Here is a 288,358-nt window from a genome sequence, read left to right as displayed (position 1 = left end):
ACAGAGGGTCCCATTCAAGAGGAATCCAATGAGGCCCACTCCAAAACACATCATAATTAAAATGGCAAATATCAAAGACAAACAGAGAATCTTAAAGAAAACAAGGGAAAAAGAGGTAGTAACATATCAGGGAGCCCTTGTACGGCTAGCAGCTGACTTCTCAACGGAAACACTACAGGCCAGAAAGGAATGGCAAAAAATATTCCAAGTCATGAAAAGCTAAGGACTGCAACAAGACTGCTCTACCCAGCAAGGCTCTCAATGAAAATGGAAGGCAAAGTAAGGAGTTTCCCAGACAAAAGAAGGCTAAAAGAATACACCTCCACCAAAACAGCACTGCAAGATATGCTAAAGGGACTGCTTTAAGAAGATGAAGGAAGAGTCTATGACTACCCACTTCCTTTCACAGTCACCAATACTTGATATTGCCAATATTTTTAATACTTATTAATCTGATTGTGACAATGATGCGTTATTTTAATTATTTATTATTTCTTGAAACTAAACCTGTTTTTGTATATTTCTTGCCTATTTCTATTACTTTTAAAAGCTTTAAATGACTTTTTGGTATTCTTTATCCATTTTTTGATTAAAGGTTTATAGAATTTTTTCCCTAAAAAAAGAAAAACAACTATTAACCCTTTTTTAGATGTGTTGCAAATACTTTTTCTATTCTATTGCTTGTCCTTTAACTTTTTTATATGTATATCACTGTATAGTCTTAAATGTTTAATGTAGTCATATTGTCAATATTTTACTTTATAGCTTCTGGGTTTGGATATTTTACTTCAGGGTAAGAAAAATATTATTTTGTATTTTCTCCTAAAACTCCTTAGATTTTACATACTGATTTTTAACTCACCTGAATATTTTTTTGTATAATGTGTGAAATAGGGCTCTAGATTTATTTCCAGTAATAGTGGTCCATGCACCTTATTTGTTGAATAAGCCTTATTTTCCCCATTGATTTGAAATATCAATTTAACTATATATTACATTGTTAGACAGATATATTTGTTTCTAGAATGCTCATTTTATTTCATTGATCTTGATTTTTTTCTTTGCTAGTGTCATGTTGTTTTAATTGCTGAGACTTTATAATAGATTTAAATTTTTAATATTTAATAATGGATTTGACATTTAAAAAATAAATAAAATCAATCTGCATTTTTTAAAAAAGAAGGAACTCCTATCTTTTGCGACAGCATGGATGGAACTGGAGAATATTATGCTAAGTGAAAGAAGCCAGTCAGTGAAAGACAAATACGATGTGATATCACCAATAAGTGGACTCTATTCAACAAAATAAACTACCAATCAAAATAAACCACAAACATGGAAACATGGAGCAGACTGAAAGTGACCAGAGGGGATGGGGAAAGAGGACAATGGTGGAAAGAAGGGGAAGGGACTAAACAAAGAACATGTATGAATGACCCATGGACATGGACAACAGAGTGAAAGTTAACTGTGGAAAAGCGAGGCGGGGTGGGATGTGTGGATGAGGACAAAGGGGGAAAAACCGAGACAACTGTAATAGAATAAACATGATGTAAAAATTAAAAATAAATAAAAACCCTCCTGGATTCCCACATCTCTCTTGGTCACTCTGACTTGGTAAGTAGTCATCTGGGTATTCTCACAACCCAGGCACTAATCTTGCCAATATTTCCTTCCCAAGACCTCTTCTAGTTATTAATTCTGTTCATTTTCTTCTGCAGCCTCCTGAGCACTGGTTCTCTTTTGACAACTAGAGTTGTCAAAATTTTGCTCATGGTGGTGCCTCAATTTGCCCGCTATCTTTTCACTGTGTTCAAGTCTTTCAGCCTCACCAGAGAAAAGGAACATGACTCTCACATCTTGGCTGCACCTAGTAAGTGCAAACATAAAGGAGGCCCTCAAAAAATACCTTATCAGACGGCATCATTTTTCGGTCTCTGTGAGGTCAACCGTGCACGCAACCAGGGAGCTGCTCTTTCATGAACAGCATGGTGCTTTCCATTTGCACCACATTTCTTCCACAAGTTTGTTCATTAGACTACAATCACACCTTCCAAAAATGCATTCTTTTAAAAAAATAAGTGTGCCTTTTTTTAGTTGACAAGTAATTCATATAACCTTTTCTTAAGTATTACTTGGCATTTCCTTGACAAAAATCTGATTTAAACTAATAGTGTCTTACTCAGCCTCCTGCAAATGTAGTTTCAAATACATTTTCTCTCTCACAGTCGTATTACATCTCTTCACTGGTAATTTTTATTGCTCCTTTATAAAAACCAAGTGGTCAATATCTTGTTTCTCTCTAAGCAATCTAATAAGCCTATACAATAGCCTCTGTCTAAATGCTGAGGGTCTCTTTGACATTTTAAAATGCTTCTAACAGTCCTTATGTTGAGATTTCCCTTTTCTATAATCTGAAATGTGAAGATGAAATCATTGTTGAAAAAGTCAAGTTCTCCCAAATATATAGGCAAAGCTTCCATCGTTCATCTCCTTTTCCTTCTCAATATTAAGTCTGACCAACTTTGTTATCTACTTTATTCAATGTTTCAGAGAAAAACAAGATGTTTGGGGAAATTTGCTCTGTAAACAGCACACTTTGTGAACAACTTAAAAAAGAGCTTAATGTCTATCCATAAACACCTCCTCTGTGGTTGCAACAAGGGTCATGGTTGTAAACAGTTTACGGTCAATTACTTGATCAACAGTCGTTGAAATAAAAGGTATTCCAGGTTCTCTTTGTGCCTCTGCCCTCCAGGTACTCCTCCCTTCCCCAACAGAAAAATGCCTTTTAACCAACTGCAGAAGGACTTGTTCACAAATGTTTCTAATTCAGCTAAACATCTTGATAGGAAATATCATAAATTATATGTATGGGCCTGTCAGTACAATTTTCAACAGGAGTAACATGAGTTCAGTTTGAAATAAAATGAAAACTTCAGACCAATTTCTGAACTTGCTACCTCGAGTTTTAATCCAAAACCCATTTGTATAGAAAGTGAAGGCAAATTCTAGCCCTTGTGGATAAAAACCTACCACTGAGAAAGATGCTTAAAGTATGTGTATTAAACATATTTTTTATACTCTTCTGGGATCCAGAGGGAAAATATACAAAGGCATAAAAATGTTAAGATAGAAAACCAGATCTAGCAAGACCTTTGGTACACTGAAATATCCACTATAGTACTGAAGCTCATGCTTGACTTCCACTTAGGGTATCCTTTGGATGTTTCCCCATCCTAGGCAATAAGAAAAGGGTTACTAAATATATGTATGTGACACTAAATAAAGAAGAGAAGAAACAAGGGGGAAAAGGAGGCACTACATTAGTGTTGATGATCTTGAATATTAATTGCTTTCTAAAGTGTATCTGCACTCACTGACAGCATAGTCAGCATCCAGATATCTCGCCCTTTGTTGTTGGATTGTCTAGAGAGAAAACGAGCATATTAACAACTATTTCTGAAGAGCAAATTCAACTTGCTAGAAAATCTGTCTAGTATATTTTAGAAACACAATATACTCAGCTTCCTTTCGTTTATGCACATGGTGAACAAGACTTCTTCCAATTCCCCATTCCTAGAGAATAATCCTATCCTCCAAGTAATATTTTTTTGTTTTTTAAGATACAATATATAAAGCAAAGAGAGAGGTTTAGACTGGCAGATTAGGACTAAACAAAGTTTCTCTATTTTCACTCACAGAGAAACCTACTTAGAAATCATTTGGGGGCTATTTAAAGTCTAAGATTATATAACCAAAAAAAAAATCCATCCAGGAAGATTCAGTATAATTGATACCAAAATTTTCTTCCTTTCTTAAAGAGAGAAATTTATATTAACTTTGGAATTCTCATCCCACAAGTTTAACATATCAATATAGATGATTCCTCATCAAGATAACCAAGAAAAATAGATATAACCTTAATTATATAGTGTCTGTTGCATGCACAATAGAAGCTTATCAATTAAGAGATACTGGTGTCTAAACTGCAGTTGGGGGAAGTGAATTGTACTCTGAAATATCTATTACATCCTGTATAATTCTATTTCTGTGTCATTCTGGAAAAGTCAAAACTATAGGAATAGAAACACATCAGTGATGGTCAGGAGCCAGGGGGGAGAAAGTGGTTGACCACATAGAGGCACGGAGGAACTTCTGGGGGTGATAAAACTGTTCTATATCTGGATTGTGACGGTGACAAAGTAAATAAATACTGTTTGCAAAACTCATAAAGCTATGAAGTTACATAATGTATGAAAATTTTACCCCAATAAACCTTTTAAAGATATCTATTGAGAAAACAATTTGTTGAACAGTTTTAATACAAAAATTAGATTACAAAATAAAAAATTACCCAAGATTTTCAAACAGATTAGAAATAGTGTTTGCATACAAACTGTGACCCGCAGAAGGTTCAGTTATTACTGAGAAATGCTAATAACCACAGCTCCTTCGGGAAGGACCTCTGCAGACAACCAATGATTCATCTATTCTCCCTTGTGTATTTAATTAAAAGTAAGATAATTTCCATATAAAATACACTGCAATCAAGTCTAGCTTTTCTTCACTTCCATGAACTTTCTGTTGGCAAACAGAGGTTGGCAAACTTTCTGTTAAGGGCTCGGTGGTAAGTGTTGGAACTACCCACCAAAGCAGCCACAGAAAATGAGAAATGAATGAGTGTGGCTGTGTTCTAAGAAGTCTTTATTTATAGACACTGATATTTGAATTTCCACAACATTCATATGACACAAAATATTATTCTCCTTTTGGTACCTTTCAACCATTTAAAAATGTAAAAACCATTTTTAGTTCACAAGCGACACAAAAACAGGCAGCAGGCCATAGTTTACCCTCCCCTGTCTAGGCTATGAGCTATCTAATAAGGACTGCTTCAAGGTGTGGGTCTTTCATATGTTACAAACTCCTTTCTGTTAAAGCTGCCCATCCCAAAAGCCACTGTTTTAAAGTCACAGAACTGTGCCTCCTACATACAACCACTCAGAGAAGACATAAGGTAAGGAGTTTCTGGAAATACACAGGCCATAAAAAAGGAATCCTGCCTGCAGTAAAAGGAAGAAGAAAAACAATGCATCCACACCCTTCCAACTAAGGTTTTTCAGGTTTCCAGACCAAAAGTGCCTAAGGAAACCAGGTGTGAGTACCTCAGTTTGCCACCCCCGCCCCCTGTGTGTAAGGGGTTAAAGTTACCTGTTTTTGTAATGAATTACTGGTATTAATATTCTTTCAAACAGTTTAGCCTGACCATAACTTCTGAACATGTATTTTTAGATATAAAGGATGGTTTGATATTTTATTTTTATTTATTTTTTTGTCTTATTGAGAACAGGAACTGGGGGCATTTATCTGAAACAGATTTGTGATGGGCAAACATTTCCAGCTGCGCTAGTGCTGTAACATCTACACCCAAATTAGCTCATGAGTCAACATATCTCGTTTGGTTATTACATTTATTGCATCAATTATCTACAAATGAAATACAGCTGCGTTGTCAGTATCCCCACGTTCAAGCATCTGCTTAATGAGCTTGCAAGGTAGGAAAGAGCAGGAGCACTTGCTGACAACAAATAAAGAGGAAACCCAATCCTCTGGCCCCAGACAGACACTGCCCAGCTGAAATTCCTTTCCTTTATGGGCAATAGTAGTCATATTTTAAGAGACTTTAATCGGGTATTTACCCAAACATGCACAGCAGTACATTCTATTTATTTGCTAAATAGAAATTGGGTAAATCTGGCATCCAAATCACAGTCACGGCTTTGCCCGTACAGCCCAAGGTCACTTGGGTCATCCTGATGGGAGGGTGGGGAGGAAGGCAGGGGACAAGAGCTACTTTTCCAGCAACACAATGCCAAATCTGACATTTTGACAGAGGCTCTCTAATCTTTTTCACATTTCTTTCTACAGAACAGGATGGTGGAACCATATGCTCCCAGTTTCCCTGAAAGTTTTTTGGGATTTCTTTTTTTTTTTCCGAGAGATGGGGCTGAAGGCCTGGATCCAGGCAGAGTCAGAGTTGGGAATTATCTCCATATTTCTACCAGTTGAAAGAATCTCCAAGGATCTCCCCTATTGCCTGTATATATTTTATAGGCACTGGGTAGACACCTGTTTTCAATCGCACCTTCAGATCAGAGGAGCCCACTAGGAGTGGCCTGCGAGTGCAGACCTGGCCCAGAGAGAGAGGAAGAGTTGCCTGCCCAGGGCTGTCTTTTCTGTTTGCTTTGTAAATGATTTCTGAGCCACGTGTGGGAGAAAGGCCTGCCCAGGCTCTCACTTACATCATGTGTGTGGAACTTGAGTCTTGCCATAGGAATGCTATAGAGGAGGACATTTGTTTAAGCCACTGGTCAGCCGGGGTCTTCCTCATTGCAAATGGATTTGGGCTCATAAACTATGGGAGATTAGTTTTAAGCCCTCACAGTAGACCTTGCTGAGCAGATTCCAGGTGACATGAAAGGCAGAGGAGGGGCAGCAGCCCAGCCCCATGCCCCCTTCCAGATGTCTGGACTCAGAACTCAGGGTGGGGAGATGGATGTCCAGGGCAGCTGGATCGTGAAGATGTAGTCAGGGCAGGTTCCACCTAACGGCAGCCACGTGTAACACTGTGCCCTCCCCCAAGGATAAAATTTGCTGGAAACAATAACCTTTCATCTCTAGGTATAGATGGGATTATCATTAAGGAGCCAGACCAACTCCTCTAGTGGGATATGAACTCTTAAGCACACATTGAGCAACTTCTTAGTCACCAAGTCCCTCAGGACCAAGGAATAGGATTTAGGGAGCCAATTCCCGGAGTCAGAGTAACCTGGAGTCAAATCTCATCTTGACCACTTTCTAGGTTTATGACTAAAGACGAGCCAGCTTCAAGATCTCTAAACCAGTGTACAAATGCTAATTACTTATCGCAGATATTCCACAAACGTGGAATCCTAGGGTGCAATTGAACCTCTCAGAGTCTCTTACACCAACCAGATCCCAGCAAAAGTCAGACTTCTGTGTTCTCCCGTGACATGCCACTTTGTGGGGTTACCCTTTCCTTCTCACCTTTCGAGCTTCCCTACTGCCAAACCCTGTACTGGACATTCCCACTCCCCACAGCCAAGCTCAGCCTCTCACCCTCAGATTGGTGCCAGTTTGTAAAGACTCCAATGAACCAATTCTCTACATGTCCGAGAAGACCTGGGTAGCATGTTCGTAGCAGACCAAGAGAACACCTAAAACCCAAATGAACTCATAGTTTCAGTTTCCAACAAAAAGTGGAAGGGACACTGCAAGGAACACCATGGCCTTCCTGATGGCTTTCTTTGGGTTCTGCTGTGTCATTTTCTTTAGAGAAGTCAAGGAAAAAACAGCCAGGGACTACATTCAAGAGTGGTGAAGGCAGGGAGACACATTAATGCTAAAAGCCCTGAGGTAGACCATCTTCACCACCTCCAGGCCTCCCTCTTATGCCCCTTCGAGGATCCTGAGCAGGGCCGCACAGCCGCCCAGTGGCTGGTCAGGAAACGCAGCGGCTGAGGAGGCTGCTGCCCTGACATGCGAGCCCTGACGCTGCAGCAGCAACGACCGCGGCTGTCGCCTTTTCTCTGCCGCACTCTTCAACGCGCTTCTCAACACTCGGATTCTTTAATGCTTTACGAAATTTTTCCTTTCCTGGTCCCAGTCCCTCTCCTTCATTGCCCTTCCCACTCCCCACCAAGAAAGATGGGGATGAGAGCTGGGGATGAGCCATAGACTGAATGTCTATGGCCCCCTCCTCCAAATTTATATGTTGAAACCTAACCCCCAGTGTGTTGGCCTTTGGAGGTAGGGCCTTTGGGGCGTGCTTAGGTCATGAGGGTAGAGCCCTCATAATAGGATTAGTGCCCTTGAAAAAGAAGCCCCAGAGGATAACAGAAGAAAGACAAATGTCTATGAACCAGAAAGTAGAGCCTCACCAGACACTGAATCTGCCAACACCTTGACCTTGGACTTCCCCTTCAGAACTGTGAGAAATAAATTCCTGTTGTTTATAAGTTACCTAGTCTATTGCATTTCTGTTACAGCAACCCAAGTGGATGAAGACAGGACACAACTGGTAAACTCCATAGTTACTGGGCCACTATCTGCCTAAGCTTCCCTGTATTCTTCTTGGCAAGATTTCATTTTGTTTTTGCAAAAGAAAGAAAAAGTTCCATGCCAGAGGGCTCAGTCAAACTGAGAGCCATGGCTCAGAGTGAAGTATGTAATTTGGTTTTCATTGACACCCATGTTGAAGTGCTGGTTAACGATAGCAAAAACACCCACATGGTTTACATTCCTATTCACAAAGGGTTTCACACATAAGACCCCCAGTATTTTCCTTCCCATTATCATCATTTCATAGCATGTGATCCCACTCAATTTTTTTAAAGTTATTTTGCCTTCATTTGATCTGTCATCATGGGATTGTTTTCCTTCTCTCTCCCATACCAAAGCTTAGCATTTCTCTCTCCCTCCCCCCCATTCTTTTTCTCTCCCCCCGCCCCAAGCGCACACACATGCACACTCTCCAATGTGGGCCTGCCCTTCAAAAGCCAAAAACAACAAGATCAAAAAGTCGTAAGTGGAGCAGATGTCAAGTGGTCTCCCTGGACTCCTACTTAACCCCTTCCAGAGATCTGACTGGACCCTGACAAGGAATTGAGTTGGTGAAAACACTGAAGGCTTGGTAAACATGGCCCCACCTCTCCTTATAAATCTCCAAAATGAAGGACACTGCAATGATGGTACACAGGTGCCAACTGCTCCCAGGGAAACATACACACAACTGCTTTCCAAAAGGAAAATTTAAGTGTGCGCATGCTTTGCTAATTGGAGTTGTTTATGACCCAACATAATAAAATTGGATGTTGCAAAGTGGAAGCATTTTCCTTGTTTTCTTTCCTTAGACTTTCCTCTCTTCTAAGCCTAGAACTGTCACTGAAAACCAGGTGTGTGAAATGTCTGAGCTGAAGTTAAGTAACTGGAACCTTTTATCTACCTGACAGAGATATATGGGGAATTTTAAGACCTAGTGATTACAAATGGGCAGGAAATTAGCATGAAGGAACTTTTCCATATCTTACCTCTAAATGCAGCGTGCATCGCTAATTTATCATATTAGACTGGGGCCATATTGGGATGACCTGAAACTCTTTAACACAGGGAAAAAATTTCAAATCATTTTTAAAGGACTCAAAGCCATCTTCTCAAATTGCAGCTCTGTCCAAAACTGGGGGAATATTACCCAAGTTGTATATATACAAGATGAAAACATGGAAAGTTTCTGCAAGAGCTTGGTTGGAATAAGCTTACTAAATATTGACAGTAACCAGAATGATCAAGTTATTTTCCTGTAATCAGATAACTTTTGACTTCAGTTGAGTGGCCACTTGATGATGGAACAACTATGTTTATAAATCAAATATAGATTGTGACGTAGCGTTGGACAAACTCCTAACTCCTTGAACAAATGTTCTCTGGTCATTAAATAGCACTCAAAGATACAAGCAATTTCCTTGCCTTAAAAAAAAAAAAAAAAAAAAAAGACTAAAGAAAGTCACCTTCCATGTGGCTTTAGACTCATACTCCTTTAAATCAAAAGCATTTGATAGTCATTAATTACATGTTCATCAGAAACTCCAGGCTGTTTCAAACATCGTTTTTTGAACTGGAGTATCATATTCAAGGGCACTGCCAGTCGACAATGGGCTTTATTGCACTTTTACTTCACCTTTTCCCCAGTGTCAGGGGATTCAGGTTGCATATGAGCTGACAAGCATCAGCAATGGAGAATCTATAGGGGATGATAGACAGTGGGGTCTGTAACTTTCAAAGACGTGGGCTGCCATAATTCAGAAGGCAGGCCCCAGTGACGGGTCTGCTTTCATTTACTTGTGTGTGAATGCTTTGGTCCCAGGGCTCAGTTATGGAGTTTGACATCTCCTGAGGTGCTCCAGAGAGCCATATCCAAGCAAAAATGTGCCAAACGACAACTTAATCATAACCAGGAGATGCAGCATTGCACAGTTGGCCACTGCAGGTACCCCATTCCCGAAACCTAGGCTGCCCCCACTGTTGTTGGCAGGAGGCAGAAAGCCAGCCCACAGGAACAGGCCTAACAGAAGGTGGCCACAAAGATCCAGGTTCTAAGCACAATAGAAAGATAAGAGCCACCTATAATGAGGAGAGGTGCAAGGGACCTGGAGTCCTAAATTCTGTCCTAACCATCCCGTTTCAAGTTGGGTTGGTCTCTGCTTTTCCCTTAGCCTGATTTGTGAACACCATCGGCATGGCCACTGATTATGAGATGTTCCCAACATCTTCCATCATCTGTGCCTTTGCTCATGCTCCTTCCTCCTCTTGGAATAGCCTCCTTTTCTCCCCACAGCTTCCTGCTGAAGTCCAGCCCATATTTCAAAGTTCCAAGTCAACCCTCTCTCTCACACAAGCTTTCTTAGCATCACCTAAATGTTGTCTCAGACCTCATTCTTCTCAGAAATGTGCTTTACCCTGCCCCAGTTTCCAGTTCCATATTCTGGGCTGGCATGAAGTTTTCCTCCTGATATCCATGAGTTCCTATGACTCATATCCTCCCATTTCAATCTGCTGCCTATACCCTGAATCCAAAATACCTCCACTCGGCCTCACTAAGGCCAGAACACATGACTCAGTCTAGGAAAAAGTATTTATATTAACCATTTAATAATGTTTGTAGGCATTATTGAAGATTTAGTCATTCTTAGGGAGGAATTACAGTGAGAAGCGTGCAACCTTGCATTTCCTTCTGGCTCCATGTCCAGCTCTCTCTCCCTCCTTCCTTCCCTCTCTCCCTCCCTCCCACAACCAACAAATGTCTTGCGTTGTCCTTAGTAGGGCAATTCATTCAGAATACTTGGCATCTCAGTTTCCACCCACAATGATCTGTAAAGAAATTTCTTCTGAAAAAGTCACAGCACTTACCCCGAACAGAATTCCTCTGAAAACCATTTTTACCAGTGGCGTTGCCTTCCAGACTCCCATGTTATATGCTGTATGCCATCAATTCTTCTAAATTAGCATATACATAGTATATTCTTTATCTGAGATTTTTATATTTTTTATTCTTTCAATGTTTTGAGGGTTCTGGAATATGCAAACCATGCATATTTATTTTTGTACTCCCTTAAAATACCTCACACAGTACCACACAGGACTTTCAAGGGTTTTTGGAATTGTATCAGAAAAAGTATGAAATGTTGCCTGATTTTCCAAGTAACATTCAAGTCAGTTAAGTTTTCTTGAAGTGACATTCATGGAAAGTAAGCTCAAATACTGCCCCCACTACTCCAGTACTCCCATGTAATTAGAATCCAAGCAGACAGAATAGACACATATGTGCTTTGGGGAAACTAGCCAGATCTGCTATTAAACATAGTAATAGAGGGGGTTTTTTCCAAATAATTCATTTCCCGAATGCAATATAAATCTGATTACTTATTCTTTACGGCTTACTATTCCCTCCACAAATTTGTTTAAATATGATAAACACTTATGTTTTGTGCCTAAAAATGTCAGTATCTGAAGTCTTTATGGATCTATATCTATTACATGTTGTTTCTGTTGGTTCTCAGTTATGATGACTTTTTTCCCTAAAATTTTTAGTGAATCGTAACAGTAAGTTGCTTCTTTTCCTGAATGGAATGAAAGCAGTTTCCTCCAAAGAGCACTTGCATTTGCTTCTCAGAAGCCTGCTGGCTAGGACACCTACTTCTCTTCTACCACTTTAAATAAAATTGGTAGAAGAAAATGTAGGCAGTTAGCTCCTTGACATCAGTTTTGGCAATGATTTTTTTGGACCAGACACTAAAATCAAAGGTAACAAAAGCAAAAACAAATTTAAAAGCTTCTGCACAGAAACCCAAAACACTAATTCGAAAGAATACATGCACCCCTACATTCACTGCATTATTTACAAGAGCCAAGATTTGGTAGCAGCCTGTGTCCCTAAATAGATGAGTGGATAAAAAAAGCGGTGGTCCATTTACACAATGGAATACTACTTAGCGGTAAAAAAGAAGGAACTCTTACCCTTTGCAACTGCATGGATGGATCCAGAGTGTATTTTGCTAAGTGAAACAAGCCAATTAGAGAAAGACAGTACCATATGACTTCACTTGTATTTGGAATCCAATGAAAAAATAAACTAACAAAACAAAAACAGATTTATAGATACAGAGAACAGACTGGCAGCTGTCAGAGGAGAGGGAGGTTGGGGGCTGGATGAAAAAAGTAAAGGGATTAAGAAAAAAAAACCCTCACAGACACAGACAACAGTATGGGGATTCCAGAAAGAGAAAGGGGGTTGGGGGATATAGAAGATGGTAAAGGTGAGGGATAAATAGTGATGGAAAAAGACTTGGCTTTGAGTGGAAAACACACAATATAATATACTTGTACAGATGATATTTTATAGAATTGTACACCTGAAGCCTACGTAATTTTATTAACCAATGTCATCCCAATAAATTCAATAAATAAATAAATTTTAAAAATACATAAAAATTAAAAAGTTTCTCCACTTCAAAAGACACCATCAACATAATGAAAAAGCAACCTACAAGTGGGACCTCATCAAAATAAGAAGCTTCTGCACGGCTAAAGAAAACATCAGCAAAATGAAAAGGGAGCCAACCGTATGGGAAAATATATTTGCTAGTGATACATCAGTAGAGGTTTGAGATCCAAAATATATAAAGAACTCACACGACTCCACTCCAACAAGACAAGTGATCCAATCAAAAAATGGGCAAAGGACCTGGGCAGACATTTTTCCAAGGAAGAGATACAGAGGGCCCAGAGACATTTGAAAGGATGCTCAGCATCACTAGCCATCAGAAAAATGCAGATCAAAACCACAATGAGATACCACATCACACCAGTCAGAATGGCCATCATAAACAGATCAACAAACAACAGGTGCTGGCGAGGCTGTGGAGAAAAGGGAACACTAGTACACTGTTGATGGGAATGCAGACTGGTACAGCCATTGTGGAAAGCAGTGTGGAATTTCCTCAAAAAGCTGAAAATGGAACTGCCTTTTGATCCAGTGATTCCTCTGCTGGGACTACACCCTAAGAATCCCAAAATGCCAATACAAAAGAACCTATGCACCCCAATGTTCATAGCAGCACAAATTACAATAGCCAAGTGCTGGAAGCAACCTAAATGCCCATCAGTAGGTGATTGGATCAAAAAACTATAGTACATTTACACAGTGGAATACTACACAGCAGAAGGAAAAAAAGAACTACACTTCGCAACAGCATGGATGGCACCAGAGAGCATTATACTAAGCGAAATAAGCCAGGGGGCGAAAGACAAATACCATATGATCTCACCTGTAAGCGGAACCTAACCAACAAAACAAAGACGCAAGGAAAATAAGACCAGCAACACTGAAAGAAAAAGAAACCAACAGAGACAAGAGGGAAGAAGGGTGGGGTGGGCAGGGGAAAAGGAAGGGAAGGGGCAAGTCAAGGAACATACAGCAAGGACTCATGGACAAAGCCAAAGTGGGGAAGGATTGAGGGAGGGAGAGGGGAGGGGGCAGGGGAAAATGGTGGGGGGAAGGCAGAGACAAGTGTATTTGAAAAAATAAATTAATTAATTAAAAATTTAAAAAAATAAAACAACAACAAAAAAAACCCAAAAACCTCTTAGATCCAATAATTTTTGCTCCTCCATAGGTTGCAGATCAGTCACATATTCTTGAAAAGGAAAACAAAGATTTGTAGATGGTTGCTATTATATTTTGAAAATTAAGATGTGATGGGGCCACTACTTATGTTTCTAGGGTTTGCTATATTTTACACTTGTTTCACTCTCTATCTGTATTTCTCTACAGTATTATTCCAGCTATAGCACATAATAAATGCCATTAATTTTCCTTAACGACCCTCAGAAAGTAATTTCCAAATAGTGCCTTGTCTCCTCAGCTTATATGGATAAAATTTATGCAATTAACCTGTAAAATATGGCACTAAATTCAATCATTAAACAAATATTTTCTGAGTCCTTAAATGCTTTATTAGTAAATTAGAATCGCAATTTATTCTTGAGACACTTCTAATCAGTCTTTTGATGAAAACTTGACTGTTTTCTCAAGTGATAGGTAAGAGTGAAAAATATAGATGATGAATAGGTGGAGGGAAGGGAGTAGAATAAAATTCTAGGGCAAAGCAAGTATGCATATAAACATCAATAATGATAATGTAACGTGTTGTACTCTAAGTATTACAGGTTTGAAAAATTACATTTTGTGTTGCAGTGATAGAGATAGTACATATGAGGTCTGTACAGAAAGTATCCAACCATGTGCTATGGAAAATAGAGACATTTATTGAAGAAGATACAAGAAACATTGGAAAAAATAATAATATTAATTAATTAATTAATTTTAAAAAAATTTTTTAAATAAAACTAAAAACAAAGGCAACTTACTGAATGGGAGGAAATTTTTCAAATCATATATCTGATAAGGAGTTAATATCCATAATATAGGAAAAAATCATACAACTTAATAACATAAATAATCTGATTTTTAAAATGGGCAGAAGACCTGAACAGACATTTTTTCAGAAGAAAACATACAGATGGCCAACAGGTACATGAAAAGATGCTCAGCATCACTAATTATCAGGGCAATGTAAATCAAAACTGCAATGAGCTATCACCTTACACCTGTCAGAATGGTCATTATCAAAAGCAATAATAAGTGTTGGCAAGGATGTAGAGAAAGGGAACCCTTGTGCACTACTGATGGGACTGTAAATTGTTATAGCCACTATGGAGAACTGTGATGTAATTTCCTTAAAAAATTAAAATAGAACTACCATATAATCTAGCAATTTTACCTCTGGGTATTTATCCAAAAAAAAAAAAAAAAGCAAAAACATTAACTTGAAAGATATCTTCATTATTCATTGTAGCATTATTTCCAATAGCCAAGATAAGAAAACAACCTAAGTATCCATCAATGGATAAAGGGATAAGGAAGATGCAATACTATATACGCACAACGAAATACTAGTCAGCCATAAAATGAAGGAAATTTTGCCATTTGCAATAACATGAATGGACTTTGAGAGCATTATGCTAAGTGAAATAAGTCAGACAGAGAAAGACAAATACTTGATGATCCCACTTGCATGTGGGGGGAAAAGAAAAGCTCATAGATACAGAACAGATTGGTGGTTTCCCGAATGGAGACATGAATAAAGAGGTGAATAAAATGGGTGAAGGGGGGCCTAACAGTATAAACTACCAGTTATAAAATAAATAAGTCATGGAGACACAATGTACAACATAGTGACTATATAATATAATAATATCATATTGCATATTTGAAAGATTGCTGGCAAACAACTAGAAGATGGACATACTGTAACTATAACATTCAGGAGGAGTCCACCTTCATCTTATATTGAGACTTCATGATGGTGCTAAGAAAAGGGAGACCTCGTACACCTCTCCAAAAATGAATAGGAATAAGAGAAAGGAAGGTAAGCTGGCTGTCCTGAAATACAACAAGGTGGATGAGAATGTCACAATCTGTAGCCATTGCTAGATGTGCTCTTCAGATGAATGTGGTGCTAGAGTTTTTATGGTCAGCCACTTAGACAAACATTGTTGTGGCAAAGATTGTCTGACCTATTGCTTCAATAACCAGAAAACAGGTAATTGTGTAGGGGTTAATAAAAGCTATGAACCCTCCCCCCAAAAGATTGGCAATCTTCACACTTATCAATACCTTCCTCTGCCTAAATGATAAAATCCAGACTTGACTGATTAAGCTGACCACAATATGGCTCCAGCCCACCTCTCACACTACTCCCTTATATAAACCCCCTAATAACCCCATGTAACCTCACTATTGGGCCTCAGGTACACGCTCTTCTCACCTTCATTTAGTGGCTCACTTTCCTCCCATCTGATATGCAATTGTGTTTCCTCTTCACCCTGTCTAAATTCTTTCCATCTCCAAAAGTCAAGTTAGCATCCCACTTCCTGCATGAAACTTTTCCCAATTACACCAATACAGTTGTTGTCAGTAGTCAGACAGGGAAAGATGAGACAAAAATCAAGATGGAAGCTCTAGATATGAAAGGAACAATGCAACATAAAGAAAAAAATGCTGCCCAATTTAAATTTTCCAGTAAACCTATGTCTGGCTCCCCAACTAGGCTGTTCATTTTTGTTATCAGTTTTCTCCATGGACTGCTCTCTAAATTTTGTGTCTTGCAATTGCTTACTCTGGCTGTGAATATCTGTATTTGCTTTCTCAGTACTCAGCCTCTGCCTGCACTTGGAGTCCCTACTCTCTGGTCCACCCACTAGGCTAAAGTAGGATGTTCCCAGTCCAATATTAACAATTCATATAGAAGCAGAAATTTGGCCCCCATGGTGGCAAATATTATAGAAAAACCCATAAGCTCAAGTCCTATCTAACCAACTAGATTACAAATTCTTTGAAGACAGATCTTTATGTCCTCCACAGTTTTTAGACAGTCTAACGATAATGAGGACATTAATAATAGAATATAAAACATTTATTGAGTCCTTGTTATGCCCCTGACACTAGGCCAAGAGCTTTATAAGCATTACCCATTTAATTCCCATAGGAAGCCTTCGCAGTATTATTGTATCTGTTTTCTGCACGAGATAAGAAAACTGAAGCCCAAGGGAAAACAATGCTAGTAAGACATTTAAATATAGTCAATAAACATTTGCAATGAAATAAAATATATGTCTATTTTTCTTTCAAGTTCTCAAAGACAATATATGCAAAACTGTAACATTTTTAGCTCCTCTTCTCAATAATTTTATAAAATTATCAGAGTGCCAGAAGCAGAGATATTAATCTCGCTTAGAAGTTTCCAATTTTCTGAAACAGGAAACTTTGCAGAAATATCCTAAGCCCCAGAATATGAGAGAAATAAGCCTCTTTCCATGTAGGGCTTCTTATAAATCATATAACCATTGTTTAAGATTCCATTACTATAGCAAGAACTTCTTCTTGCCATTGAAAATGAAAAAAGCAAGGTTATGAGACAATACATTCTCTTTTCTAGCTAATAGTCTTCTGGTTATTGACCCCAAAAAAAGTTTCTAGACCTGTGCTTCACCTCACATAAATATTACAAAAGCTAAAATCATAACATTATGATGCCAAAGAAAAACATTGTATATAAAAGTATGTAACACTTCATTAGGTTGATTTTCTGGCAAAAATTGCCAAAATATCTGTTTGATAAGAAAGTGATAGCTTTCAGCAATGAAAATGCAATCTGGTCTGTGAAGATGTAACTCCTTCCCTAGAAAAAACTGGACTGCCTACCTTCCTACAATACTCACATATCCTTGGCAAATCACAGCTTTCTCAGGTTTAGGAAATACCACTCTCTTGGTCCAGCATGAATCTTGGGAGAATTGAGGGGTGGGGGACACCCCTCTAACTGAACAGTCCAACATCCAGTGAAATCAACAATAGTGACTATCACAGCCCCACAGTGACACTGGCTTTGCACTTGATGTTGACTATATAGTGTTCTTCACTGCTGCCAGAGGGGCTATTGTCCCCATATGTTTTTACTTAAGATGAAGAATTCTTCCAGGTATTTCTAGAGATAAAGCCAGTAAATTCTGGAAAATATCACTATCAGATTAATATGGCAGTTAGAAAGACCAACAAAAAAGTTCCAGATTCAAAGATGAATAGCAATTGCAGAGGACACAGGGTCCTGGCCCACCACATCGCCCAGTGCACTCCCTGCCAGAATGTGAGATACATGTGTTTAGTATTCAGGTGACTACTGGAGACACTGAGTCATATTTGGAGGAATGAGTTCAGACCTGGTCTAGGATATAATTGTAATTCTCTTCATACTCAGGAGGAAATGGGGAAGGGGGTACGGAGGAGTAAAATCTGAATTAAAAAACCATATCAAAAAATAAGATGGATTTTATCCTCTAAGTTCTCACTAAGTTAAAGCTCTCCAAGGCAATTTATTAGTAGGTAAATTCAAAACCTGATTTTAGATATAGCATAAGCAATGTGTAGTGGACCAGTGGGTTAAGTAATCTATGTATCTCTGCTCTTTCCTCCCTTGAACGAACTTACATGCATAATAAGTGCACCAAATATGCCCCAGCAAAGCAAATCAATATTTCAATCACCTTCCCAATGTGCAGAACCACCAATGTGATCACCGAGTAATCGATTAGATTTGGACGTAAAGTTACCCAAAGGATCCCAATGACTATATCACCCTTTACTTACAGCTACAGCCTACATTTCCTTACTACAAAAGAATGACAACATCTGCTTCTTCAGGGTGGCAATGAGCTAGTTAGTAATGGCAGAGGTATGTCACTGGCATTTCTTATCTGCAATGATGAGTCTCTCAAAGAAAAAGAAATTGTAGAGTTGGTATCTGTGGATTAAATAACCACAGGATCCCGAGAGAGAATTTGGGTGCATATTACTTCAAATCCAGAATTATCACTTATTTCAAAGAACTTCTCCAGCTGGTGTGTTGAGACTAGACCAACCAGTCTTCTCAGTCTTTCTGGAAAGTCCCACATACGCCAGGCCTCCACTTAAGAGTGGCCACCTTGATCCGGTCTGCCTGAACTGTATTAGCTTGAGAAGTTCTGCAAGTCTCACTTCCCTAAGACCCCTCAAGTCCTTGGAAAACTGGAATGGATGGTCATCCTAGTTGTGATGCAGAGAAAATCAAAACATGCTATAGATCTTCATTTCTTCTATCTTGAAAATCAGTACTTTCCTGGTAGACTTATATGCATGCATCAACAATAACAGCACTAGCCAAACAGGACACACGCAAACATGCTAATATTCATTTATTTGCGTAATCTTCACAATAAACCTGTAAAGAGGATAGGAAAACTGAGGAGCAGAGGAGTTAAGTTCCTCAAAGTCAATTTATTAATTAGAATATTAGCTAGACCAAATAATATAGTGACGCCAAAATAAGACAGTTCTACTTTCTCTCGGCTAACAGGACAGAGAGAAACAGGCGGATGGCTCTGCTGCTCTAGGTGATAATTCAGAGACCCAGACCTTTGCTCCACCATTCTCTACATTACAGTCCTCACCACCCTGGTGGGCGCCGGCTCTTCAGGGCCACGTCAGTGTTTCAACCCATGAAAACAACTACAGATAATGACGAAGGGTTGACGATTTCCTTTACAGAGGTGATGCAGGTGTTTCTCAAGGCACTTCGATTCACATTTCATTTAGGAGAACTTAGCCATTTGCCCACATCTAGATTCAAAGGATCTTAGAACTGTAATTTCAGCCTGAAGAGTGATGATGCCCACTGTTTTATTTTCAAATGAAGGAAGGGGAAATGAATACTTGGGAACAACTCATTGTCTCCAGCAATTAACTAGCTGGTGTTCAGGATTGCTTGGATCAGAACCCAGTTTTGCCTGATTTTAAAAACCAGATTTCTTCCTCCATGCCTTGCTACCCCTAGAATTTTTTAATTTGTTTTGCCAGGAAATATGTCAGCCAATGAAAGTGCCCCTCAGAGGTTATCTTAAGAAAAACAAGCCATTTTGAGCACTCAGAGTCCTCCTTTCCTTCCAACTTATCCTGAATAAAGTTAAAACAGGCTATAACCTTTCACTTAAAATCTGACAGACCTCTGCCTCTGAGTGTGAAGTGAAACCCAAGGCCTGTCAACTGTAAAGTGTGATGTTTATACAAAGATGTGAGCCGCAGGGAGCACAGGGTCTGCTGGAGAAACACAAAATACCGTAAGTGGTTTCTCCAGCCAAGTCAATTAGGAATGCGGCGGTGGGCCAGCCGATGGGTGCACCCACCAAACGCAGCCTTCCAGCACCGTGCAAAAGGAACAGTTAGGACTTTGCTCTCTCTGCTGACATGACCCGGAAAAAATATTCCTAATTAGAGAGAGGCTTGGGTTACTTTTTTGCTTTTTCAATTGCTTTTGACAGTAACATGAGCCTGAAGATGAAATTTCACTTTGAGTTTATCCTAGCTTCTGTTGCTCTGGACAAACCTAATTTTCGCAAGACAAAGCTATCTGTTGTCACTGTTACCCTCATTCCATTTGGTTTTCTCATTATTCACAGCCGCGTCCAGCTCCTTCCCCACACTTTGGGCTCATTGGTGAGCCCCTTAGGGCTCCAGCCTCTGTTAACGCCAGCCTTGTAGCTTTGCTATGAGGAAGTGAGGACTCAGTTAGAACAGGCCTGCAAAAGATTCACTCCTTGAAAAAGGACAATGTAAATCAGAGCTTTGTTGCTGGAAAAGATATCAGAAAAGAATGTTATTGGATGCCTTTTTTTCCATTTAAAATTAACATAGTTTCATCGAGTCCCATGGAATAAATCATATTCTTATAATGTTGTATACACACTCGGCTCACACCAAACAGGTGAGGATTATGCCATGGGATGCTGAAGCTGGAGCAAGTGCATAGAGGAAACAAGTGACCAAATAGAGCAGAAGTCCCCACCTGTCCAACATCCTAATGTGGGACTGTTATGGGAGACATACTATTTTTGTTTGTTTCAATCACAAGAAAAAAATAGAAGTTTCTGAACCATTTATTACTATAAATAGTGAAGAACATTTCCATGTGGCATTCATGCCAATAACATATGCAATTCCCTTTATCTGTGCTCATGCCTGCCTGGACGTGTTGCCGCTCCTGTAGACCGCATCACATACACGCACAGTAACTCCCTCCTCCGTCAGAGCCACACTCAGGCTTTCACACTTGCTCCCAGGACCAATGAGATGTATCTTTTCACTGGTGTATTAATCAGACTAAATTGCTCAGCTCATATTATACTTTAAGTTGTAGATGTTTGAAATCACAAAAAAAAAAAAAGAGAGAAAGAAATGTTTTCACATCCCCTAAACAAATCTCTGGGGCCACTGTGCCTATATGTTGGGGTTTGAGCAATTTGCTTTGCCGTAGTGGAGGCATTTAAGAATATAAAACTGTCAGCCACAGCTTTTGAGAGAGATACTACTTTTTAATCACTTAAGTGTTACTATCTGGACAAATGTGAAACACAGGAGCAAAAAGGCAGTTTTCTAATCTCTCTTGCTAAAATTAGATCATGGATTGTAAATAAAAGCTGAGCGAGCTGATTGTGACCCTCTAGTCAGGCACTGTTATTTCCAACTTTAAAAGGAAAAAGCTTGCCAGCCATCTAAGAAAAACAATTTCTGAGTGAAATTGGACAAATCAACACAAAACCATCCAATCATTCAACACCGGCAGCCAGCTCCCTTTCTGGGTAGGTCCCAGGGTGAGGAGGGCCTCCTGGATCTTAGCCCAGAAGACAGCAGAGCTTCTCACAGCCACCCGTGTGCACCCTGGGGTCACAGTGCTGTCGCATCCCGCGCTTCCCTTCCTGCAAGTTCTATTGTCTCCCAGATCAACCCTCCTAGAAGGCTCCCCTTCTCTCTACCGTCCAGAGCAACTGATTCTAAGCTAAGCCCTCCTCCCTAGGACCAAGACAAAGGCAATTGTGAGCACTGTGTCAGAGTAACTAAAGGATATTTCCTAAGCCAAATGGCTTTGTGAAAAATCATCACTTATTCCAAGAGGCAGTTTAGCAAAGTCCAGGTATATATAGTTAAAGGCCTTTCCTTTCCTACCTCCCAGTTCTCTCCATTGCAAGTTTCGTATTGACAGTTGACTCATGCCAGCACCTTTCCATTAGGACTACTGGGTAGCCAGAAAAACCATATGAAGACTGTTACTGTAATCTAGAAAACTGGATTTCCCCAAACTATAGAAAGGCTGTTGAATCTTCTGAGGCATTTGAGTTCCACCTGAAAATCAAATCCCACTTATAACCACTTACACATCATTGGTTTCAAAATAATATTCATCTTTAGAGACTAACTCTATTCTAACACATTAATAAGGATTGTAATTTTAACCATGAGATTCCCAAGGCTTAAAGACACAAGGAAGCAAACTATTGTTCATGGTCCAAAGTTAGCCCACTGTACCTGTTTTATGAATAAAGATTTATTGGAACAATAAATGGAATGAATGGAATGAAATATCCATTCATTTACATACGGTCTGTGGCACCACTTTTGCTATGGTGCCAGAGGTGAGTACTTGTAACAGGGCCCAGGAAGCCGAAAATATTTATCATCTGGTCCTTTACAGAAAAAGTTTGCCAACCCCTGCTCAGAAAGATTATCTAACTTGCACAAAGTTACATTTCAACAATTTTCCTGAAAGCCTTAAGTTTTATGAATTTCTAGGGGAAGTCAAATAATATCTCTAGTCCAGAGTATCTGACTCTTTCCACTCTGCCTCCCCATGAGCTGGTCAGTCTCTACAGGGCTTCCTGGCTAGGCCAGTAAGAGGACAGGTTCAACTGCGATTACAGAGCACCACACAGAGGAGGCGCCCAGGGCTGCGCAGAGTATACAATGAGAGAATGGCTGCCCCAACTGATGGCAAAGCTCTTCCTTGCCACCTTGTAGAAAAGATGCGCGCACACACAAGACTCTTCAAATGGCACCCGTGACCTTGGGCTGCAGGCCTCAGGGACCTTTGCTTGTGGTTAAACCCTTGCAGGAGAGACTGCTGCAGGTGACCTCAGATATGTTACTTATTCTGAGAACTTTGAGGGTATGGTGTTTTCTGTTTTTCCTGTTGCTGCCTCTAATGTTGTGGTTAGGTTTGATTGCTTTTTGTGGTTATTAACTCTATTTAGTAAGTTGGGTCCTATTAATGGGAGCTTATTTATTATCTGGATGACTTAGAAGTGTAGAAGAGCCCACTGGAATCGAAAACTACATTTGTAAAAGTCAGAAAATGCCTATCATGCATGTAGGAGTTCTAGAGTCTAGAGATGGATTGTTTGGGAGTTGTTTTGATTCAGTTTGTGTTTAATGGGATCAGGAAGAAGCAAGAAGTGGCAATAGAGAGTACTATACTAACCAGTTTGGAATATATGTGTTCTCCTAAATAGCAAAACTGGTCCATTAGACAAAGAAGGAATTCCCCCTAACTTAAACACATACCCAGTTCTTCAAACTGCGCTGCGCCAGACACTGGAAACATGACTAGAAAAAAAAAATGTGTACTCAAGGATGTACTGTTCTTGAAGGGTTTCTTTAATGTACCAGACACAAAGTTATACTCATTCAGCTAATGGTAAAAGATTTCTCATGTTACAACTGGTTTGGAATATTCCAGGAATGTGTGTATTGAAATTTTTGTTTGGTTTTAAAAGTTTTGAGTGGTTTGTTGCCTTTTCACTTGTTTTCACTTGATTTTGATATAGCTATTTGGTAAATATTGTGACCTCAGAGGAAAGAAAAACACAGCCTTTCCAATCTCCCAAGGCTATGGAGTACAAGCTGAGGAGGCCTTTTCCTCTAAGAATGGTTTCTCTCCCGAGGGTTTAAAAGGGAAACCTGCAAGCAGGGAGTTACCTAGTGAGAGGATCCCCAACAAGAATGTTACACAGTGGTGCTACTGAGCCAAGGCTGAGTGCCCTGGGGTTCGTCCTCTTCTTTTGACTCTCCCAACACATTATCTGACACATTATCAGTCAGGGTATCTTCTACCTCCTGGGAAGTAGGAGCTCTTAGGTGCTGCTGCAGAACAAATTTTTAACATATAAGTTGAGCAACTCTCTCAGGAGACAGGAGGAAGAGAAAATGAAACAGCATTTCAGACAGGAAGAAGAAGAAGAAGAAACTGCCTCTATCAGGGTAATGGGAATTTGAGGAAGACAAAAATAAAGAGAAAATACTTGAAACTATAATGAAGATAAATTTTCTAGAAATAAATCTAGATAAAAGGCATAAATTAAAAAGGCTCATAGAATGTCAAACGGGAGATAAGGAAAAGTATATCTCTGTTTAGAGATGAAATTTAAGATTGTCAAAACAAAGCAAAAATTCTAAAAGATTCCAGATAAAAGGAGCAGGTTACCTATAAAAGAACAAGAATTATATTGTATTGAGTTGGCCAAAAAGTCCATATTTTTTTCTGTAAATTAAAAGAAATTTTTCATTTTCACTAATAACTATATTGATTTGGGTATTTTGAGCACGTCACCTGTCTCCTACTATTGGTTTCTAGTGGGTAGAGGCCAGGAGTGCTGCTAAACAGCTTCCAATGCTATAGACAGCCCCACAGCAAAGAATTATTTGGCCAAATGTCAACAGTGCCAAGAAACTTTGCAAACCGCTTTTGACCTGTTCCATCATCCACAGCACCTTCTCCATACATTGCGCAAATCTTGTACGTGCGTGTGTTTCAGCTGAGTTTTTACATTTCTTGAAACAATAAAGCATAATACACAGAAAATGTGTATTTTCTTCCATCTTCAATATTAAAATAGCTGCACTAAAATTCACCAATTTTGATAAGTTCTTTTTAAATACATACTGATATGACAGCTGTCACAATACAATCTAACAAAATAGTTTTTAAAAAAATTAAAAACAACTAACTAGAGCCATGGTATGGAAAAAAAGTACCAGACTTTTTGGCCAACCCAATAATTACACCTATCAGCCCTAATACTGGGTACTAGAAATCAATGAAGCAGTATTTTTAAAGTATTAAAGAAATTAAAACTAGATTTTCCTATGAAACCTAATTGTCATTAAAATGTGAGGGTATAATAATATATTCTTGGTCACACAGGCTTCAAAAGTTTTACTACATAGCCCTGGCTGGTGTGGCTCAGTGGGTTGAGCACTACCTGTGAATCAAAAGACAACTGGTTTGATTCCTGGTCAGGGCACATGTCTGGGTTGTGGGGCGGGTCCCCAGCTGGGGGTGTGTAAGAGGAAACCAACCAATGTTTCTCTCCTCCTCTTTCTCCCTCCCCTTCCCTCTCTCTAAAAAGTTAATAAAATCTTTAAAAAAAAAGTTTTACTAGACAAAAACCCACATAAGGAAAAACATTCAGAAGTAAAAGAAATATGGGAAGTAATAGGGTATCAAGTTCCCTGGTAAAATACATCATTGTCCAAACAATTTTAAAGGACTAAAAAGAAAAACTACAAATAAAATTCTGGACAATATTAATATGATGGAGTTGATGGGGGAGACAAAAAGTATAGGAATAAATGTGAGTCTACTTCTCTTGCTAAGGGTAATATATAAATATCGATACTTTAAAGAATCATTTCAACTAAATGTTGGTACTTTTGTATTTCTAGAAATTTGTCCATTTCATCTGAATTATTTAATGTAGTGCCATCAACATGTAATAATGTTTACAAACATTATGTTTATAACATTATTTAATGTATGTAGGACATATAGTGAAGTCTCATTTTTATCCCTCCCTTTCTTCTCTCAATTTTGCCAATGTATTTATTACCAATTACTTTTTTTCAAGAAACCAATTGGGGCTTCAATTATCTTCTCTATTGTATATAAGGAAATGTTTTTATTAATATTTGTTCCAATCTTTATTTTTCCCTCTTTCTTTGTGTATAATTCGCTGCTCTTTTCTCCTAATTTCTTGAGGTAGATACTTAGGTCATTTACTTTTATCTTTTTGTTTTATAATATGCACTTAAGTCTATAAACTTCCATTTATGCACAGTTTTAGCTGTATCCCATGTCATAAAAATATGTTGTATCCCATAATATGTCATAAAAATATGTTATGCATGTATTTTCATTTTCATTCAGTTGAAAATATTTTCTAATTTATATTTTCTTTGACTAAAAGATCTTTAGAAGTGTACTGCTTAACTTTCACACATTTGGGGGTTTTCTATTTATCTTTTGTTTATTGATCTCTTTCCACTGGGTTAAATAATAAAATTCAGATAATTTTAATCCTTTGAAATTTCTTGAGATGTTTATTTGATGACACAGCAATGTTCAACTTTGGTGAATTTCAAGTGCACTTAGGAAAAATTGATTTTTGCAGACATTAGGTACAGTGTAGTAGTATATACATGTATGCCTTATTAGATCAAGTTTTTAGTGTGTTGCTCCAATCTTATATATTTCTATTAATTTTTTTTAGTTGTCATACTATGAAAAAGTATATTTAAAAATCTCCCACTATGATGGTGTATTTGACTGTTTTTAATTGTCAATTTTTGCTATGTATTTCTTGAAACTAAATTATTTGGTACATAAAGATTTAGCATTGTATTCTCCTAGTGAATTAACCTTTTATCATTATTAATACTCTTCTTTACCTGTCATATGTTTTTTGCTTTAAAATAAAGATTTTCCATTTGTATTTTATTAGTTCCCTGTTCTATGTTCTAGTTTCTACTCTTTATTGTGTTCTATTAGATTAAGCAGTTTATATTATTCCATTTTTCCTCTCTTATTATCTCGTTATACATTCTTTTGCTATTGTTTTAGTGATAACCTTAGAGATTACAATACATCTTTGACTTCTTAAAATCTTTACCACTTCCCAGTGATAGAACCCTAAAACACTTCAACTCTATTTACTACCCACTTGACATGTATTTTAATTCAATATATATCTTTATTTCTCTTTCAATTTTGAAAGACATTTTTAATGAATATAAAATTCTAAGTTGGCAATTTTCCTTTAGTGCTTTAAAGATATTATTCCATTCTACTCTGATTTTTAGCATTTTTGTAAGAAATCAACTGTCAGTTTTATTACTACTCCTTTGATGGTAATATAGATTTTTTTTTCCTTTGCCTGCCTGTCAGAGTTTTTTCTTTTTCTTGGTCTTCAGCAGTTTTTTCCCTAATGTGCCAAGATGTGGTTTTCCTTTTTATTTATTTTCCTTTGTGTTTATAGTATTTCTTGAATTTGTGGTTTCACAGCCTTTATCAGATTTGGAAAATTCATAGCCATTACCTCTTCAAATATTGCTCCTGCTGCATTCAGTCTCTGTGCTCTTCTTGAAATTCCAGTTCCAGGTATGTTTATTTCTTTTCACAATAATTCATATACTGGTAATTCTTAGTTTCCAATCTATTTTTCATCTTTTTGTCTCTCTCTGTTTTATCCTGATTATCTTCCTGACTTAACTTGCAGTTCATTAAAGTTTTTCTTCAGCTTGGTTTAAGCTGCCATTAAACTCAATCCACTGTACTCTTAATTTCAATTACTATGTTTTTATCTGTAGAATTTCTGGGGGGTTTTTTTAATTTCCAATTTTCTGCAGAAATTTTCGATCATAATTTTACTTCCTTAAGCATGGTTATTTTCAAGTCTGTGTCTGATAATTCCATTGTCTGACATCCTGGGAGGCTGTTTCTATTGTTTCCCTTGATTTATAGTCAAGTCTTGTCTACTTTTATGCCTGGTAAACATTTAAAAATAGGCAGATGATTTGAATCTTGGGAGGATTTAACTTTCTTCTGGCAGGCAAGGAGATTGGGGCATTAACCATCCCAGATCACCATAATCCAATCAAGAATTGAAATTATTCAAAGCTAAACTTCAGTCTTTATGAGGGCTCGTCTATTTCCGGTTCACCCTTACTCATATAGTGATGCTAAGCTCTTTGTAGTTTTGACCCAAAGACTGTAGTTTACTTGGACCCTTTCTCTTTGAAGGACACTAAAATCCAATTTCTGGCATTAGAAACCCAAGAGTCCATTGAAAGTTCTGTGCAGCTCTTTATCAGCAAGTGAAATAAGCAAATGACTCCAGGGTAAAGTTAGCCCCATAAGCTGAACTCATCTTTCCCAGATCCTGCTCCTGGAATATTTCAGTGCCTTTCTTATAGATTTAAGAGGCCTTTTAAAAAGCTTTTTTTAAAGTATTTGGCTAGCTTTTCCACTTGTCCTAAATGGAAAAGAGGTCTTCAGCAGATTGCATGCAATAATCAGAAGTAGAAATCTCCCCACTAAATATTTTAAAGATCAAATCTTTTAATAACATTATTTTAGATACCACTTATCTTTTTAAAGATTTTATATTTATGATGTCTATTTCTTTACCTCATGCTTACAACCCAACCCACTCTATTATTTTTGCCTCAGTGATCCACCAAAAATGCAAGGCTAAAATCATCAATGACTTCTGTTTTGCTAAGCAACATTATGTTTTTCAGTCCTTGTCTCCTTTGACTTCTCAGCAACGTATCACTAGATATCTCCTTCTTTTCCCTTTCTGAAATATTCTCTTTCCTTTTGTTTCCATGTTAAAGCTTTATCCTTATGTTGGCTCATCTTTCTCTGCCTAGAAAATAAATGTTTTGTTGCTCAAGTGTTGAAATACAGCCCTTTCTCTTTCACACTTGACACTCTCAGATGATCCCATTCACCCAAGCTGAATAACTTATCTATTCACAAATAATTCATATATTTTATGTACAATTCGGACCTTTTCTATGTGCTCCAGATCCATAAATCCAGATCCATAAAGCTATCTGAATCTTTCTCTTGAGAATCGTAATGTCATTTCAAAATCAAACTCACAATTAAAAGTGGAGGAGAAGGTTCTCCTCCCTAGTCTAGGAAATGGCACAGTCTTCTATACTGAAACATAAAATCTAGTATTTATCTTGGATACCATTCTCTCCCTTATCCCACATAACAAATCCATTGAGAGGAACTACAAATATTATTTCTTAAATATCACTCAACTCCACCCATCTCTCTTCATCCCCACCACCAACAACCTAGATTGTTGCAGCAGACTCTCAACCACTCTTCATTTCCCCTCTTCCTTCTGCCATTGCAACTGGTTATCCATATTGCAGCCAGAGAGCTCTCTCCTGCTGATAGGTTAATCTGACCATGGCTCATGTACTCCCTGCTTAAAATCTTTTATGGCTTCCCATTTCTCTTAGGAAAAAAAATAAAAACATACCCATTGACCTACTTTAATGAGACTATATGGTCTGAAACTTGCCCACCTCTCCAGCCTCTTCTTCTACCTTGTACCCACTCCTATAATGTCTGCCTTCTAGCCACACTAACCTCTATTCAATCCCTCATACCCCCTTTCTCACCAGCAGAAGTTTTTTTTATATTTTGGCCATTTGCAAGGAATGTTTTTTCTTCCCCTCTACAATTAGTTAACTACTATTCATCCTTCAGATCTCTATTCTATTTCATTTTCCTCAGGAAGTTATCCACGATCTCAGTGGCTAAATCAGGTCATCTTAATCTAGGCTCTCAGAGTACCTAGTATTTCTTCTTCATAGAATTTGTCACAACTGCAATGTGACACATGTTATGATTTTATAATTCTGTCCCTTGAGTAGATTGTAAGCCCTATAAAGATAGGAGATATGTTTGTTTTTACTCATCATTTTATCTTAGCACCTATCTCAGTGCCTGGCACACCACAGATTCTCAACAACATTTGTTGGATGGATGGATGGATGGATGGATGGATGGATGGATGGATGGATGGATTTGATGAGGTCTAAAAGGGGTAGAAGACAAAATCTTCTGAAACAAAGATGCTTAGATACACATATGTATAAAATACCTCTGACAAAATACTTAACAAGTATGAAATAATGGTTATACTGGTAAGGAGAACTGAGTGGCTATAAGAACAAAAAAGAGACTTTTTACTGTATACTTTTTATACATTTTGAATTTTCAATCAAGTGACTGTATTTCCTGTTCAAAAATAAGTAAATACATTTTTAAAGAAGTAGTTAGAAGATAATTCTTCTGACTCAAGATTTTGAGCAGTGTACAATACGAACACCCCAGGGGGGAATGGCAGATATATGTGCACTCTTGCTTATACTATTTCAATGTATGTGCTAAAGTCCAAGTCCATCTACAGCCCCTTTCACTCAGGAGATGTCCTGGACTGGGAGTACAATGTGAGATGGGAACCTCCTCTTGTCTCCTCTCCCTCAGTTCCCAAGTATCTCTCCCTGTGTCAGCATACCAACCCAAGTGCAATCCTCATGTTTAAAAATGCAACACCTGTACCCTGCACAAATATCCCTAAACTATACGCAAAGTAATTCATTTTGTCCAAAGAACTGTTTTAACCCAAGTAGGGAAAAAGGGTATCTATGCTGGATTTTTTGAGAGACAGTGTGTCTGTTTGTCTTCTTTATGATGTTAGTAGTGATTTAAGGGATTTTTGCTCACTTTAGGACCATCTTCCACAATATATTGTACAAATCCACTGTAATGCTCAGTCATTACCAATAACTCATACATTCATTTCAACTTCACAAATATCTATTGAGTGAGAGCTATTTGTTCGGAACTCTTTGGTGCCGAGGGCCCAGAAACACACTGATTTAGTATAAAGCTTGAGTATAAAATACAAGTTATAAACCAATGTGACTAACACTACAAGGGAAGTCTATGGAAGACTTCGGGAAGCCACTACACCCTTGCTGCTGACAGCTCTTTGTTTCCCATCATACTGACACTGCCCACTGCCTTCAAACAACAAGAAACCAGTCACAGTTGCCTTCTAAATGTGGAGAAACCAATGCTGTATTCCAATATCATGGGAGCCATGGAAATGGGAGACTCAGAATAGTACCTGCATTCTGGATGGTGTTCTCAAACCACACATCAAAGAGCTCCATTAGATACTCTTCTTGCGCTCTCCTGCCCTGTGAGTCTGCAGTGCCCAATTTCCTGTTAGAGCCCTCCAAGCAAGAGACAAGCCCAGTGGGCAGTCTAACCTAGCATAGAAGTCTCATTGATTTCATATTTAATTGCCTTCTTGTTCTACATCTTGTAACCCCCAAAAGTCTCTCATGAACATACTCTTTACTGCCCCCTACCTATCCACTGTGAAAGAGGGAATACTAGATGCTCCTGAGAACAGAGGCATGAAGGCAGCAGGTACTTACAAGTCTAATTTCTGCCCTCATACCTTCAATGAGTGGGTCCCGAATGCTGGGCAGATTTAAACAGACCCAAGGAAACAGGCTCATATTCCCAATGACAATATATATCTTAATGTTTGTGCCCTGAAAGGAGATACAAAGAAAAAAGAAGTAACTACTGTAAATTTCTGGGAAGAGGAGGGAACATTGAAGACTGGGAGAGAAGAGCTTGTCTCAGATTGATGTTAAAGATAATAGTTCTCAAAGTAGATAAAAGGTTGAGAGAGAATGTTTTGGGCAAAGGCGTGGAAGAGTGGTATAAATGAGGAATACACACAGATTTTTATTTTTTATTTTTAAATTTATATTGTTATTATATGTTAGCTTATTTTTATTGGGATCTGAGAGAGGGTACAGGGTAGGCAAGTGGGTGTATTCTTTAGAGAAAAAGATACTAGACAGGGTACCAGTGTTCATTTTACCCATTTTTCTATTTTCCCAAAGATCTGTCAGCTTTCCACCCAGTAAGCTCAGCAATGTTCCCAGTCTTCCCAGGAATGAGGGGTTTCCTGGACATGAGACTATAAGTGCTAAAACTGGGACAGTCCTGGGAATCTAGGACTTTGGTCACCCAACCATCCAGCCAAAGTCCAACAGTCATGACTTCTCAATTCTATTACAAGCTCAGGATACACTTCTAGTTAGAAAGTAAATAAGCCATGGGGAATACAGAACAGGGAATATAGTCAATAATACCACAATAACTTTGAATGGGAACAGATGGTTACTAGACTTATCATGTGATCACATCATAAAGTATATAAGTGTCAAATCACTATGTCATACACCAGAAACTAACATAATACTGTATGTCAACTGTACTTCACTTTTTTAAGTTAAATTCAGAACAACAAAAGAGATGGTCAAAATTGTGCTAGCAGACAAGAGAGAATCAAGATGGTGGAGGAGTGAGTGGAAGTCACACTGACCTCCTCCCAGGACCAATCTGGAATTACAACTAAATTGTGGAGAAATCACCTGGAACAAACAACTGAACAATAATGAGAGAGGAGCCTTATAACCTCATACAGACAGAAAATCAGCTTTAGCACAACCTAACTCATAAGGAGTGCGGTAGAGACCCAAGAAGGTGGGCAGGGCGCCCACGGGCAGCAGCACCAGAAGGATATTGAAACATAGAGTTGGATAGCCCTGAGAGGAGCAGGGTATAAACCATAAGCAGGGATCTCCAGCCTACAGCACAAGAGCCCAAAAAGCACACAGATAAAAGCCAGCTGCAAAAAGCAGCAGCATTGCTTTCTGCCAGAGACAGGTGGCTGGAGATGCAAACAGCTGTTTAAAGGACCAAAGCATAAATTTTTATTTGCAGCCACTTACCCTGGCTTCCAGCAAAGGCGGGGGCAGAGCAGGCTAGAGACATCTAAGGAGAGATTGGGGAAGGAGGCTTTGAGAAGAGAAATGAGAGAGTAGCTGGCGGGATCCCGGTGCTGATTCCTCCCCCATATGGCAGCAGCCATATGCTCAGGGAGATCATTCCCCTGAGCAGCAGCAGCTTGAGAGGACCCAATAACCCCGCCAACAAGAAGGACTCTGCCCACCCTGAACTGCCTAAGCCTGACTGTTGAGTGCATGGTGACTAGAATAAAAGGGGAAGGAGACAACCACAGAGAGCAGATTCCTGGAAGTCTCGAACAGACTGCTTAAGGTCAGACAGGGACAACATCTGACATCAGCAGAGGTAGATACAGAAAAAAAAAAACAGTGGTCTACCACAGAAGTTCACACCACAAAATCAGGAAATCAAGACAGATCAACTTAAGAAGCAGAAGCAAAAAAGAAGTCTCACAAATAATGGGAAGAAAAAGAAATACCCCCCACTCGAAGGGAAAGGAGGAATCCCCACAAAGAGAACTAAATTAAATAGAGGCAAGTCAACTATCGGAAATTGAGTTCCAAACAACAGTTCTAAGGAAGCTCAATGAGCTTAGTGAGCTCAGAGAGAATTACCAGAAACTACAGGGAAACTACGAGGAACTTACTGCAAATTATATCAGCATGAAAAAGGACATAGAAACTATCAATAAGAAAAAGAGGAAATGAAGAATACAATTTCTGAACTGAAGAACACAGCAGAAGGAATCAAAAGCAGGCTAGATGAAGCAGAGGAATGAATCAGTGAGCTGGAGGACAAGGTAGAGAAAAAGCTCCCAGAAAGAGCAAGAACATGAAAAAAAGGCTCAAAAAGAATGAAGAGGCATTAAGGGAAATGCAGGACAACCTGATACATAATAGTATTTGTATAATAGGAATACCAAAAGGAGAAGGGAATGAGGAAGGGATAGAGAACCTGTTTGAAAAAGTAATGATGGAAAACTTCCCTAATTGGAGGAGAGAAAAAGTCACACAAGTCCAGGAAGCACAGAGGATCCCATTCAAGAGGAACCCAATGAGTCCCACTCCTAGACACATCATCATTAAAACGGCAAATATCAAAGACAAACAGAGAATCCTAAAGGTAGCAAGGAAGGAAGGAAGAGGTAGTAACATATAAGGGAGCCCTGTTTCGGCTAGCAGCTGACTTCTCAACAGAAACACAAGCCAGAATGGAATGGCAAGAAATATTCCAAGTCATGAAAAGCAAATGCCTGCAACCAAGACTGCTCTACCCACCAAAGCTCTCACTTAAAATGGAAGGTGAAATATGGAGCTTCCAAGACAAAAGAAGGGGAAAAGAATACACCTCCACCAAACCAGCACTGCAAGATATGCTAAAGGGACTGCTTTAAGATGAAGAAAAAGAGTCTATGAATACCCAGTTCCTTTCACCGTTGCCAGTACTGGATATTACCTATATTTTTAATATGTATTAATCCGATTGTGACAATGATGTGTTATTTTAATTGTTCTTTTATTATTTGTTGAAACTAAACCTGTTTTATATATTTCTTGCCTATTTCTATCATTTTTAAGAAGCTTTAAATGGTTTTTTGGTATTCTTTATCCATTTTTTGATTAAAGATTTGTAGGATTTTGCCCTAAAAAAAACTATTAACCCTTTTTTAGATGTGTTGCAAATACTTTCCTATTCTACTACTTGTCCTTTAACTTTGTTTTATATGTATGTTACTATATAATCTTAAGTGTTTAATATAGTCATATTGTCAATATTTTACTTTATAGCTTCTGGGTTTGAATATTTTACTTCATGGTAAGAAAAATATTATTTTGTATTTTCTCCTAAAACTCCTTAGATTTTACATATTGATTTTTAACTCACCTGAATATTTCTTGTATAATGTGACATAGGGCTCTATATTTGTTTTATTTCAAGTAATAGTGGTCTGTGTACCTTATATGTTTAATAAGCCTTATTTTCCCCATTGATCTGAAATATCAATTTAATAATATATTACATTGTTAGACAGGAATATTCATTTGTTTCTAGAATGCTCATTTCATTTCATAGATCTACTTATTTCTGTGCTGGGGTCATGCTGTTTTAATTGCTGAGACTTTATAATGAATTTAATTTTTTTAATATTTTATAATGATTTTGAGATTTTAAATAAATAAATAAATGAAATGAAATCTGCATTTTAAAAAAAGAAAAGAAAGAAGGAACTCCTACCTTTTGCAACAACATGGATGGAACTAGAGAATATTACGCTAAGTGAAAGAAGCCAGTTGGTAAAAGATAAATACAATGTGATCTCACCTATAAGTGGAAATCTATTTCACAAAATAAACTAACAAAATTAACCACAGGCATGGAAACATGGAGCAGAGTGAAAGTGACCAGAGGAGATGGGGAAGGAGGACAATGTGGAAAGAAGGAGAAGGTACTAAACAAAGAACATGTATGAATAACCCATGGACATGGAAAATAGAATGGGAATTGACTGTGGGTTCAGGAGGTGAGGGTGGGATGGGTGGAGGAGGGCAAAGAGGGAAAAATTGAAACAACTGTAATAGAATGAACATGATTTAAAAATAAAATAAAATAAACAAAAAAAATTGTGCTAGCAGAAGTTGAATGAATTTCCCCATCATGATTGCCATCAATTTTTTCAAGTACCTTCACCATTCTTGTAGCAGCAGATTTAAGAAAAAAAGAAGTAGCCCTGGCTGCTGTGTCAGTGAATTGAGTGGCAGCCTGCAAACGAAAGGGTCACCAGTTCAATTCCCAGTCAGGCACAGGCCAGGGTTGCAGGCCAGGTCCCCAGTAGGAGGCGCTCAAGAAGCAACCACACATTGATGTTTCTCTCCCTCTCTTTCTCCTTCCCTCCCCCTATCTAAAAATAAGTAAATAAAATCTTCAAAAACAAAAAAAAAAAGTAAACCAAAACAAAGATAGCAGTATGTCTACCATACTAGTAGAGTGAGGCATCAGGTATTTTCTAAGCTAAGTTTCCCCTTTGTTATTTTTATTAACAGCAGGTCCCATGAATTTTTTCAAGTACTTCCATGTTTTTCCTGATCTCTCATGGGGAAGTGGAAATAATTATTTCATCTCCTAGGGAAAAAAACAGTCAAAAACCAACAGATTAGTAATGTGCCACTCCTGTTTTCTCTATCCATAATGGCCCCACAATTTGCTACTTGGACTATCCATTCTGACACATGTCCCTCCACTTCTCATTGACTGGGGTCTCTTGAGTCAAATATCTTTCAAGGGGATAAAAATGTACTAGCATATCACTGGCAATGTTCCAGAAAAACAAATTATACAGTACAGCTCCTATTCTGAACTTCATGGTCTCACTAAGACAGCATGATAAAAATCCCTGCAACATTTTAACATGGCAGCACAAACACAAACACATTGTTTTTGCCTTGCTATTTAATAGTTAGCTTTATATAGTCCTATCCAAACCAGTTTGCACTGTGCCACAGATAACACTTGTGATAAGTCTTTCTTTAAAATTATTTACTAAGAAACTTTTTAAAATGAACTTATGACCTACTCTATCTGATTACCTGAAGAGGAGAGTGACAATTACATATAACCGTGGATATATGAAGATGAATTTCTAATCTATCCAGAAAGTAAAGGAATCTAATCTGTTATTTCTATGACTCAGTTGGTCTTGAAGAGTTAAATGCAGTAGCCCAGAACAAGGAAAAAAATATTTTAAAGAAAAATATCTATGTAATGGGAGCAGACCTAGTTTGGGAAAGTTCAGCATGGTAAGTGAAATATAGTAACATCGGACAGATGAGCAATGACAGGTGAGCAGGTTAAACGTAAAACAGGAACTACTCTCCTCACCCTGCAAGATCTAGGTAAGTAGGCAGGCAAGCAGGTAGGTTCTGGAAGCAGATGAAGGATGTAGGCACCAAAGTTTGACTAAGCGACAGAACTCCAAATTTTGGATAGGGTAGAGTAAAAATCAGCAGATCCCATATCATTCATTCATTCATTCAAAAATATTTATGGAGCCAGTTCTGTACCAGGACCTGATACACTGCAGTGAACAAAATAAGCATGGCTCCTGCCCTAAGAAGTTTACTCCAATTAAAGAAAACAAAAAGACAAAATAATGATAAATTGCCATTGGTGTTATGATAAACAACAAGTAAGTTGTTGAGGTAGAGAATATGGTGGGAAAGAAATCTGCCTTAGAAATGGTGGTCAGGGCATGTTCTCTAGGGTGTCATTTAAGCTGCAATGCAAAGGATGAGACAGAGTGAGCCAGGTGAAGGAAAGAATTCCAGGCAGCGCTGCAGCAAGTACAAAGGCCCCAAGGTAGGAAAGCACATGGTGTGTTTAAAGAGTTAAAACAAGATCAATATGGGTAGGGCACAGGGATAACTGGAAGAGAGACTTGAAGGATTCAGAGGGAGCCAGCTTGTGGGAGGTCTTATAGAACATGTTAGGAAGCTTGGATTTTATTCCAAACTTAATGAGTAGCCAATGAAAAATGTTACACAAAAGAGGGATACATATTAATCCACAGTGTGGCTGTTTTAGGGAGAGAATTGAATGGAGAAGCACAAGAAGGAAAGTGGGAAAACATTTAGGAGACAGATTGTGGGATACCAGACAGATGGACTGACAGCATCTTTTGGAGTTTGGATTGAGAACTTGATGTTGGATGATGGTGAGGATTTAGGGAAGCAGAGAATTAAGGGTGACTTTCAGATTTCAGGCCAGAACAACTGAATAATTGTTACTATCAATTTCCATGTTGGAGAACACTAGAAGGATGAGAGAGATTTGGAGAGCAAAATATATATGCTACTTTGAGATATCTGTAAGACCTCCAAGTAGGGATACCAAATACACAGATTGGGAACCTGAGCTCAGAAAGAGGTCTGGCTAGTGATGCAAATTTGAGGGTAAGTAGTCTAAAATGGTATGAACAAGATCACCATGGTGAGAGAATTAAGAGAGAAAGGATGAAACCCTGAGGAATCCCGTAAGGTGAAGTTCTTAGGCAGGCTTTACATCAGAATCCTGCAGGCATGCCTGTGAGGTGGTCCTGCAGCAGACAATCAGTGCCCTCTTTTGGTAACACCCAGTCCTTGCTGGATAACTTTGGATTCCTATATCCATTCAAGTCCCAATGAATTGGTCTCAAAAAAAAAAAAAAGAAAGAAAGAAATGAGACTGGAGAAATGGCTATTGAATTTGGAAAACATGAATGTTTATGGTAATTGGCAAGAAGAATTTTAGTCCTTAGCTTTAGAGAATCTGGGGTGTTGGACAGGTTATGGAGATGTTCAAGTGAACTTGTGATCTACTCTGTCCGATTACCTGAAAAGGAGAGTGACAATTACATACAACCATGGATATATGGTTGCATACAACCATGGAAAACCTACTTGGGCTGCAAGGCCAACTTGGTGCCAAGATTTCTATGTAGTCCTGAGAGCTCATTAAACCCCACTGTCCTAACTGGGCTCAGGAACTGGGTCTGGGAGCTGGGAGTAGCCTCAAGTACAGGAGGAGGAACACTACGAGAACTAGGAAGTACAGGAGTGAACAGGCTTACAAAAAAAGAACACATATGCAAATTGGTATTAATAGTCAATTTTCCACAAGAATGGAATTCAGGCACAGATGAAACAAAATTATTCAGTCCAAAGTAGGATTTATGGATTCATTATTTCAACAAATATTTCAAGCTCTGAATAGGTAGTAGAATAGAGTAAGGCTATCAGATGTAGTAATTAAATATACAGAATATCTATTAGTTAAATTTGAATTTCAGATAAATAAAAATAATTTTTTAGTATTTCTAACATATTTACACTAAAATTTTTCATTGGTTATCTGAAATTCAAATTTAACTGGGCCTCCCTACATTTTATCAGGCAGTTCTAAACCAAAGGGATGGAAAGACTCCCCCTTCCCCCATGGACATTAATAAAGTAGCATTATCTGTTTCAGGTGAATTTGAATTGGCCCATGGCATGTAGGTCTCTAACAGTGAAGAATCCAACGAGTGGATCCTGAGATGCTGTTGAGCAGCTATGAGTCACCTAGCCAGTAAGGGACACTAATAATCAGCCTCATCTCAAAGCAACTCTGCCACTCCCTCTTTATATTAACTATATTTTCTTATTTTCTGTATTCTTGATGCTCTGGCATCTGGGGCCTTGATGGCTAGGGAAGGACTACCCCCTCCCAGGGCTAGCTAATCCCTAGAGATAGCAAACAGCTTACCAGGGAGCACACCTTTCATATTCAATCTAACCAATCCAAAGCCCAAACCCAGTCACCTCCTTCAAGGGTTCTCACAGCTGAGCCACTATCCATCCGCCTGTCCCAATCATCCTCGCATCTGGTATCAGAAAACTAGGGATGGCCCCTCGGCCTCAGAGCCCCACTGAAATTATTCAATGAGCTGGTCCTAAGCATGCTTGCCTTGCCTTGCCTTGCCTTCCCTTGCCTTTCCCAGGGAAAGCATAGTAAAAACGGTCACCCTTGGTTTCCCCTTGCTCCGCCTGCCTCCTGACCAAACCCGGGGCTTCCCCATGTGGCCCTGCATGAAGCACTGTGCCCCCTCCTCCGAGGAACTGTGAGGAACTGCCTTTTCAATCACCTCCTATTCTCACAATACCTCAATAATGATAAAAACCTACATTTTAGAACACTCTTCCTTTAGGGGTATTCAGAAACCTCCCTGTAGTTATAAATAGGAATAATAAAAATGTTTTTTCTTGTACAAAACAGCCAAGTTAGAAAATTTTAAATGTCAGTTAAACTTGGAAAAGCAGTTCCTTGGACTCTCAGGAGATTCACAGAAGCAAAAGATTCTCAACAGAAAGACTCAGAAAAGTGCAGAACCAATACAAACCTTCCCCTGAGTGTGCATTTAGGGGTTTGGAAAGATCTGCTGGTATGGCCACAACAATGTATTGGGGATAAAAGGGTTTCAAGGGAGTAGATTTCTCAATCACATTGAAATATATGGCTAGATCACAATCAATTTGAGGGAGTACCTGAAGCTTTGCCTACACAAGTATAATAAGAATTCAATTAAAATTTAAGACAGAAAACCCCCTGGATTATTACTGCATGGCAAAACCATTCTCTGTGTGAGAATAATAACATTTAATTCCAGCCAAGTGATTATCATGTGGTAGCCGTCTTACTAGCTGCTTTTCATACATTGACTCATCTAATCTTCACAAGTACTTTTGACATACAAACTATTATAGATCACATTTTACAAATGGAGAAACAGACACAGAGGGGTCAGGTTACATCCCCAAGTTCACACAGCTACTGAGGGTCAGAGTCAAGATTCAACTCCAGGCTGCCTGAACCTGAATATCTAACCATGAACATTCCTGCCTCTCTTTCTGGAGTAAGGAAGATGCTGAGTTCACCACCTGTGATCCTCACAGCACATCATTTAAAGCTGACTCTGATGAACCTCAGACTATTGGCTTTCTATTTAAAATGAATTGTCTTTCTCCTGGAGACACTTGCCCTGAGGCTGTGGTTTTCCAAGTGTGGTCCCCGCATGAGCAACAGCAGTATCTCTCCAGAAATTGTTAGAGATGCAAATCCTTTGCCCCACCCTAGCCAGCCGAATCAGAAACTGGGCCATGGGACCCAACAATCAGAATCCATTCTCCAGGTGGTTCTGATTCACACAAGAGTTGGAGAACAATTGCCTTAATTGTGCTCCGTTCATATGTTAAGGATGTCTACATTTGCACTCCATCCAACTGTTCCTGGAAACCTTTTTTTAAGTGACTCCTCATACTCAGTTTAAGAGGGAATTTGTAGGGAAAATCTAGAGATGCTGGTAGGGAGCTACAGTACATTTTCCTGAAATGCTTATAACTGAAGCTCTGTTCCTCTCAGTGCTCAAAGACACTGTATGATGGCTAGAGTCCAAATAAAATCTTACAGAAAAAGAACAAAACATCAACAGCGCCAATGTCATTCTAGCATTTTGATTAGAGAAGGCCATGAAATGTTCAAAAATTTTAAATCAAATTCTTATACTCTTAAAACAGCTAGATTTCTCCCAGTAAGCCCACTCATTGCCACCCCTCTGATTTGACCCAAATATGGCTTCTTCCTCTCAAGACTTGCCTGAGGACAAGCAACCAAGACTTGTTTTTCTGTGTACCTTCACACAAAAACAGTGCCTGGCCCAGGCTCGGTACTCAGTGAGTGACTCTCAAACATAACTGCACCCTCCAGTCACAAGTTCGCACAGGTGTTCTACAGCCTGTTGTAAATCAAGCCACAAAATTAGCATTTTTAAAACCCACATTTACCTTTGGTTACTTTCTGTCCCGAGGGAAGGGAGTTACTGTAGAACTCAGTATATAACTTGGGGAGGAGACTGTTTCTTCACAGGACACAAGTAAAGTTCTGGCCAAAGATCTTGATTTATTGGGCACTGGGAGAATCTGATCACTACATATTTATAGCGGTAGCTAGAGATAAGTGCATTCAGCAAAGTGCTACTGAAATGCGTTTCCTTCATTTCCTTGACGGCAAAAGGAAGCAATGAATGCTTTAAATCACAGAAAATATTTAGAATATGAAAGACAAATGGAAGTCACAACTTTCTCAACCTGCAGAATAACCAGTATTTTACAAGGGTCACCAAGAGTTTGTGGGAAACTTTCATCCCTCTTCTTTCTGCTTCTAGAAGAATCCATGAAGTTTCTGTTTGTTTACCAGGCTCTGGCAAGAAGTTGTTACCAAAGAGACAAAGTCGATATCAAATGGATGGTCACTGCTTAAAAACAGGTTTATTTCTTCATACCTCTGTCACTGTTCAAGGACATAAAAACCATTTAAAGGAAACTAGCCACAGGTTTATTCTTGAAGTAAGGGGAAATTTCCACTCCAATCCTTGAAACCACAAATGTGAAAATAAAACAGGACTTGATTCTGATTTCCATTCTTTTAAATATTTTTATGACAGAAAATTCAAAGAATATAGAAGTATCTAAGAAAAAAGGTTGGTCGCATCATTCTAGGCTCCAAAACTTAGAATAGCCACTACATATGGTTTAAAATATAATCTTCAAAATTGTTCTACATGCCAACTCGTACACATTTTTATTCACAGTACACATATATGCACACTTATTTTTCAAATGCTTTTATACTTGTCATCAAGTATACTTATTATACTTGCCAATCAAGTTGGATTCCAAAAAGGTATGGACCAATTTACATGTGATTCCTCATTTCTATGCCCCCACCAGCTCTGTCACCATCTGATATATGATAGGCACTTCATTGTTGCTTTTAATTTACATATCTCCTGAGTTGGTTTATTTGTCTTTTTGGCTTGAACAAGTTTATGATGTTAGCTCATAGTGTTACATAAAGAACCCTCTTGGGATTGTGGGGGAGTGGTTTAAATCTTACTTTGAACTGAGTGAACATCTACATAGTATTCTCATCTGGAAATGTATGTTTCTTCTTTTATTCAGAGTTTTTTTTTTGTCCTAAAAAAATTGTATCATTTTCTGCACATATGCCTTACAGTCCCTCTCCAGTATTCCAAGATATTTGAGGAATTTTTTCTATTTTAAATGGGTTTTTCCTGTTCACTTTTCTAGATACTGTTAAAATGTAAGGTGCTATCAGTTTATACATATTAATCATATTTCTGGATACTTTCCTGAACTCCCTTTAATTAATCCTAATAATTTCCGATTGATTGTCCAGGGTTTTCTTGCTATACAATTAGACGATGTCTAAATGTAGTTTTTTCTCTTACCTGATTACTTTTCCCCTCACTCACTATATTGACGTGTATCTCCAGAAAAATGTTAAATCCCTGCATTACTCTTGACTTTAATGGGAATGTTTAATATTTCAATATTAAGTATGTTGCTGACTATAGGTTTCTTATAGATTCTTTTTTCCCTTCTACTTTTAGATTACAGTTCCTTTTAATGGGAATTGAATGTTAACAAATGCATATTTTATGTCTATTGAGATGACCCCGTGGGGGTGAGGGGACAAGGTGAGTTACATTTAACATTTTCTAGTGATGAAACCTCCCTGTATTCCTGAGGCACGTTTGCATTGGCTTTTGAGTCAGTGTAGATGTCAGTACAGGGTGGACTTGAAAAGAGAGGAGACAAGGAGAAAATCCTTCTCCTCCTGATATTTGGGGAAATACATTCCTCAGGACACGAAGGCTCAGAGTCTTCAATTACTTCCCCTAACCTAAAGATTTCTGTTATACTGCTACTACCCCCAGCTCCAAGTCCCGGAGTAAAACCAAATAACATAATAGGTCATGGCCCTAGTTTATGTTAAAGAGAAGTTGTCTTAGGGGGAACAAGGAGGACAAATAAATCCAATGGAAAACCAGAAATCATATCATCATATCGAGGAAAAGAAAGCACCCAACTTACAACAGAAAACTGCTTGCACAGCAGCTCTCGGTACTGAGCCCAGCACCTGTGAAATTCTATCCCTGGAAGCATTCTACCCACTTTTACTTCCAATCAGATCTCTTAGCACAAACTCCCAATGGGCTTAAATCAAATTCCAACTATAAGAAATCAAAACGTCAGAAACAAAGGACAATTTTAATTTCAAGATATGATGGGGGTCAAAGAAATGGCAACAAAAAAAATGAGCCTAGTGTACTTCTGAAGGAGATGATGCACGGGATAGGATAGCTTGTACTAAAGTTGCCACATTTAGTAAATAAAAACACAAGATGCTTGGTTAAATTTCAGGTACTCCATGCGATATTTGGGACATACTATGTGTACCTTAAAAAAATAAAAAACAAAAAACTATGTTTTTGCTCATCTGAAATTTAAATTTAACTGCGTGTCCTATATACCCTAGCTTAGGCTCCAAATTAACTTGCCTGAATTTCTATCCTGGTCCCACCACTTAATAACCACGTTAGGAACCACTCGAAGCCCAGTTTCTCAATGGTTAAATGAAGTTATTTTGAGGATTAAATGACCTGAAGCATGTAAAATGCTCACCATATCCCTCAGCATATAAGAAACAATAAATGGCAGACACACCTTGGGATTTAAGTAATGGTTACACCCAGAATTCAGGGATGTGGAGGAAAGAATCCTGGGCCAGGAGTTTGGAGAATTGTGTTTTGGTCCCCACTATGTTTCAAACTAGCTGTGTGCCCTTAAGCAAGTCGCTTAACCTCCCTGGGTCTCTATCTTCTTGTCTATAAAATAAAAAAGCTGAATTAAATCGTCTCCTCCCACTCTTAAGAGTCTCTGATTCCTGGACCCCTATTGCTTGGACTTTGGAGAAATACAGAAAAGTGTTGTCAATTCCCCTTAAATGAATTCTTTCCATGAAGCAGTATATGATTGATATCTTTTGAATGCTACTGAGAGTAAAAGTATGCTGAGTTGAGATTTGAGTAGCCTTTGCTTTGAGGAATACAGGTGTAATTGGTCATACTTATTCTCAGACAACAGTCCATGTGGTTTCATGCTTTCACCTCAAGTTATAAATCAGTTCCTAGAGCCTGAGCCCAATCCAACACCCTGAATGCAAATTATAGTATCTTCAGCTTTAATACAATAAGCAATATGCTATCTTGGTTGTCATGGTACAGTGGTTTATGGCAGATATAAGAGTAAATTGTGGGGTTTCCAAATAGACATAATGTCCCTTTTAAACTAAACAAATACCATCCTCAAATCTCATTTTAATTTAGTTGACAATTAATTTCTTTTTTTCTCTATAGCTGTTAAAAAACTTTCAGTTTCATGGTGGTATTGTTACTGTTGTTCATTAGGCCAAGAAAAAAATGATTAGCCTATATAATTGTAAAGTCATTTAAACCCATATGCTTTTGATTTTCAGAACTAAAAAACCACTTTCCCATATATTATGTCTACAGAACAAGCCAAAGGCATACATATGCACATATAATGTCTCAATCAAAATTCCTATTATTTAAAAGTCTATAGTTCAGGATTTGGGTTTTTGGGGGCATGGGGTGGGTTATGTAATGTTAGCACAGAAAGAAATTTAGTTTCTAATCTGACTCTTATAGGTAAGGAAGCTCGAGTTCAAAAAAGTTAAATGAATTTTCCAAGATCAAAAAGCAGCAAGGCCATATTTTCTCAGATGTTCTCTTTCCTCTGATACATATTATCAATAGCATGTCTTCTGATCAACAGCATTTAAGTAGTGAAATGTGATAAATGAGAGTTTCTGCTGATCTTGCCTAGAAATCTCTGAACCCTTTGAGTGGCTGCTTTTTGTTAGGCTCTGGGATGTTAATAATAGCACAATGCTTTGCCCTTGAGAAGGTATTGCTGCTTCCTATTATCTGAAGAATCAATAAGTCAAGTCACAGGTCCATTTCACATCCACAGTAATCCTGTGACACGGATCCAAAGGATATTGGGGCTATCAGGTACCAGAGCTCATGGGAAACCATTGGAAATAACCTTTTAAAACATTATTTTAAATCCTATTTCTGAAAGTCAAGTTTGCTATTTCAAGAGTTTCTCCTGACATTATAATAATTTATATAATAGGTATATGTCCAGCTACCATGGCATAGAAGAAAGAAACATGGGTTCTCTTCCCAAATCTATTATTAACAAACTGGGTCACTTGGAATAAGTGACTGAACATCTCTAGTTTCCCGTTTCTCCATCTTTAAAATGAGGAACTGATTCAACAGGACCCAAGTCTCCGTATTACAGCATTCTAAAGATCTATCTAGAGTGCAATACATACAGTCAGCAGGCACTAAATGATGGAGGGGGATCAGGGGAGCACTGAGTGGGGCTCAGAACGGAACCAACTAACCCTAAAACCCTAGGTCAGTACACTGGAGGTATGACACAATTCCTTCCAAGTCTCATCCCAGAGATGACTCCAACAATGAGAGAGTATTCTTTTGTCTAAGCAAGTGTCTCCATCTCATTCAGAATCCCAGGAGTAGCTAGGGACTTATTAACTGACACAGTTGGCAACGAGACCACTTTTTGGGAAAAATAATCCACCCCACTTTATGTCTCACTTTAACACCTAGCCAAGTGTTCTGAGCTACCATATCATCTATCATCTATCCACGCTCTCCCATTCGGATTTCTCAGGCTCTTCTCATAGTTCCAAAGATTTATTTTGACCTAATGGGGGAAAGGATTGGCCCTACACAGCAAGCACAACTACCCTAGATTATAATAAATATACCATATTGAAAGGGAACAATTTGACAGAACATTGTCTTTTTTTTTTTTTTTTTTTTTTTTTTTGTATTACTATTGCAGGAAGGCATGTGGTTTCCTCAGCTCTCACCTGGCCCATTCCAGCAAGTCCTTCACATCCTAGTCCAAGCAACCAGCACAGTGTATTGTGTCAATGTCCTGCTGCTTCTGCAAGACTGGAACAGTCGCTGTTCAAGATGAGGAGGCTGTATTTCTCACTGGTTGTGTTCAGAGCCAAACTAGGAAACTCTGCTGATGGGGGCCAATTTCATATGCTCCATAAATTTCATCCTCAAAAAAACATCGGTCTGCATGAATATTAGGCCACTTAAGTTTCTTGTCCAGAAGGAAAAAGAAAAAAAAAAACACCACTCTAAAGTTACAAATATACAGTGTTTTACAAATGTCAAGTGAATTCTTTGCCACAAGATTTATGGTCACCTTTATTAGTTATTGGATTCAGAGACAGGAGAGTTAGAAAAGCATTGGCCCTAGAGTCAGAAAACCTGGATCAAGTCCATCTGGAAGCAAGTAGCTGAGTGACTTTGGGTGAGTCACTTCACTTCTTGAGTCAGTTTCATTGTCTGTTAAGAGTGGGGCCATATCCTCCCAGGCTCCCCCTACCACCACTCACTCCTGCACTTATGTCTCCTGATTCCATTTCCTTCTCTCTCAATTGCTGGCCAGTAAATTGCCTGCTTTGGAACATGTATTAACTCTCTTAGGCCACTAGGGTACAGTTTAACGCATTCCTGATGCAGCAAAATCAATAGCCCTCCTTTCCCTTTGTATCAACCTTGTGTTTTGTCTATTGCCCTGGCAATGGAGGGTTACAGAGGAGTAAGTGTCTTCCAGGGTTGACAGCAGGGTGAACCCTGGGGCTGGGACCTCTGACATAGGCTTTGTCTTCTGTTTTCCAGGTAAACTGGAATGACTTTTGTAAATGTTCTCGTTTATAAAGTGAGAACTGACTTAGGGTTCCTGTAAAGTCAAGTCACTCCACACCCAAACAGGGAACAGAAAGATGCGGTGGCTTGGGATCTGCCCTCAGAGCTGTCCCTTCGTATTCGTTCAGTCATCCATCCCTTCCGTCAAGCTGAGCGCTTGCTACGTAACTTTTGAAACTGAGTGCAAAGTGAAAATTCTAAGTCCCCTGTTTAGAAAGAAAAGTGGGGAGTGGTGGTTCTGAAATAAAAAACATTTTGTATTCCAGTCTCTCTCTCAACCTGCCATGGTCAAGAGTGATGTACTGTGCTACCAAGAGCTGAAGGAGGGTCAAGGCAGCAAGGGCCTGTCAGGCCCGCTGGACCTGAGAGACAGGATCCCAAGGTCACTGGCCACAGACTTCATTAGCAGGTGCCCACAGGATGGGTAGGGACCAAGTCAACACACCAAAAAAGCCCAGAAACGACTCAGAGCTGAGTACCTACTATGCTTCGGGATATAACAATGGCTAAACTATGGGCTTTGCTTTCAAATTTCTTAGGCTCATAGGAAAGACAGACTGACATAAATAAATGTAAATAAAGTTTGATAGGATGGTATCAGAGGTGTGCCGGAGGTAACACGGAGGGATACAAGGGAGGGCAGAGCAGGCAGGAAAGACTTCACAGGAGAGCCGATGCATGCCCTCATGAGTTTTGAAGGATGATTGGGAATTTGTTGGGCTCACTAGGTGGGAAGAGTCTTGATGCAAGGTGGACGGCCCAGCATATGCAAAGGCTCGGGTATGTAAGAGAATCTGAGCTCCCCAGGCAGGAATAACATCCATTTCCTGGGCTTACAAACAGTACAGAAGTACTAGGGTTTGATGCTCTGTAGTCATCTTCTGGGTATTCTTAATAAGCTTATCTTTGAATTTGTGTTTTGTAAGTGAAGTTGGTGGGACAATAGGGCATGTGCTAGAGACTTGGAGCCATGGCTCGCCCTGGGTCCCACCTCCCTATGAGGGAATATTGGCAACAGGGCCCCGCCCGGCTTCTGTTCCCCACTTCATTCCCCTAGACAGTGACTACTGATGCCCTCTGCCCCAGTGGGGATCCGGGTGTGGGTGCAGGGAGGACGGAGGTAGAGCAGGCCATGCTGGTGGCCACCACTACCTGGGCCGGCGGCACCACCGTGCATTTTGCAGGTCATTTGGTGGGGTCAACCTCCTGCCCATACTTGCTCCTGATAATTAGCTCATCCTAGCCTGAGAGTTGCCCATATCCAGTGGATTGGGGTAGCGGGTTGGTCCCATTAAGGTGGGAGGGAAAACTGGCAGCCAGGGCTGTGCATGCTCCATGTTGCCCTGGCACCTGGGAGGGTTTGAACTCTCCCTGCAAGTACTCCTATGCTCAAGAGATCATGACATTGTATAGAAAATAACAAACTCCCACCTGATTTCTATTCCAGGGGCTTATGCTGCCTCCCTTGGTGTCTGCTTCATCAAGCTTGGAATACCCATTTTGAGAATGCTGCCGGCTAGGCACAGCAGCCCCTACCCATACCTCCACAAGGCACAGGGGGGTTTCTGGACCTTTTCTTACCACACATAGAAGCCAAAACAGACTCCCAAAAGCCAGTTTGGTCCAGGACCACTACAAAACATTCCCACCAAAGGCTAAGTGTGTGGCGACCTGTGGAGGTGTGCAGTGCACAGCCCACACACGTGTATGCAGTGACACTGATTTGGGTCTTTCTCAGCCTAATCCCACTACAGTGACAATGTTCTCTGATACAGAGCACATCTTCTAAGTCTGTTTCCTACAAACGCCTTCTTTCAACTTTCCTTTCAATGTATTTAATATGTCCCTTCTTCAGGATCTTGACCTTGGTTGGTGGTGGGGGAGTAAGTGTAGAGCCATAATCCAAGTAGCCAATAGCTTTTCTGCTTTTGCCCACCTCTGTCTCCTTTCTTCTTCAGACAGACCACCATGGAAAAGGAGACAAATCTGACTGCACTCCCCCTACATTGCATCCTATTCCTTCATGCCATGCCTTAAAAGTGAAGGGGTAGTCTCTGCGTTAGAGGAAATTCTCTAGTCACCAAGCTTCGATCTTAATATGTGAGCAAGGAAATTGAGGAATTCCTTCTCTAACACTGCTTTGTTTAAGCGTACTTTTTTGCTCTGGCCTAATAAAATCTTATACTTTGCATATCAAAAACTGACTGTTGTCAGTTTTTGTACCCAATATGTACCCAAATGTACCCGAAAGCATAAGGGTAAAGCATGGCCAGACTACCTGGGTGCATATTATATAATTGCGCCTACCTGGTGGGGCTATTATGAAGATTGCATTCATGAATGCAAAGCAGAGAGAACAGTACCCGTAAATAGTATGCTGTAACAGGATGGCTGCAATTATCAGCTCTTTCCTTCTCAGCATCTGTGCTATAATTTCTCTATGCCTTCTGAGGCAAACCAATGCCTCTGAGAATAGGAAGAAGTCATGTCCAAAAGAATGCAAAAGAGAAAAATATGATATTTCAAATAACATTTTTGTTACACACATTATCTCATATAACATTCAGAAGTTAAAAAGCAGTAGAGCGGCTTTGTAGAGTGGTCAAGAGCAAACATCTAATCCGACACAATAGAGCTACTATGAGAATTAAATGAGATTATATATACTCTTGATCTTCATTCACAGCTTCCACATTTGCTAATTCCTCTACTTGCTAGAATTTATTTGTAACCTCAAAGGTCATACTTGTGGCTCTTCTTCAGTCATTCACGGGCATGTGCAGAGTGGTGAAAGATGTGACCCACACAAAGCACACCATCCCCCCTCAGGTCAAACAAGGCCATACTCTCTGCTTTCTTGTTCCAGCTCTCATAGTAAAAACAAGTGTTTTTTCACGGTATATTTAATGACATGTCTTTCTGATTTTTGTTGGTGATTTTGCTGTTTAAAATGGTCCCAAACATAGTACTGCAGTGCTGTCTGCTGTTGCTAAGCACAAAAGACTGTGATACACCTTGCAGAGAAAATACATGTGTTATTAGATAAGCTACATCCAGACATGATAATGGTGTTGTTGGCTGGCTATGAGTTTAATGCTAATGAATATATTAAAGTTTTTTAAACAGAAACACACTTAAAAACCAGGTTACATATTGACTGACTGATGAAAATATTATGGTTAGAGGCTCTCAGGAACCTGACCCTCTCTTTCCCCTAGAAACAATTCTTCAATATTGGAGATTCAGTGTTTGCGATGACTTTATAGAACATAACTACCATGAATAAGGAAAATTGATTACACAATATATCCATGTATATATGATATATAATTATGTGTATGTACAAATGTCCAGCAAGTAAAAGGCAGTTAATAGATTATCAATATTACTATCATTAACCCCATTTAAAGATAAAGAAACTTAGCTTTAATGTTAAATAGCTTATTCAAGGTTGTCCAGGTACCAATCATAACACTTGTTCTACTTATCCATTACGGCATAACATATCTCCCCATACTTAGGGCATGAAACAACCACCATTTTATTATGCTCATGAATTCTGCAGGTCAGACCCTGACAGGGAACATACGGCATGACTTGTTTCTACTCCATAATGTCTGGTTCCTTCCATTTCCACCAAGAAACAAGGAGACTATTTAAAGAGACCATTATTATGGCAAGGACCACTTTGTGAAGATTTTTATCCTGGCCGAGATTTTTTCATGTGATGGAGATCAAGTTGTGAGGCATTAAAACAAAGGAAAGATTTCAAAGACAACAAGGGTAACTGTGGTTCTGAATAAAAGTGCAGACACCTCTATACAAACATGCTGCTGTTTCTTTAATTTCGAGATTGTCTGCTGTGATCCCTCTTTATAAAGAGATGGTGGCAAGTTGGAACATTCATGCAACTAGAAAAACTCACTTTGAAATACAGATGCAAATGGATTCTCTCCCTACAAAGCCCAAGTTAAAATGCCTCATGTGCCAGGTGATGGATTAGAATATTCCAGCATGGGTTTATGTTGTCAGCCCATATCAACACAGCCCCAATCAGAAGAGATTAGTCTGGCATTGTCAAGATTCTTGTCCAACAATCATAGCTTAGAACTTAAAAGTGTCCTGCCTCGCTTTCTATCATCATCACTGCACAGTAACATCGAACAGAGAATAAATTGTATGCAGAGAATAATTTTTGACATGCAAGTTTAAATATAACAAAGGAAGCCTTTTACGATGTCAATGCATTCCAATAAGAAAACATGTCTTTTATCACTCTGACCATGCATATATGGATGCTTTAGTATTTAAAAACATCTCCAAGGTCTTTGGGGCTTTCTCACTCTTGTTATAAAGTTTCTAATTTTTTAAAAGGCATTATTTCATGAAGGAGAGTAATTTCACCTTTCACCAACTTAATCCACACATGCTTTAGAATATTTGATACTTTCGTTCATGTTCTTCCTAGTCTTACCTTCAGAGAGAGCCAGTAAAATACACACTTGTACTGACAAAAATTGGGTATCTTGTTCCATGAAGTGCCTAATTCCTTGGCGTTTCAGAAGTTAAACTCTGGCTTGTAAAGAGGTAGTTTTGCATCATTTTACAAACCTCTGTCCAGACACAACCCAAAAAATGGCTCCTTATTCTGGCTACAGGAGAGAAGACATTTTCCTTATCTGTCAGTCTCTTGACCAAAAGTCAGCCCTGGGGTTTTGATCTCATCAAATAACATTTGATGTTTGAAAGTATCTATGGCTCCTACTTGCCCCCAGGAATAACTTCCTTAGCTTGTTCTAGAAGGCCCCTCATGATCCAGCCCTGCCTTATTTCCCACGGCCTCCAGCCCCCATCTCACCAGGAAGCCTGCATTCCAGCCATGGTGAGTTGAAGTTTGCTCTGCAAACATCTCCATGGTCTTTGGTGCTTTCTCTCTCTTGTTCCCTCTGCCTGGAGTTCCCTTCATCTACTTCTCCAACATGAAGTTACCTCCTCTATGAAAGCTTCCCTTAACTTGCCCCCTAGCATATATGCACTCACACATATACACACACAAACACAACCACAACCACACACCCCTTTCAGGCAGTTCACTGTGTGTCCCCCTTCTGTGTGTTGCCAATGCCCTTGGCTCAAGTCTGTAATATAAATGTTTCTCACACTGCGTTGTATGTGTCTGTGCCTCTCTGATATCATAGTTTATTTATATCTAACCCCAGCACCCAGGGGAGTACCACTCAGCTGTTCATTCAAAATAATTTACTGAGCATCTGTAATATGCCCTGCCCAGTTCCCCAGGGTCATCCTGAGGGTTGTGGGGTCCAGAGCAGATCACATTGATCTCTTCTTTTGACAATGTCTGGAGGAAACATCTGCTTAAAATTAACAATAGGGGCAAACTTGGAAAACCTAAGAGCTGAAAGGAATATTAGGAATTATCTCATATTGTCTAATTCTCACCTGTACAGATGAGGAAACAGCACAGAGGGAGGAAGCAACATGCTGAACATCAACAAAGTGAATTAGTGGCAGTTCTGGGGCTACAACACTCAACTCCTCACTCCTGCCAGGCTCAGTTTTTGGCTTCTTCCCCCCACTCCACCATTGGGCCTCCTCTTGTTATGAGGGACTTCTAAACATCAAATTTGCCCTTACGGGGTGAAAATGCTCAAGAGATTTAATAGATTGTGCCTCCAATTCTACAGTCACTCCCAAACAGGACAAAGAATAATAATATGGTTGCTTATCAATTGGGGTTTCTAGTTGTACACAACAGAAACTGACCCTGACTGATGTGAGCAGAAGAATTGATTGAGAGGATATAAAGCAGCTCATGGAACTCCCAGAAGTCTGAAAACTCTGGCTCAGATAATAGGTAGGAACAAGCAAGAGCAGAAAGCCGGAACAGAGCCAAAAATCATACCACGAGAACCATCAGGGAAGGCACCACTGCCAGCACCAGCCACTGCCCAGTGCAGCTGACTCCATCGCTACTGTCGCCCTGGACAATGGATTTGGCTACAGCCATCACTGCTTCCCTAAGTCCTCTGCTGTCCCTTCATCTTTATGTCATTTGTTCTAGATTTAAAGCCTGGGCCCATTGGGTGAGTCACATGCCCAGGCCTTATAGCCACAAGGAGAAGCACTCATTATCAATTGCTACCTACAAATATCCCTCCAAGCTTAGTGGCTTAAAAAAGACTTTATCATTACCTCTCTCTGCTCTAGGGGTTGCCTGGGGTCAGCAGGGCACTCCCCATCAGGGCCTCTCATGCACTGCCAACAGAGGTCAGCTACAGCTGCTGTCACCCGGAGGGTGGGTCTGGGTGAGTCGAAGGTGGCTCACTCGCACGCTGGCAGTTACCCTGGCCACTGACCAGAACCACTACGTGTGGCTGTCTCATGCCGCTTGGGTTTCTTTCAGCATGGTGGCTAGGTTCTGAGGGGAAGCATCCCAAAAGCGAGCTTTCCAAGAGATGGAAGCACTTCCATACTGCGAGGTGAGGTGTATTGGGGCTCAGCTTCTGAGACTAGAGAAAAGCAAGGTTTGGCTCTTACAGCTTTGGGGATGGGGATTGCTTGGGAATGTTCAGTACTAGACAACCAAAAATACTAAAAAGCAATTTTATGATATAGTAAGTATATAATTTCTCATGAGCATAAGGGTTCCAATGTACAGGGGTGGGCAAAAGTAGGTTTGCAGTTGTGAGTATGTGAAATGCAGGGTTTCTTCTTATATTATTTATCAACTATTGTATTACAATACTAAGTCTACTTTTGCCCACCCCTGTATTTGTTAGAACAGCCACACAAAGCTACAGCACCATCACAGATAAGCACTTTAGATCATTTTAAACAGGAATTGGAAAATTCATGCGCACCCCACACACACCACCCTACTTCCTGCCTGAAGGTCGTCTATCCCCCCGTATGAAAGACCCTCCCCCGCACGGGTCAGGACTCTGAACTGCCCAAGCTGCCCCCAAGTAAATCCAGCCCCCTCTCAAGTCCTATTGCATTTTCATCTTTTTGTCCTTGGGAGTTTGATCCTCAGGGATTTGAAAGCACAGTCAGAGAAGACTGTGCCATCTGTACATGGAAGAAAAAGAAGAAAACAAGGAATAAGGAAGAAAAAAGAGCAAGAAAAATAGGGGGAAAAATAAAAATTTCAAGTGCTTAAATAGGAAAGAAAATGGGCCTAGAAAAATCGTCCCTTTATTGTCCAAACCAGTCTTTGCTTTTCTTGAACTTTCATTTTCAGTGAGTCCAAAAAGGCTCTCTTGATAAAATGATAAAACATTACTAATATTTCTTTCTTAAAAAAGCGTATAAATTTCATAAAACTCTTCAGGGTGGTATCTAGAAGAAGAGGTATGAAAAAGAAGCAGGGTATCCGAGTTACTGGGCACTCTTTCCACACTTTGCTACCACGGTGGAGGTCCCTGGCCAGAGTGAAGACACGCACCCACTTCTCTGGTGATGATAGGTCTACAGACACTCATTGAAGAGCATTTATTTGATGGTCCCATTCTGGGTTCCCAGCACTATTCTGGGTACTGTGGGCAAAGACTGCCAGGTCAAATGTCCTTGACAGGGTAGCTAGAGAAAGGACATCTGTTCCCGTGACACTCTTGATAAAGATTCCTACTGTGCTTACATGAATGAACAAAAGAAAACATACCAAAATGCCAACAACAGTTATTTAAGATGGTAGAATTGTTCATGATAGTGCCTTTATCTATGTTCAAAGTTCCCGAAATAGGTTCTATCTAAAAAGATATTTTTGTTATAAGTTGAATTATGTTCTCTAGAAAAATGAAGTCCTAGCCCCCAGTAGGCATAAACATGACTTTATTTGGAAATAGGGTCTTTGTAGGTCATCAAGATAAGATGAAGTTGCCCTGGCTGGTGTGGCTCAGTGGACTGAGGACCAGCCTGCAAACCGAAAGGTTGTAGGTTGCATTCCCAGCCAGGGCACATGCCTGGGTTGTGGGCCAGGTCCCCAGCTGGAGGCATGTGAGTGGCAACTGATAGATGTATCTCTTGCACATCTATGTTTCTCTCCATTTCTTTCTCCCTCCCTTCCCCTCTGTCTAAAAATAAATAAAATCTTTTTTAAAAAGATAAGATGAGGTTATTAGGATTAGTGCGGCCTCTAATCCAATATGACTCACGGTGTCTTTATAAAAAGGGGAAATTTGAACAGAGACACACATAGAGGGTAGGCGATGTGAAGACACAGAGAGAACACTACAAATAAGCCAAAGAATGAGAGTACTAGAAGCTAGGAGTGAGGCATGGGACAGATTCTCCCTCACAACCCTCAGAAAGAAGCAACCCTGCCCATATCTTGATTTTAGACTTCTAGCCTCAAAAACTGTGAATAATAAGTTTCTGTTGCCCTAAGCCACCCAGTTTGTAGTACTGTTATGAAAGCCCTAGGAAACTGTTAAAACTTTCATGATTAAATTTTTAAATCTTGGTAGGATAAAGTTTTGTGTACTTATTCAACAAATAGCTATTTAAGAAGCATTTTAAGAGAACAGAATTTTTGCCCTGACTGGTGTAGCTCAGTTGTTTGAAGCATCATCCTGTAAACTGAAAGGTCATGGATTCAATCCCCAGTTGGGTTGAATATGGAGGTGATCAATTGATGTTTTTCTCTCACATCAATGTCTGTCTGTTTGTATCTCTCTCTCCCCCTCTCTCCTTCTCTTCTTCCCTCCCTTCCTCCCTCCCTCCCCCTCTCTGTAAAATCAATGAGCATGTCCCCAGGTGAGGATAAAGGAAAAAAAAAGAAAACAATTTTTATGGCAGGAGATTAGGACAAGAAAAGGAAAATAGAACAAAGAAGAATAGAAAGCCTTGTGATGTTTATTAGGAGTGTTCTGAAGCAGAAGAAAATGATTTAAAGATTATAAGAAGAGGTAAGACCTTACTAGGTTTTTATTTAGAAAACCCATTCAGTCAGTGTGCAGAATAAATGGATTCAAGAGAAACAAAACTAGAACCAGGAAGGTCAGTTTAGGAGACTCTGAAAATAAGCTAGGTAAGCCATGATGATGGTCTGGATTGCATGGAGCCGAAGAAAAGAAGAAACAAATAAATATGAAATATATTTAGGAGAATGAATCAATAAACCTCAGTGACTGATGGGTCATGAGGCTGAGAGAGTGCCAAAAATGATACCCAGACTTTTGGGATTTGCAGCTGGTTGGATAATAAGCCGACCTTATTCTAATAATACTTCTGTACAACCAATATGCTCTCTGGTTCAATGCACATGAAGGGATCATCACTGCTGCCTGATTTGGCCTCTCACACAATCAAGGTCTAAGTTCCTCTCTCTGGGACACACCTGGGAACCTCATTTTTTCACTGTCCCAAACAAAACCAATGTCTGAGTGAAGGTGACTTCTGTTCACCATCACAGTCAAGGGCTACATCCTGCCAACCCGCCATAGCTTATTACAGCAGTCTTGGGTACAGATGCTGGAGCCAGAACTCTGATGTTTGAGTCCTGGCTCAGCCACTATAGGATCTTGAGCAAGTTCCCCAGCCTCTCTGTGCCTCAGTTTTCTCCACTACAAAATGATAACTATATTATCCCCTCCATAGATTATGCTAGTAAATGAGTCAATATACATAGAGTGCTTAAGAACAGTGTGACTCATACATAATACAGATTAAAATTCAGGGGTGTCCAACCTGAGGCCAGCAGGCCACATGCAGCCCAGGATGGCTGTGAATGTGGCCCAACATGAAGCTGTAAATTTACTTATAATATTATGAGATTTTTTTTGTGATTACGTGTCGCAATATATTTCATGTATGGCTCAAGATAACTCTCCTTCCTCCAGTGTGGCACAGAGATACCAAAAGGTTGGTCACCCCTGGAAATAAAATTAGTCATTGTTGTTAATGATGATGATGACATTGTTGTTATTACTTACATAAACCCAAGGTTCCCAAATGCCCATCTGTGATGAAGTTTATTGGTCTACTGCAAAATTTTTAGTTTAACGTTTCCAGCTGTCTTTCCTTCAGAAAGGATTGTTCTGTCTTTGGGAATACAGCCTTCATCTTTGAAAGCGGTAGGAAAAGAAGGGATGGTAAAAATATGCTTTCCTTTTAAAACAACGATGATAGTAAAGGATAGTTGAATTTTTTTTTTTGATATACAAACTTATAAGGTAAAAGTTGGTCTATCACAAAATATATTTGAAATCTTATTCTATGAAATACAAGTCTGAGAATCCCTGGTGATGATAAGAGCATGAGGAAGTGGGTATCACCAAAAGCTGCAGTGTAGCAAGCAAATGACACCAGACAGCAACTCAGATTCAGAGAGACCAATGAGGAAAATTAGAAGTAGTAAAAAAAAAAAAAAAAAAAAGTCAATATTAAAAACTCAAATATGTTTTTGTTCTTTCAACTTCTTTTAAAAGATGTAAGATTACATAAAATAATTTTAATAGTGTATCACTGACTTTGAAACATTCATAAACACAATATGTGTAACAACACTATAAAAGGTGGAGGGGAGAAAAACTATATAGGAATAAACATTTTTTTAATATATTTTATTGATTATGCTATGACAGTTGTTCCATTTTTTTCTTCCCTTTTTTCCCTCCACCCTGCACTGCCCCTCCCCTCATCATCTCCCGCCTTCCTTAGTTCATGTCCATGGGTCGTACATATAAGTTCCTTGGCTTCTCTGTTTCCTATACTATTCTTAACCTCCCCCTGTCTATTTTGTACCTACTATTTATGCTGCTTATTCCCTACAGATTCTCCCCTATTCTTCCCCCTCACCCTCCCCTCTGATCTCCATTTCTATGATGCCGTTCCTATTCTAGTTGTTTGCTTAGTTTGTTTTTGTTTTTGTTATTTCTTTTTACATTCAGTTGTTGATAGTTGTGAGTTTGTTGTCATTTTACTGTTCATAGTTTTTGATCTTCTTTTTCTTAGATAAGTCCCCTTAACATTTCATGTAATAAGGGCTTGGTGATGATGAACTCCTTTACCTTGACCTTATCTGAGAAGCACTTTATCTACCCTTCCATTCTAAATGATAGCTTTGCTGGATAGAGTAATCTTGGATGTAGGTTCTTGTCTTTCATGACTTTGAATACTTCTTTCTAGCCCTTTCTTGCCTGCAAGGTTTCTTTGGAGAAATCAGCTGATTATCTTATGGGAACTCCTTTGTAGGTAGCTGTCTCCTTTTCTCTTGCTGCTTTTCAGATTCTCTCCTTATCTTTAATCTTGGGTAATGTAATAATGATGTGCCTTGGTGTGTGCTTCCTTGGGTCCAACTTCTTTGAGATTCTGAGCTTCCTGGATCTCCTGGAAGTCTATTTTCTTTGCCAGACTGGGGAAGTTCTCCTTCATTGTTTTTTCAAATAAGTTTTCAATTTCTTGCTCTTCCTCTTCTCCTTCTGACACCCATATGATTCAGATGTTGGAACATTTAAAGTTCTCCCAGAGGTTCCTAAGCCCCTCCTCACTTTTTAAATTCTTGTTTCTTTATTGTGTTCTGGTTGAATGGTTATCTCTTCCTTCTAGTCCCAATCATTGATTTGAGTCATGCTTCCCTTTACTGTTGGTTCCCTGTATATTTTTCTTTATTTCACTTTGCATAGTCTTCATTTTTTCCTCCATTTTGCAACCATACTCAACCAATTCAGTGAGCATCCAGATTACCACTGTTTTGAACTGTGCATCTGATAGGTTGTCTATTTCTTCATCACTTAGTTCTATTTTTGGAGCTTTGACTTGTTCTTTCATTTGAGCCGTATTTCTTTGTCTCAGCATGCCTGCTATGTTGGGAGGGGCAGAGCCTTAGGTATTTGCCAGGGCAGGGCAACCCAGGTTGCTGCATTTTGACACTGTCTGAGAGGGACAAATACCACTTGCTCAGCTCTTGGCTGGCTTTCAGTCACTTCCCCCACTACTGACAAGCAAATCGGGTGGGTGGGTTTGTGTACATTCCAGGACCCTGTGGGTCTCTCCAGTGGACTCTCCTGTGAGGCTGGGAGTTTCTCCTGCTGCCACAGCCCCCACAGGCTTTTATCTCCAGTGGCTTTGAGGTTTTCTTTTCCTGCACTGGAATCCTGGACTGTGTGGTCTGTCTCCTTCCCCAGCTGCTCCTCATGGTTTATCCGCATGCAAACATGGGAACACACAGTCTGCCAGTCGCCGCCTCACCTGCCCCATCCTCCAGCTGCCACCTTGCCTCGTGTCCTCTCTGCCCTGGCTGCCTGTCCCACCCCTCCCACTGGTCTGGATGAATGTTTCTTCTTTAGCTCCTTGGTTGTCTGACTTCCATACAGTTTGATTTTCTGGCAGTTCTGGTTATTTTTTGTTTTTAAATTTCTTGTTGTCCTTTTGATAGTGTGAGGAGGCAAAGTGTATCTACCTATGCCTCTGTCTTGGCCAGAAGTCTCAGGAATAAACTTTCTATATGGTACTGATATTAATTTAGTATAATGTAGATTTAGATGACTTATGATGCATATGGTAAGCCATAGAGCCACTAAAGGGAAAACAGTTTAAAAACCGTATTCTTAAAAATTAGAGGGATTACAGCATTACACTAGGAAAAAATCTACCTAATACAAAGAAAAATGTAAAGGATGAACAGAAGAACAAAGATTATATAAAACACATAGAAAACAAAAGAATTATAGCAGGTATAAACCTAATGATATTAATAACATTAAATGGGATTAGATCAAACAATCTAATCAAAAGGCAAAGAATACCAGATTTATTTTTTTTAAATCAAGACCAACTTTCATATAGTCAGTAAATATCAAATAGGAGACACACTTTACTTTCAAAGATACAAATAGGGTGAAAGTAAAATGATAGAAAAATACATACCATGCAAACAAAGGACTGGAATAGAGATACTAATATCAGATGAAGTAGACTTTAAAATAAAATGTTACTAGAGATAAAGAACATTTCATAATGACAAGAGTTAATCCCTCAGGAAGATAAAACTATTATAAACACATTTGCACTTAACAGAGACTCAAAGATACATGAAGCAGGAAAGACAGAAATGAAGGGAGAAATAGGCAATTAAACATTGAGAGTTGGAGACTTCAATACCCCACTTTCGATACTGGACAGAACAATAATCAAAAGATCAATGTGGAAATAGACAACTTGAAAATCATTACGGGCCTGGCCAGGTATCTAAGTTGGCTAGAGTGTTGTCCCAATACACCAAGGTTGCTGATTCTATCCTCAGTCAAGATACATACAGGAATCAACCAATGAATGCATCAATTAGTGGAACAATAAAATTGATGTTTTTTTCCCTCTCTCTCTTTCTCTTAAAAAAAATAAAATCAATAAATAACATTTTTTTAAGTTTTTAAAAAAGAAAATCATTATAAAGCAACAAGACCAACAGACATGTAGAGATGTCTACAGCACTACATTCAACAACTGAAAAATACACCTTATTTTCAAATGTACCTGAAATATATGCTAATCCATAAAATAATCCTCAATAAATTTTAAAAGATTAAAATGATTCAAAGTAAACCCAACTATTGAGAAATCTACAAAAAGGTGTGTGAGAAATTAACAAATGTGGAAATTAAGCAACACACTCCTAAATTACTGTTAGTTCAAAGAAGAAATCACAAGGAAAATTAGAAAATATTTTCATATGAATGAAAACAAATCCAAAATACCAGAATTTATTGGGCACTAGCAAAACAATTCTTAGAGGGAAATAAATAATTGTAATACACAATATTGTAAAAAAAAAAATCTTTAATAAACAATCTAATCTTCTGCCTTAGGAAATTGGAAGTAGAGCAAACTAAACTAAAATCTAACAAATAAAATAGTAAATATTAGCATAGAAGTAATAAAACAATTTTTAAATATAGAAAAATCAGTGATACCAGAAGCTGGTTTTGGGAAGAACAAAATTTGTTTGAGAAGAACAAATTTACAAAACTTTAGCTAAACTGATGGAGAAATAAAGAGTAAGGACAAATTGCTAAAATTAGAAATGAAAGGAAAAAAAGAAATGAAAGAGACAAGACTATTACTAATAAAAAGAAATATAAAAAATACTATTGGACAATTGTATCCTAAAAAATGAGACAACTAAATAAAATGAGCAAATTCCTACAAACTACTAAAATTTATCAATAATTATAAAATATGAATAAGCCCATAACAAGTAAAGAGAGGGACTTATTGATTTTAAAATTATCCACAAAGAAAAGCCTAGGTCCAGATGCCTTCACTGATAAATTCTATAAAATAATTAAAGAAGTATCTATACCAATCCTTCATAAACCCGCCCAAAAAGGCCAAACACTTACCAAACTCATTCTATTAGTCTGATGTTACCCAAATACCAAAACCAGTACCAAAGAGATCACAAAGAAAAAAATCCAGACCAATATCCTTTATGAATATAGATGCAAAAATTTTTAACAAAATACTAGCAAAATGAACCTTGCAACATATAAAAAAGGATTATACACAATAAGTAAAGGAAATTTATCCCATAAATATAAGTTTATTTAACTAATACAATAAACCAAAATCAATAAAGAGTAAAAGCTGTATGATCAATAAAAGAAGAAAAAGCATTGGCAAACATCAACATGCCTTCATTATAAGAACACTCAACTAGTTAGAAATACAGTATAAGGGTACTTCCTCAACCCGATAAAGGGCATCTACAAAAAAGCAACAGCTAAAATTATACTTAATGGTAAAAGATTGAATGCTACCAGCCTAAGATTAAGAACAAGATAAAAATGGCAAACAACTTCTATTCACCACCTTCCTAAAGATTCTCAGCAGGGCAATTATGAAACACAATTAAATAAAAGGCATTGATCTTGGAAAAGAAGAAATAGAACTATTCACAGAGGATATGATCTTGTTTACAGAAAAATACTATGTAATCCACTGAAAAGCTATTAGAAAAAATGAGTTCAGCAAGATTGCAAGATACAAAATTAATATACAAAATTCAACTGTATTTCTACATAGCAGCAATGAGCAACACAAACATGAAGAAAACAATTCATTTACAATAGTATCAAAAAGGATAAAATACATAAGAATAAATTTAACCAAAGAAGTATAAAATATTCTGAAAACTTCAACATTGTTAAAGGAAATTTAAGAAGGTATAAACAGAAAGATGTTCCACATTTATACACAGAAGACATAATATTGTTAAAATGACAGTATTCCCCAAATTCATGTACAGACTAAACACAATCTCTACCAAAATCCCAACTGGATTTTTTTGCAGAAATTGACAACTGATTCTAAAATTCACGTGGAAATGCAAGGGACCCAGAATAGCCAAAATAATCCTGAAGAACAAAGTTGGGGGACTAATTCCTCCCAATTTCAAAACTTACTAGCAAGCTACAATAATCAAGACAGTGTTAGGATAGACATATATTTCAATGGCATAGAATTGAGAATTCAGAAATAAGTGCTCACATTTATGGTCAAGTGATCTTAGACCATGTTAATTCAATGGGGAAAGAATAATCAACAAATGGTGTTATCACGGAAAAGAACAAAATTGGACCTTTACCTTTACGTCCGATTTAAAAATGCTTTCATTAGACATCTTAACAGTGCCTAACGGAAATGTAAGACAAAACCACTTCGCCCTGACTTCCAGTCAAAATGGCAGCGTAAACGTGGCTCACCTCTTCACACAACCACATCAAAATTACAACTAAAATATAGAAAACCATCGCTCAAAACCATCAGAAATTTAGTCGAGTGGAAGTCTGAAAACTACGGAATTAAACAAACCATATCTATCCAGAACAGTAGGAGGGGTGCAAACGCGGAATGGGCTGGTCCCTTACCCATGTGTGGTGGGTAAAAATTCAAGAGGGATATCTCAGGAGTGAGGAATCCCAGCCCCACACCAGGCCCTCCAGTCCAGGGTGTCAGGGCCGAGAAGATAAGTCCTCACAACTTCTGGCTGTAAAAACCAGTGCAGATTGAGTCAGTGAAAGAAAACTGCTTGCTGAAGCCCCAAGCAGTTTCTTTACAAAAAAAAACAAGAACAAAAAAACAAAAAAAAAAACACCCACATATGGACTCACCTCCATTTGAGCTCCAGCACCAGGGCAGCAGCTTGAAAGGCACCACTGCCTAAAAGGGAGGAATTGAAGTGTCTGGCATCAAGTGGAGCAGAGGCCATTGTCCCTTTTCTAAACCCTCCCCACAGAGCCAGCAAACTGGTGCCACATCCAAGATTCCGTCAATCTGGCTAAGACTATTTGACCTGCCTTGGAGATCCCCAGAACCCTGTCCCACCCAACTTATAGGCCCACCCAAACTGCTATTCCATATGAATGGTGGCCTTAGCTCATGCTTCACAACTTCCTATATCCTCTCAAACAAGCAACAGCCAGCCTCAGTGAGCCTCCAGCCCCCTATACTCCTTGCTAAGGGACCCCAGGCCAGTCACTAGCAACAACCAGCCTATATTCACAGCTTGGCTTCGCCAGGGAAACTCCAAGCCCAGCACAAGAAGCAGCCATCTCAGACTGCTTTATACCTCAGGCAGGGTGTCCCCAGCAAAACACAGGTTGGGGCTGACCTTGGCCTGCACGACCCAGGAAACCCCAGGGCCAGTGTTATCCAGTGGGCAGCTGCAGACCACACTGGAGCACCACCACCCTGCCCCTGCACAGTTGGTCCTCCACAGAGGGCAGAGTTTGGTAGTCAATGGTCACAAACAATCCTTGCAGCTGACTGGCTTGGGCAAATCCCCCTGCTTGATATGCAAAGAACAACCAAGTCTCAACTACAAGAGGAGGTTGTACTCAGGCTACACGGAGGGTATACCACAAGTACCCAGCTTGGGTGATGGGGGAGGCTGTGCCACTGAACTCTGAGGATACCTACTACTACATTAGGCCACATTATCAAACACAGAGTCAAAGAAGCTCTACCTAATGCATAGAAACAAGCACAGGGAGGCTGCCAAAATAAGTAGACAAAGAAACATGGACCAAATGAAAGAATAATCAAAACTCCAGAAAAAGAACTAAATGAAAAGGAGATAAGCAGTCTATCAGGGGCAATGTTCAAAACACTGGTTATAAGGAAGCTCAAGGAACTTAGTGGGGACCTCAGCAGCACAAAAAAGATCTAGTCAGAAATGAAGGATACACTAATTGAAATAAAGAAGAATTCACAGGGAAACAATGGTAGAGTGGATGAAGCTAAGAATCAAATCAATGATTTGGAACATAAGGAAGCAAAAAATGACCAATAAGAACAAAAAAAAGAAAAAATAATACAAAAAAATGAGAATGGGGTAAGTAGCCTCTAAACAACTTCAAGAGATCCAACATTCACATCATAAGAGTGCCAGGACAAGAAGAGAAAGAACAAGAAATTGGAAATCTATTTGAAAAAATAGTAAAAGACAAATTCTCTAATTCGATGAAGGAAATAGACATGCAACTCCAGGAAGCATAGAGAGTCCTGAACAAGATGGATGTAAAGAGGCCCACTCCAAGACACATCATAATTAATATGCCAAAGGTTAAAGATAAAGAGAGAATCTTAAAAGCAAAAAGAGAAAAGCAGTTAGTTACCTACAGGGGAGTTCCCATAAGACTGTCAGCTGGTTTCTCACAAGGAACTTTGCAGGCTAGAAGGGATTGGCAAGAAATAGTCAAAGTCATGAAAAGAAGGGACCTACAGCCAAGATTGCTCTACCCAGCAAAGATATCATTTAGAATTGAAGGGCAGATAAAGAGCTTCCCAGACAAGAAAAAACTAAAGGAGTTCATCATCACCAAACCATTATTATATAAAATGTTAAAGGGACTTATTTAAAAAAAAAAAAGATCAAAAACTATGAACAATAAAATGGCAAAAAGTACATATCTATCAACAATTGAATCTAAAAAGCAAGCTAAGCAAACAAGAAGAGCAGAGACAGAATCATGGATACAGAGAATGTTTTGATGGTTACCAGATGGGAGGGGGGAGTGGGGAAATGGGTGAAGAGGTGAGAGGATTAAGAAGTACAAATAGGTAATCACGGGATAGCCATGGGAATGTAAAGTACAGTATAGGACATGGAGTAGCCAAAGAACTTATATGCATGACCCATGGACATGAACAATAGTGGGGTTATTGCCTGAGGGAGTGGGGGTTGCTAGGTGGAAAAGGGCAAAGAGGGAAGAAAAACAGAACAACTGTAATAGCATAATCAACAATATATAATTTTAATAAAATACACTTCACACCCATTAGAATAGTTAAAATTTTTAAAAGACACTGCAATAGTATTTGTTGGGTAGAATGCAGATAAACTGTAGCTCCTATTTATTGTTGGTGGGAAGATAAGATGGTACAATCATTTTGAAAGATAGTCTGGTATTTCTTTAAATTAATGAACAGAGTTACCGTGACCCAGCAATTTCACTCCTAGGTAAATGAGGTCTGTCCAAAAGGTATCCAGCCTTCCATGTAATATGAAAAATAGAGACATTTAGTAAAGAAGATACAAGATACAAGAACATTGTACATAGGACAATGATACATGAGTCCCCTTCGAAGTGGGCACTTTGGGACCTCATATAGGTTTCCCAATCACCATCACCTGCCCTCTTGTATTTTCCTGAATCTCATCACTAGTCTGAAATCTCTTCCCTTTCAAAGGTGATTTTAGTTTTGGAAAAATCCAGAAGGCTCAGGGCACCAAATATGGGCTATAGAGGGGCTGAGTCACCTAGGTGATTTGATGTTTTGCAAAAAAACTCTGCATGAGATGTGATGCATGTGGGTGCATTGTTGTGATGAAGCTGCCAGTCATCAGTTGCCCATAGGCTGTGGCCTTCTGAATCATCCAAATAGTTTCTGCGGAGAACTGTTGAAGCTTACCACAAAATTTGATGCAGAGCATCGCTCTACTGGCTCAGTCATTTTGAATGTGACAGCCACACAATACGCATGCCCACTCAACGGCATCTACGACCTCCACTGACTAGTACAGTGAAGTCATCATTGTTCATGCATGCATTCAGTCCACTCTCCTGGGCTGTCAGGTTACATCGATGTTGCACAAACCATTCTCATTATATTAACAATGGTTGGACTTTTTCTGGACAGATCTCATATATACAAGAGAAATGAAAACCTATATCCACACAAAAACTTGTACACAAATATTTATGGCAGAATTATTCATAATATCCAAAAGACAGAAACAACCTAAGTGTCCATCACCTTATGAATGAATAAATAAAATGTGTTATTCATACAATGAAATATTTGGCAATAAAAAGGAACAAAGTGTTGATACATTCTACAGCCTGGATGAGCCTAGAAAACAGTGTGCTTAGTGAAAGAAGCCAGTCACAAAAGATCACATATTATAGGATTCCATTTATATGAAATATCCTACATAGGCCAATATATAGAGAAATTATTTATCCAGATATACATATGTGTAGATTAGCCTGCTAATGGGTCCAGGGTTTCTTTCTGGAGCAGTGAAAATGTTCTGAATGTAAATTATGGTGATGATTATACACTAAATATAATAAAAACAATTGAATTATACTTAAATCTGTAAATTGTATAATATGTGAGTGTTATGGACTGAATCTTTATGTCCCCTGAAAATTCATATGTTGAAGCCATAACCCCCAATATGAAGGTATTTGGAGGCACAGACTTTAGGAGGGACTTAGGCTTAGATGAGGTCATGAGGGTGAGGCCTCCATAATGGAATTAGTGTTTTCCCAAGAAGAGATACCAGAGCGCTCACACACTCTCTCAGCTATCTGAGGACACAGCAAGAAAGCTGCCCTTCACCAGCCAGGAAACGAGCTCTTTGCCAACCATGAACAGATTCTGCCAGTACCTTCATCTTGGACTTGACAAGCTTCCAGAACTGTGAAAAATAAATGTCTATTGTTTAAGCCACCCTGTCTGTGGTGTTTTGTCACAAAAGCCTGAGCTAAGACACTGAGGTAACTTAATAAGGATTTTATGTAATTTATTGGGGTGACAGTTAATAAAATTATATAGGTTTCAAGTGTACTATCCTATGATACATCATCTGTATATCGCATTGTGTACCCACCACCCACAGTCAGATCTTACATCACCATATACAAGGACAGGCAAAAGTAGGTTTATTACTGTTTTTATTGAGAGACATACAGGTTATGATTATTACAGTAGCTTTATTACCTCTGTGTTTTGCATACTCACAACTGTAAACCTACTCTGCCCATCCCTGTATTTGATGCTAGCCCCTTCCCTCCGCTAACCACCATACTGTTGTCTGTGTCTATGAGTTTTTGTTTGCTTTCCTTCTTTGTTGCTTTCAGTTTTATATCCCACATATGAGTGAAATCATATGGCTCTGGACTTTTTTCTGCCTGACTTATTTCACTTAGCATAATATTCTCAAGATCTGTCCATGTTGTCACAAATAGCAGTATTTCATATTTCATCTTATGACTGAGTAGTGGGCCAAAGACCGGAACAGACACTTCTCCCAAGAAGATATGCAAATGGACGGGGGAAAAGGAAGGGAAGGGGAAAGTCAAGGAACATATAGCAAGGACTCATGGACAAAACCAAAGGTGAAGAGTTGAGGGAGGGAGGGAGGAGGCAAGGGAAAGTGGTAGAGGGGTAGGCAGAGACAAATGTATTTTTAAAAAATAATTAATTAATTTTTAAAAAAAGAAACCATCGATAAAATGAAAGACAACCTACTGAATGCAAAAAAAAAAAAAAAAAGATACGCAAATGGCCAACAGATATATGAAAAGCTGCTCAACTTCACTAACTATTAGGGAAATGCAAATCAAAACTACAATGAGATACCATCTTACACCTGTTACTATGGCTATGATCAAAAAGAAAAGTAATAACAAGTATTGGAGATGATGTGGAGGAAAAGGAACCCTCATTCACTGCTGGTGGGGATGTAAACTGGTATAGCCACTATGGAAAACAGTATGGAATTTCTCCAAAAAGTTAAGAATAGAGTTACTACATGACCCAGCTACCCCTCTTCTGGGCATCTATCCTAAAAATTTGAAGACATTTATTTGTAAATATATATGCACCTTCATGTTAATTGCAGCATTTTTCACAGTAGCCAAGATATGGAAACAACCAAAGTGTCCTTCAAAAGATGGTTAGATAAAGAAGATTTCGTACATATATACAATGGAATAAAGGGTTGTTTTGGGGTTTTTTTTTTTAATGAACAAGAATTACTTGAGCAGAAAGAAATGAGAAGAATGTACCATATGTAGTTTTTGAGCAAAGGCACAAGGACAGAAATACCCAAGGGGCCCAGGTGACTAGAATATGGTTAGGAAGAAAGACTAGAGGAAGGGAGCTTTGAAAATATAACCTAGTGTTGTCTTTAACGGCAGGCAGAGATGGTTTGTGTTTTCTTATCAATGAAAGACACTTGGATGTTAACACTCTCTCGGCAACATCCCCACACCACCCCCCACCAAATAAACAGAACACTTTGCTTTCAAAGGCAAATGACCAGAAGCTGTGATTAGGATCGAATTGTCTTACAGAAATAGAGGACTTAGTTACACAACCTCCCTATTAATAAGTACATTACCATAGTAGTTTCCTGTTTATTTTTCCCCTACACAGCTGCCCATTCTTCTAGCTCATACTTTGCCCATGTGGATCAACACTCCTGAACCCTGTGCTTTGAGCACCACAGGTTTTATTTGCACTGAAAATGGCATAAACAAACTATCTGGGTGAATGAAAGAAATGTGGTATCTTCACTTTCTTCCCTGCCCCCAAGTACTAAGCTAAACTATATTGGCTTCATTTTCTTTTACCTCCCCTAAGAAATACCACCGGTCGTAAATATTGTAGCTGTCCCCTTGACTCTGGCTGACATTTCATGCAAAATTCATTTTAGAGAACATCCACCTTTTAGTGATTTATAACTAAAGTGTTAGGGATTTCAGAAAGTACAAGATTTGAAATACAACCAAACAAAGACCTCACCTTGTCAGTCACTGTGTGCTCTTTTTCCGGTGGGTGGTGGTGCATTAAAAACTTATTGTTCTGAAATTAGAAACAGAACAGAACAAAACCTCTATGTTCTTGTGGAAGGGGTTTCATGGTCATTGTACGAAAGATACAGGGGAAAAATTCCTGCTGCCTTGCTATCAACTGAGGCCTGAATATTTCAGCGTGCGAGGGAAACACCAGACCCTAAGGGGACCTCAGTTATAACTGGGGATAAGACACAACTACAGAAAACTTATCTTCCCAAGAGGTGCTTTAATAGAGGGTGTTCAGGCAGAAAGGCAGGGCTGAAAAATGGAGTGGGGCCTGACAACTTAAGTGTAGGACTCCGTGTTTCCAGTTTGGATGCTAAACCAGGTAACTTTTAGCATATCATTTCGCTGTACTGGACCATTTGTGGAATGGAGGTCATCAAACTAACCTATCTTGTGCTGCACATAACCTTTAGTTTAGAAAATAATTAAAAAAGCAAAACAACCATAAATCTGTAGAAAAGAAGCTAAGTCGCATGAGGACATTTTGAGCAGCAATAACACACTTTAAGAGTAGCTTGAGATAAAATGGGAATAACTATTTTCATATAGACCTACGTACTCACTCTCACACTTTTTAAAGGAATAAAAGAGTTTTAATCAGGATGTCCAGAAACCACTGGCTTTGTACTTTCCTATAACCTTCTTAACCTTGACTTGCCTGTCACTTTAAATATTTAGTCATTTAAAACAGCACTTGAACACCTGCAGTACAGAGAGAACATTTCATTTCCCTACTAGAAAAACCATCAAGCAAATTTAAATAAATCACCTCAATGTATCTCCAGTAATGGCCCAGCTGCCTGGTTATTTGTCCCTGACTTACCATTAGATTTAACTTATCCCTGCCCGGTGGATTTATCTAACAAAAGCACAATGTGTTGTTGACATTCTTTGGAATAAGGAGAACATCTGAAAAGCTGTACAAGGAGACGGGGGAGTGATTTTGCCATAGCTAAGAAGGAATCTGTTTACACCGCTTCACAGTTCACTGTCCCCCTGCCCCTCCACAATGTCCCAGCTCCCAGCCTCCATCTCTCCCTCCCCTTCCAAATATATTTGCAACCGAATGCTGGCAGGCCATGGTCCTCTAAGGGTCCCCCCATAGCAGCGGCATCAGTATCACCTGAGAAGTGTTGGAAATGCAAATTCTTAGGCCTCACCCCAAACTTTGTAAATCAGGAACTATGCGTGGGTCCCAGAGGGCTGTGGTTTAACAATCCTTCCAGGTGATTCTGATGCACACACCAGTGTGGGAACCACCGCTACAGTACAAAAGAATCACACCTGACTCCAATCTTCTTTCCAGAAAGTTCACAATTAAGTTTATCATCCCAGGACCATCAGAAATCACCTTAGTTGGGGAAATTTTGTTTGCATTTTTAAAGCTGAACCTACCCAAAAAGTCTAAATCCATTTGGGCTATACAGGGGGGCGTTGTTCTTTTTTTCCTGCTTTCATAATTAGACCATCACATAGGCTAAGCAGAGATCTCAGTATCCCAGTCAAAAGAAGGGAGCTGAGATCTTCACATGCCCTCTCTCTCTCTCTGAGTATTAGGTACAGAATAATTTCGGTAAGGGTCTTGCCATTTCAGCGTCTTCTAGACAAAATGTAAGCCTGGCAAGGAAGGAGATGAGGAAGTCAGTTCTCTGGAATGCCTGTGCCATCCACAGGCGTCACCTAGTGGGCATTGCTGAGAGGGAAGTGGCCTTGGGGGCTCTCAAAACACGGCTCACACCGGACTTCTTATGACCCAGCTGCAACCACTGAGACCTCACTTTGCAGCAAAAACAACTCGAGGCAGGGAACATAGGCCAGGTTGGCTACAAAGTGGGGCTGGGGGGCTCTAATCAAACAGTGGTACATTGCTCTGATATGAGCAGCGGAGATGAAAAAGACATTTTTAAAGAACATCTGTAAAATACCATATTTAAAAGCGAAATTGAGAAGTTAGTCACATCCCAACTTTTGGGTTCCAGACGAAAGTGCTGTCAAAATAAACAAACACATCTCTGGTTTGCCTCTAGACACAGCCCTGGTTTTCTATCAGAATTTGTCCTGTAAGAACTGCCAGATCAGACTGTCTGCTTTGTTCTCAGTATTTTTAGGATGCTGTGATCCTCCAGGGCACCCTGATGTGAGTATTAATCCATGACTCCTAGGCCCTTGTGACCCCTAAACCCTGGTCTCCGCCTTCTGCCTCTCTCTTTGGTTCTGTTCCTGGCTCTAGCTGCTGCCCAAAACGCTCCTTCTCTGTGACTCAGTGTTATAAATTCAGTTTTACAGCACCACTCAGACCCTATTCAAGTCTTGTGAATGTGGTGGAACATTCTTGAGTAATACAGTACTGTTTTATAGAAAGCTCTGGTGTGACTCTCACTCACATAGGTAAAGAAGGAACTTGTACGTGGCCAGATGCGTGCCGATGAATCGGGAGATCTTCCATGAGCACTGCAGCTTGTTTTCATCAAGGATGGTCATGTGGAATATAAGGGTGACATATCATGCTCCAAATTTAATTTTCAGTGCCTCAAAAGTCCACTCTCCCTCCCCAAATTTTGCAGGTTAAGGTAGAAAAGAATTGGTATCTTTATGGTTTGAGAATTTTTTCATATTTAAAGGGAAATCAATAAAAGCTTTCTTAAAGAAGTGGCTAAATTTTAGCAGGCTAGAATATTAGTTGTAAGAACCCATTATTGGGAAACAGGATGACCCCCTGAATGGAGAAAGAACTCCAGAATGATTAGGAGGAAATCCGGGAAACCACCTGTGACCCAAATTGCCTCCCACTTTAATGAAAGGACTGCGACCTTCACAGAGGGAACTGAGTACAAATTGCTGCTCTCCCCTAACTTGGACAAATGACTTCAGCTTCCACTTCCTTATCTCTGAGAGTGGGAGTAAATTACATTGTCATACTAGTGAGAAGAATAGTAGATGCTTAATTAATGTCATCTGTTATCCTTCTTTAATTGTTAAATATTGGCTATTATATAATAGAAATTATTATAAGTATTAAAATAATAAAATAAAGTCTGAAGTCTGCCCCATCAGTCAAAATAACCAGGTTAGCACTTTAAGACTGGCACCTGTTTACTTATTGACCCAGCAGAAATCCTCAGAGGCTTCAAGGATAGGTCTCACTTCAGTTGTGAGCTCTCACGTTCCTAGACTCCTCAGATCCAGTGATTTCCCAACTTTTCACCTGGTTTCTCATCTGCTGCCTCATTTGGAGCACAAGGGTCAATGTGTTCCTTTGTTTCTTACCAAAGGGTCTAGGCACTTCCTGGTCCAACCCATGCCTAGATCTGGCCCCTGCCTTCCACTCCCAGTCTTGCCTCTGTTGTCCCCATGCTGAATCCAGTCGTCACTCTTGTCCAGCTCAATATGACATGTATCATAGGTGGGTGAGCTCTGCCCTCGTGCTGAATGGTCAGAGGACAATAGCGAACAAGATGGGAGAAAGGATCCTTGGAGAAAAGATTATGAAACCAGGGATATAGGCAATAAATCTCCCCTCTTTAGGGACTGCCAGTGTGATCACAGGACAAAGTTAACCTGAATCCAACACCAATAAGACAGCATGTTAGGTTGGAAGTCTAACATTTCAGACTGAAAAACTGTGCTTTCTAAGAAATTGCAAAGCTATGCACAGGCATGTTGAGTTTTCAAGACACTGTTCAGGGGAGAAGTGTCTTAAGCACAACAAAAACGGCTGTTTCTTTTCTTTCCACATTGATTTGCCCCATCTCTTCCCTCTCCTCATCAATCTCCCCGAGGCCAACAACTCACTCCTATGTCCTTGGTGCCAGGTCTTATATGGTGCCAAGTCCACACAGCCAAATTAAACCATCTGGTCCACAGTAATGAGAGAGGCCTGTTTCTAGCACCCAGGACACGTCAAAGGAAAGGGGAGACCTGGCCTGTGCCTATATACCAGAAAAAGACGATAAGCCTAATTAAATATGAGGCAGGGCAGAAATTATGGAGCTAATACTTTATATGAGACCAATTACAGCTGTGTAGCTATTCAGCCTTATGGCAATTGTTCTCCAAGTGCTGCAACATCAGCATCACTGAGAATGTGACAGAAATGCACATTCTCAGCCTCCTTTCAGACTCACTAAATCAGAAATTTGGTGGGGGTGGGAGGCAATCTTTGGTTTAACAAGCCTTCTAGGTGATTCTAATGACCACTAATATGTGGAATCCACTGCTATATGGCAGGGTTTCTCAACCTTGGCACTACTGACAATTTGGGGCAGATAATTATTTTTGTGGGCGCTCTAGTGTGCATTCTGGGATGTTTGGCAGCCTCCCTGGTGAATCCACACCAAAAGCCAGTAGCGCTCTACTCCTCAGTCATGACAAAAACATCTCCTCACACTGGGAAATGTCCCTGGATGGCAAAATTGCCCCAGTTGAGAACTACTGCTTTATGGCAAAGTGTTCCCTGGTGTGATTGGAATTATTGTGATCAATGTAGTTACAGAGTATCAATAATAGTGCCTAACACCAAAGGATCCTGTATTTTTCTATAATATTCAAGAGATAAAAATCCACAAAGACTCTTAAAGGGCATCAAATTTACCCAAACTCCTGGAAAATCTCTAGTTTCTGGTTATCTCTGAATTATGGCATTACAGGTGACATTTATTTTCTGTAAGCTTTTTGTTTGTTTTCCAAATGTTCTATTCCATATGTGTATTATAATCAGAGCAGAACAGGGAACTTACAGGAAATAAAAGAAAAATGACTCGAGTAAATGTTGGCTTTTTTTCCATCCAAATATTTCTTCCTTCACTTCAGTTTAGCAAGGAAAGCATGAGTCCAGAATGACACGTGTGCTCTCTTGCCAAATCTGCTCTCATCTGACATCTGAAGACTAGCGTTTGTACACTGTGCTTTATAAATTACCTACTGCTTCATATATATCGTCTTGTTTGATGATTGCAAAAATCTTTCAAATAAGCTTGGAGCCCTAAGTTGCCTCCAATAGTAAGTTTCAAATCTTTAAACTTTAAGTCAGGTGATCATTCCAATGATTTTCCATGCCTAAAAGCAGAACCACTTTCTCCATCATAACAACCTGAAAGGTCTGCTCTGCTTGGAGGCCCAGACTCTAGAACTGACTTACCTTCCCCCTTGGTCAATGAAGTGTGGTCCCCATACCAACAGCATCGGCATCACCTGGGCAAAGCGGGAGTCTGGGGAGAAGTGAGCCCCCATAGATCAGAATCTCACGGCCACTTCAGAGCTAGTCAATCAGAATCTGCATTTTAGCAAGCTCCCCTGGTGATTCCTATGCACACTGAAGTCTGATGATCCCTGTCTTGCGCCACTCTGCTGTTACCCATCTAAAGGCTACAATCAATATTTTATTCATCTTTATAGTCCCCAATCCATAGCACCATTTGGTACTTGTTCGATTTATCAGTTATCACTGCTGTGATAAATTACCACAAGCTTAGTGCCTTTAAGGAAAAAAAGTTACTGTCTTACAGTCCTGGAGGTCACGCAAACAGGGGTCACTGGACAGCATCAAGGTGTCATCAGGGCTGCATTCCTTCTGAAGGCTGTAGGGGAGAATCCATTCCCTTTCCTTCGTGGCTTCTAAAGGCCAGGTGCACTCCTTGGCTTTTGGCCCTTTCTCCAATGCCAAGGCAGCAGTGTATTCAAATCCTCTTCTCTCTCTCACTCCCTCCCCCCGCCCCCGATCTCTTACCCTTCTCTTGCCCTTCTCTCTCTCTCACTCCTTCCCCTTTTACTCATCAGAGCCCTGTGATTACATTGGGCCCACCTGGATAATCCTAAATAATTTCCCCAACTCAAGATCATTAATTTAACAACATCAGCAGAGTATAAAGTATCATATTAACGGGATCTAGGGAATAGGAAATGGACAAATGGGAGCGTGGTGTTCTACCTACTGCACTCATTAAATGTTTGCTGCATTGGATTCAAATAGGCAAAACTCATCTATAGTGGCTCACTTCTCCCCAGACTCCTATTTCGTCTGGAGCATCATCTCCCTTCCAGGCATTTGGCGCTTCCCTCGAGTCAGTCTACCCCCTTGTCTTCTTTTTCACTATCCTGCCTGCACCACAGCACCTCCAGCTGGCCCCTTCTCTTGCCTGCTATTCACACTTGTCAACTTGGTCTTCAGCAAATATCAGCGTCAGCACTCCCATCTCACCTGCCCAGGCTAGTTCACCATCTACTGCCTGTATTTCCTTCTTTTTCTCCCATCCTTCCTCTGTCTTCCCACGATGACTATGTTTGAGTCCACCTGCCTGCCACCAGCCTGTTGGCCCAGCTACCACCCTTCCTTTTTTCAAATCTCCTTTAATAGTCCCTTCTTCAAAAATACTTTTAATGTTACCTTCCTGGTAAGAGATGATTTCTTTCTCTACTTACTCCCTACACAAGCTCACAAGAAAAAAAAAATGAAGAGAAACTACAAATAAATATATTTCATGTTTACAAAGCACATTTGGAAGGAGGTTCTCAAGAACGTATAAACAGGACTTCACTAGTGCCTCTACAGCATGTGAGCGGCTTAGGAGACTAAGAAAATCACTAACCTCTGGTTGAGAACAAAACCGAAAAAAATTTTCGGTACAGTGACAGCCAAAGTTCACCTGCAGGTTTAATCTCTTAATGTGTTTTTTCCATGAACAAGTCCATCTGATTAGCTTCCTCGCCACATAGTTCCCAGGGGCAATGGGACATGAAAAGGCTAGGACTTTGGGAAATTTGAAAAGCATGCTATATTCTGGGAGAGACCTAAGCATGACAGGCTATAGAAACTTAGGGGAAAAATGGTAGGATTCAGAAGAGATACAAAAGGAAAAGGAGTCACTATTTCCAAACCTACAAGACAGAGCTGAAACAACCTCCCAAGGTGACTTGTAGAAACAACTGAGCGAATATAAGTGAAAATGCTCTCAGGCTTCAATCTGCCATACACATTAAAGTACTAATGATGACAATAGCCACAAAAGAAAGGACACTAAGTTATATAAGAAGAATAAAAGAACTCAGAATAACAGCTTTGCTTTGCCCATGGTGGCCTTACTGCCTTACTCTAAAATCACTAGCAGTAGAGAAAAATAAGAAGCTGGGGCAGATACATTCTTACTGACAATGTCCTAATTTAGTTTGGGGTATTAGTATGCCAAAATGAAATATTTCTCAGCCACACTTTGAAGCTACAAATGGCCAAAGGACAGCTCTGAACATTGAGACATAAATAGCCTCCTGGAAATTTCTGGGAAAGTTTTGCTTTCCTGACATAGACACTGACCTTTCTTTCTTGTCTTTTTCCACTTGTGTGGGAAGCAGACGTAATGGCTGGAACAGCAGCAGCCATATTGTGCACATGACAGAAGGGGTGAGAAAACTGCAGGCCTCAATGCTGAAATCCTTGAGCCACTGAATTAATACTAAAAACTTCCTCTCTAGGTTCCTTGTTATATGAGAAAAAAGTAAGCCCTTAATTACTTACATAGTAATCATTTGTTGAGTTTTCTCTCCCTTGCAGCCAAACAGGATTCTTTACTGATATAGAAGCTTCAGAGGGGAGCTAGTCTGGTTCTGGGCAAACTTTTGCCTTAAGTGAAAATAAGGCCAAGTTCATCTCCTTCTTCATGATATCCTCTCCTCATTGGCCCTCTTCTCAGAATGCTCAAGTCTCAAGAGATTTTAGTGCCATCCTGAAAAGTGCCACTCCAGTAGATTCCACTGCCTAGCTTAGGAGGCCTTTCTGGCCTCACATGATTAAGTTAATCTCTGGCATTTCACAGTGCTTAACAATTGCAGGAAATTATTTTACTCATATTATCCCACTCCTAAAACAATTCTTTAAAGCAGTGATTTTTTTCAAAGTGTTGTCCCTGGTCTAGCAATATCAGCATCACCTATAGAAATGCAAATTTTTAGGATACAACTAAGATCCACTGAAACTTTGACAGTATATGCAAAGATCTGAGCTCTAACAAGCCCTCATGGAGATTCAGATGTGTTCTCAAGTTCGAGAACCACCGCTATAGAGTATTATGTACATTTTTTCAGGTCAAGAAATTAACACTGTTGTAGATTATATTGACTTATCAAAGGCAACAGAGTAAGGTGATTGAGACATTACAGACAGTAATGTTCTGGCTCTCAACTCAGGGCATTTTTTTACTACACACAAGTATTTTCCATCCAGACATTCCTGTTAACTGTTTCATTCTAGAGGAAGCTATCATTGTGAGGGGGGGAAAAAAGAAAATCTTACAAACTAATGTAGAATATTAACATCTAACAGTATTTGTTTTTCCTCCTGAAGGGAGTTTACATTTAAGAGAACTACTACTCAAATCACAATGAGACACCATGTCATATACCCATTAGGATGACTGCCAGCGAAAAACAAAACAGAACAAAATAACAAGTGTTACATGTGATGTGGATAAACTGGAGCCCTGTGTAATGTTGGTGGGACTGTAAAATAGTGCAGCCACCTCAGAAACAGTACAACAGTTCCTCAAAATTTAAAAAGGGAATTACTGTATGATCCAGCAATCCCACTTCTGTGTATACACCCAAATGAATTGCACACAGGGACTTGAACAAATGTGTGTACACAATGTTCATACCAGCACTATTCACAGCAGCCAAAAGGTGGATGCAACCCAAATGCCCATTGATAGATGAATGAATAAACAACATATGGCACATAAATACAGTGGAAAACTGTTCAACTTTGAAAAGGAGAGAAATTTTGACACACGCTACAACATGGGTGAAATTTGAGGACCTTATGCTTAGTGAAATAAGACAGTTAAAAAAGAACAAATACAGTACAATTCCATTTATGCGTGGTACTTAGAGTAATCAAATTCATAGGAACAGAAAACAGAATGTTAGTTGCCAGGGTCTGAGGGAAGCGGGAGGTAGGGAGTTACGGTTTAATGGGCACAGGGTTTCAGTTTTACAAGATGAAAAGACGTCTGCGGATAGACAGTGATGACGGGGGCACAGCAGAGTGAATGTACTTAATGCCACCGAACTGTGCACTTAAAAGGGTTAAGGGGGTGTAAAGCTTATGTTATGTGAAGTTTACTGCAGTATTTAAATGTATTTTAAAGAAAAATGCCAGTCAACTTGTAAAATTTCTGTTCATTTCTGATAAGCAAAGTATTAGAGATAATACTTTGGGAGACTTCTTTGGTGCCACTCAAACCACATCCCATAAGTGACTCTGGGCTCCACACAGAATTTTGGAGCACAGTTGGAGATTAACCCAAAGAGCAAGTATGCAAGTCCCATCAGGCACAGGGTATCATTGAAAGGTGATTTCTTATGGATTATTGTTACAAGTATCAAGCTGGGAAATAGAGATGTGAGAGACTTGGCAAGGTCGAAACTGTTAGGCTTAGCATACACCATGTTGAGTAAAGGAAAAGATAAAACCTCTATTCACCAACAAATGGCTCCGGTCCTTATAATAATGTTACTAAACTTATCAGCAAGAGAAGGCAGTTAAACCAAGAGGGAGGTCTCTGCTTCTAATGGGTCCATCTTCAGGACACACATAGCCTGCAGCAGTGCTCTTACTACATTCTTGTAAAAAAACAGATGGCATGGGGCAAATGCCAATGGCAGAGTGTGTCAGTATTTTTGACTAGCAACCATAATTACTAATTTTTCCCCAATTTTTTTCAATTCTGAAATAATTTCATATTCAATGAAAAGATGTAAGAATTGTACAGAGAACTTCCATACTTCCTTTACACAGATTCACTAATTTTTACCATATTGCCACATTTGCTTTCTCATTCTTCTAACTACATTGTACTATATACATTGTACTATTTCTCTCTGAACCATTTGAGAATGTCCCCTTTCCCCTTGCTACTTCAGTATATATTTCTTAAGAATAAGGATGTTCTTTCACAATGCTACAATAGTTACCCAATTCAGGAAATCTATCACAGATACAATAGTTTTATCTACAGTCCATAATTCAGTTTTGTCAACTGTACCAATAATGCCTTTTTTAAAAAGAAGATTTTATTTATTTTTAGAGAGCGGGAAGGGAAGGAGAAAAAGAGGGAAAGAAACATCGACGTGCAAGAGAAACATCAATCAGTTGCCTATTGCACCCTCCCAACAGAGCTGCAACCCAGGCATGTGCCCTGACCAGGAATTGAACTGGCAACCTTTCAGTTTGCAGGATGATGCCAAACACACGGAGCTACAGCAGTCAGAGCCCAATAATACCTTTTATAACATTTCCTACATGATATAGTCAAGGACTCCATACTGAATTTTATATGTCATGTTCTTTTAATCTCTTTAAATCTGAAACAGTTCCTCAGTCTTTCAGAAAAGGTCAGCTATTATACAAAATATTCCTCACTTTGGGTTTGCCTAATGTTTCCTTAGGATCAGATTTGGTTACACATGCTCAGCCAGAATAATAACATAATGCTGTGTCCTGAAAGTATCATATCTAGAGGCACACAAGTCCATCACTGGTGATAATTTGTGATTACTACATCAAGGTGTTATCCAGTTTCTCCACTGTATATTTACTGCTTTCTTTCAGTGCACCTAATAAATAAACTATGGAAAAACATTATCAGACCTTGCAAATACCCTGCTTCCCATCAGAATTTACACTCTAGACTTAGCATCCATTGATGATTCAAGCCTAAACCAATATTTGTATGATGAGTACAAAACAGTAATTTTCCAACTATATCACCTCCTCTATGTTTATCAGTTGGCTTTCTATGTTATGGAAGAATCCTCTTTTCTCCCCTTTTAACTTATGTATTTAATGATTAGTATGGGTTTGTGGATTCTTATTTTATTACAATTAATTACTGTTAATATTTCTTTTGTTGCTCAAATTTTTCCAGATTTGGCCAATAGGAGCGCCTTCAAACTGATACCTGTATCACTTTGACAGGTCCCCATCATTTTCCTACGAAGACTTCTTTACTTTCTGGCAGAATAACATATACCAAGTTCATCTTGTACCTTTACTGTTTTAGTCCTGGAATCACTCATTTCCTACAGAAGCTCTAGCTCATTTTCTTTTTCCCAAATTTGTAACATATTGAGAGGAATTTCGTTTTGTTTTTGATGGCTGACTGGGTTTTACTTTCATATATATCTCTTTCATTTTGTCATTAGACATCTTTTAAGGAATATAATATAGAGTGTGGGAAAGACATTTTTTTGCTATCAATAAGAAGACATGAGACAACAGGTACTGGTGAGGATATAGTGAAAAGGGAACATAAATTGGCCCAATCACTACAGAAACAAGATGGAAATTCCACACACAAAAAATTAAAAAAAGATCTACCAAACAATCTAGCAATTCTACTACTGGGCATATTTCCAAAGAAAATGAAAACAATATTTCCAAGAGACATATGCACTACCATGTTTATTCAGCATTATTAACAATGGCCAAGATATAGAAACAACCTAAACACCCATGAACAGACAAAAAGGTTTAAAAGATGTGGTATATACACAGTGGAATGTTATTCAGCCATGAAAAAGGGTATCTTGTCATTAACAACATGAATGGACCTTGGACATACTATGCTCAAATAGTTTAAAACAGACAGAGAAAAACAAATTCCACATGATAAAATTTAAAATTCAAAGTGATGTGTGTGTGTGTGTGTGTGTGTGTGTGTAATATAAAATTTTAAGTTCAAAGTCATGAAAGGCAAGGACCTATATCCAAGATTATTCTATAGAACAAAGCTATCATTTAGGATGGAAGGGCAGATAAAGTGCTTCCCAGATAAGATCAAGTTAAAGAAGTTCATCATCAGCAAGCCCTTATTATATGAAATGTTAAAGGGACTTATCTAAGAAAAAGATCAAAACTATGAACAGTAAAATTACAACAAACTCATAACTATCAACAACTGGACCTAAAAAACAAAAACAAACTAAGCAAACAACTAGAACAGGAACAGAATCACAGAAATGCAGATCACTTGGAGGGTTATCAGTGGAGAGGGGTTGGGGGGAGAATGGGGAAAAAGGTACAGGGAATAAAAAGCATAATTGGTAGGTACAAAATAGGCAGGGGAGGTTAAGAATAGTATAGGAAACAGAGAAGCCAAAGAACTTATATGGACATGAACTAAGCGGGGCGGAGGGAGGAGGTGGTGAGTAATGCTGGAAGGAGGGCGGGTGCAGGGTGGAGGGGGATAAAGGTGAGAAAAAAAAATGGGACAACTGTAATAGCATAATCAATACAATACACTTAAAAAGAGAGTCAAATTAGTAAAAAACAGAGTGTAAAATGCTGGTTAGCAGGGAATGGTAAGTGGGGAGATAAGACTGATGTTGTTTAAGGGCACAAACTTGCAACAAACAGTATGTAAGTCACAGTGATCTAATGCACAGTATAGTGAATATAAACAATATTGTACTATAATTATGTAATGTGACAAATATATCTACAAAGGCAATCATATTACAATATATAAATGTATAAGAGAAACATATTGAACATCTTAAATTTATAATGTTACCTGTCGAATATGTTCAATTAAAAACAGAAAATGTAGAATATAAATTTTAAAATAAAATGAAATTTAAAAATAAAAAACAAAGACAATTTTAAAGAAAATGTACAACAGTACTTTTTTTATATAGGGGTGGGGAAAAGACTTTTGGAATATGGCCCTAAAAATACAAATGCTAAAATAAAAAATTAATTGACTCTGTCAAAATAAAGAACATCACAGACAAAATAAAGATGAGAGTTTGGGGAAAAATAGGAAAATATTGGTAATACACAAAACCAACAAAGGTTTAACACTGGTAATATGCAAATAACTTCTAAAAATTAATAAGGAAAAAAATTGGGAAATGCAATTTTAAAATGAGAGAACTATTGAATAAACAATTCTTAAAAGGGAAGCCCAAGATAATTAACAATAAGAATATAAGAAATGTTCAGACTTAAGTAAATAAAGAAATTGAAATGAAAATAAGATTATTAGAATGAAAAAATTAAAGTTAAATAATTTCAGAGATGGCAGAATGTAAAAAATAGAAACTCTGGTGTACTTCGGGGGAAATTGTAAATTGGTACAGTCATTCTAGAAAACAATGTATCCTCTATGACTCCAAAATTCCCTTCTGGTCCTATATATCAGAGAAATTCTTGTAGAGCTTCACAGGGGATCTGTCTGAGGTCATTGGTTGCGGTGTGGTTTGCGGTACTGGGGCCTGGAGGCAACCTAAGTGCCCATCATGCAGGAGAACAATAAAATACAGTGGATGCAGTGGTGGTTGCCAGGAACTGAGGGGAAGTGTGAATGGGGAGTTACTCTTTAATTGGTACAGAGTTCCAATTTGGGAAAACGAAAAAGTTCTGAAGGAGGATAATGGTGATGGTTGTAGAACAATGTGAATGTACCTGATGCCAAAAAACTGCACACTTAAAAATGGTTAAAGTCATAAATATTGTTATGTATATTTTACCACAACTTTTTAAAATATTTTTTAAAACACAGTAGGTGCACATTATGAAATACCTTGCAGAAGTGAAAAATATTGAGCTAACTGTAGTTATCGCCATATGATCTTAGAAACATCAATGAATGATAAATTAAAATCACAAACATGTTCCAAACAGCACTCCATGTTTTACTAGGACACATGCATCTTTAAAGACTCGTTATCAACATATTAGTTTGGAAAGTTATTGGGGACAGAGAACTAGGAACGGAGGTTGGGAATTAAGAGAAAAATAATAAAATAAGAAGGGCGTTACAGGGACCCATGATAAATGACAAAAAAGACATTATGAACTGAGAAGTTTACACCTTCAGTTAAAAAGAAATGACATCATACACATGAAAATCCTTTGAAAGGATGTAAAGCTTCACAGTTTATAGTTTATTATTTCCTTCATTTGAAGAGGGATAAAATGAACCAAAATAGATTTGCCTTCTAATTTTTTGGATCTTCAGTGAATTCTAAAAAATGGTGATTTACACATTGCCTAAGTATCCCACATTGGAAGTTTATCTGTATTTTATGAGCTTTTAAATGTCTCCAGTGATCTCTCATTACCACAAATTTCTTCTTTCCTCTTTTTATATTCCATTTCACACTGAGCCAGATTAAGGGGTGGGTCAGACAGGATTTGCCTGGGGTGCTAGTATTTAAGAGGTGTTAAAAATGTCGCTAGAATTATAGCAAGATGGAAAAAATTATTTTTCTTAGCACTCCTGTTACAGAGAACACTTTGCAAGGTCAGAAAGAACCCAGTTATAAATTGTGGGGGGTGGGGCTGTGTGTGGCCCCTCTCCCAGAGAAACACACAAATAATAATAGAAGTTATTTAAACTCAGGGCCACAAAGCCACAATGTAGAGTTCTGCACAATTTCAGTATCTGTCATTTACATATGACCTGCAAGACTGTCCATGGTGGACAGTCCTGTTTAAACTGCCTCCTTAAGAAGGTCACTCAATCGGAATGCAAGACTTTTACTTCATGTATTGGATAATCAGGGTTGGGGGTGGAGTTGAACTGTTTAGGGAAAAAGAGGGCAAGCTGAGCACTAAGAAGGCACCAAGTTATGAGACTGCCTGGGAAGCCACCTGCTCCTGGCTGGGTCTACTTCCAGGAAAGAATTACAGAAGGTCCTTCATTTAGAATGTTGAAGCCCAACCATTACTCCCATTGTGTGTCAGGTCTTCAGAGTCAAATTGTGCCCTTCAACTGGCCATCCTTTCTTAAGAGGCAGGAAGAGGAAGATGTAGTGGACAGCAGACAGCAGGTGACAGTCCAGGGGTCCTCTGTGGATTCCATCTGCTAAAGAAGCTAAACTAGCATGGCTGTGCATAGAACCAAGCCAACAATCTTGGCCTGACCTTACAAAATGATATTTTTGAGAAGATGGAAAAATGCCCTTCTTTTAGGCCTTATTTGACCCTAATTCTTAAGGAAAGGGGGGTGGACCACTACTAAGTACTAAAAGCATTTTGGGAATCAATAGGATTGTTCATTTGTTTGAGCATATTTCTGTGGAATGTTTGGCAACCACAATTCTTTAACGTCCATTCTCAACTCATTTAACACAACTTAATCCGTAAAGCGGGCATCTAAAAAAGTACTTTCTGACTGCCAAATGTAGGTTTGAACTATACTCTCATACATCAGTTAGCAGTTTCAAAATATCCTTAAAATATCCCAATTTATTTTTTGCTCGGTTCACATATTAAGCTGTTCACAATATTGTCATACATAAAGCAATTCACAATATCATGTTCATTGACTCTTCAGAAAGACCTAGAAACTAAAACACAAAGCCAAAAAAAAAAAAGAAAGAAAGAAAAAGGATCTCTTCTGGTGACACATCTAAGCATCCCTAAATTTCATTTGCCAACTGAACAAATCTCCCCCGAGAGCCAGACATCACAACAGGTGCTGAATACACCTTTGTGGGCCCTGCCCGGGTGGCACTTAGGAGTCTGGGAGTGCGACTTCACTGAAGGACTGGGATGTGGGCCTTTTCCAGCCAACTCTACAGGTCACCCCCAGGGATAGCCACAGGCCATCTCAAAACGATGAAGTCAGACCAGATGGCTTTAAAGGTCCTTTCCAGCTTTTGAATTTTAAATTTTGAATAAAGCTTTAGTTCTTTACCACCTTTTTGATATGTAATGAGTTCTATTTAAAAAAAAAAAAAAGACACCAACACTGGAACATGGTTAAACATTTTACACACTATTTTCTTATTCATCCTCCTAACAGTCCTCTGAAGTAAGCACATATATTCCCAATTTTCAAAGCAGAAAACCAAATACTTACTCTAATGTCACATAACTAGCAAAGGCCAGGTGGACCAAAACCCAGATCTTTGGGGACAGAACTGGAGACTTTGCACTGTCCTTGCTTTTTAAACTGCCTCTGATGTCTGTCCTTCGTTATCAGCAATACCTTTCCTAGGCCCTGCCTGTGACCTACTCGCTGTCAAGTTTCGCTCTTTCAGTTCTGTGCAGTTCAACCATTTATTTCCTCTCTGTGAAACGAACAGTCTCCTTAAGAGGATTCATTCGTACCAGGCTCCAGCTAACTGACCAGCCAGCCCGGAGGCGTGGCGCTTTCGCAGGAAGGGCGGAACGTCGCGGACTGAAAGCAGCGTGGCGCATGCTCCTCGTTGTTCTTACATCTGAGCGCTGAGAAGCGTTCTTAAAATTTCAATGCTCCACTTGAAATATAGATGCTGAAGCACCAGAATTATACATCTGTTCCCTTGACTTTTTAACCAAAGAGTGCTAGTTTATTGCTGAGCTTAAGGATAAAAGAGGCAAGAAATGAAAGTTGGATTGGGTTTTTTAAAGTTTCCTCCCCACTAAGTACAATCAGATGTTGACTCTGAGAGCCGGATGCTGGGTGGATGTTCACTTCACTTTGCCTCTCAGTTTATCAGCTCGTTTTTTTAGGTAACACTTTTCATCACAAAGGAAAACCGAAGGGTCCTATACAAATATTTTCAGTTAAATGCATCAAACAGCCCCAATGTTGTGGTGCCAGAAGAAATAAAATAAAATAAAACAGAAACAGTACGAAACTGATTTATGAGGCTTTGTGGGGAAACAACTGTCCTTTCATCTCTGGATACACAGTTTATCTTTGACCCTGGAGTACTCGCTGGAATTCCGGGCAAAGGGCACCTATTCAGAAATAATCTGTCCAAGACCTGAGGAGTTCCATCATGAACCAGAGATCAAACGCCTTTTATGTTCTTTCTGCTCCAGGATTACAACAGCAGACCTATTATATTTTAATGCACAAAATAAAGAATCAATCAGGGGAATCTGCTGCTTCAGCAAACACCTTCTTCCAAAAAACTGTTTGTGATACAAAACCCAGTAAGTGTCTCTATTGAATATGTGGAAGATGGAGAAGTAGGCTGCATCTTTTCAAAGGTAGGAAGGTAAATGAATGAGCTAGTGGTTTGACCTGCCTTTTCATGGAGAAAATAAAATGTCAAAGGACTCGTGTTCACCCCTGTATCTAAGAAATGTGTATCCATTTAGGATGCAGGTACAAGAAATTTCTCTACACCTTTCCCACACTTTCTCCTTTGGCCAAGAGAATCTTTCCCCCTGACCCAGAGATTTGTATGTGATCATCCAGAGTTCCTCCAGGTTTCTGCACCTGGGGATCAGCACAGAAGCCTACCAGGTACACAGAGTTTTGGCAGGAAATGCAGAGTTGCCTGGGCACTTGGAAGGATGGAGGACCATTGCACTGTGGTGGGCACGAAATGAGGTCTATCTGACTCAGGAGTCTCTTTTCTGGTCTCTGATACCCTTGCCTATGGTTTGTGTCCCCACCTTCCCGGCCAAGGATGATTGGTCCAGGGGTGGTATTTTACCCATGCCTGTCTAATCAGAGTTGTTTCTCAGGACTTTTAACTGAGAACAAGAGCAGGAATTCAGTATTTTCAGGGGGGAAATGTATAAGAATATAATGCTTCAGAAGGAGACCTGGTCTGCAATAAGAGAGAATTATTCATCCAAGATGCACATTCCTGGACCCTGTCCTAGATCTACTGGATCAGAATCTTTGGAGAAGCATCTTAGAAATTGCATTGTGAACACAAACACCAGATGATTTTTATATATGTAAAACTCTGAGCACCTTTACTCTAAGAACTCCAGGAGAGCTTAAGTGTGGGGTAGAGGGTTGTATTTTTCAACTCTACCTGCCTTTCCACTGATTTTGGACCATGTCTTCCATTCAAGGGGCAAGATATCAGTGGCAGTTAAGTTAAAAACAACCAACCTGACCCTTTAACATAGGTAAGAGGTGTGATGATGTTTTCCTCTCATCAGCGCTGTCACAGAGTGAGGATGGCCCAGGTGACTTCGTCCTCCAACATCCAATGAATGGAGCACTCTCCTGGGGAAAGTGGGAAGGTCTCACAACAAGCTGAGAAGCCATAATGAAACTGGGTGGCATGCTCCATGGTTTAAAAGGAAGAGGAATGCTGGCCAGGCTGACTGGCAAGTTTGATCCTTATGGATGTGAAGTCAGTTGGCAGTGTCCCATTGAGAACAGACCTACATGAGTGGGCCTCCACCATGAAGCTGTGATATTCTCACCACGCCTGCAGGAAACTTTCAACCATATCTCCTAATGACCAGTCTTCCTGGTTACCCTCTCCTCTCCCAACATACATAATGTGCCTTTCCATCAAAAGTCAACAAAGTCATTTGTTTTATCAAAAGTGCTTTATGTTTCACCAAAACCTGTTATCTTTACTCTGTCCTTATTCTTTCCCCATCCTGTCCCCTCCAAGAGGAAGAGGGAAAGTAGAATACAGTCCATAAGGGTATGGGTTTTAGAGTTGGAAAGAATCAGAAACCTTGGGCAAATTATTTAACTACCTAAGTCTCACTCTCGTCATTTCTATCTATAGCTCTTGTTATGACTTTTAAATGAAACTTATCACATCATAAGTAGTAAATAAGTATTAGCTAACTTACTGACCAATATGCTCACACATATGTGCATGTTCATACACCTACACTCATACAAAGCATGATGGCACTAAAAACTGGTTGAATGAAAATCAAGGGATCTGCAAACTTAAACAATTCACACCTACTCTGTGGGCCACAGTGTCCACATCTGTGCAATGAAGTGTTGTACTAGGTCATCTCTAAGAACCCATCCAAGACAGAGTCCAACAGTCTGAATCAACATTAAAGCATATCTGTATGAATTGGCACAGAATGATCTCCAAGATATGCTATGAAGTGGAAAGGGCAAAGGGCATAACTATGCACATACATGTTCCCACTCATGCATGTATGTTCCTAGACTATCTCTGAAACAGCACATAACAAACTGGCAACACTAGGTGCCTCCGGAGAAAGGATTTAAAGGACAGGAATAAGAAGCCTTACTTTGCACTGTACAGTAGTCCCCCCCTCATCCTGGTTTTGCTTTCCAAGTTTCAGTTACCTCTCAGTCAACAGCAATCTGAAAATGTTATATGGAAAATTACAGAAACAAAGAATTCACAAGTTTTACATTGAATGCCATTCTGAGCAGTATGATGAAATCTCACACTGTGCTGGTCAGTCCCAACCAGGTTATGAATTATCCCTCTCTCCATGGTACCCGTGCTGTATATAGTCCCCGCCCCTTAGTCACTTAGTAGCCATCTCCAGTACCAGATTGGCTGTCACGATATCACAGCGCTTGTGTTCAAGCAACCATTATTTCACTCAATAACGGCCCCAAGCACAAGTGTAGTGATACTGGCAATTCAGATATGCCAAAAGAAGCCATAAAGTGCTTCCTTTAAGAGAAAGATAAATCCAGCAATGACACTTCTAGAAATATAGCCAAAGAATCTGGAAACACCAAGACATGGGTAAGGGGAGGTACTATATGAGGGAGTACCCAAAAAACCAAGTCAAAAGAATATATTCACTCTATGTTCATCGCAGCGTTATTTACAATAGCCAAGATTTGGAAACAGCCTAAGTGCCCATCATCAGATGAGTAGATAAAAAAGCTATGGTACATTTACACAATGAAATACTACGCAGCAGGGGGAAAAAAATCAATTCTTACCTTTTGTGACAGTGTAGATGGAGCTGGAGACTATTATACTAAGTGAAATAAGCCAGACAATGAAAGACAAATAACATATGATCTTACTTATTACTGGAATCTAAGGAAAGAAATAAACTAACAAGCAAAATAGAATAGGAGGCACGGAAACAAGGAATAGACTGAGAGCTGTAAGAGTGGAGTGGAGAGGTTGGGACTGGTTGAAAGAAGGTGAAGGGACCAGACAAAGAACAAATATGCATGACCCATGGACATGAACAATGATGTGAGGACTGACTGCAGGAAGCGGGGGGCGGTGCTGCAGTAAGGGGAGCAAGGGGGGAAATTGGGACAACTGTAAGAGCATAAAAATTTTTTTTTAATTTAAATAAAAAACAACAAGATATAACTTCCAATTACAATGTTCTTCAAAAAGGTTCAGCAAAAAAAAACCAAAAACCTTCCAACTATCAGGATCCCCCATCATCAACACCATCAGCTTCTGACATCCAACCACCAACACTGGCTTGGCTCTACGATCCGGGATCACCCCAGGCAGATGGTCCTCCTTTTGACATCTCATCAGAAGGTCAATAGTAGCCTAATACTATATCACAATGCCTAGGTCATTCACCTCCTTTAGATATTATATCATCTCATCTTACTTCATCACAAGAAGGGTGAAAACAGTACAAGAAAATATTTTGAAAGAGACCATATTCACATAACTGTTGTTACAGTATAGTTATGATTGCTCTATTTTAGAGTTATTATTGTTAATCTCTCACTGTGCCTAGTTGATAAATTAAACTTTATCATAGGTATGTATGTATAGGAAAAATCATAGTACATATAGGGTTTGGTACTATCCATAGTTTCAGGCATCCACAGGGGTCTTGGAAGGTATGCGCCATGGGTAAGGGGAGGTACTATATGAGGGAGTACCCAAAAAACCTGGAATTATCATTTTTTGGAGGGTGGTCCTCTGTAGTTCAGGCTTCTCCCACTAGGTGAGTGCTCTAAGAACCCATCTGTATCAGTGTACCAGCTGGCATTGTTGTGAGAAGGTGCACTTGGCTTCAGTGAATTTTTCTGGAAAAATCTTTGAATGCATTCATACATTTCATGATGGGTGATTTACAAGCGAACCTGTCCACACCATGCTGACCAAAAAAGGCATGATCCCCCTGCCCCACCTTTCCTATTCACCCAATCTCACCCCAAGCGCCTTTTTTTGTTTGTTTCCCCAGATGAAAAAATTCCTTAACGGAAAGGTTTCACCAATGTGCAAGAGATGAAACAAAAAATGACAGAAGCACTAAAAGGCATCAAAATCAATGAGTTCAAAACTGTTTTTAGCAGTAGAGAAAACATCTCGATAGGTGTATTGCATCAAATGGAGAGTACTTTGAAGGTGACTGCAGTTTAAACATGTAAAAATACACAGTTTTTTATGAATAAATTCCAGGGGTTTTTTGGGTTCCCCCCTCGTATACCTTTTTGTAGTTTTATACCATGATCATTCTTCACCTATTTTGTTTAGTAATTTAAAAGCTAGAAAAGAGGTCCACATCACAAGTGGGTACAGAATGGCTACTTTTTATTATTGTGTATTCCATCTACATTTAGTTTGCTTTTATAATTTTACATTTATTATAAGATTAAAAAATAAAAGGTTGCGATTCTATGGAATCTTGAGACTAAACGTTTCCACCTTAATAATTAGTTCTTGAAACCACTCAACTCTCTTCATGGGCTGTTGAAAGTTACAAGCTCTTGATAAGAAGGAAATTCTTTCTTGGGCGTATACCATGAGTCTAAGGTCAAAAGAGTGACTTAATTATAAATCACGCACTTTATATACATTATCTTCATTTAATTCTTGCAATTCTCTGTGCTGGTAATTTCTCCATCACACAGCGGGTGGGGAGACAAGAAGCTCAGAGAGGTGACATGATTTGCCGAGGAGGCTGAGTTTAAACCCAGGTTTAACTTGACTCCAAGCCCATATGTATTCCAGGTTGCCATGCTGCCTCCTGGAAGTAATCTAAGTGAACAGGTTCACATTAAGAATATTAGTCATTTATGTGAGTGGGGAAAGGAGGGGGAAATGCCACATAAAAATTGGTAGACTAGAACTGAGTTAGTTACTATGAGCCATGTCTGTTTCCTCTTGTAGGCTTTTCAGCATTAGGGTTAGCTTCTTCAAACACATCCTCTGGTTCATGCCTCACATGTGCCCCTGGAAAATTTAGCTCTATTCTATAAGAAGTATATTTTTAAAAAGTCTCTTCCTCGAGGATTAATGCTACAGGTGGAGCCTAGGCTGACTGGATTGGCCAGAGCTCCCACAACTCAGTTGGTTCTGTTGGGTCCTCCTGCCATGTGACAACCACATGACCCAGGCAGGATTCAAACTCAGGCCTTTCAACAGCCAAGTCTTTAAGGTCCACTTCATTGACTTCCCTCATTTTACAGATGGAGAAAATGTGAGATCCAGAGAAGTAAAAGGTCAAGGAGAGGAAGAATTGAGGTTAGAACTCCAACTTCCCACCTCTGTATCCTTCTTCCTATAGCAAGGTGCTTCCATGAAAATGAGCTCTTTGTTCATTTCTGGGAGATGATGTGAGACACTGGTTAAGATGGTTAGGAGTAAAAACTCTGAATGAATCCAATGACCTTGGATTCTTCTCTATGCAGTCACATCACATATACATGATACTGGGCGAGTTGCCTCACTTCTTTAAGCCTCAATCCTTATATGTAAAATAAGAATAACAATTATACCTAATTCACAAGTTAAAAATTGTGTGGATTAAATAAGCATACAAAGTATCAGGTGAAAAACAAAGACCAGAATAAATGTTAGCTACTATTAGTAACATCTGACTCATAGTTGGAAATGGATTTTGAAAAACAAAACAAAACATTAAGCATATGGATGTTTCTCCTTCAGTGGACTCTCAGCTCTGGGAGTGCAGCAACCATTCTTATTCTAATTTTAAACTATTTTAAACTAATCTGGGAGAGGAATTTATTATATTCCTAGATCCACTACATCCAGGCTTCCAATGAGGTGTTTCATTTGTGAGATTATCATGGCTTATTCCACATGACTCCCCACAGAAACGAATGCAAGTACCTTACCTGTAAGCCTTGGCCAAAAGGAGACAACAGGGATTGACTAAACTCATCAGTTACCACTCTTAGCTCTGAGAAAAGGACTTACAGTATGAGGAGTAGGGGTGGTAGAGAAAGAAGCCAAAAGAGACACACAGAGATGACAGAAAAGAGAAGTCATGTGGAGAAAGAAAATTAAGATAATAGAGTGGGAACCACAGGAAAAGCAGGCACAACCAGGAGACACTACAACCAAATGTATAAGCCCTTCTTTATCAGGAGGAATTATATTCAGCTGTTTGTACTAAGACCTAAAGACAATGGCTCATACACATAAAGAGTTATTATCTCTCATAAAAGATGAACAAACAGAGGAAAGCAATCCAGAGCTGGTATAGATGATCCTCAAAGTGAACAGGCATCCAGTCTGCTTTTATTTTCTCTGCTCCAAACTCCTTTGAACATGGCTCCAAGCTCAAGGTCACAAGAGACTACTAGAGTTCCAAATTCCAGAAAGAAAGAAAACGAAAAAGGCACTCCTCCTTGTTGTTTTAGTCCCTGAAAATGGCACTCCTCCCTGCTGTTTCAGTCCTCTTTAGAGAAATTTCCTGAAGTCCCACCCATGACTGTTCACCTACATCTTGATGGCCACACTTAGATGCAAACTAGGCTGGGTAATGCAGCCTTTCTGCTGGGCACGTTGGCAGTCCAGATAAAATGGGGGCTCTGTTACTAAAGAAGAGAAGAGTGGATATTGAATAGGCAACTAGCAATTTCTAATACTTTCCCTGGGTCATGCATTTACTTAGCTGCCAGGGGAACAACAGGAAGTAAGGTTGCTAGACCTGGGCTAAACCACCTTCTAGTGCCCAGACCATGTTCCAGTCTTTGTTAGACCTCCTGAGGGTCAAGATTTCCATCTTCCTTATCTCTCCTTAACATGAACTCTCTTTAAAAATAAGTTAAATAGGCCTCTGGAGTTTTTTCCCACTTCGAAGAACCTAAATAACACACAGGCCCAATTACAGGCATGTATCTGGCACCCAGAACGTTCCCAGTAAATGTTCATTAAACGGAACTGAATTCCAGAACAATCACACAATCACACAGCTTCCCTCATTTACCCACCTGCTCTCTGCCTGCCCTGAACCTTCAGAACTGTTACCTCAAAAGACAGTAATGGGAATTTTGTGTTTGTTTTTCACTGGGCTTTTGCAAGTGTTTTATGCAAGGTCATCATTAACAGCAAGTGCTTCAGGGCATTTCGAGTTGTGGATTGCACTGGGCCCTCCAATGCTTTAGTATGTGTGTTGAAGAATGACGATCTTTTGTTGATTTTGTGGCCACTGCCACCAAGCTTGAGTTTCCTAACAAATTGGGGCAGCTCAGGCTAAACCCACTGCTTTCCTAGAGGGAGCTCCTGAATCTACAAGCTTCATTTTAAAAAGTTCTGATTGAAATAAAAACTATTGAGAGGGAGAGTGAAAGAGAGCTGAGTCACATCCAAACAAATCCATGCCTGACATGAGAGGAAATAACTGTGGGCTCGCTCCACGTAGGAGAGAGGAAGTTTGGAAGCAGAGGGCTGTCTGCACTCACAAAGTATAATGGAGAGTAATGAATATAATCTACATTAACTTCCCAGATTATAAATTTTCAGAAGCCGTATCTTAGATTTATGGGTTGTCCATAAATGAACTAATCTGCCTTGTGAAGGAAATGTCCATTCATGGACAACCCAGAATGAAACATGGTCCCCCTTTAACTGAGCTCTCTCTCATCCGCCGTAACAACCTCTTCTTAGCCCTGATTGTTTCTTCTAGAGACTCCCAAGGCACCTTAATTCCTTCCTCAAAATGACAATATTTCAAATATGTGAAAACACGAATAAGCCCTTCTCCCTTAAGATATCTCTTCTCCAAGTCATCATTCTCAATGTCCTTAACTGTCTCTACCCACACAAGACTGGAAGACCTTTCAACATCCTCATCCTTGGTTCTATTCCTCCTATCAAACCAAGTCCATCAATGTCCCCATTAAAAGTTCAATGCACAGAACTGGATATAAAATCTCAGATGTGATCTGATGGGGTGGGGAAGCACTGTAGTTAGCATTCCCCTTGATCTGGAGACTCTATTAACAGAATCTAAGTTTGCATTAGCCATTTATTATAGCCATGACTCATTCTTGTTTTATTTTTTTTGTAATTGAATTTATTGGGGAGACATTGTTTAATAAAATTGTATAGGTTTCAGGTATACAATTCTATAATACATTAACTGTATTCATTCTTGGTTCTTTTTTGAGCTTCATGATCTCCTACGACTCCCAGATCAATTTCACATAAACTAATGTCAAGTCAAATCTCCCTCGACATATAGTTTCATAGTTGTGTGACAGTTGTTTTTGAAATCCAAATAGGATTTTCCCCTTGATGAACAGTCCCAGTAAAGCCTAATCTGCCATAAACAATAGCAGTCAGACCTCTCAACTTAATGTCATCCAAAGATTGACAACAAACTGTTCATGCCTTCATTTGCTAGCCAAGATGATCCAGAATAAGAGAACCATGAGTTATAAGACTAAAAACTGTCCTCAAAATTGGCATGGATTTATTACTCAAAGTCTTTTGAAGGTAGCTGTTCAAACAGCTAAAAAATACACCTCACTTCACTATTTTCCATCCTAAAATTTTTTATCATGGAAGACTTTGTTAAATGTCTTGCTGAATTGAGACATATCTTGTATTTGGCATTCTCATACCTGAAACCTCTCTGGTGAGCCTGTCAAAAGAGAAAACATTAGTTTGGCTTGATTACTTTCACAATATCTCAGGTACCTTCATATGATAACTAATTTTTATGATGAAAATCCATGACAGTTTGGTGATGAATGATAGAAGTACAACCCCATGGGTCATGCTACTTAATAATATCAAATGATATACTCATTAGTGAAAAAATACTTCAGTACTTGCCACCACTTTTATACTTAATGTCTTAATTCCATCAGGGGTAAATGAAGTCATTCCTCTAGTTTTTATATTTGTTCTAAAGAAAAAAAGGTGCACACGGTCTCCAGTCTAGTTAATGCATATAAAGTAATCACACCATTCCTTGCCCCATAGCTTGTACCTTCAGCAATGATCTGAACTCTTCTAGGATTTGTAGTCCTTGGATTGATTTCAATTCAAAACAAAGAAATAATAACAAATTATATGTTAATCAAAGGGTGGAGGTTATGGTAACTTACATGATTGGTGAGTATGGAATAGGGAAGGAGGCATGAATAGCTCTGCCTATTTCTCCCCACTTTCTTTCAAGAAGCTGCATACAGAGAATGGAAACACTCAATGATTCTCTGCATGCAGGGGAGGTATGGTGAGCCAGTATGGGCTGTTTCCAGGTGGCTACTTCTATTTCATCCTGGGCTTTAGTATTAGAGATCAATTCTAGGGGTTAGTTTTGGAAATGAATCCATGAAGTCCTCTTGCTCCTGGATATGTCATTCTCTGGTATAATCACAATCGGTAATAAAGTTAGGTAAGGTATATTCTGATCTCCAAATGCCAACTCCTTTGTTCTACTTCTTGACTGAACTCTAGGCATATAATGGTGGTGCTCATTTTTAGGCTCCTAAAATATCCATAACAAAATACTTGGATGTTTTTTGGATGTTCCCCAACAAAAGATGCCTGTTAGAGGGGTCCCATAGTAGGAAAGAAATGATTTCATTCTAGCAACCCCACTCTACTCTGTCACTTGCTGGAAGCAACTTGGGAAAAGTGTGGCCTTAGTATAAACACCACAGTGAATCCAAATGTGTGACAGCTGGAACTGTCAGTTAGTTGTCCTTCCCCAGTAGGTCCCTTTCTAGTTCTTTATCTCAATTGTTCTCCCGACTGCATGAAATTGTGTGTGTATTACATAGAGATGTACGTAGTCATACAGGTAACATTATACACACGTAATTTATCACATGTAGTATAGATTACAAGCATTTGATGCACTAAACATTTACGTACAAACTCTTAAGAGATAGATTAGGCCATATTGAGTCATACATATTGGGAAAAAATCTCCCATATACACATACAGAGATGTAGATCCAATTATTGATATGGCCATTTGCCAGTTTTATATAGAATTTATACGAGGAACAAAAGAGATAAATGTGAATGTGCTTTAATTAGCAGGCACTAAACACATGTTAATTATTATTATGACACATTTTTCATTACATCAGATGCCAACCTATTTCAGGTGTCTCTATCTAGCATACCCTAAATGTGTTTAGATATAAGTTAAAAATCAAAATAACTAAAGGGTGGTAGATATGATAAACGTTTGGTACAATCATTAAAATATATAAAGGTTGGTGCCACAAACCCAAGTTTATATATTGCAGCATCCAGCATCTCAAGAACTATTAGTCCCACAAGGTAGACCCTAGAAGAAAATAAGCCTGAGCTTACAGACCTAGAATAGGAACAAAGGAAGTTAATCCAAAAATAAATAAAATCAGGGAGGGCAGTGAGAAGTCCAGCACTGATTGAAAAACCCAACATTAATACTAAGTGATGTCTTTATTATTTTACAGGTAATTGTGGATTCTCCTTCTTTCTTCATCTTGTCCTTCAGCCATTTCTTTGCTCTTTAGCCCTTCTGAGACTTTGCAGAAGAAATTCCAGAAAGGTCTTTAATACAAGGTAACAGAAGCCTTTCATTCCACAATTAGAATTAAGCTTTTAAATGCAGATGCTGTGTTACACACAGGCAATCACATTAAAAAGACCACAACTGATACTGGAGCCTCTCTGGGCACAGCGGTGTTGCCTAGGCGAGGAGTGGAGATGGTCTATGAGCTGGGGAGAGGGATAGTGTGGAAGGGGTATATATTTGAGAAAACTGAGCTTCTGAAGATGGGAAGAAAGTGAAATCAGGAAGTGAGGAGCAGGCAAAAAGATATTTGTACACCCATGTTCATAGTAGCATTATTCACAATAGCTAAAAAGGGAAAGCAACCCACAGATGACTGGATAAACAAGATGTGATATATACATACAATGGAATATTACTCAGTCTTTACAAGGAAGGAAATTCTGATACATGCTACAAAATGAATGAACCTTGAAGACACTATTCTAAGTGAAATAAGCAAGTCACAAAAGGACAAATACAGCATGATTTCACTTATATGAACTATCTGGAGTAGTCAAATTTATAGACAGAAAAATTGCCAGGGTCTGAGGGTAGGAAGGCGTTACTGCCTAATGAGCACTGAGTTTCAGTTGTGCAAGATAAAGAGAGCTCTGTGAATGGATGGTGTCAACAGTTGCACAGTAATGTGAATGTGTTTAATACCAGTAAACTGTACACTTAAAACTGGTTAAGATGATAAACTTTGTTATTTGGATTTTACCACACCTAAAAACATATATTTTTAACTAAATTAAAAGAACTAGCTTTTTAAAAAAAGAGAAGGGAAGCAACTTTTCTACATTATAGCTTTGCCTAGGTTTTTTTCCTACGTCTGCCACCAAAGGGTTAAAAAGGAGCTCTTTTAAATACACTATTTTCTACTATTAACTATTCAAAACTGCAAATAGAGCAAAAAATAATAATGCTAGATCAGTTGAGATGGAAGGAAAATAATGTCATTAAAGCTGCATTAATATATAATGAGTTAAATTGAGAAAAAGGCTGATTACATTCTTAAAATGATTAAAGCCACATCCATTTATTGCCTTGAACATAGAAAATGCTTAAATTGAAGCATAAGTTTGATTTAATACGTCAATGACAGTGTCCTTTGAAGACTTTTTATAGTCAAAAGGAGCTTTTATGGGAGCAAAATGATTAAAAGAAGCAAAAAGCCAAGCACAAACCTCTCACTGAGTGGCTGATGGGAAAGCCGGCGGGTCTGCCATTCCAGGAACTCACCATTAAACAGAATTACTGAATGGTGTGCTGACAAATTCACCAAGCAAAGTACTGACCCTCCTAAGTGTCCAAGAACAATAAAGTTCTCGTCCCTGGTAATGTAAGGAAAACCACTAATACCTACAGCCCACTGGATTCACCCATTGAGATTAAAATGATATAAAGAGAGGACAGAAAAGACACCCAGAATTTTCATTAAACACAAGAAAGATATAATTGACAAATAAATATAAGTATTCAAAAAACTGCAACAAAGTAAGAAAGAAGGAAAATCCATGTTTGGATGAAGAAGGCCTTCTCCTTGAGATTTTTTTATGTAGATTTATAGTTTTCCCCAATTACCTTGCAGCAGTTAGATTTCAATGCTATTTTTACTTTTAACACTTGACAAAAAAAAATAAATTCCTGATAGGAAGATAAAAATTAATAACAATATAGATAAAGCAAAGATGACTGAGTGGGGGCAGGGGTAACTGCAGTGAGACTGTCTCTCACACCAGGGCATTCATGGCTAGAAAATATTTTTTCCACTTAATGATAATCTTCAACAGATACTGGGATCTCTGCCTGCTTTCATTTTCTTTTCCTCTGGCAAACTTCCATTTGCTCTGGCTTTTGCAACCCTAAAAATAAGCAAATTTGACTCAACAAAAACAAGTAATATTTTACAAATACAATCTGAAAATCAATCTAAGTTTTGGCTTGCTGTTTTTGAAACTGATGCTAATTTTAAGCAACAATTCAGAGAACCCCTAGAGATTTACATGAGCTCATCAGTAGCAAAATCATCTTTCAATAATTTTAAATGTTTTCCAGAGCAAGGAACTCTTTAAACTGCCAAATTTCTTAGCACATTCCACATGCCCACCTAATAGTCTTGCCATCCAAATGAGGGCAGAGCTGAAAATAAACTCACTCCGTGGCAAAATTAAAAGGTGAGATATTTGGCTCTCGATTCTCTGTGTTGAAATGACTGAAACATCTTAGAACTTAATTAGAGGCCCACAAATGAGGTCTTACTTTATCAATCACATAGAACAACAGTTAACGTTTTGTTGAGCTTAAAAAACAGAGGGGAAAAGTTTAAGGATCAAGAAGCCACCCTCATGCTGTGATAAACATCTGGTGGCTTCCCCCTACCTGCCAACAGGCAGATGAAGCAATTTGAATAGTAAAAGCTTTTAACTCAGGAAAGAATTACATTGAAAACCTTTGATACTGGTCAAAATGTGAGACACATAAAGCTGATACTCTGGGCACAGCTGAGAGTCCTGGACCCGCCTCTAAACCAGTCACCAGTCCTTTGGAAATGGAAGTAACATAAAGGGTGCGAGGGGGCCCAACCATGTGCCATCGTGGTTGAAACTGACTGCACCCTACAAGAGAATCTGCTCTGGGCTCCTAGCAACCCCAAAACCATAGTATAAAGGTTCAATTGAGAAAAGAAGCTCGAGACTCTACGTAACACATCCCCATCAGGGAAGGGCACTGGAACCCAGCGAGTTAAGAGATACATTCTAAGAACCCATGTCATCATATAAACAAGATATTAAACCTGATTTCTCTTCAATTTAATTCAACTATGTCCAATCACACAAAATTATGATTCTATAAACATGAAAAGCTTCCCTATGTTCGCTGTAAAGCTATTTTGCCTCAGTATTGAATAACTAAATTTATATGCCCTCCAAAATGCAAAAACTAAGGCATTATAAGGGTTCTCCTGTGGCCCCCAGGGACCATTAAAAGCACTTGAATATACAAAGAATCATAGAAAAATAAGGATCACATTTCATGGACAATAGCTTCTTCGCCTAGACAGAGACAACTATTTACTTCAGCCAATACTGGGTCTTTTACAAGGCAGTGTCAATTTTATTGCTTTCTGAAATAATGTGTAAAGTGTGAAACTTCACAATTTGCACATAAGCAAATTCCATTTTTAAATTTAAACATGTGGTGAGAAGAAGGACATGCATATAAATTTTTTTAATCACCATCATTTACAGTAGAAATTCCTTTATACAAACATCTTAGCTTTTTTCTTTAAAAAAAATTCAGCAACTGGTAAGAACCTTCTGAGACTGCAGAAAATTCAGCTTTCCATTTCAGCAGGCTTTCACTGAGAGATGTGAGTGATGGCAGATGAAGGCCTCTTGAGAATAGACTCAACAGAAAATGACAGCGGTTCATTCACCGAGAGTTTTGTTCCAACTTGTTTGGCTACAAAAAGGTCTTTTGCACATCTATCTATTGTAAATGTGTACTTCTGGTTCTCCTTGACTAAACACTCTCTGTGTTTCTTAGGGGCCTCTTCAAAGGCCTCTTTGACAAATGGTGTTTTCAACTCAGAACCTGATTTGTCATTAAGAGTTTGCTGGAATAATGAGTGGAATGGATTATGTTTAAGTGGCAGAGGGTGCCTGGTGCTTTCTTTGCTGATCTTGGTTAAGATGTGCCCTTGAGCTGCCAGGGAGTCCGTGTCAACAATCGGAGAGAAATTCCGTCGGGGTGGGGAGAATGCAGATCTCTCAGGGACAGCCTGGTGACCCTGAAGGTCACTGCTTAAGGTCTGGACCTCAGGGGTGTGAGGCAGCACCAGAGAGCCTTCCAGTTTCGGTGGCATCATGTCGTGCTCTGCAACGAGTCCATCCTGGACTTGTACTCCCTTCAAGTCCCAGCCGGCCCCAGGTTTCAGGGCTTGAACTGAGGTGGTGGCGTTTAGCAGGCACTGCTGGTAGAGGAGAGTGTCACTAATGGGGCCACACTTGGGCCAAACTAAAAATCTGGAGGACAAGGGATATTGTCTGTAAGTCGTGGCCACACTGACATTAGAAGAAATTAGTTCCATATTCCCAGACCCTGAATACTGCATGGTTAGATCAAGGCAGGTGGGCAAAAAATTACAGAAGTCTTTGTTTGGTGGTTCCCCTGGGGTGGGGCTGTAGGCACCTTTGTAGGAGTTGTATTCAGGTCCATGCACCATGCGGTTGGGCAGGAACAAGGCAGCAGCTTGGGAAGCTTCCAACATCTCCCTCTCTTTATATTCTCTCTCCAGCATAATGTTCTCCAACTCTTTATCAGCAAAGGCTCGCCTTTTCCTCATCCGGTCACTTACTGGGGGAGGTAGAGGTAAGCTCCCTCCCACATAAGTCTCTGCTGGAATGGGGCGGTAGCCTAGAATAAGCAAGCATTGCATATGAAAGAGATTAACATCTAGGGGGGAAAAAATCTGGAAATCCAGAAGGCAACAGAAACACTGCAAATTGGCAGAACAAGTGTTTATAGTTCTGTATCACTAATATTTTTATATAGAAAACAAAAGTATTGGTTCAATTTAAAATTGTTCCCTTTGGGGGAAAGATATCCGTGTTCTAACTTTTTGTTACTGTTGTTTTAGTACTTGTAAGTGTGTTTGTTTACTTTGACAAGTGTAACTGGCTAAAATTTTAATATACTTCCCAGGCTCCTACACATTAAGAATAAGGCTGCTAATCTTACTTCAATCAATAATTTATTACTATCCATGTCATCTTTTTTCCATTATTAAAAAAGATATCTATACCTAGAGCTGATGTCACTTTTATTTTCTAAAGATGGTTCATTATGTACACACTGTTACAGTTGAAGAATAATCCAAGGAGAACTAGGAAAAAAGAGAAAGTTAAAGCAGATTAGTGAGGAGAAAAACAGAAAAGACATAAGGAAACACAGAAAAGACATAAGGAAACTAGAAAGAGCTGTTAACTAGTCAAACAGATTCTGCCTGTGGTGAACACTGAACCAGGCCCCTACCCCTGACTACCAGTACAAACAGAAGTGCAGGCTGGTGCTGAGATACCCTGATATGTTGAAAATAACTTCTCTAATACATTTTTCCCAAGCACTAATCATGTTGGCCAGATACACAAATGGTTGAACAAGCAATCATTAGAACATAGATTAAGTCAATACAAATTTATGAAGTCAAAAACAAAAATTAGCATAACAATATAGACAGATTTCTTGGTGGTATAAAATACTTTCATCATCCCCAAGCACTCACCACTATCAAATTTGTTTGAATGATCCAATGTAATGTTTGTGTTTACATACTGACAAACTTATGCTCATTTGCAAATAAAATAAAATTTGAAAATTAATGTTTCCTTTTCTATGGTACATTTTTTCTCAGAAAGTTATTTACTCCAATTTACTATTGCATTTCCTCCTCCCACTTCTCAAATTGCATTGGCACAATTTCAATTTAGCAATGTAGGCCCTATGGTTATAAATCTGTTTACCCAGTTTGTAATCAAATTCACTTTTAATACATCAGAAACCATTCTAAGGTCAGAAGTACACTGCAGAGGGTAACACATGAACAAACTTTAAAGTCTGTCCAGACCAATTCAGTTCAGAAGTTACATAAGAAAAAACAAAATTCAAATGTCTATTTTAAAAATAAAAATCTGCTTTTCAACCCAAATCTTTGAAGCAGCAATTAGAGTAAATATAAAGTTTTCTTCTTCTTAAATAGTGAAAGGTAGTCAATGTATTATCAGGTTAATAATTAAATTCCATACCCAGAGATGATTTGAAAAATCAGTAGTGCTTTAAGAGAAATTAATGTATCCTCAGACTTTGAAGAAAGTGAAAACATGGAGAGGGTTAAAGATTTCACACTGCTCAAACTCAGCCTTCACTTTGCTTGTTTGATCCTACAATCTCAACTGTTAAACTGACAAAATAGTGTGTGGAAAAACCACAATTATAGATAATCCATGGAGGGAAATGATAAAATGAAAATAAGTGGGATTAGAGGTTGGATTGCCCAGACTAGAAGTGTTAGTTGATAGCTGTTAAACTCCTCACTTGACATACTCTACTTAGCTCCAACAACTAAATAAGTTTTTTAAATTTATTTCCTTCCAGGACATCTGCTCTGGGATCACTTGGCAGTGTATCTTTGTACATCCCTCACACTAGGGCAAATTTCATGTGCACTCCCTGCTAACCCATTAACTCTTAAGTAGACAACAAAATTATCTGTAACAAAAAGGGGAAGTATTCATTTTTCCCACATCCTGATTTCCTTCCTGGAGCAAAACCTTCTAACAAAAGGTACATTCCACTCAAATTGCTCCTTCACAGGTTAATAAAAATACCATATGCCAGAATGATGAGAATCACTCAGAACTTGGTTTTAAAAGCTAAAGGAATGATTTTATGTTGCTTTACCTTCTAAAATACTTTTGGCCAGCAAACTGGGTGCCCTGACTTGCCTCTGATACACGGCTTTGCGCTCGAAGTTATTCTGTTTCCCAGAAAGCCCCTTCTTGTCCTGTAAACACAAGAAACAATCAATAATGCCTTGAAAGAAAACGGGGGAGAAAAGCTAGAAGGAAAGGGTATCGGTAACTCTCCCCGGTCCAAATGTATTCATTTTTTCTATCCCATGTGAAAATTATTCCATGTGAATTAATATTAGCACTCCTTAATTCCAAGGCAACGAGCTAGCTCTGTCGGAGGCCACCAACTGGTGAGCAGGGCCCTGGCTCTCTCTAGGGTTGCTTTGCAAGTCACCCCAGACACGCCCAGCAGCCAGAACTGGGGGAACAACTTGGAGGAAGGAAATCCACCGTAGACAGTGGGTGCCGGTCCTGGGCCCTGAGAGAGAGCTGCGCTGCCGCGGCCGCTGCGCACCATATCGTCTGCGCCTGAAGGCGCCCATGGTGTGCTATTGGGCAATGACTCGCCGCTGGTTTCTCCCCACAATAGGACTAGTAAGGTGGGTGATGGGATTGGGGGATAGATATGAGGGTGCCTAGCTCTTAGACTCTTCTCTGTTCTGGCTGAAAACTCTGGATTGTTCCCTGGGCGACTGGAACTCAAGAAGGTGAACAAAACCCTCCCAAGCCACGAGGGACGCAGGATAAGGGTGCCTTGCTCCCGCAGTCACCGCCTGGTGGGTTGGTTTATGGGCCCTTCTGGCCTCATGTCCAGCCCAGGAGGTGCAAGAGGGAACGCAGGGTCCCAGGGTCCGTGGTGAAACGCACAAGACCCGAGAGGAGCCCAAGTGCGAACCCGGACTTGAGCCACCTGGGGCACCCAGCTCGCTCTCAAGGGCCTTGGTAGGCTTTCCATTAGGGTCATTATTTTCGGTGTGTACAGAGGTTCACTTTCCCAGCCCCTCCTGGCCAAAAAAGGAAAATGAAAAATCTTTCCCCTGCCCTGAGTGTGGAAGGGGGCCGCGCGTAGCCTCCCTCGCCCTCTCTCTCCCCCGGTGCAGGAACACATGGAAACATTAAGTCAGACGTTCAAGAAGCAGCACCTCTCCTTTAAAGAAAATCCTGGGTACTTCTCACAGCCGGGGGCCTCACGGTGGGGGGCGGCAGACACCCCCTCCAACCGTTTTTAAGGAAATTCTCCGGGCTAGGAGCTGCGGCTGCATGACCTTGAGCTGCGGACACCTAACTTCCCACGCCACTTCTGATCTCACCTGTAAAATGGGCACCACATTCAGCCTACAGTAAATAGCTCAGGACAGTGGAAGCAACCTGTGTTCTGCGTGGTCTGTTTCGCCATCAACAAGAGGACAGCACTGAGCATCGAGATGGGCGCCACACTCTAACCCTCCTCCTCCCAACACCACCGAAATAAATTTCAAAATATTAAAAAAGAAAGAAAAAATGCTATTCCCACTATATCCCGAGCAGGCCTAATGACTTCCAGGGCCTAAATGCTTTTTAACACAAAATCTTTTTACGAAGTGCTCAGCGAAGCTCAGGGCATCCTCCCTTCCGACCCTGCAGGCCGGCGTTGGGAGAAGTGTACTAACCATACTTCCGAGGAAGAGCCAGGCACCCCGAGGCCCTGAGCCCTCGTGTGCGGGGCGCAGCTTCGTCCCCTCCGGCTCCCCGACACCCACGGAGACTCGGACGCCCCGGCAGTACGCACCTCTGTGGCCTGCTGCCTCCGGAGCGCCACCTGGGCCGCCATGACGCGCTGCCGCTCCACCACCAGTAGGCAGTTGGCACACTGGCAGTCACGCCAGCGGCAGAAGCGTTTGTGACCTTTGAGGCAGGACACTACGCCATGGTTGCGGCAGCGCGCGCACTTCGGCGTGCGGCTCAGCTTGCGCGGCTCCGCGCCGCCGCCCGCGTGCACGCCGCGCTCCGGGTGCCCGGCGGGGGCTTGAGAGGCCTGCGGCGCTGGTGGCGGCCTCGGCTCGGTGAGCCCGTGCTGCTGTGGCCGACAGGACCTCCCTGGGGACGCGCCTGCTTCCTCGCCGTCGCCCTCGTCCTCCACGTCGTCGTCATCCTCATCCTCTTCGTCGTCATCCTCACCATCCTCCTCGGCCGGCGGCGGGCTGGGCCCAGGCGGCGTTGGCGGCGGCGCCCCGCGGCCGTCCTCCTCTAGCTCCAGGCTCTCCACGTCGATCTCCCAGTCCCCGGCCGCCGGGCCCGCCTGCCGGTCGGCCATGGCGCGTGGCGCTTCGCTCGGGCCCACGCTCAGTCTCCTGCAGTCTGGGAGACAGGAAAAAAAAAAAAAAAACAAACCCAAAACCCACCGCAGTGAGGCACTATCCCCAGGCCTTGGGCCCAGACCTCCCGGTCTGCCTGCCTCCAAGCCGATTGCGGAGCCCTGTTTTTTATCACTTCCTCACATCCAAGTCACACATGCCTGTCTTGTGTCTTTAGGGCCCCCAGGGATCCCAACCCAACAAGGTTTTTTATCTATTAATTTTAAGGTCTCTGAGCACCTGACCTTTAACCACATCCCTCTCTAGCTGTACACACGCTTTCGGGGTAGACCCTGCGTAAATGCACTGATCACACACACAGAGGCATTGTCTTCAAATAAGCCAGCTTAGGCCATTTGTCAGACTTCCCCGTACCCAACTGGTATGGCCATGATGAATATAAAAATAATTACTAAAAAAATCTTTATGGAAGAATTATTTTCCTTTGCTTCACAAGGGGCCCTTCAGAGAGGTACCGCCCTATGGCTCCCAAATGTCTCACATCCACCTACACCCTCACAAAGACCCCTCCGTAGGCTTGGAGAGGTACTCTCATCCCCTTTCCCACCCCAGCTAATAAGTGACTAATAACCAAGGTGTTGGGCTGGCATTACAGTCCCACAGGGACGCTGGGCAAAGAGATGCAAATGCCTTTCCAGCATCGACAACAGTGTTTGGGCTGAGCTGAGCCGCGCGGCTCTCTGCATATCGAGCATGGTTTGCACTTTAAGGCAAGATTTCCAAGAAAAACAGAAAAGATAAGGAAAGGTGATTCTCACCCTTTGCCCTCCCTGACCCCGGCAACATCACAGCACTCACCCAGACTCTGAAGCCCGGGCTAGCGGCCGAGGCAAAAGATATCCAGCCTTGGGACCTCGCTCTTGGACTGCTGGCTGTGTTGCAAACAGAAATCGGGGTCGCCACACCCTGCCACGAAACAGGGGGGGGCGGGGGAGGGGGGCGCTGAGAGCTGGAGGCCCGGAGCCCACTGGACGGGGAGTAGGGTAGAAAGGGGATGGAGAAGGTGAGTCAAGTCCTTACGGCCTCGCCCCACACATCCCGGTCTCTGCAAAAGATCGGTCCACAGCTGCCCCGGGCACTTCACCTCGCTGAAGCTACTTTCGGCTTCCTCTACCCCAGGCTGGGAAGGAAGGGTCGGGCCGCCCTGGCCTGCCTCAGACCGAGTGCTCTTTGGGCTGGCGAACGCACACAGCGACGTGAGACGCAGAGCTCCTAGCTGCAGTCTCCTGCCTCCGCTCCCTTTTCCTAGTATTATCCGTTCGGGCCCCCGAACTTCGCGCCCGCTGATTGGCCAGTTGTCAGGCGGTGTGCACGCTGATTGGTCGAGGCGCGCCGACCCTGAGCTTCACCGCCCCCCCTGCCCGGTCCCCGCCTGGCGGCAGCCACGCTCCTCCCAGCCGCGCTCCGTCAGAATGCTCCCGCGCCGCCTTCGGTGCAGCGGGGTAGCCGGTTCCGACGCTAAACCCGAAGCGTGACGGCGCCTGCGGAGGTGAAGTCGCCATTTATCTCCCCGACAAGGAAACAGACACACACTGTTAGGAATCGCGTTGCCCACAGGAGAAGGTAATAGACGGCACGGCAGAGATAGAAAGCTACTGTTGATCTCTCCGCTGTCAGCATCACCAGTATTTCTGCGACTCGATCTTTAACGCAGATTGGGCGCAAAAAAGAAGCGCCTCTAATCGGGTGCACGGCGGCATCTGTACTGTCTTCTGCAAGAGTAAATCAATAGTTACCTTGCACCGCAGCGCGGGGGTTAGCGGACAAATGACCTGTAGATATTTTTGTGACTAGCGCCTCTAGTCTTCGAAATACAAGTAGTTTCTCGTTAACTTTCGCCATGCCTGTGAGGCAGGCAGGTCCCCAAATTACCTGTGTCCGTTGCATTTTTTTCGCTTTCAAACAGTTGATTTGAAGTAGAACGGACACACTTGCTTTTAAGAGATTTAGGTGCAATACATTCACTCTAAGCGTGTTTTTAAACGAAGTTCTTTTTATAAAAAGATTATTATTTTAGTGTGCAAGAATTTATAAAGAAAAAAAGACCTACTGTCTGCCTCAAAAATCCTTACATAATCTTTAATAAAAGTTAAATTAACATGTTAAAAGGAATCAGTCCCCCAATTCAATGCTGCATTCTATTTCTTGAAGTAAATTTAAAATTTACTTAAACGCTTTTCTAGTTACACCTCTAAATAATACCGCTCAAGATCGGTTTAGGAGACAAATTAGGAAATTGAGTGCCATTGCACTGAGCACATAGTAGGCCCGCAATAAATATTTGTTAAAGGACGGAAATTGCTGAACTGAATCTAATGTTATTTTCTCGGGAACATCTCAGGAAGTTAGAAGTTAACCAAGCTCCGAGATTTGGAATATGGGAGCTTAAGGATTTCTGTGAATCTACCGCGAACTGTTAGGCACAGGTATTCTCGAACCTTTGACCAGGTTGGAAAGTCCTTTCCTCGTGACCAGGCACTGTGATTTCCCTTTGTGCGGGGACTTATCCCTAGAACCGCTTGCGATGGCCAGTGAAGGAAGTAGAGAAACAGTCCTGCTTATTCTTATGGGCAGCTCAGCAGCTCTGGGCATCTTGGAGGGTGACTTGGGAGCTGTGTATGCTCAGACAGGGGACAGGCGTCCCCTTGCTTGACACCACCAAATAACAGCAGTGAATTTTAATTTTGGTGTTGCTGCTTATACTTATAAAAGCGTATTTGTTCGTCTATGTTAGTTTAGATTCTTGACTGCAGAAGAATTATTTTCCCCGTTTTTCCAATGACGGGACTGAGGTTTAAAGAGGAGCCCTAGGTCAAGGCACTGGTCTTGGGGACAGTGGACTGGCGAGCAGCTTGGGTGTATGTATGTCAACCTCTGTTCTTAAGCTCTTAAGTCTCAGAAATTTTGTGGAGCTCTTCGCCCCCAGCCAGAAAGATTCACAATGGATTTCCTTTTTCTATTTTATTCCCCTGCACCCCTTCTCATTTTAGGATCTAACATTTTGAGCAGCCTTCCTTTAACAGGACACAGCACGTTTTGACCAACTCATTCTGGGTTGTTGTTTTTTGTCTCTGTGACTCCCCCTGCTAGCTACATTTCTGCCTTTGCAAACACAAGCTTCATGAAGTGTATGCAATCTACAGCCCACTCACCCACCTCCACCTGGAGAGGGGGGGCTGTGTATACTACTAAGTTTTTATTCATTGCTTGGGGGAGTCAGGAAATCATTAGCCTTTCACCGGCTATTATGAATATTAATAAACAAAATCAAGAAAGGTTTGTTAATTTGAGGTAACTAGATTGGGGAGAAGAGGGACCAAGAAGGAACAGGAGGGGAAAGGGGTGTGAGCAGCTGTTTACTAAAATAAACCAGATGGGCAGCCCTTGAGTTAGTTCGAGTTGAAAACGCTGCTATATAAAGAGGAAACAAGTGAGGTATGTGTACAGTAAACTACACCAGCTGAAGCCAAGCTGGAAGATGGGGGGTGGGGAGGCAGCGGGCACCCAAGGACAGTGGAGCAGGCTCCCGGGAGCAAACAAAGGGAGCGAGGCCCTCAGAACGCGGATCAGAGCCTGGCGGCTTCCCTGGAGCAGCATCCAACCAGAAGTGAAGAAAGTGGCTCCTGAGGGCTTCCTGGAGCTACTGGGCCCACGGGGATCTGGTAGGTAGGCCCAGGACAATTACCTCGCCAGCACGCTCCCCCGACCCCTAGCAAAAAAACGTATGCAACAGTCCCCCTGCTTCCTCCAGACTTCCCTACCTATCTCCCTACGACCTCCTCTCCCCACCTGTCTTACTCTCCCTGCACTCCATCTGCTGTACGTGTGGGCAAGGAGCTGTACCGGGTCCAGTTAAATTACACTCCATTCCCTGGCCCCGGACTCCCCCGGAAAATGACAGCCCCACCAACTGCTGAGAGGTGAGGTGTGGAAGCAGAGGGCTGGAGGGAGGGGGATTTGAGCTTAAGAAGTATAAGGAACTCCAATATTAAATAGGAAATTATCTGCATTTTTCTGGGAAAATTTAAAAGGAATCCAAAGTTGCACAAACTGGCTAGCAGATGAAATACTGAGGCAATAAGAGGCAGACAGCCTGGGCTCCAGGCTGGTTGATCCACTGATTAAGTGACCTTGGTCGATTATTTTTCTGTGCCTCAGTCCCCTCAAGTGCAAAATGGGAAGAGGGGCTTCCTTCGCCTACTGATGGTGAAGACACTAATAATGAGGATAGAGGGTCTTTCCATAATCTTCACACGGAGCTCGATAAACGTCTATTTATCCCAGAGGCGGCAGTGCCGTGCAGTTCCAAGAGGGCCCAGCCACCGAGTGCCTCACAGGTTGGAATGAAAGGCGAGAGCGCAGAGAATCCAGCTTCTTTCTCCAAATTCCAGTCTTAAAAGGAGTCAGGTCGTGGCTGAAGACCTGTTAGGTGAGGAAACAAATGCTTTTGGCTTGTAAACTGACACCAAATTACGAAGTGCAATTTGGAGCCCCTCTTGTAAATTACAAAGCAGTGGGGTAGCTGTTGACGCTGCCAGCCCGGTTGGTGGGGGCGGCGCGCGGGGTTTGCTTTTCTCCTAGCTGGCTGATGCGGAGCGCCCCCGCACCCACTTCCCTCTCCCTTTACCCCAAATCTCTCTCACCCTCACCCCTTCCTGTCCGCATGCAGCTAAGACCCACCTAGTGCGAAGCGTGCCTTCAGCGAGTCAAGCAAGGGAACCTGAAAAAAACGGAAAGGAAGGGGAGGGTTTTCTGTTTTCCTTCCTTTTTCTTGATGAGGGTGCTTTCTTTTTTTTAACTACAAAAAAAAAAAAAAAACCGCTCAAGAAAAGAGAGCGAGAGAAGTGTATTTTAAATTGGCTCCCGCTGGCCCATCCAATTCCTTGCTGTGAATCCTAGCTGGCAGGCCCCCTACCACTCCGCAGGCGCTCACTCCGTTACATGGTCCGAGATCCGACTCCAGGTCCTGTCATCCCTCGCCTGGTTCATTAAAACCTAGGTCGCCGGAGCTGATCGGACCTGAGCATTTCTCGGAGCCTTGGTTCAGCGCAGGCAGTGGGTTTAGAGGTAGAGAGCCCGGGTTTCGGATCGGACAAATGGGTTAAAATGCCGGCTTTGCAGCGAGGAGGATCTTTAACTTCCCTTTGCGCTTCACTTTCTTCAGTGGAATGAACCTTAAATAACGCTGTTAGACAGACCCCTGGCACGGTGACCGACCGTGCTGAACATTCAGTACTTGCGACCTATTGCTTGTATTAGTTTTATTATTATTTTAACTTGGTGAACTGACCTGCAGTGAGCCCACGCGGCTGGGGGAAATTCGAGGCCAGATTGCCGGCTTCTGCGGCCTCGAGATGTGGCTGGAAGGGTTGGAACCTTGCCCCTAACCGCCAGCCTGAGTCACCTCACTAACAACCTGCTGCACCACCTGGGGTGGTGAATGATTTTGCGAACTTGTGGGCAGTTCTGTAGAAGTGCTTTATTCTGGCCGGATTATGGGTCTGGTTTCTCCAGAGATGACCTCGCATCCACCTCCTCTCACGGAAAGCTACTTTTAACGTTGTATCGTCTCACAATTTTGACCGCCTGTGGACGCGGCGAAATAAATAATCCCAGATGGGATTGCAGAGACATGATTTCCCAATTGCTTTGCGTAATGAAATATACGACCTGTCACAAGCAATGGGGTGGGGGCAGCTTGCGAGAGATAACTGTTAGAATTCTCCCTTTTTCTGCTCTGAGTATCCAAAAAAAAAAAAAAGGAAAGAAAGAAAAGCTGAAGAAAAGGACAATGCGATCTGGGCGCACACCTCTGTTCCGTGGGAAGCAGGGTTTAAATCACGGGGATTTAAGACCGAAAGGGATGCACTTAGTGCACGCCGTTCTGTTCACAAATGGAGAGGAAAATTGAGGCTTAGAGAAGTTCCTGGGATCAACAGGGGCTGTGCGGGGCCAACGCGACCACAATGATATCAGGGCCCTTCAGTTGATAACGTCATCCTTTTTTTTTTTTTTTTTTAATGCCCTTTGCAGCGGGATCTGGAATCAGATGCTGGACTGTGAAACAATCGCGCAGCACTTAAAGAAGGATCTGCCTGGTCCACGCACCCGCCCATGGAGGAGATGATTTCCACCCTCCATGCTGGGAAACATGGCTCAATTCACTTGGGGGTCGTGTAGCAGCTAAGGAGATGAGGCAACCGCGGGCCTCCTTGACTTCTCAGTACCCATTCCAAATGGTCATCAGGGGAGGGAAAGACTCAGGGTTGTAGTGGGGCCTGGGTTCCACCCCACAGGGTGGTGTCCTTGCTGTGGAAAGCAGCTATCAGAGGGCATGTGGCTTGTAGCCGCATCAAGAGGCCCCACATCAAGAGGCCAGGCACACACACGGGACTCCTGCTCTGGGCCTCCCTGCCGCCCCTAGATGACCTCGTGATTAACCGAAACAGTAAATCCTGAGAACTGTCCACCTCTACTCCCATCCCATATTGCGGTTAAACATTTTATCCCCACTGAAATCATTGTCCATATTTTCCCAACAGCCCATCTACCAAGTAGAGAGTAATAAAGAGAGGGAGGGGGATGCAGAGCATTGATGGGGCAGACACTATGGTGAAAACTTAGTTTCATTCATGTGTTCCATTGGGCAAATCTTGTCACCTTCCTGGGCCTCAGATTCCCTGACTACAAAGTGAGAATTAAAATTCCGTGATTTCTAAATTCTTTCTCAAACATTAAAAACTCTAACAAATGTTAACGCTTTTGATGCACTCATGGCTCTCAGGTAACAAGATCAAGGGCCCAGAAGAAAGTCTAAGGGGGGGGCAGGGGGGGAGGAGGATTAGAAACAAACCTTGGTGTTGATTTTGATGACACCTTGGTGATATTTCTGCTCCTACATACTTGTGCGATTCATTCTGCCTAGACAGAATCCTAGTCAACAATATGAAAACAAACCCCCAAAATTTGTCAACTAGTGAAAGATGGGGACATGGAATAGTTTCACAAAAGATGCACTTCCCTGGAGCCCAGACCCAATGAGAATTCATTCAGGTGACACAGGGTTTCCACACATCATCAGGGTCTCATGACACTGTTGTGGCTTCTAGATTAAGTCCATTCTGGTTTTAAGCAAAAAAAGCACTAGCCTGCTTAAACAGGCCAGCCCAGCCCTGTCCTGTGTAATAAGCAGCTTCTGGGGTCTGAGTTTAGGCTCTGGGAGGAGCCAAAATATTTCCTTTGCTATTTTCTCTGGGGAGTCTCTCTAGAGTGTCCTTGCTGACAGGAGGGATTCCTCCCGAATTTTTCCAGAAGAATCCCTATGCTCAAGCTTTACCCTGGCCTGGGAAAGACTGCAAGAGAGTGACTTACACAGCATAGATGTTCCATGTCTGTCCTGATGGATTGGGGGAGGGGAGGGAGTGGATAAGGACAGAGGTCCAAATGATCAAACTGTACTTGGCTCAGTATTTGCTTTCATGTGGACAGCAAGCGACTGTCCATTTATCCAAGTGACTGAAGTATGATCCCATGTCTCGAAGCCAATTGGCGAAAACACAGACACCTCTAAAAGTACTGGACCTGCCTGAGATAGAGTTCTGGGATTCTTTTCGTCGATGAAATAAGTGGTGAAAAAAAAGTAGTGAAGACTCTAGGGACTCTCCTGCTCTATTCCTGGTTTTGCCAGCTAAAATAACCCTTGATCTCGAGCCACTTTACTCACCATCACTTCTTTAGGCTTTGACTGGCTACTCTGCAAAATGAAAGACTTGAAGTCGAACCAAATCACCTCTAATTTTCTTCCCCATATTTTTTTTTAATACTTCTGCATGGGGTGAGAAAATGGAAAAGGCTCATGTGAAGGTTTCTTCAAGGAGGTGTGTGGGGAGAAGAAAGAGGGGACAGGGAGAAAGAAAGCCCAGCCTGAGGGCGTGCCCCATATAACAAAGTGCTACATAAACTTTAAGAGCCCACAGGAAATATATTCTCTTTGAAAACACTGACCCCAGGGAGCAGGCGGCTGTTCTAAAGGAGGGAGATGAGAAGGTAGAAAGTAGAAGGGGGCATGCAAGAGGGAGACGTCACTTGCTTCACACTGATTTAACGCAGCAGCGGGAGCTCAGGTGTAAGAAACTGGGGTCCCCTACTCTTGGCCACAAAGCCCCTCCTACGTTTCCACTCCAGCCCCTTCTTTTGCAGAAAATGTATTGTCAAGGTGAGGCCAGGCTAACGAAGTTGCAACCCTGGGCGTTTCGGCCCTGCAAAAAATGCTTTGATTCTCCCACAGTGTGTAGTGGTCCCCAGCTGATTGCATTGCCAAACAGCAGAGACCCCAAGCGGGATCACTGCTGAAGGACCCAGCTTCCCTGAAACCAGTGGTAGATGCGTCCACCCTGGAGAAAGAGGCCGTGCAGGGGCGCTGTGGGGCTGGCTCACGGGCCGCCGCTCCCCAGAGTCTGAGACCCACGTCCCACCCGTAGGCACGGGCCCATGGTCCCGCGGTGTCCAGAATAAAGCAGCACCAGCGCATCCGCAGCACTTAATACTCGCCACCTCCTGCCTCCATTTCCAGGAAGCACCCGAGGTCGTTAGCAAACAGCGATGGATTGGGAAGTTGGGAGGGTCACCAGCAGGGGAGATTGTAGGAGTCATTTGATTCTCTGCAGGTTTCTAATCCCTGCTTCTTCCAGCCTTTAAGCTTCTATTCCGAAGAATGGAGAGGGTTCTTCTTGTGTTGATTCTTGGTATGATTTTGCCAGGAAAGAAAGGAAAAGCAATCACAATTATTGAGGGCCGACCATTCATCAGATTCCGTTCTACACCCTTCCATCTTGGTGTTATTAACTCTTCACAGCTCTTCCTTTTACAGTTAAAGAAGCAAGTTCCAAGACGCTGTCTTGTCTGCGATACAGGACTCAGACAACAGAACCCAGATCTGAATTTGAAATCATCCCATTTCAGCAAGCTTACCACCAGGAGGTAGATAGACCGGGCCTAAATGAAAAGGGACCTAGAGGCCAGCTGCTTCTGCAGGAAAGCACCCCAGCCCCTCCCAAGCCTCCAGCTCTTTGTTCCAGAAGAAGCCAACATGCTCTCTCTGAACACAAATTCTGCAGACTCTTTTCAAACCACCACCCCGACTCCATACCATATACTTGTTCTCAGTCCTTCTCCCCACCCATGCTCTCTCCACTCCAACTTCAGCTTGGCAAATCTCTCAGGCAGAAACTGCCCGGAGGAGAGAGGGCATTTTCAGTGCAGATTTTCAGAATTTCACTCTGTAGCCAGTGAGGAAGTCTAAAATTTGGTGGTAGGAAATGACCCAAGACAAATCCACATAATGTAAAGATTACAGGCAGCTGTGTGTACCAGCCTGGGCTCTGAAAGCATAGCCAACCCAAAGTCATTTCTGGAGCCCCCGAAAGTTTTGGACGAGGCACTCAACCTCTCTAAGCTCACTTGAAAAAGAGATAATAAATATTTTCCTTGCCTATATCAATAATTTTCTAAGTTTAAAATGAATATAAAAAAGAAAAATCATAAAGCATTTTGAACATAAGGTGTTATTGAGGTCCCCGCTGTCTTATTTTGTTCGCTTTCAAATCAGGAACATCATGCCCTGAGTAGCAAGTTGATAAGATCAAAAAAGAGGATGCCTTTTACAGAGGGCAGTACAGGTGCTGTTTTATTAATGGTTGTTCAAACAATGCCCTTCTCTCAACTGAAGCTGCCATTACAGTCCTTCATCAGCCAAAAAACAACAAAAACAAAAAACAAAACAAAAAAATAACAGTGCCTTGCCCCCTTTGTGGCCACCAGGGAGCAAAGCTATGGAAATGGTTGCCTACCTTTCTGTATCACTGTGGAAGATTGAAAAGAAAATACTATTCTCACTTTGAAAAGCAGGAGGAATGCAGAAAGTAATAAAAACCTTGCTATATAAACAAGTTGACCCAAATGTTTTTCATTTCTTCCAAAAAAAACTTGGTTATTATGCAGAAAGAAAAGGTTCATCTTTAACACTCAGTCTGCTAAGGCTGCTTGCCAACTGCACCTATAAGCTGAACTGTTTTCTTCCCCTCTTTTTCACTTATACTTTTTATAATGGAAATTTTTAAGAATATGTAAAAGTAAGCCAAATAGTATGATATCCATTAGTCTAACTCAATAGTATGATATCCAAGTTATCCATATATCTAGGTGGATATGTAACATCTGTATATCCGTTAGCCAGATTTAACAGTTGTCATGGGCCGTTCTTTCTGCCCAGAAGAATGCTTCCGGAAGCCCACTGCCTTTCTATCAATTAGAGCTGCAGTTCCATTGACTGAGATGGTAAGATTTGATTGTACCCATTGGAGGGAATTTCTTGGGCCTCAGATCTGATATTTTCTAGCATTCACAAACTTGTGATAAATTATTCCAGCAAAATATCCATCATTGGAGCACCTGGTTATATGCCAGTGGACTGCAGCAGAGACACAGGTGGCAAAAATGAATTTCTATCCAACTTGGGGGACTTCCTCTAAAACACACAGTGATTACTCTCAAAGATTCAGGATTGTTACACTGGAAAGGCCTGGTATTAGTTCCTTTAGCAGAAGAGCTTACCTCAGCCTCGGTTCAGAACTATGAACCTATTGGATTCTGCCCCACTCAGAGAATCCTACGCTTTGTCCAGGAGTAAAAACACGTATTGAGTCCAACCTAAGACATTTTTGCCTGCATCACATTTACATTAACAACCTCCCAGGATCTCAAAAACGGGGATCTTGTTGTTGCTGTTGATTTCTTTTCTGCAGTTTTTCTTCATTCCAGTTTGCACAATTCATGCAGACATCTGCACACTTAACTTTCATCTACTTAAGAATTACAAAGTCAGTAGACTTTACTTATCTCTTCCAAAAGAACTAGATCTGGCCTCAGTACACAGTCCAATATATGAAAGCACATAATCAAGTTCCAGTTATAGCTTTCTCTATAGTATTCCCAGATGCCCCATGTCATTTGGCAAATCTATGATGCAATAAATATTGATAGTTCTCTTACATGTGGTGTCGATATCTGCTCAGCCAAATGCCTTTTCTTTTCCCCCTGCACTCTCTTTTAAAAATATGTCACTAGAGTTGTCCTGAAATTTGTTTGTACTCTGGCAGCTTCATTTAAATGTCAACCAGATGCAGAGTTTCATTGTTATGATTTCTTTTTTTTTTTATTTGTCCCTGTGGATTGTTGGTGTTTTGAAACATTTTTTTAAAGTCTTTCCAAGATGTCTGTTCCTAACTGAAGATAAAACATTTAAAAAATCAACGAACTTCCTTACTTAACACATTTTAATTTTCCTTTCTGGCTACAGGATCTCAGTTCCTGAATTTTAAATGTTTTTTTCAAGTCAAGACACAAGTTGAGTAACTGCCTAACTGAATGTAGCTTAATGTTGCTGTAACGGTGACTTTTGCACAGCAGAAGGGACCTGTCAATTACAACCTTTCACCCTCCACTTACAGTTACACACACGCTTTCACTCAAAGCCCTGTGTTCTTTCACTCCTTTCCAAAAATATTATCCTTCTGGGGTGAAATTTTGTATGCATACTTTCAGCTCAACCAACAACTTTTTTAAAAAGAAAGTTTGAGAAAACCAATTCATAGTTATTTGAGAGGGGTAACATACACATTAGTGTTTTAAACCTGGACTTGAGCATGTTGATTATTAAAAGTTGAAAAAGGAGAAGAAGTCATGTGTTAAGCCTGTAATGAGAAAGACTCAAGTCTTTAGGAAGTTACCAAATGCTTAGTAAAAGCAAAAGGGGCTTAAAAATCCATTTACATTACAGATTCTATGACACAACTGAATATTTTCCATTTTCTAAAGTTCCATAATTATAAGCAGTTATTGCTGGAGGAGTATACATATTTGGTAGGTGCATATAAATAACAAATTTTGTTATCACTGCTACAAGAAAGGTTTTTGTCGTGTTTTTATTTTTTTAACAACTCCTCTGTTTTGTTTAAAGGAAAAGGAAACAAAACAAACTGTTCTGCGTAGTACATAGAAAAACAAAGTAAATATCAAGAAATTTTGGAATATTCACTTAAAAGTCCACATTGTGTATAAATGATATTTTCTTGGAAGATATTAAATGTGTACTTTTATCTAGAAATTTTCATAAATTTATGTCATAATGAGATTAACCTCACATTTGTTTTTGCCTTTATACTTACAAAGCATTGAAGTTTAATTAGCTAAATTTCTCATACTTGACACAAATTAGATATAGAATTTTTAAAAGTTTTCCAAGAAGTATAATTAGCTTTTACTTCTTCAAAATTAATTTCTCTAAAAACTATAAAACTAATTACATTGATATGAAAAATACAAAATTTGTGGTGCCTGGTTTGGGGAAGGAGACTTAAAACCATTCCATTTCTACTTCTTATTGTGTGAAAAATTTTATTTTATTTTTTAAATGTTTTTAAATTTATTTTAGAAAGAGGGAGAGAGAAATCCATTTGTTGTTCCACTTTAATTAGGCATTCATTGGTTGATTCTTGTATATGCCCTGACCGGGGATCAAACCTACAACTTTGGAGCATCAGGAAAATGCTCTAACCAACTGAGCTATCCAGCCAGGGCTGTTGGCAAAATTTTAAATGAAAACAGCCAAAATAGAATACATTTAAATTATTTAATAAAAGCTTCAATATTCTAACGAAGGAAGTTGGGAGTGCAATTTATCATGTGCACTAGAATTATTCAGGGGTGACAGACAAGGGATTTTTCATCTGAACCACTTGCTTTATGCTACTGTGTTACTTGATAACCATTTCCAGGGACCTTGGACCCAGTCCTACCTTCATTTTGAGTCCCATCCAACAAAGAGGTAATTAATCTCAATCGAAGTCAGCCCTACTAAGCTTCAGTAGAGTCATTTTGAAATTTTGGGCAGCTGCTCACAGGGGGAAAAAAAAACAGATTAGAAGGAAAAGTGACCCATAATATTCTACCATTCATTGCCTCTGTGAAAGCAGATCTTAATGGGCTTTCAGAGGCATTTTTATGAATGTATTTTTTCACTCTGACTTATGTTCTTATCACCCAATCTACTTAATAGTGAAAACACTGAGGTTTCCTTCCTTTGCATGCAATTAGGTTTTTTTTTTTTTTCTAATTCAACTGGCAATGACACTATAAGAAGAATATTAAGTCCATATTTGATGGCTCTCCAAGATTCCAAGTTGTAGCTAGATCATTCTAATGTGTTTGAGAAGCTAAATTCACATCCATCACATAGGCTGTTACCGAAAGAACCCCCAGAGGATAATTGAGGCAACAAACTAAGTAATTAGAGACTCAAACTGCTCTACCTCTATCACTTGGGTTCTGGGAGCAGGGAAGCAGGCCATTTCTCTAAACAGACAGGAACAGACAATTCTTACAGGCATAAGCAGTAGTCCATTGACCTGATAGTGCCTCAGAGACCAGCGAAACATTTGTTTAACTGCACTGGTCCACTGCCTTGCTCGTGGAGGAGTATCTAAGCAAAACACTTGCGAGCACTGCAGTCAAACAGCCAAAACAATTTTCAAGAGGGGGCTCACAGTTCCATCTCCAGGCACTTGGGACTGGAGATGGGCGGGGGAGTGAACTAATCTTGCTCAACTCACAGCCTGATGTAATTAATGTTTATAAAACATTAAAATTAATATTCACAATGGGTTTTTTTTTTTAAGTTTCTAAAAGCCCTGGACCCAAGTCTCCACCCCTCTCCAAACCAATTTTAAAACAGGGGTTGAGCCCTGACCAGTGTGGCTCAGTTAGGCCTTATCCTGCAATGTGAAAGGTCGCCAGATCGATTCCCAGTCAAGGCACATGCCTGGGTTGTGGGTTCACTTCCTGATCAGGGCCCATGTGAGAGGCAATTGACTGATATTTCTCTCCCTCTCTCTCTCCCTCCCTTACCCTCTCTCTAAAAATAAATAAATAAAATCTTTTTTTAAAAAAACCCAGCAGTTGAGACAGGTTGTAAAACACTAGGTTTCACCTTTCTTATCTAAGTTAAAAGGGCCAATGAGTCATGAAATGACCCCAAAACTGAATGTTAATATAAGAAAGATAAAAAGAGACACTAAGCCTTGATCTTTTCAAGCTCTCTAACCAGCCCCTGTGTAATCAAGAGCTTATTTTCAAAGCCAGTCTTGCTCTCTGGTGTGTGGCCCAGCCTGCAGTGCCCTCAGCCTGGCTTGTCTCCATAGCCTCCCGTGCTGGCGAGCCTCTCCTAACTTAGTTCTCCTGCAGAAACATTGTCGGTTGGCATCGCTGTGGTCCTCTCCTCAGTCCAGTGCCCAGTCCAGTGCCCCAGCTCTAACGCTCCTGTCCAGCCTGCAAAGCCACCTACAACCTCATCCCACTTTCGTCTCTAAGAATCCACCCACATGGAGCTACCCAGCGCCCTCTACATACCTGCAGGTCTTTACTGACACCTCCTCTCTATCCTTCCAATGCTGCCAGCCCCTCAGTTCTCTGCCAATCACAATCTGATCACAATCTATACTCTCTTAAGGATTTGTTCAGATCCCACTTTTTATGAAAACCTGTCTCTCCCCACCCCAACCAAGAAATGCCCTTTTCCTTTGACCTCTGATTTATCTGTGTGTATGCTCTTTATCATCTACTACCTTGTATTTTTAGTTACTGTTATTTTATTTAGTTTTCATCATTTGGGTCTAAGACACTTTTCCAAATCTAGGCTGTAAGCTCCTCAAGAGTAGAGACCGTATCTTAAAACTCTTCACATTCCTGACAGCACCTAGAACAATACCTGAAAGAAATTATGTGGTCAGTGGATATTTGTTGATGAAATGATTAAGTTGTTAATTTGTGAGTGGCAGACAAAAGTCTTTAATTCATTAATTTAACAGACATTCATTGAGTACTTATAGTGCATTGGGCTCATCATGTCTAAGCTCTCAGAACAGAGCAGTAAACAAAACAAAGTCTCCTGACTTTGTGGAAGGAAGACAGACAGTAACAACAAACAAGAAAGTACATAATGTGCCAGATAGTGACAAATGTCACTGGGGAAAAAAAAACCTGATTAAGAGGAATAAGGACTGGCTAGAAGTGGCTAGAAGGAATGATATTTTATGCAGAGTGGCCTCATGGATAAGGAACATTTGAGCAGAGGTGTGTCTATCTGATGGAAGAACATTCTAGCAGAAGAAAATGACAAGCGCACAGGCCCTGAGGTAGGAATGGGCTTGACATGTTTAAGGAACAAGAAATGGCAAATGCAACAGTATCCAAATGAGTGAGGGAGACAGTGGCGGTGAGTGAGTGAATGAGGGGTGGGGAGGAACAGATCATACAGAGCCTAGAGGGCCTGGGCCTTCACTCTGAGAGAGGTGGGAAACCTAAGTAAACAAAAGTATAAAGCATTAAAGCAGGTTGTACCATTCAGCATGAATGCTAGTGTCTGAGATCAGACCAGCACTTAAGCTGTTTGTGTAAAATTAAAACACAGCTACCTTTAGAGAGCACCGACCAAGGCCTGATGGATGAATGGATTACCTAATTCATTTCTCAAAACAACACTCTGAATCAGTATTACGTCCATTTTTTAGACTTACAGAGTTTACAAAACGTGCCAAGGTCACACATCTGATTAATTAGTGTCATTCCTAGAATTCAGACCTAGGTAGGTCTAACTCCAGAGCCCATTCCCTTCCAGGGGTGTCCAACCCATGGACCACATGCGGCCCAGGATGGCTATGAATGTGGCCCAAAACAAAATCATAAATTTACTTAAAACCTTTTTCTTTGCTCATAAGTTTTTTTTAGTGTTCGTATATTTAATGTGTGGCCCAAGACAACTCTTCTTCTTCCAGTGTGGCCCAAAGACACCAAAAAGTTGGACATCCCTGCCCATGGAAACGGCAGAAATCTCAAACATACATTACAGTGTACACACGTTAAGTATAGATGACTTGTATGTAAAACAGTCAATGTCATCTATATAAGTCCCTTGTGTAATCCCTAACATTTGAGGATCCGGATATAGATCATTGGCAAGTGGCATTACATAGATGAGTGATGGATTAACGGCCACTAATGTATTATTAGCAAGTCTCTCCTGGTACCAAGTTCTACGGAGGCCTGACAGCAAGCGTCCTGTATGTATCCAGGCCCCAGCATCTTGCTATCGCAGCCTCTGCACTAGCCTCAACGACACCCACAGGGGCAAATGCTGTGCCCGCTCCCAATGGCAGAGGTTCTCAACTTCCAGAATTGATGAAAATCACCTGTGAGATATTGGCTCCCACTGCCTCCTAAAACTACCACCCCAGCCACCACACCTGCCGGTGCCGAATCAACAGATGTGACGTGGGAACCAGGCACTTTGATGCCCACTGTAGATTAAGAATCATTGACCAAGCAATTCCAATAGTCTGTTAGAGCCGTAATACCCAGGAAATATTTCCAGTTCTGACTTAGTAACTGAAAGGCCCACTTGGTAAACATCTACCCAACAAATTCTTTTTTTCCTTCTTCATTTTAGAATCATCAAACACTGTGTCTATCAGATAAACTTCTAGACTCAGTGTTTGGATCTGGATATGTAAAAAGAGGGAACTACCGACAGGTACTCTCAAGAAGCAAAAAATGGGTAGGAAGTATTGTCACTACAAAGAGAAAGTACCCACTGGCCAACTGGATCCTTCAGTCAGAAAGAGGCATTATCAGAGGCAAAGTGGTAAATGGCTTTAGTCCCAGAACCAACTCAGAGTACAGATCGTGGCTGCTGGGGATTCTGAGGCTGGGCAGGGAAGAATGGAGTGCTCGATGAGCGATGTCTTTCGTGGACGTGCAGAAGAAACAGCACACTTTATATGAGTTAAGTGGGAGAACGTCATGTTAGAGAAAGGCATCCTACCTGATCTAGAAAGGAACTGAAATTGCAAGAAACATTAAAGTTGATATTTAGCAGGTAAAAATCCTGCTTATTTTCTACTTAACTATAGGAGGATACAGACCAAGATCCCAACAGAAAGCCCATACAATGCTAATGTTTAAAAGAAAGAATACATTTTATTATCAGGGGTTTATCAACCGAATCACAGTTAATGAAGCTATATTTTAATATAATCCCACAGCTGGATCAAAGCCATCAACAATTTGCTAATTATCCAATTGTCAACGTGCTGACACTACTGTTCTTAATCTAATTGTTTATTTAACTGCTGGCTACTGTTTCTATTCTGAGTTTTTAGCTTCTTCCTCTGATGTTTTTTGAGCCTAACAGTGTGACATTATTTACTTGTGTTTGTTTTGGGGGTTTTTTTTTGGCTTTTTTCCTAAGGTTTACTGTTGATGTGTTTTAATATTCTCTTGATGTGCCTTTTTGTTGGTCAGTTAGATAAACAAATCCCAAGGCTGAGAATATGTGAGGAAAAAAAACCCATCATCTACCAACAAACTAATCTTTAAAAATATTTAGACAGGGAGGAGCACAAACAAACCCCTTTTAGGACATCTTTCTCTCCCATACAATACAACTCTTAAAACTATTTTAAAATTTTCTTTTATTTTTATGGAACTATTTCTCATATCTAATTTTAAATATTATTATATTCTATATTATGCATAGTTATTATTTTCTATATCATGTAACATGTATGTGGTTTTCAAAATATTGCAATATCTTACATTACACATAACTTTTTCTGCATTATGTGTTAGGCGTACTTCAACAATGAAAAGATCTGTTGATTCTGGAAAGATAATAAAGAACATCTCACCTGAGACGTGTACTCATGCAACTTTTGCCTGATTATGTTATGGGGTAATAGATACATTAAATTGAGAGCTGGGAGAAAACATTTTGCTCAAGTGATTTTTCAAACATATTTTAGCTTAATAACTTTCCCTACCCCCCCCAAAAAATTCTATAAGACCCCAATGTGAAACAGTTAAATTCTGAGCCACCTGACTGAAACAGGAATGGAGACCCTGTGCCTTTTGTCTTCACGTCTCCCAGCCCAGCCTGGTGGTCCTTAAATCATGGAAACTGAGGAAAAGGGGGCTTAGCTGAATGCTATATTATGCAGGATTTGTTTGCTGAGCACTTCAACACCAGACTACAAACACTTTATCATATTTCCCTTGGATAACCCCTTTATGGGAGGCGTCTAAAGCAGGAATTTTTAATATTTTACATACCAACCACTGCTAGAACATGAGCCTCAACCAAGAAGGGACTTTGAACTTGCCCTTCCTGTTATTTTTGTTAATAATTTACTTTATAATATTATACCTATCATCATTTAAATTAACGAGAACAATGTTACCAGAGAATGACCACAAGATTTGACATAGAGGGTTATGGGTGCCTATTATCATATTAACCTCAGCGTGTGTTTCTATATCTTGTTTTGAATATAAGACATTCAGAAATTCCTGATTATTCAGATAGGTAGCTGCAAAGGGTAATTTTTAAAACTTTTTCACTGAGTGACAATGTATATACAGTGAAACACACAGGCAATAAACATACCTTTATATGACTTCTGATAAATGTGTATGCCCATGTAACCAACACCCAATCAAAACAGAGACGCCTTTCTGTTTGGCTGACTTTGGGGTGATGGATAAACGCTCTGTGCACTCTACAGGTAAACCAGATTGCAGTGAGACAGAAAGCCTTCCTCAGAGGCTCACTGAAGAGCTGTGGTCCAGGCAGGACCTGAAATCCCAGTCTGAACAGGAGCCCAGGAAGCTTAAGAAATACTCCTGATTCCCAGTGAGGGGTGGCCTGGGGAGCTCTGCTCCACCATTCTCTAAACTAGACATCATCCCCAAAGCCAAAATGCCAAGACGACAGTGGACGCCTCAGTTCAAAAGATGCACAGTGACTTTTTTTTATTTGGTGGGGCAGGTCTAGCCAGGGAGAAGTGGCTGGAGCTCCTTTTCCCAACGTGCGCTCTCACTGGGTCAATAGCAAGACTGTTATGAGAGCGTAACCCAAGCCGGGTAGTGTGTGTAGGATCTGTGGCTTTACTGTGTCCCTGCTATGTTAATTAGTATTAGGAGCATGATGGATTGGCAACACGTGTGCGCTCTGAGTCTCAGACCAGCCCTGAGAGTTTAGCACTCCATTAGTTACACATCACAGAAACCCAGGGGATGTTTACTCAAAGAGAGGATCACTTACAAGAGGGAAACATGCTAATTCATTCCTGATACCGTCTGGGGAGAGGGACACCCCATCGGCCCGCGAGTAGTATAACTGGTCATCCAAGACAGAGATGGAATGAGAGGTTGGCAGGAAACTACAGAAAGCCCTGGCCCCCTGGCCTGGGAACCCTGAAATCTCAAATCCTCAGTTGTTCCTACATGAATCCCTCTGAGGCAGAAGTTCAGAGAAGGCTCTGTGTTGACATTTCAATTCATTACCCTGTTGCAGAAGCATGGAACCCTCGACCCCATCTCTCCCACACCCTGGCCAAGGCACAGAGAAGGGAGCGCCCGCTCTGCCCTCCTGCTCGCCCTGCTTTCCACCAGCTGCCGCCTCTCAGGCCTGGGCCAGCTGTGTGCACCCCACCTCACCCCAGTGGCTCTCCGAAGTGCCCAGAAAGGATGTCTAAAATCCTGGAGCTCCTCCAACACAAGTCATTATTCCTGACTCTTTTTTTTTTTTAACTCAAAAGAATTGAAGATAAATTCCAAGTTCCCTTTCTCACTCTAAGGTTCTAGAGTTTTAATGTTGTCAAATCAAGTGTGTAGACATGAGAAACTATGGGTGTAGGTAGAATATTACCGAATCTATGAATGGTGCTTGCTTTATATTAGCCTGTACAGTTGGTATACAATATTATTAAGATTATATAATGATTAAGAATACACTTAGGCAGTAGTGTGCCAGTAAACGTGTAACAACTGGCTGAAGTGGTGGGGGTAGGCAGGGAGCCCTAATTTCTAGCGCCTGATAGTTTCTATGGTGTAAATATTCCCACCATGGCCAATTTCAAGTCACCAACCTGACATCACTGAACACAGATTTGGCAAGAGCAGATGTTCACAATTGGTTCTCACGAGCCGGTAGGAACAGGCCCCAGCACATGGTTACCAGCTGGATAACGACATTTGAATAAAAATCATCCCTGCTCCTCATTATCTGTAAAGCATGTCCTCTTTCTCTCCCCTGTTATCATCCACACTTCTCAGTGTAGTGGTGAAAATCTTGGGCCCTAAGCCAACATACCTGGTTCAAATCCTTGCTCTGATGCTGTGAAATTTTGGGTGTATTCCTTTGTGTCTTTCCTCATATACTCATCTAAAAAGTTGAGACTTTTTAAAATAGGTTCTACCCCTTGGGAAGCTGTGTGAATTACATAACTTACTTAGCACACTGCGAACCAGTGGTGCTCAAACTCCAGTGTGCACCAGGCTCACCTAGATGGCTTGCTAAAAAAAAAAAAAGATGGCTGCAACTCACCCCCAAAGATTCCAGTTCAGTAGGTTTGGTTGGGTCCTGGGAATGTACATTTCTCACAGATTTCCAGGAGGAGCCAGAGTTTGCATTTCTAACACATTCCCAGGCAATGATGATATTGTGGGTCCAGAGCCCATATTTGGAGAATCCCTACCCTAAATGTCTCAGTATGGTCCCCAAAATCCATTACATCCTGGCTGTTACACTGGCAATTCTAAGAGGTCAGAGCCATTGTCTCCAGCTAAAGACCATGCCATGAAGACATCAGGGTCCTTCCCAAATGACAATCCTATCCCAGAAGGGCTTCTCAGGACCTAGGGAAACCCCAACTGCCCTCAAATAAGGTCTAGCAAGGAGAGCATACGTTCTTCCCCTGCTATTCCCTCCAGCAGTCAGCCAACAAGTCAGCCCCACCTGAATGTCTACTATGGCTCCAAGGAATGAAGATCAGGTTGAGTGAAAAGGCACTTACATTGAAGAGACAGAAATCAAAACTAGATTCTTCCCTGAGGTCACCAGCCAAAAGGGAAAATCCCTGAAGGTCAGCTGTACTTCCATCAGGCAAGTTTGTGTGTCTGCTTATTTTTCAACAGTTGGTCACATGGGTGCCTGCACAGCACTAATATTCATTGGTGATGACAGGGGCTGACAGGGGCCACTCTTAACACCAGGCATGAATGAATCTCAAAGGAAGCACAGGATTCATCTTCTGTGTCACTAATTATTCATAAATCTCCCTTTTGGAGTTGCATTACACTTAACAGCTCAATATTATATAACTTCTTATATTCACCTCTCATTACAAATACTAATTGCTCTAAGCCCACTGTGTTTGCTGCATAACCATCATGGAAATTCCGAATGGTTAAATCTTAATATCTTTTCAGATCAATTATGCTAATATAGCAAGTAATTGCCTTTTGCTATAATATATCACATACATCACATAAGCCGCACGCTGTGGTCAGGCCACAGAGCAATAGTAGCTTATGTGTAAATAACACAAGGGAAAGCAGGACTCACCCATCCAGAAGCAGGATGTTTATGTCCCCCCGATTCCCACGTGAACTGCCTGGACAGTAGTTCCCAGCTGCTGGGGAATGGTACACATGCTCCGTTTGATTATGTAACAACTAGCACCCTCCCTGCCCTGCACACAGCCACCATGGGAAACAGAGTAGATATTGAAAACCCAGATGGGAAACCCCAGGAGTCAGGCCCTTTCAACCTCACCTTCGAAAGCCTCAATATTCTGATTTTCAAATATATCCAGGGGACAGTTGGCCTAACATTTCCACCTTATTTAATGGCTAATTTCCTTCCCTTTCATGTAATACAGTTGCACACTGGGGCCAATACCAACACTCCCTCTGTACACAGATCCCCCCAACTCAGCCCAAAAAGCCAGCTTTGCTGGGGCCAAGAAACACTGACCACACCCTTCCTTTTTTTCACAGTTTTCACTTACAAGGCAGTTGGTTCCTCCAAACACATTTCACTGTGATAATCACCTTTTTCCCTCCAACACTCAGGTCACCTGCCTTTCTCCTCTCTTGCCTTCTTCATAGTCTCCACAAAGAGGCAGGGGAGAAAAATAAATTTTCTGCCTGTTTGTTCTTATTCTCATAAAGGCACAATACCAAAGTGTCAGAACTATATCATACCCTTCAAACTAGGTGTGAATCATCTGACTCAAAATTTCCAAAATTAAATATGGAATGAGGTATAAACGAGCTGGCAACACAAAACTAGAAAAATTTTCCCATCTCATGTATTAGGTGCTGGTCTTTTTTCTCTGTTACCAGTATTCACATTTTTATGGTTTGTAAAGAAGGAATTCAAAGAAAAAGATCGACAGATTTGACTAATTGAACAATCAAACAATAGAAGGAAAAGGAAGGAAGGAAGGAAAGAAGAAAGGAAGGGAGGGGGAAAAAAGAAAGGAAACAATAGCAGACTAGGGAAAACATTTGCAGCATATAGGATAAAGGGTTAATACCTTAATTAGATAATAATGTTATTTAATTGGTTAAAAAATAGGTATCAACAGAATTCACAAAATCATAGATACAACTAGTAATCAAATTCAGAAAAATAGCCTCATTGGAGATCAAATGCAAAATTAAAATAACAAGATACCATTATTCATCTAATAAACTAACAAAAAAGAATTTTATGTTAACATTCAATGCCAGTAAGGACAGTGTGAAAATGGCACCAAAACATTGCAGTGAACATTCAAAATTGGTACAATCCTTTGGCAAAGAAGTTAGACATACACATCAAATGTCATAGAACTGTTCATGCCCTTTGACCCAGAAACACCACTTCTAAAAGAGAATATAATATACAGATAAAGCTATACACACAAATATATTCAAGATAACACTGTTTATATTTTTTTAATATAGAATCAAGGTGAAATCCTTTGCTCAAGATGGCAGCATAAGTAAACACGGTTCACCTCCTCATACAACCACATCAAAATTACAACTAAAATATAGAACAACGATCACTCAGAACCATCAGAAATCAAGTTAAATGGATGTCTGACAGCTACAAAACTTAAGAAACAAATCCATCCAGACTGGTAGGAGGGGCACAAATGCAGGACAGGCTGGTCCCTCACCCATGTGTGATGGATAAAAATTCAGGTGAGCAGAGTCCCAGCCCAGGGTTCCAGTGCCAGGGAGATAAGTCCCCACAACTTCTGGCTGCACAAACCAGCAGGTATTGAGGCAGTGGAAGAAACTTCTGAAACCCCAAACAGTTCCTCCTAAAGAACCCACACACAGACTCACCTACTCAGACTCACTCCCTCTGAGCTTCAGCAGCAGCGTAGCAGCTTGAAAGGCACCAGTGCCATTAAAGGGAGAAATTGAAGCATCTGGGATCAAGGCAAGAGTTGGTGGACAGCTTCCTCCCAGACAGAAAGGTAGACAGAGGCCACTGTCTCTGAACCCTACCCTGAAAGAACCACAGAGCTGGCAAGCTGGTGCCATATCTGAGACTCCATCAACCTGGTAACACATTTGCCCCACCCTGGTGATTCCCTGAGGTTCCATCCCACCCAACTTACAGGCCTACCCAAGCTGTTAACCATGACTTTGCCTTATAAATGGCTGGTCTTGGTTCATGCTTCACAACTACCTTAATCTTCTCAAGCAATAGCCCACCTCACTGAGCTCCCAGACCCCATATATATTGCTAAGTGGCCCCAGGCCTGGCACTAGCAGCAGCCAACCTAGATTCACAGCTTAGCTTTGCCTGGGAATCTCTAAGCCAAGCACAAGTAGCAGCCATCTCAGATTGCTTTATAGCTCAGGCAGGGTGGCCCTAGGCAGAATACAGGTAGGGGTTGAACTTGACCTGTACCATCTGGAAAACTCCAGGGCTTGCACATCCATTGCACAGCTACAGACTGCATCAGAGCACCACCGCCCTGCCCTGCACAGCTAATCCTCCACATGGGCAGAGGTTGGTGGTCAGTGGTGACAGTCAGTCTTTGCAGCTGACTGGCCTAGCTAAATCCCTCCCTTTGATTTGTAAACAGCAATCAAGCCTCAACCACAAGAGGTGGGTGTACTCAGCCCACATGAAGGGTATACCTCAAGTACCAGCTTAAGTGTTAGGGGAGGCTGTGCCACTGGACCCTACAGGATACCTACTACATTAGGCCATGCTAGCAAGACACGGAATCATAGCAGCTCTACCTAATACATAGAAACAAACACAGGGAAACTGCCAAAATGAGGAGACAAAGAAACATGGCCCAAATGAAAGAACAGATTAAAACTCCAGAAAAAGAACAAAAGGGAGATAAGCAATCTGTCAGGTGCAGAGTTCAAAACACTGTTATAAAGAAGCTCGAGGAACTTAGTGGGGACCTCAGTAACATAAAATAGATCCAGTCAGAAATGAAGGATACACTAATTGAAATGAAGACCAATTTACAGGGAAACAACCATAGAATGGATAAAGCCCAGAATCAAATCAATGATTTTGGAACATAAGAAAGCAAAAAACAACCAATCAGAACAACAAGAAAAAAGATTTAAAAAAATGAGTGTAATGTAAGCATCATCTGGGACAACTTCAAGTGTTAGAATATTCGCATCATAGGGGTGCCAGAAGGAGAAGAGAAGGAGCAAGAAATTGGAAATCTATCTGGAAAAATAAGAAAGAGAACTTCCTTAATTTGGTGAAGGAAATAGACATACAAGTCCAGGAAGCACAGAGGGTCCCAAAGTGAATGGATGCAGAGGCCCACTCCAAGACACATCATAATTAAAATGCCAAAGGTTAAAGATAAAGAGAGAATCTCAAAAGTAGCCAGAGAAAAGAAGTTTGTTACCTACAGGGTAGTTCCCACAAGACTATCAGTTGATTTCTCTCAAGAAACTTTGCAGGCTAGAAGGGATTGGCAAGAAATATTCAAAGTCATGAAAAGCAGGGACCTACAGCCAAGATTGCTCTACCCAGCATAGCTATCATTTAGAATCAAAGCGCAGATAAAGAGCTTCCCATGCAAGAAAAAACTATAGGAGTTTATCATCACCAAATCATTATTATATGAAATGTTAAAGGGACTTATTTAAGAAAAAGAGGAAAGTCATCCCTGGCTGGTGTGACTCAGGGGATTGAGTGCCAGCCTGCGAACCAAAAGGTCACCCATTTGATTCCCAGTCAGGGCACATGCCTGGGTTGTGGGCCAGGTCCCTGGTTGGGGGCATGCGAGAGGCAACTGATCAATGTTTCTCTCATATATCGATGTTTCTCTCCCTCTCTCCTTCCCTTCCCCTCTCTCTAAAAATAAATAAATAAATAAAATCTTTTAAAAACTTAACTTTTTTTTTAAAAAAAGAAAGAAAACAAAGATCAAAACTATGAACAATGAAATGGCAATAAATGCATATCTAGCAACAATTGAATCTAAAAAACAAGCTAAGCAAACAAGAACAGAGACAGAATCATGGACACGGGGTAGAATTCTGATAGCTGTCAGATAGGAGGGGGTGTGGGGGAATGGGTGAGGGGGTGAGGGGATTAAGAAGTACAAATACGTAGTTACAAAATAGCCATGGGGATGTAAAGTACAGCATAGGAAATGCAGTAGCCAAAGTGCTTATACACATGACCCATAGACATGAACAATGGTGTGGGGTTTGCCTGAGGGAGTGGGGTGTCCTGCGTATGGAGGGGGGCAAAGGAGGAACAATTGGGACAACTGAATAGTATAATCAATAAAATTTTTTAAAAAAGAATCAACCTAAAAGCCCAACAATGGGGAACAGTTAAATAAATGATGGTACATTGATCTATTTATTTATTCAAAAACCACTTATTAATTACTCTCTATATGCTAATCATTCCTCCCCACTGCCAAATTATAAGGATAGTCAATAACAGGTAAGTGAGATAGAATATACATTTATTGACTTCCCTAAGTCAAGAAATATCAGCCTTCAGTAGACCTATTTATATTGACATTATGTGTGTGTGTGTGTGTGTATCACTCCCAAATCATTAGGGAATAAAATGCCCAGTGTACTGTTAGGATGGCTATCATCAGAAAGACAAGAGGCAATGAGTGTTGGTGAGGATGTGGAGAAAGGGAAATTTTGTGCACTCTTAGTGAGAATATAAATTAGTCCAGCCACTATGGAAAACAGTAAGGAGGTTCCTCCGAAATTTAAAAATAGAATAAACATATGATCTAGCAATCCCACTTCTGGTTATATATCCAAAGGAAATGAAAACAGGATCTGCCAAGAGAGTTGTACACTCCAATGTGCACTGCAGTGTTACTCATAATAACCAAGACAGGGAAATAACCTAAGTGTCCATCGACAGGTGAATGGATAAGATGTGATTATACATTTATATTTATATTTATATTTTCGTACTAGAATACTATCTAGTCATGAGAAAGAAGGAAGTCCTGCCATTTTCAACAACATAGATAAAACTTGAGAGCATTTTGCCAAGTGAGATAAGTCAGACAGAGAAAGACAAATACTGTATGATGTCACTTACATGTGGACTCTAAAAAAGCCAAACTCATAGAAACAGAGACTAGACTAGTGGTCAGCAGGAGCTGGGGTGGGGGAAACGGGGAAGATGTTGGTCAAAGGAAGCGAACTTCCAGTTATAAGGTGAATGAGTTTTGTTGATCTAATGTATGGCCTTGTGATTATAGTTAATAAAACTATATTTATACTTGCAAGTTGTTAAGAAAGTAGATCTACAACGTTCTCACCACAGAAAAGAAATAGTAATTATGTGACACGATGGGGGTTTAGTTAACCCCATGGTGGTAATCATTTTACAACATACACATGTATTAAACCCACACACAATGTCCACCTTAAACTGACACAATCGTATATGTCGATTATAACTCAATAAAGATGGAAAAATACAAATAAAGTGAAATTATCTTTTAAATAAAATGCCTTGACACCAACTGACCCTAAGACCCACTTAACTATTTACGGCCTCTGGACGTGAGCCTTGGGAAAGTCACGGGAGACAGCTATGCCAAGGGTTCCCAGCAGCCCAGGACCCACAGTGCACTGCTGTAAGGACTTGAACTTAACTATCCTGGAGCGCCCGGCCAGAACAACCACTTGCCTTCAAAGAGTCCTATAAGCAACATTGAAAGAAAAAAGAAACTAACAGAATCAAGAGGGAAGGATGTGATGAGGAGAAAGGGAAGGGAAGGGTCAAGTCAAGGAACATGTATAAAGGACCCATGGACAAAGCCAAAGTGGGGAAGGATTGAGGGAGGGAGGCAGGAGGGGGGCAGGGGAAAGTGGTGGCAGGAAAATGGAGACAAATGTATTTGAACAATAAAAAATTTTTAAAAAATTCACAGAGTGTACAGACTGTGCACATCAGAAAAGGTGAATCACTTGTCCGCGTAAGTCCCACATGTATAATGTGGGTCAAAGTGACAGAAAAAATGAGAAAAACAAGAAGAAGAAAAAAGAGCCCTATAAATGTTTACATTTTATAAATGTTATAAAAGAGCCTGGGTTCTTGAGACAGCAGAGATTACAGGCAGAAGCAGGCGATGAAACAGCTTCGCTCCCCAATGGGGCTCCTCCCCTCAAACACGTTGCCCTAGCCCTCAGTGTGTGCCTGCCATTACACCTCCAGCTCTTTTGGAGCCCCCACTGACTGTCCCAGAAGCCAGGGAACACTGAGGGTGGTAGAAGGGGAGCAAGTTTGCAGTCAAGGGAGCTGACCTGCCCTCAGACCCTGGGCTGCTCCGGTTCACTTGCCCAAAGAAAGATCACCAAACCGCACCACTTGCCTTTCTCCTCTGAGATAGCACCCGCCTCCCAGGCAGAGAGAGCTGTCCCTGGCACCAACAGCGGACACCTGCCTCCAGGAGTCAGATAAGGGTCTCCCTCTAAAGAAACCACTTTCTATGCTCCCTAAAACCTAACATTTTTTTCAATGAGGGATAACCCTTTGGTTCATACTTAGAGATAAGGCTTAAAATGTATATCCTTGGCAAAGATAATAATGATAACAAATTAAGTACAATATTTGTTATGTGCCACATATTATTCTAAGTATTTTACATATAGTAATTCATTTAATTCTCACAACAAACCTGTGAAGAAAGTGCTATTACTTTCAACCCCACTTTACACATGAGGAAGCTTGAGTGTAGAGATATCAAGTAACTTCTCAACATCACACACCAGTGGGACGCCTGTGACCCAATGATCCCACTTCTAGGAACAAATTAACCCGCAAGAATGAAACTCTCTAAATACAAATATATTTGTGGTGGTATTATGTAAAATGGGAAAACATTTGAAGAACTGCAGACAGAGTAACAAGTAGAGAATAGCAAAATAAATGCAATCATTTACTGTGGGATTTGGACTCAGGCAGGTTGGCTGTAATACTCCACTACATTAGAAAGAGACCAGCTACCAAAATTCACACTATGGGTAAATGGCTGATGTACAGAGCCCTTCCTGACAGTTTCGAAATGAGGGAGAAACTAATGCCTGAAAGGTGAGGCAGTGCTTAGTACTGGGGCTCAGACAATGCGTGCTGCTGACCTCACGGTTTTGCCTGCAGTGGGTCTGGGTGCCCTCCCCCTTCCCAGGGTCCAACCTCCTACACCTCCTCCTCCTCTTCTTCAAAATAAAAAATAAGCAGACACTAATCTAGGTTCTGACCTATTCTTTTAGAGGAAAGAATTGTGCTTTTATTCACCCCCAATGGGAGAACCAATGGGAGAATGGTTTTCTAGAACTACAGAAACCTAATCTAAACCAAAACAAAACTTTTCTCCAACACTTAGGGCTGGTGAAGGACCCAGTAACAGCTTTTACTGGGGGCACTGCACAAAAGCCTCAAACTGTGCTGACCCAAGAGTCTAGCAGATTCCCATGCTTCCAGGCTACTGAGCAGTGCTCCTGAAGTGGGCTTCCTCACTTAAAACCGCTTCACCCAGTCATGCCAGGGGACAGGCCAGGGGACAGAGCTCACACAGAAACACACCACCTCCTACCCACTGCTCACGGGGGTGCGCAACCTCCCGCCCACCAGGCATACTCAGCATGAACCTCCGTGCGCACGCTCACACCTTCCTTCTCCCGTTCGTCTGCCTCTTGCCTTCTCCGTGATCCTCATTGCCGAGGTGCTGCTGAGGTGTCTAGGGACACAGGTAAGGCCTTCCTGAGCCTCTGCTCCCCTATGGACTTGGGTATTTCCAACTCTTACTTTTCAAAAACCATTCCCTAATTCCTTCTTTAATTTAATATTCTAGGCTGTGGACAGTTATTTGGCACAGAAATTTGGGACAGTTTTGGGGGCTGTCTTGGATTAAATAGTGTGGACTCCTGGCATTTCCAGTTTTGCATTCACGGTTCCAACTCTCTGTGAGCAATCTTAAAGACCAGGACATGTGTGATTTTGCTGGGGCCGGAACCTGAACCAGACTCACTGCTTGGATGGTGTGAGCCCCTTATTGATAGTGAACGAGCCTGGCTGGGTGCACAGTGTGGGCCTCTCACCTCAGCTGGGGGCCTCTCTTTTCAAAACCTTTATTATGGGAAAAGGAAGGTTACTGAGATGTAGGGGGCTCTCATGAAGTCTTGGAATGTACCCGCAGAATGTCATGGGTCAGCTTCTCAGTGTCGTAAGGAAACCAGGACATATGTCCCTAGCATGGGTAGGGATAAGGGATTGGTTCTGTGAGCTGTGTTCAGCGTACAGTCTGCACGGATCAGTCGGTGGGTCAGCATGTAGATACCGTAGGGCTCCCTGCTTCTCCCCGACACACACAGATCAGGACCTCGGTCCAAAGCAAAAGACTCAGGAAAGCAATGGGCCCCATCCCTTCCCCCTGTGAACTTGTGAGATCAGCAAAGAAAAGGAAGCCACACAGAAAAAAGGAAGTGTAAGCTAACAACAAAGACTGACTCCATGTCTATGTGGGGAAAAGGTTTCTCAGGTAGCTTAAGGCACAGGCGTGGTGTGCCTGTCCCAGCTCTGCCATTATCGGTCACAAAAATCTCCCTAAGCCTCAGGTTCCTTACCTGAAATGGGGATAATAAGAATGTCTTCCTCTTGAGGTTCTTACGAAGACTCAATGAGAAGGTCTGTGTAAACTGTTTAGCACAGTACCTGGCAACTAGTAAGTGCTTGATTAACATTAGGCAGGATTTCTGTTCTTTTCCTGTCTGTCAGAGAATGAGGGCAATGAGAAGTTTCCTGACTGTGGGAACCACCACTTTCTACTTCAGGTGCATCTGGCTTCAAGGTTCATTTCCCTGGTTGGATAACTGCCTCCGAGGTTCCCCTCTGTGGGGACAGCATGGCCATCAGGGTCCACCCTCCCTGCCTGTGGGAGAGACAGGACCTACCTGCGGGTGTGGGGGACTTCACTCTGTGCTGGAAGAGAATCAGAGAGGCGGGGACTGCCCATCTGGTCAGACGGGCTCACTAATAAAAGTCAGGTCGCTGCAGAAGAAAGAGAACGTTTCAGAAGTGGGGTGGACCCCCTGCTGTGATGGACAAAAACATCTGTTTGTTCCATCCTGCTGATTTGGGGATGTGGGGTCTGAGAGCTGTTTTTTCTGCCAGCATTAGATGGAATGCTGTTTCTATGCTCACACAGGCTGTCTTTTCAACTCCAAACGTAAACATTTAGCTCCAAGAATGGAAGAAATACAGGGTTGCAGGGGCAAGCAATTATGTGGTGTTTCTTTTTGTTCTTTTTTTTTTCCCCCCACTGAGGTAAAACTAGCATATAACATTATATTAGTTTCTACTTGGTGTTTCTTTAAGGGATCCCTGGGTTGGGACTACTTGAGGGCAAGTTAACTCTTAATCAACATCCAACATAGCTTGGAAGGAGCAAAGGTTATAAACATTAGCTTGGGAGAAAATAATTATAATACATATATGTGACAAAGGACTTGTAGCTGAAATTATAAATAACTTTCAATTCAATAATAAAAAGGCATACAATCCAATTTTTTAAAAGAAATGGTAAATGACCTTTTGAGACAGCATGGATGGACCTGGAGTGTATTATGCTAAGTGAAATAAGCCAGAGAAAGACAAATACTTACAAGGTTTCACTTAATCTAATGAACAAAATAAACCAACAAACAAAAAGATTCATAGCTGTTGGGCAGGGGGAGGGAGAGGGGACAGGATGAAAAAGGTGAAGGGATTAAAAAAAAAAAACCCTCATAGACAGACAACAGCACAGTGATTATCAAAGGGAAGTGGCAGTGGGAAAAAGGTAGAGAAGGGTAAAGGGGAGATAGAGGGTGATGGAAGGGGACTTGCCTTGGGGTGGTGAACACATGATACACAGATGATGTACATAGAATTGTATACCTGAAACCCATATAATTTTATTAACCAATGTCACCCCAATAAATTTAATTTAAAGTAATGGGTAAAAGACTGTAACAGACACTTCACCAAAGATACACGTATTCGTAATGAGCACATGACATGATTATCCATCAGTAAAATACAAATTAAAACCATAATGAGCCCTGGCTGGTGTGGCTCAGTGAATTGAGTGCCGGCCTGTGAACCAAAGGGTCGCTGGTTCAATTCCCAGTCAGGGATGTGCCTGAGTTATGGGCCAGGTCCCCAGTAGGGGGTGCTCAAGTGGCAACCACACATTGATGTTTCCCTCTCTTTCTTCCTCCTTTACTTTCTCTCTAAAAATAAATAAGTAAATAAATAATAAATAAAACCATAATGAAATAGCCCTATACTCCAATTATAATAGCTAAATTTTTTTAAATTTCATAATACTAAATATTGGTGATGTGGAGCAACTGGAACGCTCATACATAGCTGGTGAGGATGAAAAACAGTACCCCTCCTTTAGAAAACATTTGGAAGTTGCTTATAAAATGAAACCTACACTGGCCATATGATTCAGCAATCCTCCTCCTGGGTATTTTCTCAGAAGAAATGAGAACATGTGTTTGCATAAAGCCTTCTACATGAATGCTCACAGCAACCTTATTCATAACAGCCCGGCCTGGAAATAAGACAAATGTCCATCCACAAGTGAATAGATACGGCAATGTCTCTGCCATAGAGAACTCAATAAAAGTATGAGAACTAATATGCATGACAACATAGTTGAACCTCAAAAACACTGTGCTGAGCAAACTAAGTCAGACACAAAAGACTACATACTGTATGCTTCTATTTATATGACACCCTAGAAAAGACAAATCGAGTGCACAAGGACAGAAATCAGGACAGCAGTCACATGGGGCTGGGTTGGAGGGAGCCTGGAAAGGGACAGAAGAAAGTCAGTGATTTTTTATCTATGTATCTCTTTAGCTGTAGGACTAGATATCAGTATTCTTTATCCAACCCTGTCTTACCAAGTAAGAAAAAGAAAAAAAGTTGCTACTGAGAATTTAGTCTAATAGATTTTTTCCTATTGTGCAAGGTGAAATGATAGTAGAGAAAACTCGTATGTATTTACTATGTGTCCGGGCCCTTTCTAGACACTTCAGATACTTAATCCTCTCAGGAGTGTATGAGGTACATACTGGTATAACCCTCATAGTTGGGGAAACTGAGGTACAGAGAGTAGGTCTCGGGCAGTAAGTGTCCCAGCTGCAAGTAGCAGAACTAGACTTCGGATGCAGGCCATGCGGCTCTAGGAATCTGCTTCCTTAACCACTCTGCATACCGCCTCTCGGAGAGAATATATTGGTCCCAGGGACTTTAGATTCCAGAATTAAAGAGATCGCCAAGGCACAGAACCTGGGAGATCTCCTCTGCACTAAGACTAGCTCTAGATGGCAGAAGGGGGCACTGCCCAACAGAGATAAATAGGTTTTCCTGCTGAGAATATTTTTTGAAAGGGAATGGGCAGCTCTGTACACAGGCATTTTTCTGTGGGCAGAAGGGATTCAAGTAAAATCCGAAAGACCCTCCCCATCCACTGCCTACTTTAGAGGTTATAAAAGGGTGTATTTGGGTAATGGGCAAAGGCGACACACACCTGAGCCAACATATTAAGTCCCAAACTATGAGAAGGGGCATTAAAAAAAAAACCACTCAAGAAAAAACTGGTCCACCAGGTCCCCAGAATACAGAAAACAGCCCATTGGAGAGAAGCAGCGACTGGCAACTCCTTCGTGTGCAAAGGGGACTAAACAGGAAAAAAGAAAATAAAGTCTCAATGCCCACTTTTGTAAGAGCATACTAAGCTTCTCTTTGGCTAATCCCTAAAGGCTGGATCAAGGGATGTTAACCTCAGTGTCATTACCGATGTTGAAACAAATCGCCTGAGCATGGAAACCTTCCTAAGCAAGCCACCCATGAGGATGAATCAGCCCCTTCCCAAAGCGAGCTTGCAACAGGAGGACCTCCTGGGAACCCCTATTCCTACAAGTCTTTAGTCACAACTACTTAATCATTCTCAACAGCTGCCCCCCAACAAACCTGAGGTGGTGCCCCTGCTTGGAACAACTTTTTTACAGTCTTGGGGTACTTTTCAGATTGTCTTGTACACGCCATGTTTTTTTTTTCTTTTCTTTTTTTAAATTTCCCACTAGAATGAAAACTCCATGGAGGTGGGGACCCTCCTTAAACTCCTGTCAATCCACTTCAGCACATACTAAACCTTCACAATGGAACATATTCAATGGATGGAAAGCAAGAAGGAAGAGAGGGAGAAAGAAAGGAAAGAGAGACAAAATGAGGGAATAAACGAATGAATCCATATTTTCTTAAAATACCAATAATAGTAACCAGAAGTGCTATGAAGAAGCAAACTTCTCCAGGCCACTAAAGCCTCAAGCTTCCTGATGTTAAAACCTCTCTGATGGCTTCGTCTTCTTGATGTGCCTGTCGCTTCAGACTCGAATGATGCCTTCTGTGCCTGCACGGTTATTCTGCAACCTCACCCCAAGCCAATAGATAAGTCTTGGAGATTGTCTTCAGTGAATAATATTTTCCAGGTGCCAAATGTAGGATAAATACATTTGCCTTACTAGAAAGTTCAGGAGGGTGTTTTTTTTTTTTAAGTGGGAAACTATAAAACTCCAAATGGACTTGCTTCTGCTGGGTCCGTCCTCCTCTACCATCCTCTTCCTGGTCTGAGTAACAAGGTCCAGATGAACTGTAACGTTAGTTCATTTCTCTCTGGGCTCTGACTTCCTATGAAAGAGGAAGGTAGTGACATTTCAAAAGAGTTCTCTGAGATTTATGTTTTTGTATCTGTGGAGGTCTTTCAAGAGCCTGGCATTTTCTCATAACCTGTGGAAGCTCCCTTTGTCTGCCTTTGAACCTATTTATTAGCTGGACAATTTTTTAGGCGAATTGAAAAAGCAATAGTCTGCAACTAGACATAGAGAAGGGTTAGGAAAAGTAATAAATCATTTATAGATATCCAGTGGTAGGAAATGATCTTGCTTGAAAGAAAAATTACACACACACACACACACACACACACACACGTATATATACAGAGTGAGGCAGAAGTAAGGCCTGCTTGAGTGTGGTTGGTAGGGTAATGATACAGGCGTAATAATTTATAGTTTTGATTTGAACATTTCACATAAAATGTCATACGGTGTGCTTGAGTGTGATATTGTTATATTACAGAATTACATGCTTGTGGTGGTAATAAAAAAGGGGGGGCATCATTTCTGCCAGGCCCTGTATACACACACACACACACACACACACACACGCACACACGCATACATATACATGGGATGGGGGCCATGCATGTGTATATGAAGAGAAAGGCGTTTATCCTTTGAGTATACTAAAATAACCCTGCTTTTCCCATACTGTGTTACAAGGAACACAGGTATTCTATTTTTTCTAGTGCAACCAAACAAACCTTTGAACCTACAATTAAATGAATTCTTACATGAATCACCATCACAACACACCCTGTGAGTCCCCAGTGATGTACACAGCACAATGTTGGCTCTGTGAAGCACATAAAGAAACATAAGTCCCTGGTCCTACCTGAAGGAGTTTACCATCTTCATGGAGACACTCAAGACATGAATATAAAAATTGATCATATCGTTCCCCTACTAAAAACCTTAGAATGATTTCTCATTGTACCTAAGATAGAAAGCCAATGAACACATCTCCCTTAAGCCTTTGAGTCTCATCTCATTGTTCTCTGCATGGTCACCCCAGACACACAGGTTTCTTCGATTCTTCAAATGGACCAGTTCATTCTGACCACAAGCCCTTAGCACCCGCAGTTTCCTCTTTCTAGAACCTTCTTCTTCCCACTATTCCCCCTTCAAGTCTGTCACATAATCAGAGTTCTCCAGAGAAACAGAATCAATACAATACATACATATATATAAAAAATATATATTTATATTTGCAAGAAGATACTTGCAAATTGTATATGTGTGTATGTGTGTATGTGTGTGTGTGTATCTCCATACATAAAGGGAGAGAGAGATTTATTATAGAAATTGGCTCATGCAGTTACGGTGGCCAGGCAGTGCCGTGATCTGCAAGCTGGAGCATCAGGCAAGCCAGTGGTGCAGTTCAATCCCCACTGGGAGACCTGAGAACGGGGGACTGATGGTATAAGCCTGAGTTTGAAAGCCCAAGAGCCATGAGCAACTGAGCCAGATGACAGGAGAAGGTGGGTGTCTCAGATCAAGTAGAGAGAGCATGACCACCGTTCCTCTGCCTTTTTGTTCTATCCGGACACCGAAGGGACTGATTGGGCGATGCCTATCTCTGCTGAGGAAGGCCATCTGCTTTACTCAATTCTCCAACTCAAATGCTAATCTCTTTCAGAAACACCTTCACAGATACACCCGGACATAATGCTTTACCAGCTTTCTGGGCCTCCCTTAAAACTAGTTAAATTGACACATAAAATTAACTTTCACACTCAGAAAATCCTTCCCCTAATTAATCAGGCTCTTTGCTATCATATTTTATTGTACCCTCTAATTTTTTTTCTTCATTTAGTTATTAGCATGTAGTTTATTTTTATCTGTATTTATATTTATATCTATTTTCAGAATTCTCCACTGAACTATAAAAGCTCCATGACAGCTGAACTCTTTTGTTCCTTCCTACCTCAAGCACCATGCCTGGCACAGAGTAGATGAGTAATAAATATTTGTAGATTAGGTCAATAACTGAATAAATATGAAACTTCACTGGCAGTTCAAGACAAGGTAAGGTGATAGATACAGAATAATTTAGTGAAAGGTACAGTTCATCCATATCTTCTCAACTTGTTACAAATGATTTATCTAAATTTTTATTATTTCTCTTTTTGCATTCTTCAGAGACACAGCAACATGGGACGTGGGTCCCACTGCTCAGCTCACAGCTGAGCCTTCAGAACATGGAAGACCCTTACCCAGAAAGTCCTCCCTCTGGTGGCTAAACAGTCCCTCCCAGGAGAGCTTTCTGCTATTTTAACACAAATACAATCTAGGAGGAAAGTGGATGAGGGCCTCCCTAACCAGCAAGAGTTTGGGTAAATCTTCCAGAGGAAAAGCCATAAGCGATTGAACATGGGGCCAGGAAAGAACTGCAGGAACAGTTTTTTATATGCATCAAGCTACCATCCAGATAGCTGTATACACTTCATGAATAGTGCCCAGAATCAAGGATTCTATCCCAAAGTTCAGGAGGGTAATGATAATTTTGTCTCTATGCTTAAAGACAGAGACATATCCCTGACTGAGTAGCTCAGTTGGTTAAAGCACTGTCCCCATACACCAAGGCTGCAGGTTTGATGCCTGGTCAGGGCACATACAAGAATCAGCCAATGAATGGATAAATAAGTAGAAAAACAAATAGATGTCTCTCTTCCCCAACCCCACACACATTTAGAGACATCTCTCTAAAATCAACAAGTAATTTTTTTTAACTAAATAAAGACAGAGACTACAAATCCCCTTTTTCCAGAAGAGAAACAGACGTGGCATGCTCAAAGTTACGTGGAAAGATCTACGGAGTACTACAGAGCAGGCCTCCTGGTAGATGGGCACTGGACACCCAGGAAATCTTCAGGCATCTGGTTGCATTCATGTTGTTCCCTTTGGGGAAAAAAAAAGGTCATTTTTCTGTTAACGATCATAGTGGCAAGAGTCGGCACCCCATGAGAATGCACAATGAGAGAACAGGTTCGGAGGCTGGGCCTGCAGTAGGAAGAGCAATGTTGCAGGGGTTGGAGCAGGGCTGTCTCTGACAGTTGGACCACGTGTTTTCTTCCGCCATACAAAACTGGGGGGCTTGTGGGATGAATCCCTTTTGCAGAATAGCAGCCTGACCAAGACCCTCCCCGTATCCTTCCATGAAATGGCCTATATTCCACACCACACTCTGAACACTCCTTACCCTGTACTAAGTCATGAAGATAGCTCAAGGCCAAAATCCTTGACCAAGTCTACTCTAGGTCCTGGGAAAGAAATGGGTAAAAACCAAGTGCACTGTGGGGGAAATGCCCCCCAAATCAGCAGTCTGTGGGCAAGTGCAAGGCCATGTGGGATGGAGGGTCCTAGGGCCACTGAGGGGAACATGATGGAATGACTATTTAAGATATTTGGAACAAAAATACCATAGACAAAAATTAACTCAAAATGGATCAGAGACCAAACTGTAGAGCTAAATGTAAAAGCTCTACTATATATAAAAAAAAGTAAAAGCTAAACTATAAAACTCTTAGGAGAAAACAGGAGTAAACCTTTGTGGCCTTGCATTAGGCAAAGCCTCCTGAGATATCATACAACACCAAAAGTACAAGCAACAAAAGGAAAAAATATATAAAGTGGACTTCGTCAGCATTAAAAACTTCTGTGCTGCAAACTCAAAATGGGAGAAGATACTTGCAAATTGTGTATCTGATAAGAGGCCGGTATCCATATAAAGCACACTTACAACTCAGTAATAAAAAGGCAACACAATTTAAAAATAGACAAAGGATCCAAATAAACATTTCTCAAAGAAAATACACAAATGGCTAAAAAGCAGAGGAAAAGATGCTCAATATCATTAGCCATTAATTAAATGAAAATCAAAGTCACAGTGACATATCACTTCACACCCAGTAAGATGGGCACAATTTTGAAAATAGTAATGGAAACAAGTGGAGACTTCCATAGTCAAGAGCTCAAAATAAAGACAGGCCTGGGGAGGGGCCTGACATTCAGCTCCACTTACCCCCTCAGGCATCTTCCAATGCAGGACCACAAGGCTGGGAAGCTAAGCAGTTTTTGGAGTGGGGGAGACAAAATTGGGGTTTAGGAGAGGAATTATGAAACACCCCAGGTTTTGCTGAGACCCCTAAAAACCTCCACTCTAGGATTCGGGACAATGGAAATAAGCCGGCTCTCACAAATACAGAAATTGAGCTTCTAATGAGCTCAAAACCAAAGTGGATAAAGTAATCTACCCCTAGCCCATCTTCCTGGCAGAATCAGATGACATGACTGTGGAAGTAAAAACAAAACAACAACAACAACAACAAAAAACAGAGGACTCAACAGATAAACCATTAGAAGTAATAAGTGAATTTATCAAAATATCTGGTTAAAAGGCCAAGGTACGAAAACTAATTGAATTTCTATATATCAGTAAGAAAATATTGTTAAATTAAATATTTATAATTGTGCCATTTATAATAGCATTAAAAAAAATAAAATGCCTGGGAATAAATCCATCAAAAGATATACAAGACCTCTATCCAGAAAACTATGAACTATTAGTGAGTGTAATTAGAGAAGACAAATAAATGGAGAGGTACATCCCAAGTTGGAAGACTCAATATTGTAAAGATATCAGTTCCCCCCAACTTGATTTATAGATTCAATTTATTCCCAATGAAAAGCCCAATAGCCTTTTTCTTTCCCTGAAGTTGACAATCAAAGTCTAAAATTCATATAAAAATGCAAATGACCAAGAAAAGTCAATGAAATCTTAAAGAATGAAACTAAAGGACTTAAATGTCTCATTATAAAGCTATAGTAATTATGACAATGTAGTATTGGCAGAGGGATAGACTGACCAATGGACCTAAAAATAGTCCAGAAACAAACCTTCATATACTCACTTGATTTATGATGAAATTGCAGTGCAGTGAAGGAAAGATGTTCTTTTCAGTAAGTGGTGCTGGATCAACTGGAAATCTACATGGGGGAGAAAAATGAATCTCGATCCTTACCTCATCACGTACATAAAAGATCAATTCCAGATGGGCTGCAAATCTAAAAATGAAATGCTAAACAATAAAGTTCCTAGATGAAATATAGAATACCCTCATAACCTTCGTAACGTGACTACAATTAACAACTTTTGTTATTAATACATTTAATAATAGACTTGACATAAAACTTCTACAATGCAATTTAAGAAAGACAAATAATCCCATTTTTATGGGAAAAATGTAAACATACACTGCATAAAAGAGACTATCCAAATGATTAATAAACATGAAAAAACTGCTGAACATCATTAGTTGTCTGGGAAATGCCCATAAAATTATAGTGAGATAATCACTGAACACCCACCACAATGGCTAAAATTAAAAAGGCTGACGGTACCAACTGCTGGCAAGGATATGGAACATCTGCCACTTTCATGCACTGCTGCGGGAAGTATAAACTGCTACCACCCCTTTGGCAAAATACCCTTAAACTGAACATCTGTATATTCTGCCTGAGCAACTCCATGTCTACAAATATACATGATAGATAAGTGTACACAGATTCACCAAAAGCCATGTGTAATACTGTGAAAGAAGCACTATTCATAGGAGCCAAAGCCTAGAAATACCTCAAATGCCCATTATCAATAGGATGAATAAAACTATGGTATATTCATACATGGGAAAAGTATGCAAAAATGAAAATAAACTGCAACTACTTGCTAAAATATAGATGATGGTGGTCACAGATGTAATGCTGACTGAAAGAAGTCAGTCCAAAAGAGGATACCCTGTAATTCTCCCATATTTATAAAGTTAAAAAAAAAAAGGCAAAATGAACCTAGTGTTAGCAACCAGGTTTGGGGTTACCTTGATTGACAGGGGTCCTTGATGGAAGGGGCCCTGAGGCACTGGCAGCGTCGTAAGGCTGAACCAGGTGCTGAGAGCACCGATGTGTTCATCCCGTGGAAATTCGTTTTGCTGCACAGCGATTTGTGCTTTTTTCTGTACGTATGTTACACTCAAAATCTCTTTTTTAAAATGATTGTTGCTAATCTGATTTTTACTGGTTTTGCTTATACTTTCTTGTATAAGAACTACAAGGATATGAAGATAATATCCAGTCATGTTAGTACATATTGAAATTATATTATTAAAACAAAATTTTAAAAGACATTAGGGGGATATCAATACATTAGAATCACTTTTAACATCTTGGTTGAATTTTAGATATTGCTAAATGATGCCAAGTTAAATAAATTCAGGAAATTAAATGTCTTAAACTTTCTTCCTTCTCCCTCTACCAACCCGTTTTTGTTAGTTTTATTTCCCTTTGTCATCGGCATATTACATTTACATCCTATTCAATAATCACAACCTCATGGTTTTTTATTCTTAGTTCTGCTTTGTATTATTCCCTTCTCACTACTGATCAATTTATTTTACTGCAGCTCTTTCATTCCTGCATTCGTCTCAGGATGAGAACACAATTCAATATCTGAAATAAAAAGACAAACCTAGAATGCCGCTTTAGTACAATCTTGCCCAGCAGTGCAGACTATTGATCTCCATGGGGTTTGGGGCAAGTTCACTTAGAGGTTTAAGGGGATGGCGTCATCCGATGAGGTTGTTGTTGACTGGCTGGCACTCAGAGGTGTGTTTATTGCAGCCCTTCCCTGACTGGCCAACTTTCAGAAGAGAGGTGCTGGCACTGATTGGTTGGCTTGTGAAAGCATGCTCACTGAATCCTCTGACAGAGTTTAAAACCAGGGATTTGTCTCAAGTGCCTTTAAAATGTAATGGCTCCATTTTCTTTCCATTTTGTCATCTCATTTTTGAGTTCTCCTTTCCTTTAAGTATCTTTTTCCTTCTAGGTTGCGTTGTTCATCTATCTTTCTCATTCCTTTTCTGTGGTATTTTATAAATTTGCCATGTCATTTATTCTCTTTCCTTTTTTTAAAGACTTTATTTCTTTTTCAACTTTTCAGTTCACAAGCCAGCGCCCAATCCACTGAGCCATACCAGCCAGGGCTAGACTTTATTTATTTTTCAGACAGAGGGGTAGGGAGGAAGAAAGAGAGGGAGAAAAACATAGATCAGCTGCCTCTCGCGCCCCCAACCAGGGGACCTGGCCCAGAACCCAGACATATGCCCTGACCAGGAATCCAAGTGGTGATCTTTTGGCTCGCAGGCCGGTTCTCAGTCCCCTGAGCTACATCAGCCAGGGCCATGTCATATATTTTCATCTTCTTCATGCTTGATATGGCCAATTTCATCTAGATGTTCTACACAAACTTATTCCCTGGGAAACAAACATGTATTCTGTTTGGTTCACGTGTTATGGTCTGCAAAATGCAAATTACTTTTTTTATTTGTTTATTTATTTTTTAATTTTTAAATCATGTTTATTCTACTAAAGTTGTCTCACTATTTCCCACTTTGCCCTCCTCCTCCCTTCCCCTGCACTGCCACCCTCTCCCACAGGCAGTTCCCACTCTGCTGTCCGTGTCCATGGCTCATTCATACATGGTCTTTGTCTAGTCCCTTCCCCTTCTTTCCACCATTGTCCTCTTCCCCACCCCCTCTGGCCACTTTCAGTCCACTCCATGTCTCCATGACTGTGGTTTATTTTGTTCATTAGTTTATTTTGTTGAATAGATTCCACTTACAGGTGAGATCCTACGGTATTTGTCTTTCACCGACTGCCTTCTTTCACTTCGCATAATATTCTCCAGTTCTATCCATGTTGTCACAAAAGGTAGGAGTTCTTTCTTTCTTTCCTTTTTCTTTCTTTCTTTCTTTCTTTCTTTCAGATTGATTTTATTTTTTTAAATGTCAAAATCCATTATAAAATTTTAAAAAATTTAAATCCATTATAAAGTCTCAGCATGTAAAACTTGACACCAGCACAGAAATAATTAAGTGGATCAAGGAAATAAAATGAGCATTCTAGAAAGAAATGTATATATCTGTCTAACAATGTAATATAGGATTAAATTGACATTTAAAATCAATGAGGAAAATAAGGTTTATTCAACAAATAAGGTGCATGGACCACTATTACTTGAAATAAAACAAATATAGAGCCCTATTTCACACATTATGCAAGAAATATTCAGGTGAGTTAAAAATTAATATGTAAAATCTAAGGAGTTTTAGGAGAAAATACAAAATAATATTTTTCTTACCCTGAAGTAAAATATTCAAACCCAGAAACTATAAAGTAAAATATTGACAATATGACTATATTAAACATTTAAAACTATATAGTAATATACATATAAAAAAGTTAAAAGACAAGTAATAGAATAGGAAAGTATTTGCAATACATCTAAAAAAGGGTTAATAGTTGTTATTTTTTAGGGCAAAAATTCTACAAACCTTAAATCAAAAAATGGATGAAGAATACCATTTAAAGCTTTTTTAAAATAATAGAAATAGGCAAGGAATATACAAAAACAGGTTTAATTTCAACAATAAAGTAACAATTAAAATAACACATCTTTGTCACAATCAGATTAATACGTATTAAAAGTATTGGTAAATCAAGTATTGGTGATAGTGAAAGGAAGTCTATATTCATAGACTCTTTTTCCTTATCTTAAAGCAGTCCCTTTAGCATATTTTGCAATGCTGGTTTGGTGGAGGTGTATTCTTTTCCCCTTCTTTTGTCTTGGAAGCTCCGTATTTCACCTTCCATTTTAATTGAGAGCCTTGCCGTGTAGAGCAGTCTTGGTTGCAGGCCTTTGCTTTTCATTACTTGGAATATTTCTTGCCATTCCCTTCTGGCTTATGTTTCTATTGAGAAGTCAGCTGCTAGCCGCGCCAGGGCTCCCTTATTTTTACTGCCTCTTTCTCCCTCACTGCCTTTAGGATTCTCTATTTGTCTTTGCTATTTGCCATTTTAATGATGATTTGTCTTGGAGTGGGCCTCATTGGGTTCTTCTTGAATGGGACCCACTGTGCTCCCTGGACTTGTGTGACTTTTTCTCTCCTCCAGTTAGGGAAGTTTTCCATCATGATTTTTTCAAACAGGTTCTCTAGCCCTTGCTGCTCTTCTTCTCCTTCTGGTATCCCTATTATATGGATATTATTACGTTTCAGGTTGTCCTGCATTTCCCTCAATGCCTCTTCATTCTTTTTGAGTCTTTTTTCATGTTCTTGCTCTTTCTGGGAGCTTTTTTCTACCTTGTCCTCCAGCTCACTTATTCAGTCCTTGGCTTCATTGAGCCTGCTTTTGATTCCTTCTACTGTGTTCTTCAATTCAGAAATTATATTCATTTCCTCTTGTCTCTTATTGATACTTTCTATGTCCTTTTTCATGCTGATACAGTTTGCATGTAAGTTCCTCATAGTTTCCCTGTAGTTTTTTATAATTCTCTCTGAGCTCACTGAGCTCGTTGAGCTTCCTTAGAACCATCGTTTTGAACTCAGTATCTGATAGCTTACTTGCCTTTATTTCATTTAGTTCTCTTTCTGGGGATTCCTCCTTTCCCTTTGATGGCGGGGTGTTTCTTTGTCTTCCCATTATTTGTGAGACTCTTCTTTTTTGCTTCTGCTTCTTACATTGATCTGTCTTGATTTCCCGACTTTGTGGTGTGAACTTCTATGGCAAGAGACTGCTGTTTTTTCTTTCTGGATCTGTCTCTGATGATGTCAGCTATTGACCCTGTCTGACCTTAGGCAGTGTGTTCAAGACTTCCAGGAATCTACTGTCTGTGGCTGTCTCCTTCAACTGTTAATCTAGTCACTCTGTGCTCAGCAGGCCAGCTTGCACAATACAAATTTCTTAACAGCAAATGTAAAGATTGAGAGGTTCCACATAAAATTCAAGGTTTACAGCTTCTCTTGAAAAAAAAAAATCAGCCCTAACTGGTGTGGCTCAGTTGGTTGGGCATCCTTTTGCAAACCAAAGGGTCGCTGTTTCTATTCCAGTTGGGATATGCACATGCCTGGGTTGCAGGTTCCCCACCCATGGTCATGGTTGGGGCTGGCTGAGAGAGACCCATCAGTGTTTCTCTCCCTCTCTTTCTCCCTCCCTTCCCCCTCTCTTAAAATTATATATATATATATACACACACACACATATAGTAGTCAGAAGACATAACAACACTGGACCTACATTCTCAGATGGCAACGATCAGCTACAGACTTTTTACACTGGTAGTTCTTAACATCAGTGAGTGTTGAGACCATGAGAGCAGCTTGTTAAAAAAGGTTTTCCTAGGCTCCATTCTCAGAGTTTAAGAAATTTGCATTTCTAACATGTTCACAGGTGTTGCTAATGCTGCTGATCTGAGGACCCCACTTTAACAACCACGGCTGAAAATAAAGTTTTTGTTCTCCTGTTACCACAAATCACAGCACTTCCTATTGTAGGATACCTAAGGGGCATCATTCACTCACAGCTCCTACCTGACGCCAGTAGGCAATTATATTTATAACACTTGTGATCCATTTGGTCTGAATTTCCACTGACAACCTAAGACCTAGTGGTCCACAATCCAAACTGCTGTTGTAAGGCTGCATGGTGTGCATTATTAACTTTTCCAAGCCTAAAGGCAGAGAGAGCTCCACTGAGGCTGCGTGGGTCCTTGTTGAAGGTCCTGGGCCCCTTGTCAACAGATTTTATACGCATTCTCTACATGGAGATGAATTTATTCCCATGAGAGGATACCCTCAGGTGACATTCACCTAGTTCTGGTGGATCATGGAAAACAGCCAGACCAGATCTGTTGGTTTTCTTGCCTCTGCTGAGGTCTCAAGAACTCACAATGCTCTTTCCTTTTCATTTAGACTGCCTATTTACTAGGGCTCTTTTTCCTTATACAATGGTGGATAATAGCGAGAACTCTCAGAATTTTGTCACCAGACTTCTTTCCTCAGGATAGGCAGGTACTTTTCTGTCCCACACCAGAATCTTCCTTTTACTTTCTTAGCCACAACATTTTGAAGTTTTCAGCAAGAATTTGCACTCCTTTCCTTGTTTGCTTGCTGCTGAAGGAGTTTTGCTGGGTTTTTACTTTTTTTAAAATTTTTGTTGTTGTTGTTCCTTTTGTGAGGTCTTCAGGGAGGAAGGGTCTGTGGTCTAGCATCCATGAACCATAATTTTGGTGAAGTCCAGCTTTGGATAATTGTATAGTTTCTGTTCTAAATGGTCAACCTCTTTCTAAATGTGTATCCTGCCCGAGTGATTCCAATGAAATCAGTCCAGGGCAAGGCCTGGCTATCAGGATTTTTAAAAGCTCCCCAGGATGTTCCCAAGTACAATGGAGGTTGAGAACCACTGCTATAGTTCAGTGCTTTTTGAATTTTAATGTGCATACCAATCCCTGGGTGCAGGGGCGGTGGGGGGAGGGCGGTGGGGGAGGGAGTTAAAATTCAGATTCTAAATGAGAAGGTCTAGGGTGTTGCTCAAGCACCTGCATTGCTAACTGCCTTTCAGTGCTGCTGCTGCTGCTACTGCTTAGACCACACCTTGTAACAATGTTCTGGAATTAACGTGGTTAATGATCTTGCCTCTTGGTCCCGCAGGTCCTTAGACTGACACCATGGCCTCGCTCTATCCCCTCTTTGCAGCAGACGCCCTGAGTGAAGCAGGATACAGTCATGTACATGAACTGCACTTTTCTTAAAGTGCTCCAGACTCGTGTTCCACAGTGAGTCAATTACAGAGACTGGGAATTCTCAAATTCTTAGGGTTCGAAGAAGAACAAGTAAGAGATAAAAGCATCCCCTCGAATCCCACTTCAAAACAGACTTAAATTGCATTTACCTGGGTACCTGGCATTTGTCATCACTTCTCCCAAGCATAAATAAGGTCACACAAATAGAAATTGCATTGTTAGTTTAGCACCATCATGTCACAAGAGAGTCACAAGAGTAGGTGAAGCCGGAAGGAGAGGAACAGTGAGCCATGTTGCCATCATTTCCGGTGCTGATATCCCAGGCACCTGACTGCACTTTCTCTATTAAGTGTGAAAGACAAGAAGACATCACCAAAAGAGAGATTTTTAGGAACGCTTAGGATAAATCTGAGCAGATGCAAAACCTGGGACCAAACTGTGATAGCATAAGAACACCACAAGATGGCGCCGTTGGCTCGAGGAACATGAAGTGTCCGACCAATATGGACTTTTTTTTCCCGCCCCCAGCCCTACTTTAGGGCACAATCTTTAGATGAATGAAAATTATGAGTGAAAAATCAGAGCTGCTAGAAGATACTTTTCATCAGGCCAGGTACCTTTGACATTCAGAACAATCTAGCAATGTCTAAGAGGCATTGAAGGCTGACCGGGTCACTCTTGTTTAAAGAAGGATCCTGGAAAAGTTGTATACCTGCTGGATTAGTGAAAAAGAAACCTTTTTCTATAAACATTAGGAGACTCCTTTTGAAAAAAAACCCTACAATTTTCCTCTTTTAAACTATTTCCATCTATAGAGGGCTTATGTGAATGGAAGAGTATTTAGTGCTTTAATCACGTTTTTCATTTAACCTCCACAATAGCCGTGCGGCCTTATTTTCCTCATTTTACTGGTGGTGAAACATGAGGGCTGATGTGTTTGCCCAAATCATGAAGCCAGGACTTGAACCCAGTTCCACCTGTCCCCAGATCCTGTGAACTTAACCACTGTGCTATATTACTTCCCATTTAATATTCATTTACAAATGCATATGTCCATACACTGGTCTTTCTTAGTCTGGTATCCTGTAAGTTGCAGCAAAAGCATCTTATGTGGGACAGTGTGATCGAAGAAGAATAGGTATTTTAGGTGCCCGTAACAGGGGCACCTAACACATTTGTGAGCAACCTAAGTTTCCTGGAGCATCTTTATCTCTTTCCCGCCTGCCTGGCACTTCTTTATAGCATGAAATACCTTCAGCTACCCACAACTCAGCCTTCTCACAACTACCTAGGCAGTACCCTGCATACAGTAGCTAAACTTCCTCTTCTTACTACTTCTTTCCCAGACCTGTTTCTCCCCACCAAGTACCAAATTTATTTTTCCTCCCTGATCTAATCTGTGAAATGGAGACCAAGCTTGTGGTGTTAATTCTTACTGAAGTGTATACGACTGATGGTCACTGCAATATATTACCTAAACAAGAGGTGTTTGGCTTTAATCTGAAAAAATATTCAGTAATGATATTTCAGTCTATAATATATTGTTTATTCAAAGAGACAGACCCTGAGGAGAAGACAAAAGGTAGGGAGAAAGGATAAGACCAGCAGTAGAAAAGAACTGATTAGTAATTATGAAATTACACACACATTTGGTCCTGAACATTCAATGATAATGAAAAAACTAAGAGCATAGCTCTCTCGTAGGCTAGTTCCATGGTCTGAATGTGATATGGTAGTCTTCTTAGATTTTTAAAAAATTTGTCTCAACTGGAAAAAGACAGACTAATTAAGAAGCAAAGAAACTTGAAGAAATCATTGACCATTTTAAAAATGGTACAAACTATTCCAAAGTAACCAAATAGTTCTGCTCTTCTTTATATTAAAAAAAAAAATCTATCAATGTGAAAAGGGTGATAAAACTCCATTTTTAACTCCTAATGAAATAACTGATTCAAGTAACACCGTTGACAGATAAAACCATATGTGAGAGGTGGAATAGGAAAGACTGAAGGGGAAGTGTGCAATGGAGGGGTCTGGCTGCCATCACTTGACCCCACTGATCTTGCTTAGTGGGACAAAAGACCCACTGTGTGTCTGCCAAATTGATGCAGTATGAGTTTTGCAGAATATCCTATGAACTCTCACCCAAATATTTGAACCTGTATCAACTAAGCTCCTAGAACTAGCTTCCACTCTACAGAAAATATATGGGATATGGAAACAAATTAAACGACTCCACAAGGAAGCAAATATACAAATTCAGAATGGATGGCAACGGATTCAGTTTCCTCTCAAAGGAGGAGGGTCTGCTGTGAAATAGAAAATACTTAAGAAACATAAGAACCGAATGCAGTGTGTGGACCCTAAATGAAATAAACCATCAGTAAAGGGAGAGTGAGGACTTGAGACAAACTGGGGAATTTTTACAAGGACTAGGTATTTGCCGATACCAAGGAATTCCTGTTAACTTAGTCAGATGTGATAACAACATTCCAGTTATGTATGAATACATCCATTTTTTAGAGATGTTTACTGAATTATATGAGTGAAATAACATTATTTGCCTTAAAATCTGAATAAAAGGAAGAAAGCAGAAATAAGATATATGAATCAAGTATGGCATAATCTTTATAATGGCTTAATCTTGGTGAGGTATGTATTGGGGTTCACTTTACTAGTCTCTATACATGTATTTTTTGTTTCATAATAAAAAGATGTTTTAAAAAAAAATAATTGAAAAGTAAAAAGGTCTGCCTACTTTGGTAGGACAAAAGAAAATTCAATAGGTCAGTGAGATAATCTTCAGCTTTGATGGGCACACCCACAGCCAGTAACTAGAGCTCCATCAGTGTTCAGCCAGGACCCAAAAGTCCGTTCCTTTTATTAAACTGCATTGCATTCCGTTTACCCGTCTCAGAAGGACAGATGGCGCCATCAGCCTCATTGGGACTGGATTCAGTGCCTACAAACACTCGCAACAGAGCGCACTGCCAACAACTTGCTCCCTAAGACACTGACCTATAAATCTCCGGGGTTGGCAGCAATGGTTCTGCCAGCTTTGAGCATGGGTCAGGGACCTCTTCAAATCCAAGTGTTCTTCCAGGACTCCAAGTAGGAATGCTCACTGATGCAGACGGCTCTAAAGCATATGAAAGATGCTCGCCCTCATTCATCATCAGAGAATGCAAATTAAAACATGCTGATATTTTTAGGTCTTGGAAAATCAGAACAATTGAAAACACCGGCTGAAGGTGTAGGGACATGGACATTCTCATACCTTATCAGTGGGAATGTAAACTGGAACGACATCTATGGGAGACAATCGGCAGCATCTGGTAGAATTACAAATGCATATATGCTCTTTGGCCCAGGAACTCCTCTTGTATTAATTTATCCAACTTACACTTGCTCCCACTGCAAACCACATTTGTCCAAGGTTATTCATGGCCACGTTGCTTGTAATACAAGATGATTTAAAAATGTGAATACCTAGCAGAGGAGGACTGCTGAATAAATTATAAACAGCACATACCATGAAGTACTATGTTTTTTAAGTAAAGAAATCATTTCTATAACTATACCAAATTATCTCCAAAACATATTAAGTGGGGGGAAAGGCATGGTAAAGCAACTGTGCAGGTAGTTTAGAATCTCTGTGTAGAAAAGGGAAAAAGAATGCTTCTGCTTGTGTATGCATAAGATACTTCTGGAAAGATGCCCAACACATTAATAGCATTGGTTGCCTCCAGGTAGCTGCAAGGAGGGAGAATTTTCCCTTGACTCTTGAACTCCATGAATGCTTGACCTGTTCAAAGAATTAAGATAAAAATAATTCCCTAACAACTAAAAACAAGAAGGAGTCCGTTGACTTTCCGACTGAGCTTAAAGGCAGACAGTGATTTGTTCAGGGCCAGGTAGGGGCAGAGAGCTGGAATGAGGGCCACGACCCACCAGAAGGAATGAAGCACAGCTCAAGCTCATTGCATGTCGGATCAGCCACGCCACTGTCGCTAATCAAACTAACCCTAGTTTTATCTTGCCTTCAGGCTGTTACCTCCAGATGCGATGGCCTCTGAAATCCTCGGGAGGGGACTTCAGAAGCAACCTGGACCTGTTAAAGCCCTGAAGCCTGGGGATCCGAGCATCAAAAACAGCAAAGCCATAAGGACTGGCTCCGTAATGAGTTCTCAGGGAAGGAAGTCCAGGCCCCACCGCAGGGCTGTGTGACCCAGAGGGAGCAGCTCAGTGACTCTAGGCCTTCTGCTGGGCAAATGCACAAATAAAAATGAATCACTGCAACAGTATGTAGAGGGATCACGCTCATTTTTCAAATATGTCAGTTCAAATACAGGCAGTGCCTGTTTTTTAAACCTATAAAACATGTACCTTTAAAAAAAAAAAAGAGCCTAATCAGGAAAAAAATCATCTTTTTGGTAGGGCTGTATAAAGATAAATGAGTCAATACATGCACAATATATGTAAGAGTTAAAGGTGCATTATCATTACCAGGAAGAAGAAGATGAGACCTGGGAATATCTAAAAATCAGAATATACACAGCATCTGTACTGCTTGATGGCTGTCAGTCATAAAGTGTGAGCTGGGGACTCCCCAAACCACACTGTACGACCACTCTGAAGAGGGACAAGGACGTAGGACCTTGGAGCCAAGAGGGGCTCGTGGGTCATCTCGTGTGCCTGGGGCAGCCCTTGTAGCGCTCACTATACGCACTGCTCCGCTTCCTCCCTTAAGTGAGGCCATGCGTCTGGATCCAACCAATGAATGTGAGCAGCGGAGGGACCACAAAAAGCAATCTCTTCTGCTACAATAAGAGCCACCTGTTGAGACGGCAGGGCGATAGGACACAAGGAAACTGAATCCTTGAGTCACTATCTACAGATCTGCCAAACTCATTTTACATGGGCTTAAATTTTTACACATTAAGCCACTGAAGTTTTGGACTTCATTCGTTAGCATAGCATAGGCTAGACTAACCTGACTAATGTGCACCCTGAACCCCTAGTGGCTCTAAAGGTGTCAGTGGAGGGACATGAGTGTATTTTCAGTAAGGTTACATGAGCTTAAAAAAATGCTTTTGCTTTTAGAGGGATTTGATCAATGAGGTGTGGTGACACCAGTTAGCTTCCAGGCTGGCCAGAATTCACAGGCGGTTCGTAATAAATGTCATTTGCTCAGGTAAACAAGATCTTTCAAAGCACTGGGTTCCCAATAGCATTAGGTTGATAAAACAGAACTTTTGGTACCCCCCCCAAAAAAATGTTGGAAAATATGGATTAGCTTCTCCCTCGTTGTAAAGATAAAAATAGAGACCCAGAAGAAGGGGTTAGGGACCCCTTGTCCCATGTCACACCTAAGCCCATCCACAGAAGAAGTTATCAAGACACAACTGGAGGGTGAGAGATAAGGAACACTGGCATCTTAGATCAACCTGGTCAAGACCAACAGGCACGCAGGGCTTTCAGGATCAAAGAAAATTCTTCTCTGCTGTGGGGCTGGATTTAGGGAACTGAATGCTCTAGATGAGTCAGCCTCAAATTCAGCTACAAGAACCAGGCACCAACAAAATCGTTCCGTGAAATATTGCCAAAGCTCCACCTTTTTCCAGAAAGGCCCAAAGCCTGGTATGTGTGCGAGAGAGATCTCCCAATTTTTAAACATTGGCATCATTTGAGAATGAAAATGAAAACTCCACACTAGTCAACACGAATGACATCTGAGGGCTGGACGAGGCCTTCAGCCCATCTAGTTATCACCTCGGCTCTCCTGTTTCCTTGACTACGGGATATGACCATGAACATGGCCACAGTCACAGACCACAAAAGCATTGTTCTCCTGGTAGGATTGCCGGGTTTAGCAAATGAAAATGCAGGACACCCAGTTACATTGGACTTCAGATAAGCAATGAGTAATTTTTAGCATGAGTATGTGTAGGCAATATTTGTATTGCAGAATATAAGTATGTCCCAGCAATACTTACATGATATTGCCTATGACATACTTACACAAGGGGCGGGGAGGGTGAGAAGACAGATAAACATTGCCTGGGACACGCTTTCACTAAAACATTATTCACTGTTTACCTGAAATTCAAGTTTAACTGGTATATTGTATCTGGCACTTGACCAAGGCAGCTCATCTCTGAGCCCTTCTTTCTTTGGCCTCAGTTGGCCAGGAAATCTGGAAAACAATGGTTTTGGGGGGCCAACGAGGCTCAGAGCACGTCACCAAAGCTCTAGGGTACGAAAGACTGTTTGGGTCAGTGCAGGAAAGAGCAGAATTATTCCCCCCCCACACAGAGAGGCACTCCCATGGGCGTGTGGGGCCCGGGACCACTGGAACTGGCTGTCTGGTCAGGCACCCCTAGCAAGCTGGTTTCCCTCTGGGTGGTGGGCCTTCGGGTGACAGCAGAATGCATGTTACTCTCCTCGTCCCTCTGATCCACTGGGGGCCCGCAGGGGCCGACCCTCTCCAGGCTGCCCTGCCTTCTATAGTGCCCACGCCGTAAGGACCGCAGCAGGACACCTGAAACACAGAGCACGGGACTGCCCACGGCCACTGCCCTCCAAACGCTCACACGCCCGGGGGTCCTGGCGAGGGCCGGCGGCCCTGCGAAGTTCCGCTGGCGTGGCTCCTGGTCTCCTCCCCCACCTCCTGTGAGAGGGGGGCCACCCCAGAATCCTCACGTCTCCCTCCTTCACTGTCTGACCTTGTCCCTGGTCAGGAAGGAAAAACTTTTCTTCTATGCTCTTAGGTAAAGTAGCTGGAGACCTGCAAATTAAACTAACAAGACAGAGTAACAGGAGAAAAGGCATACAATTTTTATTAATATTTGCATGCATATGGGGTCATAGGAAAGAAGTGAAACTCAAAGAAGTGGCTAGATTCAGGGCTCATATACCTTTTTTAAAAATGAAAGAGGCGGTCAGGTCTTCAAAAGGTGATGAATGGGGCAGAAGGGAGCGTGACTAGGAAATACACGGGGGGAATGAACGGAAGGCAAGGGCTGCTTTAGCAAGGTCTGTTTATGCAAACTCATGTTGCTCTTGACTCCCCACCTTCAATAGTAAGAGTCACTTTTCTCTCCCTGGTCCAGGGCAGGCATCTTCTTAAAAGGAAATGTATGCCCTGCTTGAACCCTTTCTGCATCTGCTGATTCTGATTGCCTTCAGCTCAAATAATCCTTATGCCAAAGTGGCATGTTTGGGGGGGCGTCTCTGAGCCCCTGTACCACCCTGCGATCAGATAGACCCATGGTGGACATTCCTGTTGGTCACCACTGTCCCTACACTCTCACACAGACCATGAGCCTCCGCCAATGAGCAGGGTCTGAGCCACACACCTAAATGTGGTGGAAGCCCTACCTGCCCAGGGAGAACCTCCGTCTTCACTAACTCTTTCCTTCTCTTCCACTCGCCTCACAAGGAGACCCGCACCTTCATTTCAAAACCTGTACTGACTGGATCTAACTCCAAGTTTAAGGGGAAAAATTCTCCGTAATTTTCCTCATAGTAGATCAGACCGATCCATAACTATGAAGGGTAAATCACTGCCTTCTCACCCCAAGCCCTGTCGGGGGGATTCGCTTAATGTCACCATTACTTCTGAGCAGCGGTGTTGACTCCCTCCTCCCCTCAGGAGCCTCATTACAGGGATCCAGAAAAACTCAGATGTGCCTTTTACACAGAGACAGTATGTTATTCTCCTGGTGGGTCATGAAACATAAGCAATCTATTCTCAGAAATTGTGACTGTACATTTCTCTTTTCCTCCCTCAGCAGAGAGGACTGGGCTTTCCCTGGAGGGCTGGGCTCGACGGGGTGGGTTTCCGTGGTTCTCACTGTCACTGGGTGTTCCTGGAAGGGGAGGGGGAATCCGCTCCCAGGGCTCCTGGCTAAGATGGTTTAGGGGGGAATCCAGGCTCTAGATTGTGAACAGGCACCTCAGGGCCTTTCAAATGCAGGGATTCCAACTCGGGGCCTTTCAAACAGTAAGTGTTGTCTCAACACTTTGTGAAACTTTGGATTAAATGATCTTACTGGTTTTCTATTATTTGTCTGGTAGGTTTAATACAGTTGGACTTAAAATAACATTTCCCTCCTGATCGTTTTAGAGAATTCATACTTGAGTTTAAGCTGGGAGGCATTTTACTCTAAATCCTTCCTTTGGGAATCTCTGCAGTCAACAAGCACAACCATCAGCAAAACAAACTCACTCCGGGGTGAGTTCACCGGTCGCTTCTCAGAAATTCCCCACAGATCTGGCGTCCAGCGACTGGGGTGTGCGAATGCCTTGGTCTGTAGTCACAGCAGTCCCGGAGGGAAAATCCTAGAACTCGAATAAAACAGGAAATGGCAAGATGCCTTTGAACAGCTTCCCCACCTTTCTTGTTTGGCCCAGGGATTAGTTATGACTAAAAAGCCGAGGAAAAGTGCCGATCTCAACTGTGTTACCCTCACTTACCTCCAGGGGACAGCAGAGCCAGAAAGAACATTCAGCAATGTTGTAGACCACAAGCCACGGTCTGTCCCTCCGTACTTCATGGGCCCCAAGGGAAAGGGAGGGCAGAAAGGGTTCTGGTTGCTAAAATGCCCAGGATCTGCAGCCATCGCTGCACTTCCCTTCTCTGGTGGAGGTATCTCTGGACCCAGGAGAAAACCGGGGCTGGGCAAAGAAGACACAGGAGCTCTAAAAAGCCCTGTGAACTCTAAGCCCATAGAATGAATGGATCCAAACGGCTGAGACTGAAACCCACACGCACTTCCACAGAGTTGTCCTCGCGCAAGTTACTTCTTTGCTTCCTCATCTATAATATCAAAGGGGAATAGTAATACTACAGACCCATGTACTTGTTGAGAGAGAAATGGGTCAATAAAGGTTAACCAGAACAATGGCTAGCACAGATTAAGTGCCTTATAAATAAATGATTGCTCCTGAGTCACATATAACTCCAAACCATTTTTGGAAAGTGCCAGATTCTGGGTAGCAGTGATTTTTAATAAGTTAATTTGCATTTGGATTAAATCTAGACAGGTATTTTAAAATAATAACATCTAACAGGTACTTTGAGTTGCTAATTTGAGCAAATCAGTGTTGGAATAACAAGATTTTTTTCAATGGGTGTAAACATGGATATATAGACATGATTCTGACAGATACACAGAGGGTACTTTGGCAAATCAAATATTCTATTTAATAAGGAATTCTGTATGCACCGTGCTCGATTGCCAATTTTCCAAACTCAAGATATATACTAGGATGTCTTTAATACTGAAACACATTAGACATAATGTTTCTTGAAGATTCAGGGTCTGCAGCGAATCACGGACGTTACTGCACTGGAGCCACACAGGCAGGCTGGTTCACGGAGCTCTCTCGGAGACAGCAAACTGTGCACACGTGTTTGCTGCAGGCATTTGCATTCATTTGTCAGCTGTTTTCCATACACTGTTGTCTGCTCAGACAGCCCCAAATGACATCTGTCTGCCTGGTTGTTGGTGACCTGAGCTAGATTTAGGGCAGAGACAGTATAAGGAGACGTACTGAGGTCAGAATGGGGGCCTCAGGTAACAATGCAAGTAGTAGGGGCTCGATAAAGTCAAGTTCTCTACCTCTCCTTCCTCCATCTCCCCACATTTTTTATTTCAACTCCTGTGAGGTTTTTTGAAACTCTAAGTGAACTGAAACTTCCTATTTTCTCAGAGGAAATGGGCTGAGGGAGATAGGGTGGCAAAGATTTATCAATAGCTTTCACAGCTAATCCTTCCAATACTCACGGTGTTGTCTTGCAACTCACTCTTTCCTTCTCCCCGTTTTTCCTGAAGGTCCCAGTTGCACTTACTGTGCCTCTTTGCAAAACAGAAAACGACACCTCCCAAACCAGCAACTTTCTGGTGTGGCAAATACGAAAAAAACACGCATTCTGGATATCAGCCCCTTGGCACAACACACAAAATACACAACCACCCACAGCAGACAGGGTCACCCAGTGTTCCCCCAGGACAGGAGCCAATGAGGAAGGCCAGGCTCTGCAGGGGACCCAGTAGTCTTCTGGCAAAGACAGAGTCTACTCGCATTGCCATAGCAGCCCCAGGCCAAAAAAGAGCTGGTCCCAAATCAAATTCACCTGCCCTCTCTCCATAGAAACTGCCACACACCTGGTTCCACCATGTGTGAACGGCAGACAGACCAACCTTCTTTCCCCCAGAGAACCTTCAGCAGACCTTTGTAATCTTTCATTTAAATCACAGTACAAGTGTGAGGTTGTGGTTTAAACCACCAAGCTGTGACTCAAGTCTCCTGGAGAGATCACTTTTCCGAACAACTGCAGAGTTTACTTTTGGTCAAGTCCAGTGGCTTTGCCCATGGGATATATGAAACTCTTGACACAGCCTACCGTCTCCAGAAAACTCTCAGAATCCAATTAATAAATAAACTCCATTGTAATTTAAGGAAAAACCACCGCCCTTGCTATTTACCTTCACATTGAAATAGTAAATGATACCGTGGGAACTTTCAAGCATATCACTGAATAGACCATCAGCAAAAGGCAAGATTACCTCTTCTGAGACTCCTCTGCCCTCTAAGATTGGAATTTGGGGAGGATGCATTCAGAAATGATTTTTTTTCCAGTAATGACAACATTCAGTACCACATAAGAAATAAAATTGAAGCATTGATCTTAATCTTCAAATATAGGATAGCTTTAATATTAAAATTAACATATAAATTTAGCATCCATCTTATTTTCGACTCACTTCTGCTGAGTAAATGCACATATAAAGAATGAATCACTGAAACAGTATGCAGTGAAATCAAGTTCATTTTTCAAATATGTCAGTTCCAAAGCAGTCAGTGCCTGTTTTCTGGCCGCCCAACAAATGTTCCCAAGATGCACCTGTCCCTCCCAACACCTCCCACTGATCTAGCCGTAGTGCAGTCTGGGGGCCGTGGAAGGTGAGTCCGGGAAGAACAAATCCAGTAAGTGTGGCTGCTACACAACACACCTCTTCCTAGGGTGCGACTTCATTTAATAAATTGTACATCTCTTTTAGCGGCCTGCCATTTAACCCTAACATCCTGGACCAAAGGGCTAGAATCACGGCCCCTTTTCCATGGTACCTGTTCTGTTGTCTCTCCAGGTTGCTCTCCTATGAATTTCAACCACAGCCACATACCAGGCTAACAAATGCCTTATCTCTCAATACATCTGTGAAACTACTTTTGTTTTTTACATCATTAAGAGTGGTGACGTTGCACAATAAGATATCATTCCACATCTGTCAGAGTAGCTATTACCAATAAATCCACAAGTGTTGGCAAGGATGTGAGAAAAGGGAACCCCTGTGCACTATTGGTGGGATTGTAAATTGGTGTAGCTACTATGGAAAACAGTATGGAGGTCCCTCAAAAAATAAAAATAGAACTATAAAATGACCCAGCAATTCTCCTTGGGGGCAGATATCCAAAGAAAATGAAATCACTATCTCAGAGAGGTATCTTCACCCGCCCTGGTCATTGCAGCATTATTCACAATAGCCAAGATATGCAAACAACCTAAGTATCCATCAGGGGATGAATGAATAAAGAGATGTTATTTACTAGGTTGAAATAAGCCAGTCACAAAAAGACAACTACGGTATGATTCCACGTATCCATGGAATCTAAAAAAGCCAATCATAGAAACAGAGAGGATGGTAGTTGCTAGGGGCTGAGGGGTGGGAAAAATGGGGGAAATGTTGGTTAAAAGATATAAACTTCTAGTTATAAAATAAGTAAGTCCTAGGTATCTCGTATACAATATAGTGACTATAGTTAAGAATACTGTATTGTATAATTGAAAGCTGCTGAGAACAGATCTTAAATGTTTTCACCACAAAAGGAAAAGGTAATTATTTGATGTGACAGATTTGTTAACGAACCTTACTGTGGTAATCATTTCATAATATATCAAATCATCACATAGTATACCTTAAACTTACACAATGTTATATGTCAATTATATCTCAATAAAGCTGGGGGGAGGGGAAGATTATTGACTTTTCTTAAAACTGAAAGCTCCAGAGCAAAATCTATATCCGGGAGTCAGTAGTAAAACAGGAATCATGAAATAATGAAGCATCGACAGCATGCACAACCTGAGGGAGCTTTAAGCGGCACTCGCCTTAAGGGAAAGGGTAGCACATTCATGCTCATCTCTGGCCCTTCACCAACCAGAAGCTTCCAAACCAGGCATTTCTGATCCCACATGTGTACTCAATCTAATCATTAACATTGACACTAACGTTATTTGAACTAGATGCAGGGCTTGTACCGAGGCTGCTTACATACTGAAGTTTACTCTAGCCACAGAAAAGCAGATAGGGGTGGAAGGACCATTAGAAATCTGCAGCAAGAGTCTGTATCCGTTAGCTCGTCCATTAGGCGTAGATCTTAGAAGGAAACCCAAGGATGTGATGCAGAGTGAGGCAGTTCTCAAAGTTTAGTGAGTTCAAGAATTAACCTGGAGAGGATGATATATAGACAGGTGCTTAGGCTACCAAGGATTCTGAACTCAGTAAGTAGGGCCCAGGAATCCAAACTAGAAGCAAAGCATTGGGGTGCCTGGGTCACACTTTAAGACAAACTGCTGTGGAACAACATACTAACCCACCGACACACATACTAAAATGAACAAAGCATTCCCTCTAAGACTAGTAGTTGGCAGGTCCTCACTAGAAGGGGAGAGAGGCACTGTGGTTTAATGTGGATTAACTTGTGGTTTAATGTAAATTCCTGTAAGTCTAACTTGACTCAATTGCCAAGAGGACACCCAAGCACCCAGATATTTTGTCTATGTGATAGATGGGACTTAATTGGGAGATGATTTTTTTCTCTTTTCATCCAGATGTCTAGTTTCATGTGAAAGAGTAACTGGTGCCCTTGGGCCGATGAGAGTGTTCATGTCCCTTGAATTCTACATGCCTTCGCAGGATGGTCTTTTGAGAGTTCAACTACAATCTACTTTAACTGGGGTAGGGGCCCAGCTGTCAGGACTAGAGGAAGCAAGACTGAATGCTGAGGTACATCTTTAACGCCCAATTGCTCCCTTCTGAGCCCGAGCACCCTTGCCCCCACCACAGGAAACATTTCTTGCTGCAGAAGATTACATTGAGGTCTAAACATACCCACACCAAACCCATGAATGAGCTGTCTTACAGATAATTCCATTTTGCTGGACACTGTAAAAAAGAAGTCACTGACTCTGACGATCTGTGAGCGAAATCAAGCTGTAAGAACACCACTGTGTCTTAAGTCAAGTTTTGTTCAATCCAGATCATTCAACCTGAAGGGGGGTAACGGCTGAGGGCTTTGTAGCACCATCAGCTCACATGGGATCCATTCTCATTGTTGCTTGTTAAATAAATGTAGATAAACTTTTGAGATAAAGACACCTTTGAAAATACATCTGTCCTAGGTAGGCCCTGACATTAGCCCATCATTACCATGTAAAATGTCCTGAACATGTGTCTTTAGAATCGGAGGTCAAAGTATTCCTCTCCACTTCCTCGCTTTCTTTACGTAAACACTAATGTTTAAATGTAACACTAAATCCTGTTTACTTTTCAACACTCTGATATGTAACTATGTCAATTAAATATACATTAGTCCAACAAAGAAAAATGAATTTTCCCCCCTCAGAGATATCTCATTCCGAAAGTGCCCAGCAGAAATAAAAATGAGATGGTCTTTTGTTGTAAATATCTTTTTTCTCCTGGGACCCAAACAAGGGTGAGAGTCAGCCCCTGGGCCCTAGTTGAGGGAGCATCTCAGGCCAAGAGAATTTGCCCTCCTCTCCCCCAGACTAAGCCCCTCAAGAGTATTTCTTGCCCTGGGGTCTCTCTCTACATCTACATCATGGAGATGCTTTTATTTGCTTATTTCCTTTCCTTTCCACCTTCCTAAGTTTGTCTGGCCTAAGCAGTCATCTTTCCTTTCAAGCACTGTGAAGAATGAAAATAGTATGAGAAGTGGTTGGTGTGGCTACTACTAAGTATCATCGTTTTAAAATTCACTTTTAAACATATCTGAGCAAGAAGTCTGACATATGTAGCACGCTTAAAATGCTTTTAAAATTAAGGGGAGCCCTCAGATGGTTGGGTGTTCTCCCACAAGGTGGAAGATTACGACTGTTCCCCGGTCAGGGCACATGCCCGGGTTGTGCATTTGGTCCCCGGTCAGGGTGCGTAGAAAAGGCAACTGATGGATGTTTCTCTCACACATCGATGTTTCTCTCCATCTCTTTCTCCCTCCCTTACCCTCTCTCTAAAAATAAAAAAATAAAATTAAAAAATATTAAACTACATTAAGGGGAAAAAAAGCCCTGGTTTTCAATGTTTTTTGGTGGTCGTCTTCTCCAACTGCCAAGAGGGAATTCACTTCTACAACCTAAATGCAAGTTACTGAACTGAATTAGTAGTAGTCAGAGTTCTCATGCTGTGAGTGTTTTCTCTGTCAGCACTTCACTTACTTCCCACGTGGTAGGCCCTCTTGCTTGCTCTTTGTTTCTAATGGGATTTTCCATTCTCATCCCTGCTTATCTTGGACTCAGGGGCAGGTAACTCGGACCGCAACGTAAAAGGAGCATTCTGTTACACAGAGTAGGCACTCAATAAGTATCTGTTGAAGAAATAAATGAATGGGTAGAAGGACTGACTTAACTCTATTCTTGAACAATAAATTCTTTCTAATTGCAGCCCCAAACTTTGTCATTCATGTTTCTCAAGGAGTGTCTCACTGGATTTGGGATCCACGTACTAGTAAGTAGCATTTACATCAGTTTCTATTTTTAGAGATCTTCTTTCCATAGTAGAAATGACATAAACCAAAATCATCTCCTTAGTTTATTTCTTCTAGAGTCCTTAGCATGCTACATTAACCTGACAAAGCTTAATCTTGTGTTCATTTCACAATACATTTCATGCAGTTCACAGCTGTGATTGGTTTTACATTGACATTACACATGTTTCGATTCAGCCATGTGAAAAGAATAATTCTCAATGGAGTTTGTCTCTGAAAACTGTCCAGGCTTAAATAAGCGTGTGAGCAGTTCACTCTATTCTTAGGTGCAGTTTCTCTTTAAAATGCAAGAAGGATTTTTAGCGTAAGAATATAATGTCCCTGTTTATAGTCCATTTGCAATCGAACCACTTCCTTTAGGTTTCACATATCCTGAGGAATCCTCTTTTACAAAACTGCATTCAAGTATTCTATTTTATTGAACATTCCAGGTTGAGTTCAGGAGCAAGGCTGACCTTCAGCTTTACATCCCCAAATAAATCTTCCGTGGACCCAGCTTTCCCAAGACTATTCTTAGCATTAGACTTTCTTTTACAACAAACATTCAGCACTAAAGCCACAGAGCAGAGCTATTTGGCATTTTCCAGTGAAGTGCAAGAAATTAAATAAGTTATGTTTTTATTGCTAAGGTACAGAATCAAGCACAGTCACTTTGTCAAACAGAAGGAAAAGGTATACACAGGATGTGGCCTCTCCTCAGGGCACCCCACCCCCCCACCCAGGGTTCAAATGCACAGAACATGTCACCTGGTCACCTCCCATCTGGTACCACTTTAAGAAGATGTGTTGAGTATTCTAGAGTCTGAGGAGTCAGATCTCTCATCATAGTCATCCTCGGTGTAAATGGACTGCTTTGACACAAGTGGACACCCATCATCCGGGATGGAGATCCGAGGGTCTTCGGGTGTGCGAGTGGGGAGGACAGGCGAGCTTCTGAAGACGCTGGTAGAGTTACTGGGGAACGGGCTGACATACTGGGACCTCAGCTGGTACTGCTGCTGCAGCGTCATGGTATTCCACAGGGTGACATCGTTGGGCAAAAAGGGGCTCGACTGGTTTCTTGCCAAAGTATTTCTCAGCATGAGTGGGTACCGGGGCGGCTGGGGGAATGGGTGCTGCAGGGGCACAGCCAAGGGGTTGGGGACAACGTTACTCGAGTCAGCAGAAAACCTCAAGGTGTCTGGGACCCTGAAGGCTGATCCCACGGACCACTTGGAAGAGGAGATGGGGTACGAGCTCAAGGTGTGTTCGAAGATGTGCCCGTTGGAGGGCAACACAAGACTCTCCGGCTCTGCTGAAGTTCGGTCGGCCGCCGAGACCGAGGACCGGCTGGACAGCAGGACCTCCACGGCGCTCACCAGGTCCCCCCCACAGCCCTTCAGGATCAGCTCAAGCACTGTGGGCTTCTGGTTGGGGAATATTTTCTTTAACACTTCCAGAGGGGGTCTGTTGGCTTTCAAGCTGAAGGGCAGAGACACGGTCCCTGAGGGGCCCTCAATCAGGAGGTGATTCTGTTCCCCGTGGTACTTGGGACTGTCGGAGCGGCTCTCAGAGTTGCCGCCATTTTTCTGGACAGCATACCCACCTTCATCCACCGCCACTATCTCGGGGCTCTCAGGGGTGAAGCAGCCCTTACTTTTTGCAACATCTGGGGAGCTCCTCTGGTCAGTGTCTTTGTCACTGAAGGTCTCTGTGTTGTCTGCCATGCTGCCGTCCCCAAGTCGCTCTTCAGTCAAATCTGAAAAGCAGACAACAGCTGGGTTAATCCTTTCCTGGTGTGCATAAAGAGGAACAGATGTGCTCAGGAGAGAGCCCTGCATGGCCTTTCTGGAAGGGGGAATGCATCCCAGTGGGTTATAACATACCACAAGCCTTAAAAAAAAAATAAATAAATAAATTAAAAAACCCCAAAAACCTCTGAATATAAAGACATAGAAACCAGAATGATGTGTGCTGGGAAGCTTGCCTTAAACACGAAGGGCAACATGATACCTAGGTCCATAGAAGATGTGGCTGTCTAGCAGTTCAATCTAAACAGGGATGTTCTATGGGGTTGGGCAGAAACACAGCTCAGGGAAGATCATGAAAATGAGCTCAGGCTTTTCTTCTGGCTCCTCTTCCGCAAATGAGGTGGCAGGTGTAACCTAAGGACATCATTGGCTGGTATGTGACCCATACACCACGGGACATTTTAATATTTTAAATCCACTTCCCTATATGCAGGTTTCTTATTAAATGTCTTGTGAACCAGGCATCAATATGTTTCAACAGGATGCTGTGCACAATAATCAGTTGATGTAATTGCCAGCGTGAAAGAGAGCAGCATCTATACACTGAAATCTGTCTTTAAAAACCACCTGAGGGACTGGCAGACGTGGTTATCTGTAACGTGCCTCAGAAGGCAAGCCAAACCAGCTGTGCATTCTGGATGATGGGACAGGTGCAGGAAAGGAAGAGAGAAGTGACGAGAGCGTGGCGCAAGGAGCATGACCCATCTATGGGACTATCGTCCATACCTCCAGGGCCTGCAGTGCAGGAGGGAGATAGGTTTTCATGTCCTGTTTTATTTTTATTAGTAAAGTTAGAGAAAACTTAGAGAAACCTTCTTGAATTATTTTAAAAGAAGAGGGGGAAAAAAAGCTTCCCAAACAAAGCAGAGAATTGCTGTGAAATAAACCAGTTATAAATTTAACATTTTTACCTAACACATTACCCCCGGAGAGGCTCGTATTATAGTGCTAACCAGGCAAAAAAAGAGAGGTAAGACTGGTTTGCTTGCAGAAGTAAACTCTAACAGGCCTTTATAATGAAGAAACATATTCTTTATTAATAAGCTACACATGAGTGAGTTTTTATCCTTCTTAAAACATGAACTGGCAGTGTCCACTCAAAACCAATGTAACTGATCTAAAGATGGAAAATTATTAATGACTCACTTGTCAGGTTGTAAACAATTGGTTTGCCTGTGTTTTCTACTTTCCTGCCTGAATAGGCTCATTGTCACCTCCTCTGAGGGCACACCTGATTAGTGTACATAGCCAGTTGGTGAAATTTTATCAAAGTAGCTTCTAAAAATCCATCTCCTATTTGTTGTTGTTAATTTTAAAAGCCTTTAACAAAAGCCCATTTATGAACATTCTTCTAATATGGGCCATATCTTAAGTTAACTGAAAAACAAATCTTCAGTTCTTCACAGAGCAATAAATATGTGCCAGGCATAACTATTTAAGAAAATACTCTTAAATTAGATCAGTGCAACTTTAAGTCATAAATCTGATATGAATTCTTATTTATACCAAGTTTGTATTTTAAGTAAACTGCTTATTTTTCATTATAAAATATGATTTCTATATGGGTTCATTTGCAGCCCACACAGATCAGCCATCTCTGTTTTCTATAGCTCCACGATGCACAAAAAACCCATCTTTGAAGGAGCAATTTGACATATTCTCTCCTCCAGCTTGCTAGGACTAGAGACCCAACTTTTATCTCCTGAGTTAATGCGGTACTTGTACTTTATCCAAAAGAGAAAAACAGCAGCAAAAAAAGCTTCTATATATTCACATTCTAGCCCTGGCCGGGTGGCTCAGTTGGTTGGAGCACCATCCCATACAACAAAAGGTTGAGGGTTTGATTCTGGGTCAGGGCACATACCTAAGTTGTGGGTTCGATCCCTCAACAGGAGGCAACCAATCAATGTTTCTCTCTCACATCGATGTTTCTCTCTCCCTCCCTCTCTCTCTAAAATTAATAAAAACATGTCCTCGGGTGAGAATTTTTTTTACAATAGAAAATCACACTCTAATCAGCTGGACCTACCTAACTCTTCCTGACTCCCGAACGCATGCATGCCTGCCTCTTGGCTGTTACTGTTAGACACTTGAAAATGAGCGGGCAGTGACAGTATGGTAATGGCGCCGAACTGAACACACAGTTGGATTTTGGCCCCTGCTCCGTGGAGCTCAGAAGAACAAGTCAAGTACTCTCGCTGAGCAAAAACAGACATAAAGTAATGTTTTAAATATTATGTACTTCTAAACAGCTTTCTTATTTCTTTAGCTTTCATTTTCTGTCATCAGAATCAAGTATTTGTATACCTATAATGCACAAGATACTGAAGACACAGAATGGACAGTAGAAAATACTGGAAAGTGTGAGGCTTGTCCCTAACTTGCGGAACTTATTAAGTTGGGGTGATAAGAAGCGTGTGCAGGGGGAAAAGCAAACACACCCGAACGGACTTGTTAAGCATCTAATGTAAAACACATACACAAATGTCCACAGCAGCCATAATCCACAATAGCCAAAAGGTCAATGCAACCCAAGGGTCCGCAGGTGAATAAATAAATAAAATGTGGTCTATACATGTAATGGAATATTATTCAGCCTCAAAAATGAATGAAATTCTGACACATGCTACAATATGGATGAACCCTGAACACATGCTAAATGAAATAAGCCAGTCATGAAAGGACAAATATTCTATGATTCTACATAGATGAGGTACCTAGAACAGGCATATCCAAAGGATGGTAGTTACCAGGGGCTGGGAGAAAAAGGGAATAGGTCTACAGCACCTGTTTGGGGTGATGAAAAAGTTCCAGAAATGGATAGTGATGATGGTTGCAAAACATTGTGAATGTACTAATGCCACTACCTTATACACCTAAAAGTGGTCAACATAGTGAATTTTGTTATGTATATGTTGGCATGATAAAAAAGAAAGAAAGAAGACACACAGTATCATAGCAATAGAGGAGACAGTGAGATTTTTTTAAAGAGAAACAACTGGTTCTAGAAAATAAAAGGCACATAAGTATAGATAAAAAGCTTAAAATTTAGCCATTTCTAAAAAAAAGGTACTTAAGTATTTTTATTTATTTTATTTTGGTTTTTACATTTTTATTGTATTTTTTTCCATCATCACTTATCCCCCCTCAAATCCCGCCCCCAGCCCCTCCCACAAGCACCACACTGTTGTCCACGACCAGGAGCCCTTGGAGGGAACGGGAAAATAATGGAAAACAGATTTTCTTTCAAAATGTGTGAACCTAAGAACATCTTCCTGTTGTGAAAGGTAAATTGTCCCTACCCTGGATGAGTGTCAAACACTGACAACATTTGAGGAAAAGGTCCTGAGGTTTATCAACCAAATTTCCTCTTTCACAGAACACTTCAGGCTCCTGAAAAAATGTGACTCAAAGAGGAGTTTAGCCAAAGGGGAACTAGGAAATGATAATCTGACTAATCTAATCTATCTACCATATTGAAAATGTAGTACCTTTTTTTTTTTTTTCAAGATGGCAAAGGACACACCATCCCAATCAACTGGCTATGGGACGGCAGGAGTCTAAATCTATGACAGCACAAAATGCCACTGTCGAACCTATTTTCCTGCTCTGCAGAACAGGCCACAGTGGAATCTTGTACGGGCGCCACCTTGTTCACCAGCTGTGACTCTCCCACCCTAAGACTGCAAAAGCCTGGTTCTTACTTCCTCGCGCTTCCCTTTGCCCCTGCTCCGGTGCCACGCCCAGTGCAGCCCGCACTGCCAGTTATTTCTCAGGCAGCGATGGTGGGTTGTGCTGATCCCCCCACTTTCGCACGGGTTTCTGGGCTGAACTGCCTCTCCAACCGGGAATCCACTATGGCAAAAAAGTGAGAAAAGCTAGCGAGATGTCACAGGAACCAACCTTACAAACTCAGAACATTCCGACCAACCAAGTTCGGCACTATTGATACAGTTTTCAAAGGGAAGACAGAAGAGGTTGAAAGAGGCGATGAGTGGGATGCGCCTCTGGCGTTCACACCCCTGAGCAGCACAGAAGGGCCTGCGAGGGGGTGCAGGGGCGCAGAAGCCCAGTCCACAGCCAGGGCCATTGGGGTTTCAAAACAGGGCAAGCCTCTCACCCCGCACCAAGAGTAAGTCCCCGGCCAACAATAATTTCTGAAAGCAGAATATACAGTCCCTGCAATTTTGTGGCACTGTGCTATCTAGTATTGGTTGTAATGTACTTAAACTAGATGTTGTAAATTATTCTATTATAAGCACAGAAATTCACAAGTAATTATAGAGGGTGAGTTGTGAGCCCAGTGATAAAGTGTCATTTAATAACAGGTGTTTCTTTACATCTCTAGATTTTTTTCCTAAATACACTTTATAAATTGTTCACATCGGTTTAAAACACAAAGGCCTTTCTTGATATAGAAATGTAAAACTGCCAACTAACAAAATGAAAAGGAAACTACTCCCCAAACGCTTTACCCTCTTCTTCCTTGAAACTAATTCCTAGAACATAAAGGATAAGAGCATATCCAACTGATAATATTTTTACCCCTCATATATGGATATAGAAAGCCAAAACTACTAGACAAAAACTAGGAAGAAATTAATTCCATCTGATATTACAAACCTCCTATTAAAAGTGATAGATTTGCTGCCTCTAATGTTTAAACAGCAATATATTTTTAAAATCTTACTAAATGTTCACTCTTCAATTTCGTATTTTTCATGATGTAGAAACACAATCACCCCTTAAATAAAGTTCACTAGGATAAAGATTCTTAAAAGATATTCAATTAAGAAGGAAGTTTTTAGGTGGATAATAAATATGTGTGTGTGTGCGCGCGCACGCGCGCGTGTGTGTGTATATATGCACGTCAAAGGATAGCTACAAGACTTTAAGGAGAGAAAACAAACACACACAAAAGTAATTTCTGATCTAAAATTACAGTTCGCAAAATCTTTCTTTACAGGCTCTTTTCATATAAAAATACAATAAAGTAAAAAAAAAATTCTAGGTATTCATTTCAAATATTTTGAGAAAGCTTACCCTATATGGAAACACACATTTTGCTCAAGGCACATATACATGAAAAATCTTTCTTATTTAAATGTGGTGGGTTTGATACAGTTTATCCAATTATATCTACAAAAACAAAACATATCTTATATCCAAAATGAAAACACAAAATCACTGGCATCCAGAGAGAAATGTTCCCTAGTGTTAAGTCACTGGACCTTCCCGTCCCCCCCCCCCCCCCGCTTTTGAAGTCACATCAGGCATTTGGAAACATGGATTGTCAGGTCCCCGTCTGTTCACTTGAGCACTGGGGGACACAGTTCTAAACAACCGTTCCCCAGTGGGTCATTTTCAAAGCACCACATCTTATAGCAATGGCAGGGAAGGAACCGGGGCAGGGCCAGGACTGACTTCTACAAGAGCCAACTGCCCACTCAGGATTCTAACAGGAGACAGGCTTTTACCATGTCTGTTATCTTTATCTTACACTACAAGCAGAGTCGTAAAAAACTGAATGGCTGACAACGTGAAGTGCAGCAAGAAATGAATGTCGGTATACAATCTCCTTTTCTTCCTGAAGGGGAAAAGAAAACTTGTGAAAGTACAAACATACAAGCCATACTTTCCCTTTAAAAAATCATTAACAATACCAGCTTAATAATGTATGGTGGTATCAAAACGGCTCCTTAGGACCAATACTTTTGGGAGACATACAGGGGAACGAAGGAAGCATGGGTCTGTAACTATGGACTATATATGTCCTATAAAAATTTACTTCTAAACTCTTTCTTGACTCAGAATACTTTTCAAGAAGCAGAAGGGATATTACCTATAAACCTACATGTGTTTTTGGTACTTACAAAAATACAGCTGTCCACTCCTTCATCCATCTATTTAACAAATACCCTTGAGTCCCTCACTATGAGCCCAGGCACTCTGCACTAGGTACCATTACACCTACACCGAGAGGACCAAAGCATTGCCTATTGGCCCCCGAAAGGCTTACATTCTAACTAATCTTTTGCAAAATTTACATTGAAACACATCAAGTAGATCAAAGGCCTGTACCTGGGCAGTCTATGGTGTGTTCGTTGGAGGGAATATTGTGGTTGAACATTCACATATAAAAACTATGGGTTCAACAGATATTCACACTGAATTAAAGTAATAATCAGTCGGGGGAAACAGCAGAACACTGACCCCAGATTTGTAAAATTTATGTCTGCCTAGTCATTGGAATCAAAAGAGATTAGAAATCTGGTAAAGAACTGAGGTTCTAACACCTAAATTTTCTATAATATTGTCATTCAGTAGTTGATGTGACTTATTTTTATAACTGTTTAACCAGACAATAAAACTTTAAAAACCTACTGAGTTATATTTTAGTTTTCTCTTAGAGCTCAGACAAGGAAATGATTCACTGCGGCAACGCAGGACTCTTTGGGAGTAACACTCAGGCCTCTACCTTGGCCATGAGCACCCATGCACACTCCAGTAGGGAACTGGGCATCACAGTCACATCGAACTAGATGTGAGGGCCCAGGGACCTGAGTCGCTAATGGCTAGGAAGCCGCAACAGGTTAAAAAGCCAAAGAAAGAAGGAAAGAGGGGGAAGGAGAAGAAAAAAGGGTAAGGGGGGGGCAGGCAGGCAGGCAAACAAATTTTTACTGGGTTCCATCCTCCTCCCCATCAGGAAGAAGTGCAACATTTCCATAAAGGGGCTTCAAGTCCTCCAGGGACGTTGATTTATGAAGATTTACTCCTTTTCCCTCTGTAAAGCTGTTAACAGAAAGTGCTGACTGGTTGCAGCAAAGAATTTCTCATCAATGCTCTTTGATTGTATTTTGCAAACAAAATGCCTGTTGCTTGGTAACATTTCACTTGAGCCTGACCTTCCCCGAAAGTTATTGCTATCAGATTCGATTTACACTGTCCTCCTGTGATTACTGTAATCTTTTAAACCCAGGAGTTCATCCATCAGGGAAAAGAAAAGTTGGTTGTGTAAGTCCAGAGCACGGCTATGGCCAGATTTATAACCCAGAGGAGTGTGCTGGGTGGAGGGGGCAGATTCTTTCCCGGATGGCAGTGGAACTCTGGTTTCTGGATGTGGAAAACGCTCGGGTTTTTCCTGCCAGCGCTGTCCTCATATCACAAGATGGACACCAGCGCCATTCGGATGCCTTGCCACGGCAGCTTGGGCTCCAGAGGAAGAGAAACTGGGAGAATCGAGAAGCACACGAGTAACTCCCCGCCTCCACCCCAAGGGGTGCCCTCCGGGGTGACTGGAGTTGGGAGGGGACAGTATCAGCGGGGGATTGCCAAATACATTTCAACTTCAGATCTATAACGAATAATTTTTAGCCTAAGTATGCCCCATACAAATTTAGCGACCCGTTTTTTATTTGCATGTTTTTTTGGCTAAATCTGGCAACCCAGCAGGGTGGCAGCAGATGGCCTGAGGGTCAGCAGAGAGAAATGCACGAAAGTCTTCCTCCTCAGGCTCGCCGTTCCCAGGCCCTTCCCAAGTCTCCGTGAGCGAGCAAGGAAGGAACCTGCTGCAACGGGGACCAAAGCAGGCTGGGGGCGCACCCCACCCCAGCCAGCGTGCGGGACCTGCCCAATTGCAGCTTCCCCGAAACTGGCTGCAAGAGGATAGTGGCCCAGAGCAGACGGCATACGCCTTTCCCGGATTCTTGAACCTCCCCCCGAGCGCGCTGCCGAGGTCCCTGTCCCCCGCGACTGTTCCGCCACACCGCCCTACACACACCACCGGGCTTCACTGCGCACCTGGCCGACCCCACTGCCCCAGGGGGAAGGCCCAGAGCCGTGAATACCCTCAGAGTTCTGCCCCTGGAGCCAGCCCTGGCTGGGGTATGGTTTGGAAGAGATCACTAATATATTATCACTTACTCCTTTCTCCTCTGAGTGGTTTTTGTTTTTTACAGTGCAACTCTGAGTTGGGCCCCTGGCCCCAAACCAAGCCATCTTAAAACCAGAGCTCGTTTGTAAGTTCATAGGCACATTTCATGAATGACCTTGAAGTCTTTCCCATTTTTTCCGTTTTCTGCTAGCTTATCGTCTCAGAGGGTTTCCCAGCCCTGTCATACTTCAGGTATGTCTGTTTGTCTTTCTTTTTTAAAAGTAAAGTTAAAATGTAAAAGGAACTCAACTGGACAGGACCCAATCAAACTGGAGCTGAGAGGCCCACAGCAAGCATAAAGATGCTATGAGGTGCAGGGCTGGAGGTAAAATAAAATAAAGGTGGTATTGCAGAAACTCCTAACTTCTCTCACTATAGGTGTCTTGTTCATCCCTTTTCAGGAAAAATAAACAGAAAAGGAGACCTTACTATCCTATTTGATCCTATCCTTCTATTCCTAACCAAATATGATGTTTTTTTAATTTTTCTTTAAGATGACTTTAAAGAACTTGTGTACATATTTATTTTTATGGCAGATGTAGACCTAGGAAGAATCTATAGCTACAGCTCATTCTTCTCACAGCCAGAGAAGACCCAGGACACTGTCCTGAAGGAAATGGTGAAGGTGGGGGAAGGGAGCCACAATACAGAAATGTAACTTTAGCTCTCACCTTGGTCTTGACCCTTAACTCTCCTCAGCTCCCGTGAGCCCAAGTCCTGAAAGGCTGGCTCGGCTGGTTAAGGCTGCTGACTCAGATACACTAAGAGCTGAAAGGTATCACACTTCCTGGGATATTTCCATGGGGGATGATTGGAGGGCATGTGAGGAGGATAAAGACAGAATTTAGGAGAGTAAGTGAATCAATGTTATATATGTAAAGGAGCTTGAATTAGAATTTTGTGCTTTATTAAATCTAATAATTACAGGCCAGTCACAGATGATAACAGAGGCTGGGGGAAATGTACAACCAAAAAGAAAAAAGAATGCTTCGATCCACAGTTAGAAATAAAAACATTAGACATCAGAAATTCTCCTTAAAATCATCACCACATGGAAAGGGACATTCAACACACTATACCGTTAGATAAAATAACCCGCAATCCTTTAAAGACTCTGAAGCAGAACCTGGAGAGTTCTTCCACCTACAAAGCTGAATTTTGGTGTTAATGCGGCACTCTCTTAACGGGGTGTTTTTTCTCCAGAGGTGCCCAACAGACAGACCTTCCTCTAGGGTATGTGCTTTTCACCTGCATGTGTAGCCAACAGCAAAAAAGTCTCCACAGCTACAGACTAAAGGAGCTCTTTGCAAAAGAACCAACCATGTTTTAGACACAGAGATCGCAGTTCTCCATAATTTGCCAGTAGATAGTTACAGATTCCTAATGGTCTGTGAACTTACAGTATATGCGGACATACCATCTAAATAAAGCTTCATTTATTTCTCTACATGCAGTGAACTAATTGTCCAGGAGTGTCTAACATTCCTCTAAATATGCATGGTATGTTATATATAAATAGATAATAAGAACAACTGCAAAAAGATATAATACATACAGCAAACTGTAGTCTCATCCAGGCAATTTTCTCTTGAACCCCAAATGGCCTTTCTTACAAAGCAATGCATGGAAATGACCCACTCACATGCTTGCCTTCCTAATGGAAACAACTATCTGTTCTGGTCCTGCCCACCCCCGCCAACGTCATCGGATTGATTGGCATTTTTTTCATGGAATTATGGGGTCACACCAATGTAAAAAAGAAAATAAATGTTTTTCATACTCACACATGTGAATGTGCAAGGTATGCAACTAACCAGCTGAAAACCAATCCCTTGGTCCCTGGTGACTCAGTCTCTCACAGCCACCACTCTGCCCTCTCCCTCTGGTAAATCCTATTCGCCTCTGCAATTCCGTTTTCAGTTTGGAGGGCTCAGCCTACCCCTGAATACTTCAGATAAGGGAGTACCAGGTCTGGTGTGTCCAGCTGAAGTCAGTCTCCCTCTTTAACTCTCCCAAACCTGTATCCTTCTGCTACTCCTCTGCCATTCCTCCTGCCCCCACTACCCACCTCCTGAGGTTGGTTTTGGTTTTGTGACTCTAGGAACCGCGCACTTCGGGTCTTCCAAAGAATGGTTTGAAGGGCACCGGTTGTAAACAGAATCCCCTCTTGGACTAGGATCCACAAATCCAAGGCCCTATTACAGGGGTGCGGCTGTGAAGGTGGCCACTGCAAAATGCTACCTACTACTGACATGAACTCAGATTCCTGCTCTGGTTCTGGGGGAACTGGAAACAGGGAAACAGGAAGATTCAGAAAAATTATTGGCATGGATCAACTTCTAGAACTGAGACAAAACTGTCCTACTTGCCTGTTCTAACCTAAAGGAGAAAAGCACAATAAACCTTCTATCTCTTTTCCTCCTATTCCTCTGAGGCAAACCTACAAATATGAAGAGATCAGACTAAAACAAGAGAGACAACTGGGATAGAGGGCATTACTTGAGAGAAATGCTTACACCCTACCTTGCATTAAATATCCACAAAAGCCATGTTCAGCAAATTCTCTTTTGTCTTAAAATATCCAGTTGTGCTCCTCACATAAGATGCTTCTCAGAGCTTCAGGCCTGGAGAGCACAACTGAGCAACACGGCAGCAGAACTGTGCCTGCCAGGCTGCCTATCACCTCAGCCGCAACCAGTGAGTCTGCATTTCCCAGCTGCACACAGCAGTCAACTGTTTCTGAAAGCCCCTCTCCACAAGCCAGAAGCGTTTGCAGACTTCCACAAGCCCCTTGGAGGTGTGTGTTGGCTCCCTCCCCCTCAGGCAGAAGCTCTACCACACTCTTACCTATGGGGCTCTGGGCCTTATAGGGCCTTCCCTCTTGAATTCCAGCGCCCCCCTTAGCCCCCACCCTGAGAAGATGGGCCGTTTTCCTTTGCATATTTGCCACAACGAAAGGGAAACACCACACACAACTGGATTCCAAAAGTCTAAAACCAAAGGAGTGCTTGGGTTGGGCAGGGTAGCAAGCTAGAGATAACCCAAAGAGAAAGGGGCCTCAACTAGGGCCTGCAGACCCCAGAGACTTGGAGGAGGGAAAAGGATGGGATCACGGGGGTGGAGAAAACCTCTAGAGCTCAGAGCAGACCCACCCTCTACAGCACAGCATTGGAGGAGAGAAGGGAGGAGAGGTAAGAGGAAGAGAGAGAGCCTTTGCTCCAAATCTTGGAAAGTGAGGCCCAGGCCCACCTAGAACCGGGGAAAAGGGCTCTGTAGACGTGGCCTCCTTCACTATAGGTCGAGTTTTGTTTGTAGTGTTTCTTTAAACTATGGAGACGGGAGAAGGCGGCCTGAGGAACTTACTGAAGAGCCCGCGCAGTTTTGCAAAGGAGCTCATTCCGGGACGCACCAGATTCTCGGTCCTCGCTTATCAGTTTAGAAACCTCCCTGGGTCCTTTCACCTACTGCTTCTAAATGGGGCTTCTTTCAACAAATTGCAAGACGCTGGAGACCACAGTGAGCTACTAGCCACGCTTCGGGTTCGCTCCAGTTCCCTCGGGTCCAGAAGAACGTCCAGCTCAGAGTCAGCCAAACGTTTGGGCCTTGGCTCCGTCCCTGCACCTCCCCGTCCCAAGCTCTCTAAAAAGTCCTAAGCCGGGAAAAACCCTGCCGCACAGTGATGCATATCTTCTCATGGATTTTAATTTGGTCCGATCACAAATTAATTTAGCGGGGTTTAGTTACCCGCGACATTTCTCTTTAATCTGGGGGTAATACTCAGTGAGCCCGCACAGTCCTGTCTTTTAGCTAGCATAAGGCCACTCTCTCGCGGATGTCTGGGTTCCACCTGCCTGATCCAGACGGAAGGCCGGCTGCTGCCCGGAGAAAAAGAACGCCTTGGCGGACTTTGGGGAGGAAGGCCCGGCAAGGCCGATTTCCCCAAATTTGCCTCTGGGCCTCCCAGGCAAAGCCGCAGCAGGAGCTCCCAAAGGTTCGCGCCCGCGCGCCCGACCCTCGCCCAGCAGACGCTCTCACCTGGCTTGGCCAGCGGCGCCTGCAGCGCCCCGGACTGGGGCTCGGCGGCCCAGCGCAGCGCGGCGGCAGCAGCCAACTCGGCGGCAGGGCGCGGCGGCTGAGACGGCTGAGACGTTGGCGACGGCTGCGGGGCAGCGGCCGCGGCGGTGTCGCCGGACGGCGGGGGTCCCGGCAGGGCGCGCAGCGAGTCTGGGATGAGGCTCTCGAGGCTCTCGTTGGCCTGCTGCCGGCGCAGTGCCACCTGCGCAGCCATGACCCGCTGCCGCTCGATAATGAGGATGCACTTTTCGCAGGTGCAGTCTTTGAAGCGGCAGTAGCGCTTGTGGCCCTTGAGCCAAGACAGCACGCCGTGGTTGCGGCAGCGCGCGCACTTGGGCGTGCGCTGCAGGGGTGCCCGCGGCGGCTGCGACACCGGGCCGCCCATGTACAGATAGGGGGAGCCGTAGCCGTTCATGCCCCGGGCTCCCGGAAGAGCTGGCGGGCTGACGGCGCGAGCGGGCCAGGAAGCGCTGGACAGTGGGTCTGGGAGGCCAGCTCAGGAGCGGCCTCCGGGCGGCGCGGTCCTTGGTCCCGCAGTCCCGGCGGCCGCGTGCGTTCCGGGACGGCCGGAGGGGCAGCGGGCGTCTTTACGGCTTCTGCGGAGCTTGCAGACCAGCCTGCCGCTGGTACTCCGCCAATCCCACGCCGGTCGCGTCTCCGCCAGCTCCTGCTTTGGCCGGCACGTCCTCCCTCAGCGAGGCGCTTAGGCAGCTGCAAGGAGCCGGAGAGAGATCTAGTTAAGGTCTGAGCCAGCTTGTCTGCAGCTTCCGCGCGCCGCTGCTCGGCCCCAGCACCTCCTCCACCGCCCTCACTCCCCCCACTCCTCCTCCCTCCCACTGCAACCCCCACCCCCGGAGTCCCGGTTTCTTTCCACTCCCCACCCCACCCCACCCCACCCCACGCCTTCCTCTTTTCTCTTGCCCCTGGAGTTCCTGCACATCACCTTCCTTGCCACCTGCAGCCAGGGCCGCTCCCGCGGGGGCGCTCACGACCCCCTCCTCCAAGCTGTCTGCGCTGCCCCTGTCCGGGCGGGAGGGACTGTGGCGCTCCAGGACGCAGTATTACACATGGGGCGGGGAAGGGGAGGGCCAGCGTGGTGAAGGTGGGGGTGCCGGTTGGAGAGTGAGGTGGCCGTTCCCCTTTCCTCCCTTCCCTTCCCTTCCTTCCCTTCCCTTCCCTCCAGGCCTGATTTGGCGGCACCGAGCCTGAGGCTGCTTTTATCCCAAGAGTTAGCTGCAGAAACTCGGCTCCGCGAGAACCGGAGCCTACCGTGGACTTGGTTTAGAAAATTTTGACTCTTTTTGATTTCCTTTTGCAACTTTTTAAAAAAATAAATCGTGCTGCTGCAGAAGAAAATAAATGTTTCGAAAACCTGCTGGCCCAAGGATGACAACCCATTTTGTAGGCACAGTCCGCTCTCTCTGGCGCTGAGCTAATTTCCTTAACCTCCTCCCATGTTTTAATGAACAATCTCAGTCCTGAAAGGAGGGGGAAACGCTCACGTGGAGATGTTGCTTAAGTGCTGGGTCTAAACTTTCAGAATGACGGCTCAAAAGTTACTGGATATGATCTTTCCTCTGCCCAACAGCCACTGAAACATCAAACGGAGACCTCGCGTCACCCAGTTCAAATCCCCACGGACTCGACTTAGTCATGAATAGGGACGGCGCCATTTCTCTCCCCACCCCATGGTCTTTGAGTAGGGGTGGAGGGGGCCCTTGCACAAGATGGCAACATGTAACTTTGTTGAAATTGTTATTTCAGTGTTTCTAAACTCGTAAGTGCCGTTTTGGCCTAATGCAGACTACCGCCAAAAGCACAGGGACGGCTAAACACCCCCTCCAAAAACAAAACAAGGCAGCCCAAGGGAAGGCCGCTTTTCTCCACCCTGGAAGCAAATAAGCAACCCGAAAACGTCCCTCTGTGTTTGCTGTGAATTCAAGTAAAGCACCTCCCTGAGTCATAGCAGCCGACCCTCAGCGTAGAAGGGAGACTTCAGGAAGGGAGGAGGATTGAAAAGGGACCCAGGGTGTATGTGTTTCCCTAGAAGCCCTTAGAGCCGCCCTCACCCCCCCGGTTTAGGTCAGTCCTGGAGGTGGGGATCGCTGGATGCTGACCTGGTCGGGTGTGGGCAGGAACCCTTGCGAGAAAACGCTAAGCCTGGGAGGCCTACCCCAAAGCCCCATGGGGCACGGATCCCTCGGTCTTTTCCCTTAACTCCCCTCCTCCCAACGCCACCTCAATCCTTCCTTTTCTCCCAATCTTCGGTCGAAAACAAGCCCTAAATCACTACAATTGGAAGGAACTTAATAAGCTCTCTGGACTGGAGGTAGAGGTCACCGGCAGCCCTGTAGGCCAGAGGCCGGGAAGTAGGGAGTTGGCCGAGAGTCGCTTTACATGACAGAGCAGAGGGCCTAGAATGACACTGAATCTGGGAATGTTAGTTTGCGCTAAAAATCTCCAGGTCTCCTGGCTACGCGGGGACTATGGACTTTTTTCCAAAGGCCAAATTTCTCGGGACTTTCTCCAAATGGTCAGTGAAACCGGGACTATAAACCTTGGGAGAACAGTATTTTTAGTTATTTATTTTTTAAGGAAAGCAGCGGAGTTCTGCACCAGGTTTTGATCGCAGGGGGACATTCCCGCTAGCAAGGCGACCCCCTTTCGTCCCTTGGTCACCTAGCCACCCTATCTCTTTGCCACTCGGTCTGGCATTATTTGGTCCTGGGCCTCGTTTCACTCCAGTGCACATCGGGCGCCGAGATCTAAATACTCATTTGATATAGCATAATAATCCTTTTCTCATATTTGATGGGAATGTTTTCCATATCCCAGTATTTGACAACATCTCCCTATAGGGACAGGTTTGTATTTATGTTGGTAAAATGTCCCCTGCCTCCAAGTCTATTGTAACCCAACACCTGACAACCCCGAGTCCCATTTCTGTTTGCAGAAAAGGTTTATTCAAGCACATAATGGGATCCCAGCAGAAAGCCTTTTAGAACAAGGGGCTATGGTAAACTTCACCACATGAACTCCGTTTCCAGGGCTATTAAGCTTTTAATTGGAAAATAGCAGAGGAAATTTCAAGGTGACTATAACGTGTTAGCAGTTAGTGCAGAGAAGAAAAGCCTAAGCGGGAATGAATGTAGAAAGCATATGGTCCGAATCACATTTAGGAGGAGCGGCCTGCTTCTTCACTTATGGGAAAAATAATCAAAGACATTGGAAGGGGAGAGGGGAGGATTACAAGTAAATGTAACCTCACTCGGCTGGACCCATTCACATTCTTCTCTGGGTGGGGTGTGTTTTCAAACCACAATTAACTGGGTAGAATTGTGACAGATACTAACAGTAAAAAGCTAAAAGATAATGTGCGTATGTGGTTCTTTCCCTTGGTGCGCACACAATCTCACGGGTGTGTGTAAAAGCTTGAGGAATGCAGGTGTCCTTGCTGAGAAACTGAGGATGTTCTGACTCCAAATCTGGGAGTCTCGCCAGCTGCTCCTCACCTCAAGAAACAATCAAAAGGACAGTTTCATATTGTCCTGAATGTATAATACATCAGGACATTTTCTGCTTTGCTGGATTCTCATGGAGGGGGAGGTCAGGGTTCCTATTTTGTCGTTTTAATCGCGACCACGGTGACGCTGGAAGCCGGGGGGCGTGCAGAAAGCCTTTTGAATGCAGGAAAAAAGAGCCCTCTCTCCCCAAGTATGAACTTAGCTCTCACACTGTCCGTGCCTCTAGGCATCGCTCTTGGGCCAGCTTCAAATTGAAAGCGGGGAACAAACGTCTAGTGAGGCCTCGGTGAGGCAACAAGCAATCGATTTCTTGAGGTGACAATAATGCCCTTGTCTCTTTCAATTAATTGGGAAGAGCTCTTGAGCGCTCCCCAAGATACCCCGAAGCTGTCCTCTGGGGTGTGGGGCAGGAGCCGCCTGCGCCCCGGGGAGACTGGATCTGCAGGTGACGGGCCTGGGGATACAGTTAAGCAGAAAGAAGGTGCTGGCCGGTCCTGTCCTCACACCGTTTTGGCCGTGGGCGGCCGGAGGCTCTCCGTGGGCCTAGGCCTTTGGGAGCAAACAGAGGCGCAGAAGGGCCTGCAACCCCACAGGTCCAACGCAGCCCCGGCCGGTGCTACTGCTTGGTCCTTCGTGTTCTCGAACTTTCGAAGCTAGCAGCGAGTTGAGTTTGGGAAGGTATGGTCCCAAGGTGCAGATTCCTCAGAACTAGAGCAGACACAGGCCTCTCCCGCCCCCACCTTTTGGTGTGGGGTTGTCGCTTCTGGATTTGCTTCCTCCAAGACACCCACTGAGCAGCGACCTCAACTCCAGGCTTTCGAAGGAAAGGACTGGAAAAGCGCTCCCCACCAGGCCTGGGGCCAGGCCCGGTTCCCCGGTAGGCCCTGGGCACAGCGGCTCCCTCTTGGCTCTGGCCTCCGGACCCAGGAGCGCCCACGGCCTCGGCCTGTCTGTCGCCCTGTGGATTCCCTCAGACCCGGGAGCTGGAGGCTCTGGCCCTCAGCATCGGAGCTCGCTCTGGGCTCCTCGGCTGAGTCGGACCCACCCCGCAGGGTAGGAGGGCTGGAGGAGGGCTGGGGGCGGCAGTCACAGCTCCCTGTCATTTCGCAAGAGGGTCACCGTGGGCAGCCTGAAGACCCCGTCTGCCTGCTGTGTGAAAGATTTTTTAAAAATGTACCCAACAACGTAAAGTGAGAACAGCACACGTTTATCCTACCCCTGACTTTAAAATTTAAAACAGTACCAAAAAAAAAAAAGGCCAAGAAAATCTTTTTAGGTAATTAGAGCAGCATTCAAGGGACAAGGCAGTTCTCCCCAGGGTTCCCTCTAGCGCAGTTCTTCCCAGGAAGAGCCCCTTTTCCAGAACTCTCTTCCGCCTCTCCCCTCACCCCCTCCCTTGCAGTCTCGGTACAAAGCCCCACTTCTCAGGGAAAGTGGGAGAATGGGCGGGCTTCCAGGAAATAAGTCCCAGCACGAGTAAAAAGCCTGGGGAGTAAAGGGGCGAAAGCGCCGGAGTTGCTCGCATCCCAAGGAAAATGGGTGCGAACACTGTGTACCCAGGCCAGACCCGCGAGAGAATAACGCGGCGCTGCGTACTGCGCGAAGACCAGAGCGGCGCCCCAAGCCGAACGATTCAGGGTGAGTCTCTGCACTTTGCCCGAGACAGGGCTCCCTGGGCTGCGCGACTTCCGGAGCAATCGGGGTCCCGCCCACTCCGCCAGCACCCCGCCTCCAGCCCAGCTCGCCCCGCCTACCCGCCCAGGTTCCTCGCCAGCTGTCTGGGCCGCAGCTTCGAACCGTGGCAAAGTTTGCAGGTTGTTTTGCCAGGGGAGACTTAACGTACAATTGGTTGAGTCGAGCCCTTTCGAGTTTCTGTGAGGGGGTTGGGGGAAGAGTAGTCTTTTAAAGGCGAGTCCTTGGCAGCGTAGGTCTCAGACCTTGTATACGTGTCGGTGTGCGGAGGGAGGAAGGAGGGTTAGAGCACGGGCAAGTTTCTGGAGAAATCTTTCCAGAGGCGAAACGGCCTAGGGCAGATAGCCCCCGACTCCATCTGGCCGGGAGGACAGGGCCAGTTGCGGGGAGCCAAGGAAAATCCCTCTCCATCGACACTGCTCTCTGGGGGGTTTTGTGTAGCGCGAATAGCATTTTAGAAAGTTCTTGTAATACCTCTTGATGCAAAGCGTCAGGTGTACGTGTGAAACCAGTTCACTTAAGTTCATGGGAAGCGGAGAGGGGGCTCGAGTTCTATGGGTGGATGGGAGTCCTGTTTCCACGAGGTGCTAGGGAGCCGGCGGAGCCGCCTAGGCGGGTCTGGCTCACTCATCTGCCCCGAAGTGCGATTTCGTGCGTGGGTTGCGGAGAAAGCCCCACTGTGGGTATGGCAATGGCTGTGGCGTGAGGAAGCGTGTCACCAAGGGCTTTTTCCCTGAAGCCCTGGCTCTGCAACGCGTAATTTGCGGCAGTAGTCGATTGAGAACCAAACGCACTGGGTGGGCTGCCGGCCCCGGGACCGCGTCCACTCTAAGTTGGGAAGGGTTGCTTTCGCCCCCGGCCACTGCGGGAGCTGCAGGCGGCTCAGGAGGAAGATGCCTGCTTCGTTTGCCCATAGCCCCATGTCGCGTGGCGGCAGCTTCCTCGGCTCTCAGAAAAGGCAGGCCAGCAAGACTGCCTCGGTTTTCCCGCGCCAGAGCAACAGATGTGCCTGTGAAAGCTCAGTAAGTGCCGCCCTGGCAGCCTGCCAGAGGAGCACACACTGCCCGACATGCCCACACTTGCACAGTTGTACGCACTCCTATACTGCACACACCAGGAATACGGCCGCGGAAGGATGCGGCCTTACTTACACCAGGTTTCCTTTCAAGGAGGCAGAGCTGTGAAAAAATGACCGCCCCTCAAATGTGTATTGAAATGTTAAAAATTCAGCAGTCAATACTTAGTTGCAATGCTCTGCTTTGTGTCCACAATTAGGTAAGTTCATAATACTGCACACCTTGGCCAGGCCCTAGGTCTGCCTCGCACCCCCTCCCTAGCGGTCAAGGATGAACAACCGAGGAGCAAACGGATCGAGTCACAAGGCAACTTTTAGGGGGCTATTGGAAGGAGCGAAGGCTGGATCTTCCCACGCCTCCGCCTGGGCCCGTGGTGGTCCTGGGGCCGGCCCCCCCAGTAGTGTGGCCCTGCTGGAGCGGGAACTCCAGTCAGGGATCCCACCGCGGGGGCGGCGGCCGTCCGATCAGAGTCAAACTTGGCGTCAGGCGCGGCAGGTGGACTCTTGCGGCCAGGAGGGTAGAGGAGCCTCTCGAAGGACGGGCGCTGCCCACCCGGCCTGGTGCCGGAAGCAGGCCCGGATACGCGGTTGCGCAACCGGAGCCCGGCCCTTGGGGCGCACTAGGGGCCAAGCGGGTGCTCTGTCAAGGCTCTGAGAGCGCTGAGACGCTAATCCGGGCTCCGCCTGGCTTTCCAGAAATGCTAGGGCACCGAAGGGGCTGTGCTCGGAGGGAGCATTACCCGCCTTGAGGGGACTTGCCGAACTTCTCCCTTCTCCAACAAAACCAGGCAGTGTTAGTGTGTTGGGGGTTAACTACTGAACGGAGAAAACTGGAGGACTCCTGGATCCACAGAAGCTGGGGCTTTTCAAAGAAATGAGAGGGGTCTGGGCAGTGAGCAGCGAGTGCCCAGGTGATCGAGGGATCTCCATCGCCAAAGACGCCACCAGAAATGCCTTGAAGGTGGCGACTCCGCGTCCGGGTCCTTCCCTGCGCTCTCCGCAGCCTCTCGGCGTCGCCGTCACAATAGCTACAGCTACAACCGCCCAGAAGGGCACAGGCTGCAGTAGCAGCAGCCTGACAAGTGTGATAAAATGATCTCCCTTAACTAAACTCGTAAAGCACTGGGCAATAAAACTCAATCTTCTGTAAAATCCAATTAAGTCATTATCTGACTGATTGTATCTTTAATTGAAAACAGAAGTGACAGTAAATTTCTGTGATATATCAGGATCAATCGATACCGCTATACGATTCAGCCCCAAGAAGTGATTTATAATGTCAAACCTATATAGGTAACTCCACATTATTCTCTCTAAAACCACTGGTGGATGAAATTAAGAGTAAGTGCATTTAATAAAAAACAAGATGGTCAGGTTATTGATTACAACAGATGGGGGTGAAATCAAATAGATGTTTTCAAAGCACAGAGCGAAGAAAATACAAGTAATTTCTTTTTTCCTGTTTAATATCGCTCACCAAATATACACACAAGAAAATTCAGTCATCAATAACATTTTTATTTCAGGTACAGCTGCAACTACAGAACAATGAATTTTTTTAGACTAGTTTCATTTCAGGATGGCTTCTGTTACATAAGGAAGTATGCCACAAGCAATTTTTAAACAAAATAATGAACTCAGAAATATCTAGTAACTTTTAAAGATGTACTTATTTTCAAATCAGATTACAACCTAAGGTTACAAAATAATCTAGATTGCATCCATTTTTTTTCCTGTAGTAGAAAGAATGTGTACGATAAACTTGTTATATTATTCTAGAAACAACAGCCAGGAACTTTGCCTTACTGGGGTTACTTTAAATTGTACTGTTTTCAAATTACTCTTTACAGAGAAGGTAGCAATTCCTAAGAGTATTATTTTTTTATTCTGACTATATTTCAGTCATGTTTTGGAAAGGGGGCATGGTTTTTGAGGATGTGGGTTAGAGCTAGACTTTTCCAACAGCAACACAAACACACAGTATTTCCATTTACTGACCTTCTGTAGACTTCTAAAACTATCACTAACTGTGCTCTTTTCTTCTCACCAGTCAGGCTAAATTTATGTTTTTAAAGTTTTGTTAAAATACTAAAATTCAAAAATATCTAAAGCACCTAAGATTTCATTTTAAAACTGAAGTACCTAATAATTATGACATATTTAGGTGCAAACATATTGCTTACTTGAGTGAATTACTGTATTTCTTAAAAACTACGTGTAAACCAATGTCATAAAAAATGAGGGACACAACTATTTAATGTTTAACTCCTTGAGCAAACCACTTAACTCTTGTGAATGGTAGTCACCAATCCTACACTATTCCAAATGTATTTTAGCCTCTGGGCTAAGATCTAAGGAGTATAAACCAAAAACGTTCTCACCATTTAAGTGGACATGAGTAAAGGCAAAATATTAACAACAAACCCTGTGTATAAATGGAATAAGCCTGCTATTCCAAGTGAACCCGCCAAAGGCATGGGGCATGGCTTACTCGTCCTCCTCGATGACCGGAGTAACCGTGAAGCTGCTGGGCTCTGCGGCCGACTCACATTCAAGCACTCCCTTTGTGCTCTCATTACTAATAGGAGAGCTGCTGGAGAGGGAAACCAAGCCAGAATCTTGACTGCTGGGCGGTGAGAATACTGGGAAGTGCGGAGAAACAGAAGAAGAGTGTGTTAAAAGTGGCTAGTATTTCTACATCAGTCTTCAATTAGGTTTCAACAAAGAAAGAGGCACTCTGCATTTCTATTCCCAGTTGTTAGACACTCATTAAAATCCCCAGCACTTCTTTAGAATAAAAAGATAGCATTTTTGCCCCGTATTACCTATTTAACGACAGGGGAAAGTTAGCTAGCAGAATTCCAGTTTTATTGTTAATTAAAGACAAAAAAGTCTGTTCCCCTCTTTGGGGTAACTATTTTCACCCTTCACTGAGCCCCTCTTTTATATAAAGGATGCTAATAGAACCTGTCTTGTCAAATAATCAATCTGACAAATTACCCCAAGCAAGACTCCACCCATGTATTTCCACCATTTGACAGGTAACCCTAGTTTTTCAATATATAGCAAGTGAAGGTGATAGCTTATCAACTTTCCTGTTATTTCTCCTGGATATAGGGACACAAACACTTGGTGGTAGTGGAGGGAGCCAGCAAACATACCATTTTTAAAAGTAAAGAGCAGTAAATGGGAGGGAAACTTTTTAAGACCACAAAAAGTCAAAGAAGTTGAATTATACTACGACACAAAAATAGAACTCAGGTAAAGATTTTAAAAGCAAACCTGTGAACATAAAACTTCTACTAAAACCTGACATTAAATATGAAGGATGCAAAAGTAATAAAGTGCTAAACAATTTTTGCAACCTTACAAGCCACGGTAGATACAAAATTAAAGCAAAAGGGTCTCTGACCTTCTTAACCTTAGCTGAGTTCAGATCCACCCCCAGAACTCCCTTCCTGCCTAGTGTGAATGTAATTAAGGGGAAGCTGCAGTGGTAATTTCTCTCCTCATTAACTTCCTGATTGGTTTCAGCCTCAGGATTCTGCCGGGCAGTAGTTTGTCACCAATTCCAAATGGCCAATCGTTAATACTAATGTTTGTGTAACTAACTGCCAGCATCTGCCACGGCTTCTTGTACAACAATAATGGTGAAAGGGTACATTAGTGCTCCTGTGTTAATTCAGCTTGTGTTCATCAATAGGGAAATCTATGATGTAATTAGCAAAATGCATTGGGAGCTGACTGTTGAAGTCATTTGTAGGGAACTAAATCATAGTAGAAGCTGTACTGGGTCCTGATGTGTTTGCCATCAATACTTATTATGTTTGGAATTTAATAAGGTATATTACCATGCTGAAGAGACCTTTTTACAAGAGAACACCATTTACGCTTGTTATGGGTTTGGAAAAGGTTTGCTGCAGCTAGTGAACCCACACAAAAATAAAAGAATAGGGCTAGGATTTAAGAAACAGACCTTTAACCACTCCACCGGACCAAATTGTTTCAGAAAGCCCCTTTATTCTAATGTGATATATGGATATACAGACAGATGGACAGTTTCATACAGCTACACCTCAATATCCAGTAAGGAAAGGCATCTGAAAACTTAGAAAGTGAATAAATTTGAAAAATAATTTAGGTAATTTCCCAATAAGCAACTATTTTGATATTGACAGTATTTGCTTAGTAACTTAAATAAAATGCAAGGGTAATAGTTTGTAACCTTTTTTTTGGGTAAGAAAGAGCCATTAAATAGTATTATTTTATAAATGCCAATAAGGGTGCATGTGCATATATATATGTATATATAATATATATACATAGATACACATATATAAGTAAAGTAGCAACCTAAAAAACAGGAAATCTATGAATTTTGAAGGCTTCATTTTATTGTAGTTCATAAAAGCTTCTTACTAAGTTTGAATTGTTATATGGATTTAAAATTCCCAGCAAATCTAAGATAAATTATGAATTGTGGTACATGCGCAATGATGTTGCATATATATATACACAAATATACAAGTGTTTTCCAGTGGTGATAGACTTTGCTCTGGTATCTTGCTACTATATAGAGATCTGGGGAGCCTACTAAGAGTTAGCAAGAGTCTAAGACTTCATCTGCCAAACTCCATCCCCATCTCAAAACAGGGACAGAGTTCTGTAAAGAGGCCATGCGAAGAGGATGAACATTTCCTGACTACTTCCTGTATGCCACATACTTGGGTGAGATATTTAATCCTCAAACCATTCACTGGGAGAATGACTTCCTCCATTTTACATACGGACCCTGTGGAAGCTGCCAAGGGCAGCGTGGCACTGGTGAGCCCAACCCGGCACCCTTCAGCTTGCTCTAGGCCCTGCACCATCCCAACCTTGGGGGCCACATTCAGTCACTGGCCCACTGAACCTTCCTAATCTGCGTGTGATTTTAAGGAGGCGAAACAACGGACGCTTGTCAGACTAAGACAGAGGCTATAAAGGAATAGGTAAGTGTTCTCCGGATGTTCCGGATGTTCCGAACCCTGGGCTGGCCTCTGCCTTCAGTCAGCAGCTGATCTAGGAGAGGCCCGTCACCCCAGGCACTCACCTCCCACGCCCTGTTGAAAGGATCTGGGGCTACAAAAGGGAGATGTGGGAATTCTGAAAAAGAAAGGAATTTGGGGCTAGACCCCCCTTTGGCTTCCTCTTGCCTTGTGGATATTTACTTGGAAAGTACTCCCATGACCTGGGGCTACAAGGACATGCAGTTTGTGTCACCTCACAGACTAGGGCCGCTCTGAGCACACTTAATGCATGACGGCACCACAGAGAAGATGCAAATAAATGAACTCAACCTGTTTTGAAATATACCTGTATATTTTAAAGCATTTCTCCACACAAAATTTTAATCCATGTTATTTTACTTCTGTTCAAGGCTTAGCAGCCTTTGAATAATGGACTGTTGAAATTAGGGATAGTATCTGTTGAACTCATTCTGTGTAATACCTCATAAAAGTAGATCCAAGTACATTAAAGATTTCACAAGTGTTTATCTTAGTAAGTAATGTCCAAAATCTCTTTTATTACCATCCTTAAAGGTACCCTCTCCATTTTAATGCAGCTTCATTACACTTTGTTGGGGAGGGGAAGAGCAATAATTGATCATTGTAAATCATGTTATACCAATTAAAAATTCAAAAGTCAAAATTACACTTTTTGCTTTTTAAGTTGATCCTAATGAGCCCTGAGCAAGGCTAATTTCAACTTAAAAGGCTTCTCTTAATTATTTTGTGAAAATGCTAATGCCTAGTGTCAGGGGAACTGTAAGTAAAGGTCTGCTGCTGGTAGCACTAGAAATTGGTTCAATCTTTCTGGACAGCAATCTAGTGACATGTAATAAGAACCATAAAACTGTTCATACCCTCTGACCTGGTAATTCCACTTTGGGGAATAATCCCAAAGAAAGAAAGAATAATGGGCCCAAAGATGCTCAGCACACCACTATCTGCATCAGTGAAGATGTTAGTGCTGTGCGCTGGTGCGGGGGTGGGGTAGCCGCCTTGAGGTTGGGGGGCAGGAAGCATTCACAGGCAATGAACAATTCAGGATTATGCTACCCTGTAATCACCAATAGACTCCCAGTATTTACAGAAATGGAAGAAATGACTTCTGGAGACCAAAGTAGAGACTGAAAAGGAAGAAAAAGGGGTGGGACGGGGGTGGGGGGGTGAGGAAACCCTGCCCATCTGATCTTTTTTATGTTACAATGAAAGGTGGGTAAACCTCTGAGGCTGACCCTTGTTTGAACCAGCAAGCCCAGTATCTGTTTTCTCTCAAGTAGCCTATTTGTCTACAGAAGCTAAAGGGTCTTTACTATTATTTAAAAACAAACAAAAAACCTTACACATAATCACTCTTACCAAGAATGTTGGGGAAAAAACCTTAAGATAATTTCAGCGATACCATCTAAACCATCAGTATTCTTTTTGGAAAATATTGTGTACTGCCAAAAAGCCCCACCTCTCTGAAAAACAAAACAAAAACCACTCTAACTGCTAAATCTTTTGACATTGCAAAGACCCCTGACTTTTAACTTGAATGATTTGTTGGAAGTCAATGGACTGGAACGAATAATTCTCTTCCAGTGATGTGAGAGAACAGGATATTCATGCTTGAGGAAAAAAAAAATTTCTTCGCCTGTATGTTAAATACTATTAAACTCTCACTAAGAAACCATTTAAAAATAAAAACGCAAATGGTATTCTTCAACTGTTAGCAACTCTTCACCTAGATGCTGACAGGAAAAGAAAAAAAGTGTTGGCCTCTTTGATTTCCTGGAGTTTACAGGCCTAAGAATCTGATGAAAAGCTGATGAATATTTCTTAAACAACAAATTCTTCTGCTTCATGATAACCATAGTGTTTGGAAATAAAATCATGTCCAATCAATACCACTTAGCAGATATTTAATGTTTCACAACAGAACTCTTTTCCAGAGTGGAACTGCGGCCCTTCTCACTAACATTCAAAATAATTAGGATTATCTTAGCTGTCCAAAGCTTGGCAGGTTCAGTTTGCACTTTCAAACAGCATTAATTCTTGGCACTCAGAACAAGGGATAAAAGCTAAAGATATGAATGGAGATCTTTATTCAACCTGATCTATCATGGATTAGCTCATTCTTTTCCAGTTCATGCCTGCACTCTAGTTAAGAGGAAGGCTAAGCTGTAACTGATGTAATTAGAAACCACAAGCTGAGAAAAAAATAGCCCCCCTTTTTAAAATCTTCCCCACTTACTATATATTTACTAAAAAAATAATCTTTGAAACAATTAAATGTGTTTTTTTTCCACCTAAGTGTAATTAAAGAGCAGTGACAAGAGATGGATTGTTTAGGACTATGCTTTCCTTGGAAATGTATCTTAATTGTCAGTTCCAATCTAAGACCAATTTGAGAGGGGCCAGCTCTGCACTTTGCATATTGTATAGAGAAGGGGCCAAGCCGCAGTAAACCCAAGTTCCTGTAAATGGAATAAGATAAGGTATCAGTTCTTCTTCCTTGATGTAACTATTGTACCTTGGTAAGCTCTGGGAATTACCATTTTAAAAAGTGAGCTTATAAAAGAAAGTACATATTTATGCATTATCAACAGCACCTCTTTCCCTCCAAATTTCTTGTATAACATGTATACACAGTTCACAAAGTAGTACTGGAACATTAAAAACAAACAAACAAACAAACCTTTTGACCCCCTTCACCCGTTAAGAACAACTTCTTAATTCTCAAAATAAACAGAAGTCCGTCAAGTGCCTTTTGTAGCGCATCAGAGTCTGGGGACCTGGGATCACAGCCTGGCACAGCCGTGGCTGCAGACCAGCTTTCCTACTGCTTGAGAAACTAAGGGATAACACTCTAAAACCTACTCCCTTACCCTGCAGAGTTCAACACAAAGGGGAGAATCTCCTGTTTGTTTCAATGCAGTACACACAAAGGGACAAGAGAAGGGACACGTTCAGCCTTCCACTCCACCCAGGACCCAGGCAGAATCATCCTGGGCCAAACCTCCCTCCTCCACTCCTGTGCCCACCCCTTGCACAGCAGACCCTCCCGGCATTGCAGCTGCCAGAGCCTCAAATTCCTCGTTCATTTCACCAGGGTGGGGTCACCAAAACAAATGGGAGTCTCACAGAAAACCCACTGAACAAGCACTGCCTGACAGCAGCCCCACCCTGACGGGGTCGCACACCCTCAGTCCTCACCTCCCAAAATGCCTCCTGCCCAGTGGTGGTGATGCCCCTGGCTGCTCCCTCACCCCCAAACTCACCGGCAGCTGTGGAGACTTTCCTCACTCACTTCTTCCTGAACCCTTTCCAAAGTGAACAAGTGTCTGTGTGTGAGGGGTTAGCTGATTATTTGCTCAACTGACTTGTCTCACCCAGGGAGGAAGCATTTGATGATACACACAATCCAAACATTCAAATCTTCTCTAATGCACTGTTTTAATGAAAACAGACTCAGTTTTGAATCTAAACATAGTGTGTGGCTTTTACTCCTCTCTGCTAACAACATCCTGAGGTAACACTCCTCATTTTAACTAACTCTCCTCTTTTTTCCTCTTCAGTGAAACCTCTTCAGTGAAATAACTTCGAGACAGACTGGGAAGAAATGCCCTCTACTACCTGGGCGATGGCCGTAAGCATTCTGAGTCTCAGTTTCCCCATCGTTGAAATGAGGCTAATAACAAATCATTGCGATAATTACTGAGTACATATTAGTTTCCTTACTTCTTTTATCTACATTCCAAGTTTCAATGTCTTAAACTTAGGCAACTCTTTCTTCTGAAGCTGCCAGAATCCAACCAGCATTTAGTACGAACTCTATTCAAAGCACATACCTTTTTGAGAGCAAACAACCAGGAATACACAATACACAATAGTCATTTTGGACCTACGCAATAGTCAGACTGTCATATCCAAAAGGCAAAACCACCTCTTCCTCACTTGACAACAGATTCCTTGTTACTGACACTCTGCTTTTTCATTTTTTGAGGGTAGGGTTATAAGACGTCTGATGCCAAATCTAAATCAAACAGACTGCCTGTGGACATGCTAGTATTATTATCCAGTGATCTAGCAAACATCCTTTCAGAGAGCAGTATTTGGAAGCAGGAAGAATCTCTCATTCGGAGCCTAAGTTTGTCCTAAGAGTTGGGAACTCTGGCAAGTACTGGGCATAGGCTTCAATATCGCAGAGAGGAAGAGGCTCATGGTTTGTAATCTGCAGTAACCGGGTACCTGGGGCCTTGCTGAATGAGGCTCGCCAGGGTGGCAGAAACTCCACGAAAATACAACCGAGCAGAGCTAGGATTAGGTCTCTGGGCTTTGGGTATGGACCATCTCTTACTACCTGAAGATCGTGGACAAGTCCCTTAACCTCTCCATGCCTTGGTTTCTTCATCTGTAAAATAGGGACAGAGCCGAGCACTTAGGATGGTTCTATACAGAGTGTCAGGGCCCCACTAAGCCCGATGCCGCCGAAAAGCCCACAGTCAGGCACAACTTTACCATCTGGTCACCCAGCACCTTGGCGGCACTGGATGCTGTCCGCATTAGGCTATTCTACATCGCTTCCCAGCCTCTATCCTCCTCTTCGCTGTCCTCCGCTACACCTGCTGCTGCCCCACTGCATGGCTGCCAAGTGCTTGAGGTGGCAGCAGTCAGAAAGCAGCTGCTGCTCCTGGTCCAGCTTCTTACCTCTGAAGAGGCAGACCAGTTTCCCATCATGTGAGTGCACTGATGAGGGCAGGTGGGCTGGGTCGGGGTGAGGGGTCTTGCTCCTGGCAGGGCTCTGCTTGCTTTGGAGGGTTTATTATGTTGGGCTGAGCCCAGTTCTGAACAGCAGCAATTAGTGTGGAAAGACCACGAGGTCTGTCATCAGATACTAGCACCTCAATAAACACGTCCGAGTCTCAGTTTCTTCCATTGTAAGGAGAGAACCATAATTGTGTATCTCACAAAGTTGATTTTTAGGATCAAGGAGATGATATATGACAATTTGAAGGCTCTATATATGTGTCAGTCATGATATTCTTTGACCCCTCCCCTGGCCCTTCTCTAGGAAGGAGTGAGTTAGTATCTGTATTCTGCTAAGACCAGACCAAGAAATGAGTAAGATTTCTATTGAGCACTGGCTGGAAGAGGTGGGGGGAAGATTTTTAGTGACAGTACAGCTCAAATATCCCTGAATGTTCTCAAACAAGTTTCAGTTCTGATGTTCAGGGAAAGGAGACTTTTATTTTATTCCTTTCTTTATATACCCAAAGACTGAAAGTTAAGATGAATTCCAAACTGACACACAAGCCTGTTATTTTGTGCTTTTTACAGCATCATGCACAGGACTTCAGTTACATATAACACTTCCTGAGCCTGGGCCAAGAGGCAAGAAGAATTGGCTGAACTAGGCTGGGACAGAAAGCCATGAGAAACACCTCATGGCAGAAATAAAAGTCTATAAGGTAAAAAACAAATATCTGGCAAATTGCTATTGACCTGAGAATATCTACCACGCACTGGCTAGCACAGAATAGTGCACGTGGTAGGGGTTTAAAAATGGATGCATGAGTGAGAATGACCATGGAATTTAGTCTTCGCAAGACATGACACAACCACAAAACAAGGCTGACCACACACACACATTAGCCAAGAGAACCCAAGTCTAAAACCAGATTTGAGGATTTTTAAAGCACAAGAGTTTAATTTAATTCCGTCTGTACTGCACAGGAACTCGAAGCAGAGGCTGGGTGCCAAGGCAAAGAGAAAAGATGCATCATACACACCCTGGGATGAGAGGTGAAACCAGCATCTCAGCCCAGCTCTGACTGAGCATGAAGGACCATGTTCCTTGGAGACTCTGCAATGCAAATAAGGGCTCAAATCCAAGTTCAGCGCCAAGTGCATGGTCACAGGAACAATGGCATTTGAAGACAGAGTTTAAATACCAATGTGATCATCTCAGAAACTAAAGTAGAAGAAGATGCTTTATGAGTTGTTTCTGGAATAGAATTCTCCTTTGATTCTGGGAAAGCTGTTTTCTTAGATACAAGGGGAATCAAACCCATAGAGTGAGCTGTGGCATTTGCCATCCTAGAAACTAGGCTGGCCCTGTCCAGGTATTTTGCAACAAGAAAAAATTTTAAAGTAGCCTTGCAGTTTCCTCACACTGGGAAGAAAAAATCATGCTCAGCCTGATGGGCATCTTGTTAAGGCTGAGAAAAAAGACTGAAGTTTTGGAGTCAACACCACTGCCAGGACAGCCGGCTACCAGGACAGTGAATAGTGCCTCTAACCTGGGTCCCAGAATGAGCCTGGTTTCTGTCTAATCCACCAGCCTTTCACTTTGGAATTACATCATCTTCGATAAAATACACCATTTAACAAAACGTGTGAGATGTGCTACTTTAGCAATATGGTTTTTAAGAAGTCCTTTAAAAATATTCTGAGACTTTGCAATTAAATGGATATAAGAGAAATTTCATAAGCCATTTCTTAAGTAGAATTTGTATAATATTTGCATTTAATATTGGAAATGATATGCTAGCAGCAGGTAGAGGACTGTCAGGTAAATTATTTTATCCTAAGTACCAGGAGACTCTGCCTTCTGCAAAAAGCAAATACAGAACTCTACCAGCACTGGCTATCATACCATGCCAACTTTTTCTTCTCTTTCTTTCAAACTAACATTACAGGAAATTTAAGACTAGAAATTATTAATATTTTTCCCTGGTCCAGAAGAATGAAGCAAACACCAGGACACATTTACATAAAATATATACCAGATGAAACCAATCAGAATAGAAAGTTCCAGGCATTCCAGGCAGGAGAATACATGCCTACTCACAGCTGCACAAGTTATACACACCTAAATACAACACAGTCACCACGGATGGGTAAGGTAGTTCAGATTACAGGAGCAAGAATACACTCTTTCGGAATACCTCGTTAAGGGTGAACTGACATAAGAAAATAATAGCACAAACTGTATGTTTTCCCAATAGAATATTTCAACACTTTCCATAAAATTGCAACTACTAAAAATTAATAAGTGTATTTCTTAAAACATGTCTTTTTGGTCTAAAATGCTGTCTGTTCAGTTAGCCCCCAAGGAAGGATGCCCACCCTGAGAGGTTAATCTGCGGGCGGTATAAGGCATGCAGGGAATGTGGCCACACCTGCCCCGGCCGGGGGTTTATATTTTTAAATTGTTTCATTAGAAGACCTCATGTTTTGACAAGTATTTTAGTTTACCTTCCAGAAAAGGACTTTCCTTTCCCCCTTCCCAACTGCATCCCATCGGAAGCCACACAAACTGGTAGCCTATCTTTGGGGGCTCCTCAGAACAAACACCCTTGGTGTCTCTGGGCGAGAAGCTCCGGGACGGGGCCGGCTGGTGGTGGTCAGGGAAGCTCAGCTCTGAACTGGATCAAGGAAACTTAAGAGGAGACACATTTTTATTTAATTCTTGCTCCCACTAGTCAGAAATGGTTTCCTTTCAGAATTTAGTTTTCTGTTTTTAATTTTTAAAATTATGGTAAAATGCACATAACATAAAATTGACCATTGTAACCATTTTTAAGTACACAGTATATTTACAGTGTTGTACAACCACCACACCACCTGCCATCACCAGACCTTTTTCACCTTCCCAAACTGAAACTCTGTACCAGCTAAACAATAATTCCACATTCCCTCCTCCCCAGCCCCTGGTAACCACCCTTCTACTTTCTCTGTGACTCTCACTGCTCCAGGCACCTCCTGTAAGTGGAATCACATAGTATTTGTCTTCTTATGACTGGCTTATTACATTTAGCATTTAGGATGAACCTTCAAGGTTCATCCATGTTGTAGCTGTGGCAGAATTTTTTTTCCTTTTTATGGCCAAATAATATTCCCTTGTATGCGTATGACACATTTTATTTACCCACTCATTTATTAATGAACATATGGGTTGTGCCCACCCTTTTGGCTATTCTGAACACTGTTGGTATGAATAATAGTGTTCAAATAGCTATTTTTGTTCCTGCTTTCAATTCTTTGGGAGTATGTACCCGAAAGTGGAATTGCTGGATCATATATAATTCTGTTTTTAAGTTTCTGAGGAATTGCTATACATTTTTCTAATGCAATGACACCAGTTTACATTACTACCAGCAATGTATAAGGATTCTAATTTCTCCACATTCTCAGCAACACTGTTGTTTTTTTTCTTTCTTTCTTTCTTTCTTTCTTTCTTTTTAAACTTCTGGCCATCCTAGAGGATATAAAATACAGGATTGAGTTTTTAACCCTTTTCTACGAATCCCGTCCTCGACATCTTCCCACTCTTGCCCAACGCTGACCTACTTATTCCTACCCAATGTAACTGAAGAGCCAGCCCTACCGCGCGCCGCCTGCTGACCACTGAAGCCTGTTCCAGCATTTCCTCCTTCCCTCTGGAGCACCGGACACCTGACCATGTCCTCTTCCTTCTGTCTTCCTGTCACTCTCCTGGACTCTCCCTCCCTCTGACCAGCTCTCCTCCAACCACATCCTAAGTAGAGACTGTCTCCAAACTGCTCAACTTGGTCTTCTCTTGTCACATAAACTTTAAATGCTGTCTCCTTGCAAGTGACTTCACAATTTATCTCTTGCCTTGAGAACTACCTCCGTATTTTAAATATCTGTGGAACATCTCCACCTGGCTGAACCTCCTATGGTGTAAAACTCATGGTGCGTAAATCTGAACTCACCATTTCCTCTTCCAACAATAAACCTGCTGCTCCCTCCTCTCTGGGGTCCTGAGCATGACCACTCCTCACCTGCTTGCTCAGGCTTTATCTTCCACCCACCCCCTCCCTCTCATATCTGAGCAGCTGCCCGGTCCTGCCCTTGGGAACTCACAGAGCTCTTCCACCCACCCCTCTTTCCGACCACACCCCAGCCTGAATTCCCACCATCATTATCACATACTTAATCAGCTAGCATCCGGCTGCCCTATCCAGTCTCCTTTCTCTGCTTCACTTTATCCACGGTGACCTGTTACTTTCCCAGAAGCATGTCTCTAACAGGACATTTTTCCTAAATAAAAACCTTTGGTGGCTTCTGAAAATGTCCAAACTCACTAGCCTGGCATTTGGGGAGCACCCTGATTTCCCTCTTCTCCCCTCCACTTAAACCATGCCCCCAGCTCACCCCTGCTCTTGACTCTAGGACAGACCTAGGTCCCCTGCCCCTGACACTGAGCTCATGTCGGCCCCACTGTTCCCCCCACTCTCCACAAGTCAAAACCCAGCTCAAAAGCCAAGCCTTCCTGATCTCTCTAACAGAACCCCCAACGCTCATGCTGAGTATTTTGCCTATACGTTTTTTGTGGCACTATCACTCTCACCTTCCTATCATCTTCCATTATAAAACAGCTCCCCCAGAGAACACGGTCACATCATACATGTCTTTGACACATGTATGTCTTTGAGACTTTGGTGGTCACCAGTTAAAAGCTTTACCCCTGGTAAACACTCAACAAGTAGTAGTAGTAGTAGTAGTAGTAGTAGTAGTAGTAGTAGTAGGATGAAAGATAAGTTTCACCAGTCAAAGCCAGCTGATCTGTTTCCTAGAACGCAACCTCTCATGACCAGCATAATAGATGAGTATGCAGGAGGAGTGGTGGAGAAACAGCTATCGAAACAAGAGAGAAATGACAGCTGCCAGCCCCACCTCAAGGAAGGGGTGAGGAAAACTAAAACTAATAGATGTGACAGTGAACCCAAATCCTCAAGAAAGGTTCAGCATCCTGAAGGCAAAGAAGAAAATCTATTTATAAACATCCTGTCATCAAAGGTTGGGAGCAGGAAACTCTGGCAATGGCAGGAAAAATTGTTATTTGGAAAACTCCTTTTTATGAAACAGATCATTTCTCAATGATGGCAAGTTAATGAGACAGCATGGATCCATTCTTAAACCCAATCCTTGAACAGACATACCTTACTCTGGGCACTAACAGAGATACCAGAAAAACAAACTGGAAGACAAAGGTACACAGACTTTTTCTCCCCTCAATTATAAAAGAAGCTCATTAAAACGACCTTACAAAAATTAGGTAATGTTATGGTACTATCAGATAGGTTTTGGCCTATCTGATAGGTTTTTTTTTTAATCATTGATTGATTGATGATTGACTGAAAATGTGAACAACACAGTAAGTAAGCTTTATTCAACAGACATATATAGAACTCTAGCCCCAGCAACAGGCGAATCCACATTCTTCACAAGCACATCTGAAACATTAATACAAAATGACCATGCATTAGTCTACTAAGCAGGTCTCCACAAATTTCAAAAATGTGTATCTTTCAAACCTTAGAAAACCTGGAGATTTAAGCTCATAGTCTATTATAATAACTACAAAGGAAAAACCCTTCATCTTAAAAAATAAGAAAGATGAAATAAATTTAATTGACTCTAACAGGCCAGCATTTGGTCACAATATAATTGATTTCACCCTTAATGCTACTGGTGAAAATATTTAAATGCCCAGGCACTGACTCCAACCCACACATTCCTCCCTTCATCCCACATTCCAAGTAGATCAGGTATTTTCACACTTGGTTCATCTTCAGTGAAGATTGTACTTAAATCTTTAATTTGAAAACAAGAGTGAAAGTCCAGCAGTCACTGCATTATTGGCTGCCCTCAAAACTTAGAGCAAAGAGCAATCAAATAACAAATGGTGACCCCCTCCCCGCCCCCCCCTCATTCAAGCTTAAGTAATCTGCTAATTTCAGAAGGGATCATCTCAAAAGTGACCAGTTTACATGTGGAAATGCTTTCCAGTCATCTGCAAGCTTCCTGGGGATCAGAAATGTTACTTAAATTGCCTAAGTTGTCAAGTTTATGCACTGTCAGGGCTTTTGATTATACCGTAAGTTTTAAAACATAAACCTCAGAGCACTTTCTTTTATAGATGAGGTGTGACTGGAAGAGACCTCTTAGGAACATGATGCCTGCTGCTGGTCCTCTTTATGTTTTAATCCAGAACTAGCTAAAGCTCTTCTTAAGCATGAAAGAAGGCAGTGTGGTGCTAGCTGGTGACTTAACTTATGGAATATTTATTGAGCATCTGTTCGGTGCCCAGCACTGTTGTAGGTAAAGGGAATACAGCCGTGAATAACACAAGGCTCTGTTCTTACAAGAAAAACACCAGGGACACCTGGGACCAGGTTCCAGCTGAGTCACTGCTGATGTGACTGTGCGCAATACTTTAACAGTTCTGAACCTCAATTCCTTGTCCATCAATGGAACACAACGTTAAAGGTTGTTGTAATAAAAAAAGAAATCCACCAAGCATTCCACCAACACTAGTTTCTTCCTTTGCCTGTCCCCCTTTCCACAGGGAGCAAACAGCAGGTGCTTCCAATGGGCACCAGGGGCCGTCTGAACCAAAATCAGGAGAAAGGTGACACTCTTCCTTAATCCTAGCTGCCTGACCCTTTACATCACCCTCATCTCCTTGCACGTCTTTTCTGTTCTTGAGTACTCTGCGTTCTGCATTCCCTGGTCCTCTCCCCTGCTCTCCCCTTTGCCAAATTACACCTTACCCTCCCCTCAACTCACTCCAGAGACAATTCTGTCCTTTCACAGTAACTACTTAAAGTTCTTGGTGAAACACCCAATTAATCTAATTCACCCAAGTAGTAAATGCAGGCTTCGTGCTCTAACCCTCTTGTTATTAAAAAAAAAAAAAAAAAATGCTTCTGGACACTGCAGAGAGGTCATCTTTGGAGGCAGGGCAATAAAATATTGCTGATACCACTCAGTATACAGAATGCACTGCTGTTAAGGAGGTAAAGCCTCGAGTTTCACTTTTACTACATCAGGTTTTCATAATTTACAGAAGAGAGGCATTCTGGCTGAGTGAGGTTCTGGCCCATGCCCGGTCTGCGTTCCCACCTTAGAATGGAACCACAGCCATTCTAAGAACTGACTAGTGAGTCTCAAGTTGATAATCAGCTTCCCTTTCATGCTGCCTTCCAGAATCTTATCAGAATGTCATCCTATGGCTAACTAGAAAACCGGTATGTAAAGAAGAGAAATTACAAGACAATTATTTTCCACTAATGGAAACTCTCATGTTCTCTAGTGTTTCAATGGAGCTCCAGGGTTCTAATAAAGTATTTGTCAGAGTGCTGAATAAAATGAACTTTTAATTATTTTTGTTAGGAAATTCTGCTAGTTTTAACACTAAGCCAGATAAAATTGAAAGAAAAGGAAAAGATACAAGTATTAGCATTAGCTAACAGATGTGTTTGGTAGTTAAAAGGGGAAATATTTTACAATGCTAAACCAAGGTCATCTGTTTATTTAAAAAGTATTTAGAGCCACTATGTCAAAACAAACTCAAATAATACAGGATTTAATTTGCTGTAATACACATGTATTATTTCATAGTAACAGAAAGTGATATAAAAGACAGAAAGTAAGGGTGAAAGGAAATCGCAGAACAGAGGCCGCTGCCGACGCACAGCTCTCTTCTCTGGGCTGGAGGAGTGAACTGCTTCCCCGTAATGAGCGCAGGTTGGCGGGCACTGGGGAGATGAAACGGGAATCCTAGGAAGAGACTACTGGCCTCAGGCAGCAGCTGATAAGTGCTGACTTAGGTCAGCAAAGCTTGTGAAATGAGGTTCAGCCCACATTATTTATTAGTATAATTATTAATAATAATCATTATCATTCATTGAGCTCTTACCATGTTCCAGGCCTTGTATTTATCATGTTCACATAAACCCTTTGGGGAAACTGGTACTAATATCCTCATTTGACAGATTTTTTAAAATTGAGGCATAGAGAGGGTCATTAACACCTAAGGTCACCCAAGTGCTGAGTGTCAGAATGCATACTCAGGACTCGCGCCTGGGGCTGTCCGCCCCAGGCCACAGCACATTACCACGTGTTTGCTGGTCTGATTCCCTGCCGCCTTCTGATACCACCTAGGGAGTCCTCTGCCATGAGCTCTGCTCTTCTGCACATTCACAGAGTTCCTGCCAGAGTTCCTCTCCAGAAAGCCATGATTTTGCTGGGGGTGGGGGTGGGGGGACTCTGATGTACAAGCACCTGAGTTGTGCATTCGCCTTCTGAAAACAAATCCAGGGAAGTGGCTACCCAAGGGACCCCAATTCCCACATCTTTAAAATCTACTTTCCAAGCAGAAGAGACGTCAGAGGTCCATCGTGCGATTCAGTGGCATGAAGGGTTGCGAGTAACTTATCTGGTTACCACCTACCAGGTTCTCCATGTTTCAGAAGATAAATTGAGTCACTTGGGAGAACCCTGTAGTCTCTTCAAAAGCACCTTCTTTGCAGAGACCTCTGAGCCCCAAAAGAGCAGAGCACAGAGGGGAGAAAAGTCTAAGAGTGGAGGCAGAGGTCGCAAGGAAAGCCCCCTCCAGCACAGTCCAGCTCTGCCTACCAGACAGGCCGCACCAAAGCCCAGGGCCAGCGGCAGGGTTGCCCGGGCCCTGGAGCAGATGCTGACTTCTACCAAGGCTCCTGAGCACCCAGCAGCGGAGTGTGAAACAGGACCATAGTGTCTGGGAACTTGAAAGCTGCCAGACACCAAGGTGTCAAAAAAGAGTATTCAAGAGATCTCATTTTTCTGAGTTCCATGTGCCCGGGGAGAAAGGAGGAAAGGGGGACAAAAGCCCCTTTGTAATGTAAAAGCTTTGCTTTTCCCTTCATCAGATTTAAGATGATGACTTGTACTGTTCATCAAAGTACGCATCTGACAGAGGAAGGAGAGAGGTCAGCATGGACAGGGCCAGCAGGAGGTGGGTGGACCTCACAGTGGGACCACCCTGCTGGCCTCAGCTCAGCCTCGTGCTCCCCAAGAGGCACAAGAGGGCCAAGTTCTGGGCAAATCCATACAGGTGAGTTTTCATAGCAGATAAGTAATTACCCTAGCCCACCTCATGTGACCTTCCATGAAGTCAGGATGGAGACAATGAAAAATGAACCAATTCACCCCAGCAGGCTCCAGCACCTCACGGTCATCAGTATCAAGGGATCCTGATACATCTAACAGAAATGCCATGGTGCCTGACCAGGGCCATTCAATCAATGAGGCTAACACAGAGTCCAGTTCATGCTCAAATCTAAAACCAGAGTGTCAGGAAACAGTGCCAGTATAATAATAAACTCATGGGTTCATATGGTATTTGTTTTCAAGATTACCCTGTCTCTTGGGCAAGTCATGTTAGGGGCCTCAGTTTCCACATCTATAATATGAGGGGGTTGAGCTCAATGACTTGTAACTTCTCTCCCAGAAATACAATTTTTTGTGTATTTACAATTTCTCAAATCTCCATTTCTTTTAAGCTCTAAAGGTTTAAGTGCCTGCTCAAAGTCAGAATTAATTGAGGACAAAACAGAGCTGGGTAATTTAGCATCAAGTGATTACTTCCAAAGCAAGAAATTAACCTCTTTTCTTTCCTAATAGAGACATTAATGTTTTCTGTCAATAATGGACTAAGCTCTTTCCAATAACTGTGATTCAGCTGCACAGGAGGAGATTCAATTCCTCTGTCTTTGTGTTGCTGTGCAAAAGTGGCTTCAGGTGACATGTGAGCACCTCTGCCCCAGAGTCAAATGCTGATCATATTATGAATACCTGGTGGAAATCAGATCAAGAGCTAACTTTTCACAATGCATTTCCCAACACTAGTGGTTCTTCAGTGTCTTGATTGGCTCAGTCCATGAACCTAGTTCTTGGCAGAACGTCGGTCACAGCTCTCTGTGTGAATCTCAGCTACCGTCCAGTGTACCTTGCAGACCTGAATGTATACACCCCTTAGCACAGAGAGGACATGTCCCTAGCCTTTCCTATAAAGAAGACAGCACATTTTTAGCCTCATTGAAAACAGAGTTGTCCCCACATTATGTCAACAAGAAAGCAGTTGGAGTCACCTTCTCCTTTCTATTTTGGAGGCTCTCTTTTATTAGGTAAGATTCTTTGGTAGTGAGAAAGATTTTTAAGCTATAAGAGATGAAAATCAGTAGGGTCTTTACAAGCACCTCAGCTTGTGTAAGAGCTGGTGTTTTTATGTGGAGATTGATTGAGATTCAGAGCAAGCGGACTGTTAGGCAGAGATGGACTATGCTGGAGGGCCTTACCTTGCGACCTGTGACCCCACTCTTGGACTTTTCTTGCAGGGAGAGAAGGAAACAGTGGTGGACAAAATGGTCTAGTCACCTGGTGTTTTAGGCACTGCCCAGATGCCAGACAAGGGCACCTTCCATACTGACAAAAATGTAGATGTTCGTAATATCGTGTTAGCAAAAGTTTGTGAAAAGTGGAACTTCCCTACATTGCTGGTAGGAATGGAAACAGGTGAAGCTCACTCTTGGGGTTAACTTGGCAGTATTTAATATTACCTATAGCAGACTTTCTTTGAAATGCTCCTTCTTAGCATCTCCCCAGTAAAACACCAGCACATGTGTACAAGAAAACGGCAGCACTTGTTTAAAACATGATTTTCAATAAATAAGGAAATTAGCAAACTATGATCCACCTAAACTGTGGAACCCTATGTATCAGTTAAAAGGAATAAAGCAGACCTTCATGTACTAACATGAAAAATCTCTAAAACCAACTGTTGGATTGAAAAAAAGATATTCGAGCAACAATATGTTCGCCATTTTAAATGCCAAGCAAAATATGTATTTCTACAGAAACATGTATCTGCACGTGATTTCATAGCAAAAGGTTTAAAATGACATATAGTATGTTTTTAGCTCTTAAGGCAAACTGTAAAACTAAATAAATTGAGAGAAAAATAGACCACAAAACAGTATGCACACCAAGATTAAAATAGGTAAAAAAACAAAAACAAAAAAACCTTGTAAGGAATTACAGAGAAAATAAAAACAGCAGTGTTCTTCTGTTCATTTAAGCAAAAATAAAGTTATTTTAACTGTACATACAGAAACTTGTTTTGAAAAAGCAGAGTTTTCCAAAGTTATTTTTAACTGCACTCTTACAAATTTCTGACTTATAAGGTACTTTTTAGAAGAATAAAGTACAAAAGTTATCTGAATAGCAAGTTTCATCTTTATGGAAGTATGAAATTGCTATCTATAAACTATTATGAAAGAAAAAAGTATTAACTAAAGTCTAGTTATGTTGTTAATGTGAACCATTTAAAACTATTTTGAATTTTTGGAAATGGTACTTTGCAAAAGATCTAGCTTGCTGATAAAATATGTATTTCATTTTATTATTATTGCCAACTTGTTATAATACAGCAGGTCTTTATCCAACAGAGAGGTCTGCACAGTTCCTTAGGTTAAGTGAGTCATCAGGTGATGTGTAGTTTGAACAACTAGATTTATTAAATTATCTTATTAAATTAATAAGTAATCATGTACCTTCCAAAGTAACTTAAAACTGTAATAAAAATATTCTGTAATATGTGTGTATGAAACATTATAGAACAATATTTTTTATAAGTGTAATATTACAAATAGAGTATTTGGAAGAATGCCAAACTTAAAGCACTTCAAAAACCAAGATGCTTGAATCAAGCTTGGTTCTGTATACACAAAAGAAGTGTATACACTTCTTTTATATATATACACTTATATATATAAAAGAAGTGTATATATAAGAACTGTAATCACTCTTATTTATAAGAGTGATTTGAGATTGAGGTGACAAGAAATTCTGTCCTCAAAATATGCCTGCCACCCAAAGACCAAAATATCTGGAATTTCATGATTAGAGATTCATTTCTTCAGAATAAACACTCATGTCCTTAAAAAATGCAAATAATCAGCAGTCCTAAGACATAAAATCAATCTTATTTACCATGTTATTTATCAAAATTTTTTTCTCAAAAGAGGGAAAAAGCAAGAGGGAAGTAGCTACCAGGAGTTAAGAGAAAGCTGTATTTGTATGTGTCCTTATTATGTGAGGACAACAGAAACGACAAAAGACCAATCCTATTAATCAATCATTCTGTTTCTTTCCTGGAATTGGTCCTGCCTGAAGCACTTTCAATTGTACTTTCTCAGAATTTTGGCAGGCACCAACTCAATCAGAAACATAAAACTAAGATCAGGAAATTCTCGGAAAACTGATAAAAGTACAATTTATTAAGCACTAACCATGTGCCATATGCAGTGCTAAGCCCTTCACATACATTACTTCACTTAACACTAAAAAAACCTAGTATCACCTCCAACCAACAGATGGGAAAACAAAGGTTCAGATAGAGAAGAAAGGCACCTGTCCAAGTTCATGTGGCACCAAGTGACCCCACAGGTCTGTGAGACACCAAACTCAATGCTCTGAACCATTTATGCAATGGTGCCTCACCATGCCCCCCGCTCCCAAATTAATCTCTGGTATGGGGTACTTCATCAATAAATTGGAATCTGCTCGCAAATCTTCAGCATATTATTTTCAAACAATCCTCCTAGTCCCCCTTCCCTTGGCTGATAATCCCATATAAAAAAGAAATCCATTTGGCAATGGACCATATATCCCACCATCCCAATGAGTTTCAGACTTTAATTAAATAAAAATATGCACACTACCCAATATTGAGGTCCTAAGTGTTAGGTGGCTATGTGTTACTTTCATGGAAAAGAGAGCTGGGTAAATGCACTGTCATGTATGAGTTCAAGGGATATTCCTATAGACTGCATTAGATGCCTCTAGAACTGGAATCACATGCTCTGGGCAACACCTCTGTTCAAGCTTCAGCTCACCTCCCTGTGACGGCATCTTGCATCAGGAGTGGGCAGTGCATCCCTACTCTCTGCTCCAGGGCTTCTCTGATGCCAAAGATACTAAGGCCTCTTCAAGCAAGCACGCAGAACTCAGGAGTGAGGGGACTTAACTCCTGAGCCGGGGGGATGGAACTCATGGACAAATGCTTCTCCTACTTTATCCTCAGGCAGACGGTTCTGAGATGCTTTCTAGGAGCACCTCGGAATTCCAGATCTAACTCCTACTGCTGTCTGAGGTGACTCCAATGACCCTTTATGTGGCTTTTCCTCCTTGGAATTACTCTCCTATATACCATAGCACTTAAGTCCTCGTTGTCTTGAGTTCTGCTTTTAAGCAGAAGCCAGGCTAAGAAACAGACATCCTTTATACCTCACCATGCAGCATAATACAAGAGGTGGGGAGAGTGTGAGCTTTAAAGATAGAATGGAGTTTGAAACCCCGCTCTGCCATTTATTTGCCACATTCTTTGGGGAAGTAACTTCTTTAAGGCAATTGGCTCTATTACTATAAGTATTCACTTTTTGTTGGTGGGAACTGAAAGAAAAATATATCAATAAAGAATTTCAAAAATCTCTTTAAGCACAATTTAAGTTATGTCACCCAGTATCTACACATGAACAAATAAACTCATATAATGGTGCTATGAAGTGACCAATAAAACAAACGAACCTTTGGAAAATCTGACCAGGGGCATAAGAAAATAAGCATATAAAGAGAAAAGCAATGAACACAAGAAAGTGGACATAATTACAGGCACAGTGTTTTCAAAAATTTAAAAGATCACTGCAATTTTTATCATTAAGTTTGAAAAGTAAAATGGCTGGTTCTCTTCAAATAAAAACGGCCAAAATGAAGTGAGGAAGAGAACTCATTAAAGAGAGGTCCATAAAATTAACAGAAAAGTTAGTCGAGGCTTACTCCCCATCTGCAAAAGGGCTCAGGCCTAGATTGTTTTACAGGCAATTTCTCCTAAACGCAAAGACGTGATTATTCCTATACCATTTAAACTTCTCCAAAGAACAGAAGAGAAGGAATGACTTCAGTTTCATCCCATGAACTTATAAACATGATACAAAAACATGGTAAGATACAACAAAACAGCAAAGAAGCCCAAACTCACTATGGCTAAAAGTATGCAAGTCCTAAATAAATACAGGTAAGTTGAATCTAGTGATGTATTAAAAAGATAATGCCTCATGACCAAGTAAGATTTATTCCAGAAATACAAAGATAGCTCTACATTAGCAAGCCCATTCATGTGACTTAATTACACTAAAACAATAAAAATCACATGGTTATTCTAATGGATGCCAAAAAGATATTTGATATAAACATAATGTCTACTCTTGCTGGTAATAATGTAGGTTATTGTAACATACACTGGGGAGGAAAGGAACACAAAATGTACAATTACCTATATGAAAGAAATCATAAAATTTCACTATGAACCTTCTGTTTTAAATATATTTCTATTATTGTTTGTTTTTTTCTCCCAATGAGCTTACATTGCTTTTTATAAAAATGATGATAATAATAGCCTTGCATTTAACACTGGACTAGAAGTTACATGTGGAATAATGCAAAGCCCTCTTCAGGCAGTTGCGGTCTATATTAAGTGCCAATAAAGAAATAGTCAAGTTCAAGGAACAAATGAGAAGAATATGTAAGAGAAAATAGGGCTATTTTTAGTATTTTCAGGAAAGTTTCATATTTCAAAAGAGCAGGGCTAGGGAAAATTAACTGTATTATTTACAGCTGATTTTGGAAAACATCGTGATAGTAACGTTTCGGAGGTAACTAATTAAAGAAAAGGACTTGAGGAATGAGGGAAGCTGGGAGCACCAAGTAGGGAGTAAAGATTGTTCTCAGTATATGGTACAGCCTAGAAGTTAAGTTCCACAGACAGCTAAAAGCATGTTCGTAACAGCCTGGCAAGCGTTCCCTGGGCAAAGAGTAGGCACCATGGCCCCCTCAGAAAGGAAGAGGCTGAACTATCCAGGGCATGAGCAGGGGCAAGGTCAGGATCCAGTACTCATGTAAACAAAGAGGACTCTTAGGGAGAAAGACACAGAAAGACGAAGGGGGTGTGACTGGTATTCTGGAGGCAGCCCTAGAACGCTGTGGGGTTAGGCAACTCAACCAGTGCGGGTGGGGGGAGGGCAGGTTAGAAGGCCACCCCGGAGCTGTTGCACGCCCACCGCCCACCGCGGCACAGGCCCATGACCGCCTTGGAGTTCAGCCTGTAGAGCAGCCTTAGATGGTTACAAGGCATTAAGAATGTGCTTCATGCCACTAAATGCCACACCTAAAAATGGTTAAAGTGGCAAATTCTGTTATATATATTTAGCATAAGAAAATGTATTAATAAAAATAAAAATTATTAGTGTTTCACAGAGAGAGATATTAACATGGCCTAGCAAGCCCTGTGGAAAAGATAAATGGAAAAAATACAGGAGCCCAACGCCCTCCCTCACCTCAAAAAAAAAAAAGAAAGGAAAATCATGAGATAGTGCTGAACATGAAACAGGCATTTCACAATAATAGAACCACACAGTCAAACTGCAGAATCTGTGTCCCCGCCAAGAAGGGTCAAGCTGCTGGACACTTGAATTCGCAAAAGGAAGGTACACAGCCATTTCAACAGTTTTCTCTCAACCACCAAGGAAGTAAGTATCAGGTAACACAAGGCAATCCAAGGAGAGAAATATGTGTTCCAAAATTTAGTTTCTTTGCTTAGGAACTTCCAGGGCAAGAAATCTCGCTCTCTTTTTGGAGCTTAGTGCACACTCCTGGCACACGCTTAAGTAGGGTTGCCACCCAGAGTTGGTATAATTACAATAATGTGTCTCCAGACTTGACTTTGGGATAATGTCACTTACTGCAGGGGGCAGGGGCTTGGGTGTGGAGGGACACTTTACTGTCTAACAGTACACAGAATTTCCTCCCTGGTTGAATAGTGGCAAAGCACTATTTGCAGGATTTAAAAAAAATGAGCAAATCATTTGCCTCTGTTTCCTGGAGACAAACACTTGGTTTGATAAGTAAACAAGTCATTTATACTCAGACGACCACTTGGATAGATATAAAGAGTTCTGATTTACTCCAGTGGTCTGAGGGGGTGTAATTTATTTCAGTCCACTTAGCGCTGTAACAACTGCTTTTCAAAACCGACATTGATTCATGAAAATGAACATATGGACTGACTCTCTTTGCAGCATAAACCCCAACAGCCTCAGGCAAGCGCTGATGGAAATGTAGTACAAGGCACTGCAAGACCGGTGAGCGGAAGTGAGCAATTACTCCGGTATTTAACCCAATCTATTGCTCATCAGAAAAGCGCTTAGCACATGAGTCAGACCCAGAGGAGCTGACAAGGAGCACAGCCACTTAACTGCCCCCTCCAGCGATTACACTCTCAACCCGAGAGAGTGTGTCAAATTAAAACAACTACACATTGACTTTTCGCTTCTGTAAACATTAAGGGGTGATTGACAACTTCAGCCTGCAGCCAGCCATTATCATCCACCCCTCTCTTTGCGTGTCTGCTCTCAGCTCCCGTAGTCTGTTTCCTTAGCGATATTCTTACAGGGCCTGAAAGGGTTTCAGGGCTTTCCACTGGGGCTCTCGCCTGAGGAAGTTCTGCCATGTCTTAGATACAAGCAGCTTCAGATGACCCTTAAAAACTCAGAATTTCAACCATCAACATTGGTCACTTTCTATTAGAAAAACTTCCCATCTGAAAAATGAAATATCAGTAAAAATATCTTTTACATACACTCCTACTCTCACAACTGTGATCCTCATTTGGGAAAGATTCCCTTTCCCTTGTTACCCGGTTCTCCTTGATTTCAGAACTGTAAGGAGTGGAAAAAAGATACAGTTGAGACAGGAGGGAGAGGCATGTAAACCAAAGTGAAAAATAACTGAGAAGATCTATTCACCATAGAGATCCAAGTGAATCATCAACTGGCAACGTTACAAGCCTGTGCTGAGGGTTGAGCATTCCATGCCTGACGTCCCTGGCCACCAGAGGAAAGGGCCACGGGCAAGCGTCAGACGTTAGCCTGTGTCACTCTCCACTCTCGGTGCTAAGACTATTCCATGAGAGAAGGACAGTGTATTCAATAAATGGTGCTGGGGAAACTGGGTATGCGTGTGCAAAAAAATCCTGAAGTTGGACCCTTACGTTGTACCATATATAAAAATTAACTCCAAGTGAAAAAAAAAAAACCTCAAAATGGATCAAAGACCTAAACAAAGATCCACCCTGGACAAGTACTACCATTCTTGGACTGAGATCGACCAAGTTCTAGTTTATCCACTCACTTCCATCTGCTATTAAAAAAAAAAAGTACACCACAGTTATAGCCAAAGGGTCGACTAACCTTTATCAGCCTTTAATTAGTCCATCGGAAATAAGTCCAGCACCAGACAAGCTTTTTGAATAAGGGCTGATGTTTCCACAAAAGCAACTTTTAAACGGTGCTTTTGGAACTTACAGTATCATCACTCGTTTGTCTCAGATTTAAACCCTGTGATTCCCCTTCCTGTCCCTCTAAAAACCCGTAATAAAATAGCCTTCACCTACTCGCCTGGACAGCACTGCCCAACAGAACTGCCTGGGAGAGCGGAAATGTCCTTCTTCGCTCCATCCAGTACAGTAGTCACTGGCCCCATGTGGCTGCTACTGAGCACTTGAAGTGGAGATAGTGTGATAGAAAATCTAGATTTTTCATTTCAATTCATTAAATTTCAAATAACCACATGGGACTAGTAGTATCTCCTGTACTAGATGGCAAAGGTCTAAGAGAGCCGACTGAAGACAGTGTTGACAGGGATGTGACAATCTGGGGTTGGAAATTATCCCAGGGAGGCATTAAGCCAGGAGAGAAAAGACCACTCGGCTCCACTCCCAGTTGTGGAGTACATCTCTCTGTTCAGTGATTAACTCCGCTCTACCTACCTGTGGATTCACAGAAAGATATTTGGTCTCTGTCTCTGGTTCCTGACACAAAGCTCCTGAAACCCTCAGAATTTCCTGAGTAAAAAGGGTGAAAATAGCCTCTTTGGTTCTGACGAGGTGATTCTTGGCAGGCCCCTAGACAGCTTTAGTGCTTAAGTACCAAAAAGACCCAGCCGTAAATGCAAACCTGGGCTGCCCAGCCCTACCCATGCCCGGACATCCAGGAGAGAAAAAAGGCTAGAGATTGAGTTAACCACCAATGGCCAACGATTTGATCAATCACTCCTCACACAGTGAAGCCTCTAGAAAAACTCCTTAATGGCAGGGTTGTTATAAATATTCCAAGTTGGTGACCATATCAAGGTGCTGAGAGGGCGGTCTGCCCACACAGTGTGTGGGAGCTCCCCACCCCTCCCCATACCGTGCCCTATGCACCTCCTCCATCCATCCCTCAGTTATATCCTTTGCAATCAACCAGTAATATTACGTAAGTGCTTTCTGAAGTTCTGTGAGTCATTCTAGTGAATTTTCAAACCTGAGAAGGGATCGAATTTGTAGTGGGCTAGGCAGAAATGTGGGTGGCCTGGGGACCCCATTGGTGGTTGGTGGCTGAAGTGGAGACAGTCCTGTGCGACTAAGCCTTTAACCTATGTGGTCCGGGTTAACTTTGGATAGTTCACGTCAGAACTGAATCAAATTGTAGCAACCCCAGTTCATGTCAGAATTGGCTGGTGTCAGGAGGAAAAAACTTCTAACTACCTAGTAAGATTGCTGTTAGGATTAGCTTAAATAAAATGATACATGTCAAACTACTTCATGGAGTACTTTTCACATTTGGCTGATCTGTAATGAACATCAACTAGCTTATGAATGCTAACCATGATAAGTTTATCCCGACGTAACTTTTGCATTAGTTTCTAGTACCATTTGGAAGCAAGGTACTACTTTCTCATTCTTTTCCCTATGTGGGAAAGCTCTAATGCCCTGCCGTATTTGCCAGAAAAATTGGCAAAGATTCTAATCTGCAGTTAAGCTGTTTAAGGTTACACTGAGCACCTCAAGGGCAAAGATGGCAAAGATTCAGAAATTCTTTTCCCAAATTCAGAGAAGAAAAAAAAGAAACCAAATTCAAGGGGAGAGAAGTAAGGAAGAGCAACGATCTGGGGAAAAAGTGCCCCAGGTGAGTGGGGTGCACTTCGCCATGAAGTTCCATCCCCCAAAGACATCCCTGCTCTGGGGGCCCAACCTGCAGATGAAGGCCTGCCAAGGGCTGGGCTCGGCCTGTCAGCGAGCTTGGGAGGTGAGTGGCCAGCAAGTGCCAGACATTAGACCAGGAAAGGTAACTCATTCGTCCTACACATACTGGCCCACCAAGCCTCAGCACCCTTCTCCTAGTTCCCAAAAATCTTATCAAGAAGAGGAGATACACAGAGAGAGTAAACCCTTCAATAATGCTATGGACTGAACTGTGTCCCCCCAAATTTATTATGATGAAGCTCTAGCCTACAATGTGTCTGTATTTAGAGTGAGGGCACTTAAGGATGGAAGTAAGGTTAAAGGAAGCCTTAAGGGTAGGCCCTCGTCTGACAGAACTAGTGATTTCATAAGAGGAGGGAAGAGAATCAGAGAGAGATCTCTCTCTCTCTCTCTCTCTCTCTCACACACACACAGATATGAAAGACCAAAAGAGAGAGGCCTCACAAGAAACCAACCTTGACAGCATCTTGATCTCAGACTTCTAACATCCAGAGCTGTGAGAACACAAATTTTCTTTTTTAAGCTACCCAGCCTGTGCTATTTTGTTATGGCTGCCGTAACAGCATAATATAAATAGTATTAGCATAAAGTAGGAAAATTGCGCAATCTGCTTGCTCAATGTCTATACTACCACATTTCTCTCATTTCATATGGTTAAGTTCTACTCATTACACATAATCGTGTTGAGTTGAAAGAGTTAGTGATTAATAAAATGAGTTAAAACACATATTTCACCTTGAGAATCTACAGCTTAATATTTTTTTAGGTCTTGCAATAGTTTTTGAACTAAAAATAAATCACAAAACAAATGAAGCACTCTTATATGCTACAACTTTAATGAACCTCCAAAACTTTTTGCTGAGCGAAAGAAGCCAGATATAAAAGGCCACATATTATATGATTCAATTTATATGAAATGTCCACAATAGGCAAATCCATGGAAACAGAAAGTCAAATAGTAGTTTCCAGGGACTTGGAGGGAAATAGAAATGAAAAGTGACTGCAATGGAGATTCCTTGGGGAATGATAGAAATATTCTAGGATTAGGTAGGGGTGATAGTTGTACAACTTTGTCAATATACTAAAAACCACTGAACTGTGTGCTTTAAAGGGGTGAATTTTATGGTATGTGAATTATATATCAATAAAACTGCTGTGAACAACAAACCAATCAATCAGTCAAGCCCATCCCACTTCTATAACCATGTAAGTAACAAAGATAAAGCATGCCTGGAAAGGGCTGATTGTCTGGAACATCTATCCAAATCACACTCAGTTGTGATCCTGGTTTCTCTAACTTGAGAAGGAAACTCTCCCTTAGGTTTAAGGTGAAGCCCTCAACTGAGTCTTAAATTAAGAGCAGTACAGCTGGGCACATGGCTACCCCCTTGGATACCCTATAGAGGCTAGGTAGCAAGGCTGTTCTGTGGACAGGAAGGACAGATGTGTGTCCCCAAGATCTGCCGACATTTAGGGATCACTGCAGCCTGTTCTCTAGGGCCATGCTTCGTCTCGTAGGTGTAATGCTGTGTCCACAGTCACATAATTGGTACTCAATCAATTTATTACTTATTTATCGACTGAGCCATCATTATATCTGCTGGGGGGAAGGGCATCAGGAGAGAGAATGGAACTGGTCCTGTGAGAGCGTTTCAGGAGCCACTGTTCTGGCTGGCAAAGCTACCAGGGGACAACTGAACCAAATGCATGAAAAGTAATAAATTTTCATTTTTATCCTGAGTAGCAGTGGGCTCACTTTTATTTGCTGTTATATTAATGGAGCTAACCTACAAAATATGAAAAAAAGAAATGTTGGAACCTATACATTACCTAAACAAAAGAAGAAACAATATATTTAATATGTCCAAGGATAAATTTTAACCCAGAAACTTTTCACCGAGAAACCCATGAAAGGTTTCAGCCAAAACAGGAAACTGTTCCAAGCATGATCAACACTGACTCTTGTGCTGTTTTTATAGAAATATAAATGAAACTCTTAAAACTGCTGAATATGCTTAGCGAAAGTATTGCTTTCCTCCATCTACTTTGCCTTTCTGCCTTCTACCCTAAAACCCTGAAACAGTGGTTTGGAGAGGACTTGGATGAAGTATAAGGAGGCCAGACTTAACAAGTAAAAATATAGGATGCCAAATAAAATTTAAGTTTCAGGAACAATAATTTTTAGTATTGAGACAACATGCTTATATTAAAATAATTTTTGTAGTTTATCTAAAATTTAACTTTAACTGGCCATTCTTCTGTGTTTGATCTTGCAACCCTAATGAAGGGACTGCACTGGGCTGACTTGGGTGCCCCTCCCGGCCAAGAGCCAATGAAGGCTGCGGTCCCCTGTGGCACCCCTGGAGGCCAGCACCTTACACCTCCAATTGTTTCCTGTGCTGCTTCAGGAAGCTCTGTTGTTTATCAATCTCTGGTAAGGAGACACTGCAACCAAAAGAAAACAGAGCAAAAACAAAACAAACAAACAGCAGAGGGTAATGGTGGGGGGGCTATTTAAAGTGGGGGGAACCCCTACCCCAGACTTGGTATAAAGAGGGGAGAGACCCTGGATTCAACGTAGTGCCAGGTGTGCAAAAGCCACAAAATGGTTCTCCTAACAACCCTGCTACACGGAAAAGAGAATTTTAAAATATGTGTTAAGATGATCATGGGACTGCCGGGCCTGATGTTATCTCTGAATATTACATTTCTATGAAGCTCATTTTTAATATTGGTGCTTTCAGGGTGAATGTAAATAAACCTCATCATCCAATAAGCTTTTATTTTGCAGGTCTAAACTAAAACACCATAAATCTCTTCTCGTGGAAACAACATCTCTCTAGATAACAGAGGCAGCACCAAGATTCTGATATCCCCTAAAAAATAAGCAAGCAACAGACTTCAGAGACCTCCCCAAGTGATGTGTCCCATGGGGTTTCTTCTCATTGCCCTCATATCAAAGAGATCATTCCAGTACTACAATAATCCCAGGAGAGAGGGATCCTTGGTTTTATAAAGAGTGGTAAATATGACCAGTTTACAATATAAAATCAAACCCACTTCTATGATAAAATCACCATCTACTCTAATTCCTCCAAAAGATTCCATTTATGCGAATTTCAATGCACAACAGTTGGAAGGGACATAACAGCTGGTCACCATCCTTTATAGCAGAAGCCCAGTTGGAACCTGACCTCAGCATATATTGCATACCCATGTATATGTGCAAGATGGGAAGTATATGCCTATATATAAATATAAATACATATAAAGCTAACTTTCAGTGTTCAGAAAACAAAAGCTATCCCCATATAACAGCCAAATTCTGACATAACTCAATTTGGACACCTCATCTGGTGTGCACCGCACTCATTCCCAGTGTAAACCCCACCGCGCCGGGCAATGATATACTGTAATGTCACATCGCAATCTGGATTTACTATAAAGGGCCTCTGACGAGCTTCAGAGCAGTAAACATTGCAGCGAGGTGTATTTCACACTGAGCTGGTTTTTATGAAGAACACTTCACCGCCCAGGCACGGCACCTGGATGATGAATGGTGAAAGATGCATGACAAGCTTCATCATTGTTTGTAAATCTTAACTGTTCCTGCTCACTAACTCTGGAGGCAATTTTCAAAGACAGCGGCCGACAGAAGGACAGCACAGCTTTCCTGAAGGTTATTCAAGTTGTAGTTGGCCTGAGCCATGCCTCTGAGGAGCCGAACAGAATAAACTCCTGAGTAACTCCACACCGTGCCTGAAAAACATCACTGAGGCCCAATGTATTCAAGTCAGATTGAAATGAAGAAACCCCATGTGGGATGATACTGGTTGCTCTAAATAGAGTGGCTACTGTCAAATCCAAGTTAATACCCACATGGGTGCTGCATCTTCAGGATTTTTAATACAAGTGGTCACCAAGTAAGTTAACAGAACCAGGCAAACCTGATGATGTGTGATGTATCCACAACTGACTTAGCTCCCTGCACTGAGTTGGCAGGTAAGGGCCTAAATGTCACACCTGAGTCCCATCAAGATAAAATTAGCATTGAAAACATGGGCAAGCAATGCTTTCTAGTCATTATGTTCAACCTGGTTATTTCAGGACATTTCTGAGTTCCTGAAAGTGTCACTTCCCAGAGCTCCTGCCCTCTGTGTCTTACTGTAGACTACAACCTATAGTCCAAAGGAAACCTCTGCAAAGGTGCTCTGTATACTGAATTTAAGATGTAAAAGAAATCTAGTAAGCCACTGATAGACTAAGTAGAAGGTTAAATACTGTCTCTCTCAAAAATTATCTGGGAAAAATCAACAGGCCTTTTTTTCGCATTAATTTCAAAATAACAGCTTATGTCCACAGGAAAAAAAGAACTATAAAACGATTGTATTTCTATGCACTTACAATTTCAAAGCTAGTAACTAATTTAATTTTATAATGTCTGCCTTACTCGTATGTTAGTACTGCACTTCACTCCTACCTGTTGTTGTAAAAAGAAAATTCAAATATAGCCACAAAATTTAAAAGTGACTTTACTGTGTTAATGAAGTCAAAAAGGGGTTTTAAAGCTTATACTGTATTAGCTCTGGGAATTGCAATGTAAATACCACATCTGATATGCTGCTTTTCAGGAGGTTTTTTTGTTGGTTTTTGTTTGCTTGTTTTGCTGGGACACGAACATGCTCCAGAGACAGCCTCAGATGGGGGTCCTGCTGCATGATGCACATGATGAAGGGGCGGGTTCTGAAACTTTATCATTACAGCACAAGAAGTACTACTGCATCCATATTTTTAGTCTTAGCAGACGGTACTTCTCCAAGTACAATTTCTACCCCAATCACAGCTATCATTTCCTTAAAAATATTTCAAACATGAAAATACCATACTGTTGTCTAGGGAGGCCTCGAACAAGCTAAATCATCAGCATGTTTCTCCACCTGCCACATGAAAACAAGGGCCCCTCCGCCTCCCTACTTCAAAGGCATCGTCTCTATGCCTCAGTGTCCTCATCTGTAAAATGGAGACACTACTATTCTGAGAGCTGAATGAGTTATGCCCATCAAGTGCACAGACATTGTCTTACAGAAACTGTAAGAGCAACGAAGTATGAGAAAAGGAAACAGAAGGGAAGGAAAGAGGAAACCACAGGGAGTGGTTCAGAGATTTGGGTTCCTACATTTGCTCCTCTTCCTAAACACCAGCACCAGGGCTCAGAGACGGCACAGCCCTTTGGCCTGCAGTTCCACCCAATCTTTATTCAATGTGAACAGTGATTAAGCCTCTCTCAACCTATCTTGCACAGCTGTGTTATGAATGGTAAATGAAGCATGTGCGCAAGTCTTTAAAACAAAAGTTTTCCAAAGGGAAGACTCTACACGATATAAATCCAGGGTATGTTTGTACCCTATCTAGTCCATGTCCAATTTCTTGGATTTCTTTACCAGAATGCCTACCTCCAGGCATTCATTCAAGAAACCAGGAACGAGCCCTGGAGCCCTCTGAGAACACAGCACGACGCTGGGCTAGGCACCGGGAGGAATACAAAGCTGAAAGAATACGGCCCCTGCCCTCTCGTGTGAGAACACACCCTGGTAAGTTCTACTCAAGTGCAGCAGTGAGTGAAGCCTTTCCTTACAGGAGGGAGCGTGATGCCGTTCAGGTAGGACCCTGGGCAGCACCTGCTGTTTCTAGACTGCTGGTGGCCTCGGCAAAAGCCAGAGCTTTACAGAGGCCATGTCAGAGGTACATCGGGTCTCAATCTTTTCCACAATTACAGTTTGCCTTGTAGGGTGTTCTTTTCAAGAAGGAAGAAAAAGAGGTTTAAAGAAAAGACAAAAATCTAGGTGTTCTCATCAAACAGCACTTTAGCTTCCCTCTATCCTGTTCTTTAGGTATAAAGGACCTGCTGGTATCCTTACACACTCCTCTTGGTTATTTCCTTGGCTTTAGTTAGGAAACATTGTATATGTGATATATTAAAAATAAGTATTCAAAGCTGCCATTCCTAAATGCTTATTCTATCCTTAAAATCATTATATGCTTCATCTTCCTCACTCAGCAGACCATGATGTCTACCTAATTTCAAGAATCAGAATCCACATATGGTTAGTTTCAAACAGTCTCCTTTTAGAGCTACAAAGTAAGCCTGCTTAATGACTGTAATCACTTTCACGTGCACAGCCCACTGCCAGGCACCTGCTGAAACAGAATGATGTAAGACACAGTGAAGGGCCTTCATGTGAACATGAGGAGTGGACAGCTTCTGCCATACTTTTATATAATTGTTTATATGATCCACATATAAAAATAAGTAAAGCTGGGTTTTTTTTGTTTTGGGGGTTTTTTTTTGCAACCTTCCAGATGCGGGAACTGAAGATCTGAGAGACTGAGCATCTCAGGGTCCCCCCAACCCCCCGCCGGGGCCGCGCTCCTGTGCTGGGCCCACTCCCCTGCACGTTCTGGCCGCCGGGGTGGTGCGTGTGAACGCCCCACTTCCCCAACTCTGTTCAAAGCTAAGCTGAAAATAAAAAGGTCACATAGGGAAAATAGGTTTACCAGCCGAGTGCTCTTTTCTTTGAATTTAGCAAATGCTAAGTCCCCTCCTAAATTGCCAAGTTTAAACTCAACATTTTCTAAATGTTGCATAAAATGCATTTGGCTTCCTTTAAAAAGCAAGGGGAAAAAAGGGTCAGTGTGCTCCTGCTTACCAGCCTGCCACACAGCTCAGAGCCCAAGACACATTACAAAAGCAGCTCTCACATCCCTTGGCCTGCTCTCCTCCCTGTCTGAGTAAGACTCTAAACATTTCTAGAACATCCTTCTTGAAAAGAACTACCTGAAACATCAACACAACCATCGCAGAAAGGAATGGTGAAAGAATAGTATCCTCCCATCTCTTGCTGCATTTATTTACTTATAGAGCTTGTTTACATATAAGACACGATGACTCGTCCTTACAATGCCTCTGTGGGTTTGACAGGGCCCATCTCCTCACCTTTTAAGAGGTTAGGAAACTGAGGCTCTCAGAGGAGGGTCCGACACTCCCAAGGCTACACAGCTGGTGAGTCATGGCTCCGTTCAGATGCTAAACACAGAGTGTTTCTACTGCCCACCCAGCCTCCCAGGGCAGAATGTCCCATCCTCTCACATAAAAGGTAACAGCAGCATCCTGGATCCTGAGTGAGGTGATCTTAGGGTGCTTTCAATGGGCAGCACAACCTTTCTTCTCACCTGCAAAACTGGGAGGTCTGGCTGTATGATCTTTTGCTTAAGTCCAGCCCTGATGCAGAGCATTAAATAAACTTATTCCATGGAGTGAACGCTTAACCCTTTTGCGTTTAGTCATCACAGCTGTGAGGGAGGTAGCACATGCCATCAGTGAAATCAGGCACTTCTAGATTCCCTGGCCTACAAATCTGGTAATGCCAGTGCATTGAAAAGTCATATTTGGGAACACATTGGCCTCTGCAAGCTGCTCAAATGTCACAGAAGGAGCATAAGGCTTACAACTCAAGAGGCTCTTCCATGGACCTCAGCCATCAGACCTTTGGGTGAAATACAGGTGCTCTGCACAATGCCTCACAGAGTTGAAATCCTTTGTTTTTAGATAATACATGAATAGCTCATCATCCATAATAAATACCTCAAATGTGTTTTCCTTTCTCCTAGAGAGAGCAGAGGTTGAATGTAAAGGAAGGCTGAGACTATGTAGGGGCTTGCCACTCTATTTGAGCCAGAGAGGCCAAAAACTAGAAGAAATAGGGTACATCATTTCTAACTTTCAAACTGAGATTGGGAAAAAAAAACACATAGATAAAAAGATCAAAGTATGTTCATCTTTCCCATTTTAAATCAAAACCTTTTTGTGGGTTGGCCAGCCAAAATATACTCTAAGAACTTATACTCAACAATTCAACATATAGGGAGAGATGCCTACCTGAGATATGAAATGCCACCCACCCCTAGACATGTGTCCCTCTATTAACACAGAGGCACTACTGTGCAATCCATGTCTTCATCTCTAGCTGAGGAAGCCTCATTTCCAGGATGCTCCCAGCACCCCTTCTGTACAACTTGCATCTGTTACTATACACTGGCCACACTCGTATCACACTCATATCAAACCTCACGTGGGTACTAGGTCAATGTTTCTCCAACTATCTGTGGAGAGGAAGCTGTTTTGCTTTGTGGTTAATTTTTTTTTTTACCAATGTTCAACCTACTACAATAAAAATAAATTACCAGAATCATAATTTTAAAAATGGAAAATAACAAGTGCTGGCAAGAGAAATTGGAACCATCATACACCATGGTAAAAATGGTGCAGCCGCTACGGAAGACAGCTGGGCACTTCCTCAAAAAGTTAAACACAGAATTACATATGACTCAGCAGTTCAACTTCTAGGTATATGCCTAGAAGAACTGAAAACAGATATTCAAACAAAGACTTATTCACGATTATTTATAGCAGTGCTACTCACAATAGTCAAAAGGCAAGCAACGCAAATGGCCATGAACTGATGAACAGATAAACAAAATGTGTTATCTATACAATGAAGTATTATTCAGCCATAAAAAGGGATGAAGTACCGACATATGCTACACCTTGTACCTTGAAAATATTATATGCTCAGTGAAAAAAGCCAGTCACAAAAGGGCACATATTATATGATTCCATTTACACAAAACATCCAGAATAGACAAATCCATCAAGACAGAAAGCAGATCAGTGGTTACCAGGGGCTGGAGGAAGGGACAATGGGGAGTGACTGCTTAATGGATATGGGGTTTCCTTCTGGGGTGAACAAAATGCCTTGAAACTAGACAGAGGTTAATGGGTGCCCAATATCATAATGTACTGAATGCCACTGATTTTTATACTTTAAAATGATAACCAGTTCATTTCCGTGTCAGGCGAAGGTTACTTCAATAAAAAAAAACCTACTAGAAAAATAAAAGACAAAAAATACAAGCCCCAATTTTTTACTAGACTCCATAGACATAAAATTGCTCTGTCAAGCTGCTACAGTTTGGGTTAATTTTAATTCCTTTATTTACCTCCTTTTAGACCAGAAACAAAGCCATCCACAGACCCTTGGCAGTCTGTGGCCCCCACTCTGGGGACCACTGCCTTAAGACCCCATTCCATCGTGGGACACTACCATTGTCCCTAACAAGTGTGCCCCCACGCACACCTTGCACCAGAGAGCTTTCCTTCTATTGGATTACACCCTTCAGCGCACAGGCCTATCATAACAAATCCCTTCCTTGAACCTCCCTCTTCTAGTTAGTGCTCCTTTTTACTGCTCCCACCCCTTTCCGGCAAAGCTCCCCGCAGCACTGCCCTTACTCACAGCCTCAGGGCTTCTCTCCCAGGAGCTCCTGAGGGACAGTCAGGTTTTGGTTCTCACTTCCCCACCAAAGTGCTACTCGACAAGGACATTGATCTTCTCTACCTTGCAGCAGCCAATCGTCAATTCCAGTCCTTGTTTCATTTGACTGACCAGCATTTAGACTCTTCACCAAAGTGCATTCTGTAGTTGGCTTCCAAGATATCATTTACTCTTAGTTTTTCTCCTGCCTCATAGGCTGCTCCGTCTTACTCTCTCCTTTGCTGGTCCTCTTCATCTCCCAGAGGTCTAAACACCGGAGGACCCCAGGGCTCAATCCTTGGTGCTGCTTCTGCGTCTACACTCATTTCTCCAGGGGACTCTCATCATATAGACTTCAAATAACATCTACGCACTGAACTACTGAGATCTTATTTCAATCTTCATACATACAATAACCATCTGACAATCCATTTGAATGACTCATGAACGTCTCAAACTAAATATGCGCAAAATTAAACTAACTCCTACGAACCTGTTTTATTCCCATGATCTTCTTTACCTAAATAAATGGGAACTCAAGTTTTCTACTCGGTCAGGTTAAAAATTAGGGAGTGATTCTTCACTCTTTCCTTCATGGCCCATCCCAAATCCATCAGCAAATCCTTTTGGACCTATCTTCAAACTATATCTAGAATTCAACTGCTTGTCAGCATACCATACTCCCTCCCTAAGCCACTGTCATATTTTGCAAGAATTACTGCAGTAGCCTTTTAACTGGTCGCCTGCTTCTACGTCGCATCCCTACAGTCTATTCTTAAACAGTAGACAGAGTGAGGTTTAAAAACCACAGGCAGACGGGTCACTTCTTTGCTGGAAACTCTCCAGCAGCTTCCCAGTTCACCTGAAATAAAAGCCAATGTGCCTGCAATGGTTGACAAGTCCTACCTGGCCAGGCCCCGCCATCTCTCTGATCTACCTCCTAATACTTTCCAGGATACAAGAGGAGAATGACTCATAGTCTTTTTACAAAGAAAAACATTGAATAGTAGCAACACGGCAAAAGGAAAACTTTTCCTGTAATACTTTTCCTCTCTACGTTCTATTTTCATGTTGCAATATTTAGGAAAACCTTAAACTTGGACTCATTTCTTGAGATGGTAAAGAGAGGTTATGGCTGTATAAAAAAGACAATGAAGAAAAATGGACTTAGTGGGCAAATTTATATTTAAGTAATACTTTAAAAGAAGCATTAAACCTACTAGAAAGTAACTTAGTAGTTTCTAAGTAGTTTTTCAAATTACTTAGAAAGTTCCCACTTAGAATAATTTATATACTATTTACAAATCATTACACCTTATTTATTAACAAACCAAAGGACCACAACTCAAACTTGACGGAATTGACACATGTGACTGGTTCTCAGCCAGCCTTTGTCACGTTAAATAAATATACTGGTGTCCCCATCCCCACTCACGGCCCCCCACCACTAGCCTTAGCCCCATTAAGGGCCTTATTTGCTCCCACGAAGCTCCCTGCACTTGTGTCAATGCTGATGATAAAACCAAGGATCCAGTGCCCCAACAGAGGACATCTGGGGTGTCCTTGTGGACGCCCAGACATGACTTTCTCTTTCTTCTTCCCCTCCCACCAGCTCTATAAAAATCCCATATAATGTAGAGCCCATGACACCATATATTTGGAATTCATAAAACCGTATTTCTTTTAAAAATTCGCTGAGACCTGGATTTTCAATTAATTCATAATCTCTTTCCCCGTGACAGTTCTAAAATAGGTCTACTGAGATTTCACTGCAATTCTTCCTACCAACTGCCTCATGTCTGAAGCTAGCGAGTTAGAGGAGTCCTGGGAGGTTAAACCACACTTTCAAATAAACATAGCACCAGGAAAGTTTTGAGAAATTCTAGGTGTGATTTGCTCAGTCTTTCCCTATGAACGCTGGTGTAGCCAGGCTTTTCTTTCTTGGCCTGTAACCTCTTTACTCTGAGTCTCTTCCTTTTCTGCCATAAATTCAAATGCCTACTGCTCCTCTCCAAATCATTCTTCTCTGCTCTAATAAATTTCCTCTTATCTTTTTGTCATATTGCCTTCTTTTGAATTTACACCTTTATCTCAAGAATGCAAGTGCTTCTAAAAACATTCCATTATTCCTGGAGAAAGAAGCTCAGGCAATTTCTTCCTGAAAATAGGTTTCCCTGCTAATTTTCTGAATGAATAAATGTTTCTTTAAAGGTTTCACGCCTAAATTGTTCACTGGCTCCATAAGACAATCAGGATTCTGACTTTTCAGGATTATGTTTCCTTACAGAACAAGCATACTTAAAAATAATACCTAAATCATTTGTTCACGCATTCATCACTCAATCAGTAAATAACAAATAAAAGGCACCAGAGCAGATAAAAAGGCATATGAGATGTGTTCTCTATACTTAAGGAGCTTACAATCTAGATAAATATATATATAATCAAAGGAAGTATGAAAGACCATATGGGCATACATTATGTAGCATGAATAATTATAATAAGAGCTGTGTTTGTCCATGCCAACAAAATAAGATTATTAATAAAAATCAAAGTACAATCAACAATGTGTACTTCAGTCTCTCTACAGTTCACACTGATCACTTCCCTCAACTATATATTCCATGTTAATGGAATCCTTTTATTTTACTTTAATATGATAAAGTGTTAACTTCCCCAGCCTTTTTAGACCTTCATTGTTCTAAATTTGTAAATCAAAGTATGGTTCTGATTCTCATTCTCTAAGCACTTGCTTTACAAAGAAACGAGTTCTCTATAGAGTCAAGTTATTGAAAAAACAAACTTCTTTTATTTAGTCCAAGGTAAGTTCTAGTAGTAAGTTTCTCTACCAAGTCATTCACTATTACCCTGATTTCTACTTACCGCCTCAACTGTATGCTTCTCACTTTCCTAGATCAAAAGATGATGCTTAAATATAAAGACCTTAAAAACGGGTCCTGGAAACACAGCAGCCATAAAAGACATCCATCACCACAGTGTAAATGTTGGGGAGAAGGTTAAAATTGAAGTTGAGCAATTGTGTATTTCAAAGTGCTTTGGTTCATTAAACAGTCATTTTTTACTTTAAAGCCATTTTATCAAAGTTATTTGCATTGCTACTGCATAAACTCTGAGATCTATTGTGTTCAAAAATGTTTTATTATGTTATTTTATTTCTTCCTCCAAAAGATAAATACACCTTCAATTTTAAAATGAAAAAGTTTTGGGAAATGAGTATTCGATATATGGAAATTCACTTCAAAAATATCAGGACTTGGAATCACATTTAAAGTGCCTATGTATTTCATATTGACTTCCAGAAAACACATTTTTAGCTTCTGAGGGAGTCTCTTATCTTATTCTTGTCACTCCAGGTACACAGAAAAGAGAAATATAATATTAAGAATATAGCAAAGCAAAATCATTCCATAAGAAAATACGTTAAAGCGTTCTATATTAGAGTCACAGAGCAATGAACTTTCCAGCGGCTGCTAGCGGGTAGGCCCTTGGGAAGCAGAGGCCCAGTGCTAGACGCTTATCCTCTCTCCCCCTCCAGTCCAGCCTATGTAACCAGACACCTACCACTCGCTTTGGCGTCCGAGTAAGCAGGGCCGTCCTCAAAAGTGAAAATCTGGGGCACGCCCTGGCCCAGGTAGGAGGGAGGCGGGTAGTAGGAATGCATCCTGTACTGAGAACTCATGGCATGGCGGTTGTCCGAGGTTTTCATCTGCTTAAGAGAAGAGAAAAAATTTTTAATGAGACCAAAGCTGCATTTTACAATCATTCAAAAATTGCTTAGTTCTTTAAATTAAGAGAACAGCCTGTTAGCTGGAAGTATCCTCAACCATGAATACGCCCTCCATTACACTGGCCCTGCAGATACTAGAAGTGTGCATTCTGAGGTGCTTTTTCTATGTTGGGGTTCCTGCTATACAACACCCCTAAAATTCCACCTCATTATATCATGTCCAATTAACAAGTACTGAAGAGAACAAGGCAGGAAAAATGAGAGAGCATGGTTTAGGAGCCAACACAACGAACTGTGACACTGACTAGCTTGTTTGACCAGCAGCCAGTCAACGAACCTCCTCATGCTTCCTCACAGGTAAAACTGGCATCTTCCCTTAAGTTAACTTAGAGTGTTCATAAAGAGAAAGTTTTTCAAAAACAACAGGACAATAGTGTGAAGGCACACCGTTGTCATGAGCATGATGCTGTGCTGGATATTGTCACTCAGCATCCATCCGCGCCGCTCCCTGCCTACCCCCGGCCTTCTGTGCTTTTCCCCATAATAAGGTATCTGTTTTGCAGACTCTCCTGAATCACCAGGCTCCTGAAGGTGATTAGGATTCTGCTAACAAGACATGGAGTGAGATGTGGAAGACGGAAGGGAAGGCAGAAGGGACCATATGCTGTCCCTCCAGCAGCAGAGGGCAGCTGACACTTGGCATTCATACATTTTTTTCTGTCAATCCAACCTTGCCTTTGGGACCATGGGACAGCTTCTATGGAAGGAGCAGCTCACACAGCTTCTTGGCCTCTCATCCAAAGCTAAGGAGACAGGTCCTGCAGGCTTAGAAGAGCACCCCACTTCCACTTTCCCGGTGCTTCCCGGCCACTTCTATGAACATGCAGAATTGTTCTGCTTCCTGTACATACCCTGGTATAGGCACTAAACATCTAGACTTCAATTATTTATACTGCTTTAAAATACTAACTGTAGATGGTATTAATTTTATCAAAAAAGGAAGTCAATCTAAGGGAATGATCAAGATAAACCAATTCTGTTCAAGAATTAAGGAATGATTTTGAAATCATGTTTTTCAATAAAGTCTCTGGAAAGCTACTTGATTAAAAAAAAAAAAAAGTACTAACTTCACAAACCCTGGCAGGATAAAATTAAGTTCTGAGCTTCCTCCAGATTTCTATGGACATCCAAAATTTGGACAATTCCTCAAGTAATATAGGCCGAAGTTTACTTTCAATATTACAGCATTGCTTGGTGGAAAGGCCTAAGTCCTTGATTTTCCTTCCATGTGCTAATTTGAGTAGCTCAAGATGTTCATTTTTGCCCCTTCTAACTGCTCCACAGCATAAATGTATGCTTGATGAGTGGATTATTTCTTCTTGAAGAAGGAAAAATGACACCATTCCACTTAATTATTACCTTTCAAGTGAAGTGTATCTGGCAAGTTCCTTTAATCCTTTCTTGTTTATTTTGCTGAAGCATAAAAAATGGTATCTCTTCCTGTTCAATCATCCAATTTTCATTTTCTACCATCATATAAATCTTTACTAAATAAGTGGGCATGCAAGCAACGCTTGGAAATAGCCATAGGGGGAAAACTGGCTGCTTTTACCATCTGAGCCCAAGTCAGAAGAACCATTAAGGAGCTGGGAAACCGTTAAAGAGGAAACCTACCGTCCTCTCACTGACCCAGTTATCAGTTAGACGGGCTTCCCGCTGCTCTCTTGATATGTATACAAATAGCCTGGGGATCCTGAGAAAAAGCAGATTCTGATTCTGTAAGTCTGGGCTGGGGCCTCAGAGTCTAACTCACTCCCTGGAGATGCTGATTCTGCTGGCTCAAAACCTCATCGTGGTGACAAGGTACTAATAGGGGTGTCCAACCTGTGGCCAGCAAGCCGCATGTGTCAGAATAGCTATGAATGCGGCCCAACACAAAACTGTAAATTTACTTAAAACATTATGAGATTTTTTGTGTGTGTGATTATGTATCACAATGCCTTAAATGTGTGGCCCAAGACAACTCTTCTTCCAGTGTGACCCAGACACACCAAAAGGTTGGACGCCCTTGAATGATCCTTTCTCTCATACTTAGTGCCATCAGGGGCCCACGATCAATGAACGACCTTCTAAAAACCTCTTCTGACCAACTATTTACAACCATCAACTTCCCATTTGGACTAAGAGAAGGTAGAAACAATGCTATTTTAAATTTTAAATTAGTTTTCTTTTTATACATGAGATTCCTCAGAACTAAGAGACTTTTTCCCAGGGGTCTGCCACCATCTGGAATTGCTGCAGCAGTAATAACCAACTCAAACACTTTCTGCATGAGAGAAACTTTTCTGCCTCTAGAGGCCTTTCCTCAAGTCGGTAACACAAGTAATGGACATTAATTAGAAGACAAGTGCCGACTGCTAATCACAAAGTGTTCTAACAGAAACAATGGCGCCTCCCCATCTGGGTGCTGTGTTGGTCACGTCTCCCTCCCGTGTGACAAGACCTTCCAGTCAGTTCTTCAAAAAAAATGCTTTTCAATTTTCTCCAGGTGCAAAAAAATTAAAAGGATTTGAGCCTACAGACTGCAAAATCCTGGATTCTTTCCTTTTACTATCAGCTTTGTATAAAGCCTCTTTTCAAAATGTTTAAAAAATGTTCACTGAATTTAGAGCCAGGGTCGGCAAACTTTTCTGGTAAATAGTAAATATATTAGGTTCTGCAAACCACGGGTCTCCAGTCAGTACATGAATGGGTGTGGCTGTGTTACAGTAACTTCACTTACAAGAATGTGCTCTGGTTCTCAACCTTCACTCCCTCTAGAATAGGGGGACGGGACCAGCACTGAGGTCTGGGCTCCATGCCTAGAGCATTTGACCTCACTGATCTGGGATTCTGTCTGGGCCCTGGGTTATTCCAAAGCTCTGCAGGTAATCCTAACTGAAACCAAGACCGAGAACCAGTTAGCATTACCTGTAACTAGTGTTACCTATGTATTTCCCACACCCCAAGAAGTATGAAATCCCAACATCCCCAGTATTACCATAACTAAAAAACGCAAAAGATTAACTCTGATAAACAGACTGGCTAACTGCTGCCAATACCAACATGTATATTATTTGAAGAGATTCAGATAAACTGGGGTTTTTTCCTTTTCCTTTAATTAAAGCTTACTGGAAAATAAACACAATATCAAATCTATGCATGTTTACTTCCCCCCTTAATAACTTTTCTGTTTTTTTAGAAAGCATCAGATAACATGAATTATTTGGAAATAGGAATTGTGTTATTTAAACTCAAACATTTCCATTTCCCCAATGAATCCCCAAGATCACTGAGCTATAAAAAACTCCCAGCAAAAGAAGAAAAAGATACAAAGGGTCAGAGGTTGTCAAAATGTGAACTTACTGGGACCATCAATCACTTCAGCCACTTCCAACTGGAAGAGTAATGTACAAATAACCATTCATGTGACAACATGGGCATAAGAAAGCAGTATGATTCTGTGTGTATCTTAGCATATGTGTAAATTTCTGAAACACGAAGTTAAAACTGAATTGTGATTCACCCCAAAAGCCCGGAAAAAGGTGTGGCCAAATGCAATTTAAAACTCTAGGAACTTCTGGCCCAGATGGAGGCAAAGGTAGATACACTCTGCCTCCTTGCACAACCAAAACGAGGACAACAACAAATTTAAAAACAAAAAATAACCGGAATTGCCAGAAAATAGAACTGTATGGAATTCCAACCACCAAGGAGTCAAGGAAGAAATATTCATCCAGACCAGGAGGAGGGGTGGACACGGGCAGCGGGGGCCGAGAGGACGTGGAGGAAGGCAGCAGCAGGCGGACTGGGTGTGCGAGGTAGTGTCTGGCGGACTGGGCGGTCCCACATTCGAGTGCAGATAAACTGGAAGAAACAGCTGGGGAGCAAGACAGACCACGCAATCCAGGGTTCCAGTGCGGGAAAAGAAAGCCTCAAAACCCCTAGAGGAAAAAACCTGTGGGGGAAACGGCAATGGGAGAAACTCCCAGACTCACAGGAGAGTTTGCTGGAGAGACCCATAGGGTCCTTGAACGTACACAAACCCACTCACCTGGGAATCAGCACCAGAAGGGCCCAATGTGCTTGTGGGTAGCAGGGGAAGTGACTGAAAGCCAGCAGAGAGCCGAGACGGCAGCACTGTTCCCTCTCGGATCCCTTCCCCACATACAGCTCCACAACACAGGGGCCTGGGTTGCCTCGCCCTGGAGAATACCTAAGGCTCCACCCCTTCCAACATTACAAGTGCCCCAAGACAAAGAAATACGGCCCAAATGAAAGGACAGATCAAAGCTCCAAAAATAGAACTAAGTGATGAAGAGATAGCCAACCTATCAGATGAGAGTTCAAAACACTGGTAATCAAGATGCTCATGGAAATAGTTGAGTATGGTCACAAAATGGAGGAAAAAGTGAAGGCTATGCAAAGTGAAATAAAGAAAAAGATACAGGGAACCAACAGTGAAGGGAAGGAAACTGGGGCTCAAATCAACGATTTGAAGCAGAAGGAAGAGATAACCATTCAACCAGAACACAGTGGAACTGATACCACAGAAATACAAATGATCATCAGAAACTATTATGAACAATTATATGCCAAGAAATTTGAAAATCTTGATGAAATGGACAAATTTTTAGAAAAGTATAATCTTCCAACACTGAAGGAGGAAGAAACAGAAAGCTTGAAAAGACAGATAACAGCTGGGGAAATTGAAGCAGTCATCAAGAAACTCCCAGCACACAAAAGCCCAGGGCCAGACGGTTTCCCAGGAGAATTTTACAAAACATTTAAGGAAGAGCTAACCCCTGTCCTTCTCAGACTATTCCAAAAAATCCAAGAGGAGGGAAGACTCCCAGACTCCTTCTATGAGGCCAGTATCACCCTGATCCCAAAACCAGATAAAGACCCTACAAAGAAAGAAAACTACAGGCCAATTTCGCTGATGAACATAGATGCTAAAATCCTCAACAAAATATTGGCAAACCGCATCCAGCAATACATTCAAAAGATTATCCACCACGATCAAGTGGGATTATCCACCACAATCAAGTGGGATTCATCCCAGGGATGCAGGGATGGTTCAATATACGCAAATCAGTAAACGTGATACACCACATAAATAAAAGAAAAGACAAAAACCACATGATCATCTCGATAGATGCAGAAAAAGCATTTGACAAGGTACAGCACCCATTTATGATCAAAACACTCAGCAAAATGGGAATCAATGGGGCATTCCTCAACGTAATAAAGGCCATATATGAAAAACCTACAGCTAATATCATACTCAACGGGCAAAAACTGAAAGCTTTCCCACTAAGATCGGGAACATGACAAGGATGTCCGCTATCACCGCTTCTTTTCAACATCATATTGGAAGTCCTAGCCACAGCGGTCAGACAAGAGAAAGAGATAAAAGGCATCCAAATAGGAAAGGAGGAAGTAAAGCTATCATTGTTTGCAGATGACATGATAGTGTACATAGAGAACCCTGTAGACTCTACCAAAAAACTCCTCAACCTAATAAACGAATTTGGCAAAACAGCAGGATACAAAGTCAACATTCAGAAATCAAAGGCGTTTTTGTACACCAGCAATGCAATAGAAGAAGAAGAAATCAGAAAAAACATACCATTCGATATAGCACGAAAAAAGATAAAGTACCTAGGGATAAATTTAACCAAAGACACAAAAGACCTGTATGCAGAAAACTATACAACATTGAAAAAAGAAATTAAGGAAGACACAAATAAATGGAAGCATATACCGTGCTCATGGATTGGAAGAATTAATATCCTCAAAATGTCCATACTACCCAAAGCAATTTATAGATTCAACGCAATCCCTATTAAGATACCAATGACGTATTTCACAGAAATAGAACAGACATTTCAAAAATTTATATGGAACCATAAACGACCCCGAATAGCCACAGCAATTTTGAGAAAGAAACACAAAGTAGGAGGGATCACAATACCGGACATCAAACTCTACTACAAAGGCACCATACTCAAAACAATCTGGTACTGGCACAAGAACAGACCCATAGACCAGTGGAACAGAATAGAAAGCCCAGAATAAGCCCAGGTCTCTATAGACATCTAATATTCGACAAAGGGGGCAGAAGCATAAAATGGAGCAATAACAGCCTCTTCAACAAATGGTGTTGGGAGAGCTGGACGGCTACATGCAAAAAATTGAAATTGGATCATCAGCTGACACAATACACAAAAATAAACTCAAGATGGATAAAAGACTTGGAGTGCTGGATGGCTACATGCAAAAAATTGAAATTGGATCATCAGCTGACACCATACACAAAAATAAACTCAAGATGGATAAAAGACTTAATTATAAGTCGCAACACCATCAAAGTCCTCGAGGAGAACATTGGCAGGAAACTCTCAGATATCCCACACAGCAATTTTTTCACTGATATGTCTCCTAAAGCAAGGGACATAAAGGAAAGAATAAACAAGTGGGACCTCATCAAAATAAGAAGCTTCTGCACGGCAAAAGAAAACATCAGCAAAATGAAAAGGGAGCCAACCGTATGGGAAAATATATTTGCTAATGATACATCAGATAGAGGTTTGATCTCCAAGATATATAAAGAACTCACTCGACTCTACTCCAAGAAGACAAACGATCCAATCAAAAAATGGGCAAAGGACCTGGGCAGATGCTTTTCTAAGGAGGAGATACAGAGGGCCCAGAGGCATTTGAACGGATGCTCTGCATCACTAGCCATCAGAGAAATGCAGATCAAAACCACCATGAGGTACCACCTCACACCGGTCAGAATGGCCATCATAAACAGATCCACAAACAACAGGTGCTGGCAAGGCTGTGGAGAAAAGGGAACCCTAGTCCACTGTTGGTGGGAATGCAGACTGGTGCAGCCACTGTGGAAAGCAGTGTGGAATTTCCTCAGAAAGCTGAAAATGGAACTGCCTTTTGATCCAGCGATTCCCCTGCTGGGACTATACCCTGAGAACACCAAAACGCCAATACAAAAGAACCTATGCACCCCGATGTTCATAGCAGCACAATTTACAATAGCCAAGTCTTGGAAGCAACCTAAATGCCCATTAGTAGATGATTGGATCAAAAAATTATGGTACATATACACAATGGAGTACTATGCAGCAGAAAGAAAAAAAGAAGTACTAAACTTTGCGACAGCATGGATGGAACTGGAGAGCATCATGCTAAGCGAAATAAGCCAGGGGGCGAAAGACAAATACCATATGATCTCACCTATAAGCGGAACCTAACCAACAATGCAAAGATGCAAGGAAAATATGACCAGCAACACTGAAAGGAAAAGAAATCAACAGAGACAAGAGAGAAGGGGGGGGCAGGGAAAGGGAAGGGAAGGGGAAAGTCAAGGAACATATAGCAAGGACTCATGGACAAAACCAAAGGGGAAGAGCTGAGGGAGGGAAGGGGGGGGGGGGCAAGGGAAAGAGGTGGGGGGGAGGCAGAGACAAATGTATTTAAAAAGTAAATAAAAAAAAAAAAGAACACAGTGGAGAAACAAGAATTCACAAAGTGAGGAGAGGCTTAGGAATCTCTGGGACAATTTTAAATGATCCAATATCTGAATAATAGGGGTGCCAGAAGGAGAAAAGGAAGAGTAAGAAATTGCAAACTTATTTCAAAAAATAATGAAGGAGAACTTCCCCTACCTGGCCAAGGAAATAAACTTCCAGGAGATCCAGGAAGCTCAGAGTCCCAAAGAAGTTGGACCCAAGGAAGCACACACCAAGGCACATCATTATTACATTACCCAAGATTAAAGATAAGGAAAGAATCTTAAAAGCAGCAAGAAAAAAGGAGACAGTTACCTATAAAGGAATGCCCATAAGACTATCAGCTGATTTCTCAAAAGAAACCTTTCAGGAAAGAAGGGACTAGCAAGAAGTATTTAAAATCATGAAAGGCAAGGACCTACATCCAAGATTGCTCTATCCAGCAAAGCTATCATTTAGAGTGGAAGGGCAGATAAAGTGCTTCCCAGAGAAGGTCAAGCTAAAGGAACCCATCATCACCAAACCCTTATTATATGAAATATTAAACGGACTCATCTAAGAAAAAAAAGATCAAAAATTATCAACAACAAAATGACAACAAACTCACAACTATGATCAACTGCACCTAAAAAACAAAAAAAACAAGCTAAGCAAACAACTAGAACAGGAACAGAATCACAGAAATGGAGATCAGAGGGGAGGGGGAGGGGGGAGAATGAGAGAAAAGGTACAGGGAATAGCAGCATAAATAGTAGGCACAAAATAGACAGAGGGATGGAGAAATCAAAGAACTTGAATGTATGACCCATGGGCATGAACTAAGCGTGGGGGGGATGCTGGTGGGAGGAGGGGTGCAGGGCAGAGGGGAATGAAGGGGAGAAAAAAATGGGACAAATGTAATAACATAATCAATAAAATGTAAAAAAAAAAAAGAAACAAAACACCCCAAACTCTAAATCACATCTTGTTCCAAACTTCAAAATAAATTCCAGTCCTGTTCCTTTTGAGTTAGAGAAAATGGGTAAATAAAGAAACCTTTGAAATGTGTTGTTTTACTTTAAGCCAGCAGTACTCAGTGAAGGGCAATTTGTCCCCTAGAGAACTTTTAGCAAAGTCAGGAGACACTTTCGACTGTCACAACTGCCTGGGGGCGAGAAGGTACTACTGGCCTGTAGAGAATAGATACCAAAGATGCTGCTAACCACCGTACAATGTACAGGACAGTCCGCACCACAAAAAACTACCCAGCTCAACATTTCAGTAATGCCAAAGCTGAGAAACTTGCTTTAAACGAACCTAATGCTACCATCCCCGGTGCTCAGCCATTCATCTCCACTACAACAGCAAAGTTCTACTGAGGGACAGAGGTATCCACAAGTTAAAGGAACTGTTCAGTTCTGCTAAACAGATAGAATTTTTTTCCTCTATGCATTCCTGTCTTGTTCTAGATTTTTTTTATTCCTTTAAACAAAGTAAAACCAAAAAAGCCAAGATTCCAGTGAATTATAACTATTATTATTAACATGTGGTAGCTTGCAAGCAAGATGCTTGTTTTATAATCTTATTACCCATCCCAAGTCTCTGAACCAGAGTATGACCTATGAATGGGAGCTGGGCTGGTGGGTAATGTGCATGGTGTGAGTATTAACCCTGAAGGAAAACAGGAGAGCTTTGGATTTTATTTTATTAAACTGTTGGGAACATACAGCACAATAAATCTGAACACTGGTTTCCTTTTATATACCTTAGTCACCCTTTTTTATAGTAACAATAAAATCCCAAAAGAACATATCAGTGTTAGACTTCACTTTCTTTTTTTAAAAAAATTCCTAAATGCTATTCATTGGTTGTCTGTTAAAGCACTTGGATGGGAAGAGAGCCTGGTATTACACTGAACTGAACACTCAATCCAGGTAATACTGGCTGAATGAGATCCCTGAAGACCAAACTGCTGTCTAGCTTTATAAAGTGTGGCTCAGCTGCACAGAATTAGAGTTGTAGGAGAAAGGGAATGGTCTTCCTGAGAAGAGTGATTGCACAGGATAAACTAATTGCAATCTCCGATATTTAGACAAATAGTGTGAAGATTCCCTTGTCACTGACATGTGGTTTACAGTCTTCTGAAATGCAAATGCCACATTTGGGATGAAACCTTGGCTCTTCACAGGCTGCGGAATCCCAGATCTAGTCACGGTAAGAGTGAAGGTTGGGACTGATTTTTGCCCTCATTAAAGGATTTCTTTGGTTTCACAAAAGCTTCTTTCAAACCCTCTGAATGGGATGCCTGTTCACCTAACCACACACTGAGGGCGGTCGAAGTCCACAGACTTTACCTGCGCAGGTTCTTTACCTGAAAAGCAAGTGCCCATTCACCTCCTGAAATAGGCATCTCATTCATCCTCTTAGATTCCATATATCACGGCTGGAAAGAATTATTTTTAATATACAGGCTAAAATGATTGCTATCATGTGCACATTTCAGAGATTACTCAAAGAATAACAGGGCAAATGCTGAGTCATCTGACACAAGCCGATTCCCTGCAGGCACCATCTGCCCGCCTCCCCCTGTCCCTCTGGTCCTTTGGGTGTTTGTTTTCTCTCTCCTAACTTCATTCACTTCCTCCACTGTGCTCATCTTGCTCATATTATGAAATGTCCTCCACTCCCCTCCCTAGAAGGAGAAAGAGAAAAGGAGACAGAAGGAGACTGGCATTGTGAGGATTTTAGCCCCAGGAAAGGGCTTCTTGGAAAGCCTGGGGGGACGCCTTCAAGGAGCAGAGGAGGAAGGTGCTAAGCTGGAGGGTCAGCACTTAGAGGCTAGAGACCATTAACAGCTGTTTGTCCAGAAATGGAAAGGATGCTTTTCCTCCTCAAAAAAGAGATCGGGTGGAGGGTGGGTGGAGATGACTGGAGAAATAGAATGCTCATGCGCTATGGCAGAGAAGACAAATCTTTTAAGTAATGATACATCTAAGATGCTCTCAGCTGTAAACCTCATGTTTCCCAAAGCGTCAGAACACTTGTGACACTGTGCAAAAGCGAAACGACACCTGTGTGAGTAGGTTTTTCAAAAAGAATGGAAAGAAAGGAGCTCACCTCCAGGCTTGGATTAATATCGGGGTAGATTTTAAAAACACAAAAACAGCCATAAGATGCACAATGGAAAAATAAGAAAATCATTTAGAAATACAGAACCAAAAATGACCACTGGAACGTGGGATCTTGGATGGGGCACGGCACAGGGGTTCACATCCCTGTTGTATAAAGTCTAAGGGATGGAAACCCCATATGACGTCAGGATTACACTTGCCTTTATTAGTGGCCCATCTGCTTGTTCTTATTTAAAAAAACATTTTTAAAACTCCAAATTATTTTTTTTAACTTGCATCGCCCAACTGTTGGTTTTCACCATCTGTATTAGTAGCACTGATAAAATAAAATTTACTCCTCAAGGTGGCAGTGTCCAAAATGCAGCAATGTGACCATTTAGTGGGACCCAAAATAATTCATTCTCAGTCTAATTATTCTGAGGGCCTCAGTCTAAAATATTATGTGGGTCTCAGTCTGAAATGTTTGAAAGACACTGATGTATATACATAGGGTAAATGGAACAAGGGCCTTTAGAAAAAGCCAAATGTTAAAGATGGTTTAAAAAAAAGAAGAAGGTCCCTTTCCCTGGAAATTGGGAGGGTTTTGATGCAGCCACAAAAGAAAGGGCAGTCTACTTAGAGACAGTTTCTGCATGGGACTAGCCCAGCACCTTCCTCCTTATCACAAATCTATGCAAGATTTGCTAGAGCCTCGGTCAGAAACTTACATCTGTCTGATTCACAAACCTTGAGACACAAACACAACTAAGTCATATATACAGAGCCAGGCAGAAATGCAAGCATTGTTTTTGTAAAAGCCAATAGGAAAGAGAACTTCAGTAAGTGAGCTGATGGAAAAAAGAATGACAAAAATTCTATTTTAAATATTTGGTTAATAATTACCTAGACATAGGACAATTCTCTGATCTCTCTAGTATGTCAAACTGCAGGTGTTCTGAAAGTACTACAGAACACCTCTTAACAGTGATATTAACATAACTTTGCTGAGAAAATGATCATTGACTACAGGACTAACAAAGTTTCAAAGGAAGAAAATGAGCATTTACTGGGAGATACTACAGAGACTTGTCATTTCATGGAGTTGTCATAACGTAATCATCACTAACACAGAAACTCCTGAGATAAAATAACTTGGTTCTACAGAGAGAAAGCAATTAGACCGAAGGCTTCTCTCCTCTAAACTAAGCCACTTGTTCCATTTTAAATTAAGGTATCTGCTTGTTATAAAGACCGAAGCACTGCCTTTGGCTTTTAACAACTCCGCATGCTGTCACTGCTTTTAAATACAATAAGAATTCTTGGAGGGACAGTCTGAAAATGAGAAGAAAAGATGCCTGTAATCACACATTCAGGAACTTTGATTTTAGGACCGGAAGTAACAGAGGCATCCATATCTGTTCCCGTTTTGATGGACAAACTTAATTAACCTTTGCTACTCTGTTCCAACCTACTGTTTTAGACAAAACTAGTGACCCACAAACAATATGTTACCATCAGAATCTCAATGGCTGGGACACCAAGAGATATAGCCCCATCAGCAGTATTGGGAAATAAGCCACTTGGATTAGCTGCTCTAAGAAATATGGATTATATTCATGTCACACATGATCTGTCAGAAACATTAGGATACTTTCAGCATAAATCAGCAATGTGAAGGGTATCTTATGAGTACTGAACATGATAGACTGCCTGAAGGGCAAGGTGAGATCGTCTGGGGCCACCTTCTAAGTGTAAGCACATGCAGACACATTATTTTACCCGAACTGGTATTACAAAATCCAAGCTGGTGACCGCTGATGGGCACAAACAACTCTCCATGGGCTAGAGGCATGGAAAGGCCCTTCCCACTCCAGAACATGATGGAGAGAATCCACCCCTAAGTAACCAAAATAACACAAGAAAGACAAAAAAATCTGTTTTCCTAAATTACATTGAGTGTGTGTGTGTGTGCACACGCGTGTGTGAAGAACCATGATGAAGAGCCTTATGCTTAGTAATTTAAATTTGATGAATACTATCAAGACATAGGACCCTCTACTCTCTCTACCACATGAAGTCTCTGAAAACATTGTATAAGGCATGTAATACCATAAAATGTTTATCAAATAAAAAGAGATATCCTAAGATAGAAGAAAACATGTAATACCTCTCAAGGCTTCATACAAGAAAAATCAAGAAATGTTTTTAGAAGACAGAGATATGATGGGAATGAACGTGCCCTCTGCAGTTAGGCAAACCGGAGTTCATAATCCAGCTCTCCCCTCTTACCAGCTGTGTGACATTGGCAATTAGTTCATCTCCCTGAGCCTCAGTTTGCTCGCCCACAGAAGGCGGTAACAATCTCTGACAGGGAGGTTGTTCATGGCTCAGTAGTATGTTAGAAACGAAGTGCCCAGCACCATGAGGCTGTTGGACGGCTGCCCTGCCACACCTTCCCCTTTCAGTCTCCTCAGGGACCTCCTGCTGTGGCAATATCATGGGGGAAGGTGTTGGTCACACTCAAGGACCCCTCTTTTGGGATCCCTACCAAATAACTGAGCTGTAACAAAGGGAGACACAGTAAAACGTGACTATTGTATACCTGAAATATTTTAAGGACCTAAACATTTTGTGATATTTAAAAGAAAAATTTGTTCTCTGAAAATTTTCTACTTTTCACATTTTAAAAAGCTGAAAAACCAACTACATATCCTACACTGCCACTATCAAACACAGGGACGGGAAGGGGGAACATGCCTTCACATGTTTTAGTTTTATGCATTTACTAGAGACATGGAATTATTATGTGTACCTTCCTTTTCCCGCTACTGGCTGACAAAAACTGGGAATTGCTAAAAAGAATGTCTGTAAGAGGGAATGTGATAAAAACAGTGTGAAAAATAAAATGAGATAAGTTTTTTTTCCCTGTTCTCAATCTTCTTAGGAACCCCCTTCCCAGGAGGTTGTGCATCTCCAGGGTGATGCCCACAGGGCTTCCGGATACCAACAGGGGGCACTGAGAGCAATGCGTCCTGGGGCCCTCTCAGTAAAGGATGTTTAAAACTAATAAAGCTCACTAAACGTCAGTCAATCTGCGTTTAGTTATCACCATGCAGTGAGAACTGTAAACAAAATCAGTGATAAAATACTCAGCCCGCTGCCCCACCCTCCCCTCCCTTTGGCACAGGGATGCACAGGGCCCACCCTTCTCAAGAGGCCCAGAGCATTGTCCAGGAAACCTCTGACTCTGAGCACAACAGTGATCACAGAACTCTGAGTGTCCTTTGATTCTTTCTCATCAAGTACCCACCGTGGGTACTTGAGGGTTGGAAGAGTCTAGCTCAGAGCCAGGCCAGGAATTGGCACTTGATATATGAATGATCAATGAATGTATGCAGGAGTTTTTTTATATATGCTCTGTAATATGGTAGAGATTTTTTCTAACTATTCTTTTTATCCTTCTATTATCATATGAGAAGTGACCCCCCCAAAAAAACCCCAAAATTAATTTATAAAAAAAGTGTGCATTTATTCTTACATGTTTAAACTTCAGTCACCTTCCAAGTACTCTCCATTTGATACAATACACCTATAGACATTTTATCCACTGCTCAAAACAGTTTTTGAACTCATTAATTTTGATGCCCTTTAGTGCTTCTGCCATTTTTTGTTTTGGCAAATCGTTTCCCTTTGAGGACTTTTGTCATCTGGAGAAACAAAAAAATGTTGCTCGGGGCCAGATCGGGTGAATAGGGAGGGTGGGGCACAGGGTCATGCCATTTTTACTTAAAAACTGTCAAACGACTCAGCGCGGTGTACGCAGGTGTGTTGGTAAATCACCCAACATGAAATGGGCAAATGCACTGAAAAAAGCCTTCAAAAAAAATTCCCTAATGCTGAACACAGCCTCTCACAACAACGCCAGCTGGTACGCTGACACAGGTGGGTTCCTAGAACACTCACCTAGCCGGGGAAGCCTGTACTACAAGGGGCCCGCCCTCCAGAAGATAATTCTGGGTTTGTGGAGCGGGGGGGGGGGGGGATTACCCCTCATATTCCTAATGTAGTTAAAAAAAAAAAAGCGCAAATCAACTTCTGTTAAGCATTGCCTTGATTCTGGTCTTTATTCAACTAATGAGAGATACATAATAGGACACAAAAATATGGACTCCCAAGAAATTTCATAATCACTCATTCATGTATTTGTACTTAAAACATTCTAAGCAATAATTTTACATCATATTCACAGCTACGTAATCCAAAAAAGTAAGCTAAATGGGAAAAAAATAACTAGGTGAGATTTTGGCACCAGCCCAAGCAAATCTAATCTGAAAGCTTTCAAAATGGTGACCTAATTATCTAATTTGCAAGAAGATGACAGAATCCCCAAATGACTGTATTATTTACCAACCTGATACCACTGTGTCAGAGGTCAGGTTGTGTTATAAAAAAAATCTTTCAACAGACTAATAATATATTTCTTTCTGCCTCCAACTGAATTGTGGAGCAGTCCCTAGAGAACACCAGCCCTTTCTAAGGCTTTCAACTCAGTCTAGATCACACTGAAATCCTGTATGAATGGGAATGAACCTGCAGGACAGCCCAGAATTCACTGGATTCCCTGGAGGTTCCTAAGAACCCGAGGTCACACTCTAGCTGGACTGCCTGGGATGCTGCCGGGCCACTTCAGCCAGGCTGAGAAAACAGTCCCTTGGGATGTCCAGGGCCCAGCCCCTGTCCCTGGGTCTTCTCTCAGTCACAGCTGCCTCCCCTTGCCCAGGTTTCCAGAACCAATTCTACTTTCTTTTATAATCCACAGGTTTTTAACCAAATACTCTACAGATATGACTCTACCATGCATTGCTGTAGTTGAGGGACATTCCTCAGCCTTGCCTCTCAGCACCTGTCTGAGTTCAGTTTCTAAAATGCCCGCCGGCTCCCTCAGCTTTGGTTCCAGACCAAGAGCCACCAAGGATACCATCATCACGGGCACCAGTTTTCACTCAACTGCCCTCAGCGCAGGACCGAGAGCATGCAAGTGAGGCAACATTCTGTGAAACAGAAGAGCAATTCCTTCAGGAAAAGGTGCCATAAAAATCAGATCATGGCATGGCTGTCACAATCATCTAGAACAAGACAAAACAACAATTTCTTTGTGAAAGTGCATATAAATAGGAGGGTAGATCAGCAACAGAAAGCCAGCTTTCATTCACTGGGGCTCCAGAGCTCTGGAGGGAGTCACACGAGGGCCAGAGAATTACTGCTGTCCTCACAACGCCCGCTGGCAAACCGAAGCTTTTCTCCCTGCAGGACTAAGACTGTGTTGTAAAGGCCCAAGAGAGCCAGACTTATTATTCTCTCTCCCTAAAAGAGCAGAATCTAATGAGGAGTTACATTTTAGCAGAAGATATTATAGAGGTCGCTAAGACCTGACAGGCCATTTAGGGGAAAGTTTACAGCGAAAGCACTGGAACCCCCAAATCTGGGGAAGCCTGCCACCTTCGCCTCACTGGTTTAAACTTCCACGGTCCATTATGACTTTCACATTTCTTCGAATGGAAGATCCTCCCAGACTGGTCTTCTGACGTGGCAAGGCCCTGTGTCCCCACTGTACTAGAGGGCAGGACCTATTTGGGGTACGCATGAAGGACTCTCACAAAATGGGGGCTAGCATGTGGGTAATCACAGGACTGCCATAAAAAAGGAAGGAAGAGACCAAAGCACTCTGCCGGTAAGGAGTTAAGCAGAAAATGAACACCACTGCTATAGAAAGCACACCGAAGGCCCTGAAGAACGCTGCCGCCGCCATGCTGACACAGAGACTGATGCAGCAGCTTCCGCTCTCCCTGGGCTTCAGACCGGTGAAATGTGAAAGAAGGGGGTGCGGTGGGTATGCAGGGGTAGTTCTGCCAACTTTTCATGTTGCCAGGGAAGTGCCTTTACAAAAAGAAATCCTGCCACTTAATAGGGTCATCATTTTATATTTGAGAGTTGAAGGGTATGGTCTCAAAAACATTTTCTTGATGTTTATAATAGCTCTACTTATAACCACCCCAAACTGGAAGTAACCACGGTGCCCTTTAACAGGTACATTAGATAAACTGTGGGATGTTTAAACCATGGAATACTACTTAGCAACTAGAAGGAATGCGCCCCTGACACATGCAGCAATATGGATGAAACATAAACTCACTGTGCTAAGTTAAAGAAGCCAGCCCAAAAGTGTACATAGTGGATGATTCCACTCATACAACATTTTGGAAAAAGCAGAACTGTAAGGACAGATAATGGATCAAGGGTGGCGAGAGATTAAGGAAAAGGGCAGCAGTTAACTGCAAAAGGGACACATAGAGAAATGGGGAAAAATTTTTTTTGAACTGAGTAATTTAGTTTTAGGAAAAACCCACTTTGTCCTCTTTTCCTCATTTCTCTGCAACATCTTACATGCACCATAGGGAACTGCTAGACACGTCCCCGGTAAAAGAAGGAACAAGATGTCACCAGCATCTACTACTGGTGTCTAGACTGAATAATGCACCAAGAATATAAATCAGAACTGAAGATATTCTTAGGGGAAAGAAAAATGTATTAATAGTTTTGTATAAAATGCCTAACTCAAACCCTCAAAATAAGCTACTGTAAAATTATCAGAATTATCAGCATTCACAAAAGTGGCCCAATACGATATAAATATACATCATGGCCCTAGGACTCGTAACCCTTTCAGTCAACAAAAATTTATCTCTATAATTCCCCTTTAAAAAATCAAGTTAAGGTTGTTATCCCTAACAGCCCAAATCAGTCAACAGAAATTTACATCCCTGTAATTCCCCTTTAAGATATCAAGTTATGGGTGTTATCCTTAATAGCCCAAGTCAAATACCGTATCTATTTTAATTACCCTTTCTTGAGGAAAGAAATTGCCTTAAATGTTTTAAACTAGATATGTTCTTATAAACTGTTCTTGTGTCTGCTTGCAAACTTTTTCAATTTTTCTTTTCAGAGGAAAAAGCCAGTCAGCATCTGTCCAGCAAGAGCTGGCGACCAGTAAAAAGGGAAGCCAAGGCTAGTTTAACTGGTCAGAGACATGGGCAATGGAACTGGGTGGGCAGCCTTGTGGATCACAGCTTTATTTGTAGACAGAACGCTTTCCCATGGGGAGAAAGGCCCAGGTTTAGGACCTGGCTCCCCATGAACAGCTCTGTTCCTCAGGCAAGCCACTTAAACGTCCTCAGCCCAGAGCTACCCAGGAGTTTGGGGTGACCAGGAGCATGTTACCTTGGCAGCCTGATGGTACAGCTTGGTGGCCTGAAACAAGCAGAAGAATTTATGTAAAGTCACCTTAAAAATCGAAGTGGATTTTGCATTCTACCTTCTTCCTGAAGTGTCGTTTAAAAAATTTGGGAATATTTCCAAATAATGACTGTTAATTACAATTGTCACCCTGGGGATCAGAGTCAAGTTTAACCTTTAGATTCATGTCCTGCTCCCCCTCACTCCTGGAACCTCCTGTGCAGCTACCAGGGCACAGACGTGGAGGGGCTGTGGCCACCTCCACAAAGCACATGCTCAAGAAGTCACTTCCCCTCAACATTCATTTAGCTAACAGGTCGCTCGGATGCTGAGCCATGCTGACAAAAGAGGAAGCAGTGTGGAAACAAGGGCCCCTGCCAGGCGGCCGGTTACGGGATGAAGAACATCAGGGGCTGGCAGGCCACCCCGGGGGTGCTCCCAGAGGGCATCTCTCTGTGCGCCAAGGCGCAGGTACAAGAATCCGATTTCCTTCCTGCCTCTATCTCGGTTCCAAACACAGGCTACAAACATGGTCCCCAACTTCCCTTCCCATTTTCCAAGTGATAACAGCAGCCTTCCCACCAAGACCTGCTTTTTGCATTTTTGTCTGTTTGGTTTGATGGTAGGTTCCCTAGCACATAGTAGGACCTCCACACATGTTTACTGAATACATGAATGCATTCCAGTGAGGTGCCTGATCATAAATGGACAAGCATATCATGAGATATTTCAGACTGAGCCCAAAATAACCACCAGAGGAAGGAAATCACCTATGTGGCTAACTGTGGTCTGAATGTGACTCTACATTCCAGTGGTATAAGCTTCTGAAAAGCAATCTAGAAGGTGCCTGCCACAGGGACTGAAAGCACTTTCCAGGTACAGCTCTGAGTCCTCTCATATTTATTTCTGCTCACTTGATATGCACCTCTCCCTTGTCAACCTGGTACAACATGTTTATTTAAGAGATAATGTTGCCGTGGAGGAGTGCACAAGGCAATAAACAGCTTTTGCAGGCAATTAAATGCAGAAGTGAAATTGAGCTGCTGGTCAGTGGAACCAGCCATTCATTCTGAGTTTGTACCAGTGTCACAAATGTTATTCCTGTTTCACAACAGGACAGGAATCTATGATTGGGCCACAAATCTCCACAGGCTGGAGACCAACCTAAAGTCATTGAAGCAGCTTTCAGTATGCAAGCATTAACAAAAGAGAGCCTTGGGATTCTAGGATGCTGATCCTCTTTTTTATAGGTTTTTCACTTAGTAGGTACTTAATAATTATTTGCAGCTTGCTTGATTTTATAGGGAGGCTTATTACAGGAAGTCTGAACTCTATAGTTTCTCTTTGCAAATAATTCAATATCCTCTCAACTAATCTCTAAGAAGTCTAGTTTTAAAAAATTCTGATGATCTGCACTAGAGTTGATTTTTTCCCTAGGAATCAAAGAGGAGCTCTTTGTTGACAAACATTTATGCTGCTCCCTCAACACACACTGATACACAAAGCAGCAAGGGTGAAGAGTTAGGAGGGAAGTCGAGTCTTAGCAACAGAGTGAAAAGGAAGTAGATGGAGGAGATGCTGGCTAAGATTCAGGCCCTTCAGTCAAGCTGAAGGATCAGACCAAGGGAAGATCTAGCCTGGAGAGACCAGTATAGGTGCTGTCTAGGTGAGACACATTCTACAAAACAGACAGAAAGGCATGGCAACCACCAAGGGGGAGCCTTCACCTAGCCCTCTCCTACAAGTTTCTACCACAAGGGAGCAAAGCATTGCCCAAAGAGCAGAACCACATCACCTTCCTCAAACAGCAGAAATAGCAAGAGCAGAGAGAGACCTCGTTCCAGGTCGCTTTTCCCTACACCTCTGCCCTAATGACTCAGGTTATAATGTGAGCCATCCAGTTCTACCCCTTAACACTTACTGGTTGTCAGTATTACCTCTAGGTGTTCACTATTTAATTAATACTTCTTTGTAACACACCTTAATAAACATATTTTGTACCATCATAATCTTTGTATATGCTTTCAGTTTTGTATTTCCTACGTGGATCAAATTCTTCCCTAACATTATTCCACATATGTTCACACCTGGTCCATATTCACATGTCACGTGGTCCTTTAATAACTAAAATGTGCATTATGTATACCCTCTCTTGTTACAGAGGGGATTGAAGGAAGCCAACCAAAATACATATGAACAAGAGGTTGAAAATTAAATAGACTAAAAAAAGAGAAGCTCCAATTAAAGAAATAAATTCACTACTGTTGATATTAGCATGGCACATCTTCATGTACAGAGAAACCGCCACATAAAGTAACCATTTCACTTCAGTGATTACACTGCCTTATGTAGCCATCAGACCCGAGTCTCAATGTCCTCACCTGTAAAAAGGAGACAATGCCATCTGCCTCCCAGGGGTTGGGGCAGAGTCACTGCTAAACAAATGATCACCATCACTTCTGGTGTTATTATTAAGAGGAATGGGCACCAATCACAGTAGCAGAAAAGGATCTATTTCTGCAAAGTAATTTGTTCTATGAGAATATATTACCAATGGTGACTAGCTAGGAAAGACAAAGGCTTAAGCCCAGCCCTTCAGGGAAAACAAAACCATGTTAAATGATGCCTCTTCTGGGCCTCAGAGCAGTGACACCTCTCTCCAGCCTAGCAAGTGCTGGTTCTGGAGAGGACATACATTGCATCAACGCTGTATGCCCCCCACAGGACTGAGAAGATTTGGGCAAGACTTTTCCTCCCACTTTTGCTAGCAGGGGTAAAAGAGCTTGCCCCGCCGGGGGATCGCTCCTTGTACATAGTGGCTGGGCAGTCCTCCAAGACCCGGCAACAATGCCATTTAAGAGAGCAGGTCTTTTCCTAGCTGTCTCTAAGATGGGATCTTAGGGACCACAAAGGAAATCCAAGACCTCTGCCACACCCTTCCCAAGCTTTCCAGGTAAAGTAAGAACAAACATGAGTGCCATCTGCCACCTGAAAGATTTTGACGAAGTAGAAGGGTAAATTAATTTAGGAGATTTCTGATTCTGCTGTAAAACTGATCATGAACCGCCTTTAAGAAAACACTTAAGATTTTTCTTTCTTATCCTTTTTCTCATAAGCTGGCAGGTTAAGAGACCCTTCCCACTTATCCTGAAATCCTGGAAGCAGCCAGAAAACCAGGACACTCTCCCACAGCATCCGTAGGGTAAGCTGTTTTGTTTGTTTGTTTTTTATAACAAGATACTTCTTTCTCCTTTCAGAGTGGACAGTCTTTAGTAGAAATCAACGCAGAACCTGCCCCAAATGAGAAAATCCAATTGGCACTTTGAAAGGCCTGTAGGGGTATAGCCTGAAGATCCATAAATTGCTGCTTTTCCTTTACATTCATATTACCCCTCAATTCTAACACCGATGTTTTCAGTTCCCTGTTTAAAAAATATAATTCTCTCCCTGGTTGGGGTAGCTCAGTGGATTGAATGCCAGCCTGCGAACCAAAGGTACACCAGTTCGATTCCCAGTCGGGGCACATGCCTGGGTTGTGGGCCAGGTCCCCAGTAAACTGTGTGAGAGAGGCAACCACACATTGATGTTTCTCTCCCTCTCTTTTTCCTTCCCTCCCCCTTTCTCTAAAAATAAATAAATAAAATCTTTTAAAAAATGATTCTAAAAATAAAACATATGAAAACATGTAGCCCAAGGGAGTAAAGCTGACATAGTAATATGCCAAAGAAGTCAGATCTCTAAGGATACTGAGAGAATCAAAAAGTGGGCTGACTTGAATATTAAGAATTCCCCAACACCTAAAAAAAGAAAAATGGAATAGAACTGCTGAAAAAAAAAATCAACTCACATTTTTAAAAAATTGACATAAGAAAACCCCAAAGATTTGCCCTAAACTCCCAAATACATTAAGTTGCATTGCTGGGAAAGCTTGAGCACAGTAAATGCATCCAAAATGAAAACAGTTATCACACAATCATAAACTTTACAGCTGGAGCAGGACTTGGAGGTGTTGAGTCCAAGTGCTCAAGTGTATACACATCCCCACAATGTGGTGATCCCAACCGTAAATGCTTTCGGGGCCTTGAAACTGATTCTGATATACTGGCATGATGGAAATGGCCAAAACCGTGGGGGCCCAGCAATTGTAGATAAATAGGCCTTTTCTGATAATGCAAAATGCTTTGTTTTACCCCAAATATCACAAGCCCTTGATTGCACACTATTTTAAATACTTCAGCGTATGAAAGGCTGACCTCCATTCCCAGCTAATAACACAATGACGTTGGCCCAGCACAACAGCAAACTAATTCCTTTTCTTATCTTTCTTCCATGCAAACGTACAGACTATAATATAACACTTCTCCCTCCCAGGGTGCAAATTTATCAGGAAAATTACTGCCACCCGGAAGACTGCACCCAGTATTTTCCATGCTGCTCAAAGAAAATGGGAGCAGGGCAGGAAGAGGCGGGGCTGCATATAGAAGCCACTAGTGAATCTGACCGTGGCCAACTGGGTATTTATGCAAAATGACAGTGAAAAATAAGTAAAGTAAAATTTGAAAAAGAAAACAAATATATGAATATTTCTTCACCATTCCTTGCAGACAACTTCTGGGGTTAAATGACCTTTTGTGTAGAGTGAAAAATTCTTTACACATTTCATATAGTGTGCACATACATATGAGCCGAGTTGTGTGTATGTGTGTGTGTGGTTTTCATGTATCCAGTTTACTCTCTGGGTAACATCTTACCTGCCACTGGTTTCCTGCCTGACCGGGTACATAAGGTGCTGGGAGGCTCCGAAGGCTGTTCTTCACCGGGGATCCCCCGAGGGGGTTTCCCACATCCCCGGAAGAGGAATCAGCAGTCAAGGCCATGGAGTACTGCGGGTAGTTGTACAGATTGTTGTAGTAAGGAAACAGAGACGGCTGATAAAAGCTGCTGTAGTAGGTGGAGTCTGAAACCAAGTCAGGTGTGTTCTCCACGTGCCCTCTGCTGGTGACAGCAGGAATATCCTGGATGACCATACGTCCATCTGGAAAGAAAAAAAAACCAACAATATGGCATTAACCTGGGGGTTCACAAAACTTTGCAACACATGACCATCTTCCTGAAGATCTTTAGTGCTACAGAACAAGGCACCTGAACAGGCTACTTCACGGCAGCCACAATAAAGGAGGGTTTCTAAGGCTGGCATGATTCTGGAGGCGCAGATAACAGTCTTGCAGATTACTTTTGCTAAGAATACCAAACACGTTTTAAGGGTCATTTGAATTATATAAAGCCTGACTAGTAACTTCTATCCTAATGTCAAGAAATCAGAGATAGCATCTAGTTAACTTGGCTGTCTGCAACATTCTTACAACAAAATTATTTATAATTCATTTTAAATAAGGTAATAAAAGAAAATCCGAGCATCCTAACTATGGTGGCCACACAGATATGTCAGAAAGTCAAAGCAAGAGGAGTTTAAGCAAACATTCTTTCCTTTACTTTCTTCCACAGCTCACACCCTGTCCTTCTGAAGTCTAGACAGTAACTTAGACCCGAAGTAGACAAACTTCTCCTGTCAGTTAGTAATTATTTTAAGCTTTGTGGTCCACTCAGGTGCAGAATATACAAGTTGTTCATTATTGTGTTGAAATAAAACTTTATTCACAAACAGACAACAGGAAGAAAGTGGCCCATGGGCTATATAGATTGCCAGCCCCAGGTTTACATTTTAAAGCTGTATCAATTGTAATAAACAATCAAATGGGACCCTGAGTCATCCTTCCAATGGACAGGTATAAAACCATGTTCAAAAAGTTGGTCTAGATGCCTGAAATGGTTGCAAGGTGTCAGGCTGCCCCTGCCCAATGGGAGGTCTACAGTATAGGAGGAAAAATATGATGGGATTACAAATAACAACAGGATTATCAATACAGGGACACCCATAAACTTTTACAAAAAATCAAAGGTTGGAAAGATGACTTGCAGCCTTAAAAGAAATTACAGAGACATTCATAGGAAAAACTGCATCTTAAGGGTATTATGCTAAGTGAAGTTAAGTCCAACAGAGAAAGACAAATACCACATGATTCCACCTATATGTGGAATAAAATGAACAAAATAAACTAACAAAGTAGAAAGAGACACATAGATACAGTTGTCAGAGGGGAGAGAGGTTGGGGGGCTGGGAGAAAAAGGTGAGGGGATTAAGCAGTACAAATTGTTAGTTACAGAATGACCACAGAGATGTAATTACAGCATAGGGAATATAGTCAATAATTGAGATAAATATATATGGGGCCAGGTGTACTTGGAGCAGCAAGAGAACTACTCTGTAAAGTACATGATTTTCTAATCACTTCGTTGTACATCTGAAACTAATACAGAATAGTAAACATAAATTGTAATTGAAAAATAAAAATTAATAAAAATAATAAAATTAAAAATGGGGGAAAAAAGCTGCACCTGAGTTGCACCTTAAAAGAGCAGGAAATAGGTTAAAAAAAAAAAGAAAATGAGTAATGAGGAAAATAGCCAAAGAACAAAGAAAAGAAAGAAGAAGAGTGGAAGGTGAATTTGGGTGCAAAAAGGAAAAGAAGGTCCAGTGTCACAGGTGGACTGGGGTAAAGTGAGGGAAAGCCTCAGTCCAGCCCTCCAGCCTCTCGTCAGGGTGTGGCAGGAACCACTGAGGATTTCTGAGCAAGGAGTGCAGAGGACAAGAGCTGTGTGATGGCAGTGAGTTAGACAATTGAGGGAAGAGAGACCAGAGGCAGGGACAGCCACCAAGGAAGCACTGATGTAGTCAGGAGAGACCCAGAAGACTCAAACATAACAGAGGGGACATGTGCTAGGAACATGGAGGAGAGGAAACTCAACAGAACTGGAGGACAGATGGGATGTAACAAGTTAAGATGCAGGAGAAGGCAAAGAAACGCAATGCAGACGTCTGGGAGAGCCGGAAGCCTGGATGTGGCAGAGGAGAGGGAGGGCCGTGCAAGTGGGAGAGATGAATGAGGGTGAGGGTCTTGATGCTTGTCTTCATGGGAGAGGCTGAGGCTGGAAGCTGGGATTCAGGAGTCACCACTGGGAGGTGCTGGCTGCCTCTGGGGAGAGCAGCATGGGGCTGTTACAGAAGAGCATGTCCTGAGAAGAGAGGAGAGACAAGATGACTGCAGTCGAGGAGAACTGAGGATAAAAGCAATGGCACAGAAGCCAAAGTTGCCACGGGCTGCGGAGGAAACAGGCTGTACTGTCAACTGCTGTTAAGAGATCAAGCAAAACGTTCTGGAAAAGGCCAAGAGAGGGTTAGGTTTTTAGGACCTGTGTTTTTAGCATAGAAGGAACAAGAGGGCAAGAAACAAGTAAGCAATGAGGAAACAGAAGCGAAGGTCCTGTCTTACCAGATGTGAGATCCAGCAAGCAGGCACCATGCCTGCTGGCTCACCCTTGCCCTGTGCCTCGCACACTGCCGGCCACGCAATGGTACATTATTTTCAACAGGGATCAATAAATAATGCTTTTTCAAGTAACCTGATGTCAAAGTAAATGTAAGATGTTACTTCATTTTTAAAATATAGAGAAGGGTTGGGCACACGTAGGCAGAGAGAAGCTAATGGAGAGAAATTCTCAGGACAATCAGTGCATGACCCAGAGCAGGTGCTAGAAAAATGTCCACCAGCTGAATGTTCGGAAGGAGAAGGAGAAAACATACAAGGGAGGGCATGACTAAAAGTACAAGCTCTGGACAACAAAACGTACTTTTACCGCTTCATTTTAAAGTCAGAACTTAAGTTTTCTCTCTGAAAGAACACCAGATCCATCCACCTTAGGCTCTTATCAAGCCATTTTTTTAATTTCATTTCTTTCCTTTCTTCTCCTTTTCCCAACTAATGAGATGAAAAATTCCAGTTCCATTATTTTACACTGTGTCTGGGGAAGGTACATATCCTCCTCAACCTCCCCACTGGCCCTTTTTCTTCTTTTAAAGACCAATTTAGTGACATAATAGGTAGTTTTCACTATCTTTTTGTTTTCAATGTCTTTATCAATTACCCGATCATAAGAGCAATACAAACCTCACCAATTATAGTAACATTTAAATCAGAAAAGGAACAGATGACATATTCTTATCACTCAGTCATAAATACTGGTGGGACATCCATATACAATCTCATAGGCATTTAAGAAGGCATTTCAGATGTTTATCACTGGTCCTGCAGTGGAAACAACTGGGTATCTCTTAGGGCCTGCCCTTCAAAAGCAAGATTCTTAATAAAGAAAGCAAAATACTGTAGCAGATAAAATAATTAAATAGAACTGAAGAGCAGCAGTATTCTAGGATCAAGACACATGTTCCCGAATTTCCGGATTTCTTATTAGGCCTTAGTTTATCCAGCAACAAAATGTCAGTGGTAACTCTCAATATAACAAGAGAATGGCTTCGATAACCTGTATAGTAAACCTCAAATAAAATATTACATCAAATCAAAATGAGAATCTGTTTGGCTACAGCTGATTGTAATTAGTTAACAATGGCACCACTTTTCCACTTAACCATATTTTATTCCCTCTTTCAAATCACACTGAGCTTTAATAACAAATTTTCTTTTTTCTTTTTTAAAAATTTTATTTATTTTCAGAGAGAGGGACCATGCAAGGTATGACTTACAAAGACAAAATCTGGCGCACATAAATTAATCATTTATATGAGATCATTGCCAACCAGAAGTCGTCTTATGTTGAAAATTGAAAATTGTTTTTATATGTGATCTTTCATTTTGGAAACTATGGGGTTTGGTGTTGTCATTGAAAGAGTACTTTGGCTCCAGGCGTGAACATAAAGGACTCAAAAGTGCAACAACTCTGGGAATCTTGACACTAGAGAAGAGAGGGGAAAAAAGCCTTCACACACCTTAAAATGAATTACTGGTTAACTACTATCAATATGCCATGGTCCCAGAGACCAACATATAACACTGCAAGATCAATAATGGTATTTATCATGTGTGGGTATATTGATCACTCATGAAGGAATGAATCATATTTCACGCTGCATATGTTAGCGCAAAAAAAAAAAGAAAAGAAAAGAAAAGAAAGAAAAAAAAGTAGCAGAGGGATTGGGAAGGCTTACCAAAGAACTAAACTATGGAAGTATATGGAGCCACAGATGTGAGCGCTGGAATGAGAAGTGATCGAGTCTGCAAACCTCTCTGCTGATGAATGCTGTTGGTCATGTTTGTAGATATGAGTACACGCAGCACACAGCTTGTGGTTCGAGGTTCGCAGTCATTTAGGTAGAAGCCCACCTTCTTTATTCAGTGGAATTCATTTGTACACTCTTATTTGATAGTGAGGACTGTCCCAATGGTGCTGCCATGGGTCATATATTTTTAGGGATAGCTTATAAAGCAGTTGCTTTGAATCTTGAGAGTGAACCAGCAGTTCTTAATCTTTTGAGTGCATCAGAACCCACTGAGGGCTTTGTAGAACTCAGATTGCTAGGCTCAACCCTCAGAGCTTCAGACTCTTGGTGTGGGGTGGGATCCACAAATGAGCATTTCTGCAGGAAGCCAGGTGGTACTGGTGCTGTTGATTCATGACCATACTTTGAACACCACTAGATTAGACACATGTAGTTTATTTCAACCTTGGGAAATTTCCATGCACTAGCAGCATGACAAAAAGGCTAGGAGTCATAAAGATGTTTTTAACATTAACCAAGCGTTTTAATTGGGAACATGAAAATACTGTTTGGTGATTTATAAAATCCAGAGTTTGGTAGTTTTATGTGTTCTTGGGACAGGTTCTCTCAATGCTTTTACAAGTGCCAATTTTTAAGGTGCTTAAACATTTTAAGTGTGTAAAATATTTAAACATCTACTCTTATAGAGCGCAAATGCTGTTTATTATTTAAATACTGGTATGAAACGAAATTTCTCCAACATATATCTTACTTTATTCTTTTAAGAAAACGTGTTATTAGCCCTGGCTGGCGTGGCTCAGTGGATTGAGTGCTGACCTATGAACTGAAAGGTTGCCGGTTCGATTCCCGGTCAAGGCACATTGCCTGGGTTGTGGGCAAGGTCCCTGGTTGGGAGTGTGCAAGAGGCAGCTGACAGATGTTTCTCTCCTGCACTGAATGCACTGATGTCTCTCTCTTCATTCCCCTTCCCACTTCTAGTTTTAAGAGTTACCAATCAGGAAAAATGGTTCACCACTAAATCTGAGATATCAGAATTGTGTGCCATGACTCATAGATGGAGAGATGACAGCTATTGGCGGGTGGAGGTTGGGGGTGGGGGACTGAGCAAAAAAGAAAAAGAACATATGGACGTGGACAACAGTGTGGTGACTGCTTGGGGAAGGGGGATATAAGGAGACTAAATGGTAACAGAAAAAATACAGTAAAGTTTAAATTTTTTAAAAAAACCATGAGAGGGAAAAAATAAAGAGTTGTCTGCCATCAACTAACATGTGCTGCATGCTAGGAGGGCACAGAGAAAGTACAAGTCATTTTTCCCATTCTTTTTTTTTTTTAAGGAAAATTAAGGTCTTAATAAAAAGACTGTTATTTGGTTATGACATGTCATAAACTCTAGCAGATGACAGCGGGGTGCACCCTCACTGAAACAAGAAGGTTTAACTTCCTCAGCTTTTAGGATCCTTCTGTGCAGGGCAACGCTGCGTCCAGATTAGTAAGATCCTGGCATTATTAGGAAACACTGAGAAATCCCTGTGAGGCTTCAGGACTCTTCCCCTACAAGGGAGAGATCCTAGTAACTGGTGACTGTGATAATGAATGAGGGACATCACCACACCTGTCACCTCCCTCTGCTGGAGAAACAATTCATATTCAATGCAACACCTCGCTGCACACCTACTGTGTGCAGGACAACCTGTCCAGTACCTTAGGGCACAAAGGATGGAGTCCTTGACGCTGCAGGGCTCTGCAGTAGGGCAGATTCTGAAACACACAGACGGAGACTGGCCAAGGTTATGGGAAAACACAAAACTGTGTGGCAGGGAGGGCAGGATTAAGTCCATCCTTCAAAGTACAAGTTCTGCTGATGATGACTCACAGTCAGTCACTCTTGTACACATGCATGGAATACGTTGAGAGTCTATGAAAAATTTTTTAATTTTTTAATGTAATTTTGTCCCGGAGAAACCCGTCAAATTCACTTCTCTTCTTAAAAGTGAAGGCTTTTCATCATTAAAAAAAAAAAACCACCCAAAAAACAAAACTCAAAGTTGGTTGACCTTTAAAACGAGGAGCAGACTTCATTCAAAGGTGTGGAAATGTCAATGTGGGACACAAAAGGATCTTGGCCAAGTGAGGGGAGGAAGGGAGGGAGGCAAGGAGGGAAAGAGAGAGCAACAGAGATTGACTGACTGTGGAGCATAACTAGATCAAAGAAACCAAGCAGGAGAAATGGAGAAAGACCAGAAAATTTGAAAAGTGGGGAAAAGCCAATCCAAGTGAGATAAGATTTAAAATAGGCTGCTCTGGGGCCACTGAAAAGCCCAGTAGGGAGCAATCACAGCCACTCTGTGCAGCAACTCCCAAACTGCTGGGCCAAGAATAAGCAGAGATCAACCCCTGCCCTCTAGGAGCTTACTCTCTACTGATAAAGAATGCAAGGCAGACATAAGTTTCTGAGACACTAGGAGAACAGGCTGCAGAGCAGGCGGAGCACAGGGTTCCTGGTAAAATGAGAACTAAGGTGCTAACTGGATCTGAAAAGACACTTGAAGTTTAGTCTTCACTGTGTGGTCCCAAGGAGCAGCTAAGGCAGTGTGGCCGCCCTACCGCATACACACGTGCTCTACTCGCATCCGCATCTACTCTCCCTTCTCTGGCTCCTGCTCTCTCTGTGTGTCTCCCCTTCTCCTACCCTCTGCGTGAGCCTCAGAACCCGCCATGGCCACTCAGGGAAATGGTAAGCCCCACAGTGGGAGTCAGATATAGAGAAAAATGTCTTTTCTCTGACTTTCCTAGAAAATGTCTCATGGCCATGAGAGCCTATCTCATAGCCAAAAGGGTTTGCTCTCTCTACGCCAGTTCAGAATTCCCTATCACTGGCAAGATGCCAGCGACAGTGTGGGACTCTGTCAGCACCTGCCAGCAAACTGGAGAGGTCAGCGCCACACAACAGGCCAGCAGCAAGGCTTGTGTTTGGGAGTAGGTGAGAGAAGAGATTGAAGATGCCCAACACACTTTCTCTCCATCAAGTTAGAAAGTTTAAGCTAGGAGCATACCTGACTGTGTACAGGAGTGGGCAAAAGTAGTTTACAGTTGTGAGGATGTGAAACAGCTTATTCTTGTAATATTTATTATTGCATTATTTATTTGTATTACAACTGTAAGCCTCCTTTTTCCCACCCCTGCATACCTAGGTCTCCAAAAAAAGGTACGCTCGGAACCATATTTGGATAGCTTAAAACGCAGGGGCTTCATTTATCAGGGTCTTTCTGCTCAGGCCTGAGGAGTGCTGACCACAGCGGGCATCAGGGACAGACTTTTTTTTTTAAAGATTTTATTTATTTTTAGAGGGGAAGGGAGGGAGAAAGAGAGGGAAAGAAACATCAATGTGTGGTTGCTCCTCGTGTGCCCCCTGCTGGGGAGCTGGCCTGCAACCCAGACATGTGCCCTGACTGGGAATCAAATAGGCGTATCTTTGGTTCAGAGGCCAGCACTCAATCCACTGAGCCACACCAGCCAGGACAGGGACATATTTTTAAGCCTGCTCATAGTCAGTCACCCTTTAGATTTGAGATTTTGATTTTGCTTTTATAACTTTCTGTTAAAAGTAAGATCACAGGGGTTTTGTCTTTGCTCCAGCAGGTCCCAGATGATGGTCGGAAGTGGACTGCAGCCCTCAGTCAATGTGAAGAGATAAAAAACCAAATTACATCACATCATACTGTTTCACATGGTTTTTGTTCAAGATTCTGCTAGTTCGATTTTGTATTGCTGGTTTTCAGTGAGGTATTTTGTCTTACAAAATACTTCAAGTCATGAACAATAAGTTACCACATTGCTGGACTGGGCCCCGCAGGAACCAGATCTGCCTCTACATCAGCAGCTCTCACCCTTGGCTGCACAGGGTGGGCGGTGGGGCTAAAATTCCTCAGGACCAGGCCACACCGCAGACCACTTCACACGAGGGCCTCTGGGGATGGGACGCAGACATCAGAACTGCCAGGTGGACACCAGCACCCACAGGTCGAGAACTGCTTTAAACCCATCAGAGACTGGCGTTTCAATGCCATCTCACCAGAGCAGTTCCAAAAATGTGATTGGAGGCTCCCTGTCCACAACTCCCTTTCAAGAGTCCATAAGATCAAAAGTACTTCCACGCTCACGTAAAAATGTTATATGCCCTTATCCCTGTGTTGACATTTGCAGTGATGATGGAGCTGGTGCCTTACCCCAGATTAAGTCAGTCCCACAAAACTGCACTCACGTTCACTGTGCTCCTCATTGCTATGGAGTAAAATATTTAAAAATTAAAAAATGTCTATGTCAATTTTGCTTAAGATGCCCTTGTTAAAGCAGAAAAAAAATAACTTCAAATCTTGACCTCTGAGTGTGTCTTTTTAATATCAAGTGACAAGATGGGAAGCATCCTTCAAATATTTCTGCTCCACATGGTTGCCTTAGAAAAGCACTTGAGCAAATGTTCAAATCAAGAGCTAAACTGCTTTTTTTTTTTTTTTTTTTAATCAGAACACTGTGAACACAAGGGGTTCTACGAAAAGTAACCAACCACACGAGGTGAAGTTAGCAAAAATTCCTAACGGGGCAGGCCATGCTGGGAGTCACACCCTAAGCAGGACCTCTTTAGTAAAAGGGTTATCTTTGGCTTAAACAAGCCCTCTTCACCCTCTCCGTTGTTTCTGTGCGTCTAGGTTAACATACCTTTGAAATGCCTCTTTTCAGACCCCTCAGTAGCATACCCACCCTCAAGAGAGCCCACAATCATTTTAACTATCCTGTAATCCAGTTCTACCTTACTTTCTCTCACCTTCATGTAACCTTAAACTCACTCCCTAATTCCAATCCCAAAACTCATTCTCCAGAGGATTTGAGATCTTGCTTCCTGGCAACTGTTGCCAGTTCTGGCTCAGATAAACTCTTATAGAAACTCTATACAGGTTCTAACATTTCTGACATAGACAATGCCATATACTTGAAAGAATGACTGATGACAATTTATGGTTACTGAGACTTGGATATTGGGCAGAATTTTTTCAAAATAAACAAAGTGAGCCTCTCACTTCAAGAAAAACTGACCGTATTTACTGCTAAAAATCTGAGCTTTCAAGTAAAAATTAAAATTTTGGAAAACTTGGGACCGCCACCATGTATTTGATAACTTCCCAAATTTAAACTCTTTTGATAAGATTATTGATATTAATGAATGGGACAGTCTGATATATTGCTAATGAAACGTGTCAATATTGGAAGACATACCTAACTCAGTAAACTAGTATTTTCCAAATGACCAAAACATAAGGCTAGGAAGTCACACATGGGTGAAAGATCCATTCAAAGGGCAAGATGGACCAATAGGTTTTAACAGAGTACAAAAAGCTCATTAGCATAGTTTCTGAATCACTACAACTAATCTAGTATCAAAAACAGTCACAATGATCCAAAAAGGCAATTCAAATTCTTTTCTCCCTTTTCCAACTACCTATGTAAAGCTGAATTTTCTTCATATACAGGGTCTGACAGAAGTAATGCCTGTGTGAGTGTGGTTGGCAGGATAATAATACGGGTGTAATAATTTATAGTTTTAATTTGAACATTTCACTTAAAATGTCATATGGTGTGCTTGAATGCGATATTGTTATGTTGCAGAATTACATGCTTATGATTTTGTAATAAAAAATGTTATTTGTGCTGGACCCTGTATTTCAATCAAAACAACAGGCTGAATAAAGACATAGGTATGGGAATCCAGCTGTGTCTATTAAGCCATACAAAAAAGAGATTTGCAAAATGTGAAACAATGCTCCTCTCAGTGCTTTGAGCAAATATACTTTATTTTTCATTAAAATGTTACTTCTGTTAACAAGTAGTGGATTTACTCTTTTAAATAAATTAACTATATTTTTTATTTTTAATTCTATAAATATTGATAGCTGTAACACTACAACAAAATCTCTTTGAGGTCCTGGATAATTTTTAAGAGCATAAAGGGGTTCTCTGACCAAAAAGTTTGAGAACCTCTGTCTTATAGGCTCTTCTTCCAGAAGACTGATTTCAGAGCAATGGGGTCGAGTGTCTCATCCTGACCTAGCTCCCTGAGCTGTTAGCAAAGCTGTTAAGGGGGGCCTTTACCTCCCCTTAAGCCTAAAGCACACTAGGCAGCAGACCCTCAGGCTGAGAAAGCTGGGTCCCAAACCAAACTGCTTGATCAGATCTGAAATCTACTGCCCCGTGACCTTGGGACCAGATACTTAATTCTGTGCCCCAGCGTCTATATCCAGCATGGGGATAACACTGCTACTTACACTATAGAGAGCCAAGAAAGGCTCCGAAACACAGTAAGTGCTCATTAAAGGCTAGCTGTTGTTTTTATCACGGTCATACACAGTGATAACATTTCCTGCCATCAAACAAGAGAGCCACCAAACAACTCTGCAAAAAAAGTTATCCTTGCTCCAACTGTTCATCTATGAGGTACTGCAGGAGGACTGGGCTGCACCTGGCGTGGCTTCCCAAGTGTGAATGAACTTGGAAAGGAGCAGAATCCTCCACTCCTGGTCTTTTCTGAGGTCAGACAGTAGCCTTGAGTGCAGTCGGTGTGATATCACTCCCTAAAGTCATAATCAGGAAATGTGGGAACAATCTGTTTCTCCCACAAGGCAATCATGACAGGGTTATTTTAAACGTCAAACACAAACCTGACGCCAGGAAAGTAAACAACCTCTTCACTGTGTACCTGCCTTGAGCTCCAAATCATCTCTGCTTAGTGAGACAAACACAGCCAGATGGAGAAGAACTGACCATTCCTTCCCTTCCCCAAACTTCATCTCCCTTAGCCCCGCCTCCTCCTGTTTCAATGCTGCTTTTGAGAAATGCAGCTTCTGGTGCTTCTCTTAAGCAAGCCAGGGATTTTATTTATTGGGGGGGGGGGGGGGGGGGGGGCTGCTGCTATTCCACGGCTGAACTTTTGCTTGCTATAAAGTTAATGTGCTATTCAATGTTCATTGCAGGTTAGACGGTGGGGCTGTGTATTTTCTGCCACCCCCAGAAGGCTATTATCTGTAATTGCCCATTACCGTGCATAATTATCTCTCCTAGCTTGGTCTATGACCTCCAGGGCTGCACTCTGTTACAGCTAACGGCTCCGTCTTACCAAATTTGTGAAGGAAGCTTTTCTGATCTTTAGTACTTTTAATGGTGTATTCGAAAGCCAGCATAAGAACATTTTAGAGGTGCACTTATCTCAAGTCCGGAGTATCTGATCTCTTCCGGATGTACCTTTCCTACCTTCATGGAGTTTACCTCTCCTCAAATAATGAGAAATATAAAGTATAATCAACCTTCCATTATGTGGGAGCTGATAACCCAAACTGGGGATTATCTAGAGCCCTTTACACTCCCTTTTCTTTGATTTGGCTCCTTAATTGCACCACGCTTTTGAAAGCTTGCTTGGGAGAAGGTGGAGATAGGACAGGGAACAGAGAAAGAGTGGAACTTCAAATCTTAAATTCAATTTATAATACATGCTCCCACATTTAATTTTTTTGAGCAGAAGATCTATGTTCAAATCAGTGGTTAAAATGAGATTTGGGGACTCCATGTACTTTAAAACATTAATTCTAGAACGGACATCGGATATACAATCCCAAGTGTCACTTTCCATTTACCTCACTTTTCATCATTAGCAGAACAGAGAACAGGGGACGGGGAGAGTGCGAGCTGCACACGTGGGAGCTGAGGTGCTCAGCCGTTCACTGGCACCTCTGTGCCTTCCTCACCACTGCCCCCTTCCCAAGTTCCGCTTGGCATGAGGGTGTGAGATCTACCTTAAAGCTATTATCAGGTTCACAAAGAAGTCTGAAAGAGTGTCCACAGCTAGGAATAAACCACTCAGTTTCTACGTGGCCACTACCTACCACTGCGTCTGAGACTGCCCACCAGAACCCCCTCGGTGTGTGCACTCTCTGCACATGCCATCTTCATTTTCCTTCTGCCTTTCCTTCCTTTTGAATAAAGCTCATCTGTAACTAAAAGTCAATTCTAAAAACGAAAACGTCCATTCTTTCAATAATCATTTTTACCAAAGTCAGGTAAGGTAAACCACAGGGCAGCTGTAAGGCTCTAAGGGCTCTGCCAACTTGAAATATGTGTACGCAGACACACATATAGGGATGTCCACATATATGCTCAAACATATGCACACATATGTACACATATACATGCACACACAGATATCTATCTAACACTCAACTGATCAATACCTTAACTGGAAAAAAAGTCAAATCTTAAAAGAAATGATTACCAAGAACCATGCTGGGGCTGTCACCTAAGATGTCATGGCTTTTCACCGAATCAATAACAATGAAGGCCTACACAGTCATTTTGTCCCTTGTTTCAATAGCTGGAGAAGCTGAAGTGGTGAGTCCACTGATACATGTGAGGTCAGTGGGACCTCAGCTGAAGTCCCCCTCTGAGACCTCGTACTTCGCCAGAACATTGTGTCGTTAAGGGGAAAGGAAGCCATGCAGATGTGGCCAGTGAACACTGTCAGTTTGAAGGCAGTTGCTACTGACAAGGATCCAACCTGACGATTTCCTAGAAAAGAATGTGACTACGAACTGTTTAAATCCTGGCATGAAGGTGTTTCAAATAGAGGGGTCAAGAGAGCTCTCTGCCTCCAAAATCAGAACATAATGGTCAGGACCTCACCCTTTCTACTGCGGAATGTCGGGCAATGCAAGGGCTGAGTCATGATTTCAGTCCATGGGCACATCACACTGACCAAAGCCTGTGGCCCTTCGGACTCCTCCCTGAGGCACCTCACTCCTGCCCGGCTTCCTCATTCAGCTCTGCAATCTGCACCCGCAGCCTTGTCTGCCAGCTGCCAACCTAAGTCACTGGGTACCGTAAAAGATATCTCCAAACCATTGGTTAACTCCTTACAGCGAGATGCTCCACCAAACATGTTACCAACCACAACGATAGAAGGGCACAGCAAAAAAAAAAAATCACACTTGTATTACTCAGCCATAAAAAAAGAATGAATACTTGCAATGGTATGACTGGACCTAGAGGGTATTATGCTAAGTGAAATAAGTCAAAGAGAGACAAATACCATGCGGTTTCACTTACACATGGAATCCAAAGAACAATATAAATGAACAAACAAAACAGAAGCATACTCACAGAGAACAGATTGTTGGTTGCCAAAGGAAAGAGGGGTTGGAGCACTGGGTAAAAAAGGTAAAGGGACTGAGAAGTACAAATTAGTGGTTACAGAATAGTTGCAGTACAGCACAGAGAATACAGTCAATAATATTGTAATAACTATGTATGGTGGCAGGTGAGTACGGGAAATACCAGGAGGAACACTTTGTAAAGTATAGATACATGATTATCTAACCATTATACTGTACACCTGAAACTAATACAAAGCAATATTGAATGTAAACTATAATTGAAATTTTTTTAATTTTTAAAAATAAAAGGATTTTAAAAAGTCAAACTTGTGACAATTCCTGCCTCCTCAATGTAGGAGCCAAAACCCGAATTCCCACCCTCCACGCAGCTGGGGCCTAGGCATGCAAAGTAAGTTCTTCCAGTTAGATCACCCAGCTGAGACTCTGATTGTGACAATGCCTTTTATTTTTGACTGGATCCAGAAGATTCTGGCTTTTGATAGTGGCAGAGGCAGCAGTTGCAGGGCCCTGAAGACTTTGCCAACTTAGGGTATGTGTATGTAGACACTCAAATATATACATACACATATATTTATACTCACACATATATGTATATATGCACACACACATACACATGCATACAGGTGTGTGTATGTGTGATATATATATACACATATCTATATATAGATATATATACTTTCAGAAATTCCATTTCACAGAAAAGTCACCATTACCAAGAACTATTTGACAGTATCGTTGTCTCCCCTTTATCCATGGGGGAAACAAACGAAGACCCCCGGTTCATGCCTGAAACAGTAAATAGTACCGAATCCTATATACACTATGTTCTTACACATACATACCTATGGTAAAGTTTAACTTATAAATTAGGCACAGTAAGAGATTAACAATAATAATAAAATAGAATAATTAAAATGTAATAAAAGTTCTGTGAATGTGCTCGCTCTCAAATACTTTACTGTCCTGTACTCACCTTTCCTGCGATGACGTGAGATGATACAGTGCCTATGTGACGAGATGAAGGGAGGTGAAGCCGACAGGCATTGTGACAGGCGTTATTATTCACCTGACGCACAGTAACAAACGCTTGACAGCTCCTCTTTGACACATCCGAACTGCCAGCATCACTGCTCTTGCACTTTGGGGCCATCATTAAGTAGCAGAAAGGTCACCGGCACACAAGCACTGGATCCACACAACCGAAATGATAACCAAGATGGCAGCTACCACGTGATTAACAGGCGGGAGCACAAACGGCGTGGACACTTGACAAAGGGTGGCTCACGTCCCAGGTGGGGGCATCCCCATATTTCACAACACTACTCAGAGTGGCACACACTGAAACCTCAAAAAGCAAAACCACAGATAAGGGAGGACTACTCAACTCTAAGTAAACAGAACCTGAGAACCTCTCCAAGAGGGGAACAGTCTGTGGCATGTGGGAGGGGTACATGAACTCTAAAACCGGGGGCGAGAGTAGAGGGAGCCCTCTCTGCAGCAGTCGGCAGGTTCTGGGCAGCGCCTGGTATCATCTGTGGCTGTGTCCACCCCCAGCCTCACCTGTGCCTCTCAAGATGCTTTCATCACAGAAACAATACCAGATTGACAAAAGAATAAAGATTTTTAAAAAATCAACAATGGGGCAAGGGTCATTACCTGAACAATACAAAAGCATATACTCCTACGAACAGATTAAAGTTTAAGTTGGTTTCTTTTTACCAGGAAAGAAAACAACAAAATAGGCAGAGCCTCAAGACTCACCTGGGTGTTCTCTTTCATCCATGGACTAGACGCTGACCTGAGAAGAGACTACAATGCTGTGACTAAAAGGATTTCAGAGTTGAAGAGATGAGCTTAGTGAAAAGATCATGATGGATGCTGGCACAGGAAGGATTCACCATTAAGACAACCACAGAGGAGATAACAGAGCTGTTGCAGAGATGTTGAGCAGTCTTAGTTATTTGCCCCAGCAAGGTCAACTTGTGAGAAAAAGCTCTCAAAAGCTCAACCAATTCATTCGTTCATTCAGTACCAACTGAGTGCTCAACAATCTACCTCCAAGGCAAAAAGAGTCACTTTACCAAACATTACCATCTGCGTATGTGGATGCCTTCAAGTTCCACTGAGCCTGAAACTAGGAAGCCCACAACTGCAGAGAACGTGCAGCACTTCATTTATTGCAAGCCCAAATACAGGCGGTGCAGGCTTGCATTAAAAGCTAAAATAAAACAAATGTGTACACAGGGAGAAAAGACTATTAAACGGTGCGATAGAAAATATGACACCTTAAGAAAAATGAATTAAATAATAAGCAACAGATTATTAAATTCTTGGGGATTGAAAAAGCTAAACTAGGGAGGAGAAACAAAGTCACTGCTGATTAAATATGGAGAGTTTTAAGCCAATTATAAAAGATCAAAGAGAACAAGAGAGGGGAGGAGAAGCTTTACAAGTAACCGAGATAGGAGACCTTGGGAGAAATATGACCAGGGAAAAATCATTACAGTTTACAATAAAAGTAATCTACGGATGACTTTAGAGAGAAATTCACCAGAGACCACCACTGGAGAACAGCACGGAGACAGAAATAAAAACGATCGTCATTTTAAAAAGGCACACAGCTCTGGAGGGAAGGTCCTTTCTTTGTATAACAACAAATAGGACGGGCCAAGCGAAACGTGTTGATGAAAAATGCCAGTGTCTGAGCCACATTTTGGACTGCTATGCCATTGACTTCTGGCTAGGAAATTCGGCGTGGTTTTCATTACATGCCACCATGGGTAAGGGGAAGAGGCAACAGTTGTGGAAGAGTGTCCTTGAAACTCATCTGACACTTTCTATAACCACCCCAACAAAAATCTGACGCTTCCCCCTTTGAATAACGTCACCTTCTTCAAAAGTCAACCATTACTAACTGTCGTAGATTTTACCCAGGAGGAGGTGAGCTAAAAAATGAGTTGCTAATGCAAGTGCTGCTACCTTTTCATTTAATACCATCTTTTATTTATGGAACACCCTACAATTTGCACATATTCTTTCAGATGCTAGCCACAGTAACTCCATGAGGTTCAGAGAGCAGGAACTACTATGCTTCCCAGGAGGAGGAGCCAGCAGCGGCTTAGATAGGTGCCCTGCACACAAAGGAATATGGTAGGAGCTGGAGTCTGGATTAAACCCAGGCCTTTAATTCCAGGTTTGGTACCTTCTTACAATGGCATGAAAAACACAGGCACCCCACTCTTCACCTTTGCTCTTCTAACCATTATGCTGTACACCTGAAACTAATACAAAGTAATATTGAATGTAAACTATAATTGAAATTTTTTTAATTTTTAAAAATAAAAGGATTTTAAAAAGTCAAACTTGTGAGAATTCCTGCCTCCTCAATGTAGGAACCAGAACTCGAATTCCCACCCTCCGCACAGTTAGGGCCTAGGCATGGAACCAAAGTTTACAGTAGGTAATTCACTGTACTTTGGAATTTTTTTAAAGCAATCATCAATATACAGAACATTATAAAATAACAGTCAGAAAGCTCAGGCCAAGTACAGAATACTGCCAAGGGATCCCTGTTATGACGAGCATATAAGATCAAGAACAATGCCTGACTTACAGAACTTTTCTTACCTACTTGATATTACACAGATCACTCTATAACTACAAGGTGACTAAAAGCTTATGGTGTAACTGAATTTACAGAGTGAGAAAATGTGACACAATAATAACATAGCACTCACTGGTACTAGAGAAAATATATATCATGAACAGAGAGAGAGAGAAGAGAGCTCTGGACATCAACTATTTTACTTATCCCTATATGTGAATAAAAACTGTTCACCTGGGTTAGTAACCCAGCCACCTACTGAGTACCAAGTCAGTACTGTCATGACTGGAGTGGCAGAACCCAACAGTAAAGGGCCTGAGAATGGGCTGTGGGTCACAGACCTGGGTTTGAATCCCAACCCCGCCATTTGATAATTGTGCAATCGAACACGTTTATTAAACCCCAATTTCCCTACAAATGGAAAAATAGTTCCTATTTTACAGAGTTGCTGCAGAGATTAAATAAGAAAGTAAATATCAAAGCAGCTAAAATACCTGGCATGAGGCACTCAGTAAATGAGAGCTAGAATTGTAATTATTACTACCACTGCTAAAAGCGTAATGCCAGGGTTGGGGACTGAGCAAACTACACTCCAAAGGCAAAGAATAAGGTACTGTCCACTCTCCATGCTTCACAAGGAATGAGGGAAACATTATTCAAAATTGTGCACGGATCCTGTTTGGGAAACATCACTTATTCCTGACATTCTGGCCCTTGGCAACACAAACTAATGTGAGAATTACATTTCTTTGTTTAATCACCCTTATTATGCTTTGTTTTCAGTTCTACCCAATTTACCCCGGCCCCTAGATGCAAGCTTTTTGTTCCCTGTCAAACTCCTTTCCATTGCTGTAAATAATCTCTCTCCCTCTTTTATATTACCTTTCAAATATTTATAGACTCTTATTCTCCTTCTCTCCAAGTCATACATCATTTTTGTTGCCCTTCCCCTGGATTCTTCTAGTTTATCTACATCTTTTCGAGAAAAACAAACCGCAGGTGCTTCATGATGAAACAGCACACCCAAAGCTAACAACCTACACCAATGAGGCCCCTTATTCAAAAGCCACAAGGAAATTCTTTGATGTGCTTCTTACTCCTTTTCTCCTGTAACTCATAATTCCATCTTTCAGATAAAAATTGAGGCAGAGAGTGATAAGGGAAATGAACAGCACCCTCAGCACACGGATGGCCCGGGCTGAGAGACAGCAGCTCCCGGAGTGGGATGCTGGGGGACAGTCTCAGACGTGGCTCAAACTTGCTAATGAGGGACTGGACTGCGCGCTGTGTGCGTTGCTACTGCTTGTGCACTCCCTCCCCATTCACTGCATTTGACGTGCGACGTGCGTGTATTAGAACAGCGTCCTTGAGACTCCCTTGATGCTCTGTTTTGCCCCTAACGAAAAATCTCACACTAATTTTCAAATGCATACAGGTGCTTTTAAAACCGAAAACTGCTAAAACTAAACACTTAAAAATACTACCCTTATCAGCAGGTGGACGCAGTTCATAGTGGGCCACAAGAGAGACTCATCTGGTTCAGCTGTCTCACATTTCTTTTGGGAGGTGGTGATGTCAAAGTGGCTACTCCCTCCGAAAGGTCTATGCCGACACCCCCTACTTCTTCATCTGACACTCATGTCCCAAGGTTTCTGAAATGTGTGCCTTCCAAACTGTGAGCAGCAAATATTTATGGTGTTTTACCTGTTTTACTGAAAGTAACTTCCTCCTCTCAGCATCCTGAGTATTTGTGTGGTTACACAACACTCTCCACTGTCTCTAGCAAGGATAAGAGGGATGGTGGCTAAGGCTAAAGACATAATATCAATAAAATTAATAAAACAAAAAGAAAAGTAGGCCAAGACAAGAGGCTTACTCTAATTATTCCAATGTAAGGGTCAATACATTTACTCTGCATGAACATTAAGGTGTATCTCTGAGATTCTTGGCAGCTAGGATGGAGGTGGTGGGGAATGTGATACATTACATAATCCTCACCCGCAAGTATAGCTCTTGTGAGATTAGCCCATGTAGCTTCATTTTTTTTCAAAAAACAGTTTATGGCCATTAGGTGGGTCATATGCAGGACTCATTTCTCTGCTCCTATTAGAATCGGAAACATGAGTTCTATGGCATGACTCTCTAGTTCGTCATGGCTTACAAGCAACTGCAAAGTATCTTAGGGGAGCATCACAACAATCCTGCCAAACCAGGCATATATTATTATTTTATCCACTCACCCTTTGAAGAAACAGACAAAGAAATTAAATAAACTTCTCAAAATCAGGGAGGTGGTAAGTAACTGGGCTGGGTTTTTAGACTCTTGATTTTAGGTGTTTTCTGTGACATGGAGCTTCCTCCCCAGGCAAAAAGTTATCAAGGTAACAGGAAAACTCTTTTTCCAGGTGTCCTCAAGCTTCAAGACCTTTGGTCAAGCTTCTATCACCATATACCACTCCCTCGGGGGCGGGGGACCTGGCACTGCCATGCGGTAACAACAGCTCGCTCTGGGGAAGCGCACCCCTGAACATGTCCCACATCGATCAAAGAAAGCAGTAAAATTACTTTAAATAGTTGACTGATAACATGTACTCTAAGTTCATGTAACATTGGTAAGAATAAGGTTAATCTCTTATAACCAGATATCTGTCTGGACAGTATACCCTACTCCTTAGTCCTGCTGTACCAGTTAATTATATACCAAATAGTAACACAGAAACTTCTAGATCGTAACACTGGACATGACTGTGAAATGGTTATCATTGAGGCTGTCAGCTTGACCTGAGATCTGCCCATGGTTAAACTGAATTAAGGAGGAGATGTTGGAAGAATATAAAGAAGACATTAGGTTTAGCTGTTCTAGTACAGCCACTTTCACTTGGTCTAGCTAAGGATCTGATAACCAGGAATTAGAAGAATCACAGGCTTCTGCTCCTCTGCCTGACCTTCAAAACATGCAGTGACCAGGGCGCAGTCCTTGGGCTCCTCTCATCTTTGCGGCCCGTCTCAGCTAGTCTCAGGGTTTGAAATACCAAAAAGGGGTGGGGAGGGGGGCGGGCGGGCGGCGGTAGGACTGCAACTTCTATCGCAAAGGGAAAACCTTTATTATAAATAAGGACCCCCTAGATATGAGAGGAGATTCAAAAGAGAAATGGGATAAAGACATACACAGATGGTTCACTGGAAAAAGTATAATGTATGAAAAACTGTTCAACCTCACTAACAAAGAAAACAGGGATTATAAACTATGTCAATTGTATTTGTGTTCTACTGCTATAGAACAAATTACCACAAATTCAGTGGCTTAAAACAACACACATTATCTTACAGTCCTGTGGGTCTGTAGTCTAACTCAGGTCTCTCCAGGCTAAAAATCAAGGTGCCAGCAGGGCTGCCTGCCTTTCTGGAGGCTCTGGAGGAAGATCTGTTTCCTTGCTCATCCAAGTTGCTGACAGAATTCTGTTCCTTGCAGTTGTAGGACTGAGGTCCCATTTCCTTGTTGGCTGTCGGCTGAGGGCTGTTCCAAGCTTCTAGAAAACTCCTGATCCTTTGGCCTTCCTCCATCTTCAAAGTCAGCAACAGTCCCTTTCACATTTCAAAACTCACCTTCTCCTGTGTCGTCTTCTGCTGCGGGATCTCTGGGGGAGCCAGGTAAGGTCCTCCACTTCTGAGAATTCATGCCATTAAAAAAAGCCCACCGGGAGAACTGAGGATCATCTCCCATCTCAGGACCCTTGACTCCATCACATTTGCAAATTCCCTTTGGCCACGTGAGTCACAGAGGTCACAGGACTGAGGTGTGCCATCTCTGAGGGCCGTGATTCTAATGACCATACCACCATACAATGCTTCACCTTTCAGACCGGAAAAGCCCCAAGGACAACTTAGCATTGGCAATGCTGCGGCAATGCAGCTCTGGAGAGAGTGCCTTGACAGTATCTACCAAATCACATGTAAAATTGCCTCCAAAATCGACCTCCTGATGCCCTACTTTTTCTGTCTTCACTACCGCCACTCCGGTCCAAGCTGTTCTCCCTGTGCCTGGGCCGCTGAACAGCCTTCGCTTCCATCCCTTCCAACTCCACTCCACACAGCAGCAGAGAGAGCTTTTTAAAAAATTAAATCAGCCCTGACCAGTGGTGTGGCTCAGTTGTTTGGGCATTGCCCTGCAAGGCGATTTGATTCCTGGTCAGGCCTGGGTTGTGAGTTCAGTTCCCGGTCAGAGCACCTATGAGAGGCAACCAACCAACGTTTCTCTATCACACAGACGTTTCCTTCCTTCTCTTTCTCCCTCCCTCCCCCTCTCTAAAAATAAATAAAATCTTTTTAAAAGTATAAATCAGATCGTGTCATTCACTGCTTCAACACTCCAATGACTTTCCACTGCACTCATAATGAAACCCCAACTCCTTCGTGGCCTACGAGGCCCTGGGAGATCAGCCCCCTGTGGCATCACCCCCTGCCCTCACTACTCCGGCATCCTGGCCTGCTTCCTGTTCTAAGCGAGTTCTCACCTTGCTGCACCTTCTGCCTAGAAGGCCCTCTCCCCAGACTTCGACTGCAATGGCTCACTATCACTTGGGTCTAGCTCCGACTTAACCTCCTTAGAGTCCCTCTTTACCCAACCACCCTGCCGAACAGACACTTTTCCTTCAAACATTTCCATCGTATCACTTTATCTTTCTTCATGGCACTTATCACTTCCTGAAAATATCTTGCTTATTTACTGGTGTACTTGTTTATCAATAGTCTCCACATTGGCTATATAAGACCATGAGGGAAGGGTGTTTTATGCGCTGCTGTATATCCAATGGAAAAGGGTCTGACCCAAGGCAGTCATACAATGAATAGCTGTTGAATGAGTGAAAAACGAAACAGAAAAACAGAAGGAAGAAGTGGAAGAAGGGAGTGAAGGAATAAAATCAATTCAGTTCAGCATTGATTGGCATTTGATGTTTCCCTGAATTAATGCTATTCTATATTTTAGATAAACCCCCAAACCTCAAGACCACAGGAAAGGGGTAATGAAAAATAGAAAGTAGTTTTATAAATGCTGAAATCAATACCAAAAATCACCTGTTACTATACATTGGATTGAACTCATATTGAATGGCTGAAGCAATACCGAAGAACTCTTACTGCCAATGAAAATCAGAAAATTTGCTATCGTCATAATACTGAATAAGTATTTTCTTTTGACAAGCCAGGTATCCATAGTTTATTTTAAGTTTATTGTGCTTTTTTCTGGAAAGCATAATCAGGGGAATTGCACAATAAAACCAGATTAGGGACTGTACAGTCCACCAACAGTCCTAAGAGATGAGAGTAAACTGGGTTTAAAGTGTAAATTCGGTTCAGTGACAGGAATCCATATTTATGTGAATTTTCTTAGGAGAGTCAAAAAGGTTGTCACATTGAATTTTTTCCTAAGTTGAAAAGACAGACACCATCCAGCTGAGCAATGTAGATCTGCACTTACACAGCTGTCTGTGACCACGGCAAAAGGAACCCCGACAAGTCAAGAACCAGTGAGATGGCAACTAGAACCACAAGGGGGCCACAGGCACACCCAGCCGGCTTCCTCTGCTTCACAGTGCAACACGGCGCGCTCCCGGGCTCCACGATCAGATCATCTGGCAGAGGTAGAGAATTACAGAATCCTGCGTAAGGTGTTAGCTGACATTCCCCTGTGCACCCTTCCCTGTAAATCTCAGTCCTTTGAGAAACTTCAGAGTCCTCATTATCTCAGAAGTACAGATTAGACCAGCATATAAAACAAAGAGAGAAGTCAGCAATAAAGCAAAAATTTAGGGGCTGGGAGAAGAAGAAAGAGAGGAAAGAAAGGATGCTGACAGAGATAAAAGGAACCATTTTATCTCATGTGGGTCTACAGGTGATTTCAAAGGCCAAGAAGCTTTGAAAAAAGCTGACCTAGCAAAAACAACAGATGGGTCAGAAAGGTGTCCACAAGATTCAAAGAGTAGGAAGTGGCTGAAGGGGTGGTCAATGGACAGGGTCATTGGACCAGCAGATAACCATGAATCCATGGTTCAAGTCCAGCGGGATCCTGTGGAAAAGGCAAGTGAAAACAACACAGATGAGCTTTCTGACATTTCGAACTTCCTACAGCAGCAAACGCAAGGCTGTATCATACTATGACAACACCTAGTGTTGCCATCTATTAAAGTTCTCCAACGCCACAACCAGCTGTTGGCAGTAAATTCTAAGACAGTCTTTGAAAGGTAACAATTATTCTTGCCAAGTTTCTAGGGCAAAAGAATTCCCTCTCCCTCATTCTGAGGAAATGCCTGTCACCCAAGGTCTGAAAAGTTGCTTTAGCTCTTCAGAAACAAACCAGTATTTCTACAGATCAATAATACAACAAAGAAAGCCCACTGCCAGGCCCCTCAATGGTTTACTTCCTCCAACACTGTTCCTTTCCCTACATACGATAAGTGATAATGAGTAAAAAAAGAAAATTTTTCAAAATACTTCGTATCAACGAACTTCTAGTGATAATAAAATTTAAACCTACAGACTCTTCCAAGTTCTAAACTTCTGGCCCTCAAAGAGACTCTCGTGTTATATCTGTAGTGTTTGCCAGAATGAAGGCCTCTTATCCCTTAATTTTAAAAAACTTAAACTGGAATTTTTTGGAACCCTTGTATTCTGCTAGTAGGAACACAAAATAGTGCACAGTCTCTCTGGAAAACAAAATGGCAGTTCCTTAAAAGGTTAAAAACTGAGTATTAACATACAACAATTCCACTCCTTGGTAAAGACCCAGTCAAGAGAATGAAACACATATTCAGACAAAAACCATACAAAAGTTATAGAGGCATTACTCATAATAGATAAAAAAGTGTAAGCAATACAAATGTCCATCAGCTGATGAATAAAAAAGCAAAATGTGATAGGTCCACACAACAGAATTGCTTAGTTAAAAAACAGGAATGATAAACACATGCTACTACATGGATGAGCCTTGAAACAACTATGCAAGTGAAAGAAGCCAACATAAAGATCACTTATCGTATGATTCCGTTTATATAAAATGCCCCGAATAAGCAAATATACAGACAAAATATATTAGTGGTTCCCCGGGGCTCATGTGGGGAGTGACTGCTAATGGGTACAGAGTTTCTTTCAGGAGGAGACAAAAATGACCCACAATTAGATTATGGTGATGACTGCAAAAATCTGGGAGTTTACTAAACAACAATGAATTGTACACTTCAAATAGATGGATTGTATAGCATATGAATTACACCTTAAGCTGTTAAATTATGTTTTAATGTTTAGTCATTTAAAAATCCACATTAAAAAATTACAAAACAAAAATGCACATTGAAGATCAATGATTTTACTTTCAGATATACGCAGGTCCGTTCATGATCACTAATTTAGTATATTTTAAAGCACAACTTCAAACTTAACCATTGTTATTTGTTCATTTAGCCACCTACTACAAAGCCAGTTTCTAATACTATGCACGAATAAAATGCAATCCCTGCCCTATATTTTGTATTTTTACAAAAGAGATATAAATGTAAACCAATCAGATATTTTTGTGTCTTTTATATATGCTGGTTACAAAACTACTTTGTGACTTTAAAACTGTATTTACCCTTTTTATGACTCTATTTTCTAAATTTCCTTTCTAGTCAAAATTAGACCAGCAGTCCACACTCTGTGTACTTTGTTCTCATAACTAATTTAGAGATAACGCAGTTTACAGAGAATATAAGGCCAATTAATTGCTATATTTGACACATAAGCAAAGAATGCCCTTCAAATAAATAAAATTGAGACTATTTAAAACAATAGGCTATCAAAACGGTAAGTACCATTAATGTTAAGTGCCAACTGTTGTTTCAGTTTAAGGAGTTTTGTTTTGTTAGCAATCCTGGAAATTTCTTTGACTCTGAAAGTAAAATTGGGGAATGCTTTTATCTAGAGGTGTTTTTAAACCAATACCTACATTTCCTATTCTGAATTTGAGAACTGTCTGAAATCAAACAGAGCTCACTCTTATTAAGGGCCAGAACCCTTCAAAAATAAACTCTCAAACCAATTTGGGTAAAATGTTTTGGTTGTTCACTTGAATGACGAGCTTCTTTTTATACAGTACTGGGAAACCGCAAAGATAAAAACTGAAAAGTATGTTAAATTTAAATAACTCCACAGAGGATTCTGAGGGCAGCGAAATTACTCTGTGTAACACTGTAACAGTGGACTCATCATCATATATTTGTCTAAACCCATGGAACACACTACGCAAGAGTGAACCCTAAAGCCAACAATGGACTTAGGGTGATTATAATGGGTCAGTGTACGTCATCAATTGTAAAAAAATGCACCCATCTGAAGGGGGTGTTGTAGGGGAAACTGTGCATGTAGAGGACAGGGGATACATGGGAAATCTCTATCTTCCTCTCAATTTTACTGTCAACCTATAACTGCTCTAAAGCATCGTTTATTTTTGAAACAGATTCAAAGAGAACAGACTGACAGCTGTCAGAGGAGAGGGGGATTAGGGGACTGGTTGGAAAAGATGAAGGGATTAAGCACGAAAAAAGAGAAAAAGAAAGAAAAACAACTCATGTGACAGAGACAACAGCACAGTGATTACCAAAGGAAGAGAGAGGTGGGGGGAGGTAGAAGACGGTGATGGGGGGACAAATAGTGATGGGAGGAGACTTGGCTTGGGGTGGTGAACACACAACATACAGATGATGTACACAGAATTGTACACCTGAAACCTATATAATTGTATTAACCAATGCCACCCCAATAAATACAGTTTTTTTAAAAATGAATAGCTTATTTTTTAATTAAAAACTCAGTATCTTTGTTAATTTATCAGCCACTTTTTTTTTAAAGATTTATTTATTTTTAGAGAGGGAAAAAGGAGGGAGAGAGAGGGAAAGAAACATCAATGTGTGGTTGCCTCTTGTGTGTTCCCTACAGGAGACCTGGCCTAAAATCCAGGCATCTGCCCTAGACTGGGAACCAAACGGGAGAGCTTTTGATTTGCAGGCTGGCACTCAATCCACTGAGCCACGCCAGCCAGGGCATCAGCCACATTTCTTATTGGTAAAAAGTGCATGGGGACATCACTCCAATTTTCAAACTACCACATTTCATCTTTGTATAGCATTTAAGCATTTACAAGACACACAACACAAAGTGTTCCCCTACCTTGTGTGCCTGCCTGCCTGCCTGCCTCCTCTCTCTCCACCCCTCACCCCAGAAGTGGAATTACTGATAAAGAAGAGAAGTGAGGAGGTCCCACCGTTATCCGACATAGACCTGACTAATCCTTCCAACAGGGAAAGGTGAGTGAAAGCAAGTCACAGGCCACGGGAAGCTGGACTCCCAAGGAAGGCTCAAGACAGTAGGATATGGTTTGATGTGGGGGAGTGTGAATGTAAGAGTGTGTGTGTGGAAGTCCAGGGTGCTCCAGAAGGGAGGGTCCCAGGGGAGATAACATTCAGGTCCTTACTTACAAAGGGTACGTATGCAGAACTAAATGGTCTACAGTGCAACCCTTCATCTCACAGCTCTGCACAGAAATGCAGAGGCAAAGAACTATGTGGACCTAGTATAAGCACTGGGTCAAACAGCAACCTACTAGCTGCACTGGAAGAAAAGCGGAGTATAAAATAAAATGAACAGGAGCCCAGGAGGAAGAATGCCTGAGGTGTTTTTTTTTTAAGTAAGTTCATAAATTTTGAAAATATAACTTTTATGCTAAAATTAAAAAGTAAAACCACAGAGATAATACTGAAGTTAGTACTTAGTACTTAATTCATAGTACTTTATAGGCCAAAATGCTCACCTTTTTTTTTCTGGGAGCCCCAAAAATGACTGGAAAGAAACTATGTGTTAATTGATAGCGCATCTGCTAACATCTGACCCTGCTAGTTTAAGAACTGAACAGGGCATTTCTTCAAAAGGCTATTTCTTCCAAAATAATACCCACAATCATAGATAAAAACACCAGAAATCTTTTATACCTATTATTTGAGGAAACTTCAGTCAAGATTGTAGACACTTTTTTCTAAGGTACATGGTCAATTCTCCAATAAATGAAACAACAGCTTGGTAAATCCAATTGCTTCCCAGCACCCTTAGAATTCAGCCAATAATCTCAGCAATAATTCCTGGGTATTTCTCACTCTCACTTTTGGCACTTTCCGAAAGCCAAAAGGAGATAACTAAGAAATTTCAAGGGCAAGAACATCCATTGAATTTCACTAAGCTACTGCCCTGTAGACACTACACATAAAGTATTAGAAAAAGGTTAGCAGCTCGCCCCCAGGTGAGCCCTGTTAATAGGTTCTACTATCCCATAACAACTCCTACCACTGTCACTGAAGCAACTCCAGCCCTAGCCTTCCACATCTATACAATGGGGTAGTAGGCCATTAAAACAGTCCAAGCGGTTTTAATGGAAAAAAAAATTACACACAGGTGGGAACAATACACTCCCACTAAATTAAATATAAATATATATGCACATACATGAAAATGACCAACGGACACATAAGCTTGTACATGCAGTGCATAAACCTGGAATGACAGAAGAGGCCAGCAGGTTGGGATTGGAAGAACAATTATCTTTTGCTGGATATGTGTTTTGTTTTGTTTTTTTAACGTTAGAAATGAGAACTATTTACCTGTAGAAAGTTACACCTTATTTTAAATAAATCCTAATCTCTGGAAATTTAGTATGAGCTACATATTTGTTAGCGGCAAGCTCTCTAGGAAGTTGGGCACCGTGTACTGCATACAACTGAAGGGACACTCTTGCAGTCGGTTGATTTCTCAGGCTCTTTCTCTCCTACTTCCTCACCTTTTTCCCTTTCTCCCTCCTCTCCCTCTATGTATTAATGTAGTTTAATGCTACCGGCATTTCTGTTTTTCTCTTGCTCATATCCCAGCCCCCTCTGGAAGTTATCAATCCCAACTCAGGAGCTTTAGCGGAAGTTCAGTGAGTGACGACCACGCACCTGAAGCTCGCGTCCCACTAAGGTGAGTACACAAGGCAGGAGCCCATCACCTTTGGCGGGAAAAGCCCCCAGAGCAATGCCTCCGCACCCACATCTGAGCACATGAGCACAGCACACTGTTGGCTTCCGCATTCTCCTCCTTCTGAGTGTTGATTCAAGACTCCAAGATGACTCCAAGGTCTGTCAGCCAGAGGCAAAGAAGGGAGTTTGGTCACATCTTCCTTGACCCTGAACCTTCTATCTTGCTTTCTTGCTGCTTCTATTTCTAATTGTCCCTAATGCTACTCTGAAATACCCTTGGACAACTTGTCATTCAGCACTCCATCTAGCCCGAAATCCTTCTCTAAAGCCACAGGATCTTAGGGTACGCAATCAAATTCTGGCATCCCTTCCTGCAAGGTGGAATGCAGGACAGTAGGCTGGACCAGGTTCACCGGTAGTGCCCTACAAAAAGCCCACCGACATTTATCTATCACTCTCCCTGCATTTCTCCCCAGTTAAGACCAGTGGCTTCAGCCTTCTATGCTAACGGAGAATGGCAGACTTTTGCCCCTACGTTGTTTTTATTGCCCATTACCCCTAAATCCCTTCTGAGGATTAAACCATGCTTCTAATCATAACTGCACATTTGCCAAGGAAACTCGGCAAGTGTTCTCACAGCCTCTCTTCACGGGCAGCCAAATGGAAAATCCATGGGCTTTGGCAGGCCTGCACCGAATCCGAGCACTACCCAGTTTTATGCTGCAGCAGTTTCCTTACCACTGGTTTCCTCATCGGTAAGTGAGGATAATTACTACCTCCTAAGACGTTTGTGAATATAACTCCTCTCTCTACTCCTCTGACACACCCAGTTTCCATTTCAGCCCTTAGAGCTAGATCCACCAGATGAAAACCTGACCAGATAATATATTATTTGGTAATTAACTTTAGACAAAGCTTAAAATCCCCAAGTGTAAAGATCCTATTTCTGATATACTCCTTCCTTCCTCTGAAAAGGAATGTTTGGAAGCCGTTCTAAAGATATGAGAAACCAAGCCAAAAAGGAAATAATACCATTCCCTTTGTTAACTGCAGAACCTAAAGTCCCAGGAACACACAGTGACAGACACAGACACGTCTGTCTGCAACACAGAAATTATGCTTCCACCACTCACCTGTTTTCTTTGGTGCCTGCTTACCTTGTCCTCCTTTATAATGGTCAAGACTCAGAGAATCTTTGAAACCCTCAAAGACTCCCTCTCCCCTTTTTGAAAAGGAAGCAAAAGGCCCAGAGAGCTTAAATAACGAGTTCCAAGTTACACAGCTAGTTAATGACAGGCAAATGAGCAACTTTAGTCCAGTGGTTAAGCGCAGCAAACTGAGGAACTCATGAAAATATTAGTGAAGAGGCGCCACACTGTAACGTGTAAGGCTCTGTACACATGCTGTGAATCTCAACCTATGTATTAAGTATATAATATGTGTACTTATTGCCAACAGGGTTTCACAGATCTTTGGTGGATTTTCTTAGAGCTCCTGCATTCTAAACCAGGGCCATCAAACGTACCTTTGTGAGAAATGGAAATGCACACTATCCAATCTGGTAGCTTTAGTTTTATGTGCCTACTGAGCACTTGAAATGTAGCTACTGCAACTGACAAACTGAGTGTTTTAAATTTTTTTTGTATTTTATTGTGGTAAAATACACATAAATTTAGCATCTTAGCCATTTTTAAGTGCACAGTTCAGTGGTACTAAACACATGTATAATGTGCAATCACCACCACCATCCATCCCCGTAACTCTTATCACCTTGTGAAATCACTCTATACCAGTGATTTTCAAATGCTGTGCAGCGAGATTTTTAAAACATGTAATACCTGACTATTTAGCCAGGGACACTGACCACTGACCTCTTTTCCCTTAAAAAATGACAACAGTCAACACGACAGTAACTGTCCAGTATGAATGAATCAAAATTATACCTATTTTTTGTCACATCGGCAAAAAAAACATTTTTTGTGACACAGAATTTTAGTAATTAGATTAATTATGCCATGAGATGAAAATGGTGGAAAATCGCTGCTTTATACCCTCTAAACAACAACCCTCCACTGTCCCCTCCCCTTAACCCCTAACAACTATTACACTCCTTTCTGTCTGTGTGATTTTGACTACTGTAAGTATTTAAGTGGAATCACACAGTATTTGTTTTTTTGTGACTGGCTTATTTCACTTAGCATTATGTCCTCAAGGTTCATCCATTGTTGTAGCATGTCAGAATTTCCTTCCTTTTCAAAGCTGAATAATATTCCATTGTATTTGTAAATCACATTTTGCTTATCCACTCATCTGTTGATAGATAACTGCGTTGCTTCAACATTATAGCTATTAATAATAATCCTGATATGATCATAGGTATACAAATATCTCAAGACCCTCCTTACAATTATTTTGGGTGGTATATAACCAGAAGAATTACTGGATCATATGGTAATTCTATTTCCTATTTTTGAGGAACCTCCATACTGTTTTTCATAGCAGCTGTACCATTTTACATGTCCACCAAGAGCAAAAAACGTCCCACTTATTTATATTCTCACCAGTGGTGTTGTTTTCTGGGGTTGTTTTGTTGTTTTTTTTTTAAATATTAACCACCCTAATGTGTTGGTTGCTAACTCACTGTAGTTTTGATCTGCATTTCCGTAATGATCACTGATGTTTAGCACCTTTTCACATGCTTATTAGCCATTTATTTATCTTCAGATGAGTTCTTTTATTGTACTTAACTTACACTTAAATAGCCACATGTGCCTAGGCGTCTCCATACTGAACAGTGCAGCTCTAGACCCCCCTGATGCCTGAAGTAATTTGGAGGCCCAGTGCAGTAAGCACAGGGAGCTCTGGAAGCAGATGGACCAATTCAGATACTTTCTAGTGCTGCAGATTTAGCCAGTCGCTTAAACTTCCTACACCTCAGTTTTCACATGCGTAAAATAGGACTAACACCTCCTACTTCTAAGAATGAAATGAAGTGAATTAACATACATGTAACCCCTGACACAGTCTCCGTACACGGGAGAATTTAAGCCAAAGGGACATGCCTTCCCTCACTTCCCAGGGCCCACTGGGAAACTTGACCGCAATGAATTGCAGTCATTTGCCAGAGAAATGGATGTTTAGTTCTAGAACACAAGGATCTTCAGCTCTCACCAAAAGGACCCAAAAATGGAGGGGTGGATTAAAATGAAATCTGGAAAATCTAACTCCTCTGACATTCTGTGATTCTGACTCTGTCCAGATTCAGTCTTGGCTAATAACCAACGGAAAAGTAAGGCTGCTGAACTTCCAATTCTAGACTATGTGGCCATCTTCTTTGTGAGGCAGCCAAAAACAGACCTTCAGAGGAAGACTCCTTTAGGAAAATCCTCTAAGCTGTGAATGTGGTATGTGGCTCAGAGGGCCCTGAGACTGCTTATGTGGCCATGGCCCCTCTTCTTCCCTCATGCCCAGCCACACTGGGAACCCCAGGTCCCCCGGCTTACCTGACACTGCAGTGGTAGGCGTGCTGACCGGCGGCGGAGGCTGGGAGGAGCTGCTGCTCTCAGTCATCAGGCACGGGTTGCTGCCATTGTTCTCTCTCTTGACAAGCAGCTCAGCAGCAGTGGGCAGTGGAATAGGGTGGCTGATCCCCAGTTCCTCCTCCTGGGCCTGCTGCCTTCTCAGGGCCACCTGGAAGCACAGGCAGCAGGTCATCCTCCAGCACAAGGTAAGCATCACTTGTGCAGCTTTGAGAAAATCTCAGAAGCCCCACCCACCCCAGATATGATTCATTAGCTCCAGCCGGAGATTTGAGAATCTCTTTTCCAGGTAACTATTCCATGTGCAGCCAAAGCTGAGAAATAGTTTAGAGTCAGAGTGTCTCTAACTATTTTGAGTAGGTGCTCAAAAAATGTTCATTAAACAAATTAGTATGTACATTAGAAAGAAATAAGGTGGGCTAGGGACAATCAGGAAATATGGTAGAGTCAGCCAAGCAGAGGAGTTCAAAGAAGTCAGCACTGACAAACTAGAAGGGCAGAAGAATGGGATCACTTGCTCCTTCGTTCCACAAATTTGTGAAAGGTCATTGTCCTGGGGACAGCAACCTGCAAGATGACATGAGATCCCAAGGTACTCACTGTTTAAAAGGAGAAACAGGAGGCAGGCAAACATGCAACTCAAGACAGAAAATGTGGCAATAGTTCAGGAGAGGTACCCGCCAATCCTACAGAAGAAATTCAGAGACAGAAACAGAAATAACTTCAAGAGTAAGAATCCACCAGAGGTGGAATTGGAACAGGGCCTTCAATATGAGGCTGAATAGGATTTCACAGGTAAGGATGAAGGGCAGAACAAGGGAGCAGGGTGGTTAGGAAAGGCAGAGGCTGCTTAGGAAACACTGCGGAGCTCTGTTCTCTGGGGCGGAGGGAGCTCGTGGAGAAGTAATGGGGAAAAGGGCTGGACGCTGGTCCTGAAGTCCCTGGAGGAGCCCACGCAGAACAGGAGGAGATGGAAGGGACCTAACATATCTAAGAAGCCTCTCTTGATCCATCTTCAATATATCTTCTTTTAAATAACATTGTTAAAGGTTGGAAAAGAGGCATAAAGAAAATAAATTGTATTTTTGCTGACTACATGTAACAAAAAAGGGAGACTTTCTGTTTAAATTGACTCTTGGTGATAATGAAATGAGAAAGTACTTGTACCTCAGAGTCCCAAACACAAGCCAAAAGCTGAAGTCAAAAAGGTAAAACGGCAACAAAACTACAATTTATATACTGTTTTAGGAAACTCACAGTCCAAATTTAGAAAGCTGATTAAGTTGAAAATAATTTTACTCATTATAAGAGTCTCCAACTTACAAAAAGAATCCTTAAATAATTAAGATCAAATAATTAAGCTTAAATCTTGGATTTCCTATTATTAACCAAGAAGTTTAGAAACAAAGTAGTAAGGATCTGGTCAGAAATAATTTAAAGATACCCACAAACCTGTGAAGTATGTCCATGCCTACCTACACCTTGATTTACACAAATCCCAAAGAGACACCACACACAAAATACTCCATAAATTAAAGACACTTTCACAAAGACCTTTCAGTGGTTCTCAGTGTTATTAAAACAGGGAAGGTGAGGCAACTGATTAAAAAGGCAATTATTTTAGAGTCATATCTAAGATTAATTTCAAACTATTTTAGAAAGACTAAACAAATGGCTGTTACATGGATTTGAAAGGTTTCATCTAGCACAATGCAAGCCTTCTGGTGTGGAAAACACTTAAGTGTCATATTATAAAAGTAATTCTGAGTTGTTTTTGGTTTTAACATAACAAATAGCCTTCTCCCAAGTTAGTGCCCCTACTAGTTAAAGCTTATTCAAAATTAATGGCCCTACTTGGATAAATACTTGTACCACATTTTGAGGGCAATTTGCCTCCCAAGCGTACTCTCCACACTAAAACCAACGACTAAATGTTCAGAATATTGTTCTAATTACAAATACAATTTAAATGTCCATAAGTTTTTTGTCAGCTTATTATGATACACTTTAATGCTACACTCAGTTTATTCTTTTTGTCCACTATAGATTAAGCTAAAAATCTATTTTAGAAAAACAATCTGTATTTCCATGACTGCACTTTCAATCTATGAAGCCAAAATATATCTAGTTTAAAACACGTTTTTTAAAAAGGATGCATATAAAAGTATAATCTTTAAGCATTTGTGCAATCCTGTTTAAGCTCTTATCTAAATCATTTTCAGTGGAGGATATTTACATATTCCTACCCAAAAGTAGTTTCTTGAGTTGGTAAATGCTTCATTGGTAAATGTTTCTTGGGTTATCTTTTTCATTTAAAATAACCTGTCTTAGAAGGATAAAACAACTTTTGGCTGGAAAGAATGTAGAATATTCTCTTCCAAAAATCTTTTTAGGATACCAACGACGTTAACTATTTGCTTTTTAAAAAATTTCCGTTAAGTTGTTAAATTACTGTCCTGCTTTTGCCGCTTAAAAAAAAAGAAATGAACGACAGACAAACCTTCAAACCCCGGCCTTTTCTTCACTGCGCATATGGGGGGAAAAACAAAAAAACCTCTTAAGTGAGTTTTAAAAAGTAGACACAAAACAATCTGTACGTGAATAACTTCGGTCAAGAGAGCAAACTTGAAAACGCGAATAAAATTGCTGTAGCGCTCAAAATGGCTGAGGCGCTCAGCCAGGACCCATGCGGCGCGAAGACGAAAAGTGCGCCAAGACCGCAGCGACGGCCACGCCATGCTGGCGTCCGTTACAGCGACTTTTCCAGAAAAACCGCTGCCCAACACATTATCCCGATGAGCAGCCGCGTCTCGGTTTTGCCCAAACGGGTAGCCCACGCCCGCACCATCCAGAGTTTAATCTCAACTCTGCTGGGGGCGGAGTCAGGGATCCCTCGGATCCCCCAAAGGGGCGAACCCAGCCACTCCGCTGGGAGCCGGGACGGAAATCCCAGGACCCAACTCCAGCAGAGCGAATCCCGCAACTCTCTGCTGGAGGTTGAGCTCCGGGATCCCGGGAACTCATAAGCGAGCCCGGCAACTTTCCTGTGAAAGCGGAATCAGAGATTCTGGGCATTTTGGGGACCCCCCGAAAGGGCGAACCCTGGAACCCTTTGCTGGGGGGCTGGTTCAGGGATCCCAGGGCTTCTTGAGCCGAGCGAACCCCACACCTTTCTGCTCCTCCAGCAGGATCGGAGACGAGACCCTCCGAGCGCAGCGTCGGCGCGTGGCTGGGAGCCCCGGGCGCGAGCGCGCCGCGGCCACCGACGAGAACTGCTGCCTCCCCTACATCCCAAACCCTGGCCCCGCGTGGCGCGGGCCAGGTCGGAGGAACTTTATCGAACAATGTTCAGGGCTGAACCTTGGTCCCTGGGCACCCGCACTCACCTGCGCGGCCATCACGCGCTGTCTCTCGGCGATCAGGTTGCACTTCTTGCACTGGCAGTCCCGCCACATGCAGAAGCGCTTGTGGCCCTTGAGCGGCGACGCGTAGCCGTGGTTCCTGCATCGCGCGCACTTGGGCAGCCGCGGGGACTTCTTGCCCCCGGCGCCCATGCCAGACGTCCCAGAGCCGCCGCTGCCGCCTCCGGCGCCCGAGGTTCCTAGTAGCGGCCCGCCCGCTTTGCCGAAGCCCCCGGCCTTGCCCTGAGGCGGTGCGCCGGGGGCGTGCGGGGCCTCTGACGGTGCCGAGGGCTTGCTGAATGCATCTTCGTTGGGCATGGTGCTCCAAAGAGAAGCGCAAGTACTCTCTGGTCGCCTCTCCGGTCTGAAGACCGCTGCAAAGGCAGCACCCAGCCGACGGCTAGGCTCCCGAGAAGGCGCGGAGGCGTGTACACTGCAGCCGGAGGTGCAGCTGGAGTGACGAGGTCTGGCCACGCAATGCCCAGACTAGTTGGGGGTTGTGCCCTTTTATATTTTCTTTTGGCGCGCGCGGCGCAGAACTTTTGGATACTTTTCGGAATGTTCCCGGGACTGCCTGGGCGGGAGAGGGCGCAGCCACGCCCACCGTCCCCCAACTCTAAGCGCAAGACTCCTGTTCTTGTGAGCTTGCACAGGCTGCAAACACCGAAGGCATTGCTGCAGGGCCGCTGCACGGAGGGAGCTGGGCTCCCCAGGTCAGGAACAAAGCTGTGCATCGTATTTGTGCAAGCTGCTTGGAGGAGGTGCAGACCACCCCCTGGGGTCTTGCAGCTCCTTTCCCCCAACGAAACCATTCTGCAAATTCCGTAAGGCAGGCGTTTCCAAAAGCCAACGGGGAAAGTGATTTCATTCTCCCTTAAGAGTTAAGCATGAGGGTGAAGGCCGGCGAAAAAAGTCTCTGCACTTATACCTGCAAATAAGACTCTCAGTGTGTAGAGCTCACGCGCTCCAAAAATTGGGCCTTTCCCTTCTCCAATTCCCGTTTCCTGCACCTGTGTTCATTTGCTCACAAGATTTCTACCTGTTGGCTCTAGATAGTTCCAGCCCTTGATGCTTCTCTCCATAAGGTGCATATAGCTTCTTGCTTTTGAGGCAGCTTCACTTAGGATCTGCAGGCATAAGAAACTCGGCCTTTAAAAACCGACCTCGGAGGTGGGGGAACAAATGCAGACATTTATCAAAATCCATCCCACACTTAAGATTTGTGCATTTTACTGTACGTATATCATTATACCTCCAAAAACCCTGGATCATCTTGCACCCTTTGCCCCACCCTACCCCCACCCGTGTTTGCCTCCTCTTTGTACTTACACAGCAAATCCATGTAGAAGGCCAGCCCTCTTCATGTTTGAATCTCTGCAGTAGCTTCCAGCTGGTCTCTTTGTCTTCCAATATATTCCATGCACACAACAGCTGGCCCCGGTAGTGGCTTGGTATTATTGTTTTCCATGTGAAAAAACAAAAGTTAAAGACCTAAGGCTACGGCTTAAAGGACTCCGAATGATTTCCCTCTGCATTTCTCAGCCTCATACCGTTAACTACCAGCCTGGAGGAGCTCTTTGCTCAGGTCACTCCCATAACCTTGCAGCGGCCATCGTCCAGCTAAGGGGCTGCCCTTATATCCTTCCCCCATGTCCTTGTTTTTCCAGAGTGTCAAGTACTCAGGTTCCAATTCTGGACTCCAACCGCAGGGGTCTAGGTCCACAAAGGAACACGGCCATTCCACCTTAGTTTTTCATCAAAATGGTTGACTAGTGACCCTTCTTTTCAGCAGATTAGCCTTTTCACCACTGAGCTCTGAAATCCTCTAACTGGCCTTTTCCATTCTTATTCTAAGGTCCCTCTCTTTCCAGGGAGGCTCTTTCCCTCCCTGGATTTTTCCCATCAGTGTTCTCTGCCCAAAATTACTTCCTGAAGAAGCTTCTAGCTTTACACAATACCTGGTATCCTACCCATCATGCCGGTGAGGCCCCACTCCTGATAGAGGCCAGGGTGCAATCATTCATCTCATTCTGGAACCTGTTAAATGATAACCACTATTTTGTTCAGAAATATCCCTAAGTCTTCCATTAAAAACAATGTGCCAGTTGCTGTTAGTCTACAATTTACTTTTCTTTTTCTATGTTTACATTTTAATACAGTAACTAGGGCTGAATCATTCCCAAGTCTCAGTCAGATTGAGAGAACGAAGCAATCGCTGGAAGCAATGGCTGTCAAATCTCAATTCTAGGGGAACTGATGTTTCTTAAGAGCGTCGCATCACTAGAATCTATGATAGAGGAATTTAAGCCTACAGGAAATTTGGGGCCAGGAATCTACGTGACCAAGGTGTTACAACATAAAATGTTGTGATACAGTTAATAGCCTAATAAAGTTTTTATTCACAAATCACAGAAGAGGTACCATACATGAGGTGATCCAAAACAAAAGTAGGAAGGCCCCAAGGATGAACACAGTTGCCCAGGTTATTTGGAGTAGTCAGACCCTGTTGTGTCCTTTCTGTCCTCTCTTTCCAGAATCAAAGCCAGGAAGGATGATGCACATCTGTATTTACTGAGGTACAAAGATGTCCAAGACATACTGACGAGTCGGGGGTGGGGGGGACAGGTCAGCTCTAAAACAGTGCAGAGTTAGGCAGACTTTTTAGATACAACACCAAAAGCCCACATGATAAATGAAAAAATGGATAGACTGACTTCATCAAAATTCAAA

At 41.6% G+C, this 288,358-nt stretch overlaps 3 protein-coding genes across 6 annotated transcripts; all 3 read right to left on the bottom strand.

The window, feature by feature from the left end:
• Window positions 1–97,849: 97,849 nt before the first annotated feature.
• Window positions 97,850–106,028, bottom strand: DMRT2 (doublesex and mab-3 related transcription factor 2). 4 transcript variants are annotated; one of them, XM_054583276.1, is made up of 6 exons: window positions 105,827–105,848; window positions 105,605–105,712; window positions 104,221–104,782; window positions 102,502–102,604; window positions 100,847–100,927; window positions 97,850–97,904 (listed from the first exon to the last, which is right to left on the bottom strand). In XM_054583276.1, the coding sequence occupies exons 1-5, from the start codon at window positions 105,841–105,843 to the stop codon at window positions 100,872–100,874; spliced, it is 846 nt and encodes a 281-aa protein (XP_054439251.1). In that variant the 5' UTR covers window positions 105,844–105,848; the 3' UTR covers window positions 97,850–97,904; window positions 100,847–100,871. The 4 variants fall into 4 exon arrangements, with proteins under 4 accessions (XP_054439251.1, XP_054439248.1, XP_054439250.1 ...); XM_054583273.1 differs by lacking the exons at window positions 97,850–97,904; window positions 100,847–100,927 and adding an exon at window positions 99,168–100,458; XM_054583275.1 differs by lacking the exons at window positions 97,850–97,904; window positions 100,847–100,927; window positions 105,605–105,712; window positions 105,827–105,848 and adding exons at window positions 99,168–100,458; window positions 105,891–106,028 and having other exon boundaries at window positions 104,221–104,789.
• A 60,203-nt stretch (window positions 106,029–166,231) lies between these two features.
• DMRT3 (doublesex and mab-3 related transcription factor 3) lies at window positions 166,232–179,670 on the bottom strand. The gene is made up of 2 exons (XM_054583272.1): window positions 179,217–179,670; window positions 166,232–167,196 (listed from the first exon to the last, which is right to left on the bottom strand). Exons 1-2 carry the CDS (start codon window positions 179,668–179,670, stop codon window positions 166,232–166,234), a joined length of 1,419 nt encoding a protein of 472 aa, XP_054439247.1.
• An 8,363-nt stretch (window positions 179,671–188,033) lies between these two features.
• DMRT1 (doublesex and mab-3 related transcription factor 1) lies at window positions 188,034–285,946 on the bottom strand. The gene is made up of 5 exons (XM_054583271.1): window positions 285,614–285,946; window positions 282,192–282,378; window positions 250,392–250,675; window positions 227,519–227,663; window positions 188,034–188,188 (listed from the first exon to the last, which is right to left on the bottom strand). The coding sequence occupies exons 1-5, from the start codon at window positions 285,944–285,946 to the stop codon at window positions 188,034–188,036; spliced, it is 1,104 nt and encodes a 367-aa protein (XP_054439246.1).
• Window positions 285,947–288,358: the final 2,412 nt, after the last annotated feature.

The sequence above is a fragment of the Pteronotus mesoamericanus genome, unplaced genomic scaffold (genome assembly GCF_021234165.1).
Source record: "Pteronotus mesoamericanus isolate MK-2021 breed Mesoamerican mustached bat unplaced genomic scaffold, CSHL_Meso_final contig_73, whole genome shotgun sequence".
Taxonomy (NCBI): domain Eukaryota; kingdom Metazoa; phylum Chordata; class Mammalia; order Chiroptera; family Mormoopidae; genus Pteronotus; species Pteronotus mesoamericanus.
This window is presented reverse-complemented; position numbering and strand designations above follow the sequence as displayed.

Bases quoted from the DNA above. Each gene is read 5' to 3' on its own strand.
- DMRT3 (XM_054583272.1), bottom strand. From the start codon at position 179,670: ATGAACGGCTACGGCTCCCCCTATCTGTACATGGGCGGCCCGGTGTCG. The intron at 167,197-179,216 runs GTGAGAGCGTCT...TCTGCTTTTCAG, and splicing joins GGCGCCGCTGGCCAAGCCAG to ATTTGACTGAAGAGCGACTT.
- DMRT1 (XM_054583271.1), bottom strand. From the start codon at position 285,946: ATGCCCAACGAAGATGCATTCAGCAAGCCCTCGGCACCGTCAGAGGCC. The intron at 250,676-282,191 runs GTAAGCCGGGGG...TTTTCTTTCCAG, and splicing joins GCCTACCACTGCAGTGTCAG to ATGGACGTATGGTCATCCAG. The intron at 188,189-227,518 runs GTAGGTGTCTGG...CGCACTTCCCAG, and splicing joins CTCGGACGCCAAAGCGAGTG to TATTCTCACCGCCCAGCAGT.
- DMRT2 (XM_054583273.1), bottom strand. The intron at 104,783-105,604 runs GTGAGTGCTGTG...CCCAGACTGCAG, and splicing joins GCCCGGGCTTCAGAGTCTGG to GAGACTGAGCGTGGGCCCGA. The intron at 100,459-102,501 runs GTAAAGCAACAT...TGCTTATTCTAG, and splicing joins GGCCAAAAGTATTTTAGAAG to GCTACCGCCCCATTCCAGCA.